The sequence below is a fragment of the Carcharhinus amblyrhynchos genome, unplaced genomic scaffold, assembly GCF_965287045.1.
Source record: "Carcharhinus amblyrhynchos unplaced genomic scaffold, sCarAmb.v2.hapA scaffold_37, whole genome shotgun sequence".
In the NCBI taxonomy this organism is placed as follows: domain Eukaryota; kingdom Metazoa; phylum Chordata; class Chondrichthyes; order Carcharhiniformes; family Carcharhinidae; genus Carcharhinus; species Carcharhinus amblyrhynchos.
Window position 1 is genome coordinate 5,472,384 of NW_027649778.1, and position 288,358 is coordinate 5,760,741.

At 46.1% G+C, this 288,358-nt stretch overlaps 5 protein-coding genes across 6 annotated transcripts in view; 2 read left to right on the top strand and 3 right to left on the bottom strand.

Annotated features, from left to right (window-relative positions):
• Positions 1-18,633: 18,633 nt before the first annotated feature.
• On the bottom strand, positions 18,634-122,696 carry LOC145362282 (BTB/POZ domain-containing protein 7-like). Its single transcript, XM_080218368.1, has 11 exons — positions 122,579-122,696; positions 102,386-102,578; positions 87,884-88,948; positions 80,104-80,312; positions 67,878-67,953; positions 59,605-59,765; positions 35,457-35,600; positions 33,142-33,328; positions 30,070-30,248; positions 25,592-25,969; positions 18,634-21,703 (listed from the first exon to the last, which is right to left on the bottom strand). The coding sequence occupies exons 2-11, from the start codon at positions 102,465-102,467 to the stop codon at positions 20,603-20,605; spliced, it is 3,582 nt and encodes a 1,193-aa protein (XP_080074494.1). The 5' UTR covers positions 102,468-102,578; positions 122,579-122,696; the 3' UTR covers positions 18,634-20,602.
• On the top strand, positions 122,588-199,689 carry LOC145362283 (proteasome subunit alpha type-6-like). Of its 2 annotated transcripts, none has more exons than XM_080218370.1 (7): positions 122,588-122,671; positions 187,228-187,322; positions 189,944-190,025; positions 191,572-191,727; positions 193,705-193,883; positions 197,399-197,493; positions 199,376-199,689. In XM_080218370.1, exons 1-7 carry the CDS (start codon positions 122,611-122,613, stop codon positions 199,431-199,433), a joined length of 726 nt encoding a protein of 241 aa, XP_080074496.1. In that variant the 5' UTR covers positions 122,588-122,610; the 3' UTR covers positions 199,434-199,689. The 2 variants fall into 2 exon arrangements, with proteins under 2 accessions (XP_080074496.1, XP_080074495.1); XM_080218369.1 differs by lacking the exon at positions 122,588-122,671 and adding an exon at positions 179,304-179,445.
• A 9,316-nt stretch (positions 199,690-209,005) lies between these two features.
• LOC145362172 (NF-kappa-B inhibitor beta-like) lies at positions 209,006-240,115 on the bottom strand. Its single transcript, XM_080218222.1, has 6 exons — positions 239,462-240,115; positions 222,581-222,686; positions 222,181-222,397; positions 220,685-220,773; positions 219,177-219,422; positions 209,006-211,762 (listed from the first exon to the last, which is right to left on the bottom strand). Exons 1-6 carry the CDS (start codon positions 239,896-239,898, stop codon positions 211,724-211,726), a joined length of 1,134 nt encoding a protein of 377 aa, XP_080074348.1. The 5' UTR covers positions 239,899-240,115; the 3' UTR covers positions 209,006-211,723.
• Positions 240,116-251,886: 11,771 nt separating this feature from the next.
• Positions 251,887-288,358, bottom strand: part of LOC145362251 (NF-kappa-B inhibitor alpha-like) — a 48,459-nt gene continuing 11,987 nt past the window's right edge. The window contains exons 2-7 of the mRNA XM_080218326.1: positions 266,655-266,891; positions 260,615-260,714; positions 259,458-259,683; positions 256,832-256,920; positions 255,513-255,773; positions 251,887-254,557 (exon numbers count right to left, since the gene is read on the bottom strand). Coding sequence (XP_080074452.1) covers positions 254,507-254,557; positions 255,513-255,773; positions 256,832-256,920; positions 259,458-259,683; positions 260,615-260,714; positions 266,655-266,891 — 964 coding nt within the window. The 3' untranslated portion in view covers positions 251,887-254,506. The remainder of the gene's footprint in view (positions 254,558-255,512; positions 255,774-256,831; positions 256,921-259,457; positions 259,684-260,614; positions 260,715-266,654; positions 266,892-288,358) is intronic.
• The window catches only part of LOC145362223 (gap junction delta-2 protein-like), a 13,048-nt gene continuing 3,636 nt past the window's right edge, over positions 278,947-288,358 (top strand). The window contains exon 1 of the mRNA XM_080218286.1: positions 278,947-279,279. Within this exon, the coding sequence (XP_080074412.1) occupies positions 279,209-279,279 (71 nt within the window). The 5' untranslated portion in view covers positions 278,947-279,208. The remainder of the gene's footprint in view (positions 279,280-288,358) is intronic.

Genomic DNA, 288,358 nt, shown 5'->3' on the forward strand with positions numbered 1-288,358 from the left:
CTGGAACAATAACCTAGAACTCCCTCCCTAACAGCACTGTGGGTGTAACTACACCCGATGGACTACAGCAGTTCACTGCCACCTTCTTGTGTGGCATGGTAGCACAGTGGTTACTGCTGCTGCCTCACAGCACAGGGACCCAGGTTTAATTCGGGCCTTGGGTGACTGTGTGGAGTTTGCATGTTCTCCCCGTGTCTGCGTGGGTTTCCTCCCAAGTCTAAAGATGTACAGGTTAGATGGATTGGCAATGCTAAACTGCCCCTTAGTGTCTAATGATGTGTAGATTAGGTGGATTGGCCACGCTAAATTGCCACTTAGTGTCCCAAGATGTGTAGGTTAGGTGGATTTAGCCATGCTAAATTACCCCTTAGTGTCCAAAGACGTGCAGGTTAGGCAGATCGGTCATGCTAAATTGTCCCTTAGTGTCCCAAGATGTACACGTTAGGTAGATTCCACCTGTCCTGAGTCACCTGTTCCTGAAACCCTTACCTGTGCTATTGTTGCCTCAAGATAGAACTATTCACTCCCAGGTCAACCTTGCGTTCTACCATCCACAAATCAGAGTTATCTGAAACTTTGCTGCTGTCCATGTCTTAACTCAGCAAGTCCCAATTCCCCTGAACTCACCGGCCTACATCGGCTGCTGACCAAGCATCAACCTGAATTTAATAGTTTTACCTTCCATAGCCTCACCTCTCCCTAATCTCCCCTGGCCCTACCACCCTCAGATAGCTGCACTCCCTGAAGGTCTCGATCATACTTGATATTGAACCAATTCACCGCTGGTGGCGATACTTTCAGTGCAAATCCAAAGATCTGGAATTTCCTCCCTAAATCTGCTTCCTTACCTCCCTCTCACCCTTCAGGACGTCCCCCAAAATCTACCTCTTTGACCAAGCTTTTGGTGGTCGGCCCAATATCTTTTGATTTGATTTGATTTATTATTCTCACATGTATTGGGATACAATGAAAAATACTGTTTCTTGTGCGCTGTACATACCTTTCATAGAGAAGGAAAGGAGTGGGTGTAGGATGCGATGTTACAGTCATAGCTAGGGTGTAGAGAAAGATCAACTTAGTGCAAGGTAAGTCCATTCAAAAGCCTGACAGCAGCAGGAAAGAAGCTGTTCTCAAGTCGGTTGGTACGTGACATCAGACTTTTGTATCTTTTTCCCAACGGAAGAAGGTGGAAGAGAGAATGTCTGGAATTGATAGGGTCCTTGATTATGCTGGCTGCTTTTCTGAGGCAGCGGGAAGCGTAAAAGGAATCAATGGATGGGAATCTGGTTTGTGTGATGGACTGGGCTTCGTTCACAACTCTTTATAGTTTCTCGCAGTCTTGGGTAGAGCAGGAGCCATACCAAGCTGTGTTAGAACCAGGAAGAATGCTTTCTATGGAGTGTCTGTAAAAGTTAGTGAGAGCCATGGCAGAAATATTGAATTTTCATAGCCTGCTGAGAAATTAGAGGCATTAGTGGGTTTTCTTAACTATAGCATCTGCGTGAAGGGACCAGGACAGGTTGTTGGTGATCTGGACGCCTAGAAACTTGAAATTCTCGACCATTTCCAACTCATCCCCATTGATATGGACAGGGGCATGTTCTCCACTACGCTTTCTGAAGTCAGTGACAATCTCCTTTGTTTGACATTGAGGGAGAGATTATTGTCGTCACACCAGATTCTCTATCTCTTTCCTATACTCTGTCTCGTCATTGTTTGAGATCCAACCCAAGATAGTGGCGTCATCAGCAAACTAGAAAAATCCCCTGACGTATCCCAGCATCAAATCTTTCTTAATAATATGGCCCATGGGAGAATTATAATTATAAAGCCATTATATAAAATCATGATACTACAGCAATCTACCCTTCAGCACTTCATCGTAATGAAGTACTTTGGAATATCCTGATGCTATGAAAGGTGTTGTAGAAATACAAACCTTTCTGTTTTTGTAACATAGCGGGACTGTAAGTCTGGGCTGTGTCTGGGTGTTCATTTATCGGCACCCAGTTTTATTTTGTTGCTTGATTGGAACTCATTCCAGATTGGTTTTATTTAAAAATAAAGTACAACATCTGGAAATCATCAGGGGCCCAGGGTGTGGAAGCCAATGATGGGGTCACTGAGTACCATTGGCTTAATGTCCTTCACAACCCACCAGTAATATTTGTTTACCTGTCACCATAGGAACTGCCAGTTTTACATCCCAAAATTGAGTCAAGGAGAACTCAACTACCATTCACTTCTAAAGATGCTAATATATTAGCCTCCTGTGCTGGGTTCACAAACGGCAACATGGAGTCTTAGAGATATATAGCACAGAAAAAGGACCTTCGGCCCAATTCATCCATGCTGACCAGGTTTCTGAAGCTGAGCTAATCCCATTTGCCTGCGTTGGGTCTATATCCCCATCCACGTACCTGTCCAAATGTCTTTTCAATGTTGTGATTGTACCCACCTCAACCACCTCCTCTGGCGGCTCATTCCATACATGCACCACCCTCTGTGTGAAAAAGTTGCTCCTCTAGCCCATTTCCCCTCTCACCTTTAACCTATGCCCACTAGTTTTGACCCTCCCCACCCCAACCCACCCTGGGGGGAAGTCAAAGGGAAAAAAGAACAGTACCGCACAGGAACAGGCCCTTCAGCCCTCCAAGCCTGCACAGATCCCGATGAACTATCGAGACCAACCGCCTATTCATGTGTCTATCCAAATAAGTCTTAAATGTGGTTAACGTAACTACCTCACTTGGCAGTGCATTCCAGGTCCCCACCATCCTCTGTGTAAAAAACCTCACCCGCACATCTCCAAAGGACCTTTCCCCCATCACCTTCAACTGTGCCCCCTATTAATTGTCATTTCTGCTCTGGGAAAAAGCTCCCAATTGCTCACCCTATCCATACCTCTCAAACTTCTGTCAGATTACCCCCCCACCCCGCCTCCGTCTTTCCAGGGAGGACAATCCCAGTTTATTCTCACTTAATATTCAATATTTGGCTATGCCCCTCATGATATCTATCGATACCCCTCACGATTTTATAAATCTCTAAGGTCACCCCTCACCCTCCTGCGCTCCACAGTCCAAAGATAAAGTAAAGTTTATTTATTGGTCATAAATAGACTTATATTTACACTGCAATGAAGTTACTGTGAAAATCCCTGTAGCAGTGGTTAGCCCTGCTGCCTCACAATGCCAGGGACCTAGGCTCAATTCCTGGCCCCAGGTCAGTGTCTGTGCAGAGTCTGCACATTCTCCTCGTGTCTGCATGGGTTTCCTCCCACAATCCAAAGATGTGCAGGTTAGGTTGATTGGCTATGCTAAATTGCCCAGGTGCCAGGGGGGATAGGGTCTGGGTGGGATTGTTGTCAGTACAGACTCGAAGGGCCACATATCCTCCTCTGTACTGCAGGGCTTCTATATTAAGATTGCCATAAAAACCCATCTGGTTCACTAATGTTCCTTTAGGGAAGGAAATCTGCCGTCCTTACCGAGTCTGGCCTACATGTGACTCCAGAGCCACAGCAATGTGGCTGACTGAGACAATGAGTTACACCAAAATGCACAGGGGAAAAACACCATTGTGTATCTAGGCCACACAGATTGCAGCAGTTTAACAGCTCACCACCACCTTAGAAAAAAATGAGAAAGAAATGCAGTGAATTGCACGGATGAATAAAAAAATGAAGTAAGTTTTTATGTTTAATGTTTATTTATTAGGATCACAAGCAGGCTTACATTAACACAGCAATGAAGATACTGTGAAAAACTCCTAGTCACCAGCGCCTGTTCAGGTTCACTGAGGGAGAATTTAGCACGGCCAATGCACCCGAATCACCATGTCTTTCAGATTGTGGGTGTAAACTGAAGCACCCGGAGGAAACTCATGCAGACACGGGGAGAAGGTGCAGACTCCGCACAGAAGTGACCCAACCAGGAATCGAACCCAGGTATATTTAAAGGGGAAACTAGATGAAGGCCAATGGGACAGAAGATGATGGGCTGAATGGCCTGCTTTGTTGTTGTGATTTCTGGGCAATTCTCCAAGTCAGTGTGCGGAGCCCACAGCAGCCCCTTAAAGGGAAGGGGCAAAAATTGGCAGCAGTATAGAGGAGTCAACCGCATTGGTGAAACATCCACAGTAGCAATGGCAATTAAAAAAAAAGCCTTCATCCCAATCCAAAACATTTCACTGCCTGCAGCCTCATCCATGTCCTTGTCCCACTACCACCCATTGACTCTGTCTCCAGTTCCCTGCCACAGAAAAGCAGCCAGCATAGTCAAGGACCCCACACACCCCGGACATTCTCTCTTTCACCTTCTTCTGTCAGGAATCAGGGGTTGGGGGCACAGCCTCAAGATAAAGGGGAGGCGGTTTAGAACGGAGTTGAGGAGGAACTTCTTCACTCAAAGGGTGGTGAATCTCTGGAATTCTCTGCCCGTTGAAGTGGTGGAGGCTGCCTCGCTAAATATTTTTAAGACGCGGATTGATGGGTTTTTGATAAGAGAGGGGATTAAGGGTTATGGGGAGAGGGCAGGAAAGTGGAACTGAGCCACGACAGATCAGCCATGATCTTATTGAATGGCGGGGCAGGCTCGAAGGGCTAAATGGCCTACTCCTGCTCCTATTTCTTATGTTCTTATGTTCTTAAGGCAGGAGAATGGGGATGAGAAAAATATCAGCCATGATTGAATGGCAGAGCAGACTCGATGGGCTGAGTGGCCTAATTCTGCTTATGGGGAAAAGGATACAAAAGTCTGAGGTCACCGACTCAAGAACAGCTTCTTCCCTGCTGCCGCCAGACTTTTGAATGGACCTACCTTGCATTAAGTTGATCTTTCTCTACACCCTAGCTATGACTGTAACACTACATTTTGCACACTCTCCTTTCCTTCTCTCTGAATGGTATGCTTTGTCTGTATAGTATGCCAAGTGAGAAGTCTGACAACACCAGGTTAAAGGCCAACAGGTCTATTTGAAATCACGAGCTTCTGGAGCGCTGCTCCTTCACCAGGTGAGCGGAGAGTTGGGTTCACAAACACGGCATATACAGACAGAGACACAATTCCAAGATAATGGTTGGAATGCGAATCTTTACAGATAATCACATCTTTACGGGTACAGACAGTGTGAGTGGAGAGAGGGATAATCACAGGTTAAAGGAGGTATGAATAGTCAGTCTCAAGCCAGGACAGTCAGTCGGATTTTGCAAACACAGGCCAAACGATGGGGGTTACAGATAATGTGGCCTGAACCGAAAATCGGGTTGAAGCTGTCCTCGTGCGTGAGGAACTTGGCTATCAGTTTCTGCTCGGCGACTCTGCGTTGTCGTGTGACTTGAAAGCCGTCTTGGAGAACGCTTACCCAAAGGTTGGAGGCTAAATGCCCTTTATAGCGTGCAAGAAACAATACTTTTCACTGTATGCTAATACATGGGATAAATCAAATCAAATCTATGTGTAATTAATCTCTTTCAGCTCCAGAACTCTGCTCTGTTTCTGTCTCATTTGATAATTCCCAGCTCCAAATCCTGTGACACCGAGGCCGTCACAGACACAGAAACCACTGCCAACCGTAGTCATTGCAGGCAGTTCCTCATTCTCAGCACGCATTCTCTGTGCAGATTGAGAGCTCTGTTTCCGTCACATGGATATCAGGAAGTTTCCCCTCCATCACCGCTTACAACATGACAAGGGCCTTTTCCCACAAGCTGCCACGAATCAGCCGTGGTAAACATTCTTGCCAGGAATCATAGAATCCCGACAGGAGGCCATTTAGTCCATCGAGTCTAGAGGGCACAGCCTCAAAATAGGGGGGTGGGGGGGGGAAGCAGTTTAGATCAGAGTTTAAGAGGAACTTTTTCACTCAAAGGGTGGTGAGTCTCTGGAATTCTCTGCCCATTGAAATGGTGGAGGCTACCCAGTGAATATATTTAAGTCACAGGTAGATAGGTTTCTGATAGACAAGGGAATTAAGGGTTATGGGGAGAAAGCGGGAAAGTGGAACTGATCCACTTCAGATCAGCCATGATCTTGTCGAATGGCGGGGCAGGCTCGAAGGGCTAGATGGTCTACTCCTGCTCCTATTTCTTATGTTCTTATGAGTCTGTGTTGACCACAATCCCACCCAGGCCCTAACCCCATAACCACACACATTTATCCTAGCTAGTCCCCTTGCTTGGGACTAAGGGGCAATTTAGCAGGGCCAATCCACCTAACCTGCACATCTTTGGACTGTGGGAGGAAACCCACACAGACATGAGGAGAATGTGTAAACTCCACACAGACAGTAACCTGAGGCCAGAAGTGAACCCGGGTCCTTGGTGCTGTGAGACAGCAGTGCTAACCACTGTGCCTCTCCCATGCACAAATACCTTTATTCTGAACGGTCACCTCGTCTTCTGTAACCATTCCCTGTTGCTACAGAGAGGCCAATGTCAGAATAAATGCTTTATACAACCCACCCTCCCAACCCCTGAATTTACTCAATCTCACCCTACATTCTATTCCCTACACTCTCTCGTGTTTAAGCAGCACAGTTTCCCATCCATTGACTGTCTACACTTCCCAATGCCTCGGCAAAGCAGCCAGCATAATCAAGGACCCCACACACCCCGGACATTCTCTCTTCCATCTTCTTCCTTCGGGAAAAGGATACAAAAGTCTGAGGTCACATACCAACCAACTCGAGAACAGCTTCTTCCCTGCTGCCGTCAAGACTTTTGAATGAACCTACCTCGCATTAAGTTGATCTTTCTCTATACCCTAGCTATGGACTGTAACACCATATTCTGCACTCTCTCCTTTCCTTCTCTATGAAGAGTATGCTTTGTCTGTACAGTGTGCAAGAAACAATACTTTTCACTTTTTTAATACATGACAATAATAAATCAAATCAAAGTTGCTGCCTCAGTTAGGGGTAGCACTGCTGCCTCACAGCTCCAGGGACCTGGGATCGATTCCCGGATTGGGTCACTGTCTGTGCATGGAAGCTGCATGTTCTTCCTGTGTCTGCGTGGGTTTCCTCCCATAATTCAAAGATGTGTGGGTTAGGTGCTAAATTGCCCCTTAGTGTCCTAGGATGTGTAGGTTAAAGGGCTTAGTGGGGTAAATACGTGGGGTTACAGGCATAGGGCCTGGGTGGGATTGTGGTCGGTACAGACTCAATGGGCTGAATGGCCTCCTTCTGCACAGTAGGGATTCTACGATGGCACGTAAATGACAGAGATTGGCGTGCAAAAAACTCGCTTTGTTTACAACCTTAAAGGTTCTGTGTCGGCTTTGCAGAGCTTGCTTCCCCTTTAAGTGCTGCAGCTGTGACTGAGTCAAAACTTTTTATTGCACAATAAACACCCACTCAGGTGACACCATCCTGATCCCTCCAGAGAACATGAACAATGTTGAGCTCTTCCCACTCAATCTTCCATCTGCCTTTGTTTCAAAAGCATTTTCTCACTCGTCTTCCTGCCCTTCCTTACTGCCCCAGACTTAGAATCATAGAATCCCTACAGAGCAGGAGGCCATTCGGCCCATCGAGTCTGCACCGACCACAATCCCACACAGGCGTTATTCTCGTAACCCCACATATTTACCCTTCTAATCCACCTGACATTCAGGGGCAATTTAGCACGGTCAATCCACTTAACCTGCACATCTTTGGACTATAGGAGGAAACCCTCGCTGACACAGGGACGATGTGCAAACTTCACACAGACAGTGACCCAAGGATAGAATTGAATCCAAGTCCCTGGTGCTGTGAGGCAGCAGTGCTAACCACTGTGCCACCGCGCCACCCTTAGCGAGAATCCTGTGCAAAAATCTTTGTCCACACCCCCACCCAGGCTTCTTCCATCAACAGCTCCAGAGGATGGTTTACAGTAACTAGGGCTGACAGAGAAACCGACGGTAAATTCTTACATTGAAGGGTTATGTGGCAATTCAATTTATTTCTATTGACTATACAGTATCTATTGCAGTTTCATATACTTTACAGTATTTAACTATTATGGTCAGCACAGTGACACAGTGGTTAGCAGTGCTGCCTCACAACGCCAGAGACCCGGGTTCAATTCCCCACTTGGGGTCACTGTCTGTGTGGAGTCTGCACATTCTCCCTGCGGCTGTGTGGGTTTCTTCTGGGTGCTCCGGTTTCCTCCCACACTCCAAGGTAGGTTAGGGGAATTGACCATGCTAAATCTCCCCTTAGTGTCCAAAGATGTATAGGTTATGGGATTGGTCATGGCAAATTCCTCTTAAGTGTCCAAATATGTGCAGGGTAGGTGGATTGGCCATGCTAAATTGTCCCTTAGTGTCCGAAGATATGCAAATTAGGTACAAAAACAGAAAATGCTGGAAAATCTCAGCAGATCTGACAGCAACTGTGGAGATAGAGAATAGAGCCAAGGTTTCGCATCTGGATGACCCTTAGTCCACAGATGCTGTCAGACCAGTCTGATTTTCCAGCATGCGCAGTATTCTTGCCTTTATCTTAGAGTAGGTTTGGTTGATTGGCCATGCTAAGTTGCCACTTAGTGTCAAGGGGACTAGCTAGGGTAAATGCGGGGGGGGTGGGGGTGGGGAAGGGAAATTACACAGAAAGGACTTGGGTGAGATTGTTGAGGGTGAAGTCACAATGGGCCAAATGGCCTCCTTCTGCACTGTAGGAATTCCATTCAAATGATGCCAGGGTGGGAAAGAATTAAATAATGGCATATTGTAGAAGGTTAATGGGTGATCTAATTGAGATGTTTAAGGTTATTACAAGGAAGCAATAGGATAGGTTCTTTCCCCTCGAGTCCAGAACAAGTTGGCACAAACTTAGAACTGGGCCACTCGGAAATGATGCATGGACACTTCACACAATAGGTAGTGGAAATCTAAAACTCTCTCCCCCACACAAAGCTACTGAGGTGTGTAAACAATTAAAATTTTCAAAACTGTTATAGATTTCAGTCCTGTGACCTTTCCTCAGAATTTTGTGTGTAGGCAGAGTTAAGATACAAAGCAGCCAGGATCTAAGTAAATGGCAGTACAGACTTGAGATCGAATGACCTTCACCGTATGCAAGTTATATGTCAAAGCATGGTGTTGTATAGAACAGTAATTCATAACGATAATTGTGGGCGGCACAATGGCACAGTGGTTAGCACTGCTGCCTCACAGCTCCAGGGACCCGGGTTCGATTCCTGGCTTGGGTCACTATCTGTGTGAAGTTTGCATGTTCTCCCCGGGTCTGCGAGGGCTTCCTCCAGGTGCTTCGGATTCCTCCCACAGTCCAAAGATATGCAGATTAGGTGGATTGGACATGCTAAATTAACCCTTAGTGTCCTGGGATGTGATAGGTTAGAGAGATTAGCAGGGTAGCTAAACGGGGATAGGATCCGAGTAGGATTGATGTCGGTGCAGACTTAATGGGCTGAATGGCTTCCTTCTGCACTGCAGGGTTTCTATGAATTATTTTAAAACAGGAGAAAACTAATTATTTTCTCCCTTTCATGATCATTTTTTAAAATTTATTCGTGTCACAAGTAGGCTTACATTAACACTGCAATGAAGTTACTGTGAAAATCCCCTCGTCGCCACATTCCGGCACCTATTCGGGTACACTGAGGAAGAATTTAGCACAACCAATGCACCCTAACCAGCACATCTTTCAGCCTGTGGGAAGAAACCAGAGCACCTGGAGGAAACCCACGCAGACACATTCTCCCCAGGTCTACAAGGATTTCTTCCCACACTCCAAAGAGGCTAAGTTGATTGACCATGCTAAATTGATCCTTAGTGTCAGGGGGATGAGCAGGGTAAATATGTGGAGTTAGGGGGATAGGGCCTGGGCAGGATTGTTGTGGGTGCAGGTTCAATGGGTCAAATGGGCTCCTTCTGCGCTGAAGGGATTCTATGATTTATATCTTGTGTGATTTCCAGTTTGCACTCTGCAGTTAGGCATACTAATATCATACCATCTTTCAGAAGTCCAGAAAAGATTGGAGATAGGTTTGGCAAGGGATAGCAAGTACTTGAAAATAAGTTTACTAATTTTTTTCATTGATAAAAGCTAGAACTTGTCTGATAAACTGATTCCCCCTTCCAATATGGTTTGATCACATATATTCACTATTCTGTTATTAAGAACATAAGAAATAGGAGCAGGAGTAGGCCATCTAGCCCTTCGAGCCTGCCCCGCCATTCAATAAGATCATGGCTGATCTGTCGCTGCTCAGTTCCACATTCCCGCCCTCTCCCCATAACCCTTAATCCCCTCTCTTATCAAAAACCCATCAACCCGCGTCTTAAAAATATTTAGCGAGGCAGCCTCCACCACTTCAACGGGCAGAGAATTCCAGAGATTCACCACCCTTTGAGTGAAGAAGTTCCTCCTCAACTCCGTTCTAAACCGCCCCCCTTTTATCTTGAGGCTGTGCCCCCTAGTCCCATAATAAAATTTAAAAGCTTTTCGATATATATACATATATAAAAAAAAATTCAATTCAATTGAGTCAGTTAGCCAATACTGATGGCAGGTGATGGCCTAGTGGTATTATCGCTAGACTATTAATCCAGAAACTCAACTAATGTTCTGGGGACCCGGGTTCGAATCCCACCACAGCAGATGGTGGAATTTGATTTCAATAAAATATATCTGGAATTAAGAATCTACTGATGAACATGAAATCATTGTTGATTGTCGGAAAAACCCATCTGGTTCACTAACGTCCCTCAAAGGGAAGAAATCTGCCGTCCTTACCTGGTCCGCATGTAACTCCAGAGCCACAGCAATGTGGTTGACTCTCAACTGCCTTCTGAACAAGGGCAGCAAGGGTGGAAAGGTGGCACAGTGGTTAGTACTGCTGCCTCACAGTGCCAGGGACCCGAGTTCGATTCCTAGCTTGGGTCACCTGTCTTTGTGGAGTCTGCACGTTCTCTCCGATTCTGCATGTGTTTCCTCCGGTTTTCCTCCCAGAGTCCAAAAGACACGCTGGTTAGGGTGCTTTGGCCATGCTAAATTCTCCCTCAGTGTACCGGAAGCAGCACCGGAGTGTGGCGACTGGGGATTTCCACTGTCTACATTTCATGCTGTCTTGGCAAAGCACCCAGCATAATTAAGGACCCTACGCATGCCGGACATTCTCTCTTCCACCTTCTTCTGTTGGGGAAAAAAAAAAGACACAACCGGCTCAAGAACAGCCTCTTCCCTGCTGCCGTCAGACTTCTCAATGGACTTACCTCGCATTAAGTTGATCTTTCTCTCCACCCTAGCTATGACTGTAAACATTACATTCTGCGCTCTCTATGCTTTGTCTACAGCGTGCAAGAAACAATACTTTTCACTCTATACTAATAGAGGTGACAATAATAAATTAAATCAAAATGACGTAAGCCTACTTGTGAGACTAATAGGTAAACCAAGGGTGGCCAATAAATGCTGTCCAGCCAGCGAATCCCATGTCCCACAAATGAATAAAGAAATTCATCCATGCAACTATAAAAGAGCATTTCAGGCTACACTTCATGTACGCAAGGACATGAGAAGCCAGTTAGTTATAAAGAAAACACAGACAAAGCTGTAGGCAGACTCTTCATACATTTATTATCCTTGCAACATTAGAAAGATCCAAGCAACTATAGTACATAAATAAGTTACTATTTGTGTGGAAAAGGATCCTGGAATCAACTTCTTTAGTCATTTCCCCTAATAGTCAATGTGTCTACTGAAGATTTTTTTTTAAATTACATTATCTACTGTCGTAGAAAAATAGATTTAGAACAAACACATAATTCACGTGGTCAAATTTACAGAGAAGGTTAAGGTTTTCAAGATTATATCATGTGTACATTTAATGGGCAGGATTCGTATAAGTTTGTGATGACTTCAGCCAGGCTATTGAGGTTGGCTTGCTAGAGTATGAACAACCTGATGAGTTTTAATTGATGGTTAAATCAGGGAACCTCATGCTCCCCGTTTAAAGCAGGTGTGTCAAACTCCTGGCCTGCATTCAGCAGGGAGTGACAGGCGAGCTGGCTGTGTACAGATGTGTGGTGCAAATAAAGTAACTTCGGTGATGGGGCTTTCGCCTCCGTGGAGTTATTACAGGTGGCACAAAGGTGAACTCGAGAAAGAGGGACAGCAGCCACTGAGGGCACATCCAACACAGCTGCTACAACTATTTCAAATCATTTATTCCCTTAACCCACAGCAATTGGATTGCAGTGGAGTGAGTGGTACAATTAAATGCAGCCTGGGGTAATGATGAATTAAAGGGCTAATTACAGGGGCGCTGTCAATTTTAAAAAAGATAAGTACTTAATACAGTGGTTCTCAACCTTAATTCGCTCAAGGAACCCTATATCTTACGAAATTCTGTGAAACCCCAACCCTCACCCTTCTTCCTAGTGTGTGTATAATGTGTGTGTATATATATATATATATATATATACACACACACACACACACAACAAAAATGAAAAGAAAGTAAAATGTTATATAACAAATGGAAAGACTGAATTTTCTAATGATTAAAACAATACGTCTTGAAACATTTGGTTCTATTTTCTGATAATTGTATGGGATCCATTAGGAGTGCCTGTGGAGCCCCAGGCTTGGAGTATTAAGTGCTGGTTTAATAGTAAGTACACAGAATATAGAATCTCTAGTGTAGAAACAGGCCATTTGGCCCATCGAGTCTGTACCAATCATAATCCCTTAACCCACAGCAGTTGGATTGCAGTGGAGTGAGTGGTACAATTAAATGCAGCCTGGGGTAATGATGAATTAAAGGGCCTTCCCTCTTCCCCCATGCGATTACTCTACCTAAGGGGGATTACTCTAGGCACTAGGGGGCAATTTAGCATGGACAATCCACCTAACCCTCACATCTTTGGACTGTGGAAGGAAACCAGAGCGCTCGGAGGAAACCCACACAGACACAAGGAGAACATGCAAACTCCACACAGACTGTGACTCAAGGCCAGGAATCAAACCTGGGTCCCTGGTGCTGTGAGGCAGCAGTGCTAACCACTGCGCCATCCCAATTTAGTTGTGGCAAACCGGTTAAATTGGGAAACACAAGGCTACGTATAAGATGCTTTCTGCTGGCTAGAAGAATCTTAGTGAAATGGGTTTGTCTAATCTCAATGTAGCCTGTATTAGAGATGGACCTACAGCAGATAACTCTTTATACGTTCACCCGTATTTTTAGTGGCTGAAATGGAGAAGTCTTTCATTCTCTACCAACAATTGATGAGGGCAAATCTCAAGTTTAAAGAAATTTCACAACACCAGGTTAAAGTCCAACAGGTTTATTTGGTAGCACAAGCCAGTAGCTTTCAGAGAGGTGCTCCTTCATCAGATAAGTGAGAGTTCTGTTCACAAACTGGACATATAGACACAAATTCAATCATGTTCTCCAAGGCAGCCTTCACAACACACAAGGCAGAGTCACCGAGCAGAGACTGATAGCCAAATTCCGCACACGAGGACAGCCTCAATTGGGATTTTGGGTTCATGTTATACTATCTGTAACCCCCATGACTTGCCTGGGCTTGCAAAATCTCACTAACTGTCCTGGCTGGAGACAGTTCACATCTTTTTAACCTGGGTTTAACCCTCTCTCCATTCACATTGTCTGCACCTTTAAGACTTGATTACCTGTAAAGACTCACATTCCAACCATTATTTTGTAAATTGAGTTTGTGTCTTTATATGCCCTGATTGTGAACAGACCTCCCACTTACCTGATAAAGGGGCAGCGCTCCGAAAGCTTGTGCTGACCAAATAAACTTGCTGGACTTTAACCTGGCGTTGTGAGACTTCTTACTGTGCTTACCCCAGTCCAGCGCCGGCATCTCCACATTAAAGAAATGTAACAGATGAGATTATACATATTTTTCATGCCTTTCCGCTGCTTATTGGAAGAACAAAAATGTTGCTCAGCAATAATTTAACAAAACACTTCAATCCTTCACACCAGAACACAAGTGGTTTCAGATTCCTCTGAATTAGCTGCAACACACAAAGGGGTGGCGGGATTGTGGTTTGAAAGTCTTTTCCGATGAAGTTCCTGATTACTTTTTTTTTGGTTTGGTGGTCTATTTAAGTTTGGATCAACTAATCGGATTTAAAAGATGCTACTCAAAGATGTCCATCCCCCGCCTGCAAGCTCCTGGCTCGATTCCCAATACCATAGAAAAATTACATCACAGGAGGAGGCCATTCAGCCCATCTTGACCACGTCAGCCCAAGGACCCCCAAGTGCATTTGATCTTCATGGAATCATTGAATCCCCAAAGTGCATAAAGAGGCTATTCGGCCCATCAAGTCTCCATCCAGGCCCTTTCCCTGTAACCCCATTTTATTTACCCTGCTGTTCGCCCTGAGACAATTGAGCATGCCCATTGGGTAATTTAACACGGTCAATCCATCTAACTTGATTCATAGTCCCCACGAGATCCAAGCTGACAAGATAAGATGTTGCACTCCATCCATGGGCTTAAGCTGACACTTGATCTTAGCCAAAAGGCATTCTAACCTTGCTTCTACTTCTGTTTCAGTTTTTAACTCTATTCTTTAAGTCACAAAGCCAATGCGTAGAGTGAACCGGGAAGACTCAAAACTATCTTCTTGCCTACTCCAAAAACCAAATTCCAATTGACTCCAATTCACAGGTCCCCACAAGAAAGATAAACAAGTTCCAAGCTGATAAGATATTGCACCCCATTTTGGGCTTGCTTTTTTAATTTGTTGCGAGTGTATCTTGAACAGATTTTTAAAATTCATGCCTACGTGATGTCATTGTTGGGAGGAGGAAAAAAAAAACTGTGTGCAGGTCAGATAACCAGAATTTCACTTTCGTTTTGGCGCTACAAATTAGACTTGAGTTTTAGAAGGGACAGCAAGTTAAAATAACAGTTTTCCCTCTCTCCTTGTTGTTTTGAAAGTTGTGTTGGTTAACTGAAGGGTGAAAACCCAGGCTCTATTCCCGTAACTCCACATACTTACCTTTCCAATCCCCCTGACACTAAGGGGCAATTTAGCATGGCCAATCAAACTAACCCACACATCGTTGGGAGGAAACCAGAGCGCCCGGAGGAAACCCATGCAGACGCGGGGAAGAATGTGCAAACTCCGCACAGGCAGTGACCCAAGCCGGGAATTGAACCCGGGTCCCTGGCGCTGTGAGGCAGCAGTGCTAACCAGTGTACGACTAGGCCACCCACAGTGATACAGTGAAAAAGAATTGAATCAAGATGCTAAATAATGGGCCAAAGACAGAAAATGCTGGAAAATCTTGGCAGGTCTGACAGCATCTGTGGAGTGTCAGGAAGGGTCATCCGGACTCAAAACGTTGGCTTTATTCTCTCTCCACAGATGCTGTCAGACCTGCTGAGATTTTCCAGCATGTTTTTGTTTCTGTGTCAGATTCCAGCACCTGCAGTGTTCCTCTGGTGAGTCCCCTGATGAAGGAGCAGTGCTCTGAAAGCTCGTGATTCCAAAAAAACCTGTTGGATGTTAACCTGGTGTTGGGAGACTTCTTACTGTGCCCACCCCAGTCCAATGCAGGCATCTCCACGTCATACTTATCAAACAGCATAACCTGCGACTATTACCAAATGCCAGCCACTGCCGAGGCATCTCTGCAATGTTAATAGCTGTCACTTTAACCTCAAGGACTGGAGGGCAGGTATGGACAGAGGTCTCTGCTGCACCTTGCCCTATACCTATCCTCAAGCGATGCCCAGCAAATCTCACAGCCCTCCCCAACTCCCCGCTGACCATACTGGTCATTTTCATTCACCCATTTTGCTGAAACTTGCTTAAACCCTCAGCCTCAAATCTCAAACCACTTGAAATCAACTTACTGAAACGTTCCAATATTTCCCAATACATCATCACAGGACCCCTACAGTGCAGATGGAGGTCATTCGGCCCATCAAGTCTGCACCAACCACAATCCCACCCAGGCCCTATCCCCGTAACCCCACATATTTATCCTGCTAAGCCTAACACTAGGGGCAATTTAGCATGGCCAATCAACCTAACCCATATCTTGGAAGACTACAAAAGTCTCAGGGCAGCAGATTTTTAACAAGAGGACTGGATTTTTCAAAAGGAGGCTGAAGGATTGTTAGCTAAGCATTTAGTGCCCATCCCTAACTGCCCTCGAGAAGGTGGCAGTGAGCCACCTTCTTGAACCACTTATCAGAGCAGGGTGTTAATGTTGGAGCTATGCAGAACGTTGGTTAGGCTTCAGCTGAGGTAGTGTGTGCAGTTCTGGTCACCTCACAATAGGAAGGATGTGATAGAAGGGGGATATGGATGAGGTTCACTAGGACATTGCCTAGGAAGGAGCATTTGAGCCATAAGGAGAGACTGAATAGGATTGGATTGTTTTCCCTAGAGGAGAGAAGACTGGTTGGGGGGGGGGGGGGGGGGGGGGGGGGGGGGGGAGAGACATGATTGAGAGGTATGGACGGGGTGAGTAGGGATCAAAAGCCAATTACTGCTGGAATCTGCAACCAAAAGAGAAAATGCTGGAAAATCTCGACAGGTCTGGCAGCATCTGTAAGGAGTGAAAAGAGCTGATGTTTCGGGTCCAGAGGACCCTTTGTCAGTCACCCATGCTGTGACAAAGGGTCATCTGGACTCGAAACATCAGCTCTTTTCACTCCTTACAGATGCTGCCAGACTTGCTGAGATTTTCCAGCATTTTCTCTCTGTGTGGGGAGCAGCTGTTCCCCTTGGTTGACGGGTCATTCACGAGAGGGCATAGCTTTAGGCCGAGGGGCAAGAGATTCAGAGGGGAATTTGAGAAAAGAAAAATCACCCAGAGGCTGGTGGGAATCTGGAATGCACTATCTAGGAAGGCAGTGGAGACTAGAAACACTTAAAAGAGAAAAGTATTTGACGAGCACTTGAAACATCCTAACATTCAAGGGTACGGGGCAAGCGCAGGATCAGCGTGACTTTAGTGTAGATATTGTTGGTGCAGACGCAATGGGTCTTTTCTGCACTGTGTAACTCTGACTTTAGTCCTTGTGGTGTAGGTACACCCACAGTGATCTTGGGGAGCGAATTCTAGGATTTTGACCCAGTGCCAGTGAAAGAGTGGTGATATATTTCCAAGTCAGGATGGTGAGCGGCTTGGAGGGGGAACTTGCAGGTGGAGGTGTTCCTATAGATTTGCCACCCCTGTCTTTCCAGGCAGCAGAGGTTTTGGATTTGGAAGGTGCTTTTGCGGTCGTTGCATGCACCTCGTAGATGCTGCACAATGCTGCCACTGTGTGGCAAAGGAAGTGAAGGGGCCTAGGAAGAGGAAGAAAATCTGACATTTATACAATATATATTACCTGCCAGAAACAGCAATAGTTATATTTATAAATGCAAGAATGAGGTGGGGGGGGGGGTGGAAATAAGGGAAACACTTCTTTTCCTCTGATCAGGGGGTTAGTCTTGTAAACTGATGTCACTTCCGTGTGGAGTTTGCATGTTCTCCCAGTGTCCATGTGGGTTTTCTCTGGGAGTTCCAGTTTCCATGGACAATCTAAAGATGTGTAGGTTAGATGGATGGGCCAAGCTAAACTGCCCCTTAGGGTCCAAAAATAAGCAGGTTAGGTTGACTGACCACGTTAAGTTGCCCCTTTGTGTCAGGGGATTAGCAGACTGAATGGGGTTACGGCAATAGGGCTTTGGTGGGATTGGTGGGCTGAATGGCCTCTTTCTGCACAATGATTTTATTATTTAGACAGCTAACGTCTTCCCATGAGCTTTTAGTTAAAACACATCTGTGTAGCTCAGTGCATTAGACAGATGGCAATGAGGAAGGGAAGAGGAGAATAGAGAAGAAAAGGGAAGAGAAGAAGAGGAGAGAAAAGGAGGAGAGAAAGAGAAAAGAAGGAGAAAGGAAAAAGAGAAGTGGGAAAGAGAAGCAGAAAACACAGAGAGAGAGAGAGGAAGAGAGAGAGAGAAAGAAACTGAGAACCTGGAGGATTGGTTCTCCTCATGACCTGTCTGGAGTAGCCCGAATACCTAAAATTAACAAGTGACTGGTTATATTCACACTAGTCTGAAATTTTGAACAGGAACCACCACAGTTTTCAGGAGGTAAACAGGACGACACAAAGGAGGCAATTTTAACCTAACATGTCCATTGGGGGGAAAAAAAAACTGATGGGATCTGGCTTCAGCCCGTCCGACATTAACTGCGTTCCACCTGATCCCATGAGATGCCCTACTTGGGGCGGGTATAAATGATACCCTTTCACCCCTGTCGATCAAGTAAAAGATTTATTTCCTTCCCTCGTACACCCCACTGATTATTGCCGAATTAGGAAAGGGAAACTCCTGCCTTGTCACGAAGCAGTTCCAACCCTTCACCGCACCCCACACAATCTGGCTTTGGGCATGGTAACCCCATCATGATGCTACAAGGATACGTCCTTGGCCAATACCACGCTGGCTGTTGATCACAAGCAGTTTAAGTGGAACTACTATGCATTATCAAATGTCCAAGTGCCTTAATTAGTATCCGGGGTGTGAGATTAAACAGCTAACCAATTATGCATTATGCCTTCGCTGGAATTTGCACGAAAGTCTGCCTGCCTACTTAGCAGGCCAAGAACAAACCCCTGGCTCCTGTAGTGGGTTTTCAAAGCAAATCTTGTTTTTTATTGAATGAAAAAACATGATTTCAGAGACCACTTCATCGAGTCGGGCGAAACAAGAACAAGAGGAGTCAACAAACAGGATGTTTTAGAAAGACAATACAATGTGAAGATGCACAGATTTTAAAAGTTGATATATCATATAAAAATATATTCAAAACATAATTTTAACTTCAAGAGGCCTAAATAAAAAAAAACTGTCCCCTCTCAAGGGCAGTTTAGAAGCAACTTAAAAGGTAGTTAAAGTGATGAGCTAAGTGGGTTACTCTGGCCTTGAAGAGACCTAGACAGAAGACGTTAAAGGGTGTGACAGAACTTTGTGTTGTGTAGTGTTGTACCAGTACCAGAGCTTTGAAAAATAACCGTCGTCATTTGAGATTTTTTTTTTTAAATCATACGGTGCTCTCAATTCAACCCCTCAAACATTTCTCCCACCACTGGTGACTGATCTGTACCCACCCGCGCCTCACCCAAAACGTCATGTTACTCAGGAAACTCGTACCAGGCACACAGCAGAGTTTGGGAAGGCAGAATCAGTCACTGGCACTGCTCGGTGCATCAGTCCAGGTGGACTCAGTGTGGAAGTTTCACCCACTCGTCATTTAACACTGCCAATTAAATCCCCGAGGACATCCCTGGCTGGTTTGGTGTTTTGCTGCAAGCTGGCAAACCGTGCTACATCGTACAGGCAGTGGTTCTCCCCGGCTGTCAAGGTTCATCAAAAAGTGAAGGGTTAGCCTCAAATGGGAGTAATTCAAACTAATTTTACCAACAAAAGCATTTCTGTTTTCTCAGTCCATTTCTCTACCTCTGTTGGTGAAACGATAAGGCCTGCGACTCGAAAAGATAGTTACTTCACTTTCATTCCCGCCTCTTCTCTTTCTCAGCTGCAGCAGCTAACCTGTCAGGTCCCCGAACGGGGACAGGCATCAAAAGCCTACTTTGAACAGGCATGGAGCACAGTGGAAGGCTAGTTTAGAATCTCAGAATCCCTACAGTGCAGAAGGAGGCCATTCGGCCCATTGAGTCTGCACCAACCACAATCCCACCCAAGCCCTGTTCCCGTAACCCCACATATTTACCCTAACTAGTTCCCCTGACACTAGGGTCAATTTAGCATGGTCAATCCACCTAAACTGCATATCTTTGGACTGTGGGAGAAAACTGGAGCACCCGGAGGAAATCCGCACTGACCACAATCCCACCTAAGCCCTATTTCCGTAACCCCACATATTTACCCTAGCTAGTCCCCATGACATTAAGGGGCAATTTAGCATGGCCAATCCATCTAACCCGCACATCTTTGGACTGTGGGCGGAAACTGGGGCACCTGGAGGAAACCCACACAGACACGAGGAGAATGTGCAAACTCCACACAGTGACCCGAGGCCGGAATTGAACCCGGGTCCTTGGCGTTGTGAGGCAGCTGTGATAACCACTGTGCCATCATGCCACTGAAACTTCAACCCCAGCTGGCTGGGATGTTCAGCACAGGCTCCCGATAAGTTCTCGCCTGAACTTCCCCTCCCTGTGCGGATGGCCCACCTCCCGTGAACTGATCTCGAGCAGTAGAAGAGTTTGAGAATGGACCATTCTCCCAAGGCTGCATTTGCACCCACGCAGGGGCGTCAATGGCACTTAGAAAAAGAAATTAACACACAAAGGGGCCCCCAGCCTCAATCTGCCAGCCTACCCTTTCCCCCTAACATTTCATCAGATCACCAAGGACTGTCCTACATTCGTTCTGAGCAGGTCATGTCCCTAGCAACAGTGTCAGAGATGTCAACGAGCTTGCACTGAAAAGACTGGACCATAAGTCACACACAAGAACTCCCATCACACACACCGTATTTTGATTTTGTAAAGGGCATCCCTTGGAGGATGGAGACAAAAAGGGGAGAAAAATAATTATAAAATATAACAGCTGAGGAATACAAATACCAGATTTATAGAGCCGATTTTTTGTAAGGAAAGTCTCTAGCCTCCGATTTACTCGGCTGTCTCTTGGAGTTCACGGTGTGGGTGATGCAACAATTTGATGGTGGGAGGAGGTTGGCCTCGGCTAATCTTCTTCCGGAGGAGTCCTCGATGACAGAGATTAATGGCACGCCAACACTAGGGCTGGTAGGAAGACTGCAAGTCAGGTCCGTCATCATCGCCGGGCCACTCCCCCCCCTCCGGTAGAGGTAATCGCAACAACTAGGCTCTGGGGAAGAGAGGCTGTCGGATTTCACCGTGGTCTGCGGGGAGTTCCGCTGCCTCGACTGAGAAGCTGGTGGCTCGCAGGCGAGGAATGAGCACTTGATTGGCGATGCGAGTCTGGGTCTCGGTTTCTGCTCTTCAGCAGGCAAACCGTGAATCAAGTCCGTCCCCATCAAAGAGGTGGCTTTGTAACTAGCTGGTTCTAAAGGCAGTTGTTGGCCAGACCTTCCAAGCTGTTGGTGAATGTCAAGTAGTCTTTCCTCGTGGGCCGGTAGGCCATGGGTCAAATCCGTGCCAGCAGTACAATGGACAACCTCCACTGTGGGCGATGGATCAAGTTTCACTGAAGTCCTCTTAAGTTCAGGTTTCTCCTGAGGATCTGTGGATTCACTGCTCAAGGTCTCTTTCCTTTTGGACGGTGAGGTGGTATTAACCTGGCCTTGCTTTGAACCAGTGGGTGGTCTAGAATTATTCTTCAAGTCCTGACAAAAGGTGTGACCCTTGGAAGGGGATGGGGATGGGGAAGGGGAAGGCAACTTTTGGGACAAGCCAGATGATTGGCAAGAATCTTCAGGGGAAAAGTCATAAAAATCAGGGTAGTTCCAGAAGTCGACGTGCCTTCGAGGTTTTTGCCCTCGAGAATGCTTCTTCTTCCTCAAGCTGTACTTACTGATACCCCGGTTGGAGCAGAGCGGCTCAGTCGATTCTGTGGTGGGCTCTGTAGAATCGTGGCCAGCCTCATTGTTGGCCTTACAAAGCTCAGGATCTTTGGAGCTCAGGTTCTGCTTTGAAGCAGCTGCCATGGCAATGTCAGGCATCAGGTCCTTTACCAAACTTTTGGAGCTCTGTGAAGTCAAACCAGATACATTAGACCATTGAAATTGCCAAAGTTAATTCATACTATAGGAAAAAATCACTATCATAGGATCATAGAATATAACAGTGCAGGAGGCCATTCAGCCCGTCCAGCCTGCACTGACCACAATCCCACCCAAGTCCTTTCCCCATGATGCCATGCATTCACCCCAGCTAGTCACCCTGACAGTAAGGGGCATTGTAGCATGGCCAATCCACATATCCGCACATCTTTGGACTGTGGGAGAAAACCGGAGCAACTGGAGGACACCCAAACAGACACGGGGAGATTGCTAACCACTGTGCTACCCTTACCTTTTAAATTCAAATCACCACACACCTCTGGATTAATTTTTCCATTATAAACATGGAAACACTGCATCATTGCCATTGGTAGGAGGGTGTACTTACGGTATGACCAGTTTACATTGATAATATCCATTATAAATATGGGCATAGTTTGGAGTTTAACAACTCCAAGTTAAAGTTCAACAGGTTTATTTGGAATCATGAGCTTTTGGAGCGCTGTTCCTTCATCAGGTGAGTGGCTCCCCTGATGAAGGGGCAGTACTCTGAAAGCTTGTGCTACCAAATAAACCTGCTGGACTTTAACCTAGTGTTGTGAGACTACTTACTGTGCCCACCCCAGTCCAACATCGACACATCATTATAAATCTGAACCAAGGAATTTATAATCAAAATAAGTATTAAACTGTTCAATTACTCCCATCTTCGACCCCACATTATTAAAAACCAAATTTGATTTTGCCTGCCCCATGCGCAATGTCATAGAACATCCAGTGGTTCTATAATAAATGGGTTCTGTGGAGAAACAATGGCAACTGCATTTATCATAGTGTCTTTCATGGCGTCCAAACTGATTTATAGCCAATTGAGCACTTTTGAAGTATAGTTGCTGTCAGAATGCAGTGAAAAATAGCAGCCACTTGCACACAGCAATGTTCCATAAACAGCAATGAGATAAAAAAACCAGGTGCTTTAGTGAAGTTGGCTAAAGGACAAATAAAATGCGGGGAGATGGTAGCGTGGTGCGAACATCACTGGACTGTCAATCCCGATACCTAGGTTAATTCTCTGGGGACACGGGTTCAAATCCCACCACAGCACCTGGCTGATCTAGGTCAGTAAATAAATCATTCTCGGAAATGGTGACCTTGTAACCATCACTGATTGTCAGAAAAACATCAGTATGTCCTTTAGGGAAGGAAATCTGCTGTCCTTACCCGGTCTGGCCTACATGTGACTCCAGAGCCACAGCAACGTGGTTGACTGCCCTCTGAAACGGCCAAGCGAGACACTTAGTTCAAGGGGCAATTAGGGTTGGGTAACAAACGCTGACCCAGCCAGCAACACATGTCCTGTGACCAAATAAAGGAAATGCGCACTGAGTGTTTGGAAAATCTGCCATCCTTACCCGGATGGCAGATTTTGAAAATTGTTTCACAGTCATCCACAAACATTTAGTTCAAATTTTACCAGATTCTGTGATGTGATTCGAACCCCAGTCCCTTGACCACTACTCTTGGTGTTGTTGGTTGTTTGTCCAGCGCCAATCCATGACACCACGGTCTCCCCTACTCCGCCAAAAGCACATCGCTAGCAATAATTCTGCACTATTGTCTGCAAGGACACATCCTGCTCCATTTTACAAGTATCGACATGTTTCCCTTTCAAATATATTATCAGTTGAACAATTCTAGGCTATGGCCTAGTGGTATTATCGCTCGACTGTTAATCCAGAAACAAAGCAAATATTCTGGGGCCATGTTTTTGGATCTCACCAGAGCCACTGCAATGCAGCTGACTCCAGAATGGCCTCACAAGCTATTCAGTTCACAGAAAATTAGGGATGGGAAACAAATGGTGGCCTTGTCAGCGACACACACACACACCCCCCCACAAAGAAAGAATGAGGGGTGAGGAGGAGGAACGCTGGGATACTGGGGGGAATTCATCTACTGTTCTTTGCGTTGTTTTAGCAACGACAGAAAGAGTGGAAGGGGCTTACTTTAACAGCACCCCCAATACTCCCTCTTCTTTCAGCCACCCAGGTGAAAATCTGCTAGTTGAACATAAACCAACACCTGGCTTCCATCCTGGCCTTCCTGACGACTGCCAAGAGCACTTTGTTAAAAAAAATCAATTGGGTCAACAGGGTTGGGAAAAATGATGAAGAACTTTGAACAGATGGGATAATCATAGAAACCTTGTACAGAAGCAGCCATTTGGCCCATCAAGTCTACACTGACTGTCTCTGATAGAGGATCTTACCCAAATCCTAGCCCCGTATCCCCACATATTTACCCCACTAATGTGCACACTAAGCGGCAATTCAGCATGGCCGAACTAACTTACACTGACTCTCCAAAAGACCATATTACCAAGGCCCACCCAGCATCCTCATAACCCCATGTATTTACCATGACTAACATCCACCTAACCTACACATCTTTGGACGCTAAGGGGCAATTTAGCATGACCAATCCACCTAACACACACATCTTAGGACTCTAAGCAGCAATTTAGCATGGCCAATCAGCTAACCCTTGGACTGTGGGAGGAAACCAGAGCACCCAGAGGAAATCCACACAGACACGGGGAGAAGGTACAAATCCACCTGGACAGTCACCTGAGGCCAGAATCGAATCCCTGTCCCTGGCGCTGGGAAGTAGCAATGCTAACCATTGAGTCATCGTGCCGTCCTAATAGGGAACTAATTAAAAGAACTTTAAACAAATTAAAGAACTGGGGCGGCATGGTGGTTAGCATGGCTGCCTCACAGCGCCAGGGACTTGGGTTCAGTTCCCGGCTTGGGTCACTGCCTGTGTGGAGTTTGCACATTCTCCCCATATCTGCACGGGTTTCTTTCGGGCGCTCCGGTTTCCTCCTACACTCCAAAGATGTGCAGGTTAGGTTCATTAGCCATGCTAAATTGACCCTAGTGCCTGGGGGATTAGCAGGGTAAATATGTGGGATTACGGATCTAGAGCCTGAATGGGATTGTGGTCGATACAGACTCAATGGACTGAATGGCTTCCTTCTGCACGATAGGATTCTATGAATTTCCATTTACATAGCATCTTTCGTGACCTGCGGATGTTCCAAAGCATTTTACAGCCCAAGTGTAGTTACTGCCACAACATTGGAGTCAGTGGTCAGCCATGAACAAAGCACACTGTCAGCCACAGTTCTTCAATGTAGACTCTGCGTATTTTACTCCAATAACTCTAGCAAAGTTAAAGTTAAAAGTTTATTTAGTAGTCACAAGATTTACATTACATTAACGTTGCAATGAAGTTCCTGTGAAATTTCCCTAGTCGCCACACTCTGGTGCCTGTTTGGGTCAATACACCCTAATCAGCACTTCTTTCAGACTGTGGGAGGAAACCAGAGCATCAGGAGGAAACCCACACAGGCATGCGGAGAACATGCAGACTCCACACAGACAGTGACCCAAGCCAGGAATCGAACCCTGGTCACAAGTAGTCTTACATTAACACTGCAATGAAATTACTGTGCAAATCCCCTAGTTACCACACTCTGTTCGGGTGCATTGAGGGAGAATTTAGCACAGCCAATGCACCTAACTGGCACATCTTTTGGACTGTGGGAGGAAACCGGAGCACCTGGAGGGAGCCCACGTAGACACAGGGAGAATGTACAGACTCCACACAGACAGTGACCCGAAGCCAGGAATTGAACCCAGGTCCCTGGTGCTGGGAGGCAGCAGTGCTAACCACTGTGCTGCCTCTGGGCTCTGCAGCAGAGGTCAGCTTGTACAGTGCAATACACGACGAGGGGAACACAGCTCAGACAGACACACCCATCTGAAGCAAGCAGCGTGTTGTTATACTTACAGGGACCTGTTCCTCAAGTGTCACGCCGTGGCTGTCACTGGGCTCTTCACAGCTCACGGCCCTGATGGAGGCCTGCACCGCCTGCTCTGAAGTCCGAGAGCCCGAATGTGGCTGCAGGTTACCACGCAGAGCACGGCATGAGGTAGGCTGGCTGTCTTCTTTCTTTTCGCTTGGCTGCGCACGTTCCCTCCTGGGTGTGGGGGGAAGGTGGTAGGGAGGAGGAGGGGGAGGGAGTGGGGGACTGAAATTCCTGAAAGGATCCAGGCTCAGAATGTTGGTTTCCTTGACTGGAGTGGCCCGACGGGAATTTGGCTGGCGCTTTGCGAAGGTCGGGCTATCGATACCGAGATGTTCATTGGGAAAATACACAGCGGGGTACTGAAATGGAAACATCGGAGAAAAGTCAGATTGCAAAGTCACCAAAATCTGAAATATAATCACAACATGCAGCCAACATTGGAAAGGCCCAATTTGTCCATGCCGCCTTTTTTTTAAGCCCCTAAATTAATCCCAATTGCCCGCATTTGGCCCATATCCTTCAATACCCATTGTACCCATGTAACTGTCTAAATACTTTTTTAAAAGACAAAACTGAACCCGCCTCTATTACTACCTCTGGCAGCTTGTTCCAGAGGATCACCACCCTGTGTGAAAAAAATTGCCTCTCTGGACCCTTTTGTATCTCTTCCCTCTCATTTCACACCTATGCCCTCTAGTTTTAGGGTCCCCTACCTTTGGAAAAGGATATTGACTATTTAGCTGATCTAAGCCCCTCCCTTTCTCTGTCCCACTGTAAACTTCATTGAATAATTTAATAAAGGAAATTTAGAAAACATTATTTCTGGCTGAAGTTTGGTGTATTCATCCCTGTCTGCTCAAACCCACAAAGTTAGTTTATTTATTATTATCACAGGTAGGCTTAGATTAACACTGCAGTGAAGTTATTGTGAAAATCCACTGGTCGCCACACTCCGGCACCTGTTCGGGTGCACGGAGGGAGAATTTAGCACGGCCAAACTAGCACCTAACTAGCACGTCTTTCGGACCTTGGGAGGAAACTGGAAACCCACGCAGACATGGGGAGAGTGTGCAGGCTTCGCACAGTGATCCAAGCCAAGGCTTGAACCCAGGTCCCTGGCGCTGTGAGGCAGGAGTGCCAATCATTGTGCCACGCCAAGGTCATTCCATTACACCCAGAGACAGACTTGTCATCTTCCTTTATGCTGGAGTTCAGGTTTTTGAAAAAAATGAGCGCAGTGACGAGAAATTGCATTCCTATAGTGCCCTTGATGTAGCAAAACAGCTTTACAGGAGCATTCACCAACAAAATTGACATTGAGGCACCTCAAATGGTATCAGTCAAGATGACAAAAAGTTTGGTCAATAAAGGTAGGCGTTATTAAAAAAGGCAAGGTGTTTAGAGTCACAGAGGTTTACAGCATGGAAATAGGCCCTTTGGCCCAACTTGCCCATGCCACCTTTTTTTTTTAAAAGCCACTAAGATAGTCCCAATTGCCTGCATTTGGCAATTGGTCAAGAGCTGAGCGATCCTGGTGGAACCCAAACTGAATGTCAGTGAGTATGTTATTGCTCCGTAAGTGCTACCTGATGGCACCGTTGATGACCCCTTCCATCACTGATGATCAAGAGGAGACGGATGGAGCGGAAATTGGCCGGGTTGGAATTGTCCTACTTCTTGTGTACAGGACATAGCTGGGCAATTTTCCATGTTGCCAGCTAGATGCCAGTGTGGTAGCTATGCTGGTATAGTTCGGCTAGGGGCACGGCAAGTTCTGGGGCACAAGTCTTCAGCACAATTGTTGGAGTACTGTCCAGGGGCTTTGCAGGTTGCCATGTATGCCTGCAGTATTGACTAACCCTGTGATATCCCAAATACTGTCCCACATAAATGTGAACTTTAACGACTTTTAATTCCAGATATAATGGTAACGAGGAACTTGCTACCACAGGGAGTGGTGAAGTGAACAATACAGGTGCATTTAACAGCAAGGTACATAACAGAAGGATTATAATATTGGAGGCAGCTATAGGAGGAAAGAAGCTCTGGTGGATCGTAAACACCAGCATGAACTAGTGGGGCCAAATGGCCTCCTTCAGTGCTAATCCATCCTGCAGTGGTCATTAATTGAAAGAGCAGCCAGACAAGACAATCTGATGCCAGATCTTTAGAATTGTGCTTCTTAGCTTGGCTACTAGATAGTGTCCAGGAGTAGCAAAATTTGGAGGGGAAGGGTATACTCCTTTTCTATTCCCCCCTCTAAGTTTGCTGGGGTGGCACAGTGGTTAGCACTGCTGTCTCAGCGCCAGGGACCCGGGTTCAATTCCGGCCTTCGGTCACTGTCTGTGTGGAGATTGCACCCAAAAGTTTTTAAAGTTTACTTATTAGTCACAAGTAACACTTATGAAGTTACAGTGAAAATCCCCTAGTTGCCACATTCTGGCATCTGTTCAGATACACTGAGGGAGAATTTGGCGTGGCCAATGCACTTAACCAGCACGGGAGCAAACCAGAGCACCCAGAGGAAATCCTCACAGACACAGAGACCCTGCAGACTCCATTTAGGCAATCACCCAAATTGGGAATCGAACCCGGGTCCATGGTGCTGTGTGGTAGCAGTGCTAACCACCATGCCACCCATTCTCCCCATATCTGCGTGGGTTTTCTCGTTTCCTCCCACCATCCAAAGATGTGTAGGTTAGAGGATTAGTGGGCTAAACGTGGGGTGGTCTGTTGGAGGGTCATTGCAGACTCGATGGGCCACATGGCCTCCTCTGCACTGTAGAGATTCTACAGTTACGGGGTCTGGGGGGGAAGAAAAGGCAAGAGAGCAAATTGGAGAAACTCAGGATCAGATACTTCCCACAAGGGGGAGCACCAGGCAAAGAAAACAACTACAGGGTAATCACAAAAAAGTGTTCCATTGCATCAGTTAAATTACTGACATATCATAATTCATTTTTGTTTCCAATGCTGATAGTGACTCTGTTGGATCTGTTTAGTTGACCATGTTCCCCACACCCCCCAACAGTCACCAGTAAGCTTGCAGGGGGAACCTCGGACACAGGAGCGCCAATTTAAGTCAGAATGGTCAATGAAGGGGACAGAGAGAAGCAAATAAGAAACAAAGGTAGATTAGAATAAAACAGCTAATTTCAAATTCCTATTTGAACAAACAAAACTGTTGCACTAAATTAGTCTGTTAAATTCAGGGAGTTATTAAAGTGACAGGATCTGGCACAACGTAGTTCAATCACGCAGTTTATATTCACAACAATTCATTTCTTTAAATACACTACAAAAATCACAGCCAATTAAAGTTTACAGGTCACAGTTTGAGTTAGAAAAGCTGGCCCCCTCCTGAAGGTTCATTTCGCCTCTAGTCGATTAGCTTCCACGCTGCTAAACAATACATCCCACCCTCCCACCAAAGAGTCGTTGACGAAGCCCAGTCCATCAGGCAAACCAGCCTCCCATCCATTGACTCAGTCTACACTTCCCGCTGCCTCGGCAAAGCAGCCAGCATAATTAAGGACCCCACGCACCCCGGACATTCTCTCTTCCATCTTCTTCTGTCAGGGAAAAGATACAAAAGTCTGAGGTCACATACCAACTGACTCAAGAATAGCTTCTTCCTGCTGCTGTCATTTTGAATGGACCTACCTTGCATTAAGTTGATGTTTCTCTACACCCTAGCTATGGCTGTAACACTACATTCTGCACTCTCTCCTTTCCTTCTCTATGCTTTGTCTGTATAGTGAGCAAGAAACAATACTTTTCACTATATAATAATACGTGACAATAATAAATCAAATCAAAAATCAAACTGAATCAAATCCACATCAATGCAAATATGCCAAATGTTTTTAAAACTTATTTAAAAGTGTCACAAGTAGGCTTACATTAACACTGCAATGAAGTTACTGTGAAAATCCCCTAGTTGCCAAACTCCGGCGCATGTTCGAGTACACTGAGGAAGAATTTAGCATGGCCAGTGCACTTAACCAGCAGATGTTTTGGACTGTGGGAGGAGACAGGGGGCACCCAGAGGAATCCCATGCAGACATGGGGAGAACACACAAACTCCACACACCCAAGCCGGGAATCAAACCTGGGTCCCTGGTGCTAGTGAGGCAGCAAAAATTAAATGTTTATTTATTAAATCACAAATAAGCTTACATTAACACTGCAATGAAGTTACTGCAAAAATCCCCGTCACCACACTGCGGCTCCTGTTCGGGTACACAGAGAGAATTTAGCACCTAACCAGCACGTCTTTCATCTGTGGGAAGAAACTGGAGAACCCAGAGGAAACTCACGCAAACATGGGGCGAATGTGCATACTTCGCACAGACGTGACCCAAGCTGGGAATCGAACCCTGGTCCCTGGGGTTGTCAGGCAGCAGTGCTAACCACTGCGCCACCCGTAAATGTAAAAACTGTAAATGTAAAAGATTACCTTTAATAACTCAGTGGCTGCGTCAGGGAGGCCGAACTCTCGAACCACGCGCAGGTAGACAGCCCGGGTGACGGCAGCCCCAGCACCAATGTTTAAAGCGTAGGCCCTTTGCACCTGGTCGCTCTGCCAGATTTCTTTGAGTCGCCTAAACATGGTTTTAGCTACATCTACTGGAGGCACTAAGTAAGGGATTGGGAGTTGAAGAGACAGAGAGAGAGAGAGAGTTTGGTTAGTCTTAGTCAATAAGATAATGATACAATGGGAAACGCTGACGAAGTCAATATGTATTGCCCACATCCGCAATCTCCCACCACTACCTCTGAACCAAGTGTCTGGCTCAACCACTTCAGAGGGCAGTTGAGAGTCAAACACACTGCTGTACCTCTGGAGTCACATGTAGGGCAGACCAGGTACAGACAACAGATTTAGTCAGACCCCGTTTGGAGTACTGTGAGCAGTTTTGGACCCCATATCTAAGGATGGATGTGCTGGCCTTGGAAAGAGTCCAGAGGAGGTGCACAAGAATGATCCCTGGAATGAAGAGCTTGTCGTATGAGGAACGGTCGAGGACTCAAGGTCTGTAATTGTTGGAGTTTAGAAGGATGAGGGAGAATCTTATTCAAACTTATAGGATATTGCGAGGCCTGGATAGAGTGGACATGGAGAGGATGTTTCCACTCATAGGAAAAACTAGAACCAGAGGGGCACAACCTCAGGCTAAAGGGACAATCCTTTAAAAGAGATGAAGAGGAATTTCTTCAGCCAGAGAGTGGTGAAGCTGTTGAACTCTTTGTCGCAGAAGGCTGTGGAGGCTAGGTCATTGAGGACTTTAAGATAGAGATAGATAGGTTCCTGATTAATAAGGGAAAGAGGTGTTATGGGAAAAAGGCAGGAGAATGGGGCTTAGAAAAATATCAGCCATTATTGAATGGCAGAGCAGACTCGATGGGCCGAGTGGCCTAATTCTGCTCCTTTGTCTTATGGTCTTATTTCCTTCCCTAAAGGGGACATTAGTGGGCCAGATGGGTTTTCCCATCAACTGATGATAGTTTGATGGTCACTGTTACTGAGACTAACTTCCAATTCCAGAGTTGCTAACTGAATTTAAATCCCACCACCCGCTATTGTGAAATTTAAACCCAAGTCCCCAGAGCAGCAACCCTGGGGTCTCTGGATTGTTAGTCTAGGTACAGCAGGCAATAAGAAAGGCAAATGGCATGATGGCATTCATAGTGAGACAATTCGAGTATAGGAACAGGGATGTTTTACTGCAATTGTACCGTGCCGCCAATGAACACAACAAACTTCCCAAAAGTCATTTTGTGGACAAAAATGTATTTGCAGGAATTGCCACATTTGGGAGATTACATTCTTACAACTGCTCCTTCCTCTCGAGAGGAGAGGACTATTTTTCCCAGTGCTCTGAGAAGTAGCCCTATTATGGGTTTGGGAAGTTTGGGTATTAGGAGATAGTTGCTATTTTTAAATCTGTCCCTGTACATGCCCTGCCCTGGGTGTATCTAATTCCAGCTTTGGCTTGGTTTTTTCCTCCCACACCCTTCCTCACTGCATGTGACTAATCATCCTCCAGCCAAGGACTTTTAGTGAGCAAAGAAACCTACTTCTGATGCATCATTTTGTTACTTAAAATGCCATTCAGTCCCAACATCCTTCAATTTCACAGCTTTGTATCTATAATATTATAACATTGATGACATGAATATTACATCATCCAGCGTGTACACACACACACACACACACACACAAAGATTTCTCTTTTTGTTTTAGTTCTTCCATGGGATCTGGATCCCATCCCCAACTGCCCTTGAGAGGACAGTGTCAACCACATTGCCGTGGATGTGGAGTCCTACAAGGTGAGGATGGCAGATTTCCTTCCCTAAAGGAACACTGGTGAACCAGATGAGGTTTTGTTTTTACAACAATCCACAATGGTTACAGGGTCATCATTAGACTTTTAATTCCAGATTTTTTATTGAATTCAAGCTTCACCATCTGCCGTGGTGGGAATCGAACGTGGATCATTTCTGGAGGGCAAAAATACAAGAGCAGGATGTACTGCCGAGGCTGTATAGGCTCTGGTCAGATCCTATTTAGAATACTGTGAGCAGTTTTGGTCCCCAACCCCAAGGATGTGCTGGCCTTGGGGGAGTCCAGAGGAGGTTCACACGAATGGTCTCAAGAATGAGGGGTTTGTCATATGTGGAGTGTTTGAGGAATCTGGATCTGTACTCGAAGGAGTTTAGAAGGATGAGGGGGGGATCTGATTGAAACTTACAGAATACTGAGAGGCCTGAATAGAGTGGATGTGGAGAGGATGTTTCCGCTAGTGGGAGAGACTAAAACTCGAAGGCACAACCTCAAAGAAGGGATGTTCCTTTAGAACTGAGATGAGAAGGAATTTCTTTAGCCAGAGAGTGGTGAATCTGTGGAACTCTTTGCCGCAGAAGGCTGAGAGGGCCAGGTCGTTGAGTGTCTTTAAGACAGAGACAGATAGGTTCTTGATCAATAAGAGGATTAAGGGTTACAGGGAGAAGGCAGAAAAATGGGGATGAGAATCATGTCAGCCATGATTGAATGGCAGAGTGGACATGATGGGCCGAAAGGCCTAATTCTTCTCCTGTATTTTACGATCTCCAGAGTCTTATACTGGTCTCTGGATTACTAGTCTAGTGATAATACCATACATCACTGCCTCCTCTAATAGTAACTAGACTTCAAAAAGTGACTCATTGTACTTTGTGAAAGGCACCATTTAAATGGAAACCTTGGTAATTAAGATATATGGAAAAAAATGAGGCAATTAGACTGAACATAAGTGTTAGCTGTGTTTCAGTAAGTAGCACTCTCATCTCCAAGTCAGTTCAATACCCACTCGAGACTCAAGTATAAAATTCTCACTGATGTCACGGAGGAGATGACGTACTGTAGGAGCCAACTACAAGGTTATCGTTGTCGAGTCCGGAGGCAACAAAAGGGTGGACTTCCAAGATACAGAGACTGCAAATATCTCACTAAATAAAGAAGTACATCCTCATCGTTCAGCTAACCTACCAGATACTTCATCACGAAGCGTTGTGGAAACACTCTCATCACAGCTGTGTGGGGATCCAGCATTCAGGCGGGAGAAGTCTGCCACACTAGAGTCAACCATATAGAGTGTGTCGGGAACGCTGGATATCCGACTCATCCGCACTTTTTCCAAACTAGTCTGCTCCGACGTCAGCTCTTCCAAGACAATCTAAATGGGTGGAAATTGCACTCTCTCTTAATTAGGCTGCAGTAGCATTTTTGAGATCTAATCGTATGATCCCACCCCAAAGAAGTTAGCAGACACGCTGGTGGTGCACTGGCCCAGGCTTAGTGCCGTGGGCAGGAAGAGATCAGCTTTCACTCTGAAGACTTGGCTTACGAGGAGGGGAGGAGAGTGCTGATAGATGGCCGTGGTGTATTCTGCAAGGTCAGGGAATATGGCAGTTTAAAGTTTTAAAGTTTATTTCTTAGTGTCACAAAGAGGTTTACATCAACAATGCAATGTAGATATTGTGAAAATCGCCTAATTGCCACAATCCACGCCTGTTCAGGTACACTGAGGGAGAATTTAGCATGGCCAATGCACCTAACCAGCACGTCTTTCGGACTGTGGGAGGAAACAGGAGCACCCGGAGGAAACCCACGCAGACACGGGGAAAACGCACAGACTCCGCACAGACAGTGACCCAAGCCGGGAATCGAACTCTGGTCCCTGGTGCTGAGAGGCAGCAGAGCTAACCACTGTACCATCGTGAACACCTTGAGGACAGTCTATCTCAGAGTGCCTCATGTTTCCAGGGAATAGCGTAAGGGATCAGTGACGAAAAGAAAAGCGGAAGGCCCTCTGTTTGAGATGAGCTTTCCCCGATAGAGGAGCAAGAGTAAACTTATTGCCAATAAAATCAGCCCTTTTAAAATAAAAATCAAATTCCTTTTACAAAGGAAACTATTGAAGCTGCTTCCATCACTCTTTCACTGTAGCATCTTCCAGGTGAACTCGCTTACCAACCGACTCAAGAACAGCTTTTTCCTTGCCACTATCAGACTTCTGAATGGACCTTGCACTAAGCTGATCTTTCTCTACACCCTAGCTATGAATGTAACACTACATACTACACTCCTTTCCTTCTCTATGAACTGTATGCTTTGTCTGTATAGTGTGCAAGAAACAGTATTTTTCACTGTATCCCAATACACATGACAATAAGTCAAATCAAATAGTAACGGTTCATTGTCTTAAATACATTTACAGAATGTCACAGATTCCCTGCAGTGCAAAAGGAGGCCATTCGGCCCATTGAGCCTACACTAACCACAATCCCACCCAGGTCCTATTTCCGTAACCGCACATACTTACCCTGCTAATCCCCCTGACACTAGGGGTAATTTAGCATGGCCAATCAACCCAACTCGCACATCTTTGGAACATGGGAGGAAACCGGAGCACCCGGAGGAAACCCACGCCGACACGGGGAGAAACTCCACACAGACAGTGACGAGACCAGAATTGACCACGGCTCCCTGGCGCTGTGAGGCATGGTGCTGCCGTGCTGCCCTCAACTCCCTCCTTAGGTTTTGTTTTTTTGGCAATGATTTTAAATGTGTCTTCTGGCATCCGACAATCCCATCAGCAGAAATACCTTCTAAATATTTACTCTTCTAAATACCCCCTACTAATATTGAACATTTCGATTAAATCTCCTCTCAAGCAACTGCTGCTCTGGGAGAACGCAATCCGAGCAGCAGATTACCAGGAAATAAAACCCCAATATTGAGAACAGCATGGATAAACCAGGGTTTGTTTTGGCTTGCACAATAGGCAGAGAATGCTCATCTTGGCTCTGGGCCATGGCTTGAAATTCTTCTCTTCTTAAAAAGGCTGAAACCACCAGCATGACTGATCAGCACAAAAGGCGCAGCAGTCAAAACAGCAAAAGATGCAGACAAGAGCACTGGGAAACTGGGTCCAGTGACCAAGGGCCATAACAAATCGATGCAGAGTCAAATTCTGACTAACACGGCGTACAAACACCACCGCCCTCACCCCCCCCACTCCCGTTACCATTCTGCTAATTAGGTAGCATTTAATCAGAGCTGACAACTGGGGAAGTGAGGTGGAACGAGCCCTGGTTTTTATTTAATGTCACATGCCAGAGGCAGCGAAAGGAAGAGGCAGCATAGCAGAAACTGTTTTCCCATTAATGTTATGCTACAGTTACCACAGCCGTGCCTGTGGCGAATAGCAGACTCCAGGGCACGGATTTGCAACTTCCTAAAAAAACACTGTCGCCGGCTCTCCAGCTGAAAGCAAAAACAAAAGCAGGCCATTTACTCGCCTTGGCTTCTTCGATGTACGGGGAGAACAGACGCGGCTTGGCACCGATGCCAGAAGCCTTGTGGCAAAACCACGCTCTGGATTTTCTGCCTTCTGGGGGTGGAAGCATATCCAACGGGGGCGAACTGATCAATGCTCGCTTCATCTGCAACACAAAAGAAGATTTAATCTCCTCCCTGCTCTGTAATGAGAGGAGTGCAGAATGCAAACCATACAATCAGCACAGTTAAACATTGGTTTTCAGCTGACCTCAGTACAACACACACACTCTCTCTCTCACACACACACACACACACACACACACACACACACACACACACACACACACGAACCCCCCCTCCCCACATGAATCCACCTCAGTGTTTACTATCCCTCAGCGGGTAGTAACCGAAGCCACGCTGCCAGTTTATGGGACTGGTTTCTGCTGCACTCGAGCCCAATAAGCAGCATTCAGTCTCACCTGAAGTGGCCAATCCCCTAACCAAAATTCATAAGTGGAACACAGCCTCCAGTCCATGTGGTTCAGTGATCAGCGACAGAACTGCTCATTAGCATCTCCCTCCTCTCTCGCTTAATCCAACAGCACTGAAGCCAGCTGTACCATCGAGATCAGCCACTACACAGCTCAGGGGCCTCCAGTGGGCAAGTATCACGTGGAGCAGTGCACCTCCATCAGAGAGCTCACTCGTACAAGGATAACATGCTACTGGGCTCGAGGTGAGAGGGTAATCCAATTAGGTTTACCTCTGCTGGTTTGCGAGTGCACGAAGAAAAGCCAGACGGCGAGAGAGTATGATGGGACAGGAAGACTTCAGCTACTAAACCAGCCACCAAACTCACAGAATCCCTACACTGCAGGAGGCGGCCATTTAGCCCATCGACTTTGTACTGACCACAATCCTACCCAGGCCCTATCCCCATAACCCCACATTAATTCCCCAGACCCTAAGGGGCAATTTAACATGGCCAATCAATCTAACCCGCACATCTTTGGACTGTGGGAGAAAACCAGAGCACCCGAAGGAAACCACGCAGACACGGGGAAAATATGCAAACTCCACACAGCCAGGGACCCGAAGCTGGAATCAAATGCAGGTCTCTGGTGTTGTGAGGCAGCCGCGTTAACCATAGTGCCGCCCTATATAAAGTTTTTTTTAAAACTTATTAGCGCCACAAGTAAGGCTTACATTAACACTGCAATGAAGTTACAGTGAAAATCCCCTAGTCGTCACATGCCACACTCCGTTCGGGTACACTGAGTCAGAATTTAGCATGGCCAATGCACCTAACCAGCATGTCTTTGGACTGTGGGAGGAAACCGGAGCACCCAGAGAAAACCCACACAGACACAAGGTGTACATGCAGACTCCACACAGACAGTGACCCAAGCTGGGAATCAAACCCGGGTCCTTGGCGCTGTGAGGCAGCAGTACTAAGGGGAGAGATCAGGAGGGCAAAAAGGGGACGAGATTGCTTAGGCAGATAAGACAAAGGAGAATCCAAAGAGCTTCTACAAATACATGAAGGGCAAAAGAGTTACAAAGAAGAAAGTAGGGCCTCTTAAGGATCAACAAGGTCATCTATATGCAGATACACAAGAGATGGACAAGATTCTAAATTAATATTTCTCATCAGTATTTACTGTTGAAAAAAAACATGGATGCTAGGGAACTTGCAGCTTAAGAAAACATTGTTTGACACCAATGACTATTTTGCAATAGGTAATAGATGGACATAAACAGGAACTCATCAAGTTTCCTTCAACAACACTTTCTAAAACCAAAAGCTCTACCAAATGTAAGGACAAAGGGCAGCAGACATGTGGGAAGCACCGCCTATAAGTTCCCCTCCAAGTCACTCCCCATCCTGACTTATATACATCAATCGCTCCTTCACAGTCGCTGGGTCAAAATTCTGGAACTCCCTCCCTAACAGCAATGTGGGTGTACCTAAACCACATGGACTGCAGCGTTTCAAGATGGCGTCTCACCATCACCTACTCAAGGGGCAGTTAGGGACGAGCAATAGATGCTGATCCCAGCCAGGGACGCTCGCATCCCCCAAATGAATGAGAAAGCTGAAAACGTTAAATAGTCAATGAGTAGGTGAAGGGAATATGGGGTTGGGGCGGGAGGCAGTGCTGTCTCAGTGCCAGGGACCCAGGTTCGATTCCTGGCTCGAGTCACTGTCTGTGCAGACCCCGCACATTCTCCCTGTGTCTGCATGGGTTTCCTCTGGGTTTTCCGGTTTGCTCCCACAGTCCGAAAGATGTGCTGGTTAGGGTGCATTGGCTGTGCTAAATTCTCCCTCAGTGTACCTGAACGGCGCCGGAATGTGCCGACTAGGGGATTTTCACAGCAACTTCATTGCAGTGTTTACGTAAGCTGACTTGTGACATTAGTAAATAAACTTTACTTTTACTTTAGATCTGTTGCCTGAAGACGAGCTTAAAGATCTAGGATTCTCTTTGGTGTTGGTGCGTGTGCCATCCCAGCTGTTGGCGGGAGAGGGGGGTGAGATCCAAAGCTCTTGTACCAAAGACCCCACTACTGGCTCTCGCACTCCGGCAATTCAAATTCCTGTCGTCACTTTCGATTCCCTCGCTGGTTTTTGTCCCTCTTCCCGTTTCCGTAATCCTTTCCAACCAATCCTCCCACAGTATCGGCCCTCCTCCTGTTCCAGCTTATTACTTTCTTTGCTCCACCACTGGCATCCAATCCTTCAGTTGTCTGGGCTGAGGGAAACTGAAGGCGGCACTGTGGTTAACACTGTTGCTCTCACAGCGCCAGGGACCCGGGTTCAATTCCAACCTTGAGTCACTGTGTGGACGTGGGAGCGGCACGGTGGCACAGTGGTTAGCACCGCTGCCTCACAGCGCCAGAGACCCAGGTTCAATTCCCAAGTTGGCCATGCTAAATTCTCCCTCAGTGTACCCAAACTGGCACTGGAATGTGGCAGCTAGGGAATTTTCACAGTAACTTCACTGCAATGTCAACATAAGCCTATTTGTCACTAATAAATACACTTTAAACTTTCTCTCCATGTCTGCGTGGGTTTCCTCTGGGTGCTCCAATTTCCTACAAAGATGTAAAGTTTATTTATTAGTCACAATTAAGACTACATTAACAGTGCAATGAAGTTACTGTGAAATTCCCCTAGTCGCCACACTCTGGTGCCTGGTCAATGCATCTAACCAGCACATCTTTCAGAATGTGGGAGGGAACCGGAGCACCTGGAGGAAACCCACACAGACACGGGGGAGAACGTGCAAACTCCACACAGACGGTGACCCAAGCCGGGAACCCTCATGCTGTGAAGTAGCAGTGCTAACCACTGTGCCACCCAGTGTGCTGGTTAGTTGGATTGGCCATGCTCAATTGTCCCTTAGTGTCAGGGTGATTAGCAGGGTAAACATGTGGGGTTACGGGAATAGGGGATGGATGGGACTGTTGTTGGTGCAGGCTCGATGGGCCAAATACTGCGCTGTCGGGGTTCTACGATTCTGTGAAAACATGGCCGCTATGAGGTTGAAGGTGTTATGCCATGTAACACCCACACTTGGCACCAATAGCAAGTTCACTGAGAGTTTAGTTGCTATCTTACTCTGTAGGCATGAACCTTGGCTTAGCCTCTATGTTGAAGGGTCAGTCTGTTAAGAGGTTCATAGTTAGGTACTTTTTGTTCAGGTCTGCTCTTGTTATCTTTACACATTGAGACAAAAGGTTCACATGCAATTACCAGGAAATCTTTTACATATACATACTGTCCATCTGACACATCTTGTGGCATTAGTCATGCTGAATAAGAGGATGTATTCTTTCACAAGATCAGAAACTTTATATCATTTAAAATGCAGATACAGCCTGAAATGAACACTCAGAATGCAGTAAACATGAGTTCGCATAGAGGTCAGTTAGAGAGTATTGCAGTTATATAAATACTGTGGAGGCTGCAGACATTCTGGCTCTGGCACTGTGTTCCTGGAGAATTACCTTTTTTCTAATGTAATTGTTTTGGAAGTATTTGGAATGCACTGTACGTATATCATTTTTGTAATACAATCAATAGGGGGGGTCCTTCTCCTCAAACCACAACATGAAGAGGCAGTCCAGCAAGCAATTAGGACAGAGAAATGGTGGGTAAGCCTTTATTACCAAGAGACTGGAAGTACAAGATGAAGTCATCCAACTGCAAATAGAGTCCTAGAGCAATACAGCATGGAAACAGGCCTTTCGGCCCACCCGGTCCATGCCAACCGCAATGCCCTCCCAGCTAGTCCCAATTGCCTGCACTTGGCCCATATCCCCCTAACCCTTTCCCATCCATGTACTTACCCAAAAACATTTTAAACATCGCTATTGAACCTGCCTCAACCACTTTCTCTGGCAGCTCACTCCATATCCTTCACGCAGAGAGAGGGTGGTGAAGTTTCCCCCTCAGATTCCTTTTAAATCTTTGTGTTCTTGGTATGAGCTCTTGGTATGGCCACTCCTGGAGTGCACTTTGGGTCTCCTTACTGAAGGAAGGATATACTTGCCCTAGAGGGAGTGCAATCACTAGACCAGGCCTGAGCCAACTGCCTTATGAGAAGAGGATGCATAGACCGACAGTCCTTAGAATTTAGGAAAATGAGAATTTTCATAAGAATGCAAGATGAGGAGCAGGCCACTCAATCCTGCAGCGCCACTTAATAAGATGATGGCCCTAACCCCATTTTCCCACTTGCCCCTCGAGCCCCTATACTCCCTTCTAGATCCATAGAATAGAATCCTACTGTGAAGGCAGCCATTTGGCCCATTGAGTCTGCACTGAACACAATCCCACCCAGGCCCTTCCCCCACAAAGCCATGTATTTACCCTAGCTAGTCCCCCTGACACTAAGGGGCAATTTAGCATGGCCAAACAACCTAACTCTCACATCTTTGGTCTCTGGGAGGAAATTGGAGCACCCAGAGGAAACCCATGCAGGCACAGGGAGAACGTGCAGACTCCACACAGACAGTGACCCAAGCTGGGAACTGAACCAGGGTCCCTGGTGTTGTGAGGCAACAGTGCTAACCAGTGCCACCGTGCCACCCCTATCAAAAATTTCTCACAGCTGGAACATATTCAAAGAGTCAGCCTCCACTGCTCACTGGGGAAAAAGAATTCCAAACACTAATGACCCACAGGATGAGAAATATCTCCTCATCCCCATCTTAAATAGGGGATCCCTTATTATTAAACAGTGCGCCCTAGCGCCATGAAAGGAAACACCTTCTCAGAATCTACCATGTCAAACCCTCTCAGCATCGTGCATGCTTCAATGGGGGAGTTAGCGGCGTAGCTGTATTGTCACTGGACTAGTGATCAGGAGACCCAGGTGCAAATTCCACCACAGATGGCGAAATTTGAAGTCTACAAAAAAAATCTGAGATTAAAAGTCTAATGGTGACCATTAAATCATTGTCTTAAAAACCCATCTGACTCATGAGTCATCCTTATCTGGTCTACATGTGACTCCAGACTCACAGCAACGTAGTTGACTCTTAAAGGCCTTCTGAAACGGCTTAGCAAACCACTCAGTTCAAGGGCAGTGATGCACACATCCCAAGAATAAATAGAAAAACTACTGGAGTATAAACCCAGAATCTGTCTAGCGAATCTTCTAAACTGCTTCCTTTCTTCAAGTAAAGTGACCTGAACTAAACATGGCTGTGATTTTGCCAGTGTCCTGTACAGTTGTAGAAAGATTTCCCTACTTTTGTACTCCAGACCCTCACATTCTGTTTACCTTCTTAATTACTTATTGTGCCAGAATGCTGACTTTTTGGGACTCATCTACAAGGACAGCCAGATCCCTCTGTATTGCAATATTCTGTATCTTTCTCTCTTTCTCTTTACACAATGTTCTGTTTTTCTATTCTTCCTGCCTCTCATTTTCCCACAATATACCTTTGCCCACTCACTTAAAATAAAAGTAAACTTTATTTTTTAGTCACAATAAAGGTTTACATTAACACTGCAATGAAGTTATGGTGAAATTCCCTTAGTCACCACACTCTGGCCCCTGTTTCGGGTCAATGCACCTAACCAGTCCATCTTTCAGATGGTGGGAGGAAACCGGAGCATCTGGAGGAAACCCACACAGACACAAGGAGAACATGCAAACTCCACACAGACAGTGACCCAAGCCGGGAATCAAACCCGGTTCCTGGAGCTGTGAGGAAGCAGTGCTAACCACTGTGCCACCATGCTGCCCATACACACCTATTGATATCCTTTTATGGACACTGGATCATCCTCACAACCTGCTTTCCTCTCTATCCTCATATCAAAGAACAAAGAGCAAAGAAAATTACAGCACAGGAACAAACCCTTCGGCCCTCCAAGCTGCACCGAACACGCTGCCCAACTGAACTAAAATCTCCTACCTTTCTGGGGACCATATCCCTTTATTCCCATCCTTCATGTATTTGTCAAGACGCCCTTAAAAGTCATTACTGTATCTGCTTCCACGACCTCCCCCCGGCAACGAGTTCAAGGCATCCACCACCTGCTGTGTAAAAAAATCTGCCTCGGACATCTCTTTTTCGTTATTGTTTTGTATCATTAGCATATTTGACTTCATCACAATCGGTCCCTTCATCCAAGTCAGTAATATAGATGTTAATGGTTGTGACCCCGGCACCCATTCCCTGTGGTACTCCAGTAAGTTTGCCACCTTGAAAATAACCAACTTATCCCGACTCTGTTTTCTGTTAGTAAGCCAGGCCTCAATCGTGCTGAATTATCACCCCCAACACCATTCACTCTTGTCTCTCATTGAAATATAAAATTCTTAAGGGATTTGATAGGGTAGGTGGTGGGGGGGATGTTTCTCCTGGCTGGAGAGTCCAGAACTAGGGGTTGGCTATTAAGGATTGAGCGCAGGAGAAATTTCTTCAGACATTTGTGAATTTTCTTTTTATTCATTCATGGGAAATGGGCATTTATTGCCCAAAGGGGACAAAATGGAAATGGTCGAGCGCTTCAAGTTTTTAGGTGTCCAGATCACCAACACCCTGTCCTGGTCCCCCCACACCGATACTAGTGTTACACCAACATCTCTACTTTCTCAGAAAGCAAAAGGAAATTTGGCATGTCCACTATGACTCTCGTCAACTTTTATAGATGCACCATAGCATTCTTTCTGGATGTGTCACAGCTTGGTATGGCTTCTACTGTGCCCAAGACCGCAAGAAACTACGGTCTTGGGCAGAGTAGGGTCATGAATGAAGCTAAGTCCATCACACAAACCAGCCTTCCATCCACTGACTCTGTCTACACTTCCTGCTGCTTTGGAAAAGCAGCCAGCATAATCAAGAGCCCCACGCACCTAGGGCATTCTCTCTTCCATTTTCTTCCTTCAGGAAAAAGATACAAAAGTCTGAGAGGTCATGGACCAACCAACTCAAGAACGGCTTCTTCCCTGCTGCTGTCAGACTTTTGAACAGACCTACCTCTTATTAAGTTGGTCTTTCTCTACACTCTAGCTATGACTAATACTATATTCTGCATCCTCTTCTTTCATTCTCTATATACGGTATGTTTTGTCTATGTAGCGTGCAGGAAACAATTCTTTTCACTGTATACTGATACATGCATTAAAATAAATCAAATCAAGATACTTCTTATTGAATTCAAATTCCTCCATCTGCCGTGACAGGATTCAAACTCCAATTCCCCAGAACATTAGCTGAGTTTCTGGATTAATAGCCTGGCAATAATACCACGAGGCCTCCCCCTCACTCCCCTGCTGAAGTTATTGTCTGGCCAGTCTTTAGTTCAAAGAAAAACCACCAATGCAGTCGGTGTGCGAATGACATTACCCTCCCAAGAACAGACAGGCAGAGAGAGCCAGTGTTCATCTCACAGCCAGAATCAGGACCGTTTCTACAACAGCTCACTGCACTTCAAAAGGGAATTTTACCACTATAAAGTCGTATTGAAGTCTTTAAGCACAGATTTATTCCAGTCCCATAGGAGCGATACTCTAGTTTCATAATATATTTAGGCATGCAGACTGGCGCACATTTTCTCTTTACTTGGTCCCATAAATGCCTCAGATTTTCCCTGCTCTCGGTCCAGGAATGTTCCTCCGCCTGGGCAATGCAAAGACGGGAACGCTGAATAGGGAGTGGAAAGTGTCCCGTCCATCATCATTGATGGAAAATAAGGCAAATGCTCTTCTCTGCTCAATGCGCTCATTGGTCCCACCTGATCCGTAGTTCCCAGAGGCCGGGCCAGAAATACTCCATAAGAAGTCTCACATCAAAAGGTTAAAGACAAACCAATTTATTTGAAAGTAAACCCACAAGCTTTCGGGGTTTGCCCCTTCGTCAGATGAGTGGAGAGCTCTGGCCTCTCTACTATTAAATAAATTGGTTGGACTTTTACCTGGTGTTGTGAGACTTCTTACTGTTTACCCCAGTCCAACGCCGGCATCTCCACACCAGAAATACTCCACCACAGAACATGCCAAGCTGGTCTCGCTTGGCTTTCAAGGTGGCCTGATATTGAAAAGATAACATCTTAGAAGTCTAAGGAAATTTGGCATGGTAGCACAGTGGTTAGCACCACTGTTTCACAGTGCCAGGGACCGTGGTTCAATTCCCAGCTTGGGTCACTGACTGTGTGGAGTTTGCACATTCCTCCCATGTCTGTGTGGGTTTCCTCCAGTTTCCTTCCACATTCTAAAAAACGTGCTGGTTAGGTGCATTGACCCGAACAGGCGCTGGTATGTGGCAACTGGGGGAATTCCATAGTAACTTCATTGTAGTGCTAATGTAAGCCTGACTTGTGACTAATAAATAAACTTTTAACTTTAGCTACAACTCTCACCAACTTTTACAGATGCACCAGAGAAAGCATTCTTTCTGGTTGTATCACAGCTTGGTATGGCTCCTGCTCTGCCCAAGACCACAAGGAAATACAAAAGGTTATGAATGTAGCCCAATCCATCACACAAACCAGCCTCCCAGCCTTTGACTCTGTCTACACTTCCCACTGCCTCTGAAAAATAGCCAGCATAATTAGGGACCCCACGCACCCTGGATATTCTCTCTTCCACCTTCTTCCATTGGGAAAAAGATAAGAGTCTGAGGTCATGTACTAGTCAACTCAAGGACAGCTTCTTCCCTGCTGCCAGACTTTTGGATGTGCCTACCTCGCACTAAGTTGATCTTTCTCTACACCCTAACATTGACTGTAACACTAAATTCTGCACTCTCTCCTCCTCTATGAACAGTATGCTTTGTCTGTATAGCGCGCAAGAAACAATAGTTTTCACTGTATACACTGTTCACATGTGACAATAATAGATGAAATCAAAATCATCCAGCGTTCAGACGATTAGATGCAGTTCCTCATCCTGGCAGGAGAGAAATAAACGCAGAGAAAAGTAAGGGCTCCTGAGTTGATCAGTAGGATTAGGTTACACATTTAACAGGGAGAATTCCTGTAGCTGGTTGACCAACTGCTGCCTGCTACAAAATTAGGTTTAAAAATTCCACCAGATTCCCTTTTAAAGAAGAAATCAGCATTTTAAAATGCACAGTTCTGCTATATAACCCAGGACTGCAATAGATGGCAAGTTTAATGCACCAGATACTTAGGACACCTCAACAAGCCAATACCAAATCCAGAAACTCAGCCAACGTTCTGGGGATCCGGATTCGAATCCCGCCATAGCAGACGGTGGAATTTGCATTCAATAAAAAAAATCTGGAATTAAGGATAAAAGCAAATTACTGCAGATGCCGGAATCTGAAACCAGAAGAGAAAAAAATGCTGGACAATCTCAGGTCTGACAGCATCTGTAAGGACAGAAAAGAGCTGACGTTTCGCGTCCAGACGACCCTTCATCAAAGCAGCATCTCAGGCGCCCTCAGCTTTGACAAAGGGTTGTCTAGACTCAAAACACCAGCTCTTTTCTCTCCTTACAGATGCTGCCAGACCTGCTGAGATTTTCCAGCATTTTTTTGTCTTTTGGGATCTGGAATTAAGAACCTACTGATTGTCGGAAAAACACATCTAGTTCAGTTATGTCCTTTAGGGAAGGAAATCTGCCGTCCTTACATACTCTGGCCTACGTGCGACTCTAGAGCCACAGCAACGTGGTTGACTCTCAGCTGCCCTCTGAAATGGCCGAGCGAGACACTCGGTTCAAGGACGATTAGGGATGGGCAACAAATGTACTGCAGTGCCTTTTCATCAATAACCGTGAGGATGAATTCCAAGCAGGTTTTATGTTTCATGTTTCAGCGGCATCACCTTGTGCAAATGCATGATTAGCACAATAGAAGTTGATGTGCAGCCAAGACGAGTGACGAGTTAACTTGGAAACAACTTCTTTCTTGAAACAGAACATTCTGCACCTTGGTGCACACGGCCTTGGGTCGGCTAGTAAGTTACTGGTCAGCCAACCCTGACACGGTGGGCTGACTGGCCTCCTCCCCTGCTGTAAACTGCTTCAATTCTGATTCCACGGCCTTCGTCTCCCAATTCGCTGCTTAAACAATTCCTTAATTTTTTTAAAAGGATATTCTTTCGTGGGACGTGGGTGTCGCTGGCAAGGCCAGCATTTCTTGCCCATCCCTAACTGCCATGGAATGGAGTGGCCCGCTCACCCATTTCATTGGGCGGATGAGACTCAACTGCATTGCTGGGGATCTGAAATCACATGTAGGACAGACCGGGTAGGGATGGCAGCATTTTTAAAAATTCATTTGTGGGACATGACCGTTGATGGCTGGGCCCAGCATTTATTGCCTATCCCTTGTCGCCTTTGAACTTGAGTGTCTCGCTTGGCCATTGCAAAGGGCAGCTGAGAGTCAGCCAGATTTCTGTGACTGGGGAGTCATATGTAGGCCAGACCACGTAAGGATGGCAGATTTCTTTCCCTAAAGACCATTAGTGAACCAGGGCGGTTTTTCCGACGATCAGTAGATTCTTAATTCCAGATATTTTACATCAAATTCAAATGCCACCATCCACCATGGAGGGATTCAAACCCGACTCCCCAGAACATTAGCTGAGTTTCTGGAATAGTAGTCTAGCGATAATACCACTAGGCCATCACCTCCCCAAAGGACAATAGTGGACCAGATGCCCTGCCATGTTGAATGGCACAGTGACATTTGTTGCCCAAGCTTAGATATGAAAACAGGTTCCCTGGACACAGTACTGTCAGGCAGGTAGGTGACAACCCAGCAACAATCAAAAACTTAAAGGTGGGGGGTGCATGTCTTAGCAACATCTTAGTTCAATGGTTTTAAAATCTCAGTTTCAAGAATTTACTTTAGTCAGGCCCTTTTTAAAATATGAAGCCATTGTTTATTTTTATTTGTGAGTAACGAGGAGGCACGACGCCTGGGAAAAGGGAACCAGAGCCAGCTTGCTTGTGTAGCCCCGAGTTGGGAGTTAATACGTTGCAACCTGAACCATGTTGTTTGCATTTCTTTTATTCATATGTCCCATGTTAAACCAAGCATCACTTTCTGATTAAGTAACACCATTAAGGTTGAACGAAGGACTGTACAGCGCAGGAACAGGCCCTTCGGCCCTCCAAGCCTGCACTGACCACATTTATCTATGTGACCACATATCCCTCTATTACCCGTTTGTTCATATGCTTATCAAGATAAGTCTTAAATGTGACTAACGTAATTGCCTCACTTGGCAGTGCATTCCAGGCCTCCAACACCCTCCATGTATAAAACATCTGCACTGAACCTCCCCAACCCCCTTATCCTGAACCTGTGCCTTTTTGTAATTGTCATTTCTGCCCTGGGAAAAAGCTTCCAACTGTTCACCCTATCCACACTCCTCAAATTTCTTTCAGGTTGTCCCCTCAGCCATCTTTCCAAGGAGAACAATCCTCGTAGCTAATACCCTACATATCAGGCAACATCCTGGTAAACCTTTCCTGCACCCCCTCCAAAGCCTCCATGTTGTTAAGCAACTGTGAGAGGGAAAGAAGTAGAGCTATCTTGTCAGTGTGGGGGTGGGAGAAGGAGGAGAGATACGAACAGGACAGCGATGGCCCCAGTTAGGTGGCCTTCAGGCTCATGTTCAAACCACCACCACTCAAAGTATTAAACATATTGAATTTGATGATCAGTCATGATCAAAATAATAAGAGAACAGGATTGAAGGGCTGGATGGCTTACTCCTGATTCTATTTCCTATATTTATACGAATGATCAGCAGAGCCATTCTTGACAATGATCTGTTCTCCTGCTTGAGTAAAAGTCACTAGCTTTCAGAGCACTGCTCCTTCAAGTATGGAATACCTGATGATTTCATCACTTACCTGATGAAGGAGGAGCGCTCCAAAAGCTAGTGGCTTTTGCTCCCAAATAAACCTGTTGGACTTTAACCTGGTGTTGTGAGACTTCTCACTGTGTTTACCCCAGTCCAACTCTGGCATCTCCACATCTCCTGCTCGAGTCAGAGCCCTGGTTAGGGGAGTGGAAGTGACATGCATTATCTCAGAATCCCTACAGTGCAGAAGGCAGCCATTCAGCCCATCGAGTATGCACTGACCACAATCACACCCTATCCCCATAGCCCCAAGTGCTTACCTTAGCTAGTTCCCCTGATACAAGGGCTACTTTAGCACAGCCAATCCACCTAACCCACACATCTTTGGACTGTGGGAGGAAACTGGGAGCATCCAGAGGAAACCCACGCAGATATGGGAAAAATGTGCCAACTGCACACAGACAGTGACCCAAGCCAGGAATTGAACCTGGGTCCCTGGCACTGAGGTAACAGTGCTAACCACTCTGCTGTCCCAGGAAGGAGAAAGAGAAAGATTTTGATAACCACATGCTGGATACAGATTATGCGCAAGGATTCAACACGAATCCTTGTTTAGAATAAAATCGTGATTTGATTTATTTTTGTCACATGTATTGGTATACAGTGAAAAGTATTGATTCCTGCACACTATTCTGACAAAGCATACCGTTCATAGAAAAGGAAATGAGAGAGAGTGCAGAATGTAGTGTTATAGTCATAGTGCCAAACCTGTAAGGGATTGAATTAAAGCATTGTTAGAGTTTAAAAGTTAAGTCTTAAATGATGCAGAGATGCCAGGACTGGGGTGGGCATGGTACGAAGTCTCACAACACCAGGTTAAAGTCCAACAGGTTTATTTGGTCAGTGTTTTCATAGAAATCATAGAAACCCTACAGTGCAGAAAGAGGCCATTTGGCCCATCGAGTCTGCACCGACCACAACCCCACCCAGGCCCCACCCCCATATCCCTACATATTTACCCACTAATCCCTCTAACCTACCCATTTCAGGACACTAAGTGGCAATCTTAGCATGGCCAATCAACCTAACCCACACATCTTTGGATTGTGGGAGGAAACCAGAGCACCTGAAGGAAACCCACGCAGACACGACAATAATGTGCAAACTCCACACAGACAGTGATCCAAGCTGGGAATCGAACCCAGGTCCCTGAAGCTGTGAAGCAGCAGTGCTAACCACCGTGCTGCCTGCAAAAGAAGTTTTAAAGGAAGTTTTTAAAGGATAGAAGAGTAAAAGATAGAGTTAGAAGGTACACTGGGCATAGCTTGCAAGAAGTCACCACGCACTGGTGCCAGCTTGGTAGAGACCAGGAGACTGAGGGCAGATTTAATTGAGGTATATAAATTACGAGCAGCTTAGTTATTAGAAAGGGGCTATTTCCTTTAGCAAAAATCAGTAACTGGGAGGTACAGATGTAAAGTAATTGGCAGAAGGATTAAGAGGGATGTTGAGAAGGTTTTTTTCCCACCCAGAGGCTGGTGGAGATCTAGAACTGACAGGTAGAGGAATAAATCCTCATCTTTTTTAAGAACAGGTGGATTTGCACTTGCCAAAACCTACAGCCTGCTGATCAGAGTTCTAAAGGAAAAGGCTGGACAGCTTTTTTTTGTCTGGCACAGATATGGCGGGCTGAATGGCCTCCTCCTGTGTTGTAAATTTGCTATGTTTCTGAGTGGGTGTTCCATTCCACTTCAGGCCTCTTTGCATCTCTGTTTTGAATCACTCCACAGTCGACATCAGAGTCATTAGTGATCAAAACCCTAACCTCTGAATTTTCCCCGTGACACTCGATCTCTTCCTCCTTCTCTATGATGCTTGCTAAACCTATCAATTTGACCAAACTTTTGGTGCTAATAATTCCTTATGTTGCTTGGTGTCAAATTTAGTTTGGGAGGCACTGGCTTAGTGGTATTGTCACTGGACTAGTAATCCAGAGACCCAGAGCAAGATCTGGGGACCCGGGTTCAAATCCCACCACAGCAGACACTAAAGTTTCAATTCAATAAAAAAAAACTGATGACCACGAAACCATTGTCGATCGTCGGAAAAACCCATCTGGTTCACTGATGTCCCTTTAGGGAAGGAAATCTGCTGTCTTTACTTGGTTTGGCCTATACGTGACTCTAGGTCCACAGCAACGTGGTTGACTCTCAACTGCCCCTCTGAAATGGAGGGCAATTAGGGATGGGCAATAAATGCTGGCCCAGCCAGTGATGCCCAGATTCCATAAAAATGAACTAAAAGTATAATTCTCCCCTAAAGAGCTTTGGAATGGTTTACTAGGTTAAAGGCATTATTTAAATGTAAGTTGTTAATCTAAATCAAGCCCATCACTATCTCTGTGCTAAAAATGTTTTTTGTGTAATTCATTTCCTGTCAACCTTTTCCTTTATAAAGTCCTGAGTGTATTAATAGCAGGAGGGGGCAATTACAGCATGACATGCCAACACAGTAGCAGTCTGATCAAAGCTGACACAGGAATTTACAATGCAAATATAAAAGTAGGAACACACACAGCACCCTGACTTGGACAGCACGGTGGCACAGTGGTTAGCACTGCTGTCACAGAACACCAGGGACCCGAGTTCAATTCCCAGCTTGGGTCAATGTCTGTGCAGAGGAAGTCCGTATCTGCATGGGTTTCCGCCCTCAGTCCGTAAAACATGCTGGTTAGGTGGACTGACTATGCTTAATTGCCCCTTAGCGTCAGGCGGATTAGTAGAGCAAATGGAATAGGGCCTGATTGGGATTGTCGTCGGTGCAAACGCAATGGGCCGAATGGCCTCGTTCTACCCTATAGGAATTCTATTCTATGATCGCTGTTCCATCACTGTCACTGGGTTAAGATTTTGGAGCTCCCTCCCTAACAGCAGTGTGGGTGTATTTACACCTTAGGGACTGCAGCCGCTCAAAGAAGACAGCTCACCACCACCTTCTCTAGGGCAATTAAGGATGGGTAATAAATGTTCATTTAAGAAAAGTTTATTAATTTATCACATTAACACTGCAATGAAGTTACTGTGAAAATCCTCTAGTCGTCACACTCCAGTGCCTGTTCAGGTACACAGAGGGAGAATTTAGCATCTAACCACCAATCTTTCAGACTATGGGAGGAAACTGGAGCACCCATGCAGACACAGGGAGAACGTGCAGAACAACTAAGACAGTGACCCAAGCTGGGAATCAAACCCGGGTCCCTGGTGCTGTGACGTGGCAGTGCTAACCATTATGTTACCATATCACCCAGCAATGCCCGTACCCTATGAATGAATACAAACAACTTTGAAATGGACCAAAGTAGTTCTACTTCCAACTATCCAGCCGCTTCTAACACTTCTTCATTTTAATTATTTTCTTGGATGTCCCCTCGGATGGCATGAGCCATGCGAAATCAAATGATTGACAGAATCACGAATGTCAAAAACGTATGCCAAGGAAATTCAACACTTGTATCATGCTGTTGTTCCCCACCGACCTGCAACTAGAAATCTATAATGCCACCACCAGTCAGCAAAGCTCAGAATAACTAAACTCAGGTTTTGTTTCATGTGACAGTTAGCCTTTGAGCCCTCAAAGGCAGCTTAAACATCTTAAAAGATTAATACGCTTGTCACCGCGTATAAAAAAAGTGATTAATTTAACGAGAAAAGGAGATTGGCTAAATGATTTATTGAAGACCAGTCATTGGGTACACAGGTGGCATGGTGGCACAGCGGTTAGCTCTGCTGCCTCACAGCACCAGGGACCCAGGTTCGATTCCTGACTTGCATCACTGTTTGGAGTTTCACGTGAGAATCATTAGAATCTCACGTGAGAACACCACCTACCAGATACACAGTACATGCACTTGCAACTTGGCCAACATTGTCTACCTGATACACCGCAGGAAAGGGTATCCTGAGAACATAAGAACATAAGAAATAGGAGCAGGAGTAGGCCATCTAGCCCTTCGAGCCTGCCCCGCCATTCAATAAGATCATGGCTAATCTGAAGTGGCTCAGTTCTACTTTCCCGCTTTCTCCCCATAACCCTTAATTCCCTTGCCTACCAAAAACCTATCTACCCATGTCTTAAATATATTTAGCAAGGTAGCCTCTACTACTTCAACGGGCAGAGAATTCCAGAGATTCACCACCCTTTGAGTGAAGAAGTTCCTCCTCAACTCCGTTCTAAACTGCCCCCACCCCCCCCTTATCTTGAGGCTGTGCCATGAGGCATGGTACATTGGGGAGACCATGCAGACACTACGACAACGGATGAACAAACACCACTCAACAATCAGGCAGGAATGTTCCCTTCCAGTCAGGGAACACTTCAGCAGTTATAGGCATTCAGCCTTTGATCTTGAGGTAAGCGTTCTCCAAGGTGGCCTTCAAGACACACAACAGCACAGAGTCGCTGAACAGAGACTGGTAGCCAAGTTCCGCACACGAGGACGGCCTCAACCAGATCTTGGGTTCATGTCACACTACCTGCAACTCCCACGACTTGCCTGGGCTTGCAAAAACTCGCTAACTGTCCCAGCTGGAGAAAATATATATCTTTTTAATCTATGCTTGACCCTCTCGCCACTCACATTGTCTGTACTTTTAAGACTTGATTACCTGTAAAGACTCGCATTCCAACCACTATCTTGTAAATTGAGTTTGTGTCATTATATGCCCTGCCCGTGAACAGAACTCTCACTCAGCTGATGAAGGAGCTTGAAGCTCTGAAAGCTAGTGCTGCCAAATAAACCTGTTGGACTTTAACCTTGTGTTATGAGGCTTCTTACTGTGTGGAGTTTGTACATTCTCTGTGTCTGAGTGGGTTTCCTCCAGGTGTTCCGGTTTCTTCCCGCACTCCAAAGGTGTGTGGGTTAGGTGGATTGGCCATTCTAAATTGCCCCTTATAGTGTCAGGGAGGCTAGCTAGGATAAATTCATGGGGTTGTGGGGATGGGTGGGGTTGTGTGGTTGGTGCAGACTTGATGGGCCAGGTGGCCTCCTTCTGCACTGTAGGATTCCACGATTCCCTACTGTCTGGAAGGACAAACAAACATGGTCCTAAAATATTTGTCTTGGTTGTAGCTGAAGTTTTGAAAAAATAATATTGTTCTAGAGCCTTGTCCAAGCCACAAGTTCCTGGAACCATTGATCAGTTACTCAATGCAGACGAAGACTCAATCCGCCTCACAGAGTCATTGGTATCAAGTTCGCTTAGATTTCCAGGAAAAATTAGCCATGGTTTTCAGAGTTGGAACTCCCTTTCGATTTTGTGAATCCCTGTTCGCTTCCAAACTCACCGGCACTAACAGAAACAACTTCTATTCCACTGGCTCTCTGTCTATTCTATAGTACTTCACCTACAACACAGAAACCTGGATCCTTTCTATATCAGAAACAGAAGGCGCTGGAAAATCTCAGCCAGTCTGAATAGCATCTGTGGGGAGAGAATAAAGCCAATGTTTTGTGTCTGGATGACCCTTCAAAACATTGGCTCTATTCTCTCCCCACAGATGCTGTCAGACCTGCTGAGATTGTAAAGTTTATTTGTGACAAGGCTCACATTAACACTGCAGAGCTATTGTGAAATTCCCCTAGTTCGGTGTCTGTTCAGATACACTGAGGGAGAATTTAGCATGACCAATGCATCCACCAGCACGTCTTTCAGCCTGTGGGAGGAAACCTGAGCACTGGAGGAAACCCATGCAGACATGGGGAGAACATGCAGACTCCGCACAGGCAGTGACCCAAGCCAGAAATCAAACCTGGGTCCCTGGCACTGAAGCAGCAGTGCTAACCACTGTGCCACCCCTAGCATTTTCTGTTTTTGTTATTGCTAGACAGATTATCTGACCAATATCCCAAGTTGCTCATGGGGTTGAGCTGTGTAGAGTTTGGCTGTCATGGCTGGTACATTATAACAATAAGCACATTTCATAAAGTATTTAATTGTCTGAAAAGGGGACACTGAGAGGTAATGACAGGTTCTTTCTTTGTTGCCAAGTTCTGCTGTCCTCTTCCTGACCCCAGTCCGCGCACTGCTGATGGTGGAAGCTTCTTCTTGAATTTCATGGTATAATATAGTCGTTAGCAAGCTCCTGTAATTTTCCATCCCTTCATGTCATTTTTTAAATATATATTTGAAGCTGAAGTTTTAACACTCTACTAGAAATAATTTCCTTTGTTTAAACTTTCGAGTAATATTTATATATAGTGCCTTCAACCTAGTTAAAAAAAAAACAACCAAAGCACAGCCCAGGCAGGGACTTTAGCAAAAAACAAGTGAGGCTAAAACACACAAGCTTTGTTTAAGAGGTAAGTTTTAAGTAGTGATTCGAGAAAGAAAGCAAGCATGAGCGAGAGAGGGGCAGACAGAGAAGGACCTTCCTTCCATTAGGTGATCAGATGTGGGGAGGTTCACTGATGATTGTTCAGCACCACCCTGTGACCCTTCAGATAATGAAGCAGACCAATGTCCAAATGGAGCAAGATTTAGAGGATTTTCACAGTCACTGCAAGAAAGTCATGAACGTAGTCCAGTTGATCACACAAACCAGCCTCCCATTCACTGACTCCATCTACACTTCCTACTGCCTCGGCAAAGCAACCAGCATAATCAAGGACCTCACGCACCCCAGACATTCTCTCTTCCACCTTCTTCTGTCCGGGAAAAAAATATACATAAGTCTGAAGTCACATACCAACCGACTCAAGAACAGCTTCTTCCCTGCTGCTGTCAGGCTTTTGAATGGCCCTACCTTACATTAAGTTGATCTTTCTCTACATCCTAGCTGTGACTGTAACACTACATCCTGCACATTTCTTTCTCTATGAACGGTATGTTTTGTCTGTATAGCAGGCAAGAAACAATACTTTCCACTGTGTGCCAATACATGTGACAATTATAAATCAAATCATTGCGATGTTAATGTAAGCCTATTTGTGACACAAAGTTTAAAACAATAGCCAGGCTGGGGCTGACAAGTAGGAAGTAACATTTGTGCCACACAATAACCACCTTCAACAAGAGAATCTAACAATTGCTCCTTCAGCGGCATTACCGTAGCTGAATATCTCATTGCCTATTGGTTACCACTGGAAAGAACTGGATGAGCCATATAAACACCATGGCTAGAAGAGTCAAAAGCTGGGGATTTTACAGTAAGTAACTCACTTCCTGACTCCCCAAAGCCTGTCCACCATCTACAAGGCAATGGTCAGGAATGTGGTGGAATACTCTCCACTTGCCTGGATGGGTGCAGCTCCAACAACACCCGAGAAACTCGACACCATCCATGACAAAGCAGCCCACTTGAGTGGCATCACATCCACTTTATCCAACACTGATGTGTAGAAATGGCGTTGTTACACTGCAGAAAGGCACCAAGGTTGCTTAGACAGCACCTTCCAAACCCACAACAACTGCCATCTAGAAGGACAAGGGCAACAGACACATGGGAACACCACCACCTGGAAGCTCCCCCACCCCAAGCCGCTCACCATCCTGACTTGGAGAGAGAAAAAAAAAATCACTGTTCCTTCATTGTCACTGGTTAAAATTCTGGAAGGCCCTCCCTAACACCACAGTGGGTGTACCTACACCACAGGGACTGCAGCGTTTCAAGGAGGCAGCTCACCTTCTCAAGGGGCAATTAGGGAGGTGCAATAAATACTGGCCTCACCAGTGACACCAACATCCTGTAAATGAATAAAAAAACAACTGCTGCAGAGGTGTAGGGAGGGAATTCAGAGTATAGGACCTAGAGAAGGTTTTCGATCTTATTTATTATTGTCACATGTATAAACACAGTGAAAAGTATTGTTTCTTGCGCGCTATACAAAGCATACCGTTCACAGAGAAAGAAAGGAGAGAGTGTAGAATGTAGTGTTACAGTCATAGCTACGGTGTAGAAAGATTAACTTAGTGTGAGTTAAGTCCATTCAAAAGTCTGACAGCAGCAGGGAAGAAGCTGTTCTTGAGTTGGTTGGTATGTGGCCTCAGACTTTCGTGTCTTTTTCCCAAAGGAAGAAGGTGAAAGAGAGAATGCACGGGGTGCATGGGGTCCTTGATTATGCTGGCTGGTTTTCCAAGGCCGCGGGAAGTGTAGACAGAGTCAATGGCTGGGAGGCTGGTTTGTGTGATGGATTGAGCTACATTCACGACCTTTTGTAGTTCCTTGCAGTCTTGGGCAGAGCAGGAGCCATACCAAGCTGTGATACAACCAGAAAGAATGCTTCCTATGGTGCATCTGTAAAGGCGGTAGGGGAATTTGGAGATGCACGGGAGGCCAGAGAGTTTGAGAAACTGAAATATCATAGGACTGGGGGAGGTCACAGAGATAGAATGGGGTGGAGCCTTTCGGGATTTGAACACAAGAACAAGAGCTTCAAATAAGTCACTGCTGGACTGCCAGCACATTTAGGTCAGCAAGAAAAATAAAAGAACTCATCACTTTTGTGTTATTAACGTTCCCCTTTTGTCTTCTCCTGAAGGCACTAAGTCATGCCGCAGTTTGATTTCTCACACACTTATCCACCCAAGCCAAATGGCTCTCCTTCAAGTCATGGCCGAGGCAGCAACGCATTAGCAAGCTCTGCAATCCTGCAGCCGAGCCAGTCTCAAAACCACCACACACATTTTCCATTTGTGGCCACTGAACGTCAATCAAGATCAAAAGACAGGGCCCATTGCTAAACCCAGTACTTGAGATCAAATGCAAGCTTCCTAAACTTCCGCTCCTCTCGCACAGAGCCCTTCCCTTCCCCCACCTCCCCACACCACTGACCAAAAATCATAGAATCCCTACAGTGCAGGAGGCAGCCATTCAGCCCATTGAGTCCACACTGACTACAAGCTCTATCCCCATAACCCCATGCATTTATCCAGCTAGACCCCCCACCCCGATACTAAGGGGCAATTTAGCATGGCCAATCCACCTAACCCGCACATCTTTAGAGTGTGAGGGCAAACCCACGCTGACACGGGGAGAACATGCGAATTGCACACAGTCAGCTGGCTCCAACAACAAATTCAAAGAAATATCCTGGCTTTTGAAAGACTTGGCATTTACTCAAAAATGTGGTCTGTGGATCAGGGACCAGAGCAGCAATAATTAACATAGCAGGATAGCCACAACTTGTACTGTCATGACTTTATAGGCTGAAGAGAATATATTAGTGCTTAAATTCCCAGAAAAGCTGCTTAGTTCCTCCCGTCAAAGAACGCCGTATTTCAACAGTAGTTCTCAGTTCCCATTTTCCAAGTTAATAGTGAAGGATTTGCTAAATACTAGCAACTGTGCAAAGCACGTGATTATATTTCTAAAACGGCTCATTTGAAGTCCATGGATGAGAAACTAGCCAGGAAAGAGAAAACAGATTAGCGGTGAACAGCTGTTCCGCCAAAACAGGAGGGGAGTTTTCAGAGGTATGCTACAGTTGTCACAAGAAACGAGGAGGTCATTTTACACGGTTTGTTCTGCCATTCAATACATCGGGACTGAGTTGTTCCCCAACTTTGTAACAGCCACCTTTGATGCAAATTCCTTTAAACTTTCGGTGAACAAAAACCCATCATTCTCAGTTTTAAAATCAAAATCTGATCGAGTAGGACAACAGCTCTTTTTGACATATATTAAAATGACCTGGATTCAGAGGGAATCATTTCCAAATTTTCAGATGGGGCACAACAGCAATAATGAATAATGGTGGGGGTGGCACAGTGGCTAGCACTGCTGCCTCACAATGTCGGGGACCCGGGTTCGATTCCTGGTCACTGTCTGTATGGAGTCTGCATGTTCTCCTCGTGTCTGCCTGGGTTTCCTCCGGGTGCTCTGATTTCCTCCGAAAGATATGCCGGTTAGATGTATTGGCTGTGCTAAATTCTCCCTCGATGTACCCAAACAGGTGCCTGACTGTGGTGACTAGGGTATTTTCACAATAACTTCATTGCAGTGTTAATATAAGCCTATGTGTGACGCTAGTAAATAAATTGAACTTTTAAAAACAACAGAGTACAGTAACAGACTTCAGCAGAACAGACTGGTGGCCTGGCAGATACAGTGCAAATGTGATTTGAGGAATTTGAAGCAACACATTTTAGTAGGAAGACTGACAGGAGGAAAATTAAATTATATGACATAATTTTAAAAAGGGGCAGAGAGAAGTAACAGTGACCTGGAGGTCTACTCAGAATCTGCAGTGCAGAAGGAGGTCATTCGGCCCATCAAGCCTGCATTGACAACAATCCCACCCAGGCCCTATCCCTGCAACCCCACACATTTACCCTCCTAACTCTCCTGACACTAAGGGGCAATTTACCATGGCGAATCTAACTAACTGACACATCTTTGGAGCATGGAGGAAACCCATGCACACGACGGAGAATGTGCAAGCTCCCACAGACAGTGACCTGTGGCTGGAATTGAACCCAGGTCCCTGACGATGTGAGACAGCAGTGCTAACTACTGTGCCACCTCATTGGGTCCACTGACCCAAATTTTTGAAGGTTGTGCAGGACAAGTTGAGATAGTTGTTTATAAAAAAAGATACAGGGGTTTGGTCCCATGGCTTTATTAACAGACACAAAAGCAAGGAAGTTATGCTAACCACCATAAATTTTTGGTCTGGCCTCAGCTGGAAGTGTTTTCAATTATGGGTATCACACTTAAAAAGCAAAGTTTCTTTACTTGTCACAAGTAAGGCTTACATTAACACTGCAATGCACTTAACCAGCACATCTTTTAGACTGTGGGAGGAAACCGGAGCACCTGGGCGAAACCCAGACACGAGGGAGAACGTGCAGACTCCACGCAGAGTGACCCAAGCCGGGAATCGAACCCGAGTCCCTGGACCATTGCTGGGCCATTTCAGAGGGCAGTTGAGAGTCAACCACATTGCTGTGGTTCTGGAATTATGCCAGTCCAGGTAAGGATGGCAGATTTCCTTCCCAGATTTCCTTTGGGGCATTAGTGAACCAGATGGGTTTTTCCGACAATCGACAATGGTTTTGGTCATCAGTAGATTCTTAATTCCAGATACTTTGTATTGCATTCAAATTCCACCATTTGTCACGGCGGGATTCGAACGCAGGATCCCCGGAACATTAGTTGAGTTTCTGGATTAATAATCTAGCAATAATACCACTAGGCCATAACCTTCTCAACAGATAGCTCTACTAAAAAGAGAAGGCACAGGCACAATGGGTCAAAGGCGCTGCATCATACTATGACACTGACTGCTGGAAAACCCAAATCTGGAATTGGCTTTGCAGTAGCACGCACAGGCAAGCAGTGGAGAGGTAATAAACCCTGCTGACTGCAATCAATTGTGCACATCAGCAATTATCCAGAAAAGACAAAAGGAATCACTTCAGAATGCCAGTAAGTCTACAACAGCTCCCAAAAATGGGAATGACAAATGCTGACACCAAGCGTCTAAGATGAGACTTCTTTCATTTCTTGGCTTTGACGTAGGGAATAATTTTCAAATACTTTCTTCCCCCAGGTAGATCTCAGAAAACAAGAGGGTTGCATCAGTCAAGAGAATGAGCTTTATTTGCAGAGCATCTTGTCCTTGGAACTTCCCAAACAGCCTGATCAAAATTATTTTTCAATTGAATTCACTATTGTCACCTGGGTAAGTTTTACAGTCAATCTGAGCAATGCAAGACCCTGGAAAACAACACATTGGATAAAGGGGGGCAATACAGAGGCCTAGGGAGAGAGAAGGATAATGGTGTTAGCTGGTGATACTCTGGGAAAGAGCCACGACTGACATGCATGGCCTTGTTATGTTGGAATTGCCACAAGCAGTCACTTACAGCATCAGATAGGACCTCGCTCTTTGTGGGCAGGATGTGAGCAATCCGAACATGCGGTACCAGGTCAGAAATGATCTCACGGAGTTGTGCAGAGTCCAAGTCCCGTTTCTTCACCCCACGTTTGTTGACGCTGTGCGCCGTCCCGTTCAGCAAGTTAGGCTCTGAGTTACAGGAAAGGAAAACACAAGCTTTGGTTACAGAACAATTTTCAACGCTCCTTCGTTTCAAGTCTTTCTGCATCAAGTGCCTTGGCCAGCCCAAGAGGGCAAGTGCAGCCCTGCTCTCAGCTGCAGTTACAGCATGGTAGCCCATTCTAGGATTTCTCCTTCCCTTTGACATGTCTGCTAACATGTGGCATTTTCTAAATTTTCTAAAATCTCTGCCTTCTTCACCTTCTCGGGGTTAGAATCTGTCACCCGCTCGTCTCGTTCATCCAACTTAAGACAACACTTGTTTACCCAAGGATTAAATAAAATTCTCTGCTGATTTGAACAATGGCTGGAACATTCAATACAAAACATCACGATAAAAAAGAGAGAGGAATGACAAGATCCAGGAAACATTTAGTCGAGCATTCAAAGCACCCTAGTGTACAAAACTATAGACCAAGGGTTGGGAAATGGGATTAGAATAGAGTCATAGATACCATTTGGCCCATTAAGTCTGCACCAACGCTCGACACAGCAACTTAGCCAGGCCCTAACCTCGTAATCCATGTATTCACCCTGTTAATTCCCCCTAACTTTGGGACACTGACAAAGGGTCTTATGCAGGCCCTATCCCCGCAACCCCACATATTTCCCATAGCTAATCCACCTAACCTGCATATCTTTGGACGCTAAGGGGCAATACGTCACAGCTAATCCACCTAACCCGCACATCTTTAGACGCTAAGGGGCAATATAACACAGCTAATCCACTTAACCTGCACATCTTTGGATACTAAGGGACAATTTAGCATGGCTAATCCATCTAATCTGCACATCTTTGCAGTGCGGGAGGAAACCAGAGCACCTGGAGGAAAAACACACAGACATGGGGAGAATGTGCAAACTCCACACAATGGAGCACAGATAGGTGCTTGATGCCCAGCACAGACATGATGGGCTGAAGGGCCTGTTTTTGTCCTGTAAAACTCCATGACTCTAATATCAAGAATAAAGAAAGGATAAACTATGAAAGAATAAAGATAAAGAAAGGAAGGACAGACTATGAAGCTAAACTAGCACTAATATAAAAAAGGACAGTAAGAGTTTTTACAAATATATAAAGAGGAGGAGGCTGGCTAGAGTGAATGTTGGACCCTTAGAGGATGAGAGGGGGGATTTAGTGGTGGGAGATGAGAAAATGACTGAGGCCTTAAATAAGTTTTTTGCCTCGGTCTTCACGGAGGAGGACGCTAATAGTTTGCCGGATATTAAAGATAGAAGGATGGTAGGAGTTGAGGGCCTGAATGCAATTACTGTCACTAGAGAGGTAGTGCTTGATAGACTAACGGGACTGATGGTGGACAAATCCCCAGGACCGGATGGAATGCATCCCAGGGTTCTGAAGGAAATGGCAGAGGTGATAGTGGATGCCTTAGTGATTATTTACCAAAATTCGCTGGACTCCGGGGAAGTGCCGGAAGATTGGAAAACGGCTAATGTTACGCTGCTGTTTAATAAAGGTAGCAGACAAAAGGCAGGGAATTATAGGCCGGTTAGTTTAACGTCTGTAGTTGGAAAAATGCTTGAATCCGTCATCAAAGAAGAAATAGCGAGGCACCTGGAAAGGAATGGTTTGATAGAGCAGACGCAGCACGTCAGCACGTCATTAAGGGGAAGTCGTGTTTGACAAATTTATTGGATTTCTATGAGGATGTGACTAGTGCGGTGGACAGAGGGGAACCAGTGGATGTGGTGTTTCTAGATTTTCAAAATGCGTTTGATAAGGTGCCTCACAAAAGGGTGCTTCAGAAGGTTGGGGTGCATGGAGTTGGGGTTAAGGTGTTAGCGTGGATAGAAGATTGGTTGTCTAATAGGAGGCAGAAAGTTGGTATCAATGGGTGCTCTTCTGATTGGCAGTTGGTGACTAGTGGAGTGCCGCAGGCTTCGGTGCTGGGGCCTCAGCTATTTACCATTTATATAGATGATCTGGAGGAGGGGGCTGAGTGTAGGGTGACGAAACTTGCTGATGACAAGAAGATGAGTGGAAAAGCAAATTGCGCGGAGGGTGTGGAAAGTCTGCAGAGGGATCTGGACAGGCTGAGCAAGTGGGCGAGGACCTGGCAGATGGAGTACAATGTTAGCAAGTGTGAGGTTATCCACTTTGGCAGGAATAATAGTAGGAGGGACTACTATTTGAAGGGCGAAAAGCTGCAGCATTCTACGGTGCAGAGGGACCTGGGGGTCTTTGTGCATGAGTCGCAAAAACCCAGTCTGCAGGTGATCAAGAAGGCGAAAGGGATGCTGGCCTTTATAGCGAGGGGGTTAGAATTAAAAGCAGGAAGGTCTTGCTGCAATTGTACAGGGCACTGGTGAGGCCGCAGCTGGAGTACTGTGTGCAGTTTTGGTCGCTGCACTTGCGCAAGGATATTTTGGCCTTGGAGGGAGTGCAGAGGAGGTTCACTAGGCTGATACCGGAGATGAGGGGGTTGGACTATGAAGAGAGACTAAATAGACTGGGTCTGTACTCACTGGAGTTTAGAAGGCTGAGGGGGGATCTCAGAGACGTATAAGATAATGAAAGGGATGGATAGGGTAGAGGTAGAGAGATTCTCCCCACTTAGAAAGGATAGCAGGACTACAGGGCACAGCCTCGAGATAAGGGGGGCAGTTTAGATCAGAGTTGAGGAGGAACTTCTTCACTCAAAGGGTGGTGAATCTCTGGAATTCTCTGCCCGTTGAAGTAGTGGAGGCTACCTCGCTAAATATATTTAAGTCACGGGTAGATAGGTTTTTGACAGACAAGGGAATTAAGGGTTATGGGGAGAGAGTGGGAAAGTGGAACTGATCCACTTCAGATCAGCCATGATCTTATTGAATGGCGGGGCAGGCTCGCAGGGCTAGATGACCTACTCCTGCTCCTATTTCTTATGTTCTTGTTATCAAACGCGTCAAGATGAACAGAATAGGCACATTTATCCGAGGCTAGATAAACACAAGGAATAATGGTGATAATTAATTAGAGGGGGAGCTGGAATGGAGCACGGCCTGAATGAGCTTTTCCTGTTCTATTTATTCTAAGGAGGGAAAAAAAAATTCTAGAATCCAGTGCTTTGAATAATTTGAATAGAGGGAAATACGGTAGGATGAGAGAAGAATTGGCGAATGTGGACTGGGAGAGCGCGTTGGAGGGAGGGTCTGTTAAGGAGCAGTGGAGGATCTTTAAGGAGATCTTTCTTGGTGCTCAACGGAAATTTATTCCGATGGTCAAAAAGGATAGTAGGAGGAGAGGTAATAAGCCGTGGATAACAAAGGAGGTGAAGGAAAGTGTTAAACTAAAAGCGGAGGAATTTAGAGTAGCTAAGAGTAGTGGGCGAGAAGAGGATTGGGAGAGGTTTAAATGTCAACAAAGATTGACAAAGAAGTTGATAAGGAAGGGTAGGAGAAACTATGAAGCTGGGCTAGCGCTTAATATAAAAAAGGATAGCAAGAGTTTTTATAAATATATAAAAAGGAAGAGGCTGGCTAGGGTGAATGTTGGTCCTTTAGAGGATGAGAAAGGGGACCTAGTGGTAGGGGATGGGGATATGGCTAAGGTATTGAATAACTTTTTTGTTTCTGTCTTCACGGAGGAGGACGTGAATAATTTGCCGGGTGTTAGCGATAGAAAGGTGGTAGGACTGGAGGGTCTTAATGACATTACTGTTACTAGAAAGGCGGTGCTCGACAGACTGGAGGGGCTGATTGTGGACAAGTCCCCAGGACCGGATGGAATGCATCCGAGGGTTCTGAAAGAAATGGCGGAGGTGATAGTGGATGCCTTGGTGGTTATTTTCCAAACGTCGCTGGATTCCGGGGAAGTGCCGGATGATTGGAAAACGGCTAATGTTACGCCGTTGTTTAAGAAGGGTGCCAGGCAAAAGGCGGGGAATTATAGGCCAGTTAGTTTAACATCTGTGGTAGGTAAAATGTTAGAATCTGTCATTAAAGAGGAAATTGCGAGGCATCTTGAAGGGAATTGCTTGATAGAGCAGACGCAGCACGGTTTCATTAAAGGGAAGTCGTGTCTGACAAATTTACTGGAGTTCTATGAGGATGTGTCTAGGGCGGTGGATAGAGGAGAGCCGGTGGATGTGGTCTTTCTAGATTTTCAGAAAGCGTTTGACAAAGTGCCTCACAAGAGGTTATTGCAGAAGGTCGAGGGACATGGAGTTGGGGGTAGGGTGTTAGCATGGATAGAGGATTGGTTGTCAAATAGGAGGCAGAGAGTGGGGGTCAACGGGTGCTATTCGGATTGGCGGATGGTGACTAGTGGAGTGCCCCAGGGGTCGGTGCTGGGGCCTCAGCTATTTACCATTTATATAGATGATCTGGAGGAGGGAACCGAGTGTAGAGTGTCGAAATTTGCTGATGACACCAAGATTGGGGGAACGGCAAATTGTGCGGAGGGTGTGGAGAGTCTTCAGAAGGATCTAGATAGGCTGGGCGAATGGGCCAGGAAATGGCAAATGGAATTTAATGTTGGCAAGTGTGAGGTGGTCCACTTTGGTAGGAAAAATGGTAGGAAGGACTATTACTTACGAGGCGAAAAACTGCAGCAGGCGACGGTGCAGAGGGACCTCGGGGTCCTTGTGCATGAGTCGCAAAAACCCAGCTTGCAGGTGCAGCAGGTGGTCAGGAAGGCGAATGGGATGCTGGCCTTCATAGCAAGGGGGATTGAATATAAAAGTAGGGAGGTCTTGCTGCAGCTGTACAGGGCATTGGTGAGGCCGCAGCTGGAGTACTGTGTGCAGTTTTGGGCGCCGCACCTGCGCAAAGATATTTTGGCCTTGGAGGGAGTGCAGAGGAGGTTTACTAGGCTGATACCGGAGTTGAGGGGGTTGAGCTATGAGGAGAGGCTGAATAAATTGGGCTTGTACTCGTTAGAGTTTAGAAGAATGAGAGGAGATCTCATTGAGACGTATAAGATGATGAATGGGATGGATAGGATAGAGGTGGAGAGACTCTTCCTGCTCAAAAAAGACAATAGGACTAGGGGGCACAGCCTCAAGATAAAAGGGGGGCGGTTTAGAACGGAGTTGAGGAGGAACTTCTTCACTCAAAGGGTGGTGAATCTCTGGAATTCTCTGCCCGTTGAAGTGGTGGAGGCTGCCTCGCTAAATATTTTTAAGACGCGGGTTGATGGGTTTTTGATAGGAGAGGGGATTAAGGGTTATGGGGAGAGGGCGGGAAAGTGGAACTGAGCAGCGACAGATCAGCCATGATCTTATTGAATGGCGGGGCAGGCTCGAAGGGCTGGATGGCCTACTTCTGCTCCTATTTCTTATGTTCTTATGTTCAGTGCAATAAGACTAGAATTTGGCAGTTTCAATTATCGTAAACTAGGGATCCTGACGATGCTGTTTTAATGAAATGCTGATCTAGAGGTACCAGGTTTTGTTCAAATTAGACCTCTGACAAATAATTGCACATTTCAGGTCCCAAGCAGACAACAAATAAAAATGGGAGGGGGTCAGGAGAAGGGGGTGTCTCTAGAGTTGTGGCAGTGAAGGTTTTTCGTATCACTATGATATAAAGGTGTGATAAATAATAATAAAAGCAAGACAAAGTATATAAGCAAGCTCAGTGCATGCTGCAGTGTGTTAATTCAGGTGTCAGTGCTGCACAAATAAAAGCAATTATGATCACAGCAAGACAAGTGCCAACATGCATTGAATCTGGCTCCAAACTAGTCGACACATGCAATCATCCAGACTCAGCTATTGCTGCTTTGTAAAAGGAGCCACCCACACCTATTAATTATTACATTACTTCAAACAGCCCTTCGATGCGTTAAAGTAAAACCACCAAACTTCGCATTAGCCTACGTTCAACGTGGGTTTTAACAAAAAAAATTTCACACACAAGTCAATTTATTCTCAAGGTTGTCAATTTGGAAGTGCAATAAATTGACAGGAGAAGAAAAGACATGGAAAAACAGTACAAAACATTGTATAAAGCGGAGAGTTTCCTTGCCCTTCTGAAGATGTGGCTGGCAGGTTTACAAGATTTATGAGTGGCATGGACAGAGTGAACAGTCAGATGCTCTTTCCTAAGGTGGAAAAGTCAAGTACTCGGGAACGTAGGTTTAAGGTGCATGGGGAAAAGTTTAGAGGAGATGCGCAAGGCAAATTTTTGTATAGAGGGTGGTGAATGTCTGGAACACACTGCCCACAACAGCAGGTATGATAGTGGCATTTAAGGGGCATATAGATGAATAGGATGGGCATGGAAGAATATGGACTCTAAGTGCATACGGTTTTAGTTTAGGCAGGCATCATGATCGGCACATGCTTGGAGGGCCGATGGGCCTGTTTATATGCTATACTTTCCTTGGTTCTTACATCCTTAGGCCTGTGGCACCTCACCCCTAAGCGGCTACACTTGGTGTGTGAACAAGAGAATGAGTACCAGCTGGTTACTGAAGCATAGGACCATCTCAGCAAGAGCTTCCACTTAACATAGGCAAACATCTCAAGTCATTTCACATGAATGTCATCAGCTAAAGATTTGACATTAGGCCACATGAGGAGATATCAGGACTGGTGTCTAAAAGCTTGGGTCAGAGAAGTAGGTTTTAAGGAAAGTTTTACACGGAGGGGAGAGTTGGCAAAGGAGAGGAAGGGGAATTCCAGAGATTATAGATGCGACAGCTGATAGATCAACAGATGATGGCATCCAAAGTGTAGACAGTTTCCCATCCACTCCAGAAACACACTCAGGCTTATTTAGTAAGCTTTAAGCTACACTGACCAGGAAATCCTCCCAACTTCAAAATTACCGGTTCTGTTCAGGCAGGAATACTGCAATTGCTCTCAGCCTCACTGGGCAATGGAGAGAGATAATGGAGTGATGGTAATATCAGTGGACTAATAAACCAGGCTAATAAACTAGGGGCATGGGTTCAAATCCCACCACAGCAGCTGCTGAAATTTAAACTCAATTAATAAATTCAAGGGGCTTGAAAGCTAGTCTTGGTAATGCCAGTGTGAAACTACCATCAACTCATTAAAAACCCATCTGGTTTCTTTCAGAAAGAAAATCTTCCATCTTTATCTGGTCTGTTCTACACGTGACTCCAAACTCAAAGCAACGTGGTGGACAGCTCTCAAGGCGGGGGTTCGGATCAAAACCACATTTCTATGGCCAAACTGTACAAGAAGGCCAGTGGTTTAACTCAGTAGGCTGGACAGTAATGTGGAGCTATGCCAAAAGCGTGGATTCAATTCCCATACCAGCTGAGGTTACTCACGAAGACCTCGCCTTCTGAACCTTACCCCTTGCCTGAGGTGTGGTGACTCTCAAAAGGGAAAGCAGCCTATGGTGACTTTGGGCAGCAGTGGCACAGTGGTTAGCACAGCTGCCTCACAGCACCAGAGATTCAGGTTCAATTCTGGCCTTGGGTCACTGTCTGTGCGGAGTCTGCATATTCTCCCCATGTCTGCATGGGTTTTTTCGGGTGCTCCGGTTTCCTCCCACTGTCCGAAAGATGTGCAGGTTAGGTGGATTGGCCATGCTAAATTGCCCCTTAGTGTCACGGGGACTAGTAGGGTAAATACATGGGGTTAAGGGAATAGGGCCTGGGTGGGATTGAGGTCAGTGCAGACGCAACGGGCCGAATGGCCACCTTCGGCAACAAAGGGATTCTATGATAAGGCACTGTAAACTTTCTCAGCAAGTACGGGTATCAAGCCAGTGGCTTCATTCTGTGGCACACAAGCGATTTAGCCAACCCAACTAATCAACTCCAACAATGCAGCAAAATAAAAGTTACATCTCAGGTGGAGGAGGAGTGGGGCTGGACAAGATTTGTGTGTTACCATGCCAAGCACGGAACTTCAAAGCTGATAGTTCTGTTGGGATTGGAGGGGTGGGGTGGGGTGGGGGTGATATGGATCCCATCAACATGTCTATTGCCTGACTGTACAAAAATGCTCTCTCTTATTCTACAGTTAACAGCAATGAGTAGCTCAAAACTGTTAGACGATGAAAAAGCAACAGAAAGCGACTAGGCCCGAGGAGCTGGACTGGCAGGTGCCCCCAGGGCTGCAGGCTAGCAAATCACTCATACACTGGCACATAACTTACCTTCATTCGACAGACGCTTGGCCAGCTGGTGTTCAGCCCATTTAATCACAGCCTTCAGGATATCATGTTCACTTGCCTGCAAGGATTAGGGGGTGGGGAAAGAAAGAGGCACCATGTCAGCATCAGAATCACAGCTTATTTTTACTGTTCCCTTTTGCTACCCTCCTCTGGCAAAGATGCTGTCTCTCTCTCTCTCTGGAGTACAGTTCGACCAACAACAAATATTTACATTGCACCTTTTATTACAAAAATGTTCTGGGGCCTCGTAGGAAAATTATTAGAATAGGACACTGAGTCACATAAGAGGACATATGACCAAAAACTTAAAGGCAAAATACTGCGGAAGCTGGAATCTGAAACAGCAAATGCTGGAAAATCTCAGCAGGTCCAACAGCATCTGTGGAGAGAGAATAGAGCCAACGTTTCGAGTCAGGATGACACTTTGTCACAACTCTCCACACATGCTTTGATGTGGAGATGCAAGCATTGGACTGAGGTGGGCACAGTAAGAAGTCTCAGCTTAAAGTTCAACAGGTTCATTTGGAATCACGAGCTTTTGAAGCACTGCTCCTTCATAATCCTCCACTCACCTGACGAAGGAGCAGCATTCTAAAAGCTTGTGATTCCAAGTAAACCTGTTGACTTTAACCTGGTATTGTGAGACTTCTTATCTGTGTCCACAGATGCTCAGTAAGAATTCTCACAACACCAGGTTGAAGTCCAACAAGTTTATTTGGTAGCACAAGCTTGGAGCGTCACTCCTTCTTTAGGCGAACAAGCCCACCTGAAGATGTTGTGAGACTTCTTACTGTACTTACCCCAGTCCAAAGCCAGCATCTCCACATCATAGCTGCTACAAACGATGTCAGGCCTGCTGAGATTTTCCAGCTTTCTCGGTTTTGACAAAAACCTTGGTTAAAGGAGGAAAGTGAGACACAGAGATTTGGGATTTAGACAGCTAAAGTCACGGCCACCAATCCTGGAACGATTAAGATCAGGGAGGCCCAAGCGAGAAGAGAGCAGATGAAGTATCTCAGCGTGATCGAGCTGGAGGAAGATTACATGGGTTATGAACAAGGATGAGAAGTTTACAATTGAAATGACGCTGCACTGTCAGCCAACTTAGGGTCAGCAAGCGTTTATTTATTTAGTGTCATAAGTCAGTTTACATTAACACTGCAATGAACTTGCTGTGAAAATCCCCTAGTCGCCACACTCTGGCACCTCTTTGGGTACACTGAGGGAGAATTTAGCAATAGCCAATCCACATAACTAGCACTGAGCACTCTAGTTTCCTCCCACAGTCCAAAAGGGCGCAGGTTAGATGCATTGCCCATGCTAAATTGTCCCTTAGTGTCCCGGGATGTGTAGGTTAGTGGGGTTAGCGGGGTAAATATGTGGGGTTACGGGAATAGGGCCTGGGTGGGATTGTTGTCGATACAGACTCGATGGGCCAAATTATCTCCTTCTGCACTGTAGGGTTTCTATATCTTTCAGACTGTGGGAGAAAACCAGAGCACCCGGAGGAAAACCACGCAGACACGGGGAGAAGGTGGAAGCTCCACACAGTGATCCAAGCTGGGAATCGAACCCGAGTCACTAGTGCTGTGAGGCAGCACTGCCAACCACTGTGCCACCGTGTCGCCCATTGGGGATGATAGGGGAATGGGATAGCAGAATTTTGGCTGACCGCAAGGTTTTTTTTAAATAAAAGTAAAGAGGGCAGAATATGGGAGACCAGCCAGGAGTGTTTTGGTTTAGTCAAGTAGCCTAGTCTAGTTTATAGAGGTGCAAAGTTACTAAGGTAGAAATGGGCAGTCTCAGTGAGGGCACGCACACAAGGTTAGAAGCTTGGCTCAGTTGAATGATACCAAGGCTGCAAACAGTCCAGATGTTAGGGATGCCAGTGATGTACCTTTGAATTTTCAGTTGGGGGGGGGGGGGGGGGGCGCGGCAGCAGCTGTGTGTTTGTGTCATACCACACCCGAAGATATGTGCCATTTATACATGTCCCCATATAGCACGTGCCAACTGATCACAAGAACAAACCCAAACTTGTGTTTTGCCCTCACCACCCTGAACGGATGATATCGTGACTGCCTGAAGCTGGAACTGGTTCAGTTTTGCAGTCTGGGATTGCTCCAAAGGATAGTCCGGCTACACATGCTTATGATACAAGGGGTTAACAGTCATAATTTGGCTTAGCTTGAGTTAAACACACACTTAGAGGACAGTGTTTGATTCTGGGCATTAGGAATGGCCTAATTCTGCTCCCATATCTTTTGAACTTGGCAGGATACACTGGCCTTGAAGGGAGTGCAGTGTCAATTTACTAGAATGATCACTGGACTCCAGAGAGTAAATTACAAGGACTCGGTACAAAAACCAAGGTGGCGTTCTCCATTATTTAAGATTAATAGTGAATTGATCAAAGTTTCCAAAACATAAAGGGGAAAAGATCTCTTTAACCAAGCTACTGGTCATTGATTTAATACACCCCATGTGGCCCAATGTCACATTTAACATATAACATATAAGACAATGGCCTAGTGGTATTATCACTAGATTATTAATCCAGAAACTTAGCTAATGTTTTAGGAACCCGGGTTCAAATCCCATCACGGAAGATGGTGGAATTTGAATTCAATAAAAACTATATGGAATTAAGAATCTACTGATGGCCACTGTCGATTGTCAGAAAAATACCATCTGGTTCGCTAATGGCACAATGGTTAGCACTGATGCCTCACAGCACCAGGGATGAGTTTGATTCCCGGCTTAGGCCGCTGTCTGTGCACAGACTGAACGTCCTCCCCATGTCTGCATGGGTTTTCTCCTGGTGTTCCAGTTTCCTCCCACAGTCCGAAAATGCTTAGATGCGTTGGCCATGCTAAATTCTCCCTGAGTGAACCCGAACAGGTGTCAGAGTGTGGCGTCTAGGGGATTTTCACAGTAACTTCATTGAAGTGTTAATGTCAGCCTTACTTGTGACACTAATAAATGAACTTTACAACTTTAATGTCCTTCAAAAAGGAAATCTGCTGTCCTTACCCAGTCTGGCCTACACGTGACTCCAGGGCCACAGCAATGTGTTGACACTCAACTGCCCTTAGGAATGGGCAATAAATGCTGACCAGCCAGTGATGCCCACATCCCACAAGTGAATTAAAAAGAAAATTCACACTGATTATGTCATTCAGATGGGGATACTGTGATTTCCCTTTGCTGGTTATGAAGGAGGATCGTTAAATGAAGAAAATTGTTAAGCCAGCAACTTTCGCAAACATACAGATGTCTGGCGAACATCAGAGAGTTTTATCGCATACTGGAAGCTGCAAATATAAAACATATCCCACAGGCTCCTGGTTCCACATGACTTAACACAAAATATTTGAAGCTGCTCTTTTGACAGTTTAAAATTAAAACATACTCGGCTAATGATATAGTTCCATCAATACAGCGTTTTACAAAGAAAATACACTGCTCTTCCCTCGAAGCGGTTTGCTCTCAAGTACCCCTTTGGAGGCAAACAGCCTTGATTAGAGGAACAGGCTAAAAACACTTCAAAGAGAGTGTTTTAAAGAGGAGAACAGGAGATAGCTTGACAATCTGCTGATCAAAGTGCACAGCTCTTGTGAGTATACAGATTCTTTACAAGCCTAGACAAGTGTTCTTCCAGTAATGCCAGCTCCCACCCCAGAATACTCCAAACCACGCACACAAGAAAAAAGAAAACCCTTGCTTCTAAAGTTTTTTTCTTTCCTGCTGAACATCAAATCTTGACAAATTAAAATAAAAAAGGAAAAGCAACTCCACAGCACTTTAAAGCGACACTACAGCTACCTTAGCATTGATCTCTTAATATTAAAGAACAAAAGACTTGCATTTACACAGCACCATACATAACTCTGGGCATCCCAACACAAGATAAAACTCTGATGCTCACTGGACATGTGTGTGTGTAGAAGTCACTGGGTAATGGTTTTCTTTATTTAGAAGCCCCCTCCATAACATAGGGCAGCATGGTGGCACAATGGTTAGCACTGCTGCCTCACAGCACGAGGGGCCTGGGTTCAATTCCCAGCTTGGGTCACTGACTGTGCAGAGTTTGCACATTTTCCCAGTATCTCCGTGGGTTTCCTCTGGGTGCTCCGGTTTCCTCCCACACTCCAAAGATGTGTGGGTCAGGTGAATTTGCCACGCTAAATTGCTGCTTAGTGTCCCGGGATGTGTAGCTTAGAGGGATTAAAGGACTAAATATGTAGGGTTATGGGGATAGGGCCGAGGTGGGATTGTTGTCAGTGCAGACTCGGTGGGCTGAATGGCCCCCTTCTTCACTGTACAGATTCTATGATAACCAAAGGGAAATTACAGACCAATGCGGTACACTTCTGAAGCTTCATTGTTGTTGTAGCATCAGAAATGTGGCAGCCAATTTGTGCACAGTAAGCTCCCATAATCAGCAATGCCATAATGACAAGATCATGTGTTTTGGGATGCTGACTGAGGGATAAATGTTGACCAGAAGATCAGAATAACTTCCCAGTTCTTCTTTAAAGCAGTGCTGTGGGATTTTTAACATCATGATGCGGAGATGCCGGAGTTGGACTGGGGTAAACACAGTAAGAAGTCTCACAGCACCAGGTTAAAGTCCAACAGGTTTATCTGGTAGCAAAATCCCCTAGCTTTCGGAGCGCCTGCTGCTCCTTCATCAGGAGAGTGGGAGTTCTATTCACAAAGTGGGCATATAAAGACACAAACTCAATTTACAAAATAATAGTTGGAATGTTTGTCTTTACAGGTAATCAAGTCTCAAAGGTACAGACAATGTGAGTGAACAGAGTGTTAGGGGCCAGAGAGCTCTCTTGCCTATAAAGTCTCGCATTCCAACCACTATTTTGTAAATTGAGTTTGTGTCTTTATATGCCCTGTTTGTTAACAGAACTCCCACTCACCTGACAAAGGTGTAGTGCTCCTAAAACTAGTGGATTTTGGTGCCGAATAAACCTGTTGGACTTTAACCTGGTGTTGTGAGACTTCTTGCTATTTTTAACACCCACATGGGGGGCACAGTGGGCCACTGTTTAACATTCCATCTGCAAAACAGCATTTCTGATAGCGCTGCACGCCGTCAGTGCTGTATTGGGGTGCTAGCCTAGATTTCCCTTTGGCTCAAGTCCTAGAATGGGTCCCACATTACACAGTTTTCATAGGCGAGAACACCAGCCACTGAATCACTGATGGCTGAGGGCACATTTCAGGCTACAAAGGCTCCAGGGCCTGACCTAAGCTGATCGCAAAACCAAAGTGGAATTGCCAGACTCAGTACTGTCCCAAGAAGAATGCTGAATAAGTATGCACATCACAGACAACTGAAGAGGTTTACTCTAGTCTTGCAGTCTTTGTTCTTTTACACTGAGGGTGGTGGGTGGAATTAAGGGTTATGGGGAGAAAGCGGGAAAGTGGAACTGATCCACTTCAGATCAGCCATGATCTTATTGAATGGTGGGGCAGGCTCGAAGGGCTAGATGGCCTACTCCTGCTCCTTTTTCTTATGTTCAATATAGAGGCAGATGTTAAACCTCTCAGTGTAAAAGTACTAGAAGAAAGTGATACAAGTTTCAAAAAGATCAGTGATCAATGCTTTCACTCTTGCACTGTCTTGTATCAGGGTGGCATGGTGGCACAGTGGTCAGCACTGCAGCCTCACAGCACCAGGGACCCAGGATCAATTCCCTGCTCGGGTCACTATGTGGATTCTGCATGTTCCCACCATGTCTGCATGGGTTTCCTTTGGATGCTCCAGTTTTCTCCCACAGTCCAAAGATGTGAGAGTTAAGTGGATTGGCTATGCTAGATTGGCCATGCTAAATTGCCCCTTAGTGTTGGGGGGACTACCTAGGGTACTCATGAGGTTATGGGGATAGGGCCTGGGTGGGATTGTGGTCACTGCAGACTTGGACCAAATGGCCTCCTTCTGCACTGTTATCATTCTATGATCTACAAGTTACTTATGCAGATATATTTGCTTAAAAAAAAAATCAGATAAATTATCTAGATTAGGTTAGATCAAATTTGGTTACTATCTAGCATAGCCATTTTGTGGACAATGTCAGTATGATAAGGTCTCTAATAGCAACAACATTGTTAAAATAAGCTAAATTAGTAGCACGGTGGTGCACACTGGCTGGAAAATACAGTATTTGAGACAATATCTGTTAGATACAACATCCAGTTGTACAGGAAACATGAGTCCCTCATTCAGATGTTAACCCCTGACAGAGACACAACGAGAAGTCCAATTGCATGTCTGTCCTTCAACTCTAGCCCTGCTACTGGCACAATTGAAATACAAAATGAAGACTACAAATGACAAGAAGGATGTTGACTTCCCTGCTTGGACATTTGCATTGTGGATCTTCAAAATCAGCCCGTTAATCTAAAAGTTACATCTCTGTTATTGTCAATTGTGACAAGTGCTCACCTTAATAGCAAAAGGACAATAAGCTTCCTTCCTGACCTAGTAACCTAGTTTGCTGCTTTTATTAAAACAAAAACATCAGATTGTTTCACAGTCACTGTATTCTTTAAAAAATAAAACTGCATTCAGATTCTTAATCTGCCATGGGGGTATGTGAAATCATATACACTGTATCTCAACGCAGCAACTTTTCCACTAATCTCACCCTGCAGGGCGAGGGCAGCACAGTGATTAGCACTGCTGCTTCACAGCGCCAGGGACCCAGGTTCAATTCCCAGCTTTGGTCACTGTCTGTGCTGAGTCTGCATGTTCTCCCCATCTTTGTGTGGGTTTCGTCCGGGTGCTCTGGTTTCCTCCCATAGTCCGAAAGACGCGCTGGTTAGCTGCACTGACCCGAACAGGCGCCAAAGTGTGACAACTAGGGAAATTTCACAGTAACTTTATTGTAGTGCTAATGTAAGCTTTACTTGACTAATAAACAAACTTGGGCAAACAGATGCCAATTTATTCACATAGATCCCTTAAACAATGAAAAAGATCACTGGTTAATTTGTTTTACATGTATTCATAGAATCCCTACAGTGCAGAAATGGGCCAAATGGCTTCTTGAGCCTGCATGGACAACAAGCTCCTATTCCATAACCCCAAGTATTTACCCTGCTAATCCCCCGATATTAAGGGGCAATTGAGCACGGCCAATCCAACTAACCCGCACATTTTTGGACTGTGGGAGGAAACGAGACACAGGGAGAATGTTCAAACTCCGCACAGAAAGTCACCCGAGGTCGGAACTGAACCCAGTTCCCTGGTGCTGTGAGGCAGCAGTGCTAACCACTGTGCCACTATGCTGCCCAACCACTGACTGAGATGAAATGTTGAGGAGAAACGAAAGGATGAAAGTCCAAAGGTGTGCAGATTAGGTTGATTGGTCATGCTAAATTAACCCTTAGTGTCCTGGGATGTGATAGATTAGAGGCGTTAGCAGGGTAACTAAGTGAGGATAGGGCCTGGGTGGGATTGTGGTCAGTGCAGACTCGATGGGCCGAATAGCCTCCTTCTGTCTGAAGGGATTCTATGTTTTCCAGGTGAAAACTCTCCTCACTTCCTTAAGAACACTAGAGACAGGGCAAGTGGGCCATTCAGCCCTTTTAAGCCTGCTCCACCATCCAAGATCATGACTGCTCTTCACCTTCAACACAATCTTTCTGTGTTAGCCCCATATCCCCAAGATTCCTTTAGCATCCAAAAATCTGCCAGTCGCAGCTCTATAGGGCAGAGAATTCCAAAGATACACAATCCATTCCTCTTCATCTCAGCTTGAAATGGCCACCCTCTTTTTCTGAGATCATGACCTCTGGATCCAGATTCCCAGGTCCAGTCAATGTCTACCCTGCCAAGTGCCTGAGGAATGGTCAAGAACGTAACCAGGGACCTAGGTTCAATTCCGGCCTTGGATGCTTGTCTGATGCTTGTCTTGATTGTGTTTGCACATTCTCTCCATATTTGGGTGGGTTTCCTCCAGGTGCTCCAGTTTCCTCCCACCGACCAAAGATATGTGGGTTAGTTTGACTGGCCCTTGATTAGTGCTAAATTGCCCCTTAGTGTTGGGGGACTAGCTAAGGTAGATACATGGGGATGCAGGGATTGGATTTGGGAGGGATTGTGGTTGGTGCAGACTGAATGGACCAAATGGCCTCCTTCTGCACTGTAGGATTCTATGGTTCTATGGATGTTTTTCAGTACCACCCACTTTTCTAAAGCCTAAGAATAAATACATTCTATCTACTCAATCTTTTCTCATAGAGCAAATCCCTCACTGCAGGAATCGGCCCAGTGAATCTTCACTGCAGTCCCTCCTTGGGTAAGAAAACCAAAACCATACCCAGCATTCCAGGTATAATCACACCAAGGTCCAACACAAGTGCAGAATGACTGCTTTACCCTTGTATCCTGATCCCTTTGCAGTAAAGGCTAATGTACCATTTACTTTCTGACACGAACAGTGCCATGGGTTTCACATCAACAGGATATGCAAACATAAGGAATGCATGGTAGCACAGTGGGTTAGCACTGCTGCCTCACAATGACAGCAAACCGGTTCAATTCTGGCCTTGGGTGACTGTCTTGTGGAGTCTGCATGTTCTCCCCGTGTCTGTGTGGGTTTCCTCAGGATGCTCCTGCCTCCTCCCACAAGCTGGTTAGGATGACAGGCCATGCTAAATTGCTCCTTAGTCAGGGGGCTATGTGGGGTTACAGGATACTGCCTGGCTGGGTTGTTGTGGGTGCAGGCTCAAATGGGCCAAATAGCCTCATTCTGCGCTGTACGGGTTCTATTCTCTTCTAGATGCTGGTTTATTGTTCCGCTAAAAGGCAACGACTTCAAGTACAACATTCCCCCAGCATCACAAAGTGTGTTAGCTTTCCCTCTGTGTTCAGGTCCTGGAGTAAAGCCATTACTTTCTGGCATAGCCAAGTAGAACCACCAAGTCCAGCAAACGCTTTAGATTTAACAAAACGCTCGAGGCTTAAAAGTTACTTCAGGAGTGAATTAGGGCAATGGGGAAGTGAGGAGCCACTGGCAATGGAAGAACTGCCACTTCATGCAACTCTGGGCCTGCCTTCGACTCAAAGCCCGCGAGGAGCCATCACGGTGACCCAACTGGGACAAGAAGTCTGCCAATCCACAACTTTTGAGTCAGAAGATGCCTTTAACGCCATAATTCCAAGCAGCAATAATCAGTGGCAGACTTCCACTTGGATCCCAGTTTCAAATCCAATGTTACCACTGGGGGCAATTAGCAAATCAACACTGGTGAGCCATGGGAAAAATGGTACTCAAATGTGAAAGCATTTATAAGTCTCCAGTGGGGCTTTGGAGGGAGTGCGGAGCAGCTTTACTGGAATGATACCAGGGATGAAAGACTGTAGCTATGTACGCAGCAATGGTTCCCAACCTTGTGTGTGTCATGGCACACAAGCTATACTATAAAAAAAAATTCAAGTGCACCTCTTATTTTCTCAGCCTTCTTCCCAGACTGAGAATTTCATTTTTTAAACTTCTCCCTGTCCTCTCGCCTGCATTTTTTCAAACCTAGCTGTCTCTCTCCTGGGGTTAAAGTATAAGTACTTAAAGTTTATTTATTAGTGTCACAACTAGGTTTACATTCACAGTACGACGAAGTTACTGTGAAAATCCCTTAGTCGCCACACTCCTGTTCGGGTACACAGAGGGAAAATTTAGCACGGCTGACGCACCCTAACCCGCATGTCTTTCAGACTGTGGGAGGAAAAAAAAAAGAGGAAACCCACGCAGTCATAGGGAGAACGTGCAGGCTCCGCACAGACAGTGACCCAAGCCAGGAACAGAACTCAGGTCCCTGGCACTGTGAGGCAGTGGGGCTAACCACTGTGCCACTTTGGAGTCTTCCCTTTTTGTGCGGGTGCATGGGGCTTTTGTCTTCAGCTCCAAGTCCCATTGGTCAATGCGCATGGGCCTGACCAACGTTAAAAATCTAAACTGTGCAGATGTGGTTCTTTCCTAACCGGCACATGCATGGGAGGCTCCAAGATTTGGCGGGTCTTGGGGAGGCCAAACACAGCTTGAAATTGAAGATTAGTTTTAGTTTAATTACACGAATCTGGATCTGTTTTTGTGGTGCACTTGGGGGCTCTATAGAACACACTGGGTTGTGAACCATTGGCATAGACAAGTTTTATTTATTAGTTAAAAGTAGGCTTACTTGTTGAGGACTCTGGGTCTGTACTTGTTGGAGTTTAGAAGGATGGGGGGGGGGGGGGGAGGATCTTATTGAAACTTACAGGATACTGCGAGGCCTGAATAGAGCGGACGTGGCGAGGATGTTTCCACTAGTAGGAAAAACTAGAACCACAAGGCACAACCTCAGGCTAAAGGGGCACTCCTTTAAAACAGAGATGGAGGAATTTCTCCAGCTAGAAAGTGGTGAATCTGTGGAATTCTTTGCCGCAGAAGGATGTGGAGGCCAGGCCATTGAGTATCTTTGAGACAGAGATAGATAAGTTCTTGATTAATAAGGGGATCAGGGGATATGGGATAACGGCAGGAGAATGGGGATGAGAAAAAAATCAACCATGATTGAATGGCGGAGCAGACTCGATGGGCCAAGTGGCCAAATTCTGCTCCTACATCTTATGGTCTTAATAACACTGCAATGAAGTTACTGTAAAAAATCCCCTAGTCACCACACTCTGGTGCCTGTTTGGGTACACAGAGAGAATTTAGCATAGCACCTAACCTGCACATCTTTCGGACTGTGGGAGGAAATCGCAGCACCCGAAGGAAACACACGCAGACACAAGGAGAATGTGCAGACTTTGCACAAACAGTGACCTGGAGACAAAATTGAACCCGGATCCCTGGTGCTACGAGGCAACAGTACTAACCACTAGGCTGCCCCGTGCTAGAGAAGTTGGGATTGTTCCCCTTAAGGGCAGAGAAAGTTAAGGGGCAATGTGATAGAAAATTCTGAGGGGCTTTCATAGAGGAAATGAGGGGAACCTATTAAACATTGGCAGAGACATCAGTAACAAAAGAACATAAAGTAATCTGGCAAGAGGGAAATTCTCTTTTTAACAGAGCAAGATAGAATGATCTGGAATGCATTACCCAAAAGGGCGGTGGAAGCAGTTTCAATAGCAACTTTCAGAAAGAAGAAATACTTGGCAAGAAAATATCTGCAGGACGGTAAGGAACAAACAGACAGGAGTGGGACTAACTCGATAGCTCTTTCAAAGAGCTGGCACAGGAGGATGGCTGAACAGCCTCCTCTGCAGTCTATGATTTCATGCTTTCAAAATCACAGGAATCTCTTTTATTCATCTTAAATTGCTGAACCAATACAAGCTGACCAGAATAGGTCAGAGTTTCATTGTTATGTTAGATACATGGCACGTAGGGGAGGCAATGGCCTAGTGGTATTATCATTAGATTATTAATCCACAAACTCAGCTAACGTACTGGGGACCCAGGCTTGAATCCCGCAAAGGCAGATGATGGAATTTGAATGCGATATAAAAAAGATCTGGAATTAAGATTCTATTGATGACTATGAAATCATTGTTGATTGTTGGAAAACCCCATCTGGTTCACTAATGCCCTTGAGGAAGGAAAACGGTCATTCTTACCCAGTCTGGCTTATATGTGACTCCAAAACCAGAGGAACGTGGTTGACTCTCAACTGCCCTCGGACAACGAGGGATGGGCAATAAATGCTAGCCAGCCAGCGACGACCATGTCCCACAAATGAATTTTAAAAAAAAAGTGGCACAGTGGTTAGTACTCAGTGGTAGCCTCACATCGCCAAGGACCTGGGTTCAATTCCGGCCTTGGGTGACTGTCTGTGTGGAATTTGCATGTTCTCGCTGTATCTGCATGCGTTTCCCCTCTCACTCCAAAGATGTGCAGATTAGATTGATTGGCCATGCTAAATTGTTCCTTAGTGTGAGGGGGATTAGCAGGGTAAATACATGGGGTTATGGGGATAGGGCCTGGGTGGGATTGTTGACAGTGCATGCTCAACGAGCCAAATGGCCTCCCTCTGCACTGTAGGGATTCTATGATACATCAAAACTCTCTAACTGGGCACAACGTTGTCATTCCACAATTACACACAAGTCAGAAGTGCTCTGGTCTCCAAGAAATAGCTCTAAAAACTAGAGGTTCCGGGGAAACCTAGACGTACTAGTTGGAGAAGAGAAGCCAATTACCTGCAGGTAATCTGACTGAATGGCTGCCATCAGGTGCTCCTTGCTTAGCTCATAGAGAATGTCGGAAGCGATGACGTTACTGAACTCCTCACAGAGGAAATGCAGCATTTGCCGATGGACCCATTTGGATCCGTATGGTTGAGAGCTCCACTTTAGGATAGCCACTAAAGAGTCTAGCGTGACACTCTCGACAATCAGGTCTTCACATCCTGCACGGGGAACAAAAATCATGTGAATTAGAATACAAGAACAGCAAAATGCTTTGTACTTATAAAGCCACTGCTTTTGTGGTCGATATCCCCTAATCCTTTCTCCACACAGGAACATTGGAATTCGCCTCGGAATCCATTGATGTTCATGTTGAAGGTTGTCCCAGTTAATTGATTACACAACTCCTTCATCCTCCTGCTAAAAGGTTTGCTGGGCTGGATAGAGTTTTACTGCATTCACCCATCATCTCTGTGCCAGCTCTTAGAGCAGTTCACTGAAGTGCCATTCCCCTGGCAATTCCCACATGTACTACCACTTCTTTCACTTTCTGCTAAAAATAATTCTTCAAAAGCATATTACCTGCACACATGCAGGTGCGGACACTCACACACAGATGGGCACACACAGAAGCGTACACACGCATACACCCAGACAACCAATGCTTCCAGAGCACAAGGTGCTGATAGGAGATTTATATAATCAAGGAGTTAACAGAACACAAGATACTTATGGATAATGGACCCACCACTCTCACCTTATTGCCATATTCTGATCTTATAGAGACATATAAGATAATGAGTGAGTTAGATGGGGTAGAGGTAGAGAAATTCTTTCCACTTAGAAAGGAAACCAGAACTAGAGGGCACAGCCTCAAAATAAGGGTGGGGGGTCAGTTTAGAACAGAGTTGAGGAGGAACTTCTTCTCTCAGAGGGTAGTGAATCTCTGAAATTCTCTGCCCATTGAAGTGGTGGAGGCTACCTTGCTGAATATGTTTAAGTCACAGGTAGATAGATTTCTGATCGATAAGGGAATTAAGGGTTATGGGGAGCAGGCGGGTAGGTGGAACTGATCCACTTCAGATCAGCCATGATCTTATTGAATGGCAGGGCAGGCTCGAGGGGCTAGACAGCTTACTCCTATTTCTTATGTTCTGTTAACCCTGGAGTTTTTTGCCTCTGAAACATGTCTCATGAGTTTATTCCAAACACAGATCATTCCCTCATGAGCACCCAATATCAAACCAGCCTCCCATCCATTGGCACTGTCTACAATTCCCGCTGCCTCGGAAAAGCGGCCAGCATAATTAAGGGCCCCACAGACCCTGGACATTCTCTCTTCCACCTTCTTTCTTCAGGGAAAAATTTATATAAAAGTCCAAGGTCACATACCAACCAACTCAAAAACAGCTTCTTCCCTGCTGCTGTCAGACTTACCTTGCATTAAGTTGATCTTTCTCTACACCCTAGCTATGACAATAACACTACATTCTGCACACGCTCATTTCCTTCTTTATGAATAGTATGTTTTGTCCGTACAGAGCTCAGGAAAAAATACTTTTCACTGTATGTTAATACATGTTACAGTAATAAATCAAATTAAATTTTGAAATTGCCTTTTGAATTGGAACCTAAATCACATTGACCTAACCCCTTGTTCATTTTAAAGTTGTATCCTAAATTAGACTTTTCCATTGATGCCATTTTGAGGGATGTTCTTAGAGGTGGCCCTTTTTGGGATCAAAACCCAAGAAACAGACACACCTGCACAGCTGAGATGGAAGATGAAGACACGGTTGATGTATTCCCACAGCAGACTGGGGGCCAGTACCAACTGCTTTCATATCCCATGTAATTGTCTGATCCATGTATCATCAACACTTCTGACAAAGCAGCAAGTTACTCTCAGCAGCAGTTAGGAAAACAACTTGTAGAATATTGTACATCCACATACACTTTCATAAGAGCTTTTATGGTTTGCTGGTTAATCTTATTACATTTGAGTTTAAATAATGTCTGTATTCCTTCAACCAGTGATAGATGATATTGCCCCAGGGTATCATAGCATTGTACACATACCAATGGATTCATCTACAACAAAGAAAAAAAGAATCTCCCTCGTAACGTAATGTTGGCATCGATATCCAGAGGGCTAGAATGCAACAGCGGGGATGCACTGCTGAGGTTGTATAAGGCTCTGGTCAGAGTCATTTTGGAATATTGTGAGCAGTGAACAGGAAGGATGTGCTGTCCTTGGATGGGGTCCCCAGGAATGATCCCTTGAATGAAGGGTTTGTCATATGAGGAACAGTCGAGGAGTGTCGGTCTGTACTCGATGGAGTTTAGGATGAAGGGGAGGATCTAATTGAAACTTATAGAATACTGAGAGGCCTAGATAGAGTGGACGTGGAGAGGATGTTTCCACTAGTGGGAGAGATTAGAAACAAAGAGCACAACCTCAGGGTGAAGGGATGCTCCTTTACCCCAGAGATGAGGAGGAACTTCTTCAACCAGAGAGTAGTAAATCTGTGGAACTCTTTGCCGCAGAAGGCTACGGGGGCCAGGTCATTGAGTGTCTTTAAGATTGGTTTTTGATTAATAAGGGAATCAGGGGAGAAGGCAGGCGAATGGGGATGAGAATCATATCAGCCACGATTGAATGGCAGAGCAAACTCAATGAATGGCCTAATTTTGCTCCTATATCTCATGATGACTCAGACCCAAGGAGACAAGGGATCAATCTCATGAATCTGCCTGACACCTCCAGCACTTCAAATGCTCCCCCTTATATCTCAAAGGTCAGAACTATATGGAGTGTTCAACATGCAGTCTGAGCGTAGCTTCCTCGAACTTGCGCTCTGTTCACTCCACTGAGTGCTGTCCTACATTGATGCATCATGTTGAAAGTCAACCTTCAACCCCCAACCTTAGTTATTTCAGTACTATTTATTCTGATTGCATCTGCAAAGAATGTAGTAAAAATACAAAAAAAACCCCAGTGAAATGCTTTTTATGCATTGAACGTTGCATCTGCTGAATCGATTTGTCACAGATCTAAACGTTGGTTCTGAATTGGGATTCCAGGCCAGTTTGTTGCAAGGATAGATACAGTTGGAACGTTCCCACTGAACCAGTTTAGTTCCTGATAAAGTAGGGTAAGGAGTGATCCCACAAAAGATATGCTGGAGAACAACATGCATTTAAATGGATCTTTGGAAAGAGCTATAAAACATCTCCAAGGCACTTCGCAGGAGCACAAAAAGAGGCACTGAACTGCATGAGGAGATATCAGGCAGCACGGTGTCATAGTGCTCAGCATTGCTGCCTCACAGCACCAGGAACCCTGGTTTAATTCTTGACTTGGGTCACGATGTGGAGTTTGCACATTCTCCCTGTGTCTGCGTGGGTTTCCTCCCACACAACAAAGATGTGCAGATTAGGTTGATTGGCCATGCTAAGTTGACCCTACTGTCAGGCGGATTAGCAGGGTAAATGTGTGGGGTTATGGGAATAGGGCCTGGATGGGGTAGTGATCAGGGCAGGTTCGATGGGCCAAATGGCCTCCTGCACTGTCGGCATTCCATTCTATTCTAAAGTCTTGGCTAAAGAGGTAGGGGTCTGGAAGGAGAGAGTTAGCGAGGCAGAAGGAATTCCACATTGCTGGGCCTCTACAGCTGAAGGCACAGCTGCCAATGGTGGAGCAACAGAAATGTGGAGGACATACAAGCAGCAATGAATAGAGAAAGTAGAGTCCTTGGATTGTTACAGATTAATGAGGCAGGTTAAATATTCATGATGCAAGCCCAATCAGTAACCATTCGCAATGGAGTTGAAAAAGCTAATCCCGAGGCCTTAACTAACATAAAAGTGAACTTTTAGCTTAGATATTTGATTTATCATTGTCACGTGTATTAGTATACAGTGAAAAGAATTGTTTCTTGCGTGCTATACAAAGCATGCTGTTCATAGAGAAGGAAACGAGGGTGCAGAATGTAGTGTTGCAGTCATAGCTAGGGTGTAGAGAAAGATCAACTTAATGCAAGGGTAGGTCTATTCAGAAGTCTGATGGCAGCAGCAGGGAAGAAGCTGTTCTCAAGTCGGTTGGTGTGTGTCCTCAGACTTTTGTAACTTTTTCCCGAAGGAAGAACGTGAGAGAGAGAATGTCCAGCGTGCATGGGGTCGTTAATTATGCTGGCTGCTTTTCCCAAGGCAGTGGGAAGTGTAGATGAAGTGGATGGGAGGCTGGTTTGTGTGATGGATTGGATATAAAGCTGCATTATTGTGTGCAAAATTGAGTAAACGGTAGGGTGATGACATGGCAATTTTTAAACACAAACCGATTAAAATTTGGAGATGGTCGCTCATAATTCAAATTAAATCCAGTTTTTATTAAAATATTAAAGGCACTCACACCGGTGTTCACAATTCCAGCTGAACATCAGCATGCGATTGGACTTTGTTCTAAGCTTCAACTGGCTTTCACAGCAACCATTCAGAAATGATACTTTCTCAGTGTCACAAGTGGGCTTACATTAACACTGCAACGAAGTTAATATGAAAATCCCCTAGTCGCCACACTCTGGCAGCAGTTTGGGTACACTGAGGGGGAATTTAGCATGGCACCTAACCAGCACTTCTTTGGAAACTGGAGCACCCAGAGGAAACCCCGCACAGACAGTGACCCAAGTCGGGAATCAAACCCGGTCCCTGGCACTGTGAAGCAGCAGTGCCACCGATTCATGGTCTTCGCAAAACTGTCAATTTAGTGATACAGGTCTTACTGAAGATGAATTTGTGCTGTGCCAACGGCTTAGCTTAATTAAAAGACTTTCAAGCAGAACTTTTATCAAAAGCCTTTCTGCGAGTCCAAGTAAATTAGCAAAATGAATTCCACCATCAATACTGATCATTTTTCCACTATCGCAAATTGCCCTTGGGAATGTACATTTGAAAACAGTGATTCGAAGCATTGTGGCAAAGTCTGGGCACTACTTTCATTCCCTCCCAGGGCACATGGTGGCACAATGGTTAGCACTGCCAGAGACCAGGTTCAATTCCTAGCTTGGGTCACTGTCTGCGCAGTGCCTGCAACTTCTCGCCTTGGATGTATGGGTTTCCTCCCAGAGTCCAAAAGACATGCTGGTTAGGTGGACTGGCCATGCTAAATTCTCTGTCAATGTACCCAAACAGGCGCCGGAGTGTGGCGACTAGGGGATTTTCAGGGTAACTTCATTGCAGTGTTAACGTAAGCCTAATATTGACTAATAAATAAATTTAAACCTCAATCTGACAAAGTCAGCATGGATTTACAAAAGGGAAATCATGCTTGACAAATCTATTGAAATTCTCCGAGGAGGTAGCTAAAGTTTACTTATTAGTGGGTTATTTATTTGGGGATTTACACTGCAACTTCATACAGTGTTAATGTAAGCCTACTTGTGACACTAATATTTAAAAATTATCTACAATTTCTTTAAAAGTCATGATGTTTTGTTACTATTTTAAGACTGCGTGTTTTTTAAGAAATTATTTCTAAATAGCTCTTTCTCCAACTTATCCCTTAGAAAATCTTCCCTTGCCTGGTTAATCCAGTAAGTCTGTAGTTGCACATCGTAAACGTTAGCGCCACATTTGCCTGCATCCAATCAAGGCTTAACAACCCTCTCACGAGGACACTCACTGCCGACAGCCCTTCCCTGCATCAAACAACACCTCCTAAACTGGATTGTGACTGTACTTCCCCAACATATTTAACCCAAGGATACTTATACCCAGTAAAAGGAAAAAACTTCAGTCCCACCAATCTCAATCTGTATTTGAAACCACATTTCAGAATGAAAAGGATCAAGACTGACTTCCATCAACCAAGCCAAATAGAAATGATGTTGAAGGTTTATGCAAAATAAATAAATCGATTTTAAGTGCTTGAGCGAAGTTTGAAATGAAATGGTAACTTCATAAAATTATGCCAGACAGAGACAGGCCATTCAGCTCACTGTGTCTGGACCAACTCTTTGAAAAAGCTATCCAATTAATTTGATTTATCATCACATGTATTAACATAGTGAAAAGTATTGTTTCTTGCACGCTATACAAAGCATACCATTCATAGAGAAGGAAAGAAGTGCAGAATGTCATCTTACAGTCATAGCTAGGATGTAGAGAAAGATCAACTTAATGCAAGGTAAAGTCATTCAAAAGTCTGAGAGCAGCAGGGAAGAAGCTGTTCTTGAGTCAGTTGGTACGTGACCTCAGACTTTTGTATCTTTCTCCCGAAGGAAGAAAGTGGAAGAGAGAATGTCCGGGGCGCACGGGGTCCTTGATTATGCTGGCTGCTTTAGCAAGGCAGTAGAAAGTGTAGACAGAGCCAATGGATGGGGGGCTGGTTTGCGTGATGGATTGGGCTATATTCATGGCCTTTTGTAGTTCCTTAACCCTTCTCCACTGTTCTTCTCTCGTAATTCTGCAAATCTCTAAGTATTTATCCAATTCTCTTTGAAAATTACTATTCAATCTGCTTCCAGCACCTTTTTAGGCCGTGCCTTCCAGATCTATTATTATTTCCCCTCTGCTTCTTTTCCCTCTCACTTTAAACCTGGTTAGGAATTCTCTGTCACCCTTTGTTCAATCAAAACCCTTCACAATTTCAGATTGTTTTATTAAATCATCCTATAATTGTCTCCGCTCAGAGAGACAGCACTCCAATTTCTCCAGTCTCCCCAAGTAACTGAAGTTCTTCATTCTTGGCAGAATTCCAGTAAATCTCTTCTAAGGGCTTGACATCCTTCCTAACGGATGTTAGAGATGGAAACAATACTCCTGCAGGGCCATAACCAGTGTTTTCATAATGGATAACGGCAGCATGATGGCACAGTGGTTAGCACTGCTGCCTCAGCGCTAGGAACACGGGTTCGATTCCCAGCTTAGGTCACTGTGTGTGGAGTCTGCACATTCTCCCAGTATCTGCGTGGGTTTCCTCAGGGTGCTCTGGTTTCTTTCCACAGTCGGAAAGACGTGCTGATTAGGTACAGTGGCCATGCTAAATTCTCCTTCAGTGTACCCTAACAGGCACAGGAGTGTGGCGACTAGAGAATTTTATTACAGTGTTAATGTAAGCCTATTTGTGACACTAATAAATAAATCATGGAATCTCTACAGTGCAGAAGGAGGTCATCTGGCCCATCAAGTCTGCACCAACCAAAATCCCACCCAGCTCCTATCCCCATATTTGCCCTGCTAGTCTCCCTGACACTAAAGGGCAATTTACCATGGCCAATCAACCTAACCTGCACACCTTTGGAGAAACATTAAACTCTTAGAGTACCTTCCCCGCTTTTGTACTTTATTTATTAGTCACAAGTCAGCTTACATTCACACTGTAATGAAGTTACTGTGAAAATCCCTTAGTCGCCACACCAGCACCTGTTTGGGTACACTGAGGGAGAGTTTAATATGGCCCATGCACTAACCAGCACGTCTTTCAAACTGTGGGAAGAAACCGCAGCACTTGGAGGAAACACGTAGACAGGGGAGAACATGCAAACTCCGCACAAACAATGACCTGAGGCTGGAAATCGAACCCCGGTCCCTGGCACTGTGAAGCAGCAGTTCTAACCACTGTGTCACAATGCTGCCCTTGGCCTATATTGCCGAGAATCCCACACGCTCTTTAAACTTATTAACTTGACCTGCCACCTTCAAACATGAGTAAATATATACTTCCATTATTGCAGCAAGATTCTCCTAAACAATCCCCTCCCTGTCTAGGATATCAAAACATTTCACCTCTTACCTTGGGCCAGCATATTGAACTCAATGAAGAGTGCTATATGGAACAGCTCCATGGCATTTTCCAGTCGGGTCTCACTGTCCTTCCCTGTTTCATCCTGCACTTCTCTCAAGCTTCCAGTTGACGGGCTGAAAGGCAGAACCAAGGCCAAATCCACCAGGTCTGTGTACATGCAGTGCAAAATGACTTTTGCGTATTTCTTTGGAATGATTGCTTCGTTCAGCACAATCCTTGCTGGAGTCTGCAAGGTCCGGTCCGTCGTCTCCTCGCCAGTGCGTATCCGCTTCTGTAGGAGATTTCGGAAGAACGGCGAGCGGGCACACAGGATGGCCTTGTGACAGCGGAACTCGCCCTCCAGACAGCACCCTTCAAAATTGTCGGACGCATCGGGATTGGAGGTAAAGCTGAGGACTGCGTCGTAGTAGCAGGAGCTCTCCAGGAGACTGTATATATCGAAGTGAAGGGCATTGGGCATCCCAAACTCTTCACTAAGACGGACCAACACATCGACATTCTTGATCTGGGAATTTTGCATGCCAAATTCTCCACTATACAAGTAGTGCAAAAGGGATGACAGTATTGGCATGTCTATGCCCACAGTGCTGATGTCCATGACTAATTCCGCACGGTCCAGGTTGGATAGGAGGAGGGTTTTGAAGAAAGGGCACCGGGCTGCCAATATGGCACGGTGGACGGGAAAGCACGCCCCTTGGAATACCAGGTCCACGTCCGTGCAGTACTTGAACTGGTAGAGCTTGGCCAGGTCTTCATTTAGGCGGCTGGCCTCTGGCCGGGCCACACAAGCCTGTATCACCAGCTCCTTCACAGCCAGCGCGGCTTCATACTGCTTCACCAACAGTCCCACATCCCGCACGTCCCAGCCGTACAGGAGCTCGCGCATGTGCTTGGCATGGTCAGCCGCTTTGGCCGACTTCCGGCGCCTGAAGAGTTTCTTCTTCAGCAAGGCGAGGTTCGAGCTCCTCTTCTTCTCACGCTTGTCCTGGCCAAATCCAGAGATGCAGAACTTCCCCTCCGGCTGACATCCAAACTGAGGATGCGAAGGAGATTCTGTCCAAGAAAATAAATTAATAACAGGTTACGTACAATCATACGAAGTGAATCATGTGTTAACAGAATCCAAGTTGGTGGGTGAAGCTGAAACCATGACACGGAGTTTTTCCTTATTGAGAGTCTACTGACTTATTCAGACTCACAGCTCTCCCCCACACAAGCCAGTATCCCATCTATCCCTTACTTATATCAACAGTCTCACAGCTCTCTCCCCACACAACCGAGTCCCAGCTATCCCCTATTTATAATCAATTGTTCAGTCTCACAGCTTCCCCCACCACACACAACCCAGTGTCCCAGCTATACCCCATTTGTATCAACTCGTTCACACTCACAGCTCCCCCTCACATGACCCAGTGTCCCACCTGTCCCCTATTTAAAGTAAACAAAAAAGAAATCAATAAATCAGATGAAAAGGGGTCACTATAACAAATAAGCTCAAGAAACAATTAATGCCCATCGCCTATTAACTGTAACAATGAATAGATAAGACATTGTGGTATATTTTTGTGATTGAATTAAGTGAAGATAGTGCTAAGGAGGGAATATATTTAAAAAAAAGTACTACATTTAATGCATCATTAGATACCAGCAGACCAGACCATTCAGCCCACATCTCTTCCACCATTCGATAAGATAATCACTGCTTTTCAACATAAATCAATCCACTTGCTTTGGCACCATATCTTTATCCAGCAAATATCTACCTTTCTCATGTTAACTGAGCTAGCATCAACATTTTTTTTTAAAATGGCAGTGTTCCACAACTTTACCACCTTCTCTCCTGAATGGCCTGGCTCTTGATTTTAAGGTCATGTCTTCTTGTCCTTAACTATCCAGCAGAAAAAAGTTTCCCTTTGTCAATTCCTTCCAAAAACCAACACACCTCAAATCAAATCATTCCAATCATTTTATATTCTAGGAATGATATGGAGATGCTGGTGTTGGACTGGGGTGGGCACAGTAAGAAATCCCACAACACCAGGTTAAAATCCAAAAGCTTTATTTGGAATACGAGCTTTCAGAGCGCTGCTCCTTCATTAGGTGAATGGACATAGGTTCACAACCACGGAGGCATTCAGCCTCCGATCTTCAGGTAAGTGTTCTCGAAGGCAGCCTTCAAGCCACAGAACGCAGAGTTGCATAGCGAAGTTCCGCACGCATGAGGATGGCCTCAACCAGGATCTTAGGTTCATGTCACACTATTTGTAACCTACACCATACTGCCTGGGCTTACAAAGTCCTACTAACAGTGCTAGCTTGACACCTGTTTAACCTGTGATTATCCCTCTCTCCACGCACACTGTTCATACCTGTAAAAACTCACATTCCAACTACTCTTCATATTGCAATCTATAATTATCTTGCAATCCTTTCTTCGCCTATACAATATATTATATATGCTGTGTTTGTGAATCTACCTCCACTCACCTGATGAAGGAGCAGCACTCCGAAAGCTTGTGATTCCAACCTAACCAGATGTTGTGAGACTTCTTACTATATTCTAAGAAACACAATTCTAGCAATTTTTCTCTCTCCATTATTTAGCCTGGGTAACATTGTGGTGAATCCAAGGTGGTCCAGTCAAATGCCTGACAGTGTATTTCACATGCAAATTTGATGAACAACACAACAGATAAGATTCTCTGTCCACAAGGATCCTGATCACGCTGCGGAACCAGGAGATGGCAGCAAAATGAATTTTAAAGGGGTATACTGCAAAATGTGATACAGCCAGATATCACAACAGTTACATCACAGTTCAAAAGTAATTTATTAGCTGTAAAGTACTTTGAGATGTTCCAAGATCATCAACTGCACTATATGAACGCAAGACTTTCTTTGTGGTTCAGTTCCCTCTCATTACGGTCAGGTCAGCAGTTGCTAACTTCATTCTCTCTCCCACGTTCTTCCTTCGGGAAAAAGTTACAAAAGTCTGAGGACATGCACCAACCGACTCAAGAACAACTAACTGGGAGGTGACTAGAAGACGTAAGGAACAAGGTGGAGATGGGATAGCAACCTTCGAGAGAGAGAGAGAGAGAGAGAGAGAGAAAGAAAGAAAAAGAGAGAGAAAAAGAAAGAAAAAGAAAAAGACAGAGAAAGAAAGAAAAAGAAAAGAGAAAGAATCCCTGTTACCCCACACATTTACCTTGACCAATCCACCTAACCTACACATCTTTGGAGTGGGGAGGAAACCCATGCAGACACAGGGAGAATGGACAAACTCCACACAGACAGTCGCCCGAGGCCAGAATTGAACCGAGTCCTTGGCGCTGTGAGGCAGCAGTGCTAACCACCGTGCCATCCAAGAGCGTTCCAAAGACTCACTATCCTCAGAATAAAATGTATTCACATCCATTCAAAATGGGTGAGGTCTTATTTTTAAACAGCGGACACTGGTTCTAGATTCTCCCACAAGAGGAAGCATCTTCTCCACATCCACTGTGTCCAGATCCCTCACAATCTTCTATGTTTCAATCAAGTTCTCTCTTTTCTAAACTCCAGTAGATAAAAGCCTAGTCTGACCAACCTTTCCACACAAGGCAATCTGTCCATTTCTGGTATTTGTCTAGTAAATCTTTTCCAAACTGCCTTTAAGGTATTTACATCCTTCTTTACGAGGAGACCAATATTGTACACAATCCTCCAGATGTGGTCTCACCAGTATCCTGTATAATTGAAGCATAACTGCCCTACTTTAATATTAAATTCCCTCGCAATAAGCCATGCCATTCAATTGGGTTTCTTAATTAATTACCTGCATATTAGCCTTTTATAATTCATGCGCTAGGACACTCAGATCCCTCTGCATTCTCTCACTAATTAGACAAATGCTTTTTCATTTTTCCTGTCAAAGTGAACAATTTCACACCTTCCCACATAATAACCCATTTGCCAGATTTTTGCCCACTCACTTAATCTATCGATGCCCTTTTAAGAATCCCTACAATGCAGAAGGAGGCTATTCGGCCCATCGAGTCTGCACTGACAACAATCCCACCCAGGCCCTATTCCTGTAAATCCATGCATCCCCTGACTAAGGAACCGTTTAGCTTCGCCAATCAATCCACACACATTTACCTTGACCAATCTACCTAACCTACACATCTTTGGAGTGGGGAGGAATGTGGAGGAAAACCACGGAAAGCACCCAGGGGAAACCCACGCAGGCACAGGTAGAATGCACAAACTCCACACAGTCACCTGAGGCCGGAATTTGTAGCCTCATGTTTTCTTCATAACTTTATCTTTGTGTCATTAGCAAATTCAGCCCATTCACCCAAGTCATTTATGTAACTTGTAAAAAGCTTGAGACTCCAGCACTGACTCCTATTACATTCCACTTACAATTGAACCAATGGGTGCACAGAAAGATACAGCAGCCACTTGGTCTCTCAAGTCTGTTGTGACATTTATTACCACGGTTGAATCTTGACATCAACTTCATTTTCTCATCCGATCCCCATAATCACTCCATCCCTTCAGTCCAAAGATATATTGATCCCAAGCTTGAATATATCCTATGACTGAGCATTCACAGAACTCTGAAGTACAGAATTCCAAAGGTTCAAGACTTTAAGTGAAGCATTTCCTCCTCGTCTCAGTCCAAAACAGTCATCCTTATCCCAAGACTACATCATCTAGCTGTAGATTCTTTAGCCTGGGGAGATGGTCTCAGCATCAACCCCTCTAGAATCCTTTAGGTTTCAATGAAATCACTTCTAAATATTAAAAACTCTTCCACTCAATCTCTCCTTGTACAACCCTCTCAGTGGTCAGCACCGCTGCCTCACAGTGCCAGGGATCCGGATTTGATTCCTGCCTCGGAGCACTGTCTGTGCAGAGTCTGCATGTTCTCCCTGTGCCTGCGTGGCTTTCCTCCAAGTGCTCCTCCCACAGTTGGAAAGACACGCTAGTTAAGTGTGTTGGCCATGCTAAATTCTCTCACTGTGTAGTCGAACAGGCGGGGTCTGCACGTTCTTCCCATGTCTGTGTGGGTTTCCTCCAGTTTCCTCCCATAGTCCAAAATAGGTGCTGGTTCGGGTGCATTGGCCATACTAAATTCTCCCTCAGTGTACCTAAACAGGTACCAGAGTGTGGCAACTAGGGGATTTTCACAGCAAATTCATTGCAGTGTTAATGTAAGCCTACTTGTGACACTAAGTAAATAAAACTTTGAAACTTTCTTATCCCAGAAATCAAGTTAGTGAACTTTTGCTGAGGCCCCTCCCAAGGCAAGTACATCATTCCTTAGGTAAGGAAATCAACATTGCATTCAAAACTCCAGATAATGGCTGCACAATTGCAGCAAGACATCTGCACTCTGATATTCAAAACAAAAACAACCCCTTGCAATAGAGGCCCAAATACCAAGGGCGGCATGTTGGCACAGTGGTTAGCACTGCTGTCTTGCAACACCAGGGATTCATGTTCGATTCCCAGCTTGGGTCACTGTCTGTGTGGAGTCTGCACAGTCTCCCTGAATCTGCATGGGTTTCCTCCGGGTGCTCCAGTTTCCTCCCACACTCCAAAAGACGTGCTAGCATTGGCCATGCTAAATTCTCTCTCAGTATACCCAAACAAGCGGCATAGTGTGGCGACTGTGGGATTTTCAGAGTAACTTCAATGCAGTGTTAATGTAAGCCTCACCTGTGACTAATAAATTTGCCTTCATAAAGCTTGCTGCACCTGCAAGGTACGCTTGCTCAGTTGAAAAACTGCAATTTAAAACAAGTTGCAACATCTTGCAGCAATTCCAAAAGAGAAAAAAAAAAGTTAGGCTCAAGAAAGCATCGGCGCTGTTCAAAGTTTCCACAGATTAAATTGTCATTAACAAAGGGGCAGGACAGAATTCTCTCCACTGGTTCGGCAAGTTCTTCCAGTTTGAAGGAGCTGGAAAGAAATCCTAACTTTGTTCCTCCCACACTGTCGCGCAGAGTTCCCAATTCTGTTCAGATTCGTAATCAAACACATGCAGAGGTTCCTGGCACTGGGACAAGTCTTCCATCTGCAGTTGCTATATTCAGCACTTAAGAACATTAGCTCCCATTTTCCGCAGGCTGTTGATCAATCATCGCAGCGCTGGCTGCCACGTCGATCTCCAGCTTGCAACACCACCGCCCTCCCCCGCCAATCCCTCTCCCCTCCCCCACCACCCCACAGTGCTCCTCTTGGTCACAGGCCTTGGGTCCCTGGTGAATCAGCACTGCCAATCTTTTGCTTGGGCACCACTTGCTCTCCTCCCAGTGATGCAGACATTTCCCCCACCCTGATTCCCGAGCCACCCGTCCTGTGGCCTCTTGATTAATTTGTTCCAAACAGATGGTTGTTAATTGGGTAGCTTGGTGCTGCCCATTAGGTTCTGGACTGCGACAGCTCAAACACATTTCACATAACATCCACGTTCCCCACAAATGCTGGAAATACTCAGCAGGATAGGCGACATCTGTACAGAAAGGGAATCATAGAATCCCTCCGGTGCAAGGAGGTGGTTAATCAGCCCACCGAGTCTGCAACAACAACAATCCCACCCAGGCCCTATCTCCACAACCCCATGTATTTGCCCGAAGCGGCAATTTAGCATGGCTTAAGCAACCCAACCCACACATCAATGGAATGTAGGAGGAAACCACACAGGCGTGGGGAAAGTGTGCAAACTCCACACACTCACAGAATCCCTACAGTGCAGGAAGAGGCCATATGGCCCATCGAGTCTGCACTGACCGCAATCCCACCCAGGCCCTATCCCCATAACCCTACTTATTTACCTCACTAACCCCTCCTGACACTAAGGGGCAATTTAGCATGGCCGATCAACCTAACCTACACATCTTTGGAGTGTGGGAGGAAACCGAAGCACCTGGGAGGGAACCCACGCAGACACAGGGACAATGTGCAGACTGTGCACAGTCACGCAAGGCAGGAAACAAACCAGAGTCCCTGGCACTGTGAGGCAGCAGTGCTAACCACTGTGCCGTCAATGTCGATATTTCAGATCGATAAGGACCACCCTTCATCAATTCTGACGCTGCTTGACTCACTCTGCATCGCCGGTTTTTATTTTGGGCTTTCAGTATTTGTGGTAGTTTGCATTTGTGTCTTTAGAAATGGTCTCCTGTGGCCACTGCAGGCAGGGTCCTTGAAAGGAAGCGAGGCCTGCGGGTCAATGCCCAGGCTGCCAGGCAGCTATGCAAGCACACGGCTCAGCAGAAACACTCGGATCCTCACTGCTGGCAGGGAACCCCTCACAGAGGTGCCAACCAAATTTGAAAGGTGGTCCAGGAGTTAAAAGTCCAGTGGCGAAAGCACGCCGCCGCACAGTCCCAAATATTTTATTCAATAATAATGAAGTCACGTGCAAGATATATTTTACAGGAAAATGAAACATCAGAATAAAAACGGGAATAGACACATGCATGATACTCAAGCTGGACATATTACAAGGCAGCAACACATCACAGAGATGTAATAAATCACAGTAAAGAAACGCAAGGAGTTTTATATGTAATCGGGTGATTTAATCAGTCCCTGAAAACATCTCCAATATTGCTCCTTATTTATACAGGAGTCTAACCTGCGGCATAGCAACTATTATTTCCTGGCAAATAGAGAGAATCGCATAAAATGTTAGGCCCAGATGCCAGATCACTGTGATGGGGACGGTGCCATGAACAGAATCCATATTGTGCATTTTTTTAAAGGATTACCTGGTTATTCATTGAGTGTTGCTTGTACAGAAAGGCTGCTATATTTGGCTGCACAACAAATTCAGGAAGCATAACGGAGAACATGCCCCTGTCTACATCAATGGGGACAAAGTAGAAAGGGTCGAGAGCTTCACATTTTTAGGTGTCCAGATCACCAACAACTTGTCTTGGTCCCCGCATGCCAACACTATCGGTAAGAAAGCCCACCAAGGCCTCTACTTTCTGATAAGACTAAGAAAATTCAGCATGTCAGCTATGACTCTGACCAACATTTACAGATGCACCATAGAAAGCATTCTTTCCTGTTGGATCACAGCTTGGTATGCTCTGCCCGAGATTGCAAGAAACTACAAAAAGTTGTGAATGTAGCTCAATCCATATTGCAAACTAGCCTCCCATCCATTGACTCTATCTACACTTCTCGCTGCCTCGGCAAAGCAGCCAGCATCATTAAGGACCCCACGCACCCCAGACATTCTCTCTTCCACCTTCTTCCATCGGGAAAAAGATACAAAAGTCATGCACCAACTGACTTCTTCCCTGTTGCCATCAGACTTTTGAATGGATCTACCTTGCATTAAATTGATCTTTCTCTACACCCTAGCTATGACTGTAACATTACATTCTGCACAGTTTCATTTCCTCTATAGAATCATGGAATCCCTACAGTGCAGAAGGCAGCCATTTGGCCCATCGAGTCTGCGCTGACTACAATCCACCCAGGCCCTATCCTCATATCCCATGCATTTACCCTGCTAGTCTCCCAGACACTAAGGGGCAATTTAGCATGGCTAATTCACCTAACCTGCACATCTTTGGACATCTTTCCCTGTGAATGGTACATTTTATCTGTATAGTATGCAAGAAACAATACTTTTCACTGTATAGTAATGCACGTGACAATAATAAATCAAATCAAAAATCAAAGAGTAATTTAGTGTGTAAAGGACACTAAGAAATCGAGATGGTGAGACAATTGTCAATTTTAATCAATAAAAATTCCCAGCCAGTAAAACATTTGTGTGTGTCCCCATGACTGACCCTAACACAGTGAATTACCTTGGGACACTTGACATCTCGACTCACACAAAAGCATAGCTGCCCAAAGAAGGCAAAGAAAGAAAAAGTCATCTTCTATAAAGTTTGTCACAACCTCACAAGGGCGATGGAGAGACAGCAACCAATTTGCACCCAGCAAGATCCCAAAAAAACAACACTAAGAAAACGTTTCATGCTGTGGGTTGAAGAATAAATACAAGTTTTTATAGTTTATTAGTCACAAGTAAGGCTTACATTAACACTGCAATGAAGTTACTGTGAAATTCCCCTTGTCACACTCCGGCACCTGGTCAGGTCAACGTACCCTAACCAGCACATCTTTCAGACTGTGGGAGGAAACCGGGGCACCTGGAGGAAACTCACAAAGACACGGAGCAAACGTGCAGACTCTGCACAGACAGTGACCCAAGCCGGGAATCGAACCCGGGTCCCTGGCGCTGACAGGCAGCAGTGCTAACCACTGTACCGCCCACACGGCAAAGAAACATTAGCCAAGGACACAGCAGCATCGTGTGGCTGAGGCTCACTGACTCCAGCAAGACTTCACACTGGATGCAGGGGAGAAATAAAAAAAAAGGATTGGAGAGGTGAAAAAGAAACATTAAAGGCAATTAATCATAAAGCCTTTCTATAACTTGCCTGCACCCTGGATGCTGCCAGCAGTCAGAACTGAAAAGTGCCAGATTTATACAACTCAAAGAAATTATTCTGATTCATGTGAACAAACTACATTTAAAAACACATCGTTGGGATGCTGCATCACTGGCAACCTTGACATTTACAGCCCATTCCTAGCTGCCCCGAGGTGCTGGCCATAATAGTCTGTGTAGTGAAGATGCTTCCACAGTACTAGAGTGGTACCTAGGTAGAATATGCAGTAAAACTACAGGCCATTCAGCCCAGCTAGTTTGTATTGGTATTAACACTACTTTCGAGCTTCCTTTCATCTTTCACCATCACCCTGAATTCCCTTCTTCCTCTTATGTTTGTTTAGCTTTCCCACCACTTCAATCACTCCCTGTGGGAGCAAGTTCCATTCTCACCACTCTCCGGGCGAATAAGTGTCTCCTGAATTCCTAACTGGATTTTGTGGGTGACCACATTATGTTGATGGTCTCTAGATTTGCCCTTTCCCACAGGAGGAAACACTGGTCGGAATTTTATTGGCGCGACAGGCGAGGCTCACAGAACAGAATTCACCATTGGTATCAGGTAGGATTTTACAAACCTCACTCAGAAAATACCAGCCGTTATTTCTGTATTTACTCTATCAACACCTTTCATTACTTTAAAAGACTTAGAAACATAGAAACTAGAAACAGGAATAGGCCATTCGGCCCTTCAAGCCTGCTCCGCCATTCATTTTGATCATTGAATTCTGTTAGGTTGCCGCACCCCGCCCCCCCCTCCCCCCCACCCCCATTGCACCCTTCTCTTTTCCTCTTGAATAGAGACATTTAAAGCATTGCCATAGTGACCATTCGCAAGCCATTCAGCCACACAGCACATAACAACTAGCTTCAAGTTTTTAGGTGTCCAGATCACCAACAACTCGTCCTGGTCCCTCCACACTATGGTTAAGAAAGCCCACCAACACCTAAACTTTCTCAGGAGGCTAAGGAAATTCGGTATGTCTGCTATGACTTTCACCAACTTTTACAAAGCATCCTTTCCAGATGTATCACAGCTTGGTGCAGCTGCAGCTCTGCCCAAAACTGCAAGAAACTACAAAGGGTTGTGAACATAGCCCAGTCTGTCACGCAAGCCAGCCATTCACTCCATCTACACATCCCACTGCCTCCGAAAAGCAACCAGTATAATCAAGGACACTGCGCACCCTGGAATTCTTTCTTCCACTTTCTTCTTTGGAAAAAAGACAAAACTGTCTGACACCACTTACCAACTGACTCAAGAATCACTTCTTCCCTGCTGCCATCAGACCTTTGAACGGTCCTGCTTTATATTAAGCTGATTTTTCTCTACATCCGATCTATAACTGTAACATTACATTCTGCACCCTATCCTTTACTTCTCGCCAATGCGCTCGGTATGTTTTGTCTGTACAGTGCACAAGAAACAATATTTTTCATTGTATCCCAATATATGTGACAAAAATAAATCAAGCCAAACTAAACCTGTCCTCATGTGTATTTTGCAATAAAGGGGAAATAAAGGGTCATCACTGGGTAGCAATCAACAATGACAACTTTGATGACGATGCCTGCATTCTCCCAATCTCACCAGCTGCAGCTCAGTACAAAGCACTCTTGGTTCCGATCTAGAAAATTGTGGGTTCAAGTCCCACTCCAGGGACTGGAGCAGAAAAATCACAGAATCATTACAGTGAAGAAGGAGGCCATTCAGACCACTGAGCTTGCATCGACCACAATCCCACCCAAGCCCTATTCCTATAACCACACATATTTACCCTGTTAAACCTCTGACACTAGGGTCAATTTCACATGGCCAATCAACCAGTCCGTCTTTGGACTGTGGGAGGAAACCGGAGCACTCAGAGTTCACCCAAGCAGTAACGGGGAGAATGTGCAAACTCTGCACAGATAGTGACCCAAGCTGGGAATTGAACCCGGGTCCCTGGCGGTGCGAGGCAGCACTGCTAATTACTGAGCTGCCAAAAATCTGGTTGACATTCTCACGCAGAACTGGAAAAGTCCTGGAATGTCAGAGTTGGCACGGTAGCACAGTGGTTAGCTAGGGAACTGGGTTTGATTCCCGGCTTGGGTCACTGTGTGTGGAGTTTGCACATTCTCCTCATGTCTGTGTGGATTTCCTCCGGTTTCCTCCCACAGTCCAAAGATGTGCAGGTTAGGTTGATTGGCCATGCTAAAATTGTCCTGAGATGTGTAGATTAGAGAGATTAGTAGGTAAACATGTAGGGATATAGGGGTAGGGCCTGGTGGGATTGTGGTGGGTGCAGACTCGATGGGCTGAATGCCTCTTTCTGTACTGTACGGATTCTGTGATTTCTAAGGTGATATCTTTTGAATGGGACACTAAACAGAGGCTCCATCAAGTGGATGAAAAAAAATCCCATGACAACAAAGAGGAACAGGAGAGTTATCCCCTGCTGTCCTGACCAATATTAACACCTCAATCAACATCATTAAGAAACAGGTTCTTTCGGGATTATCACACTGGCTGTTCATTTCCTACACTACAACAGTGATGGCACTTCAATGGGCTGTAAGCATTTGGGACATCCTGAGGCTGCAAAGGCACAATACAAAATGCTTAAAGTTTATTTACTGGCGTCACAAGTAGGCTTACGTTCACACTGCAATGAAGTTACTGTGAAAATCCCCCAGTTGCCACACTCTGGCACCTGTTCAGGTACAAAGAGGGAAAATTTAGCATGGCCGACGCACCTCACCAGCATGTCTTTCGGATTGTGGGAGGAAACCGCAGCACTTGGAGGAAACCCATGCAGACATGGGGAGAACGTGCAGACTCCACACAGACAGTGACCCAAACAGAGAATCAAACCCACTTCCCTGGCGCTGTGAGGCAGCAGTGCGAACCACTGTATGCCTTTCTTTAAAAAAATGATCGGGAATCGATTGGGATTACCTGGCCTTCGAGGCTTATCATCACATTACATGGCATAGAAATCTACAGCAGAGAAAGAGCATATACGTGTTTGCTCAAATTGTCTCTCTCCTGCGCTTTCCCCATAACCCTGCAAAATTTCCCAAGTTTTTAAAAAACAATTCCTGTTTGAAATTTACGACCACATTTTTGGGAAGAGCTTTTCAGATCACAACAACCTGTTGCGTATCATAAAAATTCTCACATCCCTTCGGGACTTTTGCCAAAGTTTGCTAAATCTGTTTCATCTGTTGTTGGTATTCCCACCAATGCAAACATTTATTCCAAATCGACTCTCATCAAAACCCCTCAATTTGAACATTTCTTATTTTGTTAACTCTTTAACAGCCTCTGCTCTGAAGTCAAGCTTACGTATTAGTGTCATGAGTAGGCTTACATTAACACTGCCAAGAAGTTACTGCGAAAATCCCCTAGTCGCCACACCCCAGTGCCTGTTTGGGTACACCAAGGGGGAATTTAGCATGGCCAATGCACCTAACCAGCACATCTTTCGGACTGTGGGAGGAAACTGGAGCACCTGGAGGAAACCCAAGCAGACACAGGGAGAACATGCAGACTCTGTACAGTGACCCAAGCTGGGAATCCATCCCTGGTCCCTGGTACTGTGAGGCAGCAGCACTAACCACTGTGCCACCGTGCTGCCCCAAATGGGGAACCAGCACAGCTTCTCAAATCTTTACCGATTAAGAAACTAGGGAAGTGGCTCAGTCACAGGGACTAACACTGGGACTTTTCACTAGTTCAAGCGTCCAGCATCTACGGCAATTCCAGACACTGACCCAGTTTCTGTTTTACTTTGGATATAATTGAGGAGCGACTGAGGGAGCTGACATTTTGTCTGGAACTTGATGCTGCCCACAGTTGTGATTAGCCCAAGATTCCTTCTGTGATGAACCACAGGTTAGAAGAGAACTGAATAGCAGATTAGTTGTGTGGACTCGCATTCTAATCAGTATTCTGTAAACCGTGTGTGCCTTTATATGCCCTTCTCTGATCAGAACTTTCCACACACCTGACGAAGAAACAGCGTTTCTGAAAGCTTGTGGGTTTACTTTCAAATAAACTTGTTGGACTTTAACCTGGTGTTGTGAGACTTCTTGCTTAGAAGAGAACTACCAGTCATAGTTCAGTGGGCAGCGTTATTCTCACCTCCTGAGACAGAAAGTCTGTGGGTTTGAGTCCCATTCCAGAGACTGGCGCTCAAAAAATCTCAGCTGACACTCCCAATGTGGCATGTCCAGAGACGCCAAATTTTGGATCAGGCATTACAAGTGGCACAATGGTTGGCACTACTGCCTCACAGCACAGGGACACGGGTTCAATTTTTTTTAATTCATTCATGGGACATGGGCATCACTGGCTGGCCAGCATTTATTGCCCATCCCTAGTTGCCCTTGTTCAGAGGGCAGTTGAGAGTCAACCACATTGGCACTGGAGTCACAAGTAAACCAGACCGGGTAAGGACAGCAGATTTCCTTCCCCAAAAGGAAATTAGTGAACCAGATGGGTTTTTCCAACAATGGTTTCATGGTCATCAGTAGATTCTCTGCCCGTTCAAGCGGTGGAGGCTGCCTCGCTAAATATATTTAAGACGCGGGTTGATAGGTTTTTGATAGGCAGGGGGATTAAGGGTTATGGGGAGAGGGCGGGAATGTGGAACTGAGACACGACAGATCACCCTTGATCTTATTGAATGGCGGGGCAGACTCGAGGGGCTAGATGGCCTACTCCTATTTCTTATGTTCTTAATTCCTGATTTTAAAAAAAAATTTAAATTCCACCATCTGCCGTGGTGGGATTTGAACCTGGGTCCCCAGAACATTAGCTGAGTTTCTGGATTAATAGTCTAGCGATGGTACCACTAGGTCATCGCCTCCCTCTAGCATTGGGTCACTGATTATGTGGAGTTCACACGTTCTCTCCTAAAGCCGCAGTAGCAGGAGTCACAGTGGAAAAGGCCATTCAGCCCCTCAAACCTGTTCTGCTATCCAATTAGATCCACTGACATCACTCTCACAATATGCAATAAAATTCTTACCACCAACTGCATTTGAAGATTGCGTTTTCACCCCAGCTGTCGGACATGACGGATACGGGTAGGTAGAAGCATTAACACCCATTTTCTTTGTACACACATGGCAAGAATTTCTGTAAGGTAGTCTTCTTCCACTCGGCAAGCAACTTCAGCTGTCTACTGACAGACGATCATTACACCGCATGAAGAATAATTCCTGAAGGTGGAGGAACAAAATTAAGATAGATAAGTGATTTCCTCTACACCCACAAATGGCCATACTTTGCCCCACTCAACCACTTGAAGTAACCACAAAGCCCAAAGCACAAAGCCACAGGCCTCATCGTCAAGTAGATGTTCTTTAAATATCACAATTGCTTCTCACCTTATAATACAAAGTCACAGATATTGGACACCGCTAAAAAACACCCAACAAATTAACTGGTATTTATTACCTAGGGTGACACAGTGGTTAGCACTGTTGCCTCACAGCACCAGGGACCCAGGTCCGATTCCCAGCTGGGGTCACTGTCCATGCAGTCGGCACATTCTCCCAATGTCTGCATGGGTTTCCTCGGGTACTCCGGTTTCCTCCCACAGTCCAAAAGACGTGTTGGTTAGGTGCATTGGACATGCTTAATACTCCCTCAGTGTACCCAAACAGTCACTGGAGTGTGTCAACTGGGAGGATTTTCACAGTAACTTCATTGCAGTGTTACTGTGAGCTTACCTCTGACTCTAATAAATAAACTTTAAACTATTCTGGGACATAGCCACTAATAAATTGGCTACCAAAATTGATAAGTAGGGAACTTTATGCTAAACCTGTATCAAACATTGGTTAGACCACACTTGGGAATGCCATGTGCATTTCTGTTGCTGTATTATAAAAGGGATATAGAAACAATGAGCAGGATTCAGAGGTGGTTTACAAGGATGATACCAGAAGTGTGTGGGCGTACCACATCAGGAAATGATTCAGGCTGGTTGTCTCTATCCTTGGGAAAAAAAGTCAACCGAGGGTAATAGAGGTTGTTTAGTTTCGAACAAGTGAATGTAGGGAACGTGTTCACTTGTGCAAAAGATACAAAAAATACAAGATAAAGTCACCTTAGTCCCAGGTGACCATAGGCTGGCTGCTCACCTTTGAGGAGGAGAGCTGACTGGTGATGATTTAACCCGAGGATCACCACACCTCAAGCAAGGGGCAAGGTTGAGAAAGAGGGGCCTTCGTTGCTGGCACCACTCTGCGTCACTAATCAGCCACCTAGCCAACCGACTGCTCGATAAAAGATAATCAAGAAACACAACAGGGAATTTTTGTAAAAACAAAGTGGCGAGATTGTGGAACTCTCAATGGCAGGGAATTTCTGAAGTGTACAGTATTGATGTATTTAGGGGGAAGTTAGATAAGCATGAGAAAAGATGAGAGGGGACTCAAGTGGAGCATAAACACTAGCATGGACTGGTTGGGCTAAACAGTCGGTTTCTGTGTCGATGCAACATTTGCCAAGATAACAAGTGACAGCATTTTAAAAGTTAATCAATTCCCTAGGTGCAAATACATGGGGTCTGCTAAAGGAAATGACGCAAAGGAAAACGCTTTCTCTTTAGTTCCACTATTTGTATTTGATTCCAAACTTGTCACTATCATGTTTATTCTGAACGACTCATTCCATTCCCCTTCCAACTTGGCAACTGAAATTTAAAATTAAAAATGCAAATACATTTTACCCAAGTTTGTTTTTATTTTCTTTCTCCTTTCGTCTACACTTCGGGCTGCCTCGGGAAAAGCACGACGTGGAGATATCGGCGTTGGACTGGGGTAAACACAGTAAGAAGTCTCACAACACCAGGTTAAAGTCCAACAGGTTTATTTGGTAGCAAATGCCTGTAGCTTTCGGGGTTTTGCCCCTTCTTCAGGTAAGTGGGGAGTTCTGATCACAAACAGAGCATATAAAGACACACTCTCAGTTTACAGAATACTGATTAGAACAGAGATAGTGGATAATGCTATCTCCACTCACATTGTCGGCACCTTTAAGACTTGATTAGTTGTAAAGACTCGGATTCTAACCAGTATTCTGTAAACCGTGTGCCTTTATATGCTTTGTTTGTGACCAGAAATCGCCAATCACCTGAAGAAGGAGCAAAACCCTGAAAGCGAGTGGCGTTTGCTACCAAATAAACCTGTTGGATTTTAACCTTGGGAAAAGCAGCCAGCATAATCAAGAACCCCACACACCCCAGTTACTCTGGCTGTAATTTTACTGGCCTGCCCACCAAGGGAATTGGAGCAGGCAAGGGGTGGAGCAGGGGAAGGTCTGTTGACCTCGAGCAGGATTTTAGAGCTTCCGGATGAGTGAAGCCATAAAATCTCGCCCTCTCTTTTGCATCTTCTTCCGTTGGGAAAAACAAACAAAAGTCTGAGGTCATGGATCAACTGACTCAAGAACAGCTTCTCCCCTGCTGCCATTAGACTTTTGAAGGGACTTACCTTGCATTACGTTGATCTTTCTTTACACTCTAGCTATGACAACACTACATTCTGCACTCTGCTTTCCTTCTCCCCTAGGTAGTCTATGAACGGTATGCTCTGTCTGTATAGCACACAAGAAACAATACTTTTCACTGTATCCCAATACATGTGACAATAATAAATCAAATCAGAAAAAAACACCAAATTGGACAGTGGGGGACACAATTAACACTTGTATGCCAGTGCATGTGACAATAATAATCAAAATCAAATCCATGGGGTGTGGCCCTCACTGGCAAGACCAGCATTCGTTATCCAGCCTAAACTGTCCTCGAACTAAGTGGCTTGTTAAACCATTTCAGGAGGGCAGTTAAGAATCAACCACAATGCTCGGACTCTGGAGTCACGTGTAGACCAGACGAGGTAAGGGGCATTAGTGAATCAGATGGGTTTTTGTGACAATTGATGATGGCTGGTGACCATGAAACTAACTTTCAATTCCAGATTTTATTAATTGAATTTAAATTCCACCAGTTGCCACATGGGCCTGTGCCTCTAGATTACTAGCCCAGTGATGGGACCAGGACAGGCTGCTGTTGATCTGCACACCTAAAAACTTAAAGCTCTCGACCCTTTCTACTTCGTCCCTGTTGATGTAGACAGCAGCGTGTTCTCTTTTACTCTTCCTGAAGAAGATGACAATCTCCTTCATTTTGTTGACACTGAGGGAGAGATTATTGTTGCTGCACCAGTTCACCAGATTCTCTATTTCATTCTGCACTCTCTCCTTTCTCTGTCTATGTATGATATGCTTTGTCTGTAAAGCACAGAAGAAACGATACTTTTCACTATGTTGATACACATGACAATAATAAAATCAAATCAAAATCAGACATTACCCCTCCACCACTATCTCCCCCAAGTACTTAGGGTGGAGAAGGCTCAAAGAGAAGGCTGAGGGGAGATTTTAAAAAGTTTATTAGTCACAAGTAAGGCTTACATTAACATTTCAATGTTAATGTAAAAGTTCTGTGACAGTTTCTGTGAAATTCCTCTAGTTGCCACAATCCGGTGCCTGTTCGGATCTATGCACCCTAACCAGCGCGTCTTTCAAACTATGGGAGAAAACCCATGCAGACATGGGGAGTACGTGCAAACCCTGCAAAGACATTAACCCAAGCGGGAATCAAACCTTGGTCCCTGGCGCTGAGGCAGAGGTATTGAGAATCATGAGGAGTCCAGACAGAGCAGAGCGGGAAAAACTTCCTATTGGGAGAATCGAGAGGAGAGGGCATAGATTTGAAGTAATTAAGAAAAGGAGCAATGCCGACAACAGTAAAAGCTTTTTCACACAGCAAGTGGTTAGGATCTGGAATGCACTGCCTGAGAGAGTGGTGGAGGATTCAAGGGGGCACTGGGTAATTAGCTGAGAAGGAAGATGCGCAGGGTTACAGGGAGAGGACAGAGGAACGGCACTTGACATGTTGCTCGGAGAGCTGGCACAAGATGTATCAGGCTGAACGGCCTCCTGGTGCATACATTCTACCCAGTCAATAGACAAAGGCAAGAACCCACCACTTCAAAAAGGGCAAAATGGTGATGGGAAGCAAGGTAAGACAGGTGAATGGAGATAACTGCAGGGCAGTCATCCTCTCAACCCTGCCTCAGCAAAGCAGCCAGCATAATCAAGGACCCCATGCACCCTGGACATTCTCCCTTCCACATCTTCCGGCGGGAAAAGATACAGAAGTCTGAGGACACGTACCAACCAACTCAACCACAGCTTCCTCCCTGCTGTCATCAGACTTTTGAACAGACCTACCATATATTAAGTTGATCTTTTTCTGCACCCTAGCTATGACAATAACACTACATTCTACACTCTCCCTTTTCCTTCTCTATGAATGGTATGCTTTGTCTGTATAGCGTGCAAGAAACAATACTTTTCACTGTCTCCCAAGAAACATTTTGCATTGTTTACTAATAGACAGGTAATCAAGGTGGCATAGTGGTTGCATTGCTGCCTCACAGCACCAGGGACTTGTATTCTAATCCTGGCTTGGGTCACTGTCTGTGCAGAGTCTGCACGTTCTCCCCGTGACTGCATGGGTTTCCTCCAGATGCTCTGGTTTCCTCCCACAGTCTGAAAAACATGCTGGTGCATTGGCCAGGCTAAATTTTCCCTCAGTGTACCTTAACAGGCACCAGAATGTGACAATTAAGGGATTTTCACAGTAACTTCATTGCAGTGATAATGTAAGCCTATTTGTGACACTAATAAACAAACTTAATACATGTGACAATAATAAATCAAATCAATCATAGAAAATAGATCACTGTTAGCAACCAAAGGGGCCTAGAAATCAGACTCACTGTGATCTGATCACAGGCCATTTAGGATTTCCCCAAAAATTTCTTCCCTCCGCTCTCAAACTCAGTTTGGAGGGCTGCCTCGTACCATCTCGGGGCACAAGTCTCAGTGTTGAATATCATCTATTAAGGGGAGGGGGAAAATCACAATGAAGCATCTTCCTGTGCTCATGTTTTCAGGTAGAGCTTCACTGGACAGTGATCAGAAGATCTCAATGATTTTCCTCTCCTCAGTCCCGCTGTTTGACTCAAATCCATCACAGACTAGGTTAGCAGAACACAAGGTCTTCTGGTCCACAAAGCCCGGCAACCAAGCAAACAGTGCCAGTACCGCTAAAGCCATTAAGCTGGGATTTTTCCAGCGAAGAAAAAGAAGTATGCTGCTGTCAAATCTGGGCTCTTTTTATTACTGTTGTAAAGGAGAGATAAAAGCTGCAAAGGATTGGTTTCGCCCAACATTGCAGCTGAGAAGCTGCATGATCCATTTTAATCACAGAATTTTTCAGGATTAATTTATAACAGCATCTCTCTGACGCCAGTGCTACAAAAGAGGGAAAGAAACCAGAAATACAACAATATTAAACGTGAAAAACATCCCTTTGATCTGGGATGTTTTAAACATGCAGGTGTCCGCTTAAACATCTGCCTTGGCCTTGTGCCAGTACAAGGCTGCACTATATAATCGGCGTACAATAAAATGCAGTGTTCCACTTGTTCATTCCAAATTAATTACCACGACTCAACATAGACACAGCTTTCAGTACATGTACATCAGTTATAAACCCTCCACAGGGGCACATGCTTCCTGATGTCACCACTCTCTATTAATAATTCCCCACTATCCATTAGAATTCGCTATGTCAACTGTCACGCTGTAACTGCAGGGTCTGGCCTCTAAGTGGCTCTGACGGACAAATTTCAGGACTCGCTAAAATTCCACAGACAAATTGTTTAATTTTATGATTTCTTTGAAAAACTCACGGGCGGCACAGTGGTTAACGTTGCTGCCCCCGTAGCTCCAAGGACCCGGATTCAATTCTAGCCTTGGGTGACTATCTGCAGGTTGGGTGGATCGGCCATGGTAAATGGCCCCTTAGTGACCCAAAGGCAGATGGAATAGACGTGGTAAATGTACGGGATTACAGGGATAGGGCAGGAAAAAGGACCTAGGTAAGATACCCTGTCAGAGAGTTGGTGCAGACTCAACGGGCCAAATGGCCTCCTTCTGCACTGTAGAAATTCTATAATTCAATGGCTGATGTGGGAAATTTACAGTCATGAAGTAATTACAAAGAAATATAGAAGGTAGGAGAAGTAGTAGGCCATTCAGCCCTTCACCATTCAATATGGTCATGGCTGATCCTCTATCTCATCATACTCCTACACTCCCCATACCCGTAGACGTTTAGAGTCTAGGAATCTATTTTCTTCTTAAATATATTGTGACTTGGCCTCCACAGTTTTTGCGGTAAAGAATTCCACAAGTTCACTACCCAAAGTGAGGATGTTTCGCCTCATCTCAGTCCTAAATGTCCTTCCTTGTATTCTGAGAAATATAACCCCCTTGTTCTAGTCCCCTGCCCGCCCCTCCAAGAAAAGATCATCCCAACCTCCAGTCTCTCCAGCTGCGTCAGAAGTTTATTCATTTCAATGAGATTCCATTTCTTTCTTTTAAATTCCTGTGAATATAGGCCTACGCATAACACGTTGGTTAGCACTGCTGACTTACAGCACCAGGGACCGGAGTTGATTCCAGCCTTTGGTGTCTGTGTGGAGTTTGCACGCTCTCCTCACGACTGCATGCTTTTCCTCCAGGTGCTCCAGTTTTCTCCCGCAGTCCAAAGCTGTGTGGGTTATGTGGTTTAGCCTTAATAAAAACGCACAGGGTTTCAAGTTAGAGTGAGGGCAGACTGGGGATCTTTTAGAGAGTTGGTGCAGACTTGATGGGCCAAATGGCCTCCTCCTTCACTGCAGGGACTTCACAGTCGACCCAATCTCTTCTCATACAACAATCCTGCCATCCCAGGAATCAGTCTGGTGAACCTGCACTTCATTCACTCTATGGCAGATATATCCTTTCTTAGGAGACCAAAACTGCAACAATACTCCAATTGCGGTCTCACCAAGATCCTGTACAGCAAGACATCCTTGCTCCTGTACTCAAGTATTCTTGCAATGAAGGTCAACATACCACTCGCCCTCCTAACTGCTTGCGTTCAGCGACAGGACAAGGACAACTATGTCCCTTTGTACATCGTGATGTGGAGATGCCGGCATTGGACTGGGTTAAACACAGTAAGAAGTCTTACAACACAAGTTAAAGTCCAACAGGTTTATTTGGTAGCATGAGCCACTAGCTTCCGCAGCGCTGTTCCTTCGTCAAGTAAGTAGGAGTTCTGGTCACAAACAGAGCATATAAAGACACAAACTCATGAGCTGTGTCTTTATATGCTGTGTTTGTGAATGGAGCTCCCACTTACCTGACAAAGGAGCAAATGCTCCGAAAGTAAGTGGCTTTTGCTACCAAATAAACCTATTAGATTTTAACCTGCTATTGTGAGACTTCTTCCTTTGCATATCATCATTTAAATAATATTCAGATAACTTCACAATTATCATACTGCATCTGCCATGCATTGTCCAGTCACTCAGCTTGTCTAAAATCATCAGGAAGCGTCTCCACATCCTCCTCACCACTCACATTCCCAAGTTTTGTGCTGTCAGCAAAGTTGGAACTATTACATTTGATTCTCTCATCCAAATCGTTGCTGGGGCCCAAGCACTGATCCCTGTGGTACCCCATCAGCCACCGCCTGTCACACTGAGAAAGTTCCATTTATTCCTATGCTGTTTCCCGTCTGCTAGCCAATTCTCAATCCATACTAATATATTATCTCCAATCCCACGTGCTTTAATTTTATAGACTAACCTCTTAAGTGGGCCTTTTGAAAATCCAAAGGCACCATACCCACTGGTTCTCCCTTGTCTGTACTGCAAGTTACGTCCTAAAGAAATCTCCAGTAGGCTTGCCAAATACGATTTCCCTCTCATTAGCCCATTCTGATGCTGTCTAAGCCCACTGATATTTTCTAAGCGCCCTGTTATTACATCCTTTATAACAGACTCTAACGTTTTCCCTACCACTGATGTTAGGCTCACCAGTCTGCAATTCAGTTTTCTCCCTCCCTCCTTTTTTATATGTTGGAGATACATTTGCCAGGTTCCAATCTGCTGGGACACTTCCAGAATCTTGAAAGGTGACAACCAATGCATCCACAATTTCTTTTGGTAGAAGGAGGCCATTTGGTCCATCAAGTCCATGTGAACTCATTGTAGTCAGACCCCATTTGGAGTATTGTGAGCAGTTTTGGGCCCTATAGCTAAGGAAGGATGTGCTATCCTTGGGAAGGGTCCAGAGGAAGTTCACAAGAATGATCCCTGGAATGAAGAGCTTGTCGTATAAGGAAGGGTTGACGACTCAGTCTGTACATGTTGGAGTTTTGAAGGATGATGGGGTGGGATCTGATTGAAACTTACAGGATACTGCGAGGCCTGGACAGAATGGATGTGGAGAGGATGTTTCCACTAGTAGGAAAAAACTAGAACCAGAGGGCAGAACCTCAGGCTAAAGGAATGATCCTTAAAAACAGAGATGAGGAGGAATTTCTTCAGCCAGAGAATGATGAATCTGTGGAAGTCTTTGCTGCAGAAGGCTGTGGAGGCCAGGTCATTGAGTGTCTTTAAGACAGAGGTACATAGGTTCTTGATTAACAGGGGATCAAGGGTTATGGGGAAAAGGCAGGAGAATGTGAATGAGAAAAATATCAGCCATGATTGAATGGCGGAGCAGACTCGATGGGCCAAGTGGTCTAATTCTGCTCCTATGTCTTATGGTCCCATTCACACATCCTACATACATTCTCCACTGGGGTAAAGAAAATAGTAGTGCAAGTTCTTGGAGCCAGTTCGAACATGCCTCAGAATCCAAAATCAAATCAGTCTATTACAAGACCACACGATTCTAATGAAGTGAAATAATCTGGGGCTCACAACTCTTTTCTAACACATCCACTCAAAACAAGAAAGTCACATGACATCATTGAGCCACATGCCACTGGCAAGAGGCCTTCGACTTGCAGAGGGAACGCAAGGGGCAAATTAACTGCATCACATCATCTTAAAAATAAAACTTTTTTTAGTACCTTGGTAGAGGAGCTTATGAGAGCACATCAGTGACAACTCCATCCAATAATAAATCACTAACACACCAACACTGCCCTGGCAGACAGCCAATGTGCCGTCACTGCCAGCAAGCAAATAGGCTCCAAACCCAAAGAAGCCCACAAGCACAAACTCAACAATATATAAATCGTAATAACATACATCGGATACTGGGTCACCGTTACGTTAGGCGTAGAACATCGGCCAAAAAAACCCTACAGGGGAAAACAAAAAACACACTTAAGCCAATGGGTTGCATATTATTCAAACCTCATTCGACGCTCTCAAATGATTGCGTCAGAATGCTCCCACTTTTAGACAGACCTATCCTCACCTTCACTTCACCCAGTTCCACACAGCGCAGAACAATGGCTCAGACCAACATTTAGAAGGACGAACTCCAACATCGTGCAGCTTTCACAGGGCAGTTTCTTTTCTAAACAAGAAGAAAGAGCGAAATTCCAGCGCTCTTGGCCTTACTTTTAGTCGGAAAGGGTCCAGTGACTACACCAATCAGTAACCTTTCAGCGACAGCATCACCCCAGCCTGACAAAGATTTTAATCTGCGCAGCTGACATATTTACGGCAACAGCGCACATGATTTAGAAGAGATAGCAGGACACATTACCGAAAAGCACTAGAGACTCTACAATGGGTAAGAGGAAGCAATTTAATTTCAGGACATACGATAAATCCAGCTTCTCCTGTTTTATGATGTCATCTGTTCTGCAATATCATCTGAAACCCTTTGATTAAACTGCTGTCGTATTACTGACTGCTGACCATCTATAATGCTGCAGGAAAGGTGGGGGGGGGGGGCAGTAGTCTAGACAGCGTCTGGCTCAGCTATCGATCTTTCTGGTATTTTGGATTCAAAACTGCCATCAATGATATTTTTGCCTTAAGTTTAAGTAGTGGGAAATTAAGAGATGTTTGTTTTAAATGCCAACCATTCACTTTCATCATTAAGGGTCTGGATTTAAAAGAAGTCTGTGTGTGGGAGGCTGCTCTGGGCCCCAAGTCAGAAAGTTATGGGTCCAAGTTCCACTCTGAAGGCACAAGCACAAAATCCAGGCCAACTCTCCCCAGGGCAGTACCGAGGGAGTGCTGCACTGCAGATGTGCATCTTTCAGCTGAGACGTTAGACCTTTGAGATGGACGCAGAAGATCCTATGGCGCTACTTCGAAGAGCAGCAGGGGAGTTGTTTCTGGTGCACTGGCCAATATTCATCCTTCGACCAACATCACAAAAACAGCTTATCGGGTCATTAGCACGCTGCTATTTGTGGGAGCTTGCTGTGCACAAATTGGTTGCTGCATTTACTACATTAAAACAGTGACCACACTTCACTGACTATAAAGCACTTTGGGACATTTGAAGGTCTTGAAAGGCACTATACAAATGCAAGTATTTCTTCAAATATAATAACAGTTCCTTATTCAATTAAAAGCAACAATCCTCCTAATTAAAGCAACTTATCCTACCTCAGCTTTGGTCTTAGCTGAATGATAAAGCTGTGCCAGTCACTGTACTGAACAGGGCTGGCAGCGACCCTGTGAACTGTGACCTGGATTATTTTTATATTGTTGTAACGCAATGATTTACAGCCCACATCCCTCGATGTTCATCCCTAACAGCTGTGTCCAAGTGCACTCAGAATCAGGTCTTTCATTGGAAAGTGAAGCACCTACCTTTATCTGAATTAAGGTTACATTACACAGTTTGACGGGCCAGGAGAACAGGATACCTACTGCGCCTGCCTTTTGTTAGCAGCCACGTCCCTGATGTTGACAAGTGCAATGGTATAAAAGGATGGCACACAAATCATCGGTTCACTTCAGTCTGGGTTTGAACTCAGCTTAGTCCGATGGGATACAAGCAATGCTAACGACTGTGCCACCGTGCCGATGGGACAGTACAGTGGTTGGCATTGCTGCCTCACAGCACCAGGGAAGCAGTTCGATTCCCAGCTTGGGTCACTGCGTGTGGAGTCTACACATTCTCTCCGTGTCTGTGCGAGTTTCCTCCATTTCCTCCCACAGTCCAAGAATGTGCAGGTTAGGTGGATTGGCCACGCAAAATTACCCCTTAGTGTCAGGGGACTAGCTAGGGTAAATGTATGGGGATAGGGCCTAGGTAGAATTGTGGTTGGTGCAGAATCGATGGGCCAAATGGCCTCCTTCTACATTGTAGGATTCTACGATTCATCAGTTTACAGCTTCAAGGCTACCATAGGAATGGATTGCGAATGGAGTCTCACGAGCTCTTTGAGGACATCCTTTTCACGCCTCTCGGAGAAGACACGCAGAGAACAGTTTGCCATCTGATACTCAATTCCTCCAAGCCAGTCTCATCAGCACTTTCTCGTCTCGGATGTGGTCAGGGTTACTCTTAAAACTTTCCTTTGCCTGGCCTTTCTAGTCAACAAATACATCTTCCTACACACTTCCCCTCCTCTCTGTTGTGCTGGGAACAAGGCTTGCCATGCGGTTTCCACACAGCATCGAAGCTGTGCAACTTTCTGCCCTGCTGAATTGTTCCTGCTTCCTAATGATCTGGAGCGTGCTGTCATCTAGGCTTTGCTTTATGATGCTTCTCACCTCTTTATTTGTGGGGACCTGAACCAGGAGCCCTGACCTTTCACCTCGCTCTTTAAATTTAACAAAAATTGACTGATTGTCAAGTTGATAACTCCAGCTCAAGTGGCAAATCATTAACCCTTTTCAAAACAATAGCTTCACAAGCCTTGCTTAAAAACAAACATTTGCAATTTCTCTGTAACGTGGGAGCAAAAAAAAAAGAGTTGGAATGTAGCTTGTTCTTCCCTCACTGTTGCCTCCAAGGCTGCTGCATAAATGAGTTTGGGCACTCTCAAATCATAGCACAAATTGGCAGGCACAATGCCTTGTGTAGGAACCTTTACATTTACACTGCAGCAGATGTTCCTTTTAGATTAATATTAGTGCACAATGCTGGAGTAGCATGGTGGACACTTTACGCTGAAGTAGGCCACACAAAATCTTCATAATGCATCTCAACTTTATGTTGAAGGCACACAATACCCTCATAATGCATCTCAACTTATACCATGAAAAGCACTCCTCTATAAAAACCTTGCTCCCTCACATGAGAGCACATCTGGAGAAAGCATTTTGGAGCTATATAACACCAGGGTGATGCCGTGACTGGAAAAATTAGATTAACGCATTAAAAAGGTCATTAAATAGTGAAGCATGCTGAATTAAGGCCATTTTTCCCCCTCTTGCAGTAAGAAACAGAAGCAGGAATGGGTCATTTAATTCCTCAAACCTGCAATACAATCACTGCTGATCTGATTGTGGTCTTAACTCACACTTTCCTGTCTGCTCCCCATAACCCTAGACTCCCTTGCCAATCAAAAATCTGTCTAATTCAGCCTGGGACACATCAATGACCCAGACCTCACTGCTCTACATGAAGAAGCTAATTATAATAACCCAGGAGAGAAGACATTACTTCTCATCTCTGTCTTAAATCTGAGGCCTTTGTTTTAAACTGCAATCCTCTAAACGTTTTTTTTCTTTCATGGGATGTGGACAACACTGGCGGACCTAGCATTTATTGCCCATCCCTAACTGCCCTTGAACTGAGTGGCTTTCTAGGCCATTTCAGAGGACAGTTAGGCAACCACATTGCTGTTGGCCTGGAGTCACATGTAGGCAGGTAAAAGGACATTAGTGAACCAGATGGGGATTTTTTTAAAAACAACAATCAACAACGCTTTCATCGTCATCATTAGATTTCTAATTATCGATTTTTGTTGAAGTCAAATTTCACCATTTGCCACGGTGGAATTCAAACTCAGGTTACCAGAGTAATATGCTAGGTGTCTGGAATACAGTCCAGACAATACAGCTATACCACTACCACCTCCAAATTAACCCAGGAGAGGAAACATCCAAATCAAGCCTTCTCAGAATCTCATAGGTATCAATATTACCTCTTTTTTTTAACTCCAATAAAGGGGCAGCACACTGGCACAGTGGTTAGCACTGCTGCCTCACAGCACCAGAGACCTGGGTTCAATTCCTGGCTTGGGTCACTGACATGTGGAGTTTGCACGTTTTCCCCGTGTCTGCGTGGGTTTCCTCCGAAAGATGCGCAGGTTGGTTAATTGGCCATGCTAAGTTGACCCTAGCGTCAGGGAGGAATTGACATATCTAGGGTTACAGGAATAGGGCCTGGGTGGGATTGTGGTCATTGCAGACTCGATGGACTGAATGGCCTCCTTCTACACTGTAGGAATTTTACAAAGTATAGGCCCAACCTGCTCAACTTGCCCTCTTAAGATAACTCCTTCATCTTAGGAAGCAGCCTAATCTAAAAGGAACTTTTCTGAACTGCTTCCAATGCAAGTAAGGTAGCACAGTGGTTAGCACTGCTGCCTCACAGCAACAGAGAGCTGGGGATAGAGACCTGGCTTTGATTCCGTCTTGAGTCATTGTCTGTGTGGAGTTGCTCGTTCTCCTCTTGTCTGTGTGGGTTTCCTGGGGTACTCCAGTTTCTTCCCACAGTCCAAAAATTAGGTGCACTGGCCTTAGTGTCAGGGGGATTAGCAAGGTACATACATGGGGTTACAAGGATAGGGCTGGGTGGGATTGTTGCCAGTGCAAACTCAATAGGCTGAATGGCCTCATTCTGCACTGTGGGGATTCTATATCCCTCCTATTGAAGGAGAAAAAGAGCCTTGCAATATGATATTTATAAAAAGGTTCCAGTTCTTATTCCCAGTCGAACACCAGAGCGAAATGCTGGTGGCAGTTTCAGGTGACAAATTAACTTCAAACAGGAAGCACATTAACAGTGTATCAAAGTTACTGGCTTAATTCTGATTCTCCTCCACTAGTATATTGGCAAAGTTACTTCACAAAGTGGCACTGAGTACAAAACCGTACTCAAGCCAAAACAATTCACTGCTGTTCCTCATAACATATTCAATTCTTAACCTCAAATTGCTCCCATCGCTCCCACTCATAATAGCAATACTTGCATGATTTACAGGAGGAGGTTATTCAGCCCCTAGGGCCTATTTCACCATTCCGTTAATCTTGGTGGTGTCTTATCTCATCGAAACGTACACAATTCTCAACGGGCTAGACAAGTGGATGAAAGAAAAATGTTTCCCTGGTCACGGGTGGGTGGAGGAGGTGGAACTAGAGGACACAGTCTCAAAGTAAGGAGTCGGTCATTTAGGACTGAAACAAGCAGACGTTTCTTCATTCGGGCAAGTGGTGAATCTTTGGAATTCTCTACCGCAGAGGCCCCGGGCAGCACAGTGGTTAGCACTGCTGCCTCTCAGCACCAGGAAGCAGGGTTCGATTCCCAGGTTGGGTCACTGTCTGTGCAGAGTCTGCACAATCTCCCCATGTCTGCATGGGTTTTCTCCAGGTGCTCCAGTTTCCTCCCACAGTCCAAAAGATGCGTGGATTCGGTGCATTGGTTTCTGCTAAATTCTCCCTCAGTGTACCTGAATAGGTGCTGGAGTGTGGCAACTAGGGGATTTTTCACAGCAACTTGATTGCAGTGTTAGTGTAAGCGACTTGTGACTAATAAATAAACTTAGACAGGTCTTCCACAGTTTGAGTACATTTAAGACAGAGATCAATAGATTTCTAGGTACAAATGACATCAAGGGATATGGCGATCCCTTGTCTACCTCAGCGCCTTTCGAAGAAATGGCGCTGAGATAGACAATCAGCCATGATCTAGTTGAGTTGAGGAGCTGAGTAGCTTACTCCTGCTCGTAGGTTAATCTGTCTTGGTTCCATAAGCAGTATTTCAATTGAAGTTCCCAAGATACTGAGGGGAACTGTTTGGGGAAGATCAGAAAAAAACTCCACAAAACTCTCTGCCTCACTTTCCTTCTCCAAGATACTCCTGAAATCTACCTCTAGTCAGATTGCCTAACTTCTGGTTAGGCGCATTTACCTGAACAGGTGCCAGAGTGTGGTGACTAGGGGAAATTTCACAGTAACTTCATGGCAGCGTTAATGTAAGCCTTACTTGTAACTAATAAACAAACTTTTTTTTAAACTATGCAAGCTTTTAGTTCTGACAGCAAATTTAATTTGAAAACCTTGCTGCGTTTCACACAAGACTGTTCAATGGTTGATATAAAAACCTAAGTAGTTGCTGAACCTTTCAAAAAAAATGATCTCCTTGCTACTTCTCTTAAATCAGTGATAAGAACAGAAAACATTCAGCAGCAACTGTGGATAGGGAGATATAGGGTTAACAGTTCAGGTCAATATCCTTCCTCAGTTCTGGTTCTCTCTCCATTGATACTGCCACAATTGGAGGAGCTTTGCAGCATTTTCTGTTCTTATTGCCCACTTCCAGCAACTGCAGTATTTTACTGTTGTTTAAAATTCTGAAGTCAGCATCTGCACAGAAACATCAGGATTGGTGTGAAGCTGAAGTTTCAGGTCTAATGGATGCTCTTGGATTCACGAAAGTTCCAGGTTAAAAATAAGGGGCTGTCCACTTAAGGCGGACGTGAGTAGAAAGTTTATTTGCTCTCAGAGGATCATTAGTCGGTGGAATTCTGTTCCGCACAGAACAGTGGAGGCTGGGTCATTGGATACTGTTAAGACTGAGTTAGATAGATTCTTTATTGACAACAGTATCAAAGGACGTAGGGGGGTGGACTGCAAAGTACAGCAGAGGCCACAATCAGGTCAGCTACGATTTTATCAAATGATGAGGCAGGCTCGAGGAGCCAAACAGCCCACTCTTAGCAACAGAGGAAGTGTAGGCCATGCTGCCCCTCGTTCTTGCTCTATCATTCAACCGTGGGGCAGCACGGTAGCACAGCTACTTCACAGCTCCAGGGACCTGGGTTCGATTCCCAGCTTGTGGAGTTTGCACATTTTCCTCGTGTCTGCGTGGGTTTCCTCCGGGGGCTCTGGTTTCTTCCCACAGTCCAAAGACGTGGGGGTTAGGCTGATTGGCCATGTAAAAATTGCCCCTCAGTGTTCTGAGATGCATAGATTAGAGGGATTAGTGGGTAAATACGCAAGGATATGGGCGTATGGGCCTGCGTGGGATTGTGGTTAGTGTAGACTTGATGGGCCGAATGGCCTCTTTCTGCACTGTAGGGTTTCTATGATTTCTATTTCTATGATTTTAGACCATAGCCAATCTTCCATTTTCCAAAGTAGTCATATTGGACTCATAACATTAACTTGGTTCCTCTCCTTCCACAGATGCGGCCAGACCAGCTGAGTTTATCCCCGCATTTTCCGTTTTCATTGCTTCCATTATTCCCAGCCCATCCTCAGGCCTCTTGATATCTACAATCAGAATCTCTGCCGTGCAGAAGAGGGGTAATTCGGCCCATTGAGCCTGTACCAACAACAACTCCACCCATTCCCTATCCTCATCCCCCAAGTTAATCCCCCAACGCACTAAGGGGCAATTGAGTACAGCCAATCAACCCAACGCACACATCTTTTGGAGTGTGGGAGAAATCGGGGCACCCAGAGGAATCCCGTGCAGACAAAGGGAGATCGTGCAAACTCCACACAGTCACTCAAGGCCGGAATTGAACCCAGGTCCCTGGCGCTGTGCGGCAGCAGTGCTAACCACTCTGCCACAACAAAACTAATCAGCGACTGTCTTGAATATACTCAATGACTGAGCCTCCATACTCTTCATTCGTACACATGCTCATATGTAAAGTACAAACGTACCCCAGACATACTTGCTTCCACCTCCACCTTCTTCCTTCGCAAAAAAGATACAGAAGTCTGAAACCCATACCAACCGACTCAAGAGCAGATTCTTCCCTGCTGCCAGATTTTGAATTGTTCAACAACACATTAAGCTCATCCTTCTCTTTGCCTGATCAGTAACTACAACACTATATTCTGCAGTCTCTCCTTTCTAGCTCCCCTATATACTCTACGAACAGTATGCTTGGTCTGTGACAATTCACAAGAAACAACACTTTTCACTGTAGCCTGATACACATAACAATAATAAATCAAATTAAAGTGGCTTGGAGGGGAACTTGCAGGTGCTGGTTTCTCCGTTCCCACAAGTCTGCTGCTCTTGTCCTGTTAAACAGTAGAGGTGATGGGTTTGGAAGGTGCTGCCTAAGGAACCTTGGACAGTTGCTTCAGTGCATCTTGTAGATGGGTACACATTGCTGTCACTCAGAGTCAGTGCTGGAGGGAGTGGACGTTTGTGGAAGGGGTGCCAAACAAACGGGGCTGTTTTGTCCTGGATGATGTTGAACTTCTTGAGTGTTGCTGGAGCTGCACCCATCCAGGCAAGTGGGGAGTATTCCAACTCTGGATTTGTGTCTTGTACATGGTGGACAGGTTTGTGCATGTTAGGAGTTATTCACGAAGGATTCCTAGCCTTTGCTTTTGTTGAATTAAAAACTAAAGACTGATAATAAAAAAGATTATGGGATACTTATTCACATAAGGTGAGAGGCAGAAAGTTGAAAGGAGATGTGAGGGGCAAATCTTTTTTAAACAGTGTCTGGTACACACCACAATGATGCAGTCACAATAGGGGCGTTGAAGGGGGTTTTAAGATAAACACATGAATATGCAAGAAACAGAGAGATGTGGACCAAGGGCAGGCAGAAGGGATTAGTTTACTTTGGTGAATTGTCACATATATAGTATACAGTGACAAGTACTATTTCTTGCACGCTCCACAAAGCTTACCGTTCATAGAGAAGGAGAGGGTACAAATTGCAGTGTTACAATCATATCTAGGGTGTAGAGAAAGATCAGATTGAATTAGAGTGTTGAAAGGGAGTTAATAAGAGTTGGGGCAGAGTTTTAAAAGCATAGAACTGGAGTAAAAGATAGAATTAGAGAGTATGCTGGACACAGCTCACAAGAAGTCACCATGCTCCAGCAACACCTTGGATCTTGGGAGCGTTTGGCGTCATGTTCAATACAAAGACGTGCACCAAAGCGCCTGTTTCTATTCTACACAGAATTATTATAGAAATAGTTTAACTCTGAGATCAAAGCAAACAAAAAGTATTTTTCAAAGAAAAATTAAGGGCGGCACAGTGGTGAGCATTGCTGCTTCACAGCGTCAGGGATCCAGGTGACTTTGTATGTGGAGTTTGCATGTTCTCCCCCTGTCTGTATGGGTTATCTCCGGATGCTCCAGTTTCCTCCCACACTGAATGGACCTACTCGCAGTAAGTTGATTTTTCCTCAACACCCGAGCTACATTCTGCACTCTCTCCTTTCCTTCTCTACGAATGGTATGCTTTGTCCGTATAGCACGCAAGAAACAATACTTTTCACTTCATACTAATACATGCGACAATAACAAAGCAAAGATTTCCAGACAAATGCGAGGTAATGCATTATGGAAGGTCTAATACAGATAGAAAACATACAGTAAATTCCTGAACCCCTAAGAGTATTGGGATCTGGGCGTATAGGTACACAGGTCACTGAAAACGGCAATGCAGGTAGAGAACGTGGTCAAGAAGGCATACAGCATGCTTGCCTTCATTGGCTGGGGCACTGAGTTTAAAAACTAGCAAGTCATGTTGCAGTTTTATAGAACCTTGGTTAGGCCGCACTTGGAATATAGTGTTCAATTCTGGTCGCCACCCTACCAGAAGGATGTGGAGACTTTGCAGAGGGTACAGAAACAATTTACCAGGATGTTGTCTGGTATGGAGAGCATTAGCTATGAGAAGAGGTTGGAGAAATTTGGTTTGTTCTCACTGGGACGACAGAGGTTGAGGGGCGACCTGATAGAAGTCTACAAGATTATGAGAGGCATGGGCAGAGTGGATAGTCAGAAGCTTTTTCCCAGAGAGGCTGCCTGGAATTCGTTGCCGAGGGAGGTAGTGGAAGCAGGTACTGTAGTGAGTTTTAAGGGGTGTCTTGACAAATACACGAGTAGGGTGGGAATAGAGGGATATAGTCCCCACAAAGATAGGGGGTTTTAGATAAGTCAGGCAGCTTGGTCAGTGCAGGCTTAGAGGGCCGAAGGGCCTCTTCGTGTGCTGTAACTTTCTTTGTACTTTATTTGCAGGTTAGGTGGAACGGCCATGTGAAATTGCTCCTTAGTGTCCAAAGACATGCAGATTAGGTGGATTGGACATGCTAAATTATCCCTTAGTTGTCCATAGATGTGTGGGTTAGGTGGATTGACCATGCTAAATTGCCCCTTAGTGTCCCAAGATGAAGAGGGGATTTAGAGGAGATTTGAGGAAAAACTTTTTCACCCAGAGGGGAATCTGGAACTCACTGCCTGAGAGGGTGATAGAGGCTGGAACCTTCACAACATTTAAGAAGCATTTAGATGAGCACTTGAGACGCTGTAGGACACAAGGCTACGGACCAAGTGCTGGAAAGCAGGATAAGAATAGAAAAGTGCTTGATGGCTGGCACAGACACGATGGGCCGAAGGACCACAACAAGTTGCAGTAAAACTCTATGAAGCCTAATTGATTTTAAATGGATTGGCCATGCTAAATTGCCCTTTAGTGTCAGGGGGTCTCGCAGGATAAATGGAGATAAGGCCAGGGTGGGATTGTTGTCAGTGCAGGCTTGATGGGCTGAATGGCCTCTTTCTGCACTGTCGGGATTCTGTGAAAGTTTTAAAACATTTGAGGGTTTTGCCCCCCCAATAAGGGGAGCAATGCAAAACACTTGAGAGTTGATGCAAAGGAAAGATAAAAGTGTGTATACGTAGTGGTGGGTAACCTTGAGCCCCTCTGCTGTGAGACAGGGAGAGACAGGCTGCTGTTTACATACAAACACAGACCAGGGACTTTGCAGAGCTGTCAATCAAAGACAGGTCCCGCCCCCGCCAGGCTCCCATTCGCCGGTCCGTCCCGTCCCGCCTCCGGTCCATTGGCTGAGAAGCCTGTCAATCAGCCGCCGAGCCTCACTTCCGGTGGCGGGTGGACCGGAGCCACGCCCATTCCGCTCCCGGTTCACAACTTTCCGCCAGTGAAAGGCGGGCGCAAAAATAAAACCCGCCCGCCCCGGTTTGGGCGACATCCCAAACCCTGGGGGTCCTTCCCAACTGAAGGAGGGGGTTTAAATCTTTTTCAAAAAAAACCGAAAAACAAAAAAGTCCCCAAACCCGTTGAGGCCTTTTTCTTTACCTGAAGGGGGGAAATTTTTTTCCAACTCCAGCATGGTCGTCGTCGAATTCTTCGCGTTGAAGAAAGGAGGGGAAAAAAACGCCAACGAGAGAGGTTTGTTTACCGACACAAGCCTTTCTTCCCCCTCCAATTCTCTTCAGCTTTCTCTCGGTGGCGCGCGGCGGTGACTGGCGACCCGACCGGAAGTCAGCCCGCCCCCCTTTGACTGATTGATTGACAGATGCCCTCCGCCAATCACAGCCGGGACCGAGGGCGGGACTTCATATCTTAAAGGTACAGTGTTCGCCCCACCTCTCATACACATTCACACCTCTTAAAGGTACAATGTCCTCCCCACCTTCCATACGCGTACACACCTCTTAAAGTTACAGTGTCCTCCCCATCTCCCATACACATACCTCTTAAAGGTACAGTGTTTTCCCCACCTCCCATACACATACACATCTCTTAAAGATACAGTGTCCACCCCACCTCCCATACACATACACACACACACACAAACATATATACATACAGACATACATACATAGTTCTGGTGTGGGTCTGGAGATGGTTACACAATTAACACTTACTTGACAAACAGGAAGCAAAGAGTGGGGAGAGGAGGGTAAATGGGTGTCTTTCAGAAGCGATCTGTGGGATCTGGGTTGGGACTGCAATTTTTGTTCACCATTTACATGGGTGATTAAGAATCGGCAACCGAGTGCGGCATGTCAAAGTTGGCAGATGATGCCAAGATGGGTGGCAGAGCAAATCATAGAATCTCTACAGTGCAAGAAGAGGCCATTCAGCCCATCGAGTCGGCACCGACCACAATCCCACCCAGGCTCTAACCCCACATCCCGACATATTTTACCCACTAATCCCTCTAACCTACGCAGCTCAGGACACTAAAGGGCAATTTTAGCATGGCCAATCAACCTAACCCTTGGACTTAATCTTTGGACTGAAGGAGCACCCGGAGAAAACCCATGCAGACACGAGGACAATGTGCTCTGGCTTCCTCCCACAGCCCAAAGATGTGCAGGCTAGGTTGATTGGACCTTCTACATTGACTTTTAGTGTCCCCGGATGCATAGGTTAGAAGGATTGGTGGGTAAGTATGTAGGGCTTTGGGGATGGGGCCTGGGTGGGATTGTGGTTGGTGCAGACTCGATGGGCCAAATGGCCTCTTTCTGCACTGTAGGATTCTGTGATTCTATAATCAAAGTTGCTGAAAGTCTGCAAAGGGATATAGATAGTCTAAGTGAGCGAGCGAGGCTCTGGCGGATGGAGTACAATGTTGGTAAATGTGAGCCATGATGCGGGAGATGCCGGTTTGGACTGGGGTGAGCACAGTAAGAGGTCTCACAACACCAGATTAAAGCTTAACCTGGTGTTGTGAGACTTCTTATGGTAAATGTGAGGTCATCAGTTTTGGTAGGAATAACAGACAAATGGACTGTTATTTAAATGGTAAAAAGATTGCAGCATGCTGCTGTGCAGAGGGATCTGGGTGTCCTTGTGCAGGAATCACAAGGAGTTGGTTTGCAGCTGCAGCAGGTAATTAAGAAGGCAAATGGAAATTTGTCCTCCATTGCTAGAGGGATGGAGTTTAAAAAACAGCAAGGTTATGTTGCAGCTGGTGAGGCCACACCTGGAGTACTGCGTACAGTTTTGGTCTCCTTACTTGAGAAAGGATATAGTGGTACTGGAGGGGGTGCACAGGAGATTCATTAGGTTGATTCCAGAGTTGAGAGGGTTGGCTTATGAGGAGAGACTGAGTAGACTGGGGCTATACTCATTGGAATTCAGAAGAATGAGGGGAGATCCTTTAGAAACATATAAGATTATAAAGGGAATAGATAAGCTAGAAGCAGGAAAGTTGTTTCCACTGGTGGGTGAAACTAGAACGAGGAGGCATAGTCTCAAAATAAGGGGAAGCAGATTTAGGACTGAGTTGAGGAGGAATTTCTTCACACAAAAGGTTGTGAATCTGTGGAATTCCCTGCCCAGTGAAGCAGTTGAGGCTACCTCATTGAATGTTTTTAAGACAAGACTAGATACATTTTTGAACAGTAAAGGAATTAAGGGTTATGGTGAGCAGGCGGGTAAGTGGAGCTGAGTCCACAAAAAGATCAGCCATGATCTTATTGAATGGCAGAGCAGGCTCAAGGGGCCAGATGGCCTACTCCTGCTCCTAGTTCTTAAGTCCTTATGTTCTTTATTTAATGGTGAAGGCACTGATATTCCTCGACGAGGTTAACAAGCTAAATTTGACACTAAGCCACGTTGAATGGTCGGGCATTAGGGACAGTTACAGAAAAAGGAGATCTAGGGGTCCATGTTCGTAGCTCCTTGAAAGTGGAGTCACAGGTGACGAAAGCATTTGGCATGCTTGGTTTCATTGGTCAGAACATGGAATACAGGAGTTGGGACGTCTTGCAGAAGTTGTAAAAAACATTGGTACAGCCACACTTGGAATACTATCTGCAATTCTGGTCACCCTATTATAGAAAGGATGTTATTGAACTAGAAAGAATGCAGAAAAGATTTACTAGGTTGCTACTGGGACTTGATGGTTTCAGTTATAAGGAAAGACTGGATAGACTGGGACTTTTTTTTTTCCGGAGTGTAGAAGGCTGAGGGGTAACCTTATAGAGGTCTATAAAATAATGAGGGGCACAGATCAGCTAAGTAGTCGATATCTTTTCCCAAAAGTAGGGGAGTCTTAAACTAAAGGGCATAGGTTTAAGGTGAAAAGGGAGAGATACAAAAGGGTCCAGAGGGGTAATTATTTCACACAGAGGGTGGTGAGTGTCTGGAACAAGCTGCCAGAGGCAGTAGTAGAGGCGGGTACAATTTTGTCTTTTAAAAAATATTTAGAGTTATGTGGGTATGATGGGTATAGAAGGATGTGGACCAAATGCGGGCAATTGGGACAAGCTTTGGGGCTTTTGAAAAAAAAGGCGGCATGGACAAGTTGGGCCGAAGGGCCTGTTTCCATGCTGTAAACCTCTATGACCCTATGTCTTGCATGATGAAGAAGCAGCGCTCCGAAAGCTAGTGCAGCCAAATAAACTTGTTGGATTTTAACCTGGTGTTATGAGATTTACTACTATGCCCACTCAGGTCCAACGCCAGCATCTCTGCAACACACACAACACTGGGACTGGCGAAGGATACCTTAGCGGAATCGGTAATTGGTTTTGTTGAAAAGCAGATATGTCAAAGTTTTTCATCTTACGTTCATCAGGACAAACTTTAAGTTTGTCAACACATCACTATAATGCAGAAAGCCCACCAAGTTCCTCTACCTTCTCAGAAAACTAAGGAAATTTAACATGTCAACTACAACTCTCACCAACTTTTACAGATGTACCATAGAAAGCATTCTTTCTGGTTGTATCACAGCTTGGTATGGCTCCTGCTCTGCCCAATCCTCAAGAAACAACAAACGGTCATGCATATAGCTCAATCTATCATGCAAACCAGCCTCCCATCCATTGACTCTGTCTACACTTCCCGCTACCTCAGCAAAGCAGCCAACATTATTAAGAATCCCACGCACCCCAGCCATTGTCTCTTCAACCTCCTTCCATCGGGAAAAGGATACAAAAGTCTGAGGTCACATACCAACCAACTGAAGAACAGCTTCTTTCCTGCTGCATCAGACTTTTGAATTGACCTACCCTGCATTAAGTTGATCGTTCTGTACACCCTGGCTCTGAGTGCAGCATTGCATTCTGCACTCTCTCGTTTCCTTCTCTATGAACAGTATGCTTTGTCTGTATAGCGTGCAGGATACAATACTTTTCACTCTATACTAATACTCTATACTCTGTGAAAATAATAAATGTCAAATTTCAAATGGTCACAACAACTTATAATACAGGAGAAAAAGGTGATGATTGGTTGGCAAATTGAGTATGCTTGGCTGCGGTGTTGCAGTGAAGAAAGCCATAGGCCTCCCCCAAGCTCCCGAGAAAGGCATGAGGCTTGAACAGGTCCTCCCCACACTGTGTGAAGTTGTTCATGCTGAAATATGTTAAGCCTTGCGCCCTTTTTGCTTCACCCCAGGAACTGCCAACCAATCTGCTTAAGGGGCTAGATTGGGAAGAGTGCAGAGATTTCTGAGGGTTGTGGGTCTGAAGACGGTTACAGTGACAGGGAGAGGCTGAGGCCATGCAGGAATTCTGAATGAAACTTGGAGAATTTCAAAGTCAGTTCTGATGACTGAACTCAACTTGTGACTAGCATCTATCCCAAGCATCCATTCCTAAATGGGCTGTATGGTGGCACAGTGGTTAACATGCTGCCTTACAGTGCCATGGACCTGGGTTTGATTCCCGGCTTGGGTCACTGTCTGTGTGGAGTCTGCACATTCTCCCCATGTCTGCATGGGTTTCTTCCAGGTGCTCCGGTTTCCTCCCACAATCTGAAAAACGTGCTAGTCAGGTGCGTTGGCCATGCTAAATTCTCCCTCAGTATACCCGAACAGGCGCTGGAGTGTGGCGATTAGGGGATTTTCACAGTAACTTCATTGCAGTGTTAATGTAAGCCAACATTTGACACTAATAAATAAACTTTAAATTTAAAACCTGGGAGAAAAATCACCAGGCCAATAAAAAAAAGTGTCTTAAAATTAAAATATCTTTGAACTCATTTGTTTACCAGTTATCAAGAGTTTGGAGAGATGACTGACCGACAATCAAATCTCATGCAGTTGGGTAAGCTCGAGGCTACTTGCTTTCCAGTTGATTGTGGGAAATAACCAATGGTGGCATAAATGAGGAGGGGCAGTTGTGTGGAGAAGCAAACATCATCTTCACATCAAGAGGCCACAGGCTGAAGACAAGTTTGGAATTGAAAGTTAGTCTCAGCAACAGTGATCATCAAATTATCGTCGATTGACAGAAAAACCCATCTGGTCCACTAATGTCCCCTTTAGGAAAGGAAATAAAACCATGAGACATAGGAACAGAATTAGGCCACTCGGCCCATCGAGTCTGCTCTGCCATTCGATCATGACTGATATTTTTCATATCCCTATTCTCCTGCCTTTTCCCCATAACCTCTGATCCCCTTATTAATCAGGAACCTATCTATCATAAGAACATAAGAACATAAGAAATAGGAGCAGGAGTAGGCCATCTAGCCCTTCGAGCCTGCCCCGCCATTCAATAAGATCATGGCTGATCTGTCGTGGCTCAGTTCCACTTTCCCGCCCTCTCCCCATAACCCTTAATCCCTTCTCTTATCAAAAACCCATCAACCCGCTTCTTAAAAATATTTAGCGAGGCAGCCTCCACCACTTCAACGGGCAGAGAATTCCAGAGATTCACCACCCTTTGAGTGAAGAAGTTCCTCCTCAACTCCGTTCTAAACCGCCTCCCCTTTATCTTGAGGCTGTGCCCCCTAGTCCTACTGTCTTTTTTGAGCGGGAAGAGTCTCTCCACCTCTATCCTATCCATCCCATTCATCATCTTATACGTCTCAATGAGATCTCCCCTCATTCTTCTAAACTCTAACGAGTACAAGCCTAGTTTATTCAGCCTCTCCTCATAGCTCAATCCCCTCAACTCAATCTCTATCTTAAAGACACTCAGTGACCTGGCCTCCACAGCCTTCTGCGGCAAAGAGTTCCACAGATTCATTACTATTTGGCTGAAGAAATTCCTCATCTCTGTTTTAAAGGATCGTCCCTTTAGCTTGAGGTTGTGCCCTCTGGTTCTAGTTTTTCCTATTAGTGGGAACATCCTCTCCACATCCACTATATCCAGGCCTCACCTGTAAGTTTCAATAATACCCCCCCTCATCCTTCTAAACCCCAACGAGTACAGATCCAGAGTTTTCAACCCTGCCCCACTAACTCTGTGATCTCCTCCTGCCAAACAACGCCCCCATGATCTCTGCGCTCTTCCAAGTCTGGCCCCGTGAACATCCCTGCTGTTAATGGCCATGCCAGGGTCATGATTTCAGCAGCCTTGGTCCTAAGCTCTGGAGTTCCTTCCCTAATTTTATCTGCCTCCTTTGACAAGGTATCCGAATGATTGAGAATCCAATAAAGTAAACCCGATGATTTGTGTGGTAGACTTTTTATTTCTACTCCAAACGATAGGGGACCTGTATCTTGCAACATCTCATCAACATTTCTTATTTTTATGCTGCATTCATTCATGGGTGACCAATGAAATAAAATAAGGAGCATGTTGACCGTGGGACTGGGAAAGGTGCTGGTGATCCTAAGACCATTTGTGGGGCAGGTTAAAGCAACCAAAGCTTACAACTTCTCTTGCGGAGTCACAATGTGCATTATCATCTCTTTGCCAGCCAACTCACAGACTTATCGTCCTGGTTAAATCACTCAACTAAGATTCCCAGGCTCAGTATCCCACTGGCTGTCGGAGAAAAATGGGACAAAAGAGATGCAAGATTAACTAGGGAAAATTCCTCAAAACCAAAGAATCCCTAAGGTGCAGAAAGAGGTGTCTCAGCCCAACGGATCTACACTGTCTCTCCAGAAGACCACCTGACTGAAGCCTGACCCTTCACCCTACCTCCATAACCCTGCGCATTTATCATGGCCATTCCACCTAACCTACACAGCTTTTGACACAAAGGTGTAATTTAGCATAGCCAATCCACCTAACGTGCACATCTTTGGACACTAAGGGGCAATTTAGCATGGCTGGTCCACTTGACCTACACATCTTCAGACATAAAAGAGGAAATTTAGTATAGTCAATCCACCTGACCTACACATCTCTGGAGTGTGGGAGGAAACCCACACGGGCAGAGGGAGAACACGCAGACTCCACACAGACAATCTCCCAAGGCCAAAAATCAAACATAAGAACATAAGAACATAAGAAATAGGAGCAGAAGTAGGCCATCTGGCCCTTCGAGCCTGCCCCGCCATTCAATAAGATCATGGCTGATCTGTCGTGGCTCAGTTCCACTTTCCCGCCCTCTCCCCATAACCCTTAATCCCTTCTCTTATCAAAAACCCATCAACCCGCTTCTTAAAAATATTTAGCGAGGCAGCCTCCACCACTTCAACGGGCAGAGAATTCCAGAGATTCACCACCCTTTGAGTGAAGAAGTTCCTCCTCAACTCCGTTCTGAACCGCCCCCCCTTTATCTTGAGGCTGTGCCCCCTAGTCCTACTGTCTTTTTTGAGCGGGAAGAGTCTTTCCACCTCTATCCTATCCATCCCATTCATCATCTTATACGTCTCAATGAGATCTCCCCTCATTCTTCTAAACTCTAACGAGTACAAGCCTAGTTTATTCAGCCTCTCCTCATAGCTCAACCCCCTCAACTCCGGTATCAGCCTAGTAAACCTCCTCTGCACTCCCTCCAAGGCCAAAATATCCTTGCGCAGGTGCGGCGCCCAAAACTGCACACAGTACTCCAGCTGCGGCGGCCTCACCAATGACAAACCGGGTCCCTTGCACTGTGAGGCAGCAGTGCTAACCACTGTGCCACCATCTCCCCTCGGCGCAGAAAGGTCGGTCACAAAGTCGGCCTACATGCTAATTGGCTGTCAGTTGTGTAATCACAGTAGCACCAGAAGCAAGTCATGGCTCTGCTGGGAGATACCCAGGAAGAAGTGTCACAGATTTTGGACTAAAGTTAGAGTCAGAGCTTTTTTTGAAGGCAGGGAATGGAGACCCAGTGATGGGAAGAGGGGTGAGGGGGAGGGATGATTGGGGGATTTTGGAAGCCTTGGGAGGGAGAGGCACAATTGGTCAGAGATGGGTGGGTAACATCTTGAAGTGGGGATGTTGCCCTTGATGCTCACAGGGCAGCACCCAAATGAGTAACTCCCCTTCCCTTCCACTACCTTTTCACTGTATGGAGTTTGCATGCTCTCCCCATGCCTGCATGGGTTTCCTCTGGGTGCTCTGGCTTCCTCCCACAGTCCAAAGATGTGCGTGCAGGTTAGGTTGATTAGTGGGGTAAATATGTGGATAGGGTCTGGGTGGAATGCTCCGTCAGAGAGTCAGTGCAGACTCGATGGGCCGACTGGCCTACTTATGCACTCTAGGGATTCTATGATGCTATGAAATAGTGGCCTGCCCACTCTCCTCCACCAGGGAAAATTCACAGTAACTTCATTGAAGTGTTAGTGTAAGCCTTAATTGAGACTAATAAATAAACTTTATTTTCCACTGCCAACAGTATTATGGTGGCGGAGGTGAAATGAGGCCCTTATTTGATCAGTTACGGGTCTCAATGGGCCTAAGGGTTGCCAGCTGTCGCCTTACCTTCCCACAATATAATGGGGGGTGGCTTGGAGCCTCAAACAAGCCTGCAGTGGTACAAGTCTACTTTCTGTCTTTTTCTGGGAGTGCACCTAATTGGCTTTCCCAATTGGAACAATGAGAAAATCAAACAATTTGCCCTTGTTCCTGCCTCCATAAAATTCAGGTCTAAATCATAAATTGTAATTGTCTCATTTGTATCGTCAGCATAGTCCGGTACCTACCCCTAGGATGATATTTTTCAACAAACCAATTGTCAAACAGTCGTTTGGTCGCACAGGACTTGAATATTGCTGAAGAGACAGGCATGTTGCTCAAGTTTTTGACATCTGATGCCCTCCCCTTCCCCCCCCTCCCCAGTGCAGTATTAAGGGGGTGCTGCACTTGTCAGTAGGTATGGCCTTTCCGATTGAATGTTAAACCCAGGCTCAGTCTGTCATCTCAGGCGCGCATTGTCACCATTTCGAAGAGGAGGGGAGGGTGCGGTATTTGCCCCCCCGCCCCGCACAGTGTCCTGGCCAGTATTTATCCTTCAATCACTGAATAAAACAGGTAGTGACCAAAAAAGTGTAGGTTAGGTTGGCCATGCTAAATTGCCCTTTAGCATGCACAAATCGGTTGCTGCATTTCTCACCTCATAGGTGGCAATGCTACAAAGGAACATTTTGTCTGTAAGGCACTTTGGGCCATTCTAATGGTGAAAGTTGCAATGGAGCAAGTCTACCTTCTGTCTGTTTCTGGGGCTGCACCTAATTGGCTTTCCAAAACAAAACTGGAACAGCGGAGAAAATCAAATAGTTTGCCCTTGTTCCTGCCTCCATAATAACGTCACCTGGTGACTCTCATAAATCAACATTGACCAGTGTCGGTGGCAGTTGGAAAAATTGTCCAGGATAGTTGTGGAAAATTCAAAGTTCATCTCCTACCTTACCATACCAAGAAGGCAAACCATTACGCAATGGTAAGATTGCTGCTGCTCCCCCCACCACCCCCAGGGTATTTTAACATGGGGAGGCTGCAGCGCCTTTGCTATCACATGTCTCTGGCTGACCAGAAGACTTTCCCATTCTTAGTGCCTGCCATAGGAATATTGGAAAGATTTGCAATTTGACAATCAACCTGCTTGATCGCACCTTATGCGGCCGTCAAGCCCTTGGGGTGGGACGTGACCTTGGAACTGCTGGCTCAGAGGCAGTGAGGCTACCCCACTGCACTGCAAGACCACTGGAAAGTCTGAGACCAGAGCACAGAGTCTAGGGACCCAATTTTTCGGGCACAAAAACTTGGTAAAGTCAGTCGTGAAGCAAGTAGCACGATCCATGTCCGCCTCCACGCTGGTTCCCCTTTTACCAAGGCCTGGAAATGGTCGCGATCGGGAACCACACCCGAAATGGGCACAATGGCCATTTAAATGCATTTGCATGCTTGAGATCAGTGGTGGGATGGGGAGAGGGGAAGGTGGGTCTGACGGCTCTCTACTTGAGGTTGGTGGCGGGGGTGGGTGCGGTAAAGGGGGGGGAGTTCCGCTGCCACTCCGCCTGAGTTCAGTGAGATGGTTCACTTGCCGCTCTGCTTGATATCAGTGGGGGCGGGGGGGTGGTTTCAGCTGCCACTCTGCCTGAGATCAGTGAGAGGGAAAAGGGGGTCTGCTGCCACTGTGCCTGTGATCGGTGAGGGGGAAGGGGGGGGGTCTGCTGCCACTCTGCCTGAGATCGGTGAAGGGGAAGGGGGGGGGCCTGCTGCCACTCTGCCTGAGATCAGTGGGGGAGGGGGGAGGGGCCCACGATTGGTCTGGGTAGCGAGAGGGTGTGGGGGATAAGGGGATCAGTAATGTTGTGGGAGTGGGGCGATGTCTGTGGGGGGGGGCCGGACGAGGCATTATCTGGCCCCGGGTGCGATGTGGCAGGGGAGCCTCATTCTACCACTTTTTTTCCTCCGCGCGTGCGCAAATGGAGACTCTGATCGGAGCTGCAGGATTTCGGGCATGTTAAGCCCAGCCCACAGGCTTCTGCAGCACGATTCGGAATCGCTGATATTTTTGCAGGCAGAGTCTGTATAGGGGCACTGAGAAGGGGTCTAAAAGTCAGATCTGAAACACTCCCAGTTTCAAGACCACCCAGCACTCAGAATCAAAGTGGTAAAATAGGGCGCTAAGATTTAGGTTCAGGCCTTTCAGAAATGAAATTTGGAAACACTTCTACACACAAATAATGACAAAAGTTTGGAACTCTCTTGCACAAATGACAATTGATGTTGAATCAATTCTTTAAATTCATTAACAAGATGTGGATGTGCTGGCTAGCTCAGCATTTATTCCTAATTGCCCCTTGAGAAGGTGGTGGGTGAGCCGCCTTCTTAAACAGCTACAATCCCTGTGGTGTAGGTACACCCTCAGTGCTGTTAGGGAGGGAGTTCCAGGATTTTGACCCAGCAACAGCAAAGGAACGGCCGATATATTTCCAAGTCAGGATAGTGAGTGGCTTGGAGGGAAACTTGCAGGTGCTGGTGTTCCCATGTGTCTGCTGCCCTTGTCCTTCTAGACAGTAGAGGTCCCGGGTTTGGAGGGTGCTGTTTAAGGATCCGTGCAGTGTTGCTTCTGTGCATCTAGTAGCACAGCTGCTACTGAGCGTTGGTGGTGGAGGGAGTGGATGTTTGTAGATGGGGGTGCCAATCAAGCGGGGCTGCTTTGTCCTGGATGGTGTTGAGCTCCTTGAGTGTTGTTGGAGCTGCACCCATCCAGGCAAGTGGGGAGTATTCCATCACACTCCTGACTTGTGCCTTGTAGATGATGGACAGGCTATTGAGTGTTAGGAGATGAGTTACTCACTGCAGGATTCCCAGCCTCTGAGCTTGTTAAATTTAAAACTGAGATTGATAGATTGTTGTTAATCATGAGCATTGAACATAAGAACATAAGAAATAGGAGCAGGAGTAGGCCATCTGGCCCTTCGAGCCTGCCCCGCCATTCAATAAGATCATGGCTGATCTGTCGTGGCTCAGTTCCACTTTCCCGCCCTCTCCCCATAACCCTTAATCCCCTCTCTTATCAAAAACCCATCAACCCGCTTCTTAAAAATATTTAGCGAGGCAGCCTCCACCACTTCAACGGGCAGAGAATTCCAGAGATTCACCACCCTTTGAGTGAAGAAGTTCCTCCTCAACTCCGTTCTGAACCGCCCCCCCTTTATCTTGAGGCTGTGCCCCCTAGTCCTACTGTCTTTTTTGAGCGGGAAGAGTCTTTCCACCTCTATCCTATCCATCCCATTCATCATCTTATACGTCTCAATGAGATCTCCCCTCATTCTTCTAAACTCTAACGAGTACAAGCCTAGTTTATTCAGCCTCTCCTCATAGCTCAACCCCCTCAACTCCGGTATCAGCCTAGTAAACCTCCTCTGCACTCCCTCCAGGGCCAAAATATCCTTGCGCAGGTGCGGCGCCCAAAACTGCACACAGTACTCCAGCTGCGGCCTCACCAATGCCCTATACAGCTGCAGCAAGACCTCCCTACTTTTATATTCAATCCCCCTCGCTATGAAGGCCAGCATCCCATTCGCCTTCCTGACCACCTGCTGCACTTGCAGGCTGGGTTTTTGCGACTCATGCACAAGGACCCCGAGGTCCCTCTGCACCGTCGCCTGCTGCAGTTTTTCGCCACGTAAGTAATAGTCCTTCCTACCATTCTTCCTACCAAAGTGGACCACCTCACACTTGCCAACATTAAATTCCATTTGCCATTTCCTGGCCCATTCGCCCAGCCTATCTAGATCCTTCTGCAGACTCTGAAGAGAGATTATGAAAGAGATTATGTGACAAAGTAAGTAGGTTAGAGATCAGCCATGTGAATGACAGAGCAGGCTTGAGGGGCTGAATGGCCTCATGTTCTTATATCTACAATTCATTGGGAGTTGAAAGGTACCATTAACAGCCATTGAAGGTTGAGGGGCCTTAGGCATGGTGTATTTCCATGTGTCAATCCCTCACACCTAAAACTTTGTGGCATTTGTGTCCAAATTCCGTGTGCCTTTGGATGCCAACACAAAGGATGGTCCCAGCTTCTATACAAATGTGAATTGGCTTGGTATTGGTGGGTGCACCAACACCAGCAGCTGTGCAGCTGCACTAAAACATGCTGCCCACCAGATGTCACCAACCACTGCTCAAAGTTGTGTCTCCAGTTCCAGAGGAGAGGAACTGCCAGAAAACTGGAAACTTCCAGAACGTCCCTGTCACTATCCAACACCCAGAAATAATGAGCCAAAGAGGAGAAAACAAGTTTCAAAAGCAGCGCCCTGTACGTTCATGTGTATAGATTGTTGAAGGTGGTAGGATGTAATGAGAGAGTAAGAGAGATTAAATTGATCTCTCTACATCCTTTTGATTTGATTTATTATTGTCACGTATTAACATACAGTGAAAAGTATTGTTTCTTGTGCGCTATACCATTCATAGAGAAGGAAGGGAGACAGTGCAGAATGTAGTGTTACAGTCATAGCTAGGGCGTACAGAAAGATCAACTTAATATAAGGTAAGTCCATTCAAAAGTCTGACAACAGCAGGGAAGAAGCTGTCCTTGAGTCGATTGGTGCCTAACCTCAGACTTTTGTATCTTTTTCCTGAAGGAAGAAGGTGGAAGAGAGAATGTCCGGGCAGTGGGAAGTGTAGACGTAGTCAATGGATGGGAAACTGGTTTGCGTGATGGACTGGGCTACATTCACGACCTTCTGTACTTCTGTGCGGTCTTGGGCAGAGCAGAAGCCATACCGAGCTGTGATACAACCAGAAAGAATGCTTTCTATGGTGCATCTGTAAAAGTTGGTGAGAGTCTCAGCGAACATGCCAAATTTCCTAGCTATGAATGTAACACACTGCATTCAGCACTCTGTCCTTTCATTTTCTATGAATGGTATGCTTTGTATAGTGCGCAAGAAACAATGCTTTTCACTGTATGTTAATACCTGTGACAATAATAAATCAAATCAAACTGAGTACTTAGCTAAGTATGTAGGATAAATGAAACTTACTGCAGATGCTGGAATCTGAAACACTAACATTACTCAGCAAAGCAACAAAGAAAATTACAGCATGGGAACAGGTCCTTCAGCCCTCCAAGCCTGCACCAACCATGCTGCCCAACTGAACTAAAACCCCCTACCCTTCCGGGGATCACATCCCTCTATTCCCATCCTATTCATGTATTTGTCAAGACGTCCCTTAAAAGTCATTACCATATCCGCTTCCACTACCTCCCCCGGCAACGAGTTCCAGGCACCCACTACTCTCTGTGTAAAAATCTGCCTTGTACATCTCCTTTAAACCTTACCCCTTGCACTTAAACTTGTGCCCCCTAGTAATTGACTCTTGTACCCTGGGAAAAAGCTTCTGACTGTCCACTCTGGTCATGCCTCTCATAATCTTGTAGACTTCTATCAGGATGTTGGGCTTCATAAATAGAGGCAATGAGTACAAAAGCAGGGAAGTTACCCGCACCTTTGGGGAAAACAAGAGTTAGGTTACAAATAGATTATTGTGGCCAGTTCTAGTCACCACATTTTCAGAAGGACATCGAGGTACTTGAGAGTGTGCAGAGGAGATTTATCAGGGAATGGTTCCGAGGATGAGGGATTTTTTGATTTTGTCACATGTATTGAGATACAGTGAAAAGTATTGTTTCTTGCATGCCATACAGACAAAACACACCATTCACAGAGGACAGGGTGCAGAATATGCTGTTACAGTCAGAGCTAGGGTATAGAGAAAGATCGGCTTATTATAAGGTAGATCCATTCAAAAGTCTGATGGCAGCAGGGAAGTAGCTGTTCTTGTGTCGGTTGGCTCGTGAAATCAGACTTTTGTAACATTTTCTCAAAGGAAGAATGTGGAAGAGAGATGTCCAGGTTGTGTGGGGTCCTTGATTATACTGGCTGCTATCCCGTGGCAGCGGGAAGTGTAGATGGAGTCAGTGTATGGAGGCTGAGAATCATAGAATCTCTACAGTGCCAGAGGAAGCCATTCAGCCCATCGGGTCTGCACCAACCACAATCCCACCCAATTGTTATATCAGAGCTAGGATGTAGAGAAAGATCAGCTTAATATAAGGTAGGTCCATTCAAAAGTCAATAGCAGGGACGATGCTGTTCTTGAGTCGATTGATATGTGATCTCAGACTTTTGTGTCCAACTTTTAGCTCCAAGATTAGGATTGGAGAAGCTGGGGTTGTTCTTCTTGGAGTAAAGGAGGTTGAGGGGAGATTTGTTCAAAATTTAGATAAGGTAGAGAAAGAAAGGCTGATGGTACAATAACGAGAGTGGAGTCATAGGTTTAAGGTTTTCGGCAAGAGATACAGGTGGGAATGCAGCAATGCACTCAGTCTTTTTCCCAGGGTTGGAAACTAGAGGGCATAGGTTTAAGTTAAAAGGGATTAATGGGAACCTGAAGAGCAACTTCTCTACACAGAGGGTGGTATGCGTGTGGAATGAGCTGCAGGAGGAAGTGTTTGAGGCAGGGACATTGGCAACATTTAAAATGCATTTAGGCATATAACATGGATAGGTAAGCTTTAGAGGAATAAGGCCAAATGCAGGCAAATGGATTAACTTAGATAGGCTTTTTGGTCAGCATGGACCAGTTTGGACCAAAGGTCCTGTCTCTGTGCCGTAGATTCTATGAAGTGGTGATGAACTGAACTGGCTGCCGATGAGGGTGGTGGAGCAGAGATGATGATTTCAAAAGACAATTGGAGGGAAATAAGGGAGGGAAATAAACTTGCAGAGATTTGGGGTTAGAATGCGAGGGACTGGGACTGATTGGACTGCTCTACGCCACAGAGAGCCAGCAAAGATGGGTCGAATAGCCTCTATGAAATTCAGTCTCCCTTTGACTAGTGATTCGATCTCTGTTGGTGCTGCCTGTGATTCTGTGAGTGGCCGCCTTGCCTCTGAGTCAGAAGGTCATGGGTTTGAATTCCACTCTCGCCACCCAAGTCCCTATAGTGAGGTTCACACTGCCACTGCAATACTGAAAGAGTGCTGCATTGTCAGAGGTGCCATCTCTCCAATGAAATATTACTAAGAAGCCTGGTCTTCTGTCAGATGGACATAAAAAATCCCATGGCACTATTAGAAGAAGGGATCTCCTTGGAGTTTTATTCAATATTTGTCCCTTGGTCAAAAGCTGGCCCTTATTTCAAGGGAGTTGGAGAAAAAGAGTAGAGAAGTCTTGTTGTAGCTGTACAAGGTACTGGTGAGACCACATCTGGAGTACTGTGAGCAGTTTCAGACCCCATGTTTAAGGAAAGATATTATTTCACTGGAAGCAGTTGAGAGAAAGTTCGCTAGGATGATCCCTGTTATGGAGGGATTGTCTTATAAGGAAAGGTTAAACAGGTTGGGACTCTATTCATTGGAGTTTAGAGGAATGAGAGGTGGTGTCATTGAAACATATTGGATTCTTGAGGGGCTTGACAGAGTAGGTTCTGAGAGAATGTTTCCCCTGATCAGAGAGACTAGGATCAGAGTCTCAGAATAAAGGGGCCCCAATTTAAGATTTATTTATTCATCGTAAGTAAGGTTTACATTAACTCTGCAATGAAGTTACTGTGAAATTCCCTAGTTGCCACACTCCAGAGCCTGTTCGGGTCAATGCACCCTAACCAGGACGGCTTTCAGACTGTGGGAGGAAAACGGAGCACCTGGAGAAAACCCATGCAGACACGGGGAGAATGTGCAAACTCCACACAGACAGTGACCCAAGCCGGGAATCGAACCCAGGTCCCTGGCACTGTGAAGCAGCAGTGCTAACCACCGTGCTGCACCAGACAGAGATGAGGCGCTGTTTCTTCTCTTGGAGCAGTTGAGAGTCTTTGGAACTCCTTGCCACAGAGCGCTGTGGGGACAGAGTCCTTGTGCATGTTTGAGGCTGAGTTAGATTTTTGATCAGTAAGGGAATCAAGGGTTACGGGGAAAGGGCAGGAAAGTGGACGTGAGGAATGTTTGATCAGCCATGATCCTATTGAATGGCCAAGCAGGCTCAAAGGGCCAGATGGCCTACTCCTGCTCTTATTTCTTATGGATCATAAAAACAGATGATCTGAGCATCAACACATTGTCATCTGTGGGAGCTTGCTGTGCATAGAATGGCAGCCGGATTTTCCTAGATTACAGCGGTGACTACCCTCCAAGAAAGTGTTTGTTTCATTGATTCATGGCTGAGATGCCGACAAGTGGTTGTGTGTCACAGTGTCAGTCATTCTGAAAGAGTACCATTGACGCAGTGTCTCATGGCGATACCCATACAATTTACAGTAAACCCCACGAAATGGCATGTTTGTGTGTGCATTTCTCTTGGGCCTGCTTCTGTCTTCTGCGGAAGCGAGGTTTCAGACGAGGGAGCAGAATTCAATACCATTGCGTAACAGCCCGACATGAGCACACGACTGGCACTCTCAGTGGTGACAGCTCGAGTATGAGTCACCCACAACAGGTGAAAGTCTTGTTACTACAATGAGTCTCTCTGCACGAGCCCTCACAGAATAGAAGGATGCAGCGTAGAGGGAGGACATTCGGCCAGGCATGTCTGTATGAACTCTTTAGAAAGGTCCATTAGGCCTTCTACCCACACTCATTTCCAATTGCCCTTTTCAAGTATTTATTTATGTCACAAGTAGGTTTACATTAACACAGCAATGAAGTTTCATCGAACATTGCCGAAGGAGGCCATTTGACCCATGGAGCCTGCACTGACAACAAGCTAACCAGACCCTATCCCCATAACCCAATGCATTCCCCCTGCTAATTTCCCTGACGCTTACAGTCAATTTAGCATTGCCAATCCACCTACTCTGCGCACCTTTGGACTGAGGGAGGAAACTGGAGCACCCGAAGAAACCCACGCAGACACGGGAAGAATGTGCAAACCCCACACAGACAGTGACCCGAGGCTGGAATCGAACCCAGATCCCTGGAGCTGTTAGGAAGCAATGCTAACCACCGTACCGCCCACAACATTGTGAAAATCCCCTAGTCACCACACTGTGGCACCAGTTTGGGTACAATGAGGGAGAATTCAGCATAGCTAATGTACCTAACCAACATGTCTTTTGACTGTGGGAGGAAACCCATGCAGACATAGGGAGAACGCGCAGACTCCGTACAGACAGTGACCCAAGCCAGGAATCGAACCCGGGTCCCTGGCGCTGTGAGGCAGCAGTGCTAGCCACTGTGCCACCCCAGCTCCCTTTTAAAAGCTATTATTGGATATGCTTCCACCACCATTACGTATTCCCACTTGAGCCACTCTGTGTGTGGGGTTCGCACATTCTCCCTGTGTCTGCATGGGTTTCCTCCAGGTGCTCCGGTTTCCTCCCACATTCTGAAAGACGTACTGGTTAGATGCATTGACCTGAACAGGTGCTGCACTGTGGCCACTAGGGGAATTTCACGGTAACTTCATTGCAGTGTTAATGTAAGCCTTACTTGTTACTAATAAATAAATGTATTCCAGATCACAAAACAACTCGCTGTGTGAAATAAATCCTCATCCCTAATTATCTTAATCTTTGCCTCTCTGGTTATTGACCCTGCTGCTGCTGAGAACAATTTCTCCTTATTTACCCGATAAAACCCCTCGTGATTTTGAACGCCTTTATTCAAATTTTCCTTAACTTACCGAACATATTGTAATATTATTGTGTAACTTGGTGTAATTCCACTTGCCCAACTACACCATCTGTTTTTCTTACTTAAGTTTCCATCTGTTTACCTGCTACAAATGGTTCTGGAACTTTCGAATTGTCACTTAAATTATTTTCCAGTAGGACAAGGTTGAAATACGAGTTTTCATCATCCTGTCGCTGTGGCAAGTCTCCCTCCCCCAGCTAACAACCCTTCAACCTTTCCTTCCTTGTTGCTTTTCAGTATTTTTTTCACACAATAGAACAGTTACAGCGCTCGAGAAGGCTGTTCTGTCCATTGCATCGATGTTGTCTCTCTGCAAGAACAATCAACCCACTCCCACTCCCCCTGCCTTCATCCCATTGTCCTGCAAAACCCTTTCTCTTCAGATAATGACCCCGTTCTGTTTTGAAAAGCATGAGTGAATCAGTCCTTGGCATAATATCAGGCAGTGCATTCCAGATCCTAAGTTTAAATTTGTTTATTAGTGTCACAAATAAGGCCTACATTCACACTGCAATGAAGTTACTGTGCAAATCCCCCAGTTGCCACACTCTGGCACCTGTTCGGTTACACTGACGGAGAATTTAGCACGGCCAATGCACCTAACCCCAGCACGTATTTCGGACCGTGGGAGGAAACTGGAGCACCCGGGTGAAACCTACACAGGCATGGGGAGAAGGCGCACACTCCGCACAGACAGTCACCCAAGCCAGGAATCGAATCCGGGCCCCTGGCACTGTGACACAGCAGTGCTAACCACTGTGCCAGCATTCCATCTAACCATTCAATATGTAAAAAAAACTTTCCTCATATTGCCATTCATTCTTTTGCTAAACTGGTGTTGTCTGGCTGTCAGTCCTCCTGATGTGGAGATGCTGGCATTGGACTGGGGTGAGCACAGTAAGAAGTCTCACATCACCAGGTTAAAGTCCAACAGGTTTATTTGGTAGCACAAGCTACAAGCTTTCAGAGTGCTGTCCCTTCATCAGATGAGTGGGAGTTCTGTTCACAAATATGGCATATAAAGACACAAACTCAATTTACAAAATAATGGTTGGAATGCGAGTCTTTACAGGTAATCAAGTCTTCAAGGTACAGACAATGTGAATGGAGAGAGGAATAAGCACAGGTTAAAGAGATGTGTGTTGTCTCCAGCCAGGACAGTTAGTGAGATTTTACAAGCCCAGTCAAGTCGTGGGGGTTACAGATAGTGTGACATGAACCCAAGATCCCCGTGAGGCTGTCCTCATGTGCGTGGAACTTGGCAATCAGTTTCTGCTCAGCGATTCTGCGTTGTCGTGTGGTGAACGCCGCCTTGGAGAACGCTTACCCAAAGATCAGAGGCTGAATGCCCCTGATTGCTGAAGTGTTCCCCAACAGGGAGGGAACACTCCTGTCTGGTGATTGTCGAGTGATGAAAGGGTTCTGAAAGCTTGTGGCTTGTGCTACCAAATAAACCTGTTGGACTTTAACCAACAGGTCGTCCTGCCAGTAGGAACAGTTTCTCCCTTTATACTCCATCATGTTTATCAGGATGTCCCATAAGACCATAAGATATAGGACCAGAATTAGGCCATTCGGCCTATCGAGTCTGCTCCACCATTCAATCATGGCTGATATGTTTTTCAACCCCATTTTCATGCCTTTTCCCTGTAACCTTTATCCCCTTATCAATCAAGAACCTATCTATCTCTGTCTTAAGTACACTCAATGACCCGGCCTCCACAGCCTTCTGAGGCAATGAATTCCACAGATTCACCACCCTCTGGCTGAAGAAATTCCTCCTCATCTCGGTTCTAAAGGGTCGTCCCTTTACTCTGAGGCTGTGTCCTTGGATCTGAGTCTCTCCTACTAACAGAAGCATTTTTCCCATGTCCACTCTATCCAGGCCTTTTAGAATTCTGTAAGCTTCGAAGAGTTAAGTCCCAAGACCTTTGCAGCTGAATAAAGCTGGGATTTTGCAGACCTTGTTGCCAGGGGGATCTCTCCACCCACCACCTCACCACCGCACCCCACCCCCCCACCTCCCCCCCTCCCCCCCAGCCTCTCTCCCCCACCCAAAGCTGGTTCCCCAGCAACACTGCTGGTGAGCAACGCAAATGGCCAATGATATTGGTGATTACAAAGCTCCCTCCGTCATTGGAAGAGTAGAGCTGGAAAATGCCAGCCTAAGTATTTTTCTTTAAGCGTAGTTGCTGTTACAATCCAAGAAATGCACCTCCAATTCTTTTTTGTTATTCATTCATGAGACATGAATGGCTGGGCCAGCAGTTATTGCCCATCCCTAGTTGCCCGAGAGTAGTTGAGAGTTAACCACATTGCTCTGGCTCCGGAGTCACGTGTAGGCCAGACCAGGTAAAGACAGCAGATTTCCTTCCCTAAAGGGACATTAGTGAACCAGGTGCATTTTTCCGACAATTGACAATGGTTTCATGGTCATCAGTAGATTCTTAATTCCAGATTTTCATTGAATTCAAATTCCACCACCTGCTGTGGCGGGATTTTGAACTCCGATCCCCAGAACATTAGTTGAGTTTCTGGATTAATAGTCCAGCGATAATACCATTATGCCCTCGTCTCTCCAATTTGCAAACTCTGAGGCTGGCGTGTTCAAACTTTCTGTCTCAAGAGCAGCTTAACTGCGTAGGATGAAAGTTTGGTAGAAACACAAAATCAATATTTTTGCATCAGTTTACAAGGTGATGATGGAAGTGAGAGTGTAGGTGTGCTTATCTAGCTGAGGGGATGGAACAATTGATTGAGGTAACTGCACGGAAGCAAATTACTCGGAAAAAGAATGGCACCCTCAAAGTCGATAAAGTGAAAGAGCAGAGATTGCGACTACAATATTTCAGTTCCTGTTAAATAGGCAAACTCCACCATTGCATTGCAGAAGTGTCCTTAAGATACCTTTGCTGAAGAAAGGAGGGCAGAAAAGAGAAAGATCTACATTTACATGGCGCCTTCGACGTGACATCACAAACAAAGTATTTTTGTAATGTTGGAAAGGCGCCAGCTGACCTGCGCACAGCAAGATCCCACAAGCAGCACTGACCAAATAATGTTCTGTGATGTTCTCAGTGCTGGAAAGCTAACATAATCTTCTGTGCTCGCGGCCCTGGAGTGAGACTTGGACCAGGTTCAAGATTGCGGCAATAACAACAATAGCTTGCAAGGTTCAAAACTTCTCAGCTGCAAGAGTGCTACTATTGAGGCACAGCTGACTAAGCTGGACAACAGTTAGTCCATTGTTCATTTTGGGCAAATACTTAGGCCTCATAATTCAAGAAAAGTTGAGCATCTAGAAATGCTCAAGTTAATCCACGTTCCGTTTATCAAAGGCACATCCTGTTTTGACAAATTCATCAGGATTTTCAAAGAAGTGACCAATTAGATGGGATGTGGGACAGATGCAGTGTGTATGGATTTTCAGAAGGCTTGATGACAGAAGCCAGAAGGTGGTTGTAGAGGGTTTTTTTCAATCTGGAGACCTGTGACCAGCAGTGTGTTGTTATTTGTCATTTAGAGAGGTAATTTTTTCACACAGAGGGTGCTGAGTGTCAGGAATGAGCTGCCAGAGGCAATAGTAGTGGAGGTGGGTACAATTTTGTCTTTTAAAAAGCATTTAGACAGTTACATGGGTATAGAGTGATATGGACCAAATGCGGGCAACTGGGACTAGCTTGAGGGTTTAAAAAAAAGGGCAGCATGGACAAGTTGGGCCAAAGGCCTGTTTCCATGCTGTAAACCTCTATGACTGTATGATTCTATTTAATAAGGTGTCTTTCAAGAGACAAAATTAAAAAAAATCAGGTGTATGGGGGTAGCACAGTGGTTAGCACTGCTACCTCACAGCACCAGGGACCTGGGTTCGATTCTGGCCTCTGGCCTGTGTGGTGTTTGCATGTTCTCCCCATGTTTGCGTGGGTTCCCTCCGGGTACTCCTTTCCTCCCAAACTCCAAAGATATGCAGTTTAGTTGGATTGCCTCATGCTAAATTGCCCCATAGTGTCAGAGGGATTAGCAGGGTGAATACGTGGGGTTATGGGGATAGGGCCTGGGCGGGATTGTGGTCAGTTCAGGCTCGAATGGCCTCCTTCTGCACTGCAGGGACTCTATGATTCTATGAATCACCCAGTTACTCCTACCCAGGAATTACCTACACTTGGACACATGCTGAGTAAACATGGACATAATGGTCACTGTGGGGCAGCCACTGCCTATGAAGGAACAGCCAGCAAAGATGCTGGTAGGATAGTGTTGGAGGGAATAACGAGGGGGTTGTGGTGGAAAGTCCCCAACATAGGCTGGTGTTGTGTCTGATTCAGCGACTGGGCTGCCTTGTTCTGATGGGACTTTTTGGTTCTTGGTTGTCAGGCATGCCCGAGAAGTCTTCATATGAGAAGCCAGCCCCCTCAGCCACCATGGCTCCTGAGATTATCACTCATGAATTAGCAAAAGATGAATCAGTTATTCAAAGGCGATGGCGGGGTGGGTCAGGCACTTGTGACTCATCAAGTTCTTCAAACAAGGTTCTGCGATGAATATACGAATAATGCTGGTTCCCACTGTGAGAATCCGCTTGCTCTTTCAGTAACGAGATGACTCTGGGTAAAGTACATTCTCTCGTCCGCTCACGGCCGCTTGCATTTTCTCAGACTCAGACGAAGGCTTCTCATTAGACCCGCTGCTAATCGCGTCAGGTTATGTTCAGAATTGTAAACTTCCTTCATCTACAAGCAGCTCACAATTTCTGGCGAAAAGTCACAGAATCCCTACAGTGCAGACGGAGGCCATTCGGCCCATTGAGTCTGCGCCAACCACAATCCCACCCTATCCCTATAACCCATGCACTTACCCTACCTAGTCCCCCTGACATTAAGGGGCAATTTAGCACAGCCAATCCACCTAACTTGCACATCTTTGGGCTGTGGGAGGAAACCGGAGCACCCGGAGGAAACCCACGAAGACATGGGGAGAACGTGTAAACTCCACACAGACATTGACCCAAGCCAGGAATTGAACCTAGGTCCCTTGCACTGTGAGGCAGCAGTGCTAACTTCTGTTCCGCCATGCCACCCCAAGAAGTAATTCAGGCGGTACTCTTGCCTTTAGGTCAGAAGGTTGCAGGTTCAAGTCCTGTTGCTGGGGACTTGAGTTAAATTCCAGGCAGAGACTCCCGGGGCCAGTACCGAAGCGGGGGAGAGGGCTGCTGCAGCACTCACAGAATCATAGAAATCCCTACAGTGCAGAAGAGGCCATTCAGTCCATCAAATTTGCACTGATTCTCTGACAGAGTATCTTATCCAGGCCCTTTTCCTCCACCCTATCTCTGTAACCCCACACATTTGAACATAAGAACATAAGAAATAGGAGCAGGAGTAGGCCATCTAGCCCTTCGAGCCTGCCCCGCCATTCAGTAAGATCATGGCTGATCTGTTGTGGCTCAGTTCCACTTTCCCGCCCTCTCCCCATAACCCTTAATCCCCTCTCTTATCAAGAACCCATCAACCCGCTTCTTAAAAATATTTAGCGAGGCAGCCTCCACCACTTCAACGGGCAGAGAATTCCAGAGATTCACCACCCTTTGAGTGAAGAAGTTCCTCCTCAACTCCATTCTAAACCGCCTCCCCTTTATCTTGAGGCTGTGCCCCCTAGTCCTACTGTCTTTTTTGAGCGGGAAGAGTCTCTCCACCTCTATCCTATCCATCCCATTCATCATCTTATACGTCTCAATGAGATCTCCCCTCATTCTTCTAAACTCTAACGAGTACAAGCCTAGTTTATTCAGCCTCTCCTCATAGCTCAATCCCCTCAACTCCGGTATCAGCCTAGTAAACCTCCTCTGCACTGCCTCCAGGGCCAAAATATCCTTGCGCAGGTGCGGCGCCCAAAACTGCACACAGTACTCCAGCTGCGGCCTCACCAATGCCCTATACAGCTGCAGCAAGACCTCCCTACTTTTATATTCAATCCCCCTCGCTATGAAGGCCAGCATCCCATTCGCCTTCCTGACCACCTGCTGCACCTGCAAGCTGGGTTTTTGCGACTCATGCACAAGGACCCCGAGGTCCCTCTGCACCGTCGCCTGCTGCAGTTTTTCGCCACGTAAGTAATTTGCCATGGCTAATCCATCTTACTACACATGGGACAATTTAGCGTGGCCAATTCACCTAACCCACACATCTTGGGACACTAAGGGGCAATTTAGCATGGCCAATCAACTTAACCTGCACATCTAGGGACACCAAGGAGCGATTTAGCATGGCCAATCCATCTAACCTGCACACCTTTGGACACCAAGGAACAATTTAGCATGGCCAATCCACCTAACCTGTACATTTTTGACCACCTGGAGGAAACCCACACAGACACAGGGAGGCCATGCAAACTCCACACAGACAGTCACACAGGGCTGGAATCGAACCTGGGTCCTTGGAGCTGTGAGGCAGCAGTGCTAACTGTGCCACGTCCACTGTTGGAGGTGCCTGCCATCAGGTGTGAGTTTGAACAATTGTGTTTGCAGTCCCAGACTCGCACAGTGCTATTACAACAAAGAGTGGGAATAATCCCTCCACCTCCTTTAGGTCCAAAATTTACCCCTCAATCAGCATTGGAACAATAAGCTATCTGGTCACTGTTGCTGTTTGTGGGAGTTTGCTGTGCACAAATTGTCTCCTACAAGTTGCCTCATTTCAAACATAGCTCTTTGGCTATAAAGCACTGAGAGAATTTCTGAGGTGGTGAAAGATGCTTTGTATATGTAAACCTCTTTTTCAGACGGACCCAATCCAATTCCACAGAAGGGTCTTGCGTTATCTGTTTGTTAATAAGGGGATCTCACTTCACATACGCAAGAAAGCCAGAAATCAGAAAGTGTTCTGATTCTTCCCAAAATCCATTGACATCCCTCATTCACGCCTCCCAAACACTCATCCTTCACCGCATAGAAGGGCAAGAGCAGTAGGCATAGTGAGAAAAACATCAACTGCAAGCTCCCCTAAAAGTTGCACACAATTGGGACTTTTAGAAAGAATGTTCCCAATGGTGGGGGAGTCCAGAAGAGGGTGGTGAATGTGTGGAATTCACTATCACAGAAAGTAGTTGAGGCCAAAACATTGTGTGATTTCAAGAAGAAATTAGATATAGCTCTTGGGGCTAAAGGGGTACAGTGATTAGCACTGCCGACTCACAGCGCCAGGACCTTGGGTTCGGTTCCCGGATTGGGTCATTGTCTGTGCGGAGCTTGCACATTCTCTCCATGTCTTCGTGGGTTTTGTCTGGGTGTTCCAGTTTCCTCACACTGTCCAAAGATGTGCGGGTTAGGTGGATTGGCCTTGCTAAATTGACCCTTAGTGTCAGGGGGACTAGCTAGGGTAAATGCATGTTATGGGGATAGGGATTGTGGTCAATGCAGACTCAATGGGCTGAATGGCCTCCTTCTGCACTGTAGGTTTCTATTTCTATGGATCAAGGGATATAGGGGAGAGGCAGGATATTGAATTTGATGATCAGCCATGATCAAAATGAATGGCGGAGCATGCTTGAAGGGCCGAATGGCCTACTCTTGCTTCTGTTTTCTATGTACCATTTGATTCCTTCATTGTCACTGGGTCAAAACACTGGAACTCCCTGCCTTTCACCACCTCGGGATTTTCCAGACCTTCAGCTGAACAAAGCCCTGGAGTCACTGAGCATTTCTGGACACTGCAACTCAGGAAGGATATATTGGCATCAAGAGGGAACATAGAGTAGATTTACCAGAATGAGAACCAGATGCCAAATATTTAGATACAAGAAGAGATTAAACAAAGTAGTGGTGTATTCTCTGGCAGTTAGAAGGTTAAGAGGTGATTTGATTGGAACTTTCAAGATATTAAGGAATACAGGTAGCTTAGATTGAGGGGCCAGCGCATTGGCACAGTGGTTAGCACTGCTGCCTCATAGTGCCAGGTACCCGAGTTTGAATCCAGCCTTGGGTGGACTCTATCTGTGTGGAGTTTGCATGCTCTCCCCTTGTCTGCGTTGGTCTCCTCTGGGTCCTCTGGTTTCCTCCCACAGTTCAAAGATATGCGGGTTAGGTGGATTAATCATGATAAATTGCCCCTTAGTGTCCAAAGATGTATAAGTTAGGTGGATTGGCCATGCTAAATTGCCCCTTAGTGTCCAACAATGCGTAGTTAGGGGGCTCAGTGGGGTAAATATGTGAATTACAGGCATAGGGCAGGGGTGGTTTGCTCTGTCGGAGAGCCTGTGCAGACTTGATAGGGCAGCACGGTGGCACAGTGGTTAGCACTGCTGCCAGGGACCTGGGTTCGACTCCTGACTTGGGTCACTGTCTGTGTGGAGTTTGCACATTCTCTCCATGTCTGCATGGATTTCGTCCCACAGTACAAAGATGTGTAGGTTAGGTTGATTGGCCATGCTAAATTGACCATTAATGTCAGGGGGATTAGCAGGGTAAATATCTAGGGTTATGGAAATAGGGTCTGGCTGGGATTGTGGTCAGTGCAGACTTGTACTGTAGGGATTCCAGTAGGAATTCTATGAAACTATTTCTGCTTTGGGCCTGGAACTAAGGGGCAAAGTCTAAAACTCCAAGCCAGACTTTTCAGAAGTGAAATTAGGAAACATTTCCACACACATAAGGTGAAGGAAGTTTGGAATTCTCTCCCACAAATGGAACTAAATGCATTATTATTAATTGAGATTGTTGGATCTTGTTAGCCAGAGGTATTAAGGGATGTGGGACCAAGCGTCTCAGGTCAACTACAATTTCAATGCATGGTGGAACAGCCTGGAGGGGCTGAATGTCCTCCTTTACAGTCAGTTAAACACTTTTAAAGCGTAATCACTGGTTCATGTAGAGAAAATATGCCTGAGTTTCCTGGACAGAGAGACCAGTAGTTAGGGGGCTGTATGTAACCCACACATTTCAGTTTGGGAACCCATTCAGTAGGTTATTGACACTTCCCCAGAGTGATCCAGCCATATATACTGTTTAATCATAAGGACTGAGAACGAAAGTTGAAATGTCAGCTCTCCTTCACCTACCCCTTGGGCTTTCCCCAGTGACTGTCAAACATTACGTGTTCTTGTCGGGTTTTTTTAATATAATGACCTTCTTGCCTGTCTGCCCATTACAATTTAAACAAAGATCTTGCATTTATATAGCACCTTTCATGACCTCAGGACATCCCAAAGCCTTTTATAGCCAATTCTTTACTTTTGCAGTGGAATGACAGTTGTAATATAGGAAACAAGGAAGGGGTGGCACAGTGGTTAGCACCACTGCCTCACAGTGCCAGGGACCCAGGTTCGATTCCCAGCTTGGGTCACTGTCTGTGTGGAAACTGCACATTCTCCCCATGTCTGCTTGGGTTTCCTCTGGGTGCTCTGGTTTCTTCCCACAGTCTGAAAGACGTGCTGGTTAGGTACATTGGCCATCCTAAATTCTCCCTCAGTGTACCTGAACAGGTGCTGGAGTGTGGCAATTTTCACACTGATTTCATAGCAGTGTTACTGTAAACCTGCTTGCCACACTAATAAATAATGCGGCATGGTAGCACAGTGGTTAGCACTGTTGCCTCACAGTGCCAGGGACCTGGGTTCAATTCCCGGCTTGGGTTGCTCCATGGACTTTGCACATTCTTCCCATGTCTCCATGGGTTTCCTCCAGATAACTATTCCATCACTGGCCAGAATTGCCCAGCAACTCCCTCCCCCATCCCAGCCCCCCGGGGGGATTTCCCACAGCAGAGGAGCCTCCCCAATGATCACCAGCAGAATTTTCCAGTCCGGCTCAAGTCCACGACATTTTGCATGGACCACCTGTCCGACTGCTTGGGAGCCCGCAGCGGGGATCGAGTGCCACGGGACTGGAAAATCCCATCAGCAGGAAGGACTGGAAAATCCTGCCCACTCTCTTGGCGGACTTCCTTCTTCCAACACTTGAGCTCAACTAAAATTCTGCTTCCCATGTCATGGCTCACACCAAAGACCATTGGCCCATCACCCCTCAGCCCGCCGGCCTATATTGGCTCCAAGTGTGGTAGTACCTCAGTTTTAAAATTCCCACCTTTGTTTTCAAACTCTTCCAGCTCTATTACGTTCTGGAATCTCTGCATTCCTTCAATTCTGCACACCCCCAATTTTACCACTCCACTGTTTTTCATTCAGTCAACGGGGGTATTGCTGGCTGGGCCAGTATTTACTGCCCACCCCTAACCAAGGGACAGTTAAGAATCAACCATGTTGCTGTGGGTCTGGAATCACATGTAGGCCAGACTGGGTCAGGGTGGCAGATTTCCTTCCTTAAAGGAACCAGATGGGTTTTTCCAACAATCGGCAATGGTTTCATGGTCATCAGTAGATTCTTAATTCCGGATATTTGGTCGCTGTGCTTTCATCTACCTGAGCCTAAGCTCTGGAATTCCCTCCCTGAATCTCTCCCATCTCTCTCTCTCTGCTCTTTTCTATTTGAAACCTACCTCTTGACCATGAAAGAAAAGCAGCTTTTACACAATCCAGATCAGGACCAGGATTCAATGTGCTGTTCTAACCAGTCGTGAATCCGTACAGAACATTTTAAATGTTCACTGCGGAGTCAATTACATTTTGACCTGGCAAAATGGTGTTTCTGTGAGTATGACTGACACACTTTGCACTTGAAATAAATTCCCACCTCTTGCTGTTGGGAAGCTCGATCTGCCTTCAGCCTGCTACATAATTCCTTACTTCCATTCCGCTGTTAGAAAGTTGACATTTCACAGATTTTTCTTATTCATTCGTGGACACGGACATCACTGGCTGGGCCTGCATTTCGTGCCCTTCCCCGAGGGCATTTGAGAGTCAAACAGGTTGCCACGGCTCTGGAGTCACATGTAGGCCAGACTGGGTAAGATTTTCTTCCCTAAAGGACTTCATTCATGGGACATGGGTGTCACTCGCTGGCCAGCATCTCTCCGCTCACATTGTCTGTAGCTTTAAGATTTGATTACGTGTAAAGACTTGCATTCCAACCATTATTTTGTAAATTGAGTTTGTGTTTTTATATGCCCTGTTTGTGAACTGAAATCCCACTCACCTGATGAAGGGGCAGTGCTCTGAAATCTAGTGGCTTTTGCAACTAAATAAACCTGTTGGACTTTAACCTGGTGCTGTGAGACTTCTTACAGCATTTAGTGCCCATCCCTAGTTGCTCTTGAACTGAGTGTCTTGATCAGCCATTTCAGAGGGCAATTGGGAGGCAACTATGACACTGTGGCTCTGAAGTCACATGTAGGCCAGACCGATTACGGACAGCAGATTTCCTTCCCTGAAGGGGCATTAGTGAACCAGATGGTTTTTTTTCTGCCAATCGACAATGGTTTCATGGTCATTATTAGACTTTTAATTCCAGATTTTTATTGAATTCAAATTTCACCAGCTGCCGTGGTGGGATTCGAACCCGGGTCCCCAGAGCATTATCTTGGGTCTCTGGATTACTAGTCCAGTGACAGTACTACTACTACGTCACCACCTCCCCATTAACAGCGTCCATCACCTGCCCCATCTCCCACTTCTAATAGCAGTGCAAGGTTGCAGCCAAGGTGAGTAGCCACTGGGATCTGACTTCGGCTCAAAGCCTGTGTGGAGTTTGCACGTGTCTGTGTGGGTGCCTCCTGGTGGTCTGGTTTCCTCTCACACTCCAAAGATGCGCGGGTTAGGTGGATTGGCCATGCTCAACTAACCCAATGTCAGAGGGACTAGGAGGGTAAGTATGAGGGGTTACAGGGATAGGGCCCGGGTGAGATTGTGGTCGGTGCTGACTTGATGGGCCGAATGGCCTCCTTCTGCACTGTAGGGATTCTATGATTCAAACAGCTATTTATTTTTACACAGTTTTCCATTCTACAATATTGGAATCCTTCCTCACACGATTAAAGGCATGGGTGAAAATGTGTGGTTTTTTTTGGCAGCAATCAGTGCAGAGGTTTGTGTGTGTGTGTGTGGGGTCAGGTATGGACCCTGGAAGATATGTGTCATGTTGGGTCGTTACCACAGCAACCGGTCTGGCTCCTTGCCACCCTAGGCCGAGAAGTGCTGGTTTCTCTGTTGACATATTCCATTGACTCATCTTTCCTTTCTTAAATTAGTTTTATTTTCCAAACCCTCTCTGACTCCACCCCCATCAGTTATAAATAAAACGGAAAAAGGTTATTGTGAAGGGGTTTCGCTGTCTTCAAGAATTTCCAACTGCAGATTCACGATGGATTGTTTTAAACTTTTGTCAAGAAGTTTTTCTTTCGTCTTTCCCTTATTCTGGTCTACGCCTACACCCAGCGCAGAAAGTCACAAAGGTGTCACTGGTTCAGTGTGTGGGAGACTGCAGCAAGAAACCAGTCGATTTCCTGTTTGTTGTTTTGAGTTGCTTGGGTTGGCAGCCTTTGGGTTAGACAGTCTAACCTCAGCCCCGAGCTCAGTCACAAATCAAAGCAACTTACATGGGATACACGGCACCAAAACAGGTCATTTCAGCGCAATGTGTCCAGCTGGTGTTCATCCTGGAACCTCCTCTCATCTCTTCTCATCTGGCAGCACAGGGGAGTTTGCACGTAGAAGAAGGCCATTCAGCCATTAAGTCTGCACCAGCAACATTTGGCCCTTTGAGCCTGCTCCGCCATTCATTATGATCATAGCTGATCATCCAACTCAATAGCCTAATCCTGCTTTCTTCCCATAACGTTTGATCCCATTCGCTATATCTAGCCGCCTCTTGAATACAACAATCCCACCCAAGTCCTATCCCCATAACCCTGTATTTAAAAGCAAAATCACACAAACCAGCCTCCCATCCATTGACTCCGACTACACTTCAGACTCGCGATTTTTTTTCAGGCTGAGTGCGTACGGGGGCGCCTGAGGGCACATTTCCAAGTTGGATCTGAATTACGCCCAGGTTCAGCACTTAGAATGAAAATGGTAAAATCAGGCCCTAAGGGGCAATTTACCATGGCCAATTCATCTAACCTGCATATCTTTGGGGTATGGGAGGAAATCGGAGCACCTGGAAGAGATCCACACAATAATGGGGAAAATGTTCAAATTCCATGCAGAGAGTCACCCGAGGCCAGAATTGAACCTGGGTCCCTGGCGCCATGAGGCAGCAGTGCTAACCTAACTTCCCTGCTTCTCATTTCTATCCCTCGGGCAATAAAGCCTATAGTGCTGGGTTCACTTTGTTCACCACCTTGCTAACCTCTGGAACAACATTTAGTGATTGACGCAGGGACCCATTCTCTGCAAACAAAAGGAACCTGTCCAGGCCTCATACCTTTTGGGAATGACCTGGGTGCTTGGGGAGCCTATTGTTCCCTGTCACTTTAGCAGTGCCTCAACCAATCAAAGTCGATTTGCCATCCAATCTGCTCCCTTTTCTCCGATAGTACAAATTGTTGTGACTATTTGAAATTTGGCATTCTTGTGCTTGTGTAAAACTCAACATGTGCCTCTTTTCCGCAATATTTCAACCCTGTACTACTAATAGAGGGGGTACAGAGCAGGTTCACCAAAATGTTGCCTGGGATGGAGCATTTGAGCCAAAAGGAGAGACTTGATAGACTTGGATTGTTTTCTCTGGAGCGGAGAAGGCTGAGGGGGGACATGATTGAAATGAATAAGATTATGAGGGGTACGGACAGGGGAACAGCTGCTCCCCTTGGTTGAAGGGTCAATCACGAGGGGGCAGAGTTTTAGGGTGAGGGGCAGGAGATTCAGAGGGGAATTTGAGAAAACATTTTCTTGCCCAGAGGGTGGTGGGAATCTGGAATGCACTGCCTGGGAAGGTAGTGGAGGCTGGAAACTTTACAACATTTAAAAAATATTTGGATGAGCGCTTGGAACATCATAACATTCAAAGATATGGGACAAGTGCAGGAAAATGGGATGATAGAATCCCTACAATGCAGAAGGAGGCTATTCAGCCCATCAAGTCTGTATGGCCCACAATCCCATCCAGGCCCTATCCCATAACCCCACATATTTACCCTGCTAATTCCCGACACTAAGGGGCAATTTAGCACAGCCAATCAACCTAACCCGCACGTCTTTCGGACTATGGGAGGAAACCAGAGCACCTGGAGGAAACCCACGCAGACACGGGGAGAATGTGCAGGCTCCGCACAGAGAGTGACCTGAGGCTGGATTTGAACCCAGGTCCTGGCGCTGTGAGGCAGCAGTGCTAACCACTGTGCTGGCCAGACTTAAAATTAGACGTAAAATTAGCGTGACTTTAGTGGTAGCTACCGTCAGTGCAGCCAAACGCCATATGACTCTAGTCTATCGCTGGAATTCTACTGCCCCGCCCGCCACAGAATCAGAGCAGGCAAGGGGTGGACAATGGAAATATCTGTTGACCTCAGGCGTGAATTTCCGGTCTGGCTTGAGCAAAATCCTGCATAAGTGATTAAAATTGAGAGCCAGAGAAAAATCTGTGCAATTAGTCTCTGATACAAAAGCAGCCCTGGAAATCACCCTGGACCTATCTCTGATAAGAGGTGACGTCTGGGAGACATAAACATAAGAAATAGGAACAGAATTAGGTCATTCAGCCTTTTAGAGTCATAGAGATTTACAGCATGGAAACAGACCCTTCAGTCCAACTTGTCAATGCTATTTTTTTTTAAACCCCTAAGCTTTTCCCAATTGCCCACATTTGGCCCCTATCGCTCTATACCCATCTTACCCATGTAACTGTCTGAATGCTTTTTAAAAGACAAAATTGTATTCACCTCTATTGCAGCTTGTTCCAGACACTCACCACTCTCTACATGAAATAATTGCCCCTCCGGACCCTTTTGTATCTCTCCCCTCTCACCTTAAACCTATGCCCTCTAGTTTTAGACTCCGCTAGCTTTGGCAAAGATATTGACTACCTAGCTGACCTGTGCCCCTCATTATTTTATAGACCTCTATAAGATCACCCCTCAGCCTTCAACACCCCAGAGAAAAAAGTCCCAGTCTATCCAGCCTCTCCTTATAACTCAAACTATCAAGTCCCAGTAGCATCCTAGTAAAGCTTTTCTGCACTCTTTCAAGTTGAATAATATTCTTTCTATAATAGAACTGTATACAGTATTCCAAGTGTGGCCTTACCAATGTCTTGTACAACTTCAACAAGACTTTCCACCTCCTGTATTCAATGTTCTGACCAATGACCCGCTCCACCATTCAACAAGATCATAGCTGATTTGTTTGTGTTTTGAATTCCACATTCTCCATCTATCCCCATTTGATTTGCTTACACAACAAGAATCCCTCTACCTCTACCTTCAGAAAAGCACTGACCCTGCTTCCATTGCCTCCTGAAGCAGAGAGCTCCAAAGACGCACAATCTTCAGAGAAAAGAAATTCCCCCTCATTCTGTTCTGAATTGGCGACCCCTAATTTTAAAACAGTGCCTCCTAGTTCTGGACTCACTCACAACAGGACGGCACGGTGGCACAGTAGTTAGCATGGCTGCCTCACAGAGTCAAGGACCCAGGTTCGATTCCCAGCTTGGGTCACTGTATGTGCGGAGCCTGCACATTCTTCCTGTGTCTGCTTAGGTTTCATCCGGGTGCTCCGGTTTCCTCCTACAGTCCAAAGATGTGTGGGTTAGGTGGATTGGCCATGCTAAATTGACCCTAGTGTCAGAGGGATTAGCACTAAACATGTGCGGTTACGGTAATGGGATTGTGGTCAGTGCAGACTCGATGGGCTGAATGGCCTCCTTCTGCAGTATAGGGATTCTACGATTTTATGAGGAAGCATCCTTTCCACATCCACCTTGTCAGCATTCAGGATCTTATATACTTCAATCAAATCACCCCTCACTCTTGTAAACTCCAGCAGAAACAATAAGAGCAAAATACTGCAGAGGTTGGAATCTGAAACAAACAGAAAATGCTGGAAAATCTCAGCAGGTCTGACAGCATCTCTGGGGAGCGAATAGAGCCAATGTTTCGAGTCTGGATGACCCTTCGCTCTGGCGAAGGGAATTTGAGTCTGGTTGAAAGGGTCATCCAGACTCAAAACATTGGCTCTATTCTCTCTCCACAGATGCTGTCAGACCTGCTGAGATTTTCCAGCGTTTTCTGCTTTTGTTTCAGTGGAAACAGGCTTGGTCTGTCCAACCTATGGGCAGCAGCTGCTCTCTTCACAGACACGGAAACAAATTGCTCAGTAAAATACGGAACTATGCAGGGGCCTCTGGAGGAGCTCTGGTTGCTTCTGTTTTGCTTTTACACCCTGAAAAACTGGAACAATGCAAAGAATTTACTCATGGATTTGCAGCCGATGTCCGGAAATAGAAACATGGGGCCGTCACCCCTGGGGCAGTATTTGGCTCTGCTGCCTCACAGCGCCAAGGAGCCAGATCTGATTCTGGCCTTGGGTGATTGTCCATGTGGAATTTGTATGTTCTCCCCGTGTCTGCATGGGTTTCCTCTGAGTGCTCCAGTTTCCTCCTACAGTCCAAAGATGTGCAGGTTAGGTGGATTGGCCATGCCAGATTGCCCCTTAGTGTCCCAAGATGTGCAGGTTAAGTGGATTGGCCGTGCTAAATTTGTGGGATTATGGGGATAGAAAAAGGCCTGGGTAAGATATACACTATGATGTGGAGATGCCAGCGTTGGACTGGGGTAAAGAAAGTAAGAAGTCTCACAACACCAGGTTAAAGTCCAACAAGTTTATTTGATAGTAAACCCACTAGTTTTCAGGGTTTGCTCCTTCGTCAGGTGAGTGGACAGTTCCCACTCACCAACCTCCATTCACCTGACGAAGGGGCAAAGCCCCAAAAGCGAGTGGGTTTACTATCAAATAAACTTGTTGGACTTTAACCTGGTGTTGTGAGACTTCTTACTAAGATATACACTGTCAGGGAGTCAGTGCAGACTTGATGGGCCAAATGGCCCCCTTCTGGCTAGAGATTTTATGATTCTAACTTTTCCTATTTAACAAAATGGTTCAAAATTATGAGCGATTTTGGTGGGGTAAATGAAGAGAAACTGTTTCCAGTGGCAGGGTCAGTAACTCAAGGAGCACGGTGGCACAATGGTTAGCACTGCTGACTCACAGCTCCAGGAACCCGGTTTTGCTTCCTGGCTCGGGTCACTGTCTGTGTGGAGTTTGCACGTTCTCCCTGTGTCCGCATGAGTTTCCTCCGGGAGTTCCGGTTTCCTCCCACACTCCAAAGATGTGCGAGTTAGGTGGATTGGCCATGCTAAATTGACCCTTAGTGTCAGGGGATTAGCAAAGTAAATGCCTGGGTTTCGGGAGGTGCGGGGGGGGGGGGGGGCAGCGGGGAATAAGGCCTGGGTGGGATTGTGGTCACTACAGACCTGATGGACTGAGTGGCCTCCTTCTGCACTGTAGGGATTCTATGACACAGATTTAAAATAATTGGCGTAAGAACAAATGGGAGAGTTTTGTTTTACAGAGTGAGTTAATGCCTTCCGGAATTGCCTGAAAGGGCAGCGGAAGGAGAACAGAACTTTGAAAACGGAATTGGTAAATACTTGAGAAGTAAATGATGGCAGGGAGAAAGAGTGGGTGAATTGGATAGTTCTTTCAAAAACTGGCAGTGGCACGATGGGCTGAATGTTCTCCTGATATGTTGTGTGGTTCTACCACCCTGTGTAAAAGACTATTCAAAAACCGGGAGCGTTCCCTACGTGTCTTGACCACAATCCTCCCACAACCAAAATCATAAAAACAGATTATTTGATTATTTAACTCATTGCTGGCCACAAAATAGCTGTCCCATTTTCCTACACAGCATCAGTGACTACATTTAATTGGCTCTTTGGGTGGAACTGACTGGGCTTATTTCCCCCCGACACTGGCCCCAATGAGGAGACTTCTCAATGCACTCTCAAACTTCAGTCTCCTGAAGTCAGCAGCATCGATCCAGGGCAGGGCAATTTTAAATATTTATTTAATTTAACCTCTATGCAGCCAGATAAGTCAATTGAGATCCAATTCTCATTTACAATGAAGGTAGTGAGGTTTTTGATTAGTAGCAGGATGGAGGGTTATGGGCAGCGGAGCAGGGAGGTTTAGTTTTAAAGTTTATTTATTAGTGTCACAAGTCGGCTTACATTAACACTGCAATGAAGTTACTGTGAAAATCTCCTGGTCGCCACACTCCAGCGCCTGTTCAGGTACACCAAGGGAGAACTTAGCACAATCAATGCACCCTATGTCTTTGGATTGTGAGAGGAAATTTTTCCTGTAAACTCATGCTAATCCTCCCGACACTAAGGGACAATTTAGCATGGCCAATCCGCCTAACCTGCACATCTTTGGAGTGTGGGAGGAAACCAGAGTGCCTGGAGGAAACCCATGCAGATGCGGGGAGAACTTGCAGACTCCACACAGACAATGACCCAAGCCAGAAATCGAATCCGGGTCCCTGGCGCTGCGAGGCAGCAGTGCTCACCACTGTGCCACCATGCTGCCCCTACATTCAAGGAAAATGGAAATGTAAGTTAGAAAATGAAAACTATCAACAGCTCCCGTGCACACGTGTACCTTTAGCATAGCATGCATTATATAAATCATAGAATCCCTGGGTGCTCCGGTTTCCTCCCATGGTCTGAAGATGTGCAGGTTAGGTGGATTGGTCATGCTAAATGACCCTTAGTGTCAGGGGGATTAGCAGGGTAAATATTTGGGGTTACTGCAATAGGGCCTGGGTGGGATTGTTGTTGGTACAGGCTTGATGGACCGAATGGCCTCCCGTTGCACTGTGGAGGAAACCCACACAGACACAGGGAGAACGTGCAAACTCCACACAGACAGTGAGCCAAGCCAGGAATCGAACCCGGGTCCCTGGCACTGTGAGGCAGCAGTGCTAACCACCGTGATGAACCACAATGAATAAAAGAAATGGAGATATGGACAGGTGACTCATAATCTTTTTCAAGGTGCATCTTCAGAGTTGTGGAGAGGTTTGGGGGGGGAATTCCAGAGCTTAGGGCCCCCGGCAGCGGAACAAGGGTAAGTCGGAAATGCGCAAGAGGCCAGAATTGGAGGAAAGCAGGGTTTTTGCAGATGGTTGTGGAGCTGGAGGAGATTTCAGAGAAGGGGACCAGCAAGCCAGGAAGGGATTTGAAAGCAAGGAACGAGAATTTTTGAATCCAGGCATGACTGGGGAGTTGAATCGCTGTCGAAAATACAAAAAAATTGTCCCTGTTCAGCCATCACTGAGATTTCTTAGTACTTTCCCCTTTTCCCACCTCTTGCTTTTTCCGCAGATCCCAACTTGTACAAGAATTCCAGCTGCTAGATTTTGTTGCTTTTTTTTGTCCTGTCAACTGGAAATTCCCAGGATTTCTTTTCATTCTCCCAGAGGGAAAGCGGAATTCCCCTGCTCATATTCTCTGTCAAACTAGCAAACAAGTCGGGGTCAGATTTATCCTGTGTTCTGGCTGCACTCTCTCAACTTGTGTCAGTTCGCAGAACTCATGTTCAAGCCAGTAGGGGTGGGCTGTGGAATCAAGCCCCACTTCAAGCACAAAGTCCCGGGCCAGTACTGAGGGGGTGCTGCACTACTGGACTTGCAGTCTTTTAGATTACTCTATATTAGTTACTGGGACATGGGCATTGCTGGCTAGGTCCAGCATTTATTGCCCATCCCTAATTGCCCCTTGAGAAGGTGATGGGTGAGCCACTTTCTTGAACTGCTGCAATCCCTGCAGTGTAGAAACACCCACAGTGGGGGAGGGAGTTACAGGATTTTGACCCAGTGACAGTGAAGGAATAGGCCAATATATTTCCAAGTCCGGGTGGTGTGTGGCTTGGACGGGAATAGAACATAGAACATAGAAAAACTACAGCACACACAGGTCCTTTGGCCCACAAGTTGCACCGATCATATCACTACCTATTAGGCTTACCTAAAACCCTCAATCCTATTAAATCCCATGTACTCATCCAGCAGTCTCTTAAAAGACTCTATCAAATTTGACTCCACCGTCGGCAGCCGATTCCACTCACCCACCATCCTCTTGAGTGAAAAACATACCCCTAACATCTCTTCTGTACCTACTCCCCATCACCTTAAACCTGTGTCCTCTCGTAGCAACCATTTCAGCCCTGGGAAAAAAGCCTCTGAGAATCCACCCAATCTATACCTCTCAACATCTTATACACCTGTATCAGGTCACCTCTCATCCTTTGTCTCTCCAAGGAGAAAAGACTGAGCTCTCTCAACCTATCCTCATAAGGTATGCCACCCAATCCAGGCAACATCCTTGTAAATCTCCTCTGCACCCTTTCAATAGCTTCCACATCCGTCCTGTAATAAGGCAACCAGAACTGAGCACAGTACTCCAAGTGGGGAATGACTAGGGTCTTTTAAAGCTGCAGCATTATCTCCCGACTCCTAAACTCAATCCCTCGAATTTTCAGGGGGTGGTGTTCCCAGGTGTCTGCTGCCCTTGTCCTTATAGATGGTAGAGGTCACGAATTTGGAAGATGCTGTCTAAGGAACCTTGGTGAGTTTCTGCAGTGCATCTTGTACACACTGCTGTCACTGTGTGCCAGTAGCAGAGAATGTGAACCTTTAAAATGGTGGATGGACTGCCGACCAAGTGGGGCTGCTTTCTCCTGGATGGTGTTGAGTTTCTTGAATGCGGTTGGAGCTGCACTCACCCAGGCAAATGCAGAGTATTCGACCGCACTCCTGACTTGTGTCTTAGAGGATGACAGAGAGGCTTTGGGGAGTCAAGAGATGAGTTATCACAAAATTCCCAGCCTCCAACTTTCATGGAACAGAATCCATACAAACTGGATGAGTGTAAAAGATCCCATGGCCATTATTTCGAAGGAGAGCAGGGTAATTCACCCTGTTGTCCTCGTCAATATTTATCCCTCACTAACATCACAGAGAAATATATTTGGCCATCGCTGTGTATGGGAGCTTGCTGTGCGCAAATTGGTTGCCGTACTTCCCACGTTACAACAGTGACTACACTTCAAAATGACTCTATTGGCTAATAATGGTGCTTCACCAACAACCTGCTCTGGTTCCCCCCCCACTGACATTATAGTTAAGAAAGCCCACCAACGCTTCTACTTTCTCAGAAAATGAAGGAAATTTGGCATGTCAGCTACAACTCTCACCAACTTTTACAGATGCACCATAGAAAACAGCTTGGTATGTATGGCTCCTGCTCTGCCCAAGACCACAAGACACTACAAAGGGTCGTGAACATAGCCCAATCCATCACGCAAACCAGCCTCCTATCCATTGATTCTGTCTATACTGCTCACTGTCTCGGAAAAGCAGTCAGCATAATTAAGGACCCCATGCACCTCAGGCATTCTCCCTTCCACCTTCTTCCGTCAGGAAAAAGATACAGAAGTCTCAAAACACATACTAACCAACTCAAGAACAACTTCTTCCCTGCTGCCATCAGACTTTTGAATGGACCTACCTCGCATTAAGTTGATCTTTCTCTACATCCTAGCTATGACTGCAACACTACATTCTGCACTCTCTCATTTCCTTCTCCATGAACGGTATGCTTTGTCTGTATAGCACACAAGAAACAATACTTTTCACTGTATGTTAGTACATGTGACAATGATAAATCAAAACAAGTCAATCAGATCCAGGAAATACCAAACAGGCTGAATTCAATTTTCAGGTTTTGTTAGCGCTCTGCCCTCTGACCATCGAGGTCGTGCGTTCAAGCCCCACTCCGGCACTTTGAGCCAATAATAATGCGGGCAAATATTCTTCAGCAAAGGTGGGGTCACCTTGGAGGCCATGGAGAGGTGCAGATGACCCTCAACTGTCTTCCCACACCAATCACCCCTCCTAAGAAAGTCGCTGGTGTGCAGAAGAGAAATATTCAAGATAAGAAGCTTTAGATTTAGCAGTCCAGAGTAACAATGGCCAGAATTCTCTGGCCGTTCACATCCTGTCACAGCCGCAAGCGAGAGCTTGGTGCTCAGGATGAGCTCAGAGAATCCTGCCTAATATCTTTCTGCTGATTATTTTGTGGCAATGTAAATAGACAAAGAGGTTGAACCTGCTGAAGGTTGAATCATGACTTGATACACCTGTACCACAACTGTCTGCTTTCCTCATAGACTTGTCTGGGCATCTAGAAAGCGGGGCTTTCCAACTGCAAATTATGCAAAGCAGCCCTAACAGCTAGGCCTCACAGGTGTCACAGACAATAGGATTGTTGGCAGACAGGGAAGGACAACCCACACCCTGTTTTAAATGATTATTTTGCAACTTTTCACAAGTGGAATGTCCTCGAGGCTCACCTGTTTTCTGAGGCTGGCCTTTTCATCACCTGGTTGAACAGTGGTGCTTGCTTTCAGGTTGGCCAATGGGAGTGAGGGACAAAACTCAAGAAGTGGAGAGGGGGTGGCCTGGTGGTAATCCAGAAACTCAGCTAATGTCCTGGGGACCCGGGTTCAAATCCCGCCACGGCAGATGGTGGAATTTGAATTCAGCAAAAAGTATCTGGAATTAAGAATCTACTGATGACCGTGCAACCATTGTCGATTGTCGGAAAAACCCATCTGGTTCACTCATGTCCTTGAGGGAAGGAATTCTGCTGTCCTTATGTGATCTGAACTACATGTGACTCCAGAGCCATAGCAAAGGTGGCACGGTGGCACAGTGGTTAGCACTGTTGCCTCACAGCGCCAGGGACTCAAGTTTGATTTACAGCTTGGGTCACTGTCTGTGGAGTCTGCACATTCTCCCCGTGTCTGCATGTGTTTCCTCCGGGTGCTCTGGTTTCCTCACAGAGTCCAAAAGATGTGCTGGTTAGGGTGAATTGGCCATGTTAAATTCTCCCTCAGTGTACCCAAACAGGTGCCAGATTGTGACGACTAGGGGAATTTCATAGTAACTTCATTGCAGTGTTAATGTAGCCCGACTTGTGACTAATAAATAAACTTTAAAACTTTAACTTCCTTTACTTTAGAACTGATTGACTCAGAACTGCTCTCTGAACAAGGGCAACTAGGAATGGGCAATAAATGCTGGCCAGCCAGCGACACCCATGTCCCACGAATGAATAAAAAAAATCCCCAAATCTCTCAGGACAAAGCAGCCCCACTTGATCGCGGCACCCCATCTACCGTCTTAAACATTCACTCCCTCCATCATTTATGCAGAGTGGTAGCAGTGCGTACCATCTACAAGATGCGCTGCAGCAACTCACCAAGGTTCCTTCGACAGCACCTTCCAAACCTGTGACCTCCACCATCTGGAAGGACAAGGGCAGCAGGTACCTGGTAACACCACCGCCTGCAAGTTCCCCTCCAAGCCACACACCATCCTGACTTGGAAGTGGCCAGAGACATCCACGTCCCATAAATAAATGATAAAAATAGATTAACCATTTCATCCGAAAGATGGAACCTCTGACAGCGCAGCACTCCTTCCATATGACACTAAAAGAATAGCCACAACCCTTTGATCCTACACATTAGTAGATGCTTTCCACGTGATCTCTGAATGAGGTTTGGTGTGGGGTATCAGGATGTTGTACCTTTGGTTGATTTTCTACCCCCTCCCCCACAACTGCCCCCGCCAACACTCTTCCTTAACCTGCAGATAAACAAATTTGCATACCCTGTCCTAACTCAAACCTCTAGCTGAGATGGATGGCACAGTGGTTGGCACTGCTGCCTCACAGCTCCAGGGACCCGGGTTTGATTGCCAGATTGGGTCACTGCCTGTGCAGAGTTTGCACATTCTCCCCTGTGTCTGCGTGCGATTCCTCGGGTGCTCTGGTTTCCTCCCGTAGTCCAAAGATGTGCGGGTTAGGTTGATTGGCAATGCTAAATTGCCCCTCAGTGCCCCAAAGATGAGGGCAACACAGTGGCACAGTGGTTAGCACTGGTACCTCACAGTGGAAGGGACCTGGATTCGATTCCAGCTTTGGGTCACTGTCTGTGTGGAGTTTGCACATTCTCCCCACGTGTGCCTGGGATTCCTCCGGGTGCTCTGGTTTCCTCCCATAGTCCAAAGATGTGCGGATTAGATTGATAGGCCATGCTAAATTGCCCCTTAGTGTCCCGAAGATATATAGGTTAGGGAAATTAGATACATGGGGTTACGGGGTAAACTTAGTAAGAGTTAATGCAGACTCAATAGGCTAAATGACCTCCTTCTGCAGTGTTATGCTTCCCTTTTCCCTCTCTGTCCTCCCTCGCCATCCCTCAGTCTCTGCCGTTCTTTGTGTGGGGAAACACTTCGACCATGATCTCAGGCCCTCGGGTCTGGAACTCTGCATGTCCCTCCCAGAAGGAAACAAACCAGCAACAGTACGGAAATGAGAATACTGGTCCGAACTGGACTTGTATACCTTAAAATGAGACACCAGTAAAAACAGGGCAACTGGTGCAAACTGTTGGTGTGATCCTCATCACTCACGAGGGGATCCCATGGTGGGTCACCCCCCCCTCCTGACTCACTCGGGGATTCTGGTGTTTGACCCGTGATACAGCGCAGGGCTGAAACATCTGGTCCCTGAATGAACATGACTGAGGGTAAGTCTGCGTCACTGAGGCCACACACACACAACAAAACCACAAGAGACACAGTTTTGGTTGGTTCCAGCTACATTTCCGTCACCTGGCAACGGCAACAAGCTGTAAGCAACAAGCAGTCCCCTCCCAACCGCCCTCAAAAAAAACAAAATTTCCCAAGCGCTGCAGTCCCAGGTGGGTACGGGCCTGGTGCCAGGTTTTTGCCCACATTGTGAATCTCAGACAAGGAATGTATAAAACGCTGTGCTATTGGAACTTCTGCTCCTGGGCATTAGACAGAGGGTGGGTATGAGGTGGCGGGGGGCGGAGGCGGGGTGGGTGCAGGCTGTTGGAGGTGGTGGAAAATTCCTCAGGGAACCCCCTTCCCCCCCCATCTTCCCCCCTCCTCTTCCTTCCCTTTCCCATGGAAACTGCAAATAGCGTGGAACTCTGCACAAGGGTAGGATTGGTGAGAGGTGTGATGCAACCTGCAGTCAATCAGCCCCAGTGTGGCTTTTCAAAATCCCTTCCATGGTTAGGTGCATATTGGTTACCTGTCCTGTAATTGCCCCTTGAACTGAGTGTCTCGCTTGGCCATTTCAGAGGGGCAGAGTCAACCGCATTGCTGTGACTCTGGATTCCACCATGTAGGCCAGACCGGGTAAGGATGGCAGATTTCCTTCCCTAAAGGAGCATTAGTGAACCAGATGTGTTTTTACAACAAAACAAAATCATAGTTGTCATGGTCACCATCGCTGAGACGAGCTTTCAGTTCCAGATTTATTAACTGAATTTAAATTTCATCAGCTGCTGCAGTGCGATTTGAACCCATGTCCCTCGAGCAGTAAGCTGGGCCTCTGGATTGCTGGGCCAGTGACATTACAAACACACCACACCATTGTGTCCCACACATTCAGCAAGAGTGGAACTGTTTCCAGTTCCCACCCCGTAAGGAGAAGGGGTAGAACACTGGAAAATCAAAGGGGTGGGGCTGGGTAAGATGCTCTTTCGGAGAGTCGGTGCAGACTCAATGGGCTGAATGGCCTTCTTCTGCACTGTAGGGATTCTACAGCTCTATGGGAGCTTGGTGAGCCTGTGATTCCCCCTTACCCTCTCCATGGCAACACCTTGGCCAATTGGAGTCAACTTACCAACCAGTCCGCACCCTTATCTTCTGCGATATAAACTGACTTGCTCATTTGAAATTTGGTATTCTCGTGTTTGTCCTGATGAGTGCAAGATGAAAAACTTCGACAGCATGTCTCTCTTTCAGCAAACTCCTATTTCTGTTCGACTGTTAATTGATATATCCTTTGACTCATTAAAAAGCACACAGGTACAAACCTGATCTCTTACCGATGCAATCCACCGATAGCAACTTCCCATACAGCCTTACCTTGTGCCGGCTTGCTCCCTGTTAAACTAGGTTACCGCTTCCATCCTGAGCGCTGCTCTATGTGGGACAGCCCTGTCACTGAACTAAATTTACAGCAGGAGGAATCAAGGACCAAGGAGGAAAACAGGAGGCAAACCAGGCAGAATTAGACCCTCCCCTGCCAGAGTCTAGATACATGATCTAAAAAAAAACACATAAGGGTTAGTCCAGGGGTTACTGATTGAAAGACACTGGATTAATACTGGATGATGGATAATTACACACTCAAAGAACAAAGTACATTACAGTACAGGAACAGGCCCTTCAGCCCTCCAAGCCTGCACCAACCGTGCTGCCCGACTGAACTAAAACCCCCTACCCTTCCGGGGACCATATCCCTCTATTCCCATCCTATTCATGTATTTGTCCAGATGCTCCTTAAAACTCACTATCGTATCTACACCCACTACCTCCCCCGGCAGTGAGTTCCAGGCACCCACCACTCTCTGTGTAAAAAAAACTTGCCTCATACATCTCCTTTAAACCTTGCCCCTCGCACCTTAAACCTGTGCCCCCGCCTAGTAATTGACTCTTCCACCTTGGGAAAGAGCTTCTGACTATCCACTCTGTGCATGCCCGTCATAATCTTGTAGACTTCTATCAGGTCGCCCCTCAATCTCCGTCTGTCCCTGCCACACTCTCTTCCATAGTTTTTTTTTCTCTAACCCCTTCACCTGTACGAAGGATGTTTCTAACCTGGAACAAAAACAGAGCAGGGTTTGTGGGGACAGGCCCTGAGGGATTGTGGTCAGTGTAGACTCGATGAACCTCCTGTGTAGGGATTCTATGATTCAGATAAAAGCAAGATACTGCAGATCCTGGAATCCGAAACAAAAACAGAAAACAAAAACTGCAGATCTGACAGCATCTGTGGAGAGAGAATAGAGCCAACCTTTCGGGTCTGACTGACCCTTTGCCAGGATTGCTATTTATCTCTTTCACCCTGTCCACCTTCATTGCTTTCTGTAATGACTTCAATCAGGACATTAAGGTTGGCCTATTGGAATATGAACTCCCCGATTAAGGAGTCAATTGATGGGCCAATCGGGGAGTCTTTTCCTTGTATTTAACTGGGAGTGTCAGTTCCTCTGGCACTCTGGAAGGTAGACTGTAGACTGAAAGCACTCTGTGTACTGTTGTTGGAATTGTAAATAAAAAGATTTTGATGAAGGGACTTCTAACTCCAAGAACTTATTATTTTTTGATTTGCTTTATTATTGTCACATGTATTAACCTGTGGTATTGAAAAGTATTGTTTCTTGTGAGCTAAACAAAGCATACTGCTCGTAGGGAAGGAAACAAGCGAGTGCAGAATGTAGTGTTACAGTCGTACCTAGGTAATAGAGAAAGATCAACTTAGTGTGAAATAAGTCCATTCAAAAGTCTGATGGCAGCAGGGAAGAAGCTGTTCTTGAGTCGGTTGGTATGTGATCTCAGACTTCTGTATGTTTTTCCTGACTTAATAAGGTGGAAGAGAGAATGTCCGGGGTGCGTGGGGTCCTTAATTATACTGGCTGCTTTGCCGAAGCAGCGGGTAGTATAGACAGAGTCAAGGGATGGTTTGTGTGATGGATTGGGCTACATTCACAATCTTTTGTAGTTCCTTGTGGTCTTGGGCAGAGCAGGAGCCCATACCAAGCTGTGATACAACCAGAAAGAATGCTTTCTATGGTGCATCTGTAAACTTTGAGAGTCGTAGCTAACATGCCAAATTCCCTTAGTCTCCTGAGAAAGTAGAAGTGTTGGTGTGATTTCTTGACTATAATGTTGGCATAGGGGGGGATCAGGACAGGTTGTTGGTGATCCAGACACCTAAAAACTTGAAGCTCTCGACCCTTTCTACTTTGCCCTCGTTAGTGTAGACAGGGGCATGTTCTCCTTCATGCTTTCTGAAGTCGATGACAATCTCCCTCGTTTACCCTTCCCATTTCCCTCCTGGTGTAAGAGCTCTGTCGAAGGATCACCCAGACTCGAAACTTGGGGTCTATTCTCTCTCCACAGATGCTGAGATTTTCTGAGATTTGTTTTTCTTCTGTTTTTGTTTCAGATTCCAGGATCTGCAGTATTTTGCTTCTGTCTGAGTTATAGAAGCCATAGAATCCCTACAGCACAGAAGGGTGGCCATTTGGCCCATCCAGTCTACATTGATCACAATCCCACCCAGGGCCTATCCCCACAACCCCATGCATTTACCCTAGCTAGTCCCCCTGACACTAAGGGACAATTTAGCATGGTCAATCGACCTAACCCGCACATCTTTGGAATGTGGGAGGAAACTGGAGCACCCGGAGGAAACTCACGCAGACACGGGGAGAACGTGCAGACTCCATACAGACAGTGACCCAAGCTGGGAATCGAACCTGGGTCCCTAGTGCTGTGACGCAGCAGTGCTAACCACTGTGCCACCATGCTGCCCACATGAAAACTGGAAAGGTGCAAAAAAAAATTTGCATGGATGTTATCGGGACTGGAAGGATTGAATTATAAGGAGAGGCTGGATAGGCTGGGACTTTTTTCCCTGGAGCGTCGGAGGATGAGGGGTGACCTTATAAAGGTTTATGAAATAAACGGGGAAGTAGATAAGGTGAATAGCCAAGACTTTTTTTCCCCAGGGTAGGGGGACGTCCAAAACTAGAGGGCATAGGTTAAAGGTGAGAGGGGAAAGGGAGCAGAGGGGCAACTTTTTCACACAGAGGGTGGTGTGTGTATGGAATGAGCTGCCAGAGGGGGTGGTAGAGATGGGAACAATTACACCATTTAAAAGACATTTGGACAGGAACATGGATGAGAAAGGTTTAGAGGAATATGGGCCAAACACAATACGCACACACCTGTATGTCCACAATACACACACACCTGAGTAGAAAGGTATTGCATTGCCACGATACACAGACAAATGGGACCAGTTCAGTTTAGGAAACTTGGTCAACATGGACGAGTTGGGCCGAAGGATATATATCTCTATGTGATTGTATGACCTGGTCCCTCTCCATCGGACGATTGGGCTGGGGGGGAGTCGGCGGTTACTCTGTGTGTCAGAGGTGCCCTTTTTCAGATGTGACACTTATCCGTCTGCCCTCTCACTTGGACTTAAAAAAATCCAATGCCACTTTTCGAAGAAGAGCTGGGGGAGGGAAGGGGGGAGTGTCTGCCCCAGAGCCCTGTCCAATATTTATCCCCAACCAACCTTTTAAAAATAGATGTAGATTAGATGGATTAGCCATGGGAAATATGGTTACGGGGATAAAAGTTAAAAAGTTTATTTAAAGTTTATTTTTTAGTCACACATAGGCTTACATTAACATTTCAATGAAATTACTGTGAAAATCCCCTAGACGCCACACTCCGGCGCCCGTTCAGGTACACTGAGAGAGAATTTAGCACGGCCAATGCACCCTAACCAGCACGACTTTCGGTCTGTGGGAGGAAACCCATGCAGACATGAGGAGAATGTGCAAACTTCACACAGACAGTGACCCAAGCTGAGAATTGAATTCAGGTCCCTTGCACTGTGAGGCTGCAGTGCTAACCGATAGGATTGTAGGACAGGTGGAGGGTGTAGGCCAGGGTAAGACCTTCTGTCAGAGAGTCAGTGCAGATCCGATGGGCTGAATGGCCTCTTCTACACTGTAGGGATTCTCCGATTGCACACACCGGGAGATTGACCTTCCATTCTTGTAGACTCCAGGCCAATGCTGGAGGGTTGGCAGATCCATCCCTTACCCCTGACCCCTGAAAACCTTGTCACACATTCTTACCCCCACTTTATGTGTCCCCCACCCCAGCCGCCCTCCCCCCCCCACCCCCCCCCCCACCCCCCCCACCCCCCCCCCACCCCCCCCCCCACCCCCCCACCCCCCACCCCCCACCCCCCCCCCCCCCACCCCCACCCCCCCCCCCCCCCCCCCCCCACCCCCCCCCGACCATTACTGCCAGCTGCCTCATATAACCAAGATTTGGAACGATGCACGTTGCTTCAAATGTGGGTCAGTGAAGAGATGGACCCTCCTTATCTTCCCCGTTACCATGGCTACACCTGGTGTGTGGTCAGCCCCCGCAATATGCTTCACAGGACGTGGAGGAGGTGGTGTCTGTCTCCTTTTGAAAGGTTCACCTTGCACTTCGCAGTTTCAATACTGAAATCTCTGAGTTTCCCAGACCTCAGGGATGCCACAAATGCAACCTAAATCTTCACTGATATCATAAAATCATAGAATGCAGAAGGAGGCCACTTGGCCCATCGAGCCTGCACTGACAACAATTCTATCCCTATCCCCACAACCCCACATATTTACTCTCCTAGTCCCCCTGACATTAAGGGGCAATTTAGCATGGTCAATCAACCTAATCCGCACATCTTTGGACTGTGGGAGGAATCCGGAGTACCCAGAGGAAACCCATGCAGACATGGGGAGAATGTGCAGACTCCGCACAGACAGTGACCCAAGCCAGGAATCAAACCTCTGTCCCTGGCTGTGTGAGGCAGCAGTGCTAACCACTGTGCCACCATGGCGCTCTTATAAGTTTAAAGTTTTTCTTATTTATTAGTGTCACAGAGGCAGGGCAGTAGCACAGTGGTCAGCACTGCTGCCTCATTGTGCCAGGGACCCAGGTTCAGTTCCCAGCTTGGGTCACTGTCTGTGTGGTGTTTGCATGTTCTCCCCATGTTTGTGTGGTTTCCTCCGGGTGTTTCGGTTTCCTCTCACAGTTTGAAAGATATGCTGGTTAGATGCATTGACCCAAACAGGTGCCGGAATGTGACAACTAGGGGAATTTCACAGTAACTTCATTGCAGTGTTACTGTAAGCCTTACTTGGGACACTAATAAATAAACTTTTTAAAAACTTAACAAGTAGGCCCAGATTAACACTGCAATGAAGTTACTGTGAAAATCCCCTAGTCGCCACATTCCAGCGCCTATTTGGGTACACTGAGGGAGAATTTAGCATGGTCAATGCATCTAACACACACATCTTTCAGACTATGGGAGGAAACTGGAGTCCCAGAGGAAACCCATGCAGACACTGGAAGAACATGCAGACTCCACTCAGACAGTGAGCCAAGCCGGGACTTGAACCTGGGTTCCCAGTGCTAGAAGGCTGCACTGCTAACTACTTTGCCACCATGCCACAGAACTGTTTGTGATGCAGAATAAAATACTCTGTGTGCATGCGTGAGAGTGTGCGCATGTGCTAGTGGGGATGGTGAGGGGAGTTTAAATTCTGTATCCCAGGTAGTCTCTTTGGCCAAGCAATGTTGGGGGCAGGCAGGGTGTAGTACAGGAGGTTTTGGGTTGGGGAAAAGGCGTAGGGGGAAACACAATCACGCAAGTATGTAAAGTTGTTGACAGGATTTCCAGCTAAAATCAGCAGGGAGAAATGTAAGGGGAGGAGGAGGAGGAGGAGGTGGGCCGGGGTGGGGGGACACACAGGGGAGGATGGGGGGCTGGAGTGGTGGGTGCAAACCACCAGGAACTTACCCCACTGTGAAGACACAGGGCTTGTTTTAATCTTTCCCACAAGGGACAGCAGTGAAAGACTGAACTGCAGGTTCAAATGCTCTGATCAACAGAATATAGAAGCTGTAGAATGACTACAATGCAGAAGGAAGCCAATCAGCTCACTGAGTCTGCACTGACTCTCTGAAAAAGCAACATACCCAGGCCCATCATCCTCTCCCCTTCCTTCTCCTTAACCCATTTACCACGGCCAATCCACCTAATCTGCACATCTTTGGACACTAAGGAGGAATTTAGCATGGCCAATCCACATAACCTACATATCCTTGGAAACTAAGGAGCAATTTAGAATGGCCAATCCATCTAACCTACACATCTTTAGATACTAAGGGGCAATTTACATCGTCAATCCACCTAACCTACACATCCTTGGACACAGGGGGGCAATTTAGCATGGACAATCCACCTAACCAGCACATCCTTGGAAACTAAGAGCAATTTAGTGTGGCCAATCCACCTAACCTGCACATCTTTAGACACCAAGGGGCAATTTAAATGGTCAATCCACCTAACCTACACATCCTTGGACACTAGGGGGCAATTTAGCATGGCAAATCCACCTACACCTAACCTACACATCTTTTGGATACTAAGGGACAATTTAGCAAGCTCCATCCACCTAACCTACACATCCTTGGACTGTAAGAGGAAACTGGAGCATCCAGAGGAAACCCAAGCAGACATGGGGAGAACATGCAAACTTCACACAGACAGTGAGACAGTTACCCAAGGCCGGGAATTGAACCCGGGTCTCTGGCACTGTGAGGCAGTAGTGCTAATCTCTGTACTGCCATGCCATATTATCTGCACAATCACCCGAGGACAGGGGCAGGGAGGGAGGATGAACAGGACTTGGTGTGAGTTAGGATACGGACAGCAGAGCTTTACATAAGATCAAGAGTACGGAGATGGGAGAGGGAATTTGCCAGGACAGCGTTAAAACAGTGACAACCCCCACCCCGCTCCGTTTTCCATATTTAATCTGGCTACAGCATAGGAACAGGAGGAGGCCATTCAGCCCCATAAGCCAGTTCTGCCATTCATGGCTGATCTGTGACCTAACTCCATATCCTCACCTTTGCCCCATATCCTTTAATAGCTTTGGTTAACAAAAATCTATCCATTTCTATTTTAAAATTAACAACTGATTGGTCCTTGTGCGGCCAAATTCCCCTCCAATTCGATTTTCAAGTTTGCTGAGGATAGCACCATAGTGGGTTGGATCTCAAACAACGACGAGACAGAGTACTGTCTTGTCCCTCCACCACCGACGCTCAGTAGCAGCAGTGTGTACTATCTACAAGATGCACTGCAGAAATTCACCAAAGATCCTTAGACGACACCTTCCAAACACACGACCACTTCCATCTAGAAGGACAAAGGGCAGCAGATACATGGGAACGCCACCACCTGCAAGTTCCACCTCCGAGTCACTCGCCATCCTGACTTGGAAATATATCAGCTGTTCCTTCACAGTCGCTGGGTCAAAATCCTGGAATTCCGCCCCCCCGCTCCAATGGCATTTTGAGTCAACCCACAGAACGTGGACTGCAGCGATTCAAGCAGACAGCTCATTACCACCTTTTCAAGGGGCAACTAGGGATGGGCAATAAATGCTGGCCTAGCTAGCGACACCCATGTCCCACAAATGAATATAAAAATATATTCTTTTTATTGAATTCAAATTCCACCATCTGCTGGATTCGAACCCAGGTCCTCAGAACATTAGCTGAGTTTCTGGATTAATAGTCTAGTAATAATAATACGAGGGCATCGCCTCCCTTGGCAGAGTTTTGGGCAGACGAGAGATGTCTCTCACCAACTTGGTGGTTGTCCAGTGGATGTTGAAGTCTGTCTTGGTGTGGGTCCCTGGGGACAGCCCATGAATCCCTGCGTCAAAGAGCTGCTTGGGATGAACCTTGATGCCCTAAAGCTTCTCAGTCCATCACGCAAACCAGCCTCCCAGCCACTGACTCTTCCCCCTGCCTTTGGAAAAGCAGCAGCATAATCGAGCACCCCCACGCACCCCGCACACACTGCCTGGAATTTTACCAGCCTGCCTGCCACAGGAATTTTAGTGGGCAAGGGGCGGAGCAGGGGAAGGTCTGTGGACCTCAGGCAGGATTTTGCGGTTTTGAGATGAGCGAGGCTGTAAATCGTGGCCCCTCTCTTCCACCTCCTGTTGGGAAAAAGATACAAAAGTCTGAAGTCATCTACCAATTGACTCAAGAACAGCTTCTTCCCTGCTGCCATCAGACTTTTGAATGGACCTAACTCACATTAAGTTGATCTTTCTCTACACCCTAGTTCTGACTGTAACACTACATTCTGCACCCTCTCTTTTCCTTCTCCCTTATGTAGAATAAAATCCCAACAGTACAGAAGGAAGCCATTTGGCCCATCAAGCCTGCACCGACAACAATCCCACCCCATCCCTGTAACCCCACATATTTACCCTGCTAATCCCCCTGAAACTAGGGGCAATTTAGCATAGCCAATCCACTTAATCTGCACATCTTTGGACTGTGGGAAGAAACCGGAGCACCCAGGGGAAACCCACGCAGACACAGGGAGAACATGCAGATTCCACACAATGACTCGAAGTCAGAATTGAACCTGGGTCCCTGGCACTGAGGCAACAGTGCTAACCACACAGTGCTGTCCCTGTACCATGTACCACATGAACAGTATGCTCTGTCTATACAGCACACAACAAACAATACTTTTTACTGTATCCCGATACATGTGACAATAATAAATCAAATCAAATCCCACAGGGCCTCGCGGATGCCAAATGCGGACCACCAGCTGATGGACTTGTGTTCCCAGCTGTTTCCCAACGCGCCTGCGATCGGGAATGGAATGTTGCAATTCTGGAATCTCTGCTGCATCAGCTGAGACTCAGCAACACACTCTTAGCAAAGACAGGCAACTCCCTACTGTCTGATTGTGTTTCCTTTGACCGCAGTTAACAAGTAGGTTATCACACCTTCAATCCTTTAGTCCCATGTGAAGCATCTGCATTTCTAGTGCACCTTTTTTGTCTCCTCTCTCTGTGAAACGAGTGGCACAGTGATTAGCATAGCTGCCTCACAGCGCCAGGAACCTGGGTTCAATTCTGGCCTTGGCTGACAAAAAAGATCTAGGGGTACAGGTTCATAGCTGCTTGAAAGTGGAGTCACAGGCAGACAGGGTAGTGAAGAAGGCATTTGGCATGTTTGGTTTCATTGGTCAGAACATTGAATACAGAAGTTGGGACATCTTGCTGAAGTTCTATGAGACATTGTTAAGGCCACACTTGGGACATTGTGTACAGTTCTGGTCACTCTATTATAGAAAGGATATTATTAAACTAGGAAGAGTGCAGAAAAGATTTACTAGGATGCTACTGGGATCTGATGGTTTGAGTTATAAGTAGAGACTGGAAAGACTGGGACTTTTTTCCCTGGAATAGAGGGCACAGGTTTAAGGTGAGAGGGGAGAGATACAAAAGAGTCCAAAGGGGCAATTATTTTCACACAGAGGACGGTGAATGTCTGGAATGAGCTGCCAGAGGTAGTAGTAAAGGCTGGTACCATTTTGTCTTTTAAAAAGCATTTAGTTACATAGGTAAGATGGCTATAGAGGGATATGGACCAAATGCAGGCAATTAGGGCTAGCTTACGGGTTAAAAAAAGGGGTGGTGTGGATAAGTTGGGCCAAAGGCCCTGCTCCCGTGCTGTAAACCTCTGTGACTCTATGACTGACTGTGTGGGATGTGCACGTTCTCCCCATGTGGGTTTCCTCCCACAGTCCAAATGTCTGCATGTTAGCTTGATTAGCCATGATAAATTGACCCTTAGTGTCCAAAGATGTGCGGGTTAGGTGTATTGGTTAAGTGCCAAACTGTCCTGTAGTGTCAGCGGAATTAGCAGGGTAAATACATGGGGTTATGAGGATAGGGCCTGGTTGGATTGTTGTCAGTGTAGGTTCAATGGGCTGAATGGCCTCCTTCTGAACTGTAGGGATTCTATGATTTGTAAAAATAGGAAACAAGTGACCAAAAGAGGTAGATTTAAAGGGGTATCTTAAAGGAGGAGAGAGAAGTTTAGGGAGGTATTTCAAGAACTTGGAGCTGCCAAAGGTGAGATAATTGGTTCAGAGTCACGGGGTGCAAGGCAAAACCAGTCTGAAAGATGTGCTGATTACAGTGCACTGACCGTGCTAAATTTTCCCTTAGTGTACCCGAACAGGCGCTGGAGTTGGCGACTAGGGAATTTTCACAGTAACTTCATTGCAGTCTTAATGTAAGCCTTCTTGTGACTAATAAATAAACTTTAAACTTAGGAAGGGAAGCGTTGCACTTGTATTCTGTGCAGATGTTCTGAACAGATAGATAACTGAGTTACAGCACAGCTACAGAATATTTCATATCACCCACAATATGTTTATCTTTATTGAACCAAAGAGAAAATGCCGGAAAATCTCAGCAGGTCTGGCAGCATGTGTAAGAAGAGAAAAGAGCTGATGTTTCGAGTCCAGATGACCCTTTGTCAAAGCTAAAAGGCAGAGAAAGTGGGAGATATTTATACTGCAGGGGGAGGGAATGAAAAATGAGTCATAGCCACAGAAACCAGGGGAAAGGCTGCTGATGGCAGCTAATAGAATAAAGGGTGTGAATGGGCAAACGGCAGAGAAGCTGAACTCAGAGGGGAAGCTGTGACAGGTGAAGATGTGGCGGAGAGGGGAGAGATGGGTGGGAGAGAGGTAAAATTGAGAAAAGGGGGGAAAAGGGAAGCAAAGGGGGAGAAAAGGTAAGAAAAGAGGAGATAAAAAGGGGGAGGAGAGTGGAGGGGGGACGCAGAAAGAAAAATAAAGAAAGACAACAAAGAAATAAAAGGTAGGAGAGAACAGTAAAAAATTAAACAAAACAGAATGAAAACGGAGGGGTGGAGGTGGGGTAGAGCAAATCATCTGAAGTTGTTGAATTCGATGTTGAGACCGGAAGGGTGTAAAATGCCGAGCCGGAAGATGAGATGCTGTTCCTCCCGTTTGCGTTGAGCTTCACTGGAACATTGCAGCAGGCCAAGGACAGACATGTGGGCATGGGAGCAGGATTGTGTGTTAAAATGGCAACAACCGGAAGGTCAGGGTCCTGATTGTGCACAGACCGAAGGGTACTCAGTAAGGTGATCACCCAGTCTACGCTGGAACTGGAAAGTTCTGATCAGAACTTTGGGAAGCTGCCATGGGAGAGGTGTTATAGAGTTCCTTCTGATTTTTCTGATCAGAACTTTCCACTCACCTGATGAAGGAACAGCATTCCGAAAGCTTGTGGGTTTACTATCAAATAAACCTATTGGACTTTAACCTGGTGCTGTGAGACTTCTTACTGAGTTTACCCCAGTCCCACACTGGCATCTCCACATCATGCCTCACAGCGCCAGGGACCCGGGTTCAGTTCTGGCCTCGAGTGACTGTGGGGCTTGTACATTCTCCCCGTGTCTGCGTGGGTTTCCTCCACGTGCTTCAGTTTCCATCCACTCTCCAAAGACCTGCGGGTTAGGTGGATTGGCTGTGCTAAATTGCCCCTTAGTGTCAGTGGGATTAGCTAGCGTAAATACATGGAGTTAGGGTTCTGGGTGGGATTGTGTACATGGAGTTAGGGTTCTGGGTGGGATTGTGGTCGGTGCAGACTCGATGGGCCAAATGGCCTCCTTCTGCACTGTATGATTCTATTCTTATAAGCCACTCGGATCCAGGACAATTAGGGAGAGGCAACAAATGCTGGCCTTGTCAGCGACACCCACATCCCAAAGAATGTAAGAAAAAAAATCACCATAGCAACTGATGAAATAAAATTCAGCGAATTAAATGAATTCAGAATAAATTCGAATTCAAGGAGGGGGGAATGGAGAGGGATGGAGGGGGCAAGGGCAAAGAGTGAGGGGGAACAGGGAGGTTCACCTTCAGCAGGGTCAGATGATCCCAGCGGTAAGGTGTGGAAAATCTTGACCATTCTCTGCAAATTATCACATTGCTGCCCGTGGGAGTCTGCTGTGTGCAAATTGGCAGTTATGTTTCCTGCATTATTGACTATACTAGTTCACAGAATCTCTACTTTGCAGAAGGAGACCATTTGGCCCATCAAGTCTGTACCAACCACAATCTCACCCAGGCCCTATTTCCCTCACCCCACACACTTATCCTGCTAATCCCCCTGATACTAAGGGTCAATTTAGCACGGCCAATCAACCTAACCCGCACACCTTTGAACTGTGGGAGGAAACCAGAGCACCCGGAGGAAACCCACGCAGACACGGGGATAACATGCAAACTCCACACAGACAGTGACCTGAGGCTGGAGTTGAATCCGGGTCCCTGGCGCTGTGAGGCAACAGTGCTAATCCACTGTGCTACCGTGCCGCACATATACCATACTATATGAGGTATGTTATTGCCATCCCGAATTGCCCTGAAACTGAGTGGCTTATAAGTATAGAATCATAGAATCATGCAGCATAGAAGGAGGCCATTTGGCCCATCGAGTCTGCACTGACCACAATCTCCATATATTTATTCTAGCTAATTGCCCTGATACTAAGGGGCAACTTAGCGAGGCCAATCCACCTAACCCACACATCTTTGAAGTGTGGGTGGAAACCGGATCACCTGGAGGAAACCCATGCAGACACAGGGAGAACATGCAAACCCCACAGTCACTCGAGGCCAGAATCGAACATGGGTCCTTGGCGCTGTGAGGCCACCGTGATGTGCATATATCATATTGTAAGAGGTATGTCAAATTGATATATCCGGCAGTCATGAAAGACGCTATATAAATGCAACGGTCCTCTGAAATGCCCAAATCTATCAGTCCAAAGATGTGCAGGTTATGTTGATTGGCCATGCTAAAAATTGCCCTTAGTGTCCTAAGATGCATAGGTTAGAGGGATTAGTGGGTAAATATGTAGGGATGTAGGGGTAGGGCCTGGGTGGGATCGTGGTTGGTGCAGATTCGATGGACCGAATGGCCTCTTTCTATATTGTAGCGTTTCTATGATTTCTATCGAACAGCTACAAACTAAGGTTAACCCAGTACCTGGAGAAGTGGGCAGCATGGGCTCATTGACCCAAAAAGCGCTGGAGTGTGGCGACTGGGGGAATTTCACAGTAACTTCATTGCAGTGTTAATGTAAGCCTTAGTTGTGATTAATAATTAAACTTTATTTCGAAGGCCTTTTAACTTTAGATTGGTAAATCTGATTTGAGTTGGCAGAATTGAAGTCCTATCAATCAGATTATTTCCTGGTTTGGTGATGTATGTGTGAGCTTGGGTTCTGAAATTGAAAGTAAAAGTCCATTTCCAACACACTTCTCCATTCCTGCGCCGAGTGCTGCTTTAAGGATGAGCCGAGGCTCCAGCGCTGGCTTTGACCGTCACATCACCATCTTTTCACCCGAGGGGAGACTCTACCAAGTCGGTAAGTAACTTCCAGCTTTCTCCCCGCTTCCAGCCTCCCAGAGACTTTGAGCTAAAGTCTGTGTTGCAGATTCTTTGCTACAATCAGTCCCCTGAGTGTAACAAGATGCGTGATTGACAGGCGACTTGTCCAATGACAGGGCAGATCCGCCTGTCAAGCCCTGTGTTTCATCCAATCAGCGCAGAGGATGGGCGGTACCTTGCTTGATTGACACGTTCGGATTTCTAGCCATTTTCTGTCTAGCCATTTGTATTTTGCAAAGTCTTTATCTCTTAAAGATTTGGGAGCTACGTTAAGTGGCTTAATTAATTCCATCAAGCATCAGGAAAAAGGACATTTCAAACCATCCTTTAGCCAGATTCTTGCAGAGTTAGACAAAGGTGTTGCCAAAATCATCACTTTCTCTTCTGGAATTTGGAAAAACCCTCTATTCCACCAAGATTTGGGAATTACTGTTATTCACTTATTAATGTCTGCTACTTCCCTTAAAAAACGGAGGGGCGGCACGGTGGCACTGTGGCTTCACAGCTCCAGGGACTCAGGTTTGATTCCCAGCTTGGGGCACTGTCTGTGTGGAGTTTGCACATTCTCCTCGTGTGTGTGTGGGTTTCCTCCGGGTGCTCCAGATTCCTCCCACAGTCCAAAGATAGGGTTAGGTTGATTGGCCAGGCTAAAAATTGCCCTTAGTGTTCTGACGTGCATAGGTTAGAGGGATTAGTGGGTAAATATGTAGGGATATGGGGGTAGGGCCTGGGTGGGATTGTGGTTGGTGCAGACTCGATGGGCCAAATGTCCTCTTTCTGCACTGCAGCATTTCTATGGTTTTCCTGAATGAGTTTAGACTGAAAGTGACCGAGCAGATTCTCACAAGAATGGGAGGTGAACTTATTGCATTCTGAGTCAGGGGTGTTGACAGGGCGGATGCTGAAAGGACAGGGTGCCTAGATTGAGGGGAGACTAAATAAGAGCTTCTCCACTGAAGACAGAGATCATAGAATCCCTACAGTGCAGCAAGTAGGCCATTTGGCCCATCAAACCTGCACTGACAACAACCCACCCAGACCCTATCCCCACGAATTTACCCTGCTAGTTCCCCCTCAACACTAAGGAGCAATTTAGCATAACCAATCAACCTAACCCGCACATCTTTGGAGTGTGAGAGGAAACCGGAGCACCCGGAAGAAACCCATGCACACAAAGAGGGAACGTGCAAACTCCACGCAGGCAGTGACCTGAGCCAGGAATCGAATTCTGGTCTCTGACGCTGTGAGATAGCAATGCTAACTACTGTGCTGCTGGTAGTGGGGATCTGGAACTTATTGCCTGAAAGGGTGGCTGATACCCTTAATGTTTAAGAAGTTTTTTTATTCATTTGTGTGGCATGGACGTTGCTGGCTGGGCCAGCATTTATCACCCATCCCTAGTTGCCCTTGAGAAGGTGGTGGTGAGCTGCCTTCTTGAATCGCTGCAGTCCATGTGCTGTGGGTTGACCCACAATGGCATGGGAAGGGAATTCCAGGATTTTGACCCAGCAACTGCGAAGGAACGGCTGATATATTTCCAAGTCAGAACGGGGGTGGCTTGGAGGGAAACTTGCAGATGGTGGTGATCCCATGTATCTGCTGCCTTTGTCCTTCTAGTGGTCATGGGTTTGGAAGGTGCTGTCTAAGGATCTTTGGTGAATTGCTGCATTGCATCTTGTAGATAGTACACACTGCTGCTACTGAGCGTCAATGGTCAGCTGTGCACTTGCGATGCCAAGTATACAATGGACCAAGTGCTGGAAAATGGAATTAGAGTATTTGGGTGGTTTGTCTTTGACCAGCGCTGATGTGATGGGCTGAAGGGCCTTTTTTCTATGGTATATACCTCTGTGACTCTATCCGTGGTTGGGTCTGGAATGCACATTCAAGAGGGCGCTAGATGATTACTTGAATAGAAACACTAAATCAGGATGCTCCTTCAGCGAGCCAGTGCAGACACGGTGGGCCTCATGGCCTCCTTCTGTGCTGTAACAGTGCTGTGGTTTTGTGAGAGGAGGAGGAGAATTTTCTACATCACAGAGAGTCTGTGGGAATCTCTCCACCAGGAAGCAGTGAGGGCTGAGTCATGAATATAATCTCAGCTGAATTAGACAGATTTGGATTGCAAGAGTCTGGTAGGGGAGCAGATAGTGGAGTTGAGGTCACAGTCAGGTCAGCCATGATCGTATCGAATGGCAGAGCAGATTTGAGGGCTAAATGGCCGACTACTGCATTAATATTCAGCCCATTTTAATGGCTGAACTTTTATTTTTATTCCCATCAGCCAAGTTTGAAATCTTGTCCACCTCCATGCACAGAAAAAGTGCAGTCAGTGTCCCCCTCACCTCCATTCAGGATTGCCAACTCTCCAGGATTGCCCTGGAATTATGAAAATTAATATCCTCTATTAGAATAGAATCATAGAATCCCTATTCAGCCCATCGAGTCTGCACTGACAACAATCCCACCCAGGCCCTATCCCCATAACCCCACATATTTACTCTACTAATCTCCCTGATGTCCCCCTAACACTAAGGAGCAATTTAGCATGGCCCAATCCACCTAACCCGCACATCTTTGGAGTGTGGGGGGAAACTGGAGCCCCCAGAGGAAACCCATGCAGACATGGGGAGAACATGCAAACTCTGAACAGACAGTGACCCAAGCCGGGAATTGAATCCGGGTCCCTGACACTGTGAGGTAGCCGTGCTAACCACTGTGCCACCGTGCCGCCTGAATGCTCTGATGAAGAGCCTCCTTTTGCACTGTGGAGATTCTATGAAAAGTTACGAGAAAATTATTGGGATATTCTTAATCATATGTAATAAATATATTCATATAGCTGGCTGCAGAATGTTTATATTGTATGTAGGTAGCACTCTCTCAGACAGCAAGGTGACGCGGTGGTTAGCACTGATGCCTCACAGTGCTAGGGACCCAGTTTTGATTTCAGCCTTGGGTGACTGTCTGTGTGGGTTTCTTCTGGGCTGCAGGAGGTTACAGATAAAGGGGGGGTTTTGGGGACTGGAGGAGGTTACAGAGATAGGGAGAGTTGTGGGGACTGGAGGAGGTTACTGAGATAGTGAGGGTCACGGGGGGGCTGGAGGAGGTTACAGAGATAGGGAGGGGGCATAGGGCTGAAGGAGGTTGCAGAGATAGAGAGGGGTATAGGGCTGGAGAAGGTTACAAATAGGGAGGGATGTAGGGCTGGAGGAGGTCACAGAGATAGGGAGGGGATGTAGGGAGCTGGAGGAGGTTACAGAGATAGGGAGGGTTGTGGGGTTTGAAGGAGTTATAGAGCTAGGGAGGGTTACGGGGGCTGGAGAAGGTTTCAGAAATATGGAGGGGGTATAGGGCTGGAGGAGGTTACAGAGATAGGGAGGGGTGTAGGGCTGGACAAGGTTGCAGAGATTGGGAGGGGGTGTAGGGAGCTGGAGGAGGTTTCAAGTTGTGGGAGCTGAAGGGGGTTATGGAGATAGAGGGGTGTAGGGCTGGAGGAGGTGACAGAGATAGGGAGGGTTGTAGGGCTGGACAAGGCTGCAGAGATCGGAAGGGGGTGTAGGCTGGACGTTACAGAGGTAGAGAGGGAGTGTAGGGAGCTGAAGGAGATTACAGAAATAGGGAGGGGATGTAGGGAGCTGGAGGAGGTTACAGAGATAAGGAGGGGGTGTCGGGGCTGGAGGAGGTTACAAGATAGGGATGGGTGTAGGGCTGGAGGAGGTTACAGAGATAGGGAGGGATGTGGGAGCTGGAGGAGGTTTCAGAGATAGCGAGAGTTGTCGGGGTTGAAGGAGGTTACAGAGATTGGGAGGGGGTGTAGGACTGGAGGAGGTTTCAGAGATAGCGAGAGTTGTGGGGGTTGTAGGAGGTTACAGAGATTGGGAGGGGGTGTAGGACTGGAGGAGGTTACAGAGCCAGGAAGGGGTGTCAGGAGCTGGAGGAGGTTTCAGAGATAGCGAGAGTTGTGGGGGCTGAAGGAGGTTACAGAGATTGGGAGGGGGTGTAGGACTGGAGGAGGTTACAGAGCTAAGTGGTGTCAGGAGCTGGAGGAGGTTTCAGAGATAGAGTTGTGGGGGCTGAAGGAGGTTATGGAGATAGGGAGGGGTGTAAGTTTGGTGGAGGGTTCAGACAAACATAGCCATCGGTAACAATAATAAAATGACAACAGACAAATAAATAACATCACCAGCAACAACGGAATCAAATATATATGAATAACTGAGATTGACTGAGATTAAAACATGGTTGATTGTGGTTAATTTGTTTAAATAATCTTTGTACTGTGCCATTAATGAACTGTTAATGTATCAGTCTTTAATAGGCAATCTCCACAAGTACACACACCCCACACCTCGGGAAGGGAAATTCCTGACTTAAAATGCCAACTTTGTGGAGAGGGGAGACTGCTTGCTGTGAAGATTGTTCTTTGCAGACACTCCTTTCAGTTAATTATTAGCATTAGGCTTGTAACGCAGAATGTTTACACCTATTTTCTGTTACTCTAGAGACCCAGCAATGAAGGTTCCTGGATTTCCAGGAAGCATTGTGGCCATGGGGAAACTTTAACCAATCGCATTACACTAATAAACTTCCTACTCGTACCGGTTGATCCTTGCTTGAGCTTTGACCTTGAGGTGAACTTTCTACCTCAGCCTGCACCATTACTAACACCACCATTTTCCACCGCAGTATCATCACCCCAGATCACACCTATCTCAGTTCATCTTCCCCTGAAAGCCTCAGCTTTTTTATGGATAGAATTCCCCACAGTGCAGGGGCAGCACGGTGGCACAGTGGGTTAGCACTGCTGCCTCACAGAGCCAGGGACCGGGGTTTGATTTCCAGCTTGGCTCACTGTCTGTGTGGAATCTGCACATTCTCCCCGTGGCTGCATGGGTTTCCTCCGGGTGCTCCGGTAACCCAAACAGACACCGCAGTGTGGCAACTAGGTAATTTTCACAGTAACTTCATTGCAGTATTAATGTAAGCCTACTTGTGACGCTAATAAATAAACTTAAACTTAGAAAGAGGCCATTCAGTCCATCAAGTCTACACCGACTTTCTGACAGAGTATCTTACCCCAGGTCCTCTCCCCCCACCCTATTCCTGTAACCCCACACATTTACCATGGCCAATCCACCTAATCTACACATCTTGGGACACTGAGGAGCAATTTAGCATGGCCAATCCATCTAACCCACACACCTTTGCAGTGTGGGAGGACACCCATGCAGACACAGGGAAAATGTACAAACTCCACACAGGAATTGAGCCTGGGTCCCTGGCAGTGTGAGACAGCAGTGCTAACTACTGTGCTGCCATGAGCCTAGTGTAAGGATGATTAACAGGAGGATTAAATGTGTGGGGTTAATGGAATAGGGCCTGGGTGGGATTGTGGTTGGTACAGACTTGATAGGCAGAATGGCCTCCTTCTGTACTGTAGGGATTCTATGATTACTGGCCTTGCCTTCAGCTGCCTGGAATTCTATCCCACTTTCCACCTCTCTCTCCCTCATTTTCCACCTTTATGATGCTACGTCTAACCTTCCTCTTTGACCAAAGAACACCTTCCCTGATTTCTCCTGACTAGGCTCTATGTCATATCTTGCTTTATAAAGTCCCTACAAAGCACCTTGGGATCTACCTATCGTTAATGGTGCTAAATAAACAGAAGTTGTTTTCTAAAGAGATCGTTCTGATGATTTGATTTGATTTCTTATTGTCACATGTATTGGGATATAGTGAAAAGTATTTTTCTTGCACGCTATACAGACAAAGCATACTGTTCATAGAGTACATAGGAGAGAAGGAAAGGAGAGATTGCAGAATATAGTGTTACTGTCATAGCTAGGATGTAGAGAAAGATCAACTTAATATATGGTAGGTCCCTTCATAAGTCTGATGGCAGCAGGGAAGACGCTGTTCTTGAGTTGGTTGGTACGTGACCTCAGACTTTTGTACCTTTTCCCCGACAGAAGAAGGTGGAAGAGAGAATGTCCGGGGTGTGTGGGGCCCTTGATTATGCTGGCTGCTTTTCCAAGGCAGTGGGAAGTGTAGACCGAGTCAATGGATGGGAGGCTGATTTGCGTGATGGGCTACGCTCTCAACCCCTTATAGTTTCTGGCAGTCTTGGTCAGAGCAGGAGCCATACCAAGCTGTGATACGTCTGTAAAGGATGCCTTCTATGGTGCATCAGTAAAAGTTGGTGAGAATCATATTGGAGTTTCCTTAGCCTCCTGAGAAAGTAAAGGTGTTGGTGGGCTTTCTTAACTAGAGTGTCAGCACGGGGGCGATGAGGACTGGTTGTTGGTGGCCTGGACACCTAAAAACTTGAAGCTCTCAACTCTTTCTACTTCTTTCCTGTCGATGTAGACAGGGGCATATCCTCCACTATACTTCCTGAAGTCGATGACAATCTCCTTCGTTTTGCTGAAATTGAGAGATAATTGTCGTCGCACCATTTCATCTGAAGTTTTGAAATTGTCTATATATAGCTTACTCAGAAGATTGAAGATACAGGGTAATCCAGACTAACATGCCCTGTGTAGTACTGCGGGAGTGCTGCACTGTCAGAGGGTCCGTCTTTCAAGGTGAAACATTTAATAAGGTCCCGCCTGTCCTGGAAGTGGCCTGAAAGGTCCAACAGCATTATCTGAAGAAGAGAGGAGGGAGATTCTCCTGAGGGTCCTGTCTAATACTTATTCCTCAATCAATATCCCAAAAAAGTAAGGAAGATGTCTAGATAATTTAGGAGGAGAGTTAAGATGTTTGCGCATGAGATACGATGGTGGGGGGAGGGATGTGAGGAAGAATGCGAGTGGTAGTGACCTGGAACTCTCTGCCCATGAGGCTGGTGACAGCAAAGACAGCCAATGATCTCAGAAGGAAATCAGATGGGCGTTTGAGGGAAATAAAATTGCAGCCATACGGGGATAGAACAGGGGGACTGGGGAATTGTTCTACAGGGATCCATCATGGACTCAATGGGCCGAATGGACTCCTTCTGGCCATAATAACTCTATGGGCAGGATTTTATAGCCTCGCTTAAGTCGAGACGCGAAAATCTCACCCGAGGTCAACATACCTTTCCATTATAGAATCACAGAATCCCTACAGTGCAGGAGGCCATTCGGCCCATTGGGTCTGCACTGACAATAATCCCACCCATGCCCTATCCCCATAACCCCATGCATTTACCCTAGCTGGTCCCCCTGACACCAAGGGGCACTTTAGCACAGTCAATTCACCTAACCCACACGTCTTTTAGACTATGGGAGGAAACTGGATCACCTGGATGAAACCCATGCAGACATGGGGAGAACATGCAGAGTCCACACAGACAGTGATCCAAGCCGGGAATCGAACCTGGGTCTCTGGTGCTGTGAGGCAGCAGTGCTAACCACTTTGCGGTGGAATTCTGGCATATGATTTCAAATAAGGTCCCGGAACCCATTTTAGTTCAGCCGCCAGCCATTGTTGTGTTTCTGGAAGGACAATATCACATGGTTAACATGGTCCAATCATGAAGGCAGGAGGAACTTTACGATCACACAACTCCTTTCACTGGCTCAGGTTGTGATTTTGCCTGAGGAAAATGGTGTGGATTAAAACGCCAAAAAATGGGCTTGTCCAAAGTTTTTGCTGCCATGTTACCCGATTGAAATTGGCCGCTGTGGGTGCAGGCCGTACTGTTCCTTTCCGGGCTTGTTCCTCTTGGATCATTTTCACACTGACTAACCAGCTCATTGGCTCTTTTCAGAATATGCTTTCAAAGCTATTCACCAGAGTGGCCTGACAACGGTGGCCGTGAGAGGAAAGGATTCTGTCGTCGTTGTAACACAGAAGAAGGTGACGGTGGGTACAGACATCTTTTACATCCCTCTCTCATGGTCTCTCTTGCTCTCTTTCTCTCTCTCTCTCTGCCTCATACTCTCTCTGTCTCTCTCGCTCTGTTTCTCCCTCTCTTGCTGTCTCTCTTTCTCTCTCTCACACACACACACACACACACACTCTCTCTCCCTCTTACACTCTCTTTCTCTCTCTCTGCCTTTCTCTCTCTTTCTCGCCTCTCTCTCTCTGTCCTTCTCCCTCTCTCTGCCTCTCTTTCTCTCTGCCTCTCATGCTCTCCCTGCCTTTCTCTCTCTCTCTCTGTCTCTCACTCTCTCTGTCTCTTTCTCTCTCCCTCTCAATCCCTGTTGTTCATTCCTTCTCTTTCTCCCTCTCTTTCTCCCTTTCTTTTTCCCTCTCTTTCTCTCTCTCTGTCCCTCTCTCTGTTCCTCTCTCTCTCCCCCCCTCTCTCTCCCTCTCGCTCTGCCTCTCTTTCTCCTTCTCTTTCTCCCTCTCTTCCTCCCTCTCTCTCTCCCTGTCTTTCTCTCTCTCTGCCTCTCCTTCTCTCTGCCTTTCATGTTCTCCCTGTCTCTCTCGCTCTGCCTCTCTTTCTCCCTTTCTCTCTGCCTCCCTTTCTCCTTCTCTTTCTCTCTCTCTCTCTTCCTCCCTCTCTCTCTCCCTGTCTTTCTCTCTCTCTCCCTCTCTGCCTCTCCTTCTCTCTGCCTTTCATGTTCTCCCTGTCTCTCTCTCTCTGCCTCTCTTGCTCTTTCTCTCTCTCTCTCTCAATCGCTGACTCTGGTGGGAGTCCAGTTCCATGTGCATAATAACAACAACAATTTGCATTTTTGTAGCACCCTTTACGTGTTCATCCCCAAGTGCTTCAGCAGAGCTGTAGTCTGACAAAACGATGCATCAGAGGATTATGAGCGGATGGGGGGGGCTGGGGGTGAGGGATTGGAGGTTTGGGGGGGGGCGGGGCGGTGACAAAAAGCTTGGTTGAAACATGGGTTTCAGAAAAGGAGAGAGGTTAGTGTCAGGATTAAGTGAGAGGTTACCAGGCCACCATTGGCTGTGGCGGGGACAAGGGGAGTGTGACAGGACCAGTGTCAGAGGGGGCTTGTGTTGGAAGAACAGAAGAGTGTGGAGTGAGGCGGAAAGAAACTTAAAGCCAAAGATGAGGAACACCCATCTGATGTCCCAATCGCCACTCGTTAAACCCAGATGGTGACAAACTCATTTAGTGTTTGTAGAAACTTGCTGTGTGTAACCCTGCTAACTGACGTAGCAACAGTAACTGCACTCCAAAATAATTCATTGGCTAAGAACCACTTGCGAGGATGTAGAGGGCGCTATGTGAATGCAAATTTGTTCTTTCCGCAGACTTTGTCTGGGAATTAAAGCCTTATTTTCTTTTCATCACAATTTGCTTGACGATTTACTAGTTGCAAAAATGTAAAAATGTAAAGTTTATATATTAGTGTGGCAATTAGGCTTACATTAACACTGCAATGAAGTTACTGCAAAAATCCCCTAGTCGCCACACTCCAGTGCCTGTTCGGGTACGCTGAGGGAGGATTTAGCATGGCCAATGCACCTAATCAGCATGTCTTTCAGATGTGTGTAGGGATGGTCTGGAGGTTTGGGGTGTTGTCAGCGGGGGGGGATGGTTGGGAGGACAGTCATGGGCTGGTTGAGGGGGGGAGGACAATTGTAGGGTAGGCATAGTTGGGAGGGGGTGGGTATAATTGGGAGTGGAGGGGGTCTTGTGAATTTTATGTTTTAAAGTTTATTTATTAGTGTCACAAGTAGGCTTACATTAACACTGCAATGAAGTTACTGCGAAAATCCCCTAGTTGCCACACTCCAGCGCCTGTTCAGGTACACTGAGGGAGAATTTAGCACGGCCAATGCATCCTAACCAGCACGTCTTTCGGACTGTGGGAGGAAACTGGAGCACCCGGGGTCAGGGTGAGATAGTTACCTAGGAGTTAGAAATAGTTTCATTTCTTCTAACTGTTTCTGGGTAACAATTTCTGTAAGACAGTTGGAAGTATCTAAAGAGTGTGATTTTATTTGGGAGTATCAGAGTGCAGGATAATTGTCCAACGGAAGTGTGAACTTCCTGGACAATTGCCAAATAATCGGAACTTCCAGAGCAGATTTACCCCTCCATGCATTTCTGGGATATCTCATGAATATGAACCCTGCTCCCAGAGACCAGGATCATGGGTCAGCTGACTGTGAACTATGCCACAGACAAATAACTAGAAACTTTTAAATATAGTCTTATTGGGGCGGTACAGTGACACAGTGGTTAGCACTGCTGTCTCACAGCGCCAGGGACCCGGGTTCAATTCCAGCCTCAGGTCACTGTCTGTATGGAGTCTGTACTTTCTCCCCTGTGTCTGTGTGGGGTTCCTCCGGGTGCTCTGGTTTCCTCCCACAGTCCAAAGATGTGCAGGTTAGGTGGATCGACCATGCTAAATGCACAGGGTTACATGGATAGGGAAGAGAGGAGGGCCTGGGTGGGACTGATGTCAGTGCAGACTGGAAGGGCTGAATGGCCTCCTCCTGCACTGTAGGATTCTGTGGTTCTATTTCCAGCAGCCGCAGTGCTTTGTGTAATTTAGCTTGTTGCTGTTTTTCAGGACAAGCTGATTGATGCCAGTACCGTCACGAACCTTTATCGACTGACTGATAAGATTGGCTGTGTCATGACTGGAATGCTAGGTAAGACATTTCTTATGCCTTGTTTACAATTTGAGTTCTTTTGACTGCAGAATAACTCTGCTTAACACAACTCTTAAAACCTCCCAACTCCCAAAGCCTGTCCTCCATCTTCAAGGCACAAGTCAGGAGTGTGATGGGAATACTCCCCACTTGCCTGGATGGGTGCAGCTCCAACAACACTCAAGAAGCTCAACACCATCCAGGGCAAAGCAGCCCCGTTTGATTGGCACCATGTCCACCACCTTCAACATTTACTCCCTTCACTATCAGTGCGTACTGGTAGCCATGTGTACCATATACAAGATGCACTGCAGCGACTCACCAAGGCTCCTTCAACCTTCCAAACCAGTGACCTCTACTATCTAGGACAAGGACAGCAGATACATGGGAACACCACTACCTGGAGGTTCCCCTCAAAATCCCACACCATCCTGACTTCACAGAATCATTATGGTGCAGAAAGAGGCCATTCATCCCACCATGTCTGCACTGGCTCTCCAACTGGGCATCATAATTTAGTGCCATTCCCGTGCCCTTTCCCTTGTACCCCTGCACATTGTTACTATTCAAATAATCATCTATTGCCTTCTCGATTGAACCTGTGCCCACCACACCTCCAGGCAATGGATACCAGACCCCCAAATCACTTGCTGTGACTTGGAAATATATTGGCTCTCATTAGGTCAAAATCCTGGACCCTCTCCCTAACAGCACTGAGTGTGGTACCTACACCACACGGACTCTAAAGGTTCAACAGGGCGGCTGTGCACTACCTTTATAAGGGCAATTAGGGATGGGCAATAAATGCTTGACTCTCACTCACATCATAGAATCATAGAATCCCTAACGTGCAGAAGAGACCATTTGGCCCATCATGTCTACACTGACTCTCTGACAGAGCAACCCACTCAGGCCCTCTTCCTTGCTCTATTCCTGTAATCCCACACATTTAGCATGGCCAGTCCACCCAACCTGCCCATCTTTGGACACTAAGGGGCAATTTACCATGGCCAATGCACCTAACTGCACATGTTTTGGACTGTGGGAGGAAACTGGAGCACCCGGAGGAAACCCACGCAGACACAGGGAGAACATGCAAACTCCACTCAGTCATCCGATGCCAGAATTGAACCCAGGTCCTCTGAAAGAAGGGTTTAGGGGTTTGACAGGTTAGATGCTAGGTGGATGTTTCCTGCTGAAGGGGAAACTAGGATTAGGGGATACAGTCTCAGGATGAGGTCGGTCATTTTGAACTGAGGAGAAGTGTCTTGGTTGCGAATCTACCCTGGAGAGTTTCTGTTGCTCAGCAGTTGAGTATAATCAAGAAAGAAGTTGATAGAGTTCTGAATACTAAAGGAATGAAGGCATACGGGGCTGGCGAGGGAACTGCAGATGAGATAGAAGTTCAGTCTTGAGTGAATTGAATGACGGAGCAGGCTCGAGGGGCTGAATGGCCTCCTCTTGCTCCTGTTTCTAATGTTTCTTAATGTAACTCTCTCCTTCGCTTTCTATGACCTCCCCCATTCCCACTGTCTGATGTATCCAGCGGATAGTCGCTCCCAGGTCCAGAGAGCTCGCTACGAAGCCAGCAATTGGAAGTACAAATACGGATATGACATCCCAGTGGACATGTTGTGTAAACGGATGGCTGACATCTCCCAGGTTTACACTCAGAACGCAGAAATGAGGCCTTTGGGATGCTGTAAGTTTATTTTATTTGTTAATGTCCCAAGTAAGCTTACATTAACATTGCTAGCGTTGGACTGGGATAGGCACAGTAAATAGTCTCACAACACCAGGTTAAAGTCCAACAGGTTTATTTGGTAGCACAAGCTTTTGGAGCGTGAGTCTCACCTGATGAAGGGGCAGTGCTCTGAAAGCTCATGTTACCAAATAAACCTATTGGACTTTAACCTGGTGTTGTGAGACTACTTACTGTACATTAACACTGCAATGAAGTTACTGTGAAAATCCCCTAGTTGCCACACTCCAGTGCCTGTTCGGGTACACTGAGGGAAAATTTAGCACGGCCAATCCACATAACCAGCACACCTTTGGGACTGTGGGAGGCAATCTGAGCACCCAGTGGAAACCCATGCAGACACAGGGAGAACATACAGACTCCGCACACACAGTGACCTAAGCCAGGAATCAAATCCAGGTCCCTGGTGCTGTGAGGCAGCAGTGCTAACCACTGTGCCACCATGCAAATTGTTTCTCATATCTCTGAAAAGGGAGACACCTTGTCAAAAGTTTTTCATCGCACACTCATCAGGACAAATGCAAGAATGTCAAATTTCCAGCAATTTATATTGCAGGGGGAAGGAGTGATGATTGGTTGGCACCTTGACTCTAATTAGCTGAAGCAATAACATGGAGGAAGCAGTGGGTGCTCCTGGGTAATTCAACAGAAGTTCAATGCTTGGACATATTTCCTTTGTTTGCAGAGTTTGCGTTCAGGTCGATGAATATACGTCCCTTGTACAAGTGTAAATGAGCCATGTTACCAGCGGAATTCATTATGATCAAGAGCAATTAGGGACAGGCAATAAATGCTGGCCTAGCCAGCGACACCTATATCCTCTAAGTAATTTAAAAAAAAATGAAATTAAATGTTAGTGTACTCAGAATTCTTCAGTAAGTGCTGCCCAATCATAGAATCACAGCTTTGATTTGATTTGATTTGTGATTTGATTTATTATTGTCACATGTATTAGCATACAGTGAAAATTATTGTTTCTTGCACGCTATACGGACAAAGCATACTGTTCATAGAGAAGGAAGGGAGAGAGTGCAGAGTGTAGTGTTACAGTCATAGCTAGGGTGTAGGGAAAGATGAACTTAATGCAAGGTAGGTCCATTCAAAAGTCTGATGGCAGCAGGAAAGCTGTTCTTGAGTTGGTTGAAGGAGGAAGAGAGAATGTCCATAGTGCATGGGGTCCTTAATTATGCTGAGATTTTGTTTCGGCTTTTGCAAGCATGCGCTGGTTGAGTACAGTCTGTTCTCTGAAAAATAATTTTTCACGTTGTGACTTGTTAGGATTTGGAGTGAGTTGAATGAAAGTATGGCAGAAACATATTCCATGATAACCTTCAAAAGTGGAATTAGATAAAATACCTGAAGGAGGAAAGAAATTATTGGGATGAGAGGAAATGGGCTGGATATGATTTGTAGGTCAGGACTGCTGTTCAAGAGAGCTAGCATAGGAGAAGACCCTTCAGCCCCTCTAGCTGATCTATGCCCCTCATTATTTTATAGATCTCTATAAGATCATACCACAGCCTCCTACGCTCCAGAGAAAAAAGTCCCAGTCTATCCAGCCTCGCCTTCTAATTCAAAGCATCAAATCCCAGTAGCATCCCAATAAGCTTGTTGAACAAAAAGCTATCTTTGCGTGCTCTACATTACGGCAACTGAGAGCAAGGATTTTGTTCCTGCCAATCGTCAAGCCGAAACTAATTGGATGAGGAAAACTAGCCATGGGAAAGAAGGTAGCAACACCTACAGAATGGGCCATTGGTGGGAGTACAGGGGTGGGGCCATTCAAGGTGGCAGGTGAAGTCATGGAACCTCCAGGAATGCGGCCGATGTGAGTTGACAGGCCTCCCGGTACATAGGGGTCAGAGCCACTTGTTGGAGCGTGCTGAACCTGCCTCACCCCAAGTCCTTGTGCCGCAGGTATGATCATGTTAGCGATTGATGATGAATATGGTCCCCAGCTGTACAAGTCCGACCCCGCCGGCTACTTCTGTGGCTTCAAGGCCACCAGCGCAGGAGTCAAACAGATTGAAGCTGCCAGCCACTTGGAAAAGAAGATTAAAAAGAAGCCAGACCTCACCTACAAAGCCACTGTGGAGGTAAGCAGTTAATTCCCTTATCTGATTTGTTGAACTTTAACCCTTTCATTTGATTTATTACTGTCACATAGAATCCCTATAGTGCATGGGGCCATTCAGCCCACTGAGTCTGCATCAACCACAATCCCATCCAGGACCCATCCCCATAACCCCACACAATTACCCTAGCTAGACCCCTGACACAAAGGCGCAATTCAGCCAATCCACCTAACCCGCACATCTTTGGACTGTGGGAAGAAACGGGAGCACCTGAAGGAAACCCACGCAGACACAGGGAGAACGTGCACACTCCACACAGACAGTGGTCCTAGCTGGGAATCGAACCCGGATCCCTGGCGCTGTGAGGCAGCAGTGCTAAACACTGTGCCACCGTGCCGACCCTTGCGACAACCCAGCGGCCAGGGAGGGGGGTCACCCAAGGAAAGGTGGCGATGGGAGGGTGAGAGCAGGATGGGGGCGCGAGGGGAATCATCTCAAACCTTTTGCTGTAAATGACGCTGGATTCACCGATGCAACTTTTCAATATTAATCATTCAAAATAAAAAAATTCCCGCCACTCATTTTTGTAGCGGTTATTTGAGTAGCTGCGCGCCTTGGCAGAGAGTCGCTGAGAGTCTTCATTACTCAAAAGGAGTTTCTGTTTTAATTGGAGAGTACTCTCTGTCTGTGCCCCCTGGGGAGGTAACCAGAAATAATCTGTCAGCCGGCTGGTTGGAGGGAGTTAAATTAACCCTCAGCACAGCCAAAATTACAAGATCAGTGGGAACACCATGAAGACCTATCACCCTGGCACTCACCGTGCCCCCCCCTTCCCCACCAACCCACCCAAGGTTTAGAAGAAAGAAGCACTGTGCATTTATATAGCATCTTTCCCAACCTCAGAATATCCAAGATGAGTCCAAAAATATATGGATTAGGTTGATTGGCCATGCTAAATTGCCCCTTAGGGTCCAAAGATGTGCAGGTTAGATGAATTGGCTATGCTAAATTGCCCTTTAGTGTCCAAAGATGCGCAGGTTAGTGGATTGGCCATGCGAAATTGCTCCTTAGTTTCCAAAGATGTGCTGGTTAGATGATTTGGCCATGCAAAAGTGCCCCTTAGTGTCCAAAGATGTGCAGGTTAGGTGAATTGACCATGCTAAATTGACCTTTAACATCAGGGGGACTAGCAGGTCAAATACTTGGGTTATTGGGATAGGTCTGGTTGGGATTGTCATTGCAGGCTTGATGGGCCGAATGGCCTCATTCTGGGCTGTAAGGATTCTATATCTTTTCAGACAATGTAGTAGTTTGTTTGCAGTGTCCTCATTGTCATGAAATATAGGCAGCCCTTTCCAAACCCACGACCACTTCCATCTAGAAGGATAAGGATAGCAGGTACATGGGATCTGCACCACCTGCAAGTTCCCCTCCAGGTCATTCACCATCCTGACTTGGAAATATATCGGCTGTTCCGGGCCAAAATCCTGGAACTCTCTCCCTGACAGCACTGTAGGTGTACCTACACCTCAGGACTGCAGCAGTTCAAGAAGGCAGCTCACCACCATCTTCTCAAAGCCAACAAGGGATGGGTGGTGAATTCTGGCCCAGCCAACGATGCCTATGTCCCATAAATAATTTTTAAAAAGTCAATTTGCATGCAGCAAGCTCCCACAACACACATGTTAACGCCCAGATCAACAGGTTTTAAATGATTAAAGCAGGTGCTGCAATCTGAAACAAAAATAGAAAATGTTGGAAAATCTCAGTAGATCTGACAGCCTCTGTGGAGAGAGAATAGAAAGAAATCCCACAGCACCAGCTTAAAGTCCAAACAGGTTTATCTGTAGCAAAAGCTGCAAGCTTTTGGGACAGGCTGTCCCTTCATCCGGTGGTTGGGAGTTCTCCTGACGAAGGGACAACCTGTCCCGAAAGCTTGCGACTTTTGCCACAAATAAACCTGTTTGGACTTTAAGCTGGTGTTTTGGGATTTCTTTCTGTTTTACCCCAGTCCAACGCCGGCATCTCCACATCATGACTACCAGAGAGAATAGAGCCAGCATTTCGAGTTTGGGATGACTTTATCAGAACTGAAGACAAAGACAGTAAGACGGGATTAACACTGTAAGGGCGGAGGGGCTGGGGAGGGTAATTGACAAACAGAAGACAAAGAGAATGTAAACGGTGGTGATCAAGGCTGGGAAACGTGCTAATGGCGGCTGTTGAGAGATAGAATGTGTAAATGGCAGAATGAAGGGCAACAGTGTGACATGGAACAGATGATCCTGGTGGGGTGGGGGGGTAGTAGGGGGAGACTGTTGTGGCTGGGGGGAGGAGGGCCAGGAATAGTGTGTGAATGCTATCTTCATCCCCTTTTCCATTGATTTTATTTTATTTCATTTTATCTTATTTATTTACATTTTTTCCTAATCTTCATTTTTGTTCCATTTGACCCCTTTATTTGAAATCTCACTCTCCACCTTGTTCTCCTCCCATTTTCCCCCTGCCCTACCCCACCCCACCAAGGCCATCTGTTACACGTCTCAGACCTTTGCTCCGCCATTTACACATTCTGATTTCTTAAGGGCTGCTATTCAGGGGTGACATGGCGTCACAGTGGGTTAGCGTTGCTGCCTCACAGCACCAGGGACCCAGGTTCAATTCCAGCCTCGGGTGACTGTGTGGAGTCTGCATGTCCTCCCAATGTCTTTGTGAGTTTCATTAGAGCATTATGATCTGCACAAGCTAGGGAGGGCCAAAGGGCTTGTTCCTGTGCTGTACTTTTCTTTGTTCTTTGCTCCAGTTTCCTCTCACATTCCAAAGATGTACAGGTTAGGTGGAGTGGGCATAAGAACATAAGAAATAGGAGCAGGAGTAGGCCATCTAGCCCTTCGAGCCTGCCCCGCCATTCAATAAGATCATGGCTGATCTGTCGTGGCTCAGTCCCGCTTTCTCCCCATAACCCTTAATCCCCTCTCTTACCAAAAACCCATCAACCCGCGTCTTAAAAATATTTAGCGAGGCAGCCTCCACCACTTCAACACGCAGAGAATTCCAGAGATTCACCACCCTCCCCTTAGTGTCCAAAAATGTGTAGTTTAGGGTGGATTGGCCATGCTAAATTGCCCCTTAGTGTCCAAAGATGTATGATTAGGGGGCATGGTAATTACAGGTGGGGGAGAGTACGTGTTCAAGATGAGAGGGGGAAAGTTTAAGGGAGATGTGTGGGGGACATTTTTCAGACAGAGTGGTGGATGCCTGGAAGGCGCTGCCAGAGGAGGTGGGGGAAGCAGGCACATTAGCAACATTTAAAAAGCATCTGGATGGGTACATGGTGATTAGCAGGGTGGAGTTTCAGGGACAGGGCTTGGGTGGGATAGTGGTTGGTGCAGACTCGATGGGTCGATTGTCCTCCTTCTGCACTGAAGGGATTGTATGATTTTATGAAAGGTAAGATGTTGTCGTGAGGAAGTCCTCGCCAAACTTGAATCTCTTGTTAAAAATGTGATTTTTTTTTGTTTTAACTCTCCCCCCAGCTCGCCATTTCCTGTCTGTCCACAGTCTTAGCACTTGACTTTAAAGCCACAGAGATTGAAGTCGGGGTGGTCACTGCGGATAATCCCACGTTCAGGTCTGTAGAACTTGTGAATGGGCTTGGGAATGGAGAGATATAGCCCCTCGAGCCTGTTTCCACTATTTAAATGCATCTTGGCTGGTCTGCGTGTTCCTTAATTCTGCGACCCTGACAAAGACCACTCTTTGAGCAGCACAATGGTTAGCACTGCTGCCTTGCAGCGTCAGGGACCCAGGTTCGATTCCCGGCTTGTGTCACTGTCAGTGTGGAGTCTGCACGTTCTCCCCATGTCTGCGTGGGTTTCTTCCAGGTGCTCCGGTTTCCACCCACAGTCTGAAAGACGTGCAGGTTAGGGTGCATTGGCCGTGCTAAATTGACCCTCAGTGTACCCGAACAGACACAAGAGTGCGGTGACTAGGAGATTTTCACAATAACTTCATTGCAGTGTTAATGTAAGCCTAGTTGTGACACTAATTAATAAATAAACTTAAAACGTAAACCAATAAATGTAAAGGCAAAATACTGCAGATGCTGGAATCTGAAACAAAAACAGAAAATATTGGAAAATCTCAGCAGGCCTGACAGCCTGTGTGGAGAGAGAATAGAGCCAGTGTTTTGAGTTCTTTTTGGGTCATCCAGGTTCGAAACGTTGGCTCTATTCTGTCTCCACAGATACTGTCACCAATGAATGGCCTGGCTGTAATGTTCGGGTTCTGCCCTCCTGTTCTGGACCCTCTCCCTAGAGGAAATGATTTCCTGATCTACTCGATCCTTTAAACAATCCATTAATTTCCTTAAATATCTTAAATAGACAATCCCTTAATCTTCTATACACAGGAGCAAAACATGCATAATTGAGGCAGCAAAGGGAGGCGATGGCCTAGTGGTATTATCGTTAGACTATTAATCTACAGGCTCAGCTAATATTCTGGGGGACCCGGGTTCGAATCCCACCACGGCAGCTGGTGGAATTTAAATTCAATAAGAAAAACTGCTAAATTGCCCCTTAAGGTCCCAAGATGTGTAAACTATGTGGATTGGTCATACTAAATTGTCCCTTAGTATCCAAAGATGTGCAGGTTAGGTGGATTGGCCATGCTGAATTGCCCCTTAGTGTCCAAAGATGTATGATTATGGGGATTGGTGAAGTAATTACAAGGGGGGGGTGCACAGGTTCAAGGTGAGGGGGGAAAATTTAAGGGAGATGTGCAGGGGAGGATTTTCATGCAGAAAGTGGCGGGTACCTGGAACACGCTGCCAGAGAAGGTGGTGGAAGCAGGCACATTAGCAACATTTAAGAGGCATGTGGATGGGTGCATGAATAGGGAGGCAATAGCAGAATACGGACCGAGTAAGGGCAGAAGGTTTTTTGTCGTTTAGTTAGGGGCATCATGATCAGCACAGGCTTGGAGGGCCAAAGGGCCTGTCCCTGTGCTGTACTTTTCTTTGTTCTTTTAAATACATGGGAAAGGGCCTGGTTGGGATAGTCTGTCGACAAGTCGGTGCAGACCTGATGGGCCGAATAGCCTCCTTCTGCACAGTAGAGATTCTATGATTTGTCACAATCTATATACTGTAGAGGGTACAGACAAGGAACCATGTCTAGATCTTGAACACATCTCTTCCCAACACCACAATGACCTCTACATCTGGGTCGTGTGTGTGTGTTTGAGGGAGGGGGCAGTGGTACTGCATCCGCCCCACATGATCCCTGTGTATACCAGACCCTTATACTACACTTATAACCCCTGGTTTTAGTTTCACCCGCAAGTGAAGACATTGATAGGGGACGGGGGAGGGGGGCAGGGAGGGAAGATCTACACTGCGTTGAGGTCTGATACAAACCCTTAGCGGGTTCCACCATCACAGCAACTCTGATGGGAGGTGACTTTTTTTTACTCTCTCACCCCAGAAATTCACCCCCATTTCTCTCCCACAGAAGTCTCCGTGAGAGCGAGATTGAAAAGCATCTCGTGGACATTGCAGAGAGAGAATAACTCCTTCACGGATCACCGAGAAATCTGTGCCAAAACTAAACTCCAGGAAAGTAGGAAGACAAATCCAGGGAGATTTGCCCTTGAAGCAAGATAACTGGGTCAGGATGTTTACAAAAAAATCTGTCCTTCATTCTGTTAACCCACTTTGGACTGTGTGTGTGCGGATATAGAAATCACTGCAATTCGGAAAACATTTGCTGTAATTTTTTTGTAAGGGAAGAATCGATGTCACTGTGCTCTGCGCTGCTCATAATAAAAAAAAAATTAATATTCGAATAAACTGCCTTGGACTCTTGTTTTAATGTCCAAAAGATTCCTAAGTTGCTCAAGGTTGTTCAGAGTCCATTAATAAAGGTCCACTCCGGGGATCTGCATGCAGGCAGACACTGCAGTGCAGTACTGAGGGAGGGAGGCAGTGTTGGAGGTGCTGTCTTTTGGATGAGAAGTCAAAACCAGGTCCCTCTCCCATGGTGCTTTTTTTGAAGAACATCGGGGAACTTACTCCCCCGTGTCCCAGCCAATAGTTATCCCTCAACCGCCGTCACAAATATTTCACTGTTCAATGCCAGTGTCTCTACTTGTGGGAGCTTGCTGTGCACAAATTGGCTGCCATATTTCCTCCCTTTACAACAGCGACAACACTCCAAAGTTGGTTCATTGGCTGAAATGTGCTTCGGGACATTCTGAGGCTGTAAAAGGCGCTATATAAATGCACATCTTTTTTTCTCTCTCATAAGTCACATTCGTACCACACAAGTGCCAGACAATGACTATCTCCAACAACAGAAGATCTAACCATTGCCCCTCAATTTTCAATGGCATTACCATCGCTGAATCCCACACTATCGACATCTTGGGGGGGGCTACCATTGATCAGAAACTGAACTGGACCCAGCCATATAAATACTGTGGTTACAAAAACAGGTCAGGGGCTGGGAATACTGCAGAGATTATCTCACCTCCTGACTCCCAAAAGTCCATCCACCATCAAGGCACAAGTCAGGAGTGTGATGGAATACTCTCTGCTTGTCTGGATGGGTGCAGCTCCAACAACACTCAAGAAGCTCAACACCATCCAGGACAAAGCAGCCCCGCTTGATTGCTATCCCTTCCACAAACATACAATCTCTCCCCCACTGACAAACAATGGCAGCCGTGTGTACCATCTACAAGATGCCCTGCAAGAACGCACCAAGGTGCCTTAGGCAGCTCTTTCCAAGCCCACAACCTCTACTATCCAGAAGGACAAGGGTAGCAGATGCATGGGACACCCCACTTGGAGGTTCCCCTCCAAGTCACTCCACCATCCTGACTTGGAAATATATCAGCCATTCCTTCGCAATCGCTGGGTCAGAATCTTGGAACTCCCTCCCTCACAGCACTGTGGGTGTACCTACACCTCAGGGACTGTAGCGATTCAAGAAGGCCACCACCTTCTGAAGGGGCAGTTAGGGATGGGCAATAAATGCTGGCTTAGCCAGCGACACCAACATCCTATAAAAATGAACTTAAGATGCCAATTGTATTGAAATTTGCATTTCTCCCCATCCAGTGGGTTTAAACTGTCCTCTCTCTAATGCCTCATTTTCCAAAACTGCACAAGTAATTTTCCATCTGTCCTGAACTTGTTTTTTTTAAATCAGTTCCGTGGTAATGTGGCCCTTTTAGGGCAGGGGGGGGTGGAACATTGCGCACCATGTGATTAGGCTGGACCCTATGGAGAGGCCTCGCAGGAAGCCACACCAATCAGGAGTGAGGGTGCATGTCATGGGACAGGGAAGAAACCTCAGTTGGAGCCAGGGAGGAAAAGAGTGTAGACCTGTGTACAAGTTCCGTCAGAGCCTTCTATATAACCATTCCTTGTTGAAGCCACAATGATTCTCCATCGAATTTATTACAAGTTCAAACTGATGTCCTCTTCATTCAGTTATCTAGATTATTTTGAACAGCCACTTCCTTTTGAAGGAAGATGTGGGTGTTCTGTTTGAATAGGGAACCATAGATCCACATCTTTGTTCTAAGGTTTAGTCAGACACTCAGCTAAAGCCTCAGACCCTCAGCTAAAGTCTCAGACCCTCAGCTAATCTGTACATCTTTTGAATGTGGGAGGAAACCAGAGACCCTGGAGGAAACGCAAGCACACACGGGGAGAACATGCAAACTCCACACAGTGACCAAGCAGGGAATCGAACCTGGGTCCCTGGTGCCGTGAGGCAGCACTGCTAACTACTGTGCCCCCTAATTTCTCAGAGACAGAGTGCAATCCTAATGGGTGGCTTTTAGGGATCAAAGTGGGAGATGGTGGTGTGGTGGTAATCTCATGCAAGTGGCAATCCAGAGCACTAATGCCTTGATGGCATGGGTCCAAATCCCACCAGGGTGATCGACAGAATTTCAATTCAATTAATGGTGACTACTGCACTCGTTCACTAATGTTTTTTATGGAAGGAAATCTGCCGTTCTTACCCGGTCTGGCCTACATGTGACTCCAGAGCCACGGCAGTGTGGTTGACTTTTCAAAGCCCTCTGAAAGGGCTTAGCAACCCCCACTCAGTTCAAGGGGCAATTTTAGGGATGAAATTGCTGGAATTAATGGCTTGACGTACAAGGCCTATGGGTCTGTACTCGGTGGAGTTTAGGATGAAGGGAGATCGCATTGAAACTTACAGAATACTGAAAGGCTTGGATGGAGTGGACGTGGGGAAGATGTTTCCATTAGTCAGAGACTCGGATCCGACAGCACAGCCTCAGAGTAAAGGGACAACCCTTTAGAATCGACGAGGAGGAATTTCTTCAGAGGGTGGTGAATCTGTGGAACTCATTGCCACAGAGGAGGCCGGGTTATTGAGCGACTTTAAGACAGAGATAGGTAGGTTCTCGACTGGTAAGAGGGTCAAAGATTATTGGAAAAAGGTAGGAAAATGGGGTTGAAAATCTTGATGTGGATATGCCGGTGTTGGACTCTCCATTCACCTGACGAAGAGGGTAACCTCGAAAGCTAGTGAATTTACTATCAAATAAATCGGTTGGACTTAAACCTGGTGTTGTCAGACTTTTTACTGTTGAAAATCTTATCAGCCATGGCAGACTCAATGGGCCGAATGGTCTAATTCTGTTCCTATATCACAGAATCGTAAAATCCCTGCAGCGCAGGAGGCAGCCATTTGGCCCATTGAGTCTGCACTGACCACATTCCCACCCAAGCCCTATCCCCGTAACCCCACATATTTACCTTGCTAATCCCCCTGACACTAAGGGTCAATGTAGCCTGACCAATCAGCCTAACCCGCACATCTTTGGAGAGTGGGAGGAAACCCATGCAGACATGGGGAGAACGTGCAGACTCCACAGACAGTGACCCGAGGCCAGGAATCGAACCCGGGTCCCTGGCGCTGTGAGGCAGCAGTGCTAACCCACCGTGCCGCCCATGTCTTATGTTCAGGCAACAAATACTGGCCCAGCCAGCGACGCCCACATTCCATGAAAGAAAAAGGGTTTCCTTATTCACATTTGTGTTGGAAAAAAAAATGGAAATGACACAAGACACTATTGATAGAATTAAAATACTTTGTGGATTGAATGGTTCAGGGAATTTCCCAAGAAACAGAACTGCACCACACCTTTCCAAACTGAACAAAGCAAAGTGAGCAGGCTATAATTAACCAAAACAGAACTAACCTTGTTTAGTAAATTCATTCCTTCATCAGAAAGTCCCACATGCCATTGGGAGCTGTCGATCAGAGTCATAGAGGTTTACAGCATGGAATCAGGCTCTTCGGCCCAACTTATCCCTGCCACCCCTTTTTTTTTAAACCACTGAACTGGTCCCAATTGCCCGTGTTTGGCCCATATCCCTCTATACCCATCTTACCCATGTAACTAAACACCTTTTAAAAGGCAAAATTGTATCCACCTCTACTACTACCTCTGGCAGCTTGTTCCAGACACATCACCTCTGTGAAAAAAATTGCTTCCCTGGACACTTTTGTATCTCTCACCTTAAACCTACGCCCTCTAGTTTTAGACTGCCCTACCTTTGCGGAGGTGAGGTAACTAAACAGCATGAATTTCAGGTATTCTGCTCTGCCTGAACTTACAGCTACAGCGATGGATTTTATCTTACAAAAAACATGCAGGGTTTCAAATAATTAAATTTGCCGCCATCGATGGAAGTCACAAATGTAGGAGTCAGTGTGGCCTTGGGCAGTATACCTGACTGACCTGAATAGGTGGCACAGTAGGGTTCGCACTGCTGCCTCACAGCTCCAGGGACTCAGGTTTGATTCCCAGCTCAGATCACCATCTGTGTGGAGTCTGCATGGTCTCCCATGTCTGCATGGGTTTCCTCCGGGTGCTCCGGTTTCCTCCCACAGTCTGAAAGACGTGCTGGTTAGGGTGCATTGGCTGTGCTAAATTCTCCCTCAGTGTACCCGAACAGGCACCAGAGTGTGACGACTAGGGGATTTTCACTGTAGCTTAATCGCAGTGTTAATGTAAGCCTACTTGTGACACTAATTTTAAAAAAAACTGTCAATCTCAGCAATCTGGGTCAAAGGAATAAAGTCTCATTCAAATGACTAACAACCAGACTTCTGAATTAAATTACTTGGCATTCTCGATTTCTCCTCAACTGTTGAGCAATGTGTTGAGGCGAGTTACCAATATAGAGTCACTGAGGTTTACAGCATGGAAACAGGCTCTTTGGTGCAACTTGTCCAAGATACCTTTTTTTTAAACCCCTAAGCTATTCCCAATTGCCCACATTTCGCCCATATCCCTCTATGTAACTATCTAAATGCTTTTTAAAAGACAAAATTCTACCTGCCTCTACTACTGCCTCTGGCAGCTTGTTACAGACACTCACCACCCTCTGAAAAAATTTGACCCTCTTTTGTATCTCTCCCCTCTCACCTTAAACCTATGTCCTCTAGTTTTAGACTCCCTTACCTTTGGGAAAAGATATGACTATCTAGCTGATCTGGGTTCCTCATTATTTTATAGATCTCTATAAGATCACTACTCAGCCTTCTACGCTCCAGAGAAAAAAGTCCCAGTCTATCCAGCCTCTCTTTATAACTCAATCCATCAAGAGCTAGTAACATCCTAGTAAATCTTTTCTGCACTCTTTCTAGTTTAATAATATCCTTTCTATAATAGGGTGACCAGAATTGTACACAGTATTCCAAGTGTGGCCTTGCCAATGTCTTGTACAACTTCAACAAGACGTCCCAACTCCTGTATTCAATGTTCTGACCGATTAAACCAAGCGTGCTGAATGCCTTCTTCACCACTCTGCCCACTTGTGACTCCACTTTCAAGGAGCTATGAACATGTACCCCTAGATCTCTTTGTTCTGTAACTCTCCCCAACACCCTACCATTGACTGAGTAAGTCCTGCCCTGGTTCAATTTACCAAAATGCATCATCTCACATTTAACATAAGAACATAAGAAATAGGAGCAGGAGTAGGCCATCCAGCCCCTCGAGCCTGCCCCGCCATTCAATAAGATCATGGCTGATCTGTCGCTGCTCAGTTCCACTTTCCCGCTTTCTCCCCATAACCCTTAATCCCCTCTCTTATCAAAAACCCATCAACCCGCGTCTTAAAAATATTTAGCGAGGCAGCCTCCACCACTTCAACGGGCAGAGAATTCCAGAGATTCACCACCCTTTGAGTGAAGAAGTTCCTCCTCAACTCCGTTCTAAACCGCCCCCCTTTTATCTTGAGGCTGTGCCCCCTAGTCCTACTGTCTTTTTTGAGCAGGAAGAGTCTCTCCACCTCTATCCTGTCCATCCCATTCATCATCTTATACGTCTCAATGAGATCTCCCCTCATTCTTCTAAATTCTAACGAGTACAAGCCCAGTTTATTCAGCCTCTCCTCATAGCTCAACTCCCTCAACTCCGGTATCAGCCTAGTAAACCTCCTCTGCACTCCCTCCAAGGCCAAAATATCTTTGCGCAGGTGCGGCGCCCAAAACTGCACTCAGCACTCCAGCTGCGGCCTCACCAATGCCCTATACAGCTGCAGCAAGACCTCCCTACTTTTATATTCAATCCCCCTCGCTATGAAGGCCAGCATCCCATTTGCCTTCCTGACCACCTGCTGCACCTGCAAGCTGGGTTTTTGCGACTCATGCACAAGGACCCCGAGGTCCCTCTGCACCGTCGCCTGCTGCAGTTTTTCTAAACTTGTCTAAACTCTAAATTTGTCTAAACTCCATCTGCCATTCGTCATATGGAAGTACAGAGAGGAAATTCTAGTTTTTACCAACTGTAGTCGAGCTGCGATTGCAGTTTTTCTAAACTTGTCTAAACTCTAAATTTGTCTAAACTCCATCTGCCATTCGTCATATGGAAGTACAGAGAGGAAATTCTAGTTTTTACCAACTGTAGTCGAGCTGCGATTGCAGTTTTAAAAATCTGAAACAGGCACTAAGGACCGAACAGGGAAATCATAGAATCCCTACAGTTCAGGAGGCCATTCAGCCCACTGAGCTTGCATCAACATCAATCCCATCCAGGTCCTATCCCTATGCATTTAGAATCATAGAATCCCCACAGTGTAGGAGGTCATTCAGCCCATCGAGTCTACACTGACCACAATCCCACACAGGGCCTATCCCTGCTTAGTTACCTACTAATCCTTCTAACCTACCACATCCTGGCACACTAAGGGGTAATTTAGCATGTCCAATCAACCTAACCTGCACACCTTTGGAGTGTGGGAAGAAACTGGAGCACCCGGAGGAGACCCATGCAGACATGGGAAGAACGTGCGAACTCCACACAGTCTGTCACCTAAGACGGGAATCAAACCCGGGTCCCTGGAGCTACGAGGCAGCAGTGCTAACCATGGTGCTGCTAATTTTAAATCATAGAATCCCTACAGATTAGGAGGCCATTTGGCCCACTGAGCCTGCACCAACATCAACTCCATCCAGGTCCTATCCCCCTAACCCCACGCAATTGGAATCATAGAATCCTTATGGTGCAGGAGGAGCCATTCAATCCATCGAGCCTACACCAACGATAATCCCACTCAGGCTCTTTTCCTTAAGTATTTACCATGCAAGTCCCCCTTACACTAAGGGGCAATTTAGCATGGCCAATCCACCTAACCTGCACATCTTTGGACCTTGGGAGGAAACCGGGGCAGCCAGAACAAACACACACAGATACTGGGAGAACGTGCAGTCTCCACACCGCTAGTCACTTGAGGTCGGAATTTATCCCCAGTCCCTGGCACTGTGAGGCAGCAGTGCTAACCACTGTATTGGTACTAATCACTGACAGTTATCAGAAATCGATTAACTTTTTCCATAACATGCTAACTCCATATTTAAAAGGCAAGTACCTATGCAAACTAGCCACGCTGTAATTAAATCCTTCTGCGACTGAAGGTTGTGAAAGGAGAAACAAGCCTTGGCTGGAGCTGCGAAATCCCATCTAACAGAAGGCACAAGCTTAAAACAGAAACAGAATTGCAATTGCTTCATTCCATTTATTCCCCCTGGATTGTTATCCATTTCCCTCCAATCCTACTTCACCAGGTAACCTCAAAACTCACCATGACACAGTGGTATTTTTGATGGACTAATAATCCAGAGAGCTGGGCAATGCTCTGAGGAGCCGGGTTTGTATACCACTCGGCAGATGGTTAAATTTGAATTCAGTAGAAAGCTGGAATTAAAAGTCTAATGATGACGATTGCCTGAAAAATGCATCTGGTTCACTAATGTCCTTTAGGGAATGTAGTCAAGAAGGCTCATGATACGCTTGCCTTCATCAGCCGGGGCGTTGAGTTTAAAAATTGGCAAGTCAAGCTTTATAGAACCTTAGGTAGGCTGCACTTGGAACACAGTGTTCAATTCTGGTCACCACACTACCAGAAGGATGTGGATAGGGTACAGAAAAGATTTACCAGGATGTTGCCTGGTATGGAAAGCATTAGCTATGAGGAGAGGTTGGAGAAATTTGGTTTGTTCTCACTGGAATGACGGAGTTTGAGGGGTGACCCGATAGAAGTCTTCAAGATTATGAGGGGCATGGGCTGAATGGATAGTCAGAAGCTTTTTTCCCAGGGTGGAAGAGTCAATTACCAGGGGGCACAGGTTTAAGGTGCGAAGGGCATGGTTTAAAGATGTATGAGGCAATTTTTTTTTTAAACACAGATGGTGGTGGGTGCCTGGAACTTGCTGCCAGGGGAGGCAGTGGAAGCAGACACAATAGCGAGTTTTAAGGGGCGTCTGGACAAATACATGAATAGGATGGGAATAGAGGGATATGGTGTCCAGAAGGGTAGGGGGTTTTAGTTCAGTCGGGCAGCATGGTCGGTGCAGGCTTGGAGGGCCGAAGGGCCTGTTCCTGTGCTGTAATTTTCTTTGTTCTTTGAAATCTGGCATGCTTACCTGGTCTGGCCTGTGATTCCAGACCCACAGCAATGCGGATAATTTCTAAATACCTTGGGGGATGGGCAATAAATGCTGGCACAGCAACACCCACATCCCATGAACAAAAGCAGCACTGTGGGTGTGCAGCACTCCCTCAGTCAGTACTGCACCAAAGTGTCAGCCTGGATTAAAAGCTAACGGCAGTGTTGTGGGACTTTTGGAGGGTTGTGGCAAAAAGAGATATAGAATCCCTACAGTGCAGAAGAGGCCATTTGGCCCAACTAGTCTGCACCAACTCTCCAAAAGAGCATCCCATCCAGGTCCTCTCCCCCTGCAGCCCCACACATTTCCCATGTCTAATCCACCCAACATCTTGGCACAGCAAGAGGGTTATTTATTTATTAGTTACAAGTAAACTTACATTAACACTGCAATGAAATTACCGTGAAAATCTTCTAGTTGCCACAGTCCGGCGCCTGTTCGGGTACAAGGGAGAATTTAGCACGGCCAATGAACCTAACCCGCACATCTTTTGGACTGTGGGAAGAAACCGGAGCACCCGGACGGAACCAATACAGACACGCGGAGAACACGCAAACTCTGCGCAGACAGTGACCCAAGCCAGGAATTGAACCCGGGTCCCTGATGCTACGAGGCAGCAGTCGAAGCAATTTAGTATGGCCAATCCACCTTATCTGCATATCTTTGGACATTAAGGGGCAACTTAACATGGCCACTCCACCTTATAGAAGTCCAAAGATGTCCAGGTTAGGTTGATTGGCTATGCTAAATTGCCCCTTAGTGTCCCGGATGCATAAGTTAGAGGGATTAGCGAGGTAAATATGTGGGGTTACAAGGATAGGGCCTGGCTAGGATTGTTGTTGGTGCAGAATGGCGTCCTTCTGCATTGTAGGGATTCTGATTATCTGCACATCTTTGGATACTGAGGGGCAACTTAGCATGGCCAACCCACCTAACCAGCACATCTTTGAATGTGGGAGGAAACCGGAACACCCAGAGGAAACCCACACAGACACGGGATGAACATGCAAACTCCACACAGACAGTCATCCAAGTCAGAAGCGAACCCAGGTCACTGGCACAAGCAGGAGTGCTGCCACAAAAGGAAGAACGCAAACAGACCGTGTTCATTATTTTCACAAATAACGGCATCTGAAAGAGTCTTGCAAATATTTATTTGTCAGTTTGTTAGAAAGAGAAAAAGTGCCAGTTACCCTAAGTGTCTTTAAGGCGAGCAACAGCTGCAACAAGGCAAGAAAATAAAACATGTGATAATACAACGCAACATAGTGCTAACAAAAATAAGACTGTACATTTATAAGATGACTGCTGCAGCGTAGATGACACCACATACGTGAGACACAAACTCCTCACTCTGTCTCTTTGGATCATTTAAGCTAAAGCAGGCATTCTGTACATATGCAAAGTAACATTAATAAGTAATGAAAAACTGTAATATAAAGTAAAAAATAATTAAAATAAAATAATTTGCATCATAGTTTTCAATCGATACTGATAAAATCGGCCGTGACATGACAAACACGCGTGTTGTTAAATACATACAACATGGTGAATGTTTGAGGAGAGGAGGCCGAAACAAGCACCACCCGCAGGCCGGAGACTGCAGTTACAGCGTTACAGGAACCTGTTTACATGCAGGATTCCCATTCTACATGTTCACGCGGGCAGCTTCCATCTTAACGTTGAAATATAGTTGTGACCAAAATGGCAGGAAGGTGGACAGAAGGGGCACGCAAAACCACAATTTAACTTATTAATCTATGGATGCTTTCTAAATGAACACTGTGCCAGTTTCCCATTTAGTTTGAAAAGAACTTAATGATTGAAACTTCCACAAATGACTGAGTAAATCTGAACTTATTCCACTGCAGCTATCTGACAAATTTAAATTGACCTATCTTTAAATAGGATTTTTCCAATCTGAAGCCCAAATTTGTTATACACAAGTTGCATTGGGGAATGTCAAACCATCCATCATAGGGGGGAAAAACGCTAAGGAAAATCCAGAAGCTTCCCCACACCAAAGGTTAACTTATTAGTCACAAGTACATTATCACCGCAACAAGTTACTGTGAAATTCCCCGAGTCACCGCACTCCTGCGCCTGTTCGGGTTAATGCACCTAATCAGCATGTCTTTCGGACAGTGGGAGGAAACCAGAGCACCCGGAGGAAATCCACGCCCTTGGGAAAGGGCCAAGGAGTGGGATGCAGTGAGCTATGCCCAAATGTACCAAAGAGGATTTGAGGTAACGAGGGTGAAGCCCACTGGCATCTGAGCTTTTTTGGAGGGGGGGGGGGGGGGGGGGGGGGGGGGGGGGGAAAGAGATATCACTGTGAGGCGATGAGAGAGAGGGAGAGGGAGGAGAGAAAAAGAGTTGAGTGGGAAGTGGGTGTAAGAATGACTGGGGAGATGGAGTGAGGGGTGGGATGGAAAGTAAGTGAGGGGAATGGGTGTGTGCAGGGACAGTGTGTGTCAAGTCTGGCTCATTCCCACTGTCAAAGTTCTCATTCACACTCATCATAGGTGAGTGAAGGCGCATCCTGAGGCTGGGAATGAACTGATCAGACACATTCTCACCCTCGTACACTCAGAGTTATCTTTATTTATTACTGATTTTTTTTTTGCTGAACAAGGTTTTTTTTTCCATACCTCGGTATTTTGAAAATCATCCTTAATGTTGTTCCAAACTTCATCTTTCCAAAATTTGCTCATGGTCCCTTGAGTGAAAAATGAAACAGAAATGTGGCGCCTACGTGAAAGGGTCGGACAAGCCTGATTCACATTTGATTTATCTGCTTCTCCTCCTCGCCATAAACTAGTCAACTTACAGTATTTATCCTCATGCATCATAGACCTACACGAATAATGGGAAAATCAAAATTAATTCAACTGTGGACTTATAAAACTTCCCCAGATTGTGGATGATGTGATCCAAATGAGCCCCAAACGTAGGGTGATCAAGATTCACCAACTGGATATAAGCCAGGCTTCACCACTTTAATATCAGTCCAAATGTCACAAGCGAGTTAGCCTGCTTACGTGCAATCCATCAAGTTGCAACCTAAGCCTGACAATTGTGACTCTATATCCTTTCCTATTATGTTTCTGCCAATTGGGCTAACATGACTAGGAAGTTCATTCAGAAAACGAAATCTATCTAGCAGTCGTGCTGCACAGAGTTCAATAGTTTGCTTGTGAGTCAGCTTTGGAAATTCTCCAAACGCAAGCCACGCAAAAGCTTCTTCTCCTCAGTGCCGAGAAGGCAGCTACAGTAGAGCGAGGGGGGGGTGGGTGGGGGGGATGGATGTTGAAGTTTTTTTTTAAATATAGAAAGCTCACGTCGGGAAGTTCTCACCCTCTCATATGCCTCTGGTTAAGTATGTCACAATGGAGGCCTGACCGTGGGAATAACAATCGCCTCTGGCAGAGGATTGCAGCAGTGGGAGGTACCAGTGTAGAGCAGCATCGATGGTCCCTTCTCTTTCCCCACCTCTCCCACCCCAATCATTATTCAGATTTAACAATCCACACCAATGCATTCTCCCAGATTGGTTTTGGTGCATCCCAGATTACACTGCGCCCACCCTCATGCTTCCCAATTCCACACTGTCCGTCTCACCCAAGTAGCATCCTTACACTGGGTTTCCCTTTGACGTACATCCGATTGGCAACCGGTCTCATTCAAACCAAAAATCTGCACTAGTTTATAATGACTACTCCTAGATATTGGTTCAATACGAGGATACAAGACAGTTAAAAATGACTATGTGACTGCACTCCTTTACAGTGTAGAGCTCAACCACTTTAATGCTTAAATACATCATACAGCAGGACGTCAGAACTTTCTGATCTTCTACATGCGTCCACGGAGTACCAAGTCATCATACTTATCCTAAAAGACAGAGAGGGGAGTGGAAAAAGAGTTATTAGAATCAGAACATATATACAAAGCCCTTTCATACAATCACAGCTACTGCTGCAGGAAACAGGCTGTTTGGCTCATTAACTGGTGTTTTCCCACATTTGCACCATCTGATCTAATTTCACTCTTCTTTAATATCCCTCGTTTACTGCCAACATACTTAATTTCGTTTGAAAATAATGAATGGAAACTCCGCACACAGCAACACATGGGAGGGAATTCCACATCCTAGTTTATTTATTCGCATCACAAGCAGGCTTACATTAATACTGCAATAAGTTACTGTGAAAATCCCCTTGTCGCCACACTCTGGCGCCTCTTTGGGTACACTGAAGGAGAATTTAACACGGCCAATGCACCTAACCAGCACATGTTTTGGACTGTGGGAGGAAACTGGAGCACCGGGAGGAAACCCATGCAGACATGGGGAGAACTTGCAAACTCGATACAGGAGTTTGCATGTCCCCCTCACACACTTTCCTTCCCCCCCCCCCAGTCACTCTCTCCCTCCCCTCTCTCTTCCCCTCACACAATTTCCCAAGGCTGCAATTGAACTTGGCACTGTGAGGCAGTGGTGCTAACCACTGTGCTGCCCTAAGCACCCTCGGTGCGGATAAACGTTTCCCAATGTTCTCACTGATTTACGACTACTTCTCATCTATCATTTCACAAAACTACTGTAAACAGTCACATACTCATAATCCATTCCAGTCTTAGATTACACTGCCAAGAAGCTGTGGATTTTCAGAAGCACGAATAAGAGGGAACTTGTGTTACTTGTTGGGATGACTGATTCATTTCTGCGCTGTGGCCAGATCAGTGTTCAAAAGAAAAGGGAACTGAAATGTCTGATGGCGAATGAGCAGCCAACTGCAGTGTGAGATCCATAAAACAATTGAGGTGGATTCTTCGGTTAGTGCGTATTGAATGTGAAAGTTACACTACTCCAGAGGACTTTTTAAAATATTTTTAATTCTCACGTTTCCTCTTGTCAAAGTTGCTCACTCACTAGGCACGACAGCCAGGCAGTACCAGTAATGGCCGTAGGGACATTATCCAAGAGTGAAACCTAGCAGAGAAACTTGACAGGCTACTGCACCTTGAGTGGCATCACAGCCCATCATCCTCAGGTGTCCTCACATGTTACTATCCCCAAAAGAGATGACGGAGCAGCAATTCTGACAGAAAGCAGCACTGATTTTAACTTATTCCAACCCCCACCATCTCATTTACCCCTCCCAACCATCTCATACCCCCCACCCAAATCAAAAAGGCCAAGACTGCCTGCCCCAGTTGATTGAACAAAAGAACAAAGAACAAAACAGCCCGGGAAACAGGCCCCTCGGCCCAATGAGCCCGCGCCGCCATCTTAACACCACCAGTCTCTCCCCCCCCACCCCCCCCACTCATGACCCTTATCTAATGTTTTATGGCCATCCACATTGAGGCAAACTAATTTAGGGACAATTTATTACTGCCAATCAGCCTAATAGCACACTAGGCTGATCTCACTCATCTGATGAAGGAGCATCACTCTGAAAGCTGGTGATTCCAAATAAACCTGTTGGACTTTTAACCTGGTGTTGTGAGACTTCTTACCGTGCCCAGGCAGAGTGGCCATGTACAAATGCACTGCAGCAGGTTACCAAGGCTCCTGCGACAGCACCTTCCTCGCCTGCGACCTCCCCCACCAGTACAAAGGCAGTGGACGCATTGCAGCACCATCCACCCGCAAGCTCACCTCCAGTCACACAAATCGTGACGCCGCCATTCTTTCACTGCCACTGGGTTGAAACCCACAGCACCAGATGGACTGCAGTAGTTCAGGTCTGCTCACCACCACCTACCTCTCAATCACTCTCAACAGCAATCAGAGATGGACAACAAATGCTGGCTTAGCCAGCAACAACCCATTCCCATGAAAGAACTTTTTTTAAAAGCAGGGGCACAAACTGATCTTCAACTGGGAGAGTGGGGAAGAGGACAAACATTGACTAGGTTCCCATTTCTGATCATAACCCAGCAATTTCTACTGTAAAGTGCAAGTGTAAAACACATATGCCGGTTGATCGGGTGGGGGGGAAAGGACGAGAGAGGGAGAGGGGGGGGGGAGAGAGAGAGAGAGAGAGAGAGAGAGAGAGAGAAAATGAGTATACCTGGGCTAAATTATAGTGAATAAAGCACTGATATCAAATCCGGCCTTGGGTCACTCTCTGTGTGGAGTCTGCATGTTCTCCCCATGTCTGCATGGGTTTCCTCCGGGTGCTCCGGTTTCCTCCCACAGTCTGAAAGCTGTGCTGGTTAGGAAGCATTGGCTGTGCTAAATTCTCCCTCACTGTACCCGAACAGGTGCCAGAGTGTGGCGAGTAGGGGATTTTCACAGTAACTTTATTGCAGTGTTAACGCCAAGCCTGCGTGTGACTAATAAACTTTTATTTTCCTTTACACTAACTACCTACCCTCTAAGTGTGGGGAGTTTTTTGTTCCACAGCTCCAAGTTGCTCTCTCTGCCTAACCAGTTCATTCTATGGTTTGGCACTCTGCAAAACGGTCAACATTCACTTCGGCGTTTGGACAGCAAATGCTGTTTGTCTATTCGGCTGTGTAAGGGATCACATAGATAACCACAGTCCCATCCTCACTCACTGTGTGCACAGGCTTTCAACAGCGGTTGCTGGATAGCAACTCATCCTTGGAGAGTTACAATGCTCAGTGGCCTGGGTGGGCCAGAATCCATTGCTTTGCTTGCTCCAAAAACCAAATTCAAAATCCAACTGAATTCAATTCACGGTCCCACAGGGGAGACAAACAGGATTCAAGCTGACAAGATAAGGGATTGCACCCCACTTTGGGCTCAGATAGCATATCTAGAGTTGAACACTGAACCAGGAAGCAGTGGTTGGGGGAAGGGGAATATTCTCTACCTTCCCAGTGTAGGGGCACAGAGGATAATCATGATGCCTCTACTGGCACCCTAGCTGTGGTGAGTTGACTCAGCGCATACTGGCAACTGAATCTAGGCAACTCTATTACACAGCGATGTACCGAGCAGTAAATTGATAACCAAATGACTAAGGCAGCAGTTGCCGGGATCCTCAGATCGGACAGTTTCTGTTTTCACTCACACTGTAGCTTCCTGAGACAGACTGGGCTTTGTGCAACAGCTAGGGCGCAATTTCCTCCGTTGCTTATTCTTCCAATATCAGAGAACAACACAATACCATCAGGAAATGTGTCAATAATTTTAAACATTAAAACAATCCAATCTGCCAAGAATAAACAGCAGTAAAGTTAACACGTGCACACAAACCGCCCCCCCCCCCCCAAAAGATGTTTGGGGAAATCTCTTGTGCACTGCTGTCCCCTAGGCATAAATTAAAATGCTCTTTTAAGCAGCACGTGCTGAACTGAGGCTGTTGTATGCAATAAATCTCAGTCTGTAGCAACTCACGATCCCCCCACCTTACTCTGAATTGATCCAAAGCTCCAGAACTGATTCCAAAGGTGTGCGAGTTAGGTGGATTGGCCATGCTAAATTGCCCCTTAGTGCCCAGTGATGTGAAGGTTAGGTGGATTGGCCATGCTAAATTGTCCCATAGTGTTCAACGATGCGTAGGTTAGATGCATTGACCATGCTAAATTGCCCCTTAGTGTTAGGCAGATTAGCAAGGTAAATAGATGAGGTTACAGGGATAGGGTGGGACTGTTGTCAGTGCAGACTCAGTGGGCTGAACGGCCTTCTTCTGCACTGTCAAGATTCTACGAATCAGCCTCTACTTCATGTCTTTTGGATGCCTCTGACAGGGAGGAGCCTTTTTGCTTCGTTCAGGTTCTTTTTGCATCAACTGAAAACAATCTATGTCCAATTCTCAGTTTCTGGTGGTGCCATTTCCTTTCCTGCCTCTCCTTGGAGTTTTGACTCGCTCAATAGAGGGGTTTGCTCGTCTCCTGGGTTTAAAACATTAGCCTGTTTCTTTTCCCTTTTACCAGATCCGATTTATTTTTACTCTTTATTTCATGTGGGGAACTTGGTGAGTGCCAGAACCCACATTAATTACTTCTTTGTGGTCTCACCAACCGCCAGGGTTAAATTTGACAGTGTGTCTTTACTCATTACCAGTTGGCTGTGCTGTGCTACATCACCTATCAGAGAACACTACTAAGGCATTGCGCAAAATGACTCAGTAATTACTTTGCATTGCTGCCGTTTGGTCAACACTTTTCTCCTTTAGTCCACCTTACACGATCACTGATAAAAAGGCAGCACGGTGGCACAGTGGACAGCACTGCTGCCTCACAGCACCAGGGCTTCGATTCTGACCTCAGGTCACCATCTCTGTGGAGTCTGCAGTTTCTCCCCTTGCCTGCGTGGGTTTCCTCTGGTTTCCTCCCACACTCCGAAGACATGCGGGTTAGGTTGATTGGTCATGATAAATTGACCCTAGTGTCAGGGGATTTGCAAGGTAAATATGTGGGGTTACAGGAATAGGGCCTGGGTGGGATCATGAGACTCAATGGGCCAAATGGCCTCCTTCTGCACTGTAGGGATTCTATGATATCTCTGGAAAAAGCCAGATCATCTAGACTCAAAACATTAGATTCACTGTTTGGTGTCCCTGATGATTAAGTGGGGAAAGCACCATCCTGCATAGTTTTAAGATGTCACCATTTTTGGTGTGGACAGCATTAAGGACAAGTTTAAACAAGCATTCAAAATTATGGAGGGGCGTTACGATAAAGTGAATAACCGCATGCACTTTTAAAAAAAAATCTAGACTGACGCACAAAGAAAAATTGGGACGGGTGACAAAGATTGATCAAAGAAATCGGTTTTAAGAAGCATCGCAGAGAGAGGCAGAAAGAGTTTAGAGAGAAAATTCCAGGGCTTGAGGACAAGACAGCAGAAGGTGCAGAGCCAATGGTGGAGTGATCAAAACCTAGTTTGTGCAAGAGGCCAGATTTAGCGGAGCAGAGAGATCTTCGTGGGTTTTGGGACTGCAAAGGAAGGGAGGAATTTGATTTTCTTTTTACAAATGCAAGTCATTCCTGGGCGAGGAGCCAAGTGTGTGCAAGTTTTAAGAGCGATGGGCAAACATGACTTGCTGTGAGTTCAGTTATAGGAAGCAGTTTGCACTGAGCTTGAGGTTACGAGCGAACGTTTTCCCACTGGCACAGATTTAATATAACGTGCAAAAGAATTAAGAGGGTGGAGGAGGACGAAACAAAAGAGATTGCAGTGATATAGAAGACGCAGCCTAAAGACTGATGAAAGCAGATGACAACAACTTTCAAAAGACAATGCGATGCAAAGTATTAAAAGGGGGGAAAACATTGCAGGGTAATGGGGTAAAAATAGGAAGAGTGGAAGCAGACGTGCTTGATTGGCATGACACCACATCTACAAACATCCCCTCCCTCCACCACTGAAGCTCAGTAGCAGCAGTGTGTACTATCGACAAGGTGCACTGCAGCAACTCACTAAAGATCCTTAGACAGCACCTTCCAAACCCACGACCACTTCCATCTAGAAGGACAAGGGCAGCAGACACATAGGAACACCGCCACCTGCAAGTTCTCCTCCAAGCCACTCACCATCCTGACTTGGAAATATATCGGCCATTCCTTTGCAGTTGCTGGGTCAAAATCCTGGAATTCCCCTCCCTAACAACGTTGTGGGTCAACCCATAACACGTGGATTGTAGCGGTTCAAGAAGGCAGCTCACCTTCGGAAGAGCAATAAGGGCTGGGCAATAAATGCTGGCCAGCCAGCGACACCCATGTCCCCACAAATGAATGAAAAAAACTAATTGGGCAGCTCATTCGAAGAGCAAACACAAGAGTGAGGGGCAAAATCAAATCTTTCAGCAATGTATTACTCTATGATTCCAGTAAGACACAGAGACTAGAGAATCTGGTCTGTGGTGTCAACTGAAGACAAGTGAAACTTTACACTCGATGTGGTGAGAAAAATAAGCTAGGATTACCATCTCTTGGTCATTGCCTGGTAAAGCCTGTGGGAAACTGCCTTTGCGGATGATGCAGACCACAGCCAATTCTGCATTTACCATAGCCATTCTCATACAAGAAGAATGAGCACCCAAGTCATGGGCACCACAGAATCTTGGCCACGAGTCAACAGACTTTAGCTGCTCTGTCAAATTTTCCATCCCGCCCGCAATGATTCCAGCTGTGGGCGGGATTGGAAAATCCTAGTCCTTATATCAATTTAAGAGAAAAATAAATATTTCAAGTTAAGGTTTATTTATTTAGTGTCACAACTAGGCTGACATTAACATTGCAATGAAGTTACTGTGAAAATCCCCTAGTCGCCACACTATGGCGTCTGTTCGGATACACTGTGGGAGAATTTAGCGTGGCCAATTCACCTAAACAGCATGTCTTTGGAGTGTGGGAGGAAACCAGAACACCCAGAGGAAACCCACACAGACATGGGGAGAACCTGCAGATTCTGCACTGACATTGAGCTGGGAATCGAACCTGGGTTCCTGGCACTGTGAGGCAGCGGTGCTAAACACTGTGAGGCAGCGATGCCGCTGTGCCACCTTTAATTCTTGGTGTGCTCAATTCTACCCCGATAAATCCATCAATATTCATAGAATCCCTACAGTGCAGAAGGAGGCCATATGGCCCATCTAGTCTGCACCTACTCTCTGACAGAGCATCTTACCCCTCGTATCCCCACCTATTTACATGGCTAGCCCCGACCCACACATCTTGCAACACTAAGGGGCAATAGCCAATCAACCTAATCTGCATATCTTTACACACTAAGGGGCAATTTAGCATGGTCAATCATGTAATCTGCAAATCTTTGGACTGTGGGAGGAAACTCGAGCAGACAGAGGAAATCCTTGGAAACAAATAAAGAGACAACTGATAAGGTAAACGCATTCAAGATGTGGACATCAAAGCTATTCCACATATCCTACACGGAAAGACTGCTGAGGAAGTGATGGAAATGGCTGCAGAAGAGAGAAATTAGAACCTAACATTAAAGACAGAGAGATGCAACATTTCAGTCACATCATTAAGAGAAGGTGGTTGATCCAGAGACAGTTATTGGAAGGAAAAATCAACAAAACACATTGGAGGGAGAAACAGAGGAGGAATGAGATGACAGATATGATACAGCAGATGCAGTTGACCCATGAAGAATGTGTAAGGGCACCGCAACAAAAGAGATGGAGATCTGAGGAGCTAAACTTCTGGGAAGATGACACGAACAAACAAAATTCTATATCTGGAAAATTCCTAACTGGTTGAAATTTCGCATGTGCAGAAATTCCCCTGATTTCACCGCTGCCAAGTTCACTCCTGGACCCACACACACCAGGCAAGGTTTCCTTTCACCAGCTTTACATACCATACCATCTTCATCAGTGCCTTCATCCTCATCCAACTCCTCGTCTGTGAATGGCTCTGAAGAGCCAGAGTCTCTGAGCATCTGGTTTATACGGGAATCAGGCTGGTAAACAGCCAGGCAAATTGGCGTGAAGCCATTGTACATCTGAGCATGGACATCTGCCTGTCTGTCCAGCAAGAGTTTGACGATCTGTTGATTCTGCTTCTCCACTGCCAAATGTAAAGCGGTTCGACCTGCATGCATCTCCTAAAGGAGAGAGACATAGGGCTTTAGAGACCATCACAAACTCAGGCAACCCATTCATAGTTCAAATAATTAAAAGGTTTCAAAACACCTTCTTATTAATCCCCACTAACACCACATGTTTGAAAATTTAGGAATGTCGCTCACGCTTCATTCCTCGGAAACATTCCAAAGTTCTTCACGACAACAGAAAAGGAAGTGATGAGATTGGCCATACTAAATTGACCGTAGATGCATAGGTTAGAGGATAAGTGAGTAAAATGTGTACAGATATGGGGGTAGGGCCTGGGTGGGATTGTAGTCAGTGCAGACTCGATGGGCTCAATGGCCTCTTTCTGCACTGTAGGTTTTCTATGACTTCTATGATTTCTATGACAAAATCTACCAAGGATAGGGACACAAGGGTGTAGGGGCCTGGAATCCACTCCAAAAAAAAATCAATAAATTAATAACTTGAAAATGCAACGGCATTTATTTTGTACATTGTACTAACAAGAATACGATTGCCTGATTAATCCATTTCTTGGATGGGTGCTGGCTGAAGGAGGAACGTTGGCTGGACATGAGGAGAACTTGACCTCCTTGATTTTTACCAGATAGATTCATGAGATCTTCAACATCCACGTGAAGCACTGGAGCAGACAGATGGGATCTTAGTTTACCTTCTCACCAAAACACGACTAATAGACTAAGGTGACAAGTCTGCTCCCCACACACTCACACTGCAACAGCAGTTTACAAGGCAGCACAGTGTGAAGCCATCGTGTAGATTGCCCACTCACCCTCCTGACTGATGAACCCGGTTTGTGCCAGAGGAGAACTTCATGCAGGAGGAGTAAAAAAAATTAGTTTTGAAAATGGGACCAGCCCCCTCCTGCTCAAAATAATGCGAAAGAAAAATCCAATCTTTTGCACCATTATATTTAAAGCTTATTTATTAGTGTCACAAGTAGGCTTATATTAACACTGCAATGAAGTTACTGTGAAAATCCCCTAGTCGCCACATTCCTGTTCAGGTACACTGGGGGAGAATTTAGCATGGCCAATCCACCTAGCCAGCACATTTTTTGGACTGTGGGAGGAAACTGGAGCACCTAGAGAAAACCCACGCAGAGACAGGGAGAACCTGCAAACTTTGCACAGACAGTGACCCAAGCCAGGAACTGAACCCAGGTCCCTGGCACTGAGAGGCAGCAGTGCTAACCACTGTGCCGCCACATTTGGACTCAGCATTCTGATATCTCAAACAAATTAAGACTACTTGCCTTTGCATTTATATCAAATTCACACGACAGAAGGTATGCAACGATTTGTAAGTCATTGAGCAATACTGCCTCATGGAGAGGTGTGAGCCCTGTGAAAGGAGGTAAACATTTAGTACAAGATTAAAGGCTTTTCTAACTCTCGTCCCTTTTTGAACACAACATTCATTTTTTATTGTCAAGGGATGCAGACATTGCTGTTGGTCCACTGGTTATTACCCCTCCCTAGATGCCCTGGAGGGGGTATTTAAGAGCTGTGGCTCTGGAGTCATATGTAGGCCTGACTGGGTAAGGACGGCAGATTTCCTTCTCTAAAGGACATCAGTCAACCAGATGGGTCTTTCTGACAATGGTTTCATGATCGTCAGTAGACTTTCAATTCCAGATTTTTAATGAATTCGAATTTCACCATCTGCTGTGATGGGATTTGAACCCTGGGTCTCTGGGATTATTAGAGGAATTGGCACTATTTCATCCCTCGGCCATACTTGAATCCACACCAGCTGATAGGTTTGCACTGATTCATGTTCCTACCAGGATATAACTCTAATACATAAAACCACCCCAAATTTGCAGCAGTTAGTAAACTGACAATACCATCAACTCAACCCAACCAACCACTTTTTAACTGAAAGATTTTTACTCTTTAAAGGGACGAAAGGAAAGTCTCCACAGGTACTGGGAAATGTGGTGGGGGTAGTACGGTTATTCTTGAGTACCACCAAAGAAGGGACAGAGGCAGGGCACGGCACGGCTCCGCTCCTGGTGTACTGGAGGCTGACAGTGCCACACTGGAGCAGCAGACCTGATAGGTATTGGGGGGGGGGGGGGGGGGCGGGGGGTGCTGGTGGCAGGAGAGAGAGGCAGGCTCCTTGGATACCAGTAGGTGGCATAGGCTCAATGGATCTTCCACAAATGAACATCACAGCCTGCAAACCTAGTAAGTAGATTCACAAAACCAGGTTAAAGTCCAACAGGTTTATTTGGTAGCACAAGCTTTCGGAGTGTCGCTCCTTCAGCAGGTGATGAAGGGGCAACTTTACTCACCCGCTGAAGGGGCAACGCTCCAAAACCTCATGCTACCAAATAAACCTGTGAGACTACTTACTATGCCTACCCCAGTCCAGTGCCGGCAACTCCACATCATGCCTGCAAACCTAGGCAGAAAGATAGTCTAACAGAAGGTTTAACTGAGTAGTTGTAAATGATATAAGCATTTCATTCAGAGTCACTGGACAGTAGGAACCCTGAACACTATACCCTCCTGTAACTTGGAGCTACTGAAGCCAATACCAATGCTTCCACTGAGAGTCAACTCAGCACAGAATCTCACCTTCGGGTCTATCTGGTTTAGTTACACATGTTCTTTCCCAAATAAGCTATCATGGAGCCTGTTCTTCACTTGTCTTATTAATTTCCAAGCACATTTCTAATCACACTAACACATTCCAATCAATGTAATTGATGAAAAATGAATATTAACTTTTTATAGACTTTACCTTCGTAGTTGTAGCAATCCAGCTGCTGTCTGACCTGTGATGGATCACAAGAAGGGGGGAACAGGAGAGCCTGAACACAGCCACTCAGCCTCTTCTTGCATGCCAGGTGTAAGGCAGTGTCCCCATTTTTCTCCTGCAGTAAGAGGTCTGCTCCAGCAGCCACCAATTTCTCCACTAAATCCTCACGCTCAATAATCACAGCTAAATGCAGCGCAGTCTGTCAGAGATTGAGAGTGGGGAGAAATAAATCAGATTGTTTCTGGAGACTGGAGTGCAGTGGGGGAAGTGATAAGCAAGGTACAAGGGTAAGTTTCAAGGAAATAATCTAGCAAAGTGTTTGAAATACAGTAAACAACAAAAGCAGTCAATTTTTTTTAATCTTTGTCCCTGCTCTAATCACCTGGTAAAGGTTGTTCTGCAGGTTCAGGTATTCAGTACCCTTTGTACAATGGAGAAGCTTGTTGAAAAAGTCTTCTTCCTCATGAATGACGGAAAGATGCAGCATCCTTTTAAGAAAAAGAAATCACATTAGTCAATCGCACGCAGTGCTGCTCAGAACTGCTTTTTGGAAATTCAAATACAACATAGCTCATTCAGATCACGACACAGGGAGCAGCTTCTACCCCTCAGGCTCAACACAATGCTGAGTTCATCTTCTCTCCCTTAGTCTCCATACTCGTTTCTCTTGGCAGGACTCTTTCCTCCATTCAATGGATCCTTTTACTCCTCGTGTTCTCCCTCTACCTGGTCCTCTCTGCAAACTGTTGGTGCAACATCGGCCGTCTCAATTTTGCTATCCCACACGCCCCCTCACCCACTCTAATCTGTCTCCCTTTGGTAGCCATGATGTGGAGATGCCGGCGTTGGACTGGGATGGGCACAGTAAGTCTCACAACAGCAGGTTAAAGTCCAACAGGTTTATATGGAATCACGAGCTTTCAGAGCGCTGCTCCGTCATCACCTGATACCAAATAAACTTTAACCAGCTGTTGAGACTTCTTGGTGCCTCCCTTTGAACTTGCTGCACTCTTTTCTTAGGTCCCATCCTGACTTTGTGATCAAACCTGCTGATAAGGATGATGCTGTTATTATCTGGCATACTGACCTCTACCTCGCAGAGCTGAGTGCCAACTCTCAGACACTTCCTCCTATCTTCCCCTGGATCATGGCCCCACCACTGAGCATCAGCCATTGTTTCAAGGACTGTCAGTGACCTCATCGCCTCTGGAGTTCTTCCCTCTATAGCTTCAAACCTCAATTTCCAACTCTGCACAGCCACTTCTACCTTCTTCTGTAAACCCATCGAATCAGCCTGTTTTTGCCCCACAAAACTTATTTTCTTCCTATCACGATTCCATCCTCTTTCTCCTTGCCCAGTTTCTTCCCACATGCATTCGTGATTCCTCGAATAAGGAACATAGGAGCAGGAGTAGGCTATCTGGCCCCTTTAGCCTGCTGTGCCATTCAATAAGATCATGGCTGATCTTTACATGGACTCAGTTCCACTTACCTGCCTGCTCACCACAACTCTTAGTTCCTTTACTGTTCAAAAAATTATCTATCTTTGCCTTAAAAAGTTTCCAATGAGGTAGTCTCAACTGCCTCATTAGGCAGGGCATTCCAGATTCACTACTTTGTGTGAAGAAGTTCCTCTTCAACTCAGTCCTAAATCTGTTCCCCTTTATTTTAAGACCATGCCCCCTAATTCTAATTTCACCTGCCAGTGGAAACAACTCCCCAGTTTCTACCTTATCTATTCCCTTCATAATCTTACACATTTCTATAAGATCTCCCCTCATTCTTCTGAATTCCAATGAGTATAGCCCCAATCTACTCAGTCTCTCCTCATAAGCCAACCCTCTCAACTCCAGAATCAACCTAGTGAATCTTCTCTGCATCCCCTCCAATGCTAGTATATCCCTTCTCAAGTAAGGAGGCCAAAACTGTACACAGTACTCCAGGTGTGGCCTCACCAGCACCTTATACAGCTGCAACATAACCTCTCTGTTTTCAAACTCCATCCCTCTAGCAATGAAGGACAAAATTCCATTTGCTGCCTCAACTACTTGCTGCACCTACAAACCAACTACTTGTGATTCTTGCACAAGGACACCTTGGTGTCCTACATCATATCACCAATTTCTAGTTCCCCGGCTCTAACATCACTCTGGATTTCCAATCTATACCATTTCCACCTGGAGAGTCTCAGGACTCTCTGCTTCTTCCTTCAGCAGAGGCTCGAACAATTCCATCCACCGCCACCTCTCCACCTGGCTGAACGTGTTCTGTCACTCAGTAATTTCTCTATCAACTTGCCTCACTTCCTGCAAAGAGGTGGTGTGGCTATGGGTACCCGTGTTGGCCACAGCTGTGTCTGTCTTTTTGTGGGGTGTGGGGAACATTCCTTGTTCCTGTCCTCCTCAGTCCCAAGACACTCAACCACCACCCCCACCATTTTCAGTTGCTATTTCTAACTTCTATTTATATTCCGCCTTTAACTTATATTTTCTTCATTCACGGGATGACAGTGTCATTGGCAAGATGACCATCTGTCACCCATCCCTAAAAAGGTGGTGAGCCACAAATGGATGCAAATAGGAAAGTAAAGAGCTCTTGATTCAAATATCCAGGGCCCTGGTGAGACCCAGAGCTAGAGAGAAGTGTGTTCAGCTGCACATTTAAGACAGAGGGTGACAGATTTTTGGGTACCAAGGAGATTATGGAGATTATGCAGGAAGATGGAATTGAGGTGGACTACCAGCTATGACCGTGCTGAATAATGGAGATGGCTCAAAGAGCCAAATGGCCCACTGCAGCCCCAATGTCTTAGGTTATGTTGTTAATAGGCTTAATTCTAACTAGAAAACAATGAGAAGTGTCCAAAATGCTAGCTGAAGCATTACAAAGCTTCCACCCACCGTGGAAGCAGTCAGACCGTGGTATCTCCCACCAAAAATTTCAGAAAAATCCTTCACTTTGAACAGAACAAGTAAAGAAATACCGCACCCACATCAATTTAAAACGTCTGCTAAACGTCAAGGCACTAGCTAATCGGCAAACCTTCATTCATATAGTGTTATCAATATAGAAAAACTTCCAAGAGGCAAATGTATATTCAAATATATCCCATCATATGTTTGAATTCAGTTTCTTTACCCCCTGATATCTGGTGGGTAAAATGACTAATCGGGAAACCACTGTGCTGCATCGAAGCAGGTTAGCTCTGTTCTGAGAATGAGGTTGGTAATTAATCACATACCACGCATAGACTGACTTAGCCAATCAAACATCTTCTGTCTCAAGGCAAAAACGCTTTTTGAGTTTGTCACAGAAACTGGCTGAACGAGCTTCAGTTCAATATATCATCTCAAGAAAAGAGTTAGTGTCACTGCAACACTCCTTCGGGGCTGCACAGAAGTGTCAGCTTTGCTCACACACTGAAAATCCTCGGAGCCCAAAGCCTTCAGGCTCAGGAGTTAAGAATGCCACCAAGGGAAGCCATCAGACATGTTTGACCTCACTGGGAGCAACTCGCTTAGCCAGACAGAGTTGTTTGCTTCACAGATTGTGATGCAGCACAAATAATCTTGTACTAAATCCAGCTTCTGGTCACCTTCCTGGTCATTGTGTTCCATATGCATTAACTCCTGTAATGCATATGGAACACAATGAGAAGGAAGGTGATCAGAAGCTGGATTTAATTCCTTACCCTCATTCTACACGTCCAAAACACCACTGTCCCATATCAACTTACTCATTATCGATAGGCCACTGATCGACATTCCAATGGTGATATCAGCATTTTCAAAAAAGGAAGCATCAAAAAAAAGCCACAGCTTCCCCTCCCCACTTTAATCAATTGCAGTGCACCTTTTGATGTGGAAAATATTCCAATGCATCACCCAGGAAGACAAACACAGCCGTCGTGGAGATGACTAAAGCAGGGAAGTCACAGAGATGAAATCTGAGCAGGGTTTTTAAAAGAAGGGAAAATTTACAAGATTAGGTATGTGGGGATGTTTAGGGATTCTAGATATTACGGTCACAGTAGTTTGGTTCACTGGAAAGGTGACAATGCCCAGAGGCACAAGATAGAAAGTCACCTGGAGGTGGGGATGGAGAAGGCTATTGAGATGGGGGAAACCAAGTCATGGAGACTTGCAAATGATGCCAAGAATTCAAAGTACTGCGGCACTCTGAAATACACGGAAGGTCAGCACAAGGATGATGAGTAAGTTGATATGGGACAGTGGTGTTTTGGACGTGTAGAATGAGGGTGAGGAGTTAAGTGAAGCATTACAGGAGTCAATACATATGGAACACAATTATCTACAAGGCACCCACCACCCTGACTCTGAACTTCCAGTATCTCAGGTCTAACACCTGGAACTCCCTAACAGCACCATGGGTATACCTACAGCAGATGGACTGCAACAGTTCCAGAAGAGATGGGAAGACCACCAGCTTTTCAGGAGCAATTAGAAATTGACACTAACTGCTGGCCTTGTTGATATTCCAAAAATTAATTTTAAAAATAGTCTGGAGATTAACAATCGATTTTAGACTATGGCCAAATTAAGTGTCTGCCTTTAGCCCCATCGCAGGAATTCTTCCCAGTCTTACCACAAAGCTCCAATCAATGACTTATCATTCGCATGAGGTACAGTGATTAGCTCAACACATCGTTGTGCTCAAGGGACAAGAATAAACATTGCAGCCATACTCTGCAGTAATCATTTAAAGCAAATAGCAGTCGGTGCTAAATATAAGCATTGGGACTATCCACAAAACCAAAGTTGCAATTCAGATTTCTCTGACATGTCAGGGCCAAGGCAGTTCAGAGAGCAAGAGTCAGAAACATGCACTTATAAATACCTCGGGTGTGTCCAGTCCCTGGGTTATATCAAATTACCTCTTAACAAAAATATTAGAATTCAGTGCCACTGTAGGCTTGGAAATAAGGTACAGTTTGTACTTCTGCTAGCCTACATGTGTATCCCTCAGTGGAAAACAATAAAGGGAGAAGGATCACAAGGTTGGAGCATTTAGCCACTGCTTGCCGTTTAAACTGACAAATGAGGAATGAATATCTGAGTAGCCAAAGCTCTGGTGGAAAAGTACCTTGGCCACAGCAGATTTCTTCAGGAAAGGAGAAGAGAAAATTGGAGAGGGGAAGATGGGGAATTCCTTGGGTGGACTGTGATATCAGCAGTAGATAGATGGCTAGCTGCAGTTAAACACATCCATAAAGAAGTTATAAACCAGCAGTTCACTGAGAATTTGTTTATCTATCATGTGCTGGGAAATTCCAGGGCTATTGCTGCATTCTGGAGTTACTGAAACTGACACATCGTGTCAAGACAAACATTATCATCTACCTCAAGAACAATGCTGACGTTGTTTGCCTACTTATTCCTTTTTTAAGCACTGATCACGAGCTACAAGCAAACTGCCTCAATGATTAAATTCAGCTGCTTGACTAATCTGTATGTTGCAGTGGTGGCAATGGGTTAGTGCGCACGGGAGAGAATATTAAAGTTGGCGGGTGTTTCGGGGGGCGGGGGGTAGATTCCTTGAGGCAAATACATGACTTGACAACACTTGAGACCTTGTGAAATTCTACATCTATGCCATCTGGCATAATTTGTTACACACAATTCACAATTTAGTGACAAATGTGCCAAAGGCAGTAGATGTGCCAGTTTGAGTGTTAACTAATGATCTGCTCTCACCACGTAGTGTGGGGTTGGAAATGCATGCTTGAAAAGATGAAATCTCAAGCTCAGACACAGTAGTCTGTCTGTGGGATTCAAACAAAGCTTTGGAACTGAAAATTCCAAGCTTTATCCGAGAACAAATAAGCAGTAACTGAAAATAATGGTGGAAGTGGAAGGAGCAGGGGAATATCCACCTTCCTATTAAAATTTAGTTGCACATGGCCTTTTAAATTCTTTTTGTACATTATTAATCACAGAGTGAGGATTGTGTTCTACCTCTCTGTTTGCTCTGAGTCCACTCACCTGTACAGCGTAGTGGGAACACTGGGGCTAGGTGGGGGTGGGAGAAGACAGAGAACACGACACAGAGAAGTTGACATTAACTCCAGTGCAGAAGGCAGGTTCAGTTTTGCCAAATTTTCAAGCTGGAACAACCCCAACATTGGGCAACAGCATAGTTCAGGTTCTGACCTAAAGCTAAACCTGATTTGATTTATTACTGCCACATCTATTAGTACACAGTGAAAAGTATTGTTTCTTACACACACAAATGCACACATTGTTGCCTGCACAAATCAGGATGGGGGCAGAATTTCTAATTTTTTTTCATGTTTTGACTTGGGGATTAAGGTTAAAGTTTATTTATTAGTGTCACAAGTAGGCTTACATTAACACTGTAATGAAGTTACTATGAAAATCCCCTAGTCGTCACACTCTGGCACTTGTTCAGCTACACTGAAGGAGAATTTAGTACGGCCAATGCACCCTAACCAGCATGTCTTTCGGACTGTGGGAGGAAACTGGAGCACCCGGAGGAAACCCATGCAGACACGGGGAGAATGTGCAAACTCCACACAGGCAGTGACCCAAGCTGGGGATTGAACACAGGTTCCTGGCGTTGAGAGGCAGCAGTGCTAACCACTGTGCCCTAAAATTATTCCTCAAGTGAGGGTACAGCGTCAATGACAGCCCTTTTCCAAACTTGCGGGGTTACTAAATCAAAGGCGAGTAAAGCTCAGCTGCTGCTATTTGGACTCCCGTGCATTTAATGGTCACTGTGCTTACTATGACAAACTGATGCAATAATGCAATCGCGTGCACCACAGGTAATTATAACAAGGGAATTTTTGCCCTTCTATAAATAGGGGAAGCTCAATAAACATAATAAGTTATTTCCTCATTAGCTGCAGCTGGAAGCAAACACGTTAAGTACCCGACATGTGACAACGGGTAGTATTGAGGCAGACGTTCTTGCCATCTTCTTTTCACTTTCACCTGCAATTTTTCCACTCATAGCAGCAACAGGAGCAGAAACGTGTTTTAAAATGCACACAAGCTAGCAATGAGACACCAACACATGGATTCAGGCGCAAAATGCTGTTCTAATTCCCTCCCTCATGTATGCTCTGGATTTTGTCCTCATGGACTTGAAGTCTCACTGGCCACACATTTCACTTTGTTACTGGCACCCCATACAAAACTTTATTAAGCACTGGTTAGAAGTCAGATGAGACTGTGTCCAATTCTCAGCAGGTAGAATGTACAAAGCCCTGGAAAGGTATAAAGGAGGCTCACCAACATGAGAGCAGGAATCAGGAACTTCACTAAATGCTGCAGAGATGGAGAAGCTGGGAATGTTCTCCTTAAAGCAGAGAAGGTTAAGAGGAGGTTTTATAGAGGTGTTCAAAATTATGAGGGGTTTTGATTGAGCAAATTGGGAGAAACATAGAATCTTAAAGTACAGGAGGCCATTTGGCTCATCGAGTCTGCACTGACCACAATCCCACCCAGGCCCTATCCCTATTGCCCCATGCATTTACCCTAGCTAGTTCCCCTGACACGAAGGGTTAATTTAGCATGGACAATCCACCTAACCCGCATATCTTTGGAGTTTGGGAGGATACCAGAGCACCCAGAGGAAACCCACGCAGACAGAGAGAGAACATGCAGACTCCACACACACACACACACACACACACACACACACACACACACACACACACACACACACACACACACACACACACACACACACAGCGACCCAAGCCAGAATTGAACCCAGGTCTCTGGTGCTGTGAGGCAGCAGTGCTAACCACTGTGCAGCCCTCAAAACTGCCCAGAGGCTTATAGGCCCCCAGCTACCACAGTCCCTACATGGTTTCTAGATGCCTTCTGCCTAAGAGAGGACTCTATCTGCTGGGGTGATTATTCAGTCTCCGTCGAAATTGGTCCCCTCAAGCCATGGTGACCCTCCCCTGCTTGTGTTGCCCTTAAAGGGATAGTTCCTTCCTTCCACCCACCCCCTGCCTCCCCCCCTCCCCCAACGAAGATTGTCCCACACTGCTTTGTGCACTTAAAGAGCCCCCCCTGCCCTGATGCTGGCTCTCCCATTCCCCCCTCTTTACTATTTCCTCTGACCAACAGGTTAGTCATCAGAAGCGGTAGATTTGGAATATTAGAAAAAGAGCTGGAGGGGAAATTGAAGAGATATTTCTTCACAATAAGGGTAGTTACGATCCAGAAAGCACTGCCCAGAAGCAGATTCCAATGGAACTTCTAAAAGGGTGTGGACATTTAGAGAGTTATTCTGAAGGTTTCTGAGGGAAAAGGCTAGGGCATGGAACTCAATAGGACAGTTCTTTCAGAGATAACACGGACATGAGTGATTGACTTTCTTTTATGCAAGATCTAACTTTTAAATCCACTTATTCCTGTATATGCCAGAATTCTGGTGTTAGTTTAGGTTCTGGTTTAAGGCTTTATCCATTGAAATATCAGCACTGGCAGCCCTTTCTAAACCTGCAGGCACAAGAACGGTAAACAGCACAGACCATTATGGGATATAAGCACATGCAGGTCAGAAGCGGCTGAGCTTCGATATTCACACATTGTCAGGGTTCTGAGATTCGATCTGATCCATGGTAGCAACTCAGAGTCCTATATGGAGCACTGAGAGAGGAAACTATCTCCAGTAAGCTGCCTGCACTTGATGCGGGATGGCACAGTGGCTAGCATTGCTGTCTCACAGCATCAGGTATCCAGGTCCAATTCCGGTCTCGGGTCACTGTCTGCATGGAGTTTGCACATTCTCCTCACGTGGGAGTAAATGCACACAGACACTCCAAAGATGTGTAGGTGAGGTGGATTGGCCATGGTGAATGCCCAGGGTTGCACGGTTGGGTCGAGGGATTGGGCATAGGTGGGGTGCTTTTTCAGAGAGTCAGTCCAGACTTGATAGGCTGAATGGCGCTGTAGAGATTCTAATAAGCCCTGGTCTGAAGCTACTTTTAAAATATGTCCAGGAAAGGATGATTGCCTTGAAGAATGAAAAGGCTGGAATTCAGACAAATGAATATTTATTCCTCATCATTAAATGGATTATCCAGACTATTATTTCTTAACTGAATGCGGGATCTTCATGTAACCAATCTGACTTCCCCTATACAAGTAGTGATTCACATTTCAAAAGTCCTTACTGGGTACGCTTTGGAACATTCTTGGTACTAATGACAAAGGCTCTCTCAGACTAGGAGGACTAAAAGAAGGAAGCAGAAGCTTCGAACATCATGTACAAAACATTAAATAAATTGTCATAATCATAATATTGTTTCTGTTGGTTTTAATTACTCCCACCAAATCCAGTTTGGGTGTATTCACTGGATCTTAGTATCAGAAGTGATCTTATTGATAAGCAGAATATGGAGGGGGTTTGACAGAGTGGATGCTGGCATGATGTTTCCCCTCATGGAGGGACCAGAACAGGGAACACAGATTAAAATAAGAGCCCCCCCCCCCCCCACCCACCCACCCACCCACCCACCACCATGTAAGACAGGAGATTAAGTATTTTTCTCTCTGAGGGTTGAGAGTCTGCGGAACATTCTTCCATTGAGAATGGTTGAGGCAGGGACATTGACTATATTTAAGGCCAAGGCAGATAACATTCTTAACTAAGGAAGGAATCGAAGAGTACTGGGGAGATAGGCACAGTGGTCATCACTGCTGCCTCACAGAGCCAGGGTCCCAGTCCCTGTGGAGTTGCACACTCTCCCCGTGTTTGTGTGGATTCCTTTTGGATGCTCTGGTTTCCTCCCACAGTCCAAAGGTGTGCGGGTAAGGTTGATTGGCCATGCTAAATTGACCCTAGTATCAGGGTGATTAGCAGGATAAATGCTTGGGGTTGCGAGAATAGTGGTGGGATTGTTGTCGGTAGACTTGATGGGCCGAATGGCATCCTTCTGTACTGTAGGGATTCTATGATAATGGTTTTGAGGCCACAACCATATCAGTCATGATCTTACTGAATGGTGGAGCAGGCTTGAGGGGCTGAATGACCATGTCCTGCTCCTAGTTTGGATGTTCAATTATTTTCATTATGAAATAGTCGGTCTTTCTTGGCAATGACTACAGAAAGCCAACGTCAGGTTGAGTTCCCATGTTGCTCCAAATTATTAGACCAAAGATGTACAGGTTAGGTGGATTGAACATGCTAAATTTTCCCTTAGTGTCAGGGGGATTAGCAGGTTAAATACACGGGGACATTCGGGATAGGGTCCAGGTGGAATTGAGGTCAGTGCAGATTCGATGGGCTGGGTGGCTTCTTTTTGCACTGTAGGATTCTATGATCAGGTACTGAGATTTGTAGATTCTGGGGAATAGGAAGCCCTGCTGAATGGCAAAATGGAAGACGATGGGTCATTATAAAACAGGAAAACATCATAGGATCCCTACAGTGCAGAAGGAGGCCATTTGGCCCATCATGTCTGCACAGACTCTGACAGAGTATCATACCCAGGACCTCTCCACTGTCCTATGCCCGTAACCCTGTGCATTTACTATGGCTAATCCATCTAAATTACACATCTTTGGACACTAAGGGCAATTGAGCATAGTCAATCCACCTAACCTGCACATCTTTGGAGTGTGGGAGGAAACCGGAGCACCCAGAGGAAACCCACGTAGACACAGGGAGAAAGGGCAAACTCCACACAGTAACCCGAGGCTGGAATCGAACCTGGGTCTCTTGCGCTGTGAAGCAGCTGTGCTAACCATCATGCAGTCAGGAGATATTGTAAGAAGCCTCACAACACCAGGTTAAAGTCCAAAAGGTTTATCTGAAATCACGAGCTTTCAGGTATCCACTCACCTGATGAAGGAGAGACACTCCGAAAGCTTGTGATTCCAATTAAACCTGTTGGACTTTCGCCTGGTGTTGAGAGAGTTCTTACAGTGTTTACCCCAGTCCAATGCCTATGTCTCCACATTAGGAGATATGATAGAGAGCTGGTGACAAAGGAGGTATGTGCGCCAAATAGAAACAAAGTCCAGATGTTGATTGCTATCAATATTCCTTTGAACATCGCAAAGTCTTTCACGTCCTCCCATCCATTGACTCTGTCTACACTTCCTGCTGCCTCAGCAAAGCAGCCAGCATAATTAAAGACGCCATTAACCCTGGACATTCTCGCTTCCACCTTCTCCTTTCGGGAAAAAGATACAGATGTCTGAGGTCACGTACCAACTGACTCAAGAACAGCTTCTTCTCTGCTGCTGTCAGACTTTTGAATGGATCTACCTCGCATTAAATTGATCTTTCTCTACACCCTAGCTGTGACTGTAACACGACATTCTGCACTCTCCTTTCCTTCTCTATGAACAGTATGCTTTGTATAGCGCACAAGAAACAATACTTTTCACTGTATGTTAATACATGTGACAATAATAAATCAAATCAAAAACATCCCAACCAAAGAGATTAAGTACAAGTATCTAGGCTGACACTCCAGTACAGTGCCAAGAGAGTGCTACACCATCAGAGAGATACTGGGCGGGATTTTATGGCTTCTTCAGGTAAGACTGGAAATTCTCACCCGAAGTTAATGGAGATTTCTGTTGTTTACAAAAGGTTCAGGAAGCTAGGTAATGCTAGAGATCTAGAAGAGTATACGGCTAGTAGGAAGGAGCTTAAGGAGGAAATTAGGAGAGCCAGAAGGGGTCGTGAGAAGGCCTTGGCAAGCAGGATTAAGGAAAACCCCAAGGCATTCTACAAGTATGTGAAGAGCAAGAGGATAAGACATGAAGGAATAGGACCTATCAAGTCTGACGGCGGGAAAGTTTGTATAGAACCGCTAGAAATAGCGGAGGTCTATTTTGAAGAGCAGGGGAGTTCTTCCCACCGTCCGGCAAATATTTACCCTTCAAACAACATCACTGAAGTAGATTATCTAATCATCATCAGATTGCTAATTGTGGAAATTGGCTGCCAGGTTTCTCACACTGCCACAGTACTAAGCATTACAAACAACTAATGGACTTATTGAGATATACAAGTTTATGAGGAGCATGGACAGAGTGGATAAGGAGCAGCTGTTCCCCTCAGTTGAAGGGTCAGTTATGAGGGGACACAAGTTAAAATTGAGGGGTGGGAGGTTTAGGGAGATGTGAGGAAATATTTTATTTTTACTCAGAGGGTGATGATAGTCTGGAATGCACTGCCTGGGAGGATGGCAGAGGCAGGATGCCTCACATCCTTTCAAAAGTACCTGGATGAGTACTTATCACGTCATAACATTAAAGGCTATGGGCCAAGTGCTGGCAAGTGGGCACATCAGGGCCTCTCATGCATTGGTGCAGACTCGACAGGACAAACGGCCTCTTCAGCACTGTAGGGTTCTAGGTCAGAAACGGTGCTACATAAATGCAACATTTTCTTGCTTTCACATACAATAATAGAAATCAGAGTGCATGTGGAAGCCCCTTGGACCATCATGGGAGCCAATGCTCATTCATCAATCGGATCAATTGAAGAAGGGGTCATAGTTTGAGATCGGGGTAAACCTTTGAGGACTGAGGTGAGCAGAAATTTCTTCACTCAGAGTGATGAATCTGTGGAATTCACTCCCAGAGGAAGTAGGTGAGGTCAAAACATTGTGCGATTTCAGAAAGAAATTAGATATAGCTACACAGAACAGTACAGGCCCTTCGGCCCTCGATGCTGTGTTGAGCTATGTCTGAACTCAAGATCAAACTACCCCACTCCCTATCATTCTGGTGTGCTCCATTACCTATCCAATAACTGCTTGAAAGTTCCTAAAGTGTCCGATTCCACTATCACAGCAGGCAGTGCATTCCTCACCCCAACCACTCAGTGAAGAATCTACCTCGGACATCCCTCCTATATCTCCCACCATGAACCTTAGAGTTATGCCCCCTTGTAATAGCTACATCCACCCGAGAAAACAATCTATCCCCCTCATCATCTTATAAACTTCTATTAAGTCGCCTCTCATCGTCCTCAACTCTAAAGAGAAAAGCCCCAGCTCCTTCAACCTTTCCTCGTAAGACCTACCCTCCAAACCAGGCAGCATCCTGGTAAATCTCCTCTGTGCTCTTTCCAATGCTTCCATATCCTTCTGATGTGAGGTGACCAGAACTGCACACAAATGTGGTCTCACCAAGATCCAGTATAGTTGCAGCATAACTCCATGACTCTTAAACTCAAACCCCCGTTAATAAACGCAAACACACTATAAGCCTCTTTCACAGCTCTATCCACTTGAGTAGCAACCTTCAAAGATCGGCGGATATGAACCCCAACGTCTCTCTGTTCCTCCACATTCCTCAGAACCCTGCCGTTGATCCCGTAATCTGCATTCAAGTTTGTCCTACCAAAATGAATCACCTTGCACTTATCAGGGTTCAACTCCATCTGCCACTTTTCGGTCCAGCTCTGCATCCTATCAATGTCTGGGATCTTTAGCTCTTGGGGCTAAAGGGATCTAGAGCTATGGAAATGAAGGTGGGATCAGGATATTGAATTTGATGATCAGCCATGATTATGATGAATGGCAGAACAGGCTCGAAGGGCCGAGTGGCCTACCCCTGCTTCTACTTTCTATGAGTTTGTCTGTCCAATCTTCGCTCTTTCAAGGACCTTCCTGCCATTTTTCCTACATAGCAACCCTCTAAATCATATTAATCTTAATCATGAAAGTTAACGCAGATACTGTAGTGATGTCCGAGGTTGTATATTTGTAACAATATTTATATGGTGACCCTGATTTTCAATTGTCCCGCCATTAGCAGCTGTGGCCCTCAGCTCTAGAATTCCCTCCCTAAACTTCCCTGCCCCTTCAACTGGCTTCCCTCCTTGAATTTGTCCCCTAAAGCTCAATCAGATCAGGGGTCATAGTTTGAGGATAAGGGGCAAACTAAGGCGAAGAGAAATTTCTTCACCCAGAGGGTGGTGAATTTGTGGAATTCACTACCAGAAAGTAGTTGAGGCCAAAACTACTTAACTTTTGAGTAGGGATCTTATGCAGCAAGGGTGTGAAGGTTGCCATGGAAATATAAGATTATTCCTTCTTCTGTGAGGATGTGTCAAATGAACTGTAAAGTCTCCATCCAACAGGGCTGTGAGGCAAATGGGATATTAGGATCTGGGGTATCTCATCACCCATTTAGCCTGTTCAGGAATAACCACTTTAATACCTACAATAGATATTGGTGTCATGGATGGCAGATCCTTGGCTCACATGCAGGATTTGTAGAAAAAAGATATTTAACAGTCTATGAAAAAGAGCCTCTCCGAATAGCTAGATATGTTTATATAACACCTGTAATGTAGTAAACCATCCCAAGGTGCTTCAAAGGGCCAGAATTAGGCACAATCTGACATGCAGACAAGGAGATAATAGGGCAAGAGGTCCTCGAATGAGCAATGACTGGATAGATAGAAATACAGAAATTAGCAGAGATAGGCCATTTGGCCCTTCGAGCCTGCTCCACCATTCATTATGATCATGGCTGATCATCAAATTCAATATTCTGATCTCACCCGCCTCCCATATTCCTTTAGACCCAAGAGTTCTATCTAATTTCTTCCTGAAATCATACAACGTTTTGGCCTCAACTACTTTATGGTAGTGAATTCCGCACATTCACCAATCCCTGGGTGAAGAAATTTCTCCTCGCCTCAGTTCTAAAAGGTTTACCCCTTATCCTCAAACTATGACCCCTTGTCTGATTGATGAGCTTTAGGGGGCAAATTCAAGGCGGGAAGCCAGTTGAAAGGGCAGGGAAGTTTAGGGAGGAAATTCTAGAGCCGAGGGCCACAACCGCTAATGGCGGGACAATTCAAAATCAGGGTCACCACATAAAGATTATTACAAATATACAACCTCGGACACCACTGCAGTATCTGTGTTAACTTTCATCTTAATTCGGAGCTCCTCGAGACAAGCGATATTGATATCTAATGATTTTAGGCGTCCACCGAATCATAGATACCCTACAGTGCAGAAAGAGGCCATTTGGGCCATCGAGTCTGCACTGACCACAATCCCACCCAGGCCCTACACCTATATCCCTACATATTTACCCACTAATCCCTCTAACCTATGTATCTCAGGACACTAAGGGGCAATTTTAGCATGGTCAATCAACCTAACCTGCACATCTTTGGACTGTGGGAGGAAACCGGAGCACCCGGAGGAAACCCACACAGACACAATGAGAATGTGCAAATTCCACACAGACAGTGACCCAAGCTGGGAATCAAACCCAGGTCCCTGGAATTGTGAAGCAGCAGTGCTAACCACTGTGCCACCCCTCTACGCGGGTTTGATTCCTGACTTCCATGCCAGCATGCAGGGTAAAGCTCCCTCTGCGCAGCCTAATAAAGCACCTACGCTCCACTTTCAATTGCACTGGTGTGACAGTTCTTCGAGCTACTCTTAAGATTGGCAGTGAACGTGAGCTTTGTGCTGTGGACCCAGTGGGGTGTTGGTCTAGGACGGGCCAAAGTCATTTCACGTGGGATCATCTCAGCCACTGGGTTGGATTTGCACCCAGGTTGCAGGGGTGAAAGGAAGGCCCATGTTAACTTCACTAGGTCAGGTAATTAAAAAAAAGCAATTATTTTCCCTAATTCTCTTGCACGCTAGTTCTAAAAATGTTGTTGATTGGAGTTAAGAAGTCTGAAAGACCAGTTGGGGTGTGGCGATAAGAGAGAGCCTCCGGGAATACATCTAACCAGAGCAGAACAGTACAATTTAGGATTTTTATAGAACGCTCCAAAGCACATTATAGGCACTTTTAAAGTTCAGTCTCGGTAGCACAGTGGTTGGCACTTCTGCCTCACAGTGCCAGGGACCCAGGTTCGATTCCCGGCTTGGGTCACTGTCTATGTGGAGTTTGCACGTTCTCCCTGTGTCTGTATGGGTTTCCTCTCAAAGTCCAAAAGACGTATCTTAGGTGCATCATCCATGCTAAATTCTCTCTCGGTGTCAGAGAATGGCAACTAGGGGATTTTTACAGTAACTTCTTTGCAGTGTTAATGTAAACCTACTTCTTGAAATTCATAGAAACACTACAGTGCAGAAGGAAGCTATTTGGCCCATTGAGTCTGCACCCACAACAATCCCACCTAGGCCCTTACCCCAGCACCTCATATTTATACTCCGTTAATCCCTTTAACTCACACATACCAGTGTGAGCAATTTAGCATGGTCAATCAACCTAACCCATACGTTTTTTGGGAGGAAACCAGAACGCCCGAAGGAAACCCATGCAACAGAGGGAGAATGTGCAAACTCCGCAGAGACAGTGACCCGAGCCAAGAATCAAACCCAGGTCTCTGGAGCTGTGAGGCAGCAGTGCTAACCAATGTGCCACCATGTCGCCTGTGACACTAATAAATAAACTTTAAACTGTTATAAAAATCATAGAATCCCTACAGTGCAGAAGGAGGCCCATTGAGCCTGCACCAACAATAATCCCACCCAGGTCCTATCCCTGTAACCCCATGTATTTATCCTGTTAGTCCAACTGCCACTAAGGGGCAATTTAACATGGTTAATCCATCTAACCTGCACATCACTGAACACTAAGGGGCAATTTAGTGTGGCCAATCCACCAAACCCACTCATCTTTGGACTGTCGGAGGGAGCCCACACAGACATGGGAACAGCGTGCAAACTCCACATAGATTGTGAGCGACCTGTGGCCAGAATTGAGCCTGGGTCCCTGGCAATGTGAGCAGTGCTCAACACTGTGCCGCAAGCAATTTATGCACACAAACAATAATGGCCGTATGACCTTTTACTTGACAGAGGAAGAAAACTGTGATGAGGATGCCACGATTGAGGGGGAGGAGGAGGAGGGGGATTCCCTGTCCTTCTCAAAATAGTGCCAAGAAATCAGAGGGCACATGGGAGCTTGGTTTAAAAGCTCATCTGATAGATGGACCCCCTCCCTCTGCACTGGAGGCATTAGCCTCAAATTTTGCACTCAGGTTGTTGAAGTGGGACCTGAACATGTAGGCAACCAAGAGACACTCTTACTTCTTCTTTCAAAAAGCACTATTTTTTTTTAAACATTTGCCTCAGAACGCCTCATTCGAAAGTTGGCATAGTTTGTTGTTGGCATTGGGAGGTTCAGCACGTGCATTCACAGGCGTGTTTCTCCATCCTTATTCAGGGAAGGTGGTGCAGTTAGGTCAACAACTGTACCCACTTCATGGTGGCATTTCTTCCTTTGCCCCCCTTCTGAGGAGAGATACTCACGAGTCAAAGTCTTCGGTGCAGTAGCCGAGCAGGTCTTCCAAGGTGACCGCCCTCTCGGGGGCATGGCCGAGCTCCACCTTCTCGATGCCCCGGGTGATCTGGCCGATGCCGCTCTCCACTCGCCGTTGGGTGGACGGGCAGATGTCAGGCTCAGTGCCTGTGGCCATGTGCCCACCGCCACCCTGGCTCTCTCCAAACTCAAGAGCGCCCTGGTCAACGCCACCCCACTCATCGAACTCCCTGACCTGCAGCTCACTGAGGGAGCCAATGCCACTGTCGTAGAAGTCATCACCCTCCACCCCCAAGGGCTCCCCATGGTTCTCCAAGTTGGCCTTGCCCGCCCAGGGGGCAGCCACTTTGGCGGTGCCCAGCTTGGGCGACCGCTTAGCTCCAACGCTGTTCTGCTGCTGCTGACGCTGCTGCTGGACAACCTCCATCTTCTGCCGAGCTGCCACTTCAAGGGGGAAAAAAAACTCCTCGGCAGATAAATTCTAATGGCACATTTCAACTCTTCAGCGAAATTTATGAGGTAAATGGGCCATGTTTGGTACCGGAGGCAGCGGTTTACATAGGGAGACAAGAGGAAAGTGGTCACCGACGCCGGACAACCGAGCGAAAATGTCCGCCTTGTTTACTCATCCCAGCAGCGGGAAACCCCCCAGCTCGGCCGCCGGCCAATCAGAGCGCGCCTTACTACCAGGTAGCTGCCGGTCCGCCAGTTGTGCGCATGCGCAAACGGCGCACCTGCCGCAATGCTTTCTGGTAGTTGTAGTCTTTTTCTGCAGCAGCAACAACAACAACAACAACAACAACTCCAAGACTTGGCCCTGCTCCAGCACCTCAGGACCTCCAAAGCTTTCTCCTGGCAATGGAACAGATTTGTTTTTTTTAAAGTGCGGTGATTTTGTTGAAATGCAGGGAAGGAAGCAGCCAGTCGACACACGGTAAGATCCCACAAATGGTGATGGCCTTATTGTAGAACAATAGAGTCCCTACAGTGCAGGAGGAGGCCATTTGGCCCATCGAGCCTGCACTGACCACCCAAGCCCTATCCCTGTAAATCCACATATTTACCCCACTGATTCCCCCCGATACCAGGGGACAATTTAGCATGGCCAACCCACTTAACCCGCATATCTTTGGACACTAAAGGACAATTTATCATGGCCAATCCACCTAACCTGCACATCTTGGGACACTAAGGGTCAATTCAGCATGGTCAATCCACGAAACTAAACATCTTTGGATGCTAAGGGGCAATTTAGCATAGCCAGTCCACCTAACCTGCACATCTTTGGACACTATGGGGCAATTTAGCATGGGCACTCCACTTAACCCACACATCTTTGCACACTAAGGAGCAATTTAGCATGGCCAATCCACTAAAATAAACATCTTTGGATGCTAAGGGGCAATTTAGCATGGCCAATCCACCCAACCTGCAGATCTTTGGACACTAAGGAACAATTTAGCATGGCCAATCCACCTAACCTGCACATCATTGGACATGAAGGGGCAATTTAACATAGTCAATCCACCTAATCTGCACATCTTTGGAGTACAGAAGCAAAACCAGGCACCCAGAGAAAATCCACTCAGGCACAGGGAGAATCTGCAAGCTCCACACAGACAGTCACCCAAGGCCGGAATCGAACTCGGGTCCCTGACGCTTTCAGGCCACAATGCTAACCACTGTGCCACCATGCCGCCCATTGATACAGAACCTCAGGACATCTAAAGCACTTCACTGGCAATGAAACACATGCGTTTCAAAGTCCAGTGATTGTTGAAATGCAAGAAACAAAGCAGCCAATAAGTACACAGTAAGATCCCAAAAAGCAACATTTTGTGATAACAACTGACTAATTGGGATATTGGTTGAGGGATACATGTTACCTCATGTTTACCCCAGTCCAACGCCGGCATCTCCACATCATGGATACATGTTAGCCAGGACACCAGGGTCAAAGGTCCTGTTATATCTTCTGGCTCCCAGAAGTTAGAAATAATCACATTTTAGGTTCAAAGTGCTGCAGCTTCATTGTGGCGCAGTGGTTAGTGGCTTAATGGCACAGTCTAATATCACCTTTCTACACCTAGCCCGCACCTGTAGCTTACAGCGCTTCAGATGCAGATAATTCCAGACATCCAACAGCCTCTGCATAAAAAAATTCTTCCACAAGTCCTGTCTATACCTACTGCTCCTTATCTTGAATCTATGTCCAAAAGAGAAAATGCTGGAAAATCCTCACCAGGTCTGGCAGCATCTGTAAGGAGAGAAAAGAGCTGACGTTTCGAGTCCAGATGACCCTTTGTCAAAGCTAAAAAGTGGGAGATATTTATACCACAGGGTGAGGGAATAAAAGATGAGTCATAGCCACAGGAACCAGGGGAAAGGCTGCTAATGGCAGTCCATAGAGAGAATAAAGGGTGTGAATGGCCAAACAGCAGAGAAGGTTTAAGCTGTGATGGATGAAGATGTTGGGGGTGAGGCTGGGGGGAGATAGGACAGAGGTAGAATGTAGAAAAGGGGAAGTGGGGGGAGAAAAGGTAAGGGAAGAGGAATGAATTAGGGAGAAGAGTGGGGAGGGGAAGAAAAATAAAGAAAGACAATAAAGAAATAAAAGGTAGAGAACAGTAAAAAGTTAAATAAACAGAATGAAAACGGAGGGGTGGAGGTGGGGCAGAGCAAATCATCTGAAGTTGTTGAATTCGATGTTGAGACCGGAAGAGTGTAAAGTGCCGAGCTGGAAGATGAGATGCTGTTCCTCCCATTTGCGTTGAGCTTCACTGGAACATTGCAGCAGGCCAAGGACAGACATGTGGGCATGGGAGCAGGATCGTGTGTTAAAATGGCAACAACCGGAAGGTCAGGGTCCTGACTGCGCACAGACCGAAGGTGCTCAGTAAGGTGATCACCCAGTCTACGCTTGGTCTCTCCGATATGGAGGAGGCCACATTGAGAGCAGCGAATGCAATACACCAAATTGAAAGAGGTGCGAGCGAAACACTGCTTAACCTGGAACGTGTGTTTTGGACCTTGGATGGTGAGCATAGAAGATGGTGTTGGGTATAATGGAGGAGTGGACTAGGTTACCCTGGAGAAAATCATCTCTGAGGAATGCTAACAGAGGGAGCGAAGGGGAGATGTGTTTGGTGGTGGCATCACGCTGGAGTTGGCGAAAATGGCAGGGGCTTATGCTTGGCATGCAGAAAATCTATGGTTCTAGAATTCTCTGCCAAAGCAAACAACTTTATCCCATCCACTCTATCTCTTCCCCTCATAATTTTGTACAATTCTATCAAGTCACCCCCTCAGCCTTCTTAGTTCCAAGAAAAATAACCCCAACCACTCCAATCCTCATAGCTACTCTTTTCTAGCCCTGGCAACATTCTCGTAAAACTCCTCTGCACTCTCGCCAGAGTAATTACATCCTTCCTGTACTTATGATGACCAGAACTGCACACAGTACTCCAGTTGTGGCCTCACCAGAACTCAAGAACGGTGGCACAGTGGTTGGCAATGCTGCCTCGCAGCGCAAGGGACCTGGATTTGTTTCCTGGCTTGGGTCACTGCCTGTGCAAAGTTTGCACATTCTCCCCGTGAGTGCATGGGTTTCCTCGGGGTGCTCTGGTTTCCTCCCACAGTCCAAAAGACGTGCCGGTTAGGTACATTGGCCATGTGTGTACCTGAACAGGCACCAGAGTGTGGCAACTAGGGGATTTTCATGTTAACTTCATGTAAACCTATTATGACACTAATAAAATAAACTAATAACAAAGAAGCAATCCCCGGATCACAGTTGGACTGTAGGCCAGGAAGGTTAACATCAATGAGATAGGCTCGAATCAAGGGTCCTACTCATAGAAACATAGAAAATAGGAACAGGAGAAGGCCATTTGGCTCTTTGATCCTGCTGTGCCATTCATTACGATCATGGCTGATCATCCAACTCAATAGCCTCATCCTGCTTTTTCTCCATAACTTGATCCCATTCGCCCCAAGTGCTCTATTCAGCCACCTCTTGAATACATTCAATGTTTTGGCATCAACTAATTCCTGTGGTAATGAATTCCACAGACTCAACACTCTTTGGATGAAGAAATATCTCCTCATCTCCGTCCTAAATGGTCTACCCCGAATCCTTAGACTGTGATCTACTGTTCTGGACTCCCCCACAATCCTCCCTGCATCTACCCTGTCTAGTCCTGTTAGAATTTTATAAGCCTCTATGAAATCCCTCCTCATTTGTCTGAACTCCAGCGAAAACAATCCTACCCTAGTCAATCTCTCCTCATACATCAGTCCCGCCATCCCTGGAATCAGCCTGGCAAACCTTCACTGCACTCCCTCGAGAGCAAGAACATCCTTCCTCACAAAAAGAGACCAAAACTGCACACGGTACTCTAGGTATGGCCTCACCAAGTATAGTTGCAACAACATATCCCTGTTCCTATACTCGAAACCTCTCACAATGAAGGCCAACTTGCCATTTGCCTTCTTTACCACCTGCCCCACCTGTGCGCTTACCTTCAGCAACTGGTGCAAAGGATCGACTGTTCCTTTTCACTTGTGATCAGGAACTGATTTGCATGTTACAGCTGTGGGATTTTTTTTAACCTCTTTACGAGGGGTTGACAACTTCATACAAATGCGAACAAAAGCACTTGGGGTTAATTTCAGGGAGATTAGATTTGCAGAACTATGCAGAGTTATATTTAACTGGCACTGAGATTAGACCACAGTGCAGCGCTGTGCAAAGTTCTGGTCACCACGTCATAAAAACAGGATCTCTCAGATAAAAGCGGATGCTGGAATCTGGAACAGCTCTGACCAAGGGTCATCCAAACTCGAAACATTGGCGCTATTCTCTCTCTCTCCACGAATGCTGTCCAACCTGCTGAGATTTTCCAGCATTTGATTTGATTTACTATTGTCACATGTATTAGTATACAGTGAAAAGCATTGTTTCTTGCGTGCTGTACTGAGGGAACATACCGTTCATAGAGAAGGAAAGGAGAGAGTGCAGAGTGAAATGTTACACTCATAGCTAGGGTTTAAAGAAAGATCAACTTAGTGTGAGATAGGTCTATTCAAAAGTCTGACAGCAGCAGGAAAGGAGCTGTTCTTGAGTCGTTGGTACGTGACCTCAGACTTTTGTATCTTTTTCCCAATGGAAGAAGGTGGAAGAGAGAATGTCCGGGGTGTGTGGGGCCCTTAATTCTGCTGGTTGCTTTGCCGAGGTGTGGGGAAGTGTAGACAGAGTCAATGGATGGGAGGCTGGTTTGTGTGATGGATTGGGCTACATTCATTGAGGAATGTACAGGAAAAGAGATTGACAAGGATTGTAATAGACATGAGAGGTATAGAATTATCAGGGTAGACTGTCCAGGCTGCTCTTTCCATACAGTCATAGAATCTCTACAGTTCAGAAGGAAGGCCATTCGGCCCATTGAGCATGCACCAACCACAATCCCACGCAGGCCCTACCCCCCCTCTACCCAACATATTTATGCTGTTAATCCCTCTGACACTAAAAGGCAAATTATCATGGCCAATCCACCTAACCTGCACATATTTGGAGGAAACCCAAAGCACCCGAAGGAAACCCACGCAGACACGAGGGATTGTGCAACTCTATACGGACAGTGACCCGAGGCCAGAATCGAACTCAGGTCCATTGGGCTGTGAGGGAGCAGTGCTAACCATTGTGCCACTATGCATAAATTCTCCCTCAGTGTACCCGAACAGCACCAGAGTGTTGCAACTAGGGGATTTTCACAGTAACTGCATTGCAGCATTAATGTAAAGCCTACTTGTAACGCGAATAAATAAACTTATAAATAATGATTTTGTGATCATTAGGCTTTAAGTTCCAGATTTTTATTGAATTCAAATTCTACTATCTGCCATGGCAGGATTCAAACCTAGTTGTTCATCCAGGAGAAGAAGCTACTCTTCAATTATAGGCAATAAAATAAAAGTAATCTTCCTTCAATGGTTAAATCAAAGAAAAAGGTTTAATAAATAAACTTCATTACTCCAACAGCTGAGGCCTCACCTTGGGCCATTCCAAGCTTCCCACAATTCCCAACAGATTCCTACTCATAGGGAATCAGCTGGTCAGCTGACCACCACATCATTTTCTCATTGGCTACCCATAGTCTACTGGGTCAGTTGACCTTTACAACTTGTTATCGTAGGTTAAACTATAACAGATCCAATGTTATCCCACATTTCACCTCCCACAGTCTGAAAGATGTGCTGGTTAGTGTGCATTGACCCGAACAGGTGCTGGAATGTGGCGACTAGGGGAATTTCACAGTAACTTCATTGCAGCGTTAATGTAAGCCTTACTTGTAACAAATAAATAAACTTTAACTTTAACATTCCAACACCCGGTCCCCAAGGTGGCATGGTGGCACAGTGGTTAGCACTGCTGCCTCACAGCACCAGGGATCCGGGTTCAATTCCCAGCTTGGGTCACTGTCTGTGCAGAATCTGCTTGTTCTCCCCGTGTCTGCGTGGATTTCCTCTGGTGCCCCAGTTTCCTCCCACAGTCCGAAAGACGTGCTGGTTCGGGTGCATTGTAAGAAATCTCACAACGCCAGGTCAAAGTCCAACAGGTTTATTTGGTAGCAAAGGCCACTATCTTTCAGAGTGCTCGCTGCCCTTTCATCAGGTGAGTAGGAGCCCAGTTCACAAACAGGGCATATAAAGACACAAACTCAATTTACAAATTAATGATTGGAATGCGAGTCTTGACAGGTAATCAAGTCTTAAAAGTACAGATAATGTGAGTGGAGAGAGTAGCACAGGCTAAAGAGATGTGTATTGTCTCCAGACAGAACAGACAGTGAGATTTTGCAAGCCCAGGCAAGTCTTGGGAGTTACAGATAGTGCGACATGAACCCAAGATTCCGGTTGAGGCCGTCCTCATGTGTGCGGAACTTGGCTATCAGTCTCTGCTCAGCGACTCTGCGCTGTCGTGTGTCGTGAAGGCTGCGTTGGAGAACACTTACCCACGGTCGGAGGCCAAATGCCCGTGACCGTAGGGTGCATTGGCTGTACTAAATCCTCCCTCAGTGTAGCCGAACAGGTGCCAGAATGTGGCGGCAAGGGGATTTTCACAGTAGCTTCATTGCAGTGTTAAAGTAAGCCTACTTGTGACACTAACTTTACTATTTTTTTAACCCTGGATTGCTAGTCCAGCGACTATGCCACTGCCTCCCCACTATACCCTATTTCCATGTGTTACTCTCACGCAAACGCCTTGAGTCAAACTAGGGCCTGAGAGGTGGTAAGTGGACACTATGTGGCAGCGAGTTGCTATTTAAAAGTACATCCCCCTTCCCCACCCGCCTCCCCAGCTTCCACCGCCTGTGTCAAAACAGCAAATGATGGACGAGTGGCAGCTCTGTGGGTTGGATTATTTTGGCGGGCTGTGTATGGTTTCTCTTTCCTTTTTTTTTTGCAAGCTCTGCAATTGTCCCGGCGGTTATTGCGTGGGCGCCCTCAGCAGACTCGCTCGAAGTCACACCCACGTAAGTTCAGAAATAAGAAGATCGCAGTGAGGCTGTGCAATTCTTGAGTCAACACGCTCACCATCTCTCAGTGGTTTTATGCAAAGCGGTGCTCTGACTGAGACAAAACATACCCCAAAAAATTGTTGCGGGGGTTGGGGGGGGGGGGGGGGGAGGTGGGGGAGACATGAGATTAAGAGCAGTAAGTGATCTGGCAAGCGCCGCCTGAAAAGCAGGTTGAAGGGGGAACTTTCAAAAGCAGATTGGATTAATCCTTGAAATAGAGAAAAACTGCAAGCTCTTGGGTGGGGGGGGGGAAAGGGCAAGGGACAGAATAGCTCTTTCTGTTAGGGGCTGTTATAGTAGTTTTCTTGTTGTATTTAAAACTGTCAAGTGGCCAAGCAAAGTGCCAGGGCGGTTTCAGATGAATTTTACAATAGCTACAGGCCTCTGAATGAAGCCATTCAGAGTGAAAAATTTAGAAATATAAAGGTAGCTGAAGTCTCAGCTTCGATTGCAAGTAATTAGCATTTACTAATAGACGTGTAGAAGTTATCACAAAATCCTGTAGTGCAGAAGAAGGCCATTCGGCCCATCGGGTCTGCACCGACCACAATCCCACCCGGGCCCTATCCGCATAACCCCACCCTAGTTAATCACCCTGACAGTAAGGGCCAATTTAGCATGGCCAATCCACCTAACTCCTAACATCTTATCTCTATCCAATCACAGTTAAGGTTTCATCATGCATAAATAAGGGCATAATATCCAACTATGCATGTTATATCGTCAAGAAATAATAGCTATATCTCTGACCATTCACTCCCTTCCCAAAGATGGGGGAACCTAAAACTAGAGGGCATTGGTTTAAGGTGAGAGGGGAGAGATATAAAAGTGTCCAGAGGGGTAATTTACTTGACACAGAGGGTGGTGAGTGTCTGAAACGAGCTGCTAGAGGTAGTAGTAGACACGGGTACAATTTTGTCTTTTAAAAAGAATTTAGACAGTTACATGGGTAAGGTGGGTATAGAGGGATATGGGCCAAATGCAGGTAATTGGGACTAGCTTAGGGGTTTAAAAAAAAGGGCAGCCTGGACAAGTTGGGCCTGTCTCTATGCTGTAAAGCTCATCACTCTCTATGACTCTATGACTGAATGGTATCTCAACCTTCCTTTCCATTGCTCCTTGTTCCAATGGACAGAAGTGAGCTGCAGCTGTACAACATTCAACTAGATCGTCTTTGAGCCTTATCTGGATTTTCTTTAATCAAAACCTGTCATTTGCACATAGCTTTCCCTGTGTGACTGAGGTTCATAGCATCCATAGAATCCCTACAGTGCAAAAGGAGCACATTCAGCCCATCAAGCCTGCGCAGACAACAACCCCACCTATCCTCGTAACCCTGCCGATCCCCCTGATATTAAGGGGCAATTTAGCATGGCCAATCCTCCTATCCTGCACATCTTCAGATACTAAGGGACAATTTAGCATAGCCAATTCACCTAACCTACGCATCTTGGGACACTAAGGGGCAATTTAGCACGGCCAATCCACCTAACCAGCACATCTTGGGATACACAGGAACAATTTAGCATGGTCAATCCACCTAAACTGCGCACCTTGGGACATTAAGGAGCAATTTGGACTGGCCAATCCACCTAACCTGCACATCTTGGGATACAAAGGAACAAGTTAGCATGGTCAATCCACCTAAACTGAACATCTTGGGACACTAAGGGGCAATTTAGCGTGGCCAATCCACCCAAACTGCACATCTTTGGACACTAAGGGGTAATTTAGCATGGCCAATCCACCTAAACTGCATATCTTGGGACACTAAGGAACAATTTAGCATAGCCAATCCACCTAACCTACTTTGGACTGTGGGAGGAAACAGGAGCACCCAGAGGAAACCCACAGAGACATGGGGAAAATGTGCAGACAGTGACCCAAGGCTGGAATCGAACCTGGGTCTCTGGCGCTGTGAGGCGGCAGTACTAACCACTGTGCTAACGTGCCCTCCTATATTCAAAGGAATTAAAGATTAGAGAGTGGGGGCTGGTGGATGCACGTGGGAAAAGCCACTATCAGATCAAGCATGATCTCGCTGTATTGCATAGTAGGCCTGAGGGGGCCAAATGGCCTCTTGCTGCACCTACCCTTCATGTGCTGCTATGGGTCTCCCTCTGCGTTCTGCATTGTGATTTGATTGAGTCAAAATCACTAAAAGGTTGAAAAGTTTGAGTTGACAGCAGACAGTAATAGAAACAGATGATCTCGAGTTAAATAACTCCAGCCATGATTCATCACCCTGTGACATTTGAATAAATTTCTACTGAATAATGTCCAAATTGGATATGACTAGGACCAGCTGTCGCATATCCAATCATGGTTATCTCCTGAACTGTGACATAGATGTGAAAACTATTTCCTGTTTTATAGATAAGTTTCAGACAGCCCGTTCCTATTCCTCATGCCCATTTGACATTGAGTTGTGAAATTGTGACAGACTGCATGTCTTGTTCAGTGAAGGGATCATGTTTCTATTGTGCGTGCCTCCTGCCGACTTCCTTGTAGCCATCCCTGCCTCGAGGAGAACTGAGGATCTTGTGCTCTCTCTCCCCTCTGCATCAGGAGCTTGTGGGTTCGAGCCCCACTCCCGACACTTAGAATCATAGAGTGCAGAAGAGGCCCTTCAGCCCATCGAGTCTGCACTGACACACACCTAATCCCACCTAATCTCTTTTACCAGCACTTGGCCCATAGCCCTGAATGTTATGACGTGCCAAGTACTCATCCAGATACTTTTTAAAGGATGTGAGGCATCCCACCTCCACCACCCTTCCAGACTGTCAACACCCTCTGGGTAAAAAACCTTTTCCTCACATCTCCTCCTAAACCTCCCACCCCTCACCTTGAACCTATGTCCCCTGGTGACTGACCCTTCAACTAAACTGCTCCTTATCCACTCTGTCCAAGCAAGTCATAAACACCTCAATCAGGTTGCCCCTCAGTCTTCTCTACGAAGGGGCTAACCCGAAAGCTTGCGAGTATATTATCAAATAAATAGGTTGGACTAAAACCTGGCGTTGTCAGACTTTTTACAAAAACAACCCAAGCCTTCCCAACCTCTCTTCACAACTTAAATGTTCCATCCCAGGCAGCATCCTGGTGAATCTCCTCTGCACCCCCTCCACTGCAATCACATCCTTCCGATAATGAGGTGACTAGAACTGCACACAGTATTCCAGCTGTAACCTCACAAAGTTCTATAAAATTCCAACATGATCTCTCTGCTTTTAAAATCTGCAGTGCAGGAGGCGGCCATTTGGCCCATCGGGCTTGCACTGACAACAATCCCATCCAAGCCCTATCCCACAACCCTCCGAATCCCCCTGACACACTAAGGGACATTTTAGCATGTCCAATCAACCTAACCTGCACATCTTTAAACTGTGGGAGGAAATGGAGCACCCAGAGGAAACCCACACAGACATGGGGAGAACGTGCAGACTCCACACAGACAGGAGGGGCACAGTGGTTAGCACTGCTGCCTCACAGCAACAGGGGCCCAGGTTCAATTCCTGGCCTCGGGTCGCTGTCTGTGTGGAGTTTGCATGATCTCCCCATGTCTGCATGGGTTTCTGCCATGTGCTTTGGTTTCCTCCTGCACTCCAAAGATGTGCAGGTTAGGTGGATTTGCTATGCTGAATTGCCACTTGGTGTCAGGGGGACTAGCTAGGTGAAATACATGGGGTTGGGGCCCAATCTGGGTGGGTTTGTGGTAGTGCAGACTTGATGGGCCAAATGGCTTTCTTCTGCACTGTAGGATTCTATGACAATGTAGGATTTTATGAGCTTGGGTTCATGTCACACTATTTGTAACCCCCATGACTTGCCTGGGCTTGCTCCTTCTCACTTATTGTCCTGTCTGGAGACAATATACATCTCTAACCTATGCTTAATGCTATCTCCACACACATTCTCTGGTTCTTTAAGATTTGATTTGCTGTAAAGATTCACATTCTAATTAGTATTCTGTAAACTGTGTGCCTTTATATGATCAGAACTCTGTTTGTGATCAGAACTCTCCACTCACCTGATGAAGGGGCAGAGCCCTGAAAGCTTGTGGCATTTACTACCAAATAAACTTGTTGGGCTTTAACCTGGTGTTGTGAGACTTGTGTTTACCCCAGTCCAACGCCGGCATCTCCACATCAGATTCTATGTGGACAGACAACCGAGGCCGGAATTGAACCCGGGTTCCTGGCACTGAGGCAGCAGTGCTAACTACCGTGCCGCCCCACAGATTTTGTAATCCATGCCTTGAATGATAAAGACAAGTGTCCCATCTGTCTTTTTTTTCCACCATCCTACTAACATGTAACTTGAGTCATATTCCTGGCCAGCGCTCCTCATTATGTATTCATCCATTGACGTATAGTGCCTGGAGAAGTGGGAGTGGGCTGTGTGACAGAGGCGCATGAGGAGAAATCCCACCCCTCAACCATCATCACCACATCCAAGCAACCTGACAGAAAATGGGCAGAATTCTCCAGGCGCACTGGTCCAAAAGCCAGGAATCCCCACCCAACTATCAATGGGGCTTCACATTGTCTACTAAAATTCCAGCAGCAGGCGGGATGGGAGAATTCCGGCCTACGTCTCAATCCCTGCTCCTTCAGACACCGGAGCAGACTGAGTATTTTTAAGGCCGAGCTAGACAGATTTCTTGATTAGTGAGAGGGTGAAAGGTCATCAGGAATGTGGGGCAAGGTCACAATCAGTTCAGCCAGGACCTTATTGAATGGGCAGGTAGGAGCAGGCTTAAGGGGCCAAATGGTCTTACTCCTGCTCCTAATCTGTATGTGACATATGTAGAACATGACAATATTTATAGATCATTTTCAACATCATTTATTGTTACATAATAAGACATTTATATACAAATGTGTGGCCTGTACAGTTCTACTTTCAACAGATCAACATCATCCCAAAAAACAGGAACATAATAAAGTCTTTCAGCTAATTCTGTGGACGAGGTTGGCCAATGCCATTCCTTGAGACTGACATACAAGATATGATTTGGTGGCGGGTAGGTATTATAAGGATAGTGTCAGATTATTTTCTTCATGTCCCTTAGTCCACCAATTTGCCTCCCATCTTGTCTCGTCTCTTCCGAAGCTCTCAATTGAGACCCATAAAATTTCATCCCCAGTTGTTTGGGAGGGAGGTGACCCCTTAACTCGAGGATGCTTCAGACTTTGAATAGGGGACCTGGATCCTTTCCTGCCAGGGAGGTCATAGAATCCCTACAATATACGAGGCCATTTGGTCCATCAGGTCTGTATCAACCACAATCCCACCCAGGCTGTGTAACCCCTGTATGTTCCTGTAACCTCATGCAGGTATCATGCCAATCCCCTTTACAATAGGGTCAATTTTACATGGCCAATCAATGTAACCTGCACATCTTTGGAGCAGAGGTCCTATTAATATGAAAAGCAAATGAGTGTATCGACAACACTGGGTCCATGTGACGGCCTGGGTTGATTTTGGAGGGAAGAGGAATTCTCCAGACTACCTTTAACCCTTTATTGCCCTCTGGGTTTTCCTCTGGTGTCAGGAGATTACAAGGTAGGTGGGAAGCATCTGAGTCTAGATGTTGTGAGGCTTTTTCCTGTCAGTCCCAAACACATTATAAAGCATTTAGACAGTTACCTGGGTAACATGGGTATAGAGGGATATGGGCCAAATGATGGCAATTGAGTCTAGCTTAGGGGTTTTCAGAAAAAAAAAAAGGGCGGCATGGACAAGTTGGGCAGAAGGGCCTGTTTCCATGCTGTAAGCCTCTGACTGGTGACATTAGGGCTAGACTTTCCATTGGCAGATACTCTCGCTCAGATACAAGTTGATTTTTGGACAATTATGATTGCCCACTTTACCTGACCATCTGGGTCTGGCACAGTGGTTTGCACTGCTGCCACAGTGCCAGAGAGCTGGGTTCAACTCCAGCCTCAGGTGAGCCTGTGTGTGGAGTTTACACATGCTCCCTGTGTCTGCATGAGTTTCCTCTCAAAGATGTGGGCTGGCCATGCTCTATTGTCCCTTAGTGTCATGGGGATTAGGAGGATAAATTTGAAAGGTTATGGGGATAGGGCCTGGGTGGGACTGTTGTTGGGCCAAATGACCTCCTCCTGCACTGCAGAGATTCTATGACTTGTAGATGAAATTTATAACCCCCCCAATCCTCTTGTCCAATCATAACAAGTGAATCAGCGTCATAAAAAGTTAATAAAAACATACCAAAAAGATCCATCATCCTCTCCCGCACTTACACAATTCAAAATACTTAATTTACACTTCACACTTTCTTCTGCTGGTCCACAAGTTCTCAATTCAACCCAGTCCTCCATGTCTGGATATGAAATGAAAAGGATTAGTGTCCATTTTTGCCCATCAACTACTACAGAAGCAATTGGCCATGTGTGATGTAGCTGGCATTCAGATTTGGGCGAGAGATTCTGGCATTTTCACCAGTTGAAAAATGGCCCAGGACAAGTCGGGTCAAAGTTACTGAAGCAACGTTGTGTCTCAGACGATTCACATCTTGGTCCAGCTGCTCTCCGGCACATCCCAATCCTGAGTAGAAGGCGTCAATTCTGATCCCCATCTTGGGTGAGGTTGGCAGTTCAACGTCATGCGCCTATGCTCAGTGGAAACTGGGCTGAGGCATCTTAGCCTCATTCCCTATACTACCTCTCTCCCATCAGCAGAAGGGACAAGATTTGAACTCAGGTCACAGAGGCTACATGATAACACCCAAAGCCATGCGTTTACACCACGTTGAAGTGCCACCTCCCAGCCAATCTTGGTGCCTGATGGGGGATGGGACGGAGGAAAGGCCACCTTCATCTCTCCCACCTGTGGTCTCAGCTGTCACTTTATGCATGGCCCTTGAAACAAGTGACCCAAGAGCGGTTATTGTTATCCCTAATCATGTGTCTGTTGCAAGTTGACCCTCACTGAAGGTTACCCATGGGGTGAGGCTGAACGGAAACGAGGGGAAGAAGTCCCCATCTGAACAGTCAGGTAAAACAAGTTGATGCACTTTGCTCACTCTTGATGATGGCTTTAGGAAGCAAAGGTGGGGGGAGGTAAAGTCTTTAGTCAAGATTCTCTCTCAGTTCATCCCTGTCTCATGTCTATGCATCCAGCCCGTCTTCTGCGAGAGCTGGTCTTCTTCTCCTCTCCCCACTCACCAACCCCTTTAGCAGTCTCTCTCTCTCAAAAGCGTTGGTTCCGATGAGTGATAGTCAGTACATTCAGCTTCTTGGCACGTGGTGGTTTGTCCTGAAGATACCCTCATGTCTCAGGGCATTGAAAGAAGAGTGGGGTGATGGGGGTTAAGGGCAGACGATGACGCTGAACCCAAAGTTTGTTGGAAGCTCCCCTTTGACGACCCAATCATTCTCTTAGTTGGAATGCAAGCCAGTGCACGGCACCGAGCGTTCTAGGTGTTCAATGGAGAGAATGACCTCTGATTTGCAGATCATCGTAGTCTAGGGGCAACTGTAAGACAGGAGTCAGAAGCAGGTTAGTATTGCTTTGTTATGATTCTGCCTCGTCTATTCCCATTCCCTGAGGGTGCCATCATCCAATGTTCCGATTGGTGGGGAAGTCTCAAACTAGCGGGTCATAGTTTGAGGGTGGGGGGGGCAAACCTTTCAGGACTTTAATGGCTGGAGTTATAAGGAGAGGCTTGGATAGACTGGGACTCTTTTCTCCTGGAGCATAGGAGGATTAGGGGTGATCTTAGGAGGTCTATAAAAATAATGAGGGGCATAGATCAGCTAGACAGTCAATATCTTTTCCCAAAGGTAGGGGAGTCTAAAACTAGATGGCATAGGCTTAAGGGGAGAGAGAGAGATACAAAAGGGTTCAAGAGGGGCTACGGTTTCACAGCGGGTGGCAAGTGTCTGGAATAAGCTGCTAGAGGTAGTAGTAGAGACAGGTACAATTTTGTCTTTTAAAAAGCATTTAAGACTGTTACATGGGTAAGATGGGTATGGAGAGATATGGGCCAAACACAGGCAATTGGGGTTGCTTAGTGGTTAAAAACTGGGCGGCATGGACAAGTTGGGCCGAAAGGCCTGTTTCTATGCTGTAAACCTCTATGGGCCGAAGGGAGGAGAAATTTCTTCACCCAGAACTTGTGGAATTCATTTATCACAGAAAGTAGTTGAGGCAAGATGTTGTGACGTTTCAAGAAAAGAATTAGATATAGGTCTTGGGACTAGAGGGATCAAGGCCAGATTCGCAAGAACAACAAATCTCAAAGAACAATTTATACTGCATGAAGAGAGTGTGATTAGGGCTGGGAAGTGCACTCTGATTGTAAGGGGCATTGTCACGGGAACGAAACCAGGGCAGAGTTAACTGCCAAGGTTTTATTCAAATTCAAACCAGACAGGTGGACTCTGATAAAGAATTGGCCACTATATTGATGAGCGATATTAAGGCTCACCTCACAGTCTGACCGGGTGTCCCACTCTGCCTCGGAGTCTGAATCGGAAGACTCGTAGAGCGGGATCAGTGAGGGGCTGGTCAGCTGGGACAGTTGTTCCCGAATCTCCAGGTCCGGCCGCCCTGCCGTCAGATGGAAGGCTGTGCAGCAGTTGTACATCATCCGGTCCACATCCACGCCACGTTCGATGAGGAGCTGCACCACTTCTCGATGCTGAAACTCAACCGCTAGGTGCAGGGGAGTCCTCCCGCTGTTCGGTTCCTGTTGAGGGAGCCACAAAGGAAAAGGTTATATGATTCATTCCAACTATCTCTGGGAAAGGAGGAGTTTCACTCCCATCCTGAAGACACTAACTCACCTTTGGGGAGAGTCTGAGATCTTACTGTGTGCCAAATTCCAAACCCCCCCCCCCCTCCCCCAAACCAACAGCCGGCTAGTGGATGAATCTTAGCATTCAAAATTTCCCACAAGCTAACAGCTGATTTGTGGGATCAAGAATGATTTTTTTTTTACAAAAGCCTTTTATCAGAAAGATTTTTCCTCCTTCTTTCATGAGGTGTGGGAATTGCTAATTTTGCCAGCATTTGTTGCCCATCCCTTATTGTTTAAAGTTTATTAGTCACAAGTTGACTTACATTAACGCTGCAATGGAGTTACTATGAAAATCCCCTGATCGCCACACTCTGACGTCTGTTCAGGTACAGTGAGGGAGAATTTAGCATGCTCAATACACCTAACTAGCACTTCTTTTGGACTGTGGGAGAAAACCAGAACACTTTGAGGGACCCCATGCAGACATGGGGAGAATGTCTGTGCAGAGTCTGCATAGACAGTGACCCAAACCAGGAATCGAACCCGAGTCCCTGCTGCTGAGAGGCAGCAATGCTAACCACTGTGTCGCCCTCTTGAACTGAAGGTCTCACTCAGCCATTTCAGAGTGCAGTTAAGAGTCAATCCCATTGCTGTGGCTCTGGAATTACATGTAGGCCAGACCAGGTAAGGATGGAGATTTCCTTCCTTAAAGGGACATTAGTGAACCAGATGAGTTTTTCCAACAATTGACAATGGTTTCATGGTTTTTAATTCCAGATTTGTTTGTGATTCAAATTGCATCACCTGCTGTGGTGGGATTCAAACCCAGGTCCTCAGAACATTGGGTCTCTGAATTACAGTGACAATATCATTGTAGCCCATAATGTTGTGTGGATACAACATCCACTGAGCAAGGTCTTGTGGCGCAATAGGTTAGCATCCCTGCCTCAGAGCCAGAAGCAACCAGGACTCCCCCAGCGAGCCACAGCAACACGTAGGCAACTTACCTGAGCGTTAATGTTGGCTCCTGATGCCAGCAGTTGTTCCACTGTTTCACAGTCGCCTTTCATTGCCGCGATGTGGAGACATGTGTGACCTGCAACAGAAGGAGAGTGGCCTTTAACACTCAGCTCACACACACACACACAAAATACAGTGCTCCCTTCCCACCAGATGGGCAAATGGGGGAGAGAGAGTTCAATTCTCTGGACAAGCCCGAGTGAGTTTCTCTCATCTCGGGTACTGTAACCAACTCAGGGTTGGTTATGGTGTGGTTGGGCTGGGATATCAGCAATCAGAAAGCCCATCAGGCAAGGATGGGATCAATCTCACGCTGCCACCACATCTATAAACATCTGCTCCCTCCACCACCGATGCTCAGTAGCAGCAGTGTGTACTATCTACAAGATGCACTGCAGCAATTCACAAAAGATCCTTAGCACCTTCCAAATCCAAAAGCACTTCCATCTAGAAGGACAAGGGCAGTAGATACATGGGACCAACACCACCTGCAAGTTCCCCTCTGAGCCACTCACTATCCTGACTTGGAAATATACCGGCCGTTCCTTCACAGTCACTGGGTAAAAATCCTGGAATTCCCTTCCTGACGGCATGTGGACTGCAGCAATTCAAGAAGGCAGCTCACCACCACCTTCTCAAGGGCAACTAGGGATAGGCAATAAATGCTGGCCAGTGAACAACATCCAGGTCCCACGAAAGAATTAAAAAACTCCTACTATATTTTTTTCCTTTTTCGTTCGTGGGATCTGGGCGTCGCTAGCTGAGCCAGCATATATTGCCCATCCCTGAGGGCATTTAAGAGTCAACCACGTTGCTTTGGACCTGGAGTCACATGTAGGCCAACCATGTAAGGACGGCAGATTTCCCTAAAGAGACATTAGTGAACCAGGTGGGACTATCAACGATGGATTTCATGGTCATCGTTAGACTTTTATTGAAGTCAAATTTCACCATCTGCCATGGTGGGATTTGAACCAGGATCCCCAGAGCATTGCCCATTTTGGAGGGAGGGGGTCCCCCTGGGTTACTAGTCCAGTGACAATACCACTAAGCCACCACCTCCATCTTGAATAGCCAAGTAACTGTACTGGGTTACACTCGAGGAACAGTCAGATAGGACAATTAGTGAAGAATATTCCACTCCACCCAAAACACTGCACAGTGTAACTGTGCCCCAGCGAGGAGCTAAGGACTTGTATAGTAACAGGCCATTCAGCCCATCTAGTCTGTGCCGGTATTCTGCTCCACTTGAATCTCTTCCCATTCCATCTTTCTCATCTCAGTTTCTCTTTCTTTTCCTCTCATGAGCTTATCCAGTTCCCTTTTGAAAGCATGCAAACTATTTGACCCAACCTGTCCCTATTGTGGCAAGTTCCACATTCTAACCACTTATTGAAGAAACTTCTTATTTTCCTGTTAGATTTATCAATGACTACCATAAAGCTACAGCCCTCTAGTTTTGAATTCCCCTACATGAGAAACTGTTCTCTCCGCAGTAACCCATTCAAAACCTCCATCAGTTACCCTCGACATCTCCATCATTTCAAAGATAACATACTCAACGCACTTAATCTTCCCAATTGCTACACTCCCTCAATTCCAGACTTTCCCAATCAAACATATTTGCCCCTTCTTCAACAATGGTCTTTTAGAAATCTAGTTGTGCACATGACTGTATAGAACCATAGAGTGCCTACAGTGCAAAAAGGCCATTCAGCCTATCAAGTGTGCGTCAACTAACCGAAACAGCATCCCACCCATGCCCTCCTCTCTGCCCCATCCCCGCAACCTCATGCATTTAGCATTGCCAATCCACCTTATCTATGCATCTGTAGACACTAAAGGGCAACTTAGCATGGCCAAATCCACTTAATGGTCCCTCGTGCAAACAATTTATACGATCTTTAAATCAAATCATACAGTGCAGAAGGAAAATGTTTCTTTCATCGAGTCTGCACCTTTCTCCGATGGAGTATTGTATCCAAGGTGGTCCTCTCCCCCACATTATCCCCATAATCTCACACATTTACTATGGCTATTCATCTGACCTACACAACTTAGGACACCAAGGGGCAATGTAGCATATCCAATCCACCTAACTTGCACATCATTGGAACGTGGGAGGAAACCTACGCAGATGCAGGGAAAACATGCAAACTCCACAGACAGTAACTCAAGATGGGAATCGAACCCAGGTCCCTGATGCTGTGAGGCAGCAACGCTAACCACTATGCCACTGTGTAACTCGCTGACTCCTTAAAATGCACAACTACACTCATGTATTAGTGTCACAGAACCAGATCTGCATGACACCTTTCATTGTGTACCAATGCAGCTTCAAGGGAGCTGCACTTCTTTAGAGACCAGGATCGGAATTCTCAGGCCATTCACGCCCTGCCACTGCTGCTAGCGAGGACGGAGAATTTGGCGCTCAGCCAAATCTCCATTCACGGCAGCGAGATCAGTGAATCCCAGCTGAAGGCCCCAGGAACACACAATGGAGTTAACGAGAAAGTGAGGGGAAAATCAGAACATAGCCACGTTGTCCCACTAATTGCCTCTTGCTGTGATTTATTCTGCTGCAGGCTGGTGCAAACAAAGCAAAGAAATTACCACAGTAATTGCGCAGTTCCAGATCCTGTGCGTGGCACTGTTGCTTGGCGTTGCTAGTGACCATCAGACCAAGGAGTGAGTTAACGCAGTCCAGGTCCCCCTGCTCGCAGGCCAGGTGCAGTGCAGTGTTGCCAAGCGAGTCCAAACTCTCCAGGTCTGCACCGGCCTCCACCAGCTCATTGGTCAATCCCGGCATTCTCATGATCACTGACAAATGCAACGGACTCTGGAAAATACAAGGAGGTAAAGAGAGGATGAAATCTTCCGAGAACTGGAAGGCAGATTATCTACGCCACTGGTGCAAAGAGAATGTTAGTACAATGGCAATTGATAGGTGTCAGAATTCTCATTTATTAAACCTTCTTTTTCCCCTTATGGGATGCAGACCTTCCTGTTTGAGCGCATATTTAAATACCTATCCCTAATTGCCCATGGGACGGCATGGTGGCACAGTGGTTAGCACTACTGCCTCACAGCGCCAGGGAACCAGGTTCGATTCCTAGCCTCGTGTCACTGTTTCTGCAAAATATGCATGTTCTCCCCATGCCTGCGTGGGTTTCCTCTGGGTGTTCCAGTTTCCTCCCACAGCCCAAAAATGTGCAGGTTAGATGGACTGGCCATGCGAAATTGACCCTTAGTGACTATAGGTGTGCAGGTTAGATGGATTGGCCTCGCTAAATTGTCCCAAGGTGTGCAGGTTGAGGGATTATCAGGGTAAATACGCAAGGTTATGGGGATAGAGGCTGGGTAGAATGCTCTGCCAGGGAGTCGGTGCAGATTCGATGGGCCAAATAGCCTCCTTCTGCCCAGGAGGGATCCCCTGAAGAGTCAAACCTAGAGGAGAAACGATGCCTGGAAAATTGAGTTCCAATTTCAACGTCACTGCACAAAACCCATGACATCTACGGTAAGAAGTCAGTCCTTGGACAAATCCAAATGAGCTCAATCAAACTGACCATTGACATGACGTGTTTTAGATTTGCGATGTTGGTTCGGGGTGGTGGGGGGAGACAGGGGTGGAATGTAGTTTAGCGAGCATGGTGGATGGCCTTTGATCGAGACTCAGCAGTTAGGGATACTGCAGTTCCTTATTTCTAACCACCACCACACCCCCCTCCTCAGGGACACTTAACGGTTCAAGAGTGGGAGAGACTCACCTGTCGAGATTTGTTGCAAACATTGACAATAGAAGGCTCGGACCTTAGGAGGAAGCTGGCGATGTCCGGTCGCTGATGTAGAATTGCCAGATTGAGGAACCTGGGAAATACGACAGAGAAGGAAACAAAAAGGTAAATTACTAACAGAGGTTCAGGAATTAACACAGGGCACACATTTCCAAAAAAAATCCATTTGCCCAGAACACCTCCCTACTTCGGAAGTGAGTAACTATTTTAACATTAAGCTGGCAGCTGTCCATTGCAGACCAATGAAATACTGACTTAATTAAAATTAAAGGGGAATTCCTAAACCAATGCTGACTGGAAATTAGCCTGTTTAGTTTCAAAAAAAAAAGAGAAGGGAAGTGAAACAAAAAATTCTCTTCCACCTCAAATTTTGTTTCTTGTTTCCTTCACATCCAATTCCATCCCTCACACAGGCAACTTGTATCACCTATAAATCAAATCAGTGAGGGGGGAGGCCATTCAGGTCCGTCCACTCTGCACTGACCCTAACAAAGTATCATCCCCTGGCCCCCTCTCCTGCCCTATCCCCATAACCCCACACATTTACCCTGGCCAATCCACCTAACCTACACATCTTTGGACCCCAAGGGGCAATTTAGCATGGTCAATCCACCTAACCCGCACATCTTTACACACTAATGTGCAACTTATCATGGCCAATGCACATGACCTGTACATCTTTGAACTGTGGGAGAAAACCAGCAATGTCCACGTTTTTATAGTTTTTTTTAAAGTTTATTCATTACTGTCACAAGTCAGCTTACATGAACACTGCAATGAAGTTACTGTGAAAATCCCCCAGTCGCCACATTCTGGTTCCTATTTGGGTACACCAAGGGAGAATTTAGCATGGCCAATGCACCTAACCAGCATGTCTTTCAGACTGTGGGAGGAAACTGGAGTACCCAGAGGAAACCCATGCAGACACAAGGAGGACGTGCAAACTCCACACAGATAGTGGCTCAAGGCCGGAATTGAACCCGGGTCCTTGACGCTGCGAGACAGCCATGCTAATCATGGTGCCAACGTATAACTCCATGATTCCTTTAATCACATGACCACACTCATGCATTATTTATCACAGAGCAAGGTGTGCATGACACCTTTCGCTGCACACCAGCCTCATGGCAGCAGCACTTCTACGTCTTTTAGATACTGTAGAGATCAGGACCGGAATTCTCTGGCCATTCACACCCGTCACTGATGCCAGTGGGGACAGAGAATTTGGCGCTCAGCCAAATCTCCGTTCACTGCAGTGGGACCAGAGAATCCCAACTGCAGGCAAGGTCAGAGGATCTGGCCCCAGGAACACACAATGGAGAGAGAGTGAACGAGAAAAAGGGGAATCAGAATATGGCCACATTGTCCGCCCTATCCCCATAATCCCACACATTTACCATAGCCGATCCAGCTAACCTGCACATCTTTGGACTGAGAAAAGACCCTGTAACTCTGACAAATATTGCCCCATGACCGCTCCCTGGGACACCTTGCTACAGGGGGCGGTACAGTGGTTAGCACTGCTGCCTCTCAGTGCCAGGGACCGAGGTTCAATTCCAGCCTTGGGTCACTGTCTGTACGGAGTTTGCACGTTCTCCTTGTGTCTGCGTGGGTTTCCTCCCACACTCCAAAGATGTGCAGGTTAGGTGGACTGACCATGCTAAATTGCCCCTTAGTGTCTAAAGAAGTGTAGGTTAGGTTACGTTGTCCCACGTATAGCAAGATGGATTAGAAGTGGCAAATGTGTGGGGTTACAGGGATAGGGTGGGGGAGGTGGCCTGGGTAAAATACTCTGTCAGAGGGTCAATACAGATTTGATGGGCCAAATGGCCTCTTCTGCATTGTAGGGATACCATGATTGTTAACTGTAAAGAAACAGTCACCCAGATTTGGGGTAACTCGTTGAGTGAGCACATGTCCGTGGTCAAAGGTCACTCACGCATGAAGGATTGTGCAGGGGAGTCATTTAGTTCAAAGTCATGAGTGTTTCATTTCTATGACAAGTCATTTCGGGTCCTCTCGGGATGGCTGAATTTTTTTTTCCACTCTGTGTCCGACCTCGTTCCTATCAGGGCAGTTCCACCTGGGCTTTCCCAGCAGTGTGCAAACAATTAGAAACACTGCCTGCTTTGAAACGGAGCCAGATCAAAACAGGAATAGCCCACATTTACTCTCTGGTCTATTCTGAGTTAGCTAGTCTGAGTCACTCTAACTACAACCAGGTGGGAGGGTGGGAGTCCTTTTGTTAACACATGACATAGTGCATTTGTATCTAAAAAAAAACCCAGCCCACACCCTCAGAGTAGCCTGTCTGAGGTACCTGCCTAACACTGGTCATAGGAATGCGGGTCTGCCATCAAACATTTAGCTCAGAGTATAGTTTGGCAACAGTAAGGTGAGGAATTATGACTCATGCTCCCGTGACAAGATATGATTTGCACAAGAGTGTAGACCAGTCTATTCTCTCAGCCCTGAAACTGGCATTCAACCCTCTGGCAGGTCCGTGAGGAATACCCAAGGGACCACAAGGAATTTTCCCAGCATTTCCTTGTGGGGAATTTCCTTGGACTTTATCAAGGGACTTTTACCCACAATGGGAGAGATATTTTGAAAGAAAGCAGGAACAAGATAACATGGAAAATATACAATTGGAGAGATGCTGTTCAGCCCCACCTGTTCCATGTTATTAATTAAGCTTCACATGAGTTTGTCTCCCACTCTACACCCCTCCTCCCACCTTCCTGCATATCCTCCTTCTCCTCTCATGCTCTCATCCAGCCTCCCCCAAATGCATGCCTGCTATTTAGCTCCTTTTGGGGACACAGTCCACATTCTCACCGCTGTCAATGTGGCACAGTGGTTAGCACTGCTGCCTCACAGCACAGAGACCCGAGTTTGATTCTAACCTTGGGTCACTGTGTGGAGTTTGCACATTCTCCCTGTGTCTGCATGGGTTTCCTCCTGGTGCTCTGGTTTCCTCCCATGCTCCAAAGATGTGGAGTTAGATGGATTGGCCATGGGAAATGTATGGGTTACCAGGATAAGATGGGGGAAAATGGGCCTGGGTAAGGTACTCGGAAAGCATTAATCCAAACTCGATGAACCAAATGACCTCCTGTGACACTATAGGGTTTCTATTATTCTCTGATATATGGCCTCTATTTCTGGTGTCCCACACTAGGGGAGACATCTCTTTACTTCTGTCCTATCAAACCCTTCCATTATTTTAAATAGCCTCCATCCAATCACTCCCATAACCACCTTTTTTGCAGAGAAAAGACACTGTTCAATCATTCTGCATTGTTACACCTCTCAGTAAAATATACATGTTTTCCCTATTCATTGCATTTGTTAGAGGTAGTAATTAATTATACTTTATATCCGATAGATATATATCTTTTCATTCATGGGACAAGCGTGTCGTTGGCTGGGTCAGCATTAATTGCCCATCCCTAGTTGCCCTTGGAGGGCAGTTGAGTGTGATCCCATTGCTGTGGCTCTGGAGTCACCATGTAGGCCACACTGGGTAAGGACAGCAGATTTCCTTCCCTAAAACACATTAGTGAACCAGATGGGGTTTTCCAACAATGGTTTCACGGTCATTCATGATAATTCCCGATATTTTACACCAAATTCAAATTCCACCATCCCCCGTGGCGGGATTCGAACCTGGGCTGCCAGAACGTTGAACGGATTAACAGTCTAGCGATAACACTACAAGGCCATCGCCCTCCCTGATTATTCCATAATACATATTATCTATACACTATATTGTACATACTATGTTATATATGTTGTTAAACATTATGTATTTCACAAAAATATATTATACAGTTCACCCAAAGACAGATAATTGGCAGCAATCATATTTTAATACTGCAGTGGGTGTGATTACTAAATGTTAATGAGGCATGGGAGGAAATCTGTATGCATTTCCCCAGCCCAATCAGTAGCCAGTGAAACAAGCTGACAGTTCACCTATAACCTAGCAGGACAAGGGGCAGATGCCTGGGAATACCATCGCCTGCCTGCCCCCCACCCAGTCACTCACTATCCCCACTTGGAAATATAAATTGGCTGCTTTTTTAGGTCAAAATCCCAGAATGCCCTTCCCTAACCAGCACCCGTGGGAGCACCTGCGCCACGTGGACCGCAGTGGTTCGAGGAGGAGAACCCACCACCCACTTTTCAAGGGGCAATTAGGGAGGGACAGTAAGTGCCGGGCCTAGCCAGCAATGCCCATATCACAAATCTTTTTTTAAAAAAACAAATGGGGCTGCAGTATTGCAGTTTGGTTGCAAATAGTCCCCACGTACACACAAACTAACAGTTAATTGGGCTTCTATGAGATCAGCAATGAGTTGCAGGACAGGCTCAAAAGAGGGTGTTTCCGTTTTACACACGAGGAAGTTTCCCAAATGCATTTCCCCCTGGAGTGATGGTTCGCTGTCGAGTTACATTCTAATAAGTCTCACAACCTGTCCCTAATTAGAATGCAACTCTGATGTGGAGCTGCCAGCGTTGGACTGCAGTGGGCACAGTAAGAAGTCTCACAATACCAGTTGAGTGCAGTCACATTGCTGAGGCTCTGGAGTCACTTGTAGGCCACACTGGGTAAGAGCGGCAGATTTCCTTCCTTAAAGCGCACTAGTAAACCAGATGGGGTTTTCCGACAATGGTTTCATGGTCATTCATGATAATTCCCGATATTTTGCACTGAATTCAAATTCCACCATGGAACCATGAAGGAGCAGCGCTCCAAAAGTTCGTGATCCCAAATAAACCTGTTGGACTTTAACCTGGTGTTGACATACTTCATACTGTGTTCAACCCAGTCCAACGCCAGCATCTCCACATAAGAGTTACATTCTAATCAGGGACAGGTTGCATCATTTCTTTATCTCATTCACATTCTTCCTCTCTCCCACACAGATTCTTTCATGCCCCTTCTTTGGATCCCCATCTTAGAAGAACTTAAACCCCAGTTCTTCATTTTTACATTACTTCCCTGTGGGCTAGGAGGAGAGGAGGACTGCATGCATCAAACGTGGCACCCAGTGGCTTAAACAAAACTGGATTGACCAGGCCAGTCACGCCGGTAGCCCTCTCCAACTCAGGAGGTCATGAACTCAAGTCTGACTCCAGAAATTTGAGCCCTAAAAATCCTGGCTGCCGCTCCCGGGTGCAGTACCGAGGGGGGTGCTACATGGTCGGAGATGCTGTCTGAGGCACTAAACCAAGGCCCTCTCTCTCCCACTGCCAAGGTGGATGTAAAATACAGAGAATCCCATCCTGGCTAGGATCACATTGCAGCTGCGGGATCTTGCTGTGCACGTGTTGGCTGCCACTTTTCCTACATTACAAAAGTGGCTGCTTTCATTAAAAAAAGTCTTCAAATGGGAACATCCTAGCACTTGTAAAGGGGGCTATAAAAAGTGTTTTTAAATAATCCCAAACTACAAAACTATTTCAACATTAATCCCTAATCTGAAAGTTAGTTTTAAAATTTAAATAGTTTTTTTTAACTAATCCATAACCTTAACGCTTGATTTAAACTTTAAATGAAGTGTTTTAATAATCCATAACTTTAAATGGCGTTTAAACCTAGCGCTACAAGCGTTTTTAACTAATCCACAACTTTAACACTAGTTTTAAACTTTAGTGTTTTTTTAAAATAATCCCTAACTTTAACGCTAAGTTTAAATAGTGTTTTAATAAACCGAAACCTTAACGTTAGTTTTTGTTTAAATAACCCTAACAAAGTTAGCCCCAAACTTTAAATAAAATGCTTCTTAAATAGCCCCAAAGCTAAAGTTAGTTTTATTTAAACTTTAAATAAAGTGGTTTCTTTAATATTCGCTAACCTTAAAATTGTTTTGAAGTATTCCATAACTTTAACGCTAGTTTTAAACTTTTAAATACTGTTTTTCGTTCGCCCCCTTTCAGACAAAATTGGAGGCAATTGCTGCAACTGGCGGCGGCGGGGAGGGGGCTGTAGTGAGTTGAAACTTACGTGTCTCCATCTTCGCTCCTGAATGTGGTCCATCCAGCCGGGCTGGCTTTCTGCTCCTGCTCCTCCACATTCAGACTGCCGACCCGCTCCGTCACGCTGTCCAGGCTCTCTTGCATGGAGTCGATCCCGCTGTCCAGCCTCTCCCCTTCCAGGGCCAGCTTTGAATCCAAAGGCTTGACATTTCTGCCCTCCTGCCCCAGTCTGGAATTGCCCACCAGATCAGACATCTCACTGGGACTGTAAAAAGATTACTGCCTTATATATATATATATTTTTTTCTCTCTGGAGAAAGTTGCTCCTTTTACAAGCAGAGAGAGAGAAAAAACACGTCTTTCTAACTCCACTGTCAAACTGGGAATCAGTAGGCGGAGACATCTAATTGCGATATATAAAAACCCCGCCTCCTTATTTAGAATAGGGGGAATACCACATGCGTAATTCCGGGTGCTTTTGCAGACATGACTATTACTATACTGTCCTCACTAAATCCCCTGGTACCATTCTGCCAGTTTCCTCATCTTGGACTCTTCTTATCTCTTTCTCCCAAACTTTTTTTTCTCCTAGTCGGCTGTAATTTAACGTGGATTTTACGGTCAGGAATGTTACAGAGGAAGGAAATCTTTTTAAATCATTTCCTGTTATATACATATACTCAAACGAAATGGGTCTTTTAACTTGAAATAGAAGCCCATACCCCTCCCTTGCTGCCAATTGAACAAGGGAATAGTTAAGGATTTTCTATGTAGTGAGATGTCAAAATGAGTTTTTTTTTAAAAGTTGTGTATTTATATATGTAGAGGGGAAATTGAATGGCAATTTTGTTTCTCAAGCTTTCTGTCTTTTCAATTTCGTCTTTTTGAATCATAGAATCCCTACAGCGCAGGAGGAGGCCATTTCGTCCATTAAATCTACACTAACTCTCTGACAGAGTATCTTATGATGTGGAGATGCTGGCATTGGACTGGGGTAAACACAGTAAGAAGTCTGACAACACCAGGTCCACTTTAACCTGGTGTTGTGAGACTTCTTACAGAGTATCTTACGCAGGCCCTATCCCTGTGACCCCACATGTTTAGCATAGCCAATCCACTTAACCTGCACATCTTTGGACACTAAGGGGCAATTTAGCGTGGCCAATCCACTTAACCTACACATCCTTGGAAACTAAGAGCAATTTAGTGTGGCCAATCCACCTAACCTGCACATCTTTAGACCCGAAGGGGCAATTTAAATGGTCAATCCACCTAACCTTTGACAAGGTACCACATGGTAGGTTGTTGTATAAGGTTAAATCTCGTGGGATCTAGGGTGAGGTATCTAAATGGATACAAAATTGGCTTTTTGACAGAAGCCAGAGAGTGGTTGTAGAGAGTTGTTTTTCAAACTGGAGGCCTGTGACCAGCAGTGTGCCTCAGGGATCAGTGCTGGGCTCATTGTTATTTGTCGTTTACATTAATGATTTAGATGAGAATATAGGAGACATGGGAAAGGAAAGTTTAGCTATCCCCTAGCTATAATGTAACACTACACTCTGTGCTCTTTCCTTTCCTTCTCCCCAATGTACTCTATGAACAGTATGCTTTATCTGTATCACGTGCAAGAAACAATACTTTTCACTGTGTCCCAATATATGGAACAATAATAAATCAAATCAAATCACTAAGTGGGCAGCATGGTGGCACAGTGGTCAGCACTACTACCTCACAGCACTGGGGACCTGGGTTCAATTCCGGGCTTGGGTCACTATCTGTGTGGAGTTTGCACGTTCTCACTGTGTCTGTATGGGTTTCCTCTAGGTCTTCTGATTTCTTCCCGTACTCCAAAGATGTGCAGGTTAGCTGGATTGGCCATGCTAAATTGCCCCTTATCCAACTATATGCAAATTGGATGGATTGGCCATACTAAATTGCCCCTTAATGCGAGGGCAACTAGCAGGGGTATGTATGTGAGGTATTTTTGCAAGGGACTATAAAAGGTCATGAATGTAGTCCAGTCCATCATGCAATCCAGCCTCTTATCCGTTGATTCTATCTACACTTCCTGCTGCCTCGGCAAAGCAGCCAGCATAATTAAGGACCCCACGCACCCCGGACATTCTCTCTTCCACCTTTGCCATAGGGGAAAAAGATACAAAAGTCTGAGGTCACGTACCAACTGACTCAAGAACAGCTTCTTCCCTGCTCCTGTCAGACGTTTGAACAGACTTACCTTGCATTAAGTTGATCTTTCTCTACACCCTACCTATGACTGTAGCACTACATTCTGCACACTCCCCTTTCCTTCTCTATGAATGGCATGCTTTGTCTGTATAGTGTACAAGAAACAATACTTTTCACTGTATGTTAATACATATGACAATAATAAATCAAATCAAATCAAGGTTATGGGGATAGGGCCTTAGTGGGATTGTTATCGGTGCAGACTTGATGGTCTGAATAGCCTCCTTCTGCACTGTAGGGATTTTATTCTACTCTAATAAGACATCAGTCTGGATATTATTCAGGAGCTGGAACCCAGGCTGATTTCATTTCTGCTCTCTCCCACAGTACCAACTCTTCCAGTTCAGTCCCAACTCAATCCAGCCAAGGTCAGGGATTCCCTCGCCCTGTTCTTTCTTAAGACACGCCCAAACATGTTCTGCATCAGTGCTGGGTTTCCCTGTGTACACCCCCCCCGCCCCCCCCCAATTCAGTCAGAAAATATGTAAAGTGAAATTAGTTCTATCTCTCGAAAGCGATGACTCAAGGTTAGGAATCTGATCTGGGATCTTCCCCGAGTGTGAGTAACTAGCTGACTGGTGTCATTCAAGAGCTCCGCCAATGCTACTGGCTGGAATGCAATCGAAGTGGACTATGCATATAACTGTTACGGACTGCATTCCAGCTGTGGCTCACTCAGTGGTACTCTCATCTCTGAGTCACCAGGTTTCAGCTTCGGATTCGCATTCCCTCCAAAACTCCAGTACAAAGGTTAATGCAGACACTGACGGAGGGCTGGCAGTGAAATGTTAAACTGGTGTCCTATCCATTCTCTCAGGCGACTATTAGGCGGCACAGTGGTTAGCACTGCTGCTTCAAAGCTCCAGGGACCCGGCTTGGGTCACTGTCTATGTGAATGTCTATGTTGGGTCACTGTCTACCTTCCACACATCTGACGAAGGAACATTGTTTCCGAAAGCTTGTGTAATTACTAGCAAATAAACTGGTTGGACTCTAACCTGGTGTTGTGAGACTTCTTTGTTTGCACGTTCTCCCCGTGTCTGCATGGGTTTCCTCCAGGTGCTCTGGTGTCCTCCCACACTCCAAAAGACATAAGAACTGGGAGCAGGAGTAGGCCATCTGGCCCCTGCTCCACCATTCAATAAGATCATGGCTGATCTTTTTGTGGACTCAGCTCCACTTACCTGCCCACTCACCATAACCCTTAATTCTTTACTGTTCAAAAATTTACCTATCCTTGCCTTAAAAACATGAAGTAGCTTCAACTGCTTCACTGGGCAGGGAATTCCAGAAGTCAAGACATGTTGGTTAGGGTGCATTGGCTATGCTAAATTCTCCCTCAGTGTACCCGAACAGTCGCCGGAGTGTGGCGACTAGGGGATTTTCACAGCAACTTCATTGCAGTGTTAATGTAAGCCTACTTGTCACACTAATAAATAAACTTTAAAAAAAAGTCACGTTCCAGGGCCACTTGAGGGTGGGAATGCCTTTCATGCCTGCTTCCAAGTCCACTGAGTGTGTGCGTCCCTACAGGTGTCATAAGTATGTTTACATTAACACTGCAATGAAGTTACTGTGAGAATCCCCTAGTCGCCACACTCTGGCGACCGTTCGGATACACTGAGAGAGAATTTAACACGGCCAAATGCACCCTAACCAGCATGTCTTTCTTTGAATTGGTTTTAATTTGATTTGATTTATTGTCACAGGTATTAACATACAGTGAAAAGTATTGTTTCTTGTGCACTATACAAACAAAACATATCGTTCATGGAGAAGGAAACCAGAGAGTGCAGAATGCAGTGTTACAGTCACAGCTAGGGTGTAGAGAAAGATCAACTTCTTCCCTGCTGCCATCAGACTTTTGACTGGACCTACCTTGCATTAGAGGTAGGTCCATTCAAAAGTCTGATGGCAGCAGGGAAGAAGCTATTCTTGAGTTGGTGGGTACATGATCTTAGACTTTTGCATGTCTGTCCCAACGGAAGAAGGTGGAAGAGAGAATGTCTGGGGGGCATGGGGTCCTTAATTATGCTGGCTGCTTTGACAGAGTCAATGGATGGGAGGCTGGTTTGCGTGATGGACTGGGCTTCATTGGAGAACACCAAAGCACCCTAAAAAAAAACACACAGACATGGGGAGAACGTGCAGACTCCACACAGTGACCAAGCCGGGAATTGAACCTGGGTCCCTGGCACTGTGAGGCAGCAGTGCTAACCACTGTACCATTTAGACAGACATGAACGGCCCTATTTTAAAGATGGAAGGATTTTTCCTAGACTCATAGAACCCCTACAGTGCAGAAGGAGGCCATTCAGTCCATCGAGTTTGCACCAACCACAATCCTACCCAGGTCCCATCTCTGTAACCCCATGCATTCATCCTGTTAATCTCCTGACACTAAGGGGCAATTTAGCATGGCCAATCCATCTAACCTGCGCATCCTTGGAGTGTGGCAGAAAACCAGAGAAAACCCATGCAGACATGGGGAGAATGTGCAAACTCCACACAGACAGTGACCCGAGATTGGAATTGAACCTGGGTCCCTGGCGCTGTGAGGCAGCAATGCTAACCACTGTGCCACCGTGCCACCCAAGATTGCAATCTCTTCAACAACCATAAAAGCAACTTAATTGATGTTTAATATTTAATAATATTCCTCTCATTAACTATTTCTCACTCGAAGGAGGACAGGTCCAGAACAGCACTGAAGGAGTGCTGCGTTGTCAGAGGAACAGCCTTGTGGGTGCAGTGTTAAACCAAGTCCTCTCTTTGGTGGATGCAAATGATCCTTCGATTGCGACAGAAGCAGAGCAGGGGATTTCACTCCGGGCCGATGTTAACCCTTAATGAGCAAGGGGGAAAATGATGATCACATCGCTGCTTGTGGGATCTTGCTGTGCGTGCATTGAGCTGCAATGTTTCCTACAACACAGCAGCGACTGCACTTCAAAAAGTATTTGATTGGCTAACTAGCACATTGTGAAGTCCCAGAGGCCGCTGTGTAAATGCAAGTCTTGTTTTACGTGAAGGAGTTGAGACAAGTTAGATTGGCTTGGTTGCTTGATGTTAGACATGTGCTCCCCCTCTGCTGGTAGAACATTGCAACTGCGTTCAGGCCAAACCGGTCTCATTCTCTGAAGGTGACAGGATAATTGATCCAAATACAACCTCCCAGTGGGCAATCCTGTCCGGATGGAGACTAATGTCCCCCCAAAGTCTGTCTACCAAAACACAAGTCAGAACTGTGGTGGAATACCCACCACTTGTCTGGATGAGTGAAGTTCCATGGCACAGTGGTTAGAATTCCTGCCTCACAGCTCCAGGGACCTGGGTTTGATTCCTGGCCTCCGGTCACTGTCTATGTGGAGTTTGCATGTTCTCCCCCCCACCCCCCCCTGTCTGCGTGGGTTTCCTCCGGGTGCTCCAGTTTCCTCCTACAGTCCAAAGAGGTGCTGGTTAGGCTGATTGGCCATGCTAAATTGCTCCTGACAGTCCCGGGATACATAGGTTAGAGGGATTAGTGGGGTTAATATGTGGAATTATGGGGATAGAGCTGGGTGGGATTGTTGTCACCAGATGGGCTGAATGGCTTCCTTCTGCACTGTAGTTCTATTAACACTCTAGAAGCTCAACACCATGCAGGACAAATCATGCAAAGTCTGCACATTCTCCCTGTATCTGCGTGGGTTTCCTTCGGGTGCTCTGGTTTCCTCTGAAAGACCAGGTGGTTAGGTTGATTGGCCATGTTAAATTCTCTCTCAGTGTACCCGAACAGGCGCAGGTGTGTGGCGACTAGGGGAATTTCATAATAACTTAATTGCAGTGTTAATTAAGCCTGCTTGTGACCGTAACAAATAAATAAGCACCACCGACACACAGTTGGCAGGTGTGTACCAGCTACAAGATGCACTGAAACAATTTGCCGAGACTCCTCAGACAGCACCTTCCAAACTCATGACATCTACCATCCAAAATGGCAAGGGTAGCAGATACATGGGAACAGCACGACCTCAAGTGCCCCTCCAAGTCACTCACCATCCTGACTTGGCCATATATTGGCCATTGCTTCACTGTCGCTAGGTCAAAATCTTGGAATTCCCTCCCTAATGGCATTGTGGGTGTAACTACGCCAAAACGGACTGTAGTGGGTTCAAGAAGACTGGCTCACCACCACCTTCTCAAGGGGCAATTAGGGATGGGCAATAAATGCTGGTGAAGTCAGTGATGCCCACATCCTGTAAAATGAATAAACCTTTCACTCAGAGAACTCAGAAGGGCCTAAGTTCCTTAACTGAGGCATGGCATTGGTCTGCCCTCCCCAGCCTCTTCCCCACTCTCAATTTCACAGGCTCGGGTGTGTCATTTTCTGTGACCACAAGTCCGAACCCCAGCAGTGAGAGGTAGCTGGCTATTTGACTGTGGGGTGCATCACAATGAGGCCCCAGTTCTGCAGATGCCCAGTCCCCATACATTACTGAGAGTAATGTTTTGTTGTCACTTTGGTCGCCTCGTTAAAGTAAAGTTTATTTATTAGTCACAAGTAAGGCTTACATTAACACTGCAATGAAGTTACCATGAAATTCCCCCAGTCGCTGCACTCGGGCATCTGTTTGGTCAATGCACCCTAACCAGCATGTCTTTCAGACGGTGGGAGGAAACCAGAGCACCCAAAAGAAACGCACGCAGACATGGGGAGAATGTGCAGACTCTGCACAGACAGTGACCCAAGCTGGGAATCAGACCCAGGTCCCTGGCCCTGTGAGGCAGCAGTGCTAGCCACTATGCCACCGTGTTGCCCCAAAGGAAAGTGTATTTATTAGTCACAAGTAGGCTTACATTAACACTACAATGAAGTTACTGTGAAAATTCTCTAGTTGCCACCCTCTGGTGCCTGTTCGGGTACACTGAAGGAGAATTTAGCATGGCCAATCCCCCTAACCTGCACATCTTTGGACTGTGGGAGGAACCTGGAGCACCCGGAGGAAACCTATGCAGACACGGGGAGAACATGTAAAGTCCACACAGACAGTGACCCAAGCCGGGAATCCAACCTGGGTCCCTGGTGCTGTGAGGCAGCCGTGCTAACGCACTGTGCCACTGTGCTATCCATTACACAGCAGAAAAGGCATTTGGCCTCTGTTTCCCTTCTTGCAGGGTTCAGGTGCCAACGAGAAGGCTTCAGGGTCAGATCTTCAGAGCTCCTCCACGACTCTCAACCTCTGTCCCTTTAAGAGGCAATTGGAAGGTGAAAAGGGGAATCCTAGCGCAGCAGCGCCAGCTGATGACATTTAAAGGTATTGCAGCAACTCATTCCACACACTTGAATTTCTGCTCAAATTCCATTGTAGGTGTTGGGGGGAAGGGGGGCCAGCATGTGGAGGAGTGGTGGGGTAGGTAGGTTGACAAAGGATGGCAGTTACTCTTGCTCCAAAGTCAGAAAACTGTGCGTTCAGGCTCACACTCCAGGCCAGGGGTGGCACAGTGGGTTAGCACTGCTGCCTCACAGCACCAGCAACCCAGGTTCGATTCCCGGCTTGGGTCACAGTCTGTACGGAGTCTGCACATTCTCCCCGTGTCTGTGTGGGTTTCCTCTGGGTGCTCCAGTTTCCTCCCACAGCCTGAAAGACGTGTTGGTTAGGGTGCATTGACTCAAACAGGTGCCAGAGTGTGGCAACTGGGGGGATTTTCACAGTAACTTCATTGCAGTGTTAATGTAAGGCTTACTTGTGACACTAATAAATAAACTTGATATTTCCTAAGCTGACTCTTCAGTGTGGTACTGAGGGAGTGCTGCACTGTTGAAGGTACTGTCCCTTGAAAAGGGTTTGAATTGAGACCCTGTCTGCTCTCCCAAAATAAAGAGCCCCATGTCTCTGTTTTGGACCCTGCCCTTCCCAAAAGAGGCATTCCTGGCCAATACCCATCCCCAAAACAAGCACCTAAAAACAGACTTTCTGGTGATCCTCACTGTGCAGTTTATGGGGGTTTTCAATTCATTCGAGGTACATAGGCATCACTGGCTGGGCCAGCATTTATTGCCCATCCCTAGTTGCCTTGAACTGAGTGTCTTGCTTGACCATTTCAGAGGACAGTTGAGAGTCAACCACATTGCTGAGGGTCTGGAGTCACATATAGGCCAGACCAGGTAAGGACAGCAGATTTCCTTCCCTAAAGGACTTAGTGAACCAAATGGGCTTTTCCAACAATGGTCGTCAGTAGATCTTTAATTACAGATTTTTTTTTGTTGAATTCAAATTCCACCATCTGCCGTGGTGAGATTTGAACCCAGGTCCCCCAGAACATCAGCTGAGTTTCTGGATTAGTAGTATAGCGATAATATCACTAGGCCATTGCCTTTCCTAGCTGTATGTGGTTGTCTGCCACATCAAAACATCTTACAAAAACCCCTTTGTCGGCTGGGAAGAGCTTTGGGACGTTCTGAGGTCGGGAAAGGTGCTATGGAAATGCAAGTCTTTCTTTCTTTACATCGTCAAAAGCAATTTCAGTTTTTATTTCAGCTGACTGCTTTTTCATCCTGAATCTGTTCTGCACAAACCACTCACTGTGAACACGAGGCAGCAATTAAATAGAATGTGATCATCAACTCTGCCTAAATAAAATTCCATTCCATTAGACCACCCACCCCCTCCACCCCACCGGCACCCACCACCTCTTATGAATTGGATTCGATGCGATTAAAAAATAAAGGCCGCTGCCCCATTTCTGAAACCAGATTAATTGTGAGTGCATTCTAAGTCAAATATAGCTGCAGCATCAAGGGCAGTCACTCTCACCTCACCTCTGGAATTCAGCTCTTCTGTACATGTTTGAACCATGGCTGTAATGAGGTCAGGAACTGAGAGACCCCGGTGAAACCCAAACTAAGTGTCCATGAGGAGGTTATTACTGAATAAGTGCTACTTGGTAGCATTGTTGATGACCCTTTCCATCACTTTACTGATGATCAAGAGTAGACAGATGGGGCTCTATAGAATCATAGAATCCCACAATGCAGATGGAGATCATTCGGCCCATCAAGTCTACATTGACCACAATCCCACCCAGGCCCTAATCCATTAACCCCATGCATGTACCCTAGCTAATCCCCTGACACTAATGGGCAATTTAGCATGGCTGATCCACCTAACTGCACATCTTTGGACTGTGGAAGGAAACTGGAGCACCTGGAGGAAACCCACACAGATATGGGGAGAACATGCAGACTCCACACAGGCAGTGATCCAAGTCAGGAATCTAAAACCAAAAGAGAAAATGCTGTAAAATCTCAGCAGGTCTGGCAGCATCTGTAAGGAGAGAAAAGAGCTGACGTTTAGAGTCCAGATGACCCTTTGGGAATCGAACCTGGGTCCCTGGTGCAGTGAGGCAGCGGTGCTAACCATTCTGTCACTGTGCCGTCTATTAAAGGAAATTCTTTTTAAAATTAATTTACGAGATGGGAGCACTGCTGGCTAGGCTCCGCATTTACTGTCTCTTCCCTAACTGCCGCTTGAGGAGGCGTTGAACTTCTTGGAGCTCCACCCATCCAGACAAGTGGGGAGTATTCCATCAGATTCCTGACTTGTCCCTTGTAGACGGTGCACAGGTTTTGGGGAGTCAAGAGATGAGTTACTCATCTTTGACCTGCTCTGGTAGCCACAGTAGCCGGTGGCACAGTGGTTAGCACTGCTGCCTCAGAGCGCCAGGGACCTGGGTTTGATTTCCGGCTTGGGTCACTGTCTGTGTGGAATTTACATGTTCTCCCCATGTCTGCGTGGGTTTCCTCCGGGTACTCCGGTTTCCTCCCACAGTCCAAAGATATGCAGGTTATGTGGATTGGCCATGCTAAATTGCCCCTTAGTGTCAGGGGGACTAGCTAGGGTAAATACGTGGTATTACTGGGGTGGGATTGTGGTCGGTGCAGACTCGATGGGCCGAATGCCCTCTTTCTGCACTGTAGGGATTCTATATGGTTGGTCCAGTTCAGTTTCTAGTCAATGGGAATCCCCAGTGTGTTGATTGTGGGTGATTTCTGGGCAGCACTGCTGCCTCACAGCACCAGAGACCCGGGTTCGATTCCTGGTTTGAGTCATTGTCTGAGTGGAGTTTACACATTCTCCCTGTGTCTGCGTGGGTTTCCTCCGGGTGCTCAGGTTTCCTCCCACACACCAAAGATGAATTTTTTTTTAAAGTTAATTTATCAGTCACAAGCAAGGCTCACATTAACACTGCAATGAAGTTACTGTGAAATTCCCCCAAGTCACCACACTTCGGCGCCTGTTCGGGTCAGTGCATCTAACCAGCACGTCTTTCTGACTGTGGGACCCACGCAGACATGGTGAGAACGTGCAAACTCTACACAGACAGTGACGCAGGCTGGGAATTGAACCCAGGTCCCTAGCGCTGGGAGACAGCAATGCTAACTACTGTGCCACCCAATGTGTAGGTTAAGGGATTGGGCATGCTAAATTACCCCTTAACGATTTGTAGAAGGATTAGAGGGGAGATGAGGAAATAATCTTTCACCCTGAGGGTTATTGGTGTCTGGAACTCAATCCAGTAGGGTTGCAGGGACAACTAATTTAAAAAGGTGCCCAAATACTCATCTGAAATGCCATGACCTTCGAATCTATTGACCAACTGCTGAAAATTGGGATTGGAGTCGGGGCAGGGAGAAGGGGCCTCATTTGTTGGCCAGCGCAGACATGATGAGCAGACTGGTCTCCATCAGGGGTTTGGTAAATCTTCCTCTGTTTTCTATATTTTTGTAAAAATCCCAAAAAAGGGGGGTGGGGTGTGCAGGGATGTGGGGGGGGGGTGGTGTTTCATGAATTGCTCCTGAGAGGAGAGCCAGCAGGCACACAATGGGCCGAATGGTCTCATGCCTTGGCGCAAATGGTTTCTACAACTTAACCCTCTGCAAGCGCAGTGCAGAAGCCAGCGATCTGGCCATCATCTTGTTCCTGGGATCTTGCTGTGCTCAAATCAGGGCCTACCATATGCGTTTCCAAGATTGCACAATTGAACGTAGAAACTAGAAACAGGAGTAGGCCATTCAGCCCTTCGAGTCTGCTCTGCCATTGATTATGATCATGGCTGATCATCCAACTCAATATCTTCATCACCAACCCCTCTTCCCTCCCATACCCCTTTAGCCCCAAGAGCTATATCTAATTTCTTCTTGAAATCATGCAATGTTTTGGCCTCAACTACTTTCTGTGGTAGTAGAATCATAGAATCCTACAGTACAGAAGGAAGCCATTCAGCCCATCGAGTCTGCACCGCACACAATCTCACCCAGCTCCTATCCCCATAACCCCATGCATTTACTCTAGCTAGTCCCCCGACACTAAGGGACAATTTAGCACGGCCAATCCACCTAACCCACACATCTTTGGAGTGTGGGAGGAAACCGGAGCACTCGGAGGAAAACCACGTAGACACGGGGAGAACATGCAGACTCCGCACAGGCAGTGATTTAAATCGGGAATTGAACCCGGGTCCCTGGAGCTGTGTGGAAGCAGCGCTAACCACTGCGCCACCGTGCCTCCCTGGTGAATTCTACACATTCACCACTCTCTGGGTGAAGAAATTTCTCCTCACCTCAATCCTAAAAAAGAGGTTTAACCCCTCACCCTCAAATTATAACCCCCCCCCAGTGCTGGATACCCCCCAACCTTTGGGGACATCAAGTTCTTTGGGATGTCCCCTCCCCGCACGGGGGCTCGGTGAATGTTAAGTCTATTATTCTGTACAGATGGCAATAGTGCCTTTGAGAAGTCAAGAGAGAGAGAGAGAGAGAAGCCATCACAGTTAATTAAGATTAGAAAATCAAGCCTTTGGGGCTTTGCAATGATGGGAAAGAGGCAAATCCTTTTGTACAGGATAGTTTCGTTCAGTCAGGCTGGCTGGTGAGTCGCTTTTGTGAATTTTATATAAAAAAAAATCACCAGTGTAAAACTGAGGAGATTGAAATGATTGGTGAAGATAAAATTCCTTGGGCTACAGGATGCCAGGGATTGGGATTCATTTGGGCAAAGATTAAAAAAGCAGGGAACCAAAATACCTTTTTTCTGATGGATTGACTCTGAATCCGATTAAAGCGAGTCGACTTTGATTATTATCTGTTAACAGTGCGGGTCCTAATGGCTTGTAGCGTGGGTGAATGGACACAGCTTCACGGATGAAATGGTCGCCCCGTGAAATCCATGGGGATTCTCTCGCTCCCCCGAAACCGTGGACCGGGATCTCGGGACTGGAGATAAAAAGGGAAGAGTCCGGGAACTTTCTGAGCCCACCCCTCCTCGATTTGGGTCTCCTGAGGTCCCTCCAGCCATGGGCGAATGGTCTATCTTGGAGAGGCTGCTGGAGGCAGCTGTACAGCAGCACTCCACCATGATCGGAAGGTGAGCTTGGCTCAGAAAGGAGTTGGGGGGGTTGGGGGGGGGATGATTAAACGTTCACCTCTTAGGTTAAAAACAAAACGCCAGCAAATCCATCCAGTAAAATCCTGCCCGCAATCTACCAATATGTGCAGGGTCCATTTAGAAAACGGTCTTAATTTAACCTTGTGATTCCTCTGCATTTATTGAAATGTGACTTTTTCGATTGTACGGAGAATTTAGAAAAAAATTACAAACATTGTGTGTGAGAGAGTGCAGTGCAAAAGATAGAGAAAGAGGGAGAGAGAGAGATAGACTGAGTGTGTGAGAGGGAGTGAGAGAAAGAGAGTGTGTGAGATGGAGTGAGAGAAAGGAAGAGTGAGAGAGAGTGCATGAGAGAGTGAGAGAAGGAGAGAGTGTGTGTGAAAGCCAGCGAGAGTGATAGAAAGAGAGAATGCATGTGACAGGGAGTGAGAAAGTGATAGAAAGAGAGTGCATGACAGTGAGAGAAAAAGTGTGAGTGATAGAGAGTGTGTGAGAGAGTGATAGAAAGAGAGAGAAACCAAAAGAGGGGGTTAGAGAGAGATAGACTGTGTGTGAGAGAGAATGTGAGAGAAAGAGAGCAAAAGAGTTAGAGATAGTGTACATGTGCATGAGAAAGAGAGTTAGAGAAAGAGAGTAAGAATGGGGGTGATTCTCCCAGCCCACTGCACTGCTCTAACTTGGGGCTGCTGGAGAGGGGTGGGGGTGGGAGAGATTGGGGCTGGCGGGGAGCTGGTGGTGGAGACATCGGGACTGGGCCAGTGACGGCCAGGAGACCGGCGACTGGGGGAGGGGGGGGTGAATCGGAGGGCCAGCTATGTGGGGTTGTAGGGCTGGCCTGTGATCGAATTGGCCAGCGATTGGAAGGCCGGCAGTGCGGGACCTTTTGTGCATGTGCTGATCTCGGCGCTGATAAGTTGGAGCGTGTGCAGTGGCGCATTCAGAACTATGCTGCTGGCCTCTCCAGTGGGAATCGACCCCTGCCACCAAGTGTGGGAGATACATTCTGAAAGTCCTGCTGAGAAAAAGCAGCAGGATTTAGTCCTGTTTTTACGCAAATTTGACGCTTAGAATTGTTTTGGAAGAATCGTCCCCATTGTGTGAGTGTGTGTTTGTGTGTGTGTGTGTTTGCATGTGTGTGTACTTACATGTGTGTGCTGGTGTGTGTCTGTGCTTGCGTGTGTCTGTGCTTGCATGTGTGTGTGCGTGCGTGCGTGTGCGAGAGAGAGTGAAGGTGGGTGTAGGTTGGCTCACAGTGGGGTGGGAGGTGAGGGGTTGTAGGTGGTGGGGATATTGGGGCAGTGCCAGCCATGGCCACCTTGTTGTTACTGGCAGCCTTGTGGGTGGGGCAATGTTCCACATGTTACATTTATCTAGCGCCTTTTACAATCCTGGGGCGTCCCCATGTCTCCATGGGTTTCCTCTGGGTGCTCCGGTTTCCTCCCATACTCCAAAAATGTGGGGATTAGGTTGATTGGCCACATTCAATTGCTCCTTAGTGTCAGGGAAACTAGCTAGGGTAATCATGTGGGGGTTATGGGAAAAGGGTCTGGGTGGGATTGTGGTCAATGGAGTGAATGGCTTCCTTCTGTACTACAAGGATTCTATGAAAAAAATAGGGAATAGCTGGGATACTGGGTTGTGCGGGGATGGAACTGTAAAACTGAACAAGTCAATATAAATAGGGGATAGCTGGGGCACTGGGTTGTGCAGGGATGGAGCTGTGAGACTAAACAAGTTGATATAAATAGGGGAGAGCTGGGACACTGGGTTATGTGGGGGGGGAACTGTGAGTTTGAACAAGTCAATATAAATAGGGGATAGCTGGGACACCGGGTTGTGTGAGGGGGGAGCTGTGAGACTGAACAAGTCAATATAAATAGGGGATAGCTGGGACTCTGGGTTGTGTGAGGGGGAAGCTGTGAGACTGAAATAGTCGATATAAATAGGGGATAGCTGGGACTCTGGGCTGTGTGAGGGGGGAGCTGTGAGACTGAACATGTCGATATAAATAGGGGATAGCTGGGACTCTGGGTTGTGTGAGGGGGAAGCTGTGAGACTGAAATAGTCGATATAAATAGGGGATAGCTGGGACTCTGGGCTGTGTGAGGGGGGAGCTGTGAGACTGAACATGTTGATATAAATAGGGGATAGCTGGGACTCTGGGTTGTGTGAGGGGGGAGCTGTGAGACTGAACAAGGTCAATAAACTCAGTAGAAAAAAGCTCTGTGGCTTAATTTTGATTTCACCCACTGATTTGGATTTTATTAAAACTCATAGTGCCTGGAGTGGGGATTGAACCCTCAACCTTCAGACACAGGTGACACCCACTGAGCAAGAGTAATACCCGTGTCATTATTGCCGAGGACAAGTGTTTGTCACAATCAGAGGTTAAAATGTGGGGGACGGAAACAAGCCAAAGAGCAGCATTGGGACTGTGTGCAACCAGACACCCAGCGTTGTACATTCTGTCAGGCGAGGGAAAGACTTTTGGGTCAGCGACTTAAAATTAAAGCACAGGAGCCCATTTTCTGGTTGATTGATTCCCAAGATGTTGCTTAATCGTTATTCACTGTGTTCAGTCTCCCCCCATCCCCCAAACTCCCCCCCACTCTCCTCTGCTCCCAGCCAGAAGGCATTGAGGCCTTTGCCACCAGGCACTCTCCACTATGTCCCTATTATTCATGTGCGACTGGCGGTATTATTTAATCAGAAAGCAGGTTACCGCACTGAATTTAACCCTGTCCTTACTCTCTTTTCTTCATTCGTTTTCGAGGTGTGGGCATCATTTGAAAGACCAGAATTTATTCCCCCCATCCCTAATGGGGAGACGATGGCCTAGTGGTATTATCGCTAGACTGTTCATCCAGAAACTCAGCTCAATAGTCTGGGAGACCTGGGTTCAAATCTCGCCACGCAGTTGGTGGAATTTAAATTCAATAAAAAAATCTGGGATTAAAATGACTGTGAAACGATTGTCAGAAAACCCCATCTAGTTTCAATAATGTCTTTAGGGGAAGGAAATCTGCTGTCCTTACCCGGTCTGGCCCACATGTGGCTATATTAGTGAGCCAGATGGGTTTTTCCAACGGTTTCATGGTCATCAGTATTTTCTTAATTCCAGATTGTTTTATTGCGTTCTTTTATTTGATATATTATTGTTGCATATACTAACATAGTGAAAAGTATTATTTCTTGCATGCTATACAAACATAGAGAAGAAAAAGAGAGGGTGCAGAATGTGTGTTACAGTCATAGCTAGGATGTAGAGAAAGATCAACTTTGTGCAAGGTAATTACATTCAGAAGTCTGACAGCAGCAGGGAAGAACCTGTTCTTGAGTCGGTTGGTGCGTGACCTCAGACTTTTGTATCCTTGTCACAACGGAAGAAGGTGGAAGAGAGAATGTCAGGGTTGCATGGGGTCCTTAATTATGCTGGCTGCTTTGCCAAGGCAGTGGGAAGAGTAGCGGGATTCAATGGATGGGAGGCTGGTTTGTGTGATGGATTGGGCTTTGTTCATAACCTTTTGTAGTTCCTTGTGGTCTTGGGCAGAGCAGGAGCCATTCCAAGTTGTGATACAAGCAGAAAGAATGCTTTTTATGGTACATCTGTAAAAGTTGGTGAGAGTCGTAGTTAACATACCAAATTTCCTTAGTCTTCTGAGAAAATAGAGGTGTTCTGGGCTTTCTTAACTATAGTGTCAGCATGGCGGGGAGGGGTGGGGGGGTGGATGCCGGTGCAGGAGGAGAGCGACCAGGACAGGTTGTTGGTGACCTGGACACCTAAAAACTTGAAGCTCTCGACCCTTTCTACTTTGTCCCTGTTGATGTAGACAGGGACATGTTCTCCTTTACACTTCCTGAAGTCAATGACTCTTTCGTTTTGTTGACATTGAGGGAGAGATTATTGTTGGCGCACCAGTTCACCCGATTCTCTATCTCATTCCTGTACTCGTCTCGTCATTGTTTGAGATCCGACCCACTACGGGTGGTGTCATCAGCAAACTTGAAAATCGAATTGGAGGGGAATTTGGCCACACGATCATAGGTCTATAAGGAGTATAGTAAGGGGCTGAGGACTCAGCCTTGTGGGGCACCGTGTTGAGGATGATCGTGGAGGAGGTGCTATTGTCTATCCTTACTGAATTCCACCATCTGCTGTGGTTGACTCTCAAGTGCCCTCCAAGGGCAACTGGAGATGGGCAATAAATGCTGGCCAGCCAGCAATACCCATGCCCAGGAATGAATGAAAAAAAAACTGCCCCTTGAGAAGGTGATGGTGTGCTGCCTTCTTGAACTGTCGCAGTCCCTGTAGTGTGGGTGTACCCACAGTGCTGTTATGGATGGAGTTCCAGGATTTTGACCCAGCCACAGTGAAGGAACAGCCAATACTTTTCCAAGTCAGGATGGAGCGGGAGGGGAACTTGGGAAGTAATGTTCCCCATGAATCTGTCCTTCTATATGGGAGAGGTTGTGCTGGAAGGTGCTGTTCAAGGAGTCACATAAATGCGTTTCCACAAGTCTTTTTTTAAATTCATTCTTGGGCATCACTAGCTGGGCTAGCACTTATTGCCCATCCCTAGTCGCCTTTGAACTGAATGATTTGCTAAGCCATTTCAGAGGGCAATTGAGAGTCAACCACATTGCTATTGGAGTCACATGTAGGCTAGACCAGGTAAGGGCAGCAGATTTCCTTCCTTAAAGGACATTAGTGAACCAGATGGGTTTTTCCAACAATGGTTTCATGGTCATCTGTACATTCTTAATTCCAGATATTTTTTATTGAATTCAAATTCCACCATCTGCCGTGGCGGGATTCAAACCCAAGGCCCCCAGAACATGAGCTGAGTTTCTGGATTAATAGTCAAGCGATAATAATACCACCGCCCACTGTCTCCCACTGACATGCAGAATAATCAAGCACGTGCTTTATCATTTGCATTAATAAGACAGAACCACACTCATAGTTCTTGTGTCTGGAAACCACCCTCCTCAGACCAAGAACTCCCCAGCAATCACGAGCTGTTCCTAACTGAGTTTCATTTTTAGTCCCTTCCTGCTTCAGTCTTAGTGAACAATTGTTTCCATTGGCACTGGGGAAAAGCATAGATTTACTTATAATAATTACAATAAATAAACACCAGAGGGAGAGAGGAGGAGAAATATTTTTAGCAATGTGTGGTTGTGACCTGGAACGTTCTGCCTATAAAGATATGGGATAAGTGCAGGAAAATGGGATCAGTGCGCCTCTAGTGGTAGTTATTGTCAGTGCAGACTCAAAGGGCCTTTTCTCTGCTGTATGATTCTATGACTTTCACATGGGAATTGCATAATGACTTGGAAAGGGAAAGCAGTCAGGGCAGTGGGGTAAAGAGTAGTTTTAAATTGCCACAAGTTGCCTGAATAACCTCCTTCAGTGCTGACGTACTGTCACAGGGTGCAGGGCAATAAAGTTTATTTATTAGTCACAAGTAGGCTTATATTAACGCTGCAATGAAATTACTGTGAAAATCCCCTAGATGCCACACTCCGGTACCTGCTAAAGGGGACACTGGCAGCAGTGTCGCACAGTGGTTAGCACTGCTGCGTCACAGCGCCAGAGACCCCCCGGGTTCAGTTCCTGGCTTGAGGCACTGCCTGTGCGGAGTCTGCACGCTCCCCCCGTGTCTGCACGGGTTTTCTCCCACAGTCTAAAAGACATGCTGGTTAGGCACATTGGCGCAAACAGGCGCTGGAGTATGGTGACTAGGGGAATTTCACAGTAACTTCATTGCAGTGTTAATGTGACTAATAAATAAACTTTAAACACTGGGGAAGTAGAACAAAATGGAAGGACTGGGATGGGGTGAGATTAAATGACAAAAGATGTGAAGGGACAAACTGGCGGAGGGAGTGGTAATGGTTGGCAGAGGTTTGGAATTCTTCTGCAACTGATGTGAGCTGGAGCAATTATTAATCTTAAACCAAAGACACATTTTTGTTAACCAAAAGTTAATGGATATGGGGCAAAAACAGGAATATGGAGTTTGATTAGAGATCAAATGAATGGTTTAGTTAGTTTATTTTTATCACAAGTAAGCTTACGTGAACGCTGCAATGAAGTTACTGTGAAATTCCCCTAGTCGCCACACTCCGGTGACTGTCTATCTCTGACTGTTTGGGTACGCTGAGGGAGAATTTAGCACGGCCAGGCACATCTTTCAGACTGTGGGAGGAAACCCACGCAGACACGGGGAGAACGTGCAGACTCCACCAGACAGTGACCTAAGCCAGGAATCGAACCCGGATCCCTGGCACTGTGAGGCAGCAGAGCTAGCCACTGTGCCACACATGTGCCATTGTGCTGCAATGGTGGCAGAGTGGTAATGTCACTGGACTAGTGATCTGGAAGCCCAGGCTGATGACCTCAGCATATGACTTTGAATCCCACCATGGCGGATGGTGATATTGGAATTCAATTAATAAAATTGGAATTATAAAACTGGCCTCATTAAGACAATAGGAGCAAGAGTAGGCCATTCAGCCCCTCTAGCCTGCTCTGCCATTCAGTAGAATCATAGCTGATCCAACATTCCTCACGTCCACTTTCCTGTCCTTTCCCTTGATTCCCTTACCGATCAAAAATCTATCTAACTCAGCCTTAAATATACACAAGGACTCTGCCCCCACAGCGCTCTATGGCAAGGAGTTACAAAGACTCACAACCTTCCAAATGAAGAAACTGCTTCTTATCTCAGTCTTAATTGGCGCCCCTTTATCCTGATACTCTGCCCTCTGATCCTAGACTCTCCCATGAGGGAAACATTCTCTCAGCATCTACCCTGTCAAGCCCCTTAAGAATCCGATATGTTTCAATGAGATCACCTCTTAGTCCTCTAAACTCTAATGAGTGCAGTCCCAACCTGTTTACTCTTTCCCTGATAGGACAACCCCTCCATATGAGGGATCATCCCAGTGAACCTTTATTAAACACCTCTTATGGAATAGCAGCTTTCCCTCAATAAGGGAAGCAAATGTGAGGTAATGCATTTTGGAAGGTCTAATACAGATAGGAAATATACAGTAAATGGCAGAACCCTTAGGAGTATTGATAGGCAAGGGGATCTGGGTGGCAATGCAGATGGAGAAAGCAGTCAAAAGAAGGCATACGGCATGCTTGCCTTTATTGGCCGGGGTATTAAGTTTAAAAATTCGCAAGTCATGTTGATGCTTTATAGAACCTTAGTGAGGCAGCACTTGGAATATAGTGTTCAATTCTGGTCGCCACACTACCAGAAGAATGTGGAGACTTTGAAGAGCGTACAGAAAAGATTTACCAGGATGTTGCCTGGTATGGAGGCCATTAGCTATGAGGAGAGGTTGGAGAAACTTGGTTTGTTCTCACTGGAGTGACAGTGGTTGAGGGGAGACCTGATAGAAGTCTACAAGATTATGAGGGGCATGGACAGAGGGATAGTCAGAAGTTTTTTCCCAGGATGGAAGAGTCAATTACTAGGGGCATAGGTTTAAGTGTGAGGGGCAAGTTTTAAAAGAGATGTATGAAATAAATTTTTTACACAGAGAGTGGTGGGTGCCTGGAACTTGTTGCCAGGGGAGATGGTGGAAGTGGATACGGTAATGACTTTTAAAGGAAATCTTGACAAATACATGAATGAGATGGGAATAGAGGGATATGGTCCCCGGAAGCATAGGGGCTTTTAGTTCAGTCGGGCACATGGTCAGTGCAGGCTTGGAGGGCCGAAGGGCCTGTTCCTGTGCTGTAATTTTCTTTGTTCTTTGTTCAAAACTGCTCACAGTAATGGTGGCCTTGACAATACTCCGATTGTTGTAAAAACCATACTGGGTCACTAATGTCCCTTTAGGGAAGGAAATCTGCCATCCTTACCTGGCCTGGCCTGCAAGTCATAGAGTTTTTACAGTGCAGAAAGAGGCTATTTGCAACAATTCTCCAACAGACCTTACACAGGACCTATCTCCGTAACCCTCCACATTTACCCCACTGATCCCTCAAACCTATACATCTTTGGACACTAAGGGGCAATTTAGCATGGCCATTACACCTAACCTGCACATCTTTGGACACTAGGGGGCAATTTAGCATGGCCAATACACCTAACCCACACATCTTTGGACACTATGGGGCAATTTAGCATGGCCAATCCACCTAACCTGCACATCTTTGGAATGTGGGAGGAAACAGGAGCACCCGGAGGAAACGCATGCAGATATGGGGAGAATGTGCAAACGCCAATCACCCAAGGTCGGAATTGTACCCGAGTCCCTGGCATGGCGAGGCAACAGTGCTGATCACTGTGCCACCGGGCTGCTCCATGTGTCTCCTGAACCACCACGTGGTTGAATTGTAAATGCTGTCAGTCAGCATTTACACGATTGGGCAGCACTGTCTCAACAATCCTAAGAATTATAATTAATAACCGGTTAAAGATTAGCACTCAGGTTTGCAAAGTGGCTCACTCATAATTGCTAGAAGCTACATACATTAATAAGCAGCGAATGTTGGACCTGTTGGTGACACCCACATTCCATGATTTTTTTAAATGGTGATATATTTATGTGGTTGGAAATTAATATGACTGTAGAAACCACTTTCATAAGAAAACCTGTGACTTCTCTGGATGTGACTTTATAAAGACTTGCATTTGCTGCCTCGCAGCACTAGGGACCCAGGTTCAATTCCCGGCTTGGGTCACTATCTGTGTGGAGTCTGCACATTCTCCCAGTGTCTGCGTGGGTTTCCTCTGGGTGCTCAGCTTTCTTCCCACACTCCAAAATATGTGCTGGTTAGGGTGCATCGGCCCTGCTAAATTCTCCCTCAGTGTTACCTGTAAAAGCACCAGGTTGTGGCAACTAGGGATTTGCCCAGTAACTTCATTGCAGTGTTCATTAAGTTTAAATTTTTTTATTGTGTAACTCTGTGCTGTGCAGGGGTTATTTCACATACTTATGTACTCCTGTAAAATTTGATTGGACAGCTATGAATTACACTAACAACCAATTTAAGATTATCACTCAGGCTTGCAATGTGGCTTAATTACACTTG

Bases quoted from the DNA above. Each gene is read 5' to 3' on its own strand.
- LOC145362282 (XM_080218368.1), bottom strand. From the start codon at position 102,467: ATGGGTGTTAATGCTTCTACCTACCCGTATCCGTCATGTCCGACAGCT. The intron at 35,601-59,604 runs GTAAGTGACTGC...TTTGTGTTGCAG, and splicing joins GCGAGGTCCTATCTGATGCT to ATGAAGCGAGCATTGATCAG. The intron at 21,704-25,591 runs GTAAGTATAACA...TTGACTTCACAG, and splicing joins CACTTGAGGAACAGGTCCCT to AGCTCCAAAAGTTTGGTAAA.
- LOC145362283 (XM_080218369.1), top strand. From the start codon at position 179,370: ATGAGCCGAGGCTCCAGCGCTGGCTTTGACCGTCACATCACCATCTTT. The intron at 187,323-189,943 runs GTGGGTACAGAC...GCTGTTTTTCAG, and splicing joins TAACACAGAAGAAGGTGACG to GACAAGCTGATTGATGCCAG. The intron at 193,884-197,398 runs GTAAGCAGTTAA...CTCTCCCCCCAG, and splicing joins CCTACAAAGCCACTGTGGAG to CTCGCCATTTCCTGTCTGTC.
- LOC145362172 (XM_080218222.1), bottom strand. From the start codon at position 239,898: ATGGAGGTTGTCCAGCAGCAGCGTCAGCAGCAGCAGAACAGCGTTGGA. The intron at 222,398-222,580 runs GTGATTAGAGCA...AATCTCTGACAG, and splicing joins TGCAGAACAACCTTTACCAG to ACTGCGCTGCATTTAGCTGT. The intron at 219,423-220,684 runs GCAAGTAGTCTT...TCTCTCCTTTAG, and splicing joins AATTTGATATAAATGCAAAG to GAGATGCATGCAGGTCGAAC.